At 40.1% G+C, this 240,109-nt stretch overlaps 7 protein-coding genes and 3 pseudogenes across 10 annotated transcripts; 5 read left to right on the forward strand and 5 right to left on the reverse strand.

The window, feature by feature from the left end:
* Positions 1-8,558: 8,558 nt before the first annotated feature.
* TRIM69 (tripartite motif containing 69) lies at positions 8,559-53,986 on the reverse strand. 4 transcript variants are annotated; one of them, XM_043555533.1, is made up of 7 exons: positions 53,666-53,986; positions 20,783-21,259; positions 19,838-19,999; positions 16,539-16,715; positions 15,760-15,782; positions 15,553-15,677; positions 8,559-9,155 (listed from the first exon to the last, which is right to left on the reverse strand). In XM_043555533.1, the coding sequence occupies exons 1-7, from the start codon at positions 53,669-53,671 to the stop codon at positions 8,614-8,616; spliced, it is 1,512 nt and encodes a 503-aa protein (XP_043411468.1). In that variant the 5' UTR covers positions 53,672-53,986; the 3' UTR covers positions 8,559-8,613. The 4 variants fall into 4 exon arrangements, with proteins under 4 accessions (XP_043411468.1, XP_043411467.1, XP_043411470.1 ...); XM_043555532.1 differs by having other exon boundaries at positions 16,539-16,772; positions 53,666-53,925; XM_043555535.1 differs by having other exon boundaries at positions 19,838-19,933; positions 53,666-53,920.
* Positions 38,754-40,222, reverse strand: LOC122468705 (annotated as a pseudogene).
* On the forward strand, positions 45,107-46,626 carry LOC122468704 (G2/mitotic-specific cyclin-B1-like). The gene is given in 2 exon segments (XM_043555536.1): positions 45,107-45,468; positions 45,470-46,626. Coding segments are annotated over 2 exon segments (1,140 nt in total). The 5' UTR covers positions 45,107-45,361; the 3' UTR covers positions 46,503-46,626.
* Positions 53,987-61,911: 7,925 nt separating the features above from the next.
* On the reverse strand, positions 61,912-65,626 carry LOC122468706 (E3 ubiquitin-protein ligase RNF4-like). Its single transcript, XM_043555537.1, has 2 exons — positions 65,386-65,626; positions 61,912-62,943 (listed from the first exon to the last, which is right to left on the reverse strand). The coding sequence occupies exon 2, from the start codon at positions 62,683-62,685 to the stop codon at positions 62,116-62,118; it is 570 nt and encodes a 189-aa protein (XP_043411472.1). The 5' UTR covers positions 62,686-62,943; positions 65,386-65,626; the 3' UTR covers positions 61,912-62,115.
* A 4,367-nt stretch (positions 65,627-69,993) lies between these two features.
* Positions 69,994-70,848, forward strand: LOC122467850 (annotated as a pseudogene).
* Positions 70,849-78,150: 7,302 nt separating this feature from the next.
* B2M (beta-2-microglobulin) lies at positions 78,151-85,620 on the reverse strand. Its single transcript, XM_043555538.1, has 5 exons — positions 85,614-85,620; positions 83,944-84,038; positions 80,480-80,755; positions 79,917-79,944; positions 78,151-78,673 (listed from the first exon to the last, which is right to left on the reverse strand). The coding sequence occupies exons 2-4, from the start codon at positions 84,008-84,010 to the stop codon at positions 79,931-79,933; spliced, it is 357 nt and encodes a 118-aa protein (XP_043411473.1). The 5' UTR covers positions 84,011-84,038; positions 85,614-85,620; the 3' UTR covers positions 78,151-78,673; positions 79,917-79,930.
* Positions 85,621-103,574: 17,954 nt separating this feature from the next.
* PATL2 (PAT1 homolog 2) lies at positions 103,575-114,486 on the forward strand. Its single transcript, XM_043554516.1, has 14 exons — positions 103,575-103,770; positions 104,417-104,497; positions 105,189-105,331; positions 105,886-105,954; positions 106,187-106,328; positions 107,611-107,731; positions 107,831-107,928; positions 108,141-108,194; positions 108,296-108,429; positions 108,574-108,733; positions 109,216-109,356; positions 110,657-110,754; positions 111,562-111,711; positions 114,378-114,486. The coding sequence occupies exons 1-14, from the start codon at positions 103,633-103,635 to the stop codon at positions 114,484-114,486; spliced, it is 1,638 nt and encodes a 545-aa protein (XP_043410451.1). The 5' UTR covers positions 103,575-103,632.
* SPG11 (SPG11 vesicle trafficking associated, spatacsin) lies at positions 114,474-208,086 on the forward strand. The gene is given in 41 exon segments (XM_043555539.1): positions 114,474-114,763; positions 117,240-117,424; positions 118,423-118,647; positions 120,064-120,265; positions 128,089-128,226; positions 128,429-128,877; positions 130,447-130,592; positions 140,580-140,712; positions 153,185-153,340; positions 153,755-153,930; positions 156,249-156,425; positions 157,270-157,341; positions 157,627-157,754; positions 158,057-158,232; positions 159,139-159,352; positions 164,237-164,440; positions 165,742-165,778; positions 165,780-165,849; positions 167,330-167,475; positions 169,118-169,279; positions 171,461-171,527; positions 174,795-174,960; positions 176,141-176,346; positions 176,610-176,718; positions 177,742-177,901; positions 178,512-178,784; positions 179,408-179,608; positions 180,367-180,474; positions 190,461-190,623; positions 192,815-193,029; positions 193,479-194,229; positions 199,785-199,924; positions 200,821-201,019; positions 201,421-201,558; positions 202,476-202,609; positions 203,319-203,426; positions 204,944-205,112; positions 205,549-205,637; positions 205,840-205,995; positions 206,679-206,830; positions 207,465-208,086. Coding segments are annotated over 41 exon segments (7,335 nt in total). The 5' UTR covers positions 114,474-114,509; the 3' UTR covers positions 207,646-208,086.
* LOC122468710 lies at positions 141,791-144,730 on the forward strand (annotated as a pseudogene).
* Positions 208,087-208,689: 603 nt separating the features above from the next.
* On the reverse strand, positions 208,690-230,179 carry EIF3J (eukaryotic translation initiation factor 3 subunit J). Its single transcript, XM_043555540.1, has 8 exons — positions 230,028-230,179; positions 229,837-229,940; positions 220,214-220,268; positions 219,622-219,713; positions 214,382-214,496; positions 211,864-212,025; positions 210,087-210,160; positions 208,690-209,773 (listed from the first exon to the last, which is right to left on the reverse strand). The coding sequence occupies exons 1-8, from the start codon at positions 230,062-230,064 to the stop codon at positions 209,642-209,644; spliced, it is 771 nt and encodes a 256-aa protein (XP_043411475.1). The 5' UTR covers positions 230,065-230,179; the 3' UTR covers positions 208,690-209,641.
* Between the last annotated feature and the right edge of the window lie 9,930 nt (positions 230,180-240,109).

Raw genomic sequence — 240,109 nt, forward strand, 5'->3', positions numbered from 1 at the left:
GTTCTGTGGCATCAAGCGTTATTTTGCAGCAAAACTCATTGTATCATTTCATTTATAAGTGTGTCAGTTACAATCTCTAAAGATAAGGAGTTTCAAAAAAGCAAACCACAATACCATTATCACACTTAAAAATACTAATTCTTTAATATTGTCAAATTTCACCGGTGCCGAAATTTCCGGTTTTTTCAAAATTATATTTTTCTTTTACAGTTTCCACCACCACCACCACACTTCGCTTCCTTGCATCACTTTTGATAAAGTCTATTTTCCTGGTGGTGGGTCCATTAAATCGAAACTCTCAAAAATACTGATATAAAGCCTATAAAACATTTTACTATCTTTTTTAATGCCTGCAGGTTCTGTAACAATGGTTCCTTATTCATTTCTGTTATTAGCTATTTGTGCCTTTTTATTTCTTAGTCTCACCAGAAGTTTGTCAATTTTATTAGCCTTTTCAAAGAACAAACTTGTGGCTCTTTGTTGATACTCTTTTATGTGTTTCTTCTCTATGCCATTAATTTCTGGTTTTATATTTCTTTGGTTTTAAATTGCTGTTCTATTAATTTCTTGAAAGAGGAGTGATTTTCATTCTTTTATTTCCTAATATGTGCAGATAAGGCTATAAATTTCCTTGAAACTGTGTGCCGTGCCACAGTTTTCAAGTTGTCATTTTTTATTGTTCAATTCAACATATTTTCAGCCTTCTAATATGTTATCTGATCCATGGGTTATTTAAAATACTTTAAAGTTTCCAAACACGTGATTATTTATTTAGTTAGCTATTGTTAATGATTTCTGGTTTAAAAGCATTAAGATAAAAAGAATGTGGCCTATATGCTTATAATCCTTGAAATTTGTTGAAATTTCCCTTATGATTGAAGTGTATGGTCAGCGTTATGTTTGTGTTTGCAAAGAATATTCTATCTGAGTGTTGGGTACAGCATTCTGCATATGTTCATTGGGTCAAGTTTATTCATCATATTGTCGCATTTTTCTGCCAATTACTAAATGGAGCATATTAAAATCTCCTTTGTGGATTTATGGATTTCTTGTTAATTTTTTCTTTATATATATTGAAATCATGGTGTTAGGCGCATGGTAATGTTTACTTGGTACTTTCTAGTTGACTGAACTATTAAGCACTTAAATAGGAAAGGCAAAACTTTTTGTGTGTGTGTGTGTTCAATTTATATTTTTATTTTTATTTTTTTTTTAATGAAATTTATTGACAAATTGGTTTCCATACAACACCCAGTGCTCATCCCAAAAGGTGCCCTCCTCAATACCCATCACCCACCCTCCCCTCCTTCCCACCCCCCATCAACCCTCAGTTTGTTCTCAGTTTTTAACAGTCTCTTATGCTTTGGCTCTCTCCCATTCTAGCCTCTTTTTTTTTTTTTTCCTTCCCCTCCCCCATGGGTTCCTGTTAAGTTTCTCAGGATCCACATAAGAGTGAAACCATATGGTATCTGTCTTTCTCTGTATGGCTTATTTCACTTAGCATCACACTCTCCAGTTCCATCCACGTTGCTACAAAAGGCCATATTTCATTTTTTCTCATTGCCACGTAGAATTCCATTGTGTATATAAACCACAATTTCTTTATCCATTCATCAGTTGATGGACATTTAGGCTCTTTCCATAATTTGGCTATTGTTGAGAGTGCTGCTATGAACATTGGGGTACAAGTGCCCCTATGCATCAGTACTCCTATATCCCTTGGGTAAATTCCTGTCTCACATTCAGGTCCTTTATCCATTTTGAGTTTATTTTTGTGAATGGTGTGAGAAAGTGGTCTAGTTTCAACCTTCTGCATGTTGCTGTCCAGTTCTCCCAGCACCATTTGTTAAAGAGACTGTCTTTTTTCCATTGAATGTTCTTTCCTGCTTTGTCAAAGATGAGTTGGCCATACGTTTGTGGGTCTAGTTCTGGGGTTTCTATTCTATTCCATTGGTCTATGTGTCTGTTTTTGTGCCAAGGGCAAAACTTTTTAAAACATATGAATAAAACAGGGGAGAATATCTCTTGGTCCTCTGAGTAGAGAATAATTTTTTTTTTTTGAGAATAATTTTTTTTAATTTTTTTTTCAACGTTTATTTATTTTTGGGACAGAGAGAGACAGAGCATGAACGGGCGAGGGGCAGAGAGAGAGGGAGACACAGAATCGGAAACAGGCTCCAGGCTCCGAGCCATCAGCCCAGAGCCTGACGCAGGGCTCGAACTCACGGACCGCGAGATCGTGATCTGGCTGAAGTTGGGCGCTTAACCGACTGCGCCACCCAGGCGCCCCGAGAATAATTTTTTAACAGACACAAGTATTAACCATTAGAAGATATTTGCAGTATAATTGGGGTGGCTGGGTGGCCTAGTCGGTTAAGCATCTGGCTTCAGCTTAGGTCACGATCTCGTGGTTTGTGAGTTCCAGCCCCGGTCAAGCTCTGTGCTGACAGCTCAGAGCCTGGAGCCTGCTTCGGATTCTGTGTCTCCCTCTCTCTCTGCCCCTCCTCCACTCGTGCTCTCTCTCTCTCTCTCAAATACACATTTTAAAAAATTACAACAAATAAAAAGAAGATATTTGCAGTATGAATAACCAACAAAGGATGGGTATCTAGAACACAAACATAACCCTATGAATCAATAAGAGAGAAACAGCACAATGAAAAATATGGGCAAACACCTGAATAGACATTTCATAGAAGAAAATTAAGTGGCCAGTAAACTTAGAAAAATATTCTCAACCATGGGGATAATTAGGGAAATGCAAACTAAAACTACAAGATACCATTATGTACCCACTTTACTGATAAAAGTTGAGTTAGCAAAGACATATAGTAATGGGAACTCCCACTTGGAGTGGGAATGTAAATTGGCAGTCACTTTGACCAACAATTCAGCACTCGTTACTTGAAGATGTGCATACCCTATGTTAGCATTTATTAGATATATACCTTGAGAAACTCTTGTTGCTGTTTACCCTTATACTTTGTACAATGTTTATGGCGACATTGTTACTAAAGTAACAGCAACAACCAAAAACAAAACTAGAAACAACCACTTATTTATCAACAGTAGGTAGGGTATTTAAACTGTTGTAGTTTCATAAAATAGAATACAACATAATTTTGAATTTTGAAAAAGATAAGGAATACATACAGCATGATTCCATTAATTTAAAGTACAAAAAACAGGCATTATGAAACTTCCTTTTTAGGGATACATTTATATGTAGTATATAGAAAGAACTAAATAGTACATTTGTTGAAAATATAGCTATGAATTATTTTCAAAAAGTAAAAAACCAGATACAAAATGTAGGATAATGATTACCCCAGAGCCAAGAGAGGCACACAGGGGGCCTTAAAAGGTTTTGATGCTATTCTATTTCCAAAACTAGATGGTCAATTAGTGGGAGGTTTTTTTTTATTATTCTCTAAATTACGCATATGTTATATACACTCTCTTGTGTGTATTTTATAATTTAATTTTTAAAAATAATCAAGAAAGTAAGTCAACTTAGGAGGATTTTTTTTTTTTAACGTTTATTTATTTTTGAGACAGAGAGAGACAGAGCATGAACGGGGGAGGATCAGAGAGAGAGAGGGAGACACAGAATCTGAAACAGGCTCCAGGCTCTGAGCTGTCAGCACGGAGCCCGACGCAGGGCTCGAACTCACGGACCGCGAGATCATGACCCCAGCCGAAGTCGGCCGCTTAACCAACTGAGCCACCCGGGCGCCCCAGGAGGATTTTATCTAAAGTAGTTAAACAGATACTTGGCATTAAGTAAATCACATTTACTCATCTGAAAAATAAGTTTGTCCAGAGCATCTTTTCCTTGGAAATACTTGGTAATCCAGTATTACTAACTTTTTCTTCTCCTGTATCATAACTACATTATACAACTGTGCAATGATATCGCCACTGCTATTTTAAAAGTCAGTTAGTCACAGAAAAGTGCAAGGTGTTCTCCTTTTAAGGTTCTCACCTCAGTGAATCCTAACATACTGACTTTACCTTCTACTTTACCTTCTACTTCATATTTTGTTACTAGCAGTCTCATTTGTAGCCTGGGATAAAACAATATAGCCCTAATCACACCTCTCAGTGAATAACATTCAGAATCTCTTTCTAGCAGGGAAGTCTCATATTGGTGTTTTATGATTCATACTCATAGAAGGTTTTAATTATAATCTGAGTTCTACATAGAAGGATTGTTCAAATTATTCAGTACAGAATAACCAATTGTCTGGGGAAACTGGGAAAATAAATTTGTGTTATCTATGTTAAGATAAATGCTGGAGAGTTGAGGTAGTATGTTAGAAAAAGTATTAAAGTGAATACTTATAGATAGTGGAAAATGTGTATACACCTGTGGTCTATCCTTTGAAAAAAATATTCATTTTTTCTTTCTCTTTTTTAAAAAACAGCTTTACTTTATTGTGGTATAACATACATTCCATAAAATCTGCCCATTATTAGTGTACTGTTCACTAATTTCTAGTATATTTATATAACTCTGCCACCATCACCACAAAAAAAACATTTTTAAGAAATATATTTTCCAAATTCAGATTAGAATTTTAATTCATTCCTAGTCATCTTTTATTATCTCCAACGTAAGTGTAACTTTTCTTTAGAATTTTCTCCTTCTATTTTGGTAAATACTGACCTTCCCTTTCTCCGAATTCTATAGTACTTGTCTATCCCCAAGGACAGACTTCAGATACCAATGATCTAGAACTCTATATATGACTTAATGGATAGGAGCTAGGCCCCATTTTATCCCTCAAACTCTTTGTCATACTAATTGAAATTCTCTACCACTGTGTCTAAAATCCTATCATTAGAAAACTTTACTGCTTGGGCACCTGGGTGGCCTAGTCAGTTAAGCATCAGACTCTTGATTTCAGCTCAGGTCATGATCTCATGGTTTGTGAGTTGGAACCCAAAGTCAGGCTCTGTTCCAACAGCATGGAGCCTGTTTGGGATTCTCCCTCCCTCCCTTCCTCTCTAAATAAATAAATAAATAAATAAATAAATAAATAAATAAAAACATTTAAAAAAAGAATTACTTTTTAAAAAAGGAAATATTTACTTCTTGAATATGGACTATATATTAGCTAGTAAGTAGTACCATGTCAATGTTAAATTTTCTGAATATGATAATTTAGTACTGTGTTTATGTAAAAGAGTACCTTGGGGGCACCTGGCTGTCTTAGTTAGAGTATGTGACTCTTGGTCTCGGGATTGTGAGTTCAAGCCCCACATTGGGCAAAGAGCTTACTTTAAAAAAAAAAAAAAAAAAGAGAGTGTCTTGGTTTGTAGGAGATACTTGCTGAAGTATTTAGGAATAAGAGTCCTAATGCCTGTAACTTAATCTGAAGTTGCTCAGCAATAATAACATTAGCCATACTATACACTATACACCCAAAATCATATGGGATGGATGTGAGGGAGAGTGAATAAGAAAATGTGGCAAAATACTAATAATTGATAAATCTGGGTGGAGAATATAGGAGAGTTTATCATACAAATGTGCAGTTTTTCTATAAGTTTGAATTTTTCTTTTTTTAAAAATTTTTTTAATGTTTATTTTTGAGAGAGAGAGAGAGAGAGAGAGTGTGTGTGTGTGTGTGTGTGTGTGTCTGCGCAAGTGGGGGAGGGGGAGAAAGAGAGGGGGACAGAGGATCCAAAGTGGACTCCATACTGACAGCAGGAGCCTAATGTGGGGCTCGAACTCACAAACTGTGAGATCATGATCTGAGCCGAAGTCAGACATTCAACCAACTGAACCACCCAGGTGCCCCCCATGAATTTTTCTTAAAAAAATTTTTTTTAATGTTTATTTATTTTTGACAGAGAGAGAGAGAGAGAGAGAGAGAGAGAGAGAGAGAGAGAAAGAGAGCATGAGCGGGGGAGGGGCAGAGAGAGAGGGGGACACAGAATCCAAAGCAGGCCTCCAGGCTCTGAGCTGTCAGCACAGAGCCTGACACGGGCTGGAACCCACAGACCACGAGATCATGACCTGAGCCAAAGTTGGACGCTCAACCGACTGAGCCACCCAGGCGCCCCCCACCACTCGCCATGAATTTTTCTAAATAAAGATGAAAAAAAGTTTCGTTAGTTCAATAGTTCTCTGTCCTAGCTGACATTAAAATCACCTGAGAGCTTTTATTTTTATTTACTTTTTTTTAAACTTTTTTTTTAACATTTATTTATTTTTGAGACAGACAGAGACAGAGCATGAGCAGGGGAGGGTCAGAGAGAGAGGGAGACACAGAATCCGAAACGGGCTCCAGGCTTTGAGCTGTCAGCCCAGAGCCCGATGCGGGGCCGGAACTCACCGACCGCGAGATCATGACCTGACCCAAAGTCAGACGCCCAACCGACTGAGCCATCCAGGCGCCCCTTTATTTACATTTTTAAAAGATTTTATCTTTAAGTAATCTCTACAGCCAATGTGGGTCTTGAACTTACAACCCTGAAATCAAGAGTCATACACTCCATCAACTGAGCCAGCCAGGTGCTCTTTATCTGAGATCTTTTAGACCTATAAATGCCCAGACTCCACCTGCTAGAGATTTTTATTTAGTTGGTCTTGGGTGGGGTCCAAGCTTCTGAATTTAAGTCTCCTTAAATGAACTTTTTTTTTTTTTAATTTAAATTCAAGTTAGTTAACATACAGTATAGTCTTAGCTTCAGGGATAGAACCCAGCGATGTATCTCTTACATATGACACCCAGTGCTCATCCCCAAAAGTGCCCTCCTTAATGCCCATCACACATTCAACCCATCCCTCCATCCACCTCCCCTCTATCAACCCTCAGTTTGTTCTCTGTATTTGAGAGTCTCTTATGGTTTGCCTCCCTGTTTTTATCTTATTTTTCCTTCCCTTCCCCTATATTCATCTGTTGATTTCTCAAATTCCACATATGAGTGAAATATATGATATCTGTCTTTCTCTGACTATTTTGCTTAGCATAATACCCTCTGGTCCCATCCATGTTGTTGCAAATGGCAAGATCTCATTCTTTTTCATCGCTGAGTACTATTCCATTGTGTGTGTCTGTGTGTGTATTTATCACATCTGCTTTATCCATTCATCAGTTAAGGGACATTTGGGCTCTTTCCATAATTTGGCTATTGTTGATAGCACTGCTATAAACATTGGGGTTCATGCTTCAAAAAATCTAGTGAGGTTTCAGGCACAAAACAAGTCCTTATTACATTCTGATTGAAAGGGACTTATTTGTTTAAAGTAATTTCTTAAAAATAACCATCATAATGTCATGACTGTTTACCCAAATCAGCAGCTATAATATGATTATATTGTATATGTATTGCCAACACTGCAGGAATATTACCTATGGCATGTGTGTGTCCTTCCCAGTGTGATTGATAAAACAGGGGGCTTTTATCCTGCCAAAGAGCTGTGCTAATTGTAATTTTAAAGGGCCAGTACTGCAGGTCCTAAATAACCTCCCTCCCCCCGCAAAAAAAGCCTTTTAGATATAGAGGATGGAGCCCAGTTAGATGGGACTTCAAAGGAAAAGAAGGGATGGTTCATCAAGAGTACTGCTGAGATGAGTGATGCTAAGAGCTTTAGACTTAGAAGGAACACACTGGAGGATGAATATACTAGAGAAAATAAGATTAAAAGTATTAATATTTAAATTATAGGCAGGAATGATGAGGGGAGTCTGGCGGGTTCAGTCATTTGAGCGTCCAACTCTTGATTTTGGCTCTGGTCATGATCTCATGGTTTGTGGGATCAGACCCCGCATCGGGATCCATGCTGTTAATGCAGAGCCTGATTAGGATTCATCCTTAGATGAACCTCTTTTTTTTCTCTCTCCTCTCTTTCTGCTCCTTCTCCCACTTGCTCGCTCTCTCTCAAAATAAGTAAATAAACATTAAAAAATCATAATAAATAAATAAATTATAGGCAGGAATGATGAAAAGGACATAGTCAAAAGTACTCTGAAATACTTAAATGTATTTGAGTATGGAACAAGTACTCCCGAAGGTAGATTAAAGCAAGAAAAAGAGACCAAGAGAGTCAGGCTCATTGGACCAAAAACTATCTTGAGAGAATTCGAGACAAGATTATAAACTAGCCCAGACCGTTTCCTATTTTTTCTATAAATTTCTGGAGCAGTTTTTTAAAAACTACAGTAACAAGTTCTAGAAAAGAACTGTATTGCAAATTGTATATTAAAAGATAATTAAATAGGAAGAAGAGTACACATCTGAAAATGTATCTACTAAGAGTCTTGTGCTGAGAATAATGACAGCATAATAGAATTTCTGGGCATGTTTGAAAAGGGTTCCCAAGCATCAAAACTCAAGTTGCGATTTGCTCCAGTAACAACAGTGTGATGATCATTCTCGTGAAGAGTGGCTCCTGTCATAGAAGACCCCAGAGAATTAGAATGACATCTTGAAAAGCTCCAGTGAAATCCACGTAAGACACTGAGAATGGAATTTAGTTTGTGAATCTTTCCTTCATTATTCCAGAGTTCCCCATAAATTGGGAAGAGAAACCAGTGAGACTGGTAAACTATTTCAATACCTCTTTAATAACGCTCTGAATTTACACAATAGTATGAGTAATTACTGTGGATGTAAGATATGCAATGGTTCTTTATTCTCTCCACCATCATTAAGGCAAGGACAGAAGTAGGGATAAAGTTTCTCCATGAAAGTGCTACTGAAGGTGTAAATGTGGGTCATGGTTTTAGCATTGTAGAAAGACACCTGTCCTCCTTCATAATCCAGGTATATTCCCACCTTGTTGAGGTTGTTAGTCAGTTTCAGACTGCATGAAGGCAAATCTAGAGCCTTTAGATCAGTTTGGTTCCTTAGTCTTAAAAGCCAGAATCCTTGCTCAGGAGTTAGAGGACAGCTGCCCTTCCGAATGATGGATTCTCTGACGACTCCAACTGTCCACTTTGTCTTCTTTGACACATCCACTTCCCAGTACCACTTCCCAGATGTGAAGCCTTTTGAGCCCAGCACAGCCACACTTGAGTCAAACCTCTCTGGATCATCAGGCATTACCTGCTTAATGTCATCATGCCACACACTGGTTTGATTTTTGGAGAGCATCAGATTTGGGTGAGCTGTTTTAGGGTCCAGAGTTAATGGAGATAGGCCTAGTAAGAAAATAAAGCAGGGATAGGGAGAAAATGGATGAATATAAATTCCCCAAGTAAAAGACAGTATTTACACAGACACCAGTAATTTATCTTCCCATGTACATATACTTGTAGGCAGGTAATCACTTAAATACTTTTTATTGTTTTATACCCATGTGGCTGTATTCTAGATATCTTTTAATTTGTGGTAAAAATATGACTTTACTCTGAACCAATTTATGCTGTAACAAAGAAAACAATACAAATAATATTAATATGTTCGACCAAATGTAAGAAAATACAAATGCTGATGGGATAAAAATTAGGTAAGTTTGTCCTGGGAGAACTTTCTAAGGACAAAAAACATTTCAGTTATGATATAACATCTGTGAGATGTATTCTGGATGCATTGAGTAAACAAAGGCAAGAAAGGAATAAAAATAGTAGCTTATGTGGGAGGGAGGGAAGGTAAGGGCTTGCCTGTTACAGGCAGGTAAGTCTGAGCTAACTGGTAAGGGTTTAGAGGACAGTGGTGAGAAGTTTACATTTGGCTTAATAATAGATAATGGGACTTTTGAGATGTGGAGTGGTTTATGCCACTGCTATTCAGAGTGTTTGGTTACCAGTCTGGGACAAAATAGTACAGAAATTAAGAGTTAAGCTCTTAGAAATTTTCATAGCAATCTGACAGTAATTTTATGTCAGTTGAATCTAATAATTAAACAACCAGTCTTGTACTTCGTAATTTTCTTAAATTCCACTTTTCCAGGTAATTAATTTATACTCTGTTCCACAAACACATCAGTCTATGACAGGTTGAGATTTTAAAACCTGGTTCTTGGGGCACCTGGGGCACCTGGCTCAATCGATTGAGTTTCCAACTTCGGCTAAGGTTGTGATCTGGCATTTTGTGATTTTGAGCCCTGGACTCGTTGCTGTCAGTGCTGAAGCTGTCAGCGCAGAGCCCACTTCAGATCCTCTGTTCCCCATCCTCGTGCTCCCTCCTCCACTTGCTCTCTCTCTCTCTCTCTCTCTCTCTCAAAAATAAATACACATTAAAAAAACTGGTCCTCATCACAGGCCACTTGATAAGCATTGGTTTAGACAAGTAAGTGGACAGCAGTATAAAAAGGAATTTCTAAATGAAGAGATGTTGGAAGCATGTCAGCAAGAAAACACAAATTTTAGTTGTAAGATAATCAAACCTTGGCACAAAATTTGATAAAGGAAACATAACGACAATATGTTCACATAAAGGACACAGATATATACATACATACACTTGTTGTTAATGGATTTATTGATCCTTGGAAGTGAGATCAATCCAGTCCAGCTCTCTCTTCCCAGAAAAGCCAGAGTCCTATTTTTTATCATCCCAAGGATTTCTCTTCCAACAAGGGACTTTGTAGAATCCTGACTTTTTTCATATAGGCTGAATCTTCCCTCCCTCCCATATCCCCATTTACCTTAAGTTGTTGCTCTTTCCAATGCAAGGACTGGATTTCTTTGGAAGTATCATCCAGACTTCTTACCAACCTTTTTAGAACCTAGTCTGCTTTTGTCATCAAGCCTCTGACACCTCCAGCTAACTCAACCTGCCATAGCTCTGAAGATTCCTAGGAGTCAGCTTTGCCTTCCCTCTTTTCTTCTCATACCATATTCAACCAAACAGTAAATTCTGTGTCAGCTCCACCTTTAAAATGTAATCTGAGCCTACTCATAATATAGAGACAGATGATTTCTTAAATACTGCTGGCCTGGAACTATTTGCAATAGCTTTTTAACTGTCCTGTCTCCACTCTTGCCCATCCGCAACCTATTCTGCCATAATATGAATGAGATCATCCAGTTCTCCTACTCAACTCTTACACTTTCCACCACTCCCAAGATAAAATCCAGAGTCCTTACAGAGCAAATAGGACCTACATGATTTACCTACCTCTGTGACCTCATCTCCTAATACACATCTCCCTTATTTACTTTGATCCAATCACTTTTGCTTTTGGCTGTTCCTTGAATGTATCAAACTCATTCAGATTTTAGGGCCTTTACACTTTCTTTCCTTGTCCTAAAACACTCTTTCCCCATGTGGTTCACTCCTTCACCTTATTCCAGCCTTTGTTAATGCAAGTTCAGTAAGATGTTAGTGATAGAATCTAGGTAGGTATAGTGATGTTCACTATAAAATTCTTTAAGCTTTTCTGTATGTTTGGAAATATCCACAGTGAAACATAGGGAGGGGGAGTTACCTCTTCAAAGAGGTTTTTTTCTGGCCCTTCTGTCTAAAATAGCATGTTCATCTATTCATCACTGTCTGTACCCTATCTTACTTTTTGCTCATAAATACTTACTGAATGTACCTTACTTGACTTTCTTGACAATGGTTATCACTGTGTGACATTACTTACTGTTAGCATTGTCCATTTCCTCCATTAGACTGTAATCTCTGACAGGATGGGACTTCATCTGTTTTATTTCCTTACATACCTTCAAAATTGGGAACTGTTCCTGGGTATTCAAGTAACTATTTGTTAAATAAATAAACTTCAAAGTTCCATTTGAATCCTTGACATTAACTAATTCCACCACGTTTCATATTCCTGTTATCCTTGGCCAAAACCCATAATGTAGACCCATTCAATGATTTACCCTCCATGTACTCTTATCCCCATTATTCTGTTCTTTGCTTCCTGTACCTTCACCCATCCTCCCATTGCTCCTACCAAACCCTTTCCACTTTGCCCTTCAGAACTCCCTCCCTAAGTAACTCTCCAGTATCCCCACTCTACAGAATTCTCTTATCACCTCCTTACTTTAACAGAAACCTATTTCTTCTCCAAAAAATACAACTTGAAAAGTCCATGAAACTATTAGTTTTCTAAATTCAGAGCCAGAGATCCAGGAGCCACCACCCCCACTTCTAGACCCTTACTCTAATCCTTATCCTCATGTAAAAATCACTCTTCTTTGAGGCTCTTGTCATTACGTCTCATATTACTCTCTATCTCTATTTGATGTTGTTATGTACAGACTTCCTGATTATATTCTCTGCGCTTTGGATTAGCTGTACACCACTATCCCAACTCCAGCTCATCATCTCAAGGGATTTCACTATCCTTTGGATATAGCCATTTTTCCATTCTTGTACGTCCTTGGCTTTACTGCTAGTGATTTCTGACTCCATTCTCTAAAATCTTAAACTCAGATATCCCATTCTCTTATATTTTATTTTCTCACTCTCATCTCCCCCTACAACCATTACTTGACTTCATTAACAACTCTAGTGCCTCATTTCTCCTTACTATCCTGATCTGTCTGCCTTCTGGCTTAAAATCCTTCCCTAAACTGCTTAGTATTGGCAGCTTTATTGCCAATAACCTTATCATTTTTAACCTTGTGTCTGCAGCATTTGTCACGTAACTCTCCAACTCTGGATCTATCCAGCTGTCAAAATTCAAATGCCAATTCCTGACCACTGCTGGAGGAAAATCACAAAATTGTACATGTGTAGATATTATTACAGATTCATTATTTCCACTCTGTGCTCGACCATCACCCCTACTGTATTTCCTAAATCAAACTCTCTCCAGTTTCTCACAGCAATTTCAGACTTTTGGCTCTCTCCTCAAACATCTGTTCCTTCCTCACTGCCAGCAGATGACTTCTTCTCCTGCTTCATAGAGAAATTATAGTACATCTTATAGGGATCCCTCATTTCGTCCCATGTCTACTGCAAGTTCCATCTGATGAAAATTGTTTGCCTTTACTATTTTATCTCCTCTCCATTTTCAGAGGAAACTGAGGAAAGTCAGTACTTCTCTTTCTAGATCTCACTCACTCTTCCCTACTACCACCAGTTATCCACAGTCTTATACCATTGGTTTCTGCCTTTCTTTAGGCTGTTTTCCCTCAGTCTGTTTTAGAAAGCCCTCTTTTGGGGTGCCTGGGTGGCTCAGTCAGTTAAGCGTCCAGCTTTGGCTCAGGTCATGATCTCACAGTTGGTGGGTTCAAGCCCCATGTTGGGCTCTGTGCTGATAGCCCAGTGCCTGGAGCCTGCTTTAGATTCTGTGTCTTCCTCTCTCTCTGACCCTCCCCTGCTCTCACTCTGTTACTGTGTCTCTCAAAAATAAATAAACATTAAAAAAATTTTTTTTATAAATGTCCTCTTTTGGGGTGCCTGGCTGATTCAGTCAGAAGAGCATGCAATTCTTGATCTCAGGGTCATGGGTTCAAGCCTCATGTTGGGTGTAGAGATTACTTAAAATAAATAATTTTTTTAAAGTCCTCTTTTAACTCTGCTGCCATGTTCACATCCTCCCTTCTTTGTGAACATTTGCAAGTGAGTGATCTATTCCCTTCACTACTGCCTCATTCCAAATCCCTCCTGAACCCTTCACAGTATAACCCATTCCACCCTTTTATTTACTTATTTTTTTAAGTTTCAGGTTATTTCTTTTTCTTTCTTCCCTTTTTTTTGTTTTATTTATTTCTTTTTGAGAGAGAGAGAGAGAGCACGTGCATAAGTTGGGGAGGGGCAGAGAAAGAGGAGACAGAGAATCCCAAGCAGGCTCCCCGCTGTCAGTGCAGAGCCCAATGCAGGGCTCAAATTCATGAACCATGAGATCATGACCTAAGCCAAAGTTAAGAGTCAGAGGCTTAACTGACTGAGCCACCCAGGCACCCCCGCTCCAAATTCCACTCATTTAAAATTGCCCTTATTGGAAGATAACAACACACACCAGTAAACTTACAGTCCCAGCAGCCAAACCTTGTAACTGGCAGTACAGAGAATGCCCTGTCAATCAGCGTGTCTATAGCCCCAGAAGACATCTAGCCTGACTGCAGGCCCCACCCACCAACAAAAGCCTCTCAGGGGACAAGGCAGGGAGAGCACCCTAAAATTCAGTGCAACCACAGCCCTGGCAAACAGGCTGAAGGCAGGCATCTGATCTGACTGCTGACACTGCCCAACTACAAGCCCATGATGGCCCCAGACTGTCCTCTTAACATCACAGGGGCCAAACCCAGCCCACAATGGGCAAAGTGGGCCTATGAAGACAACTGAACTGAAAGCAAATGAGGCTCAGCCACAATAATGGGGTACACCCCCATAGGAGACACCCCTGAAGCTCCTGCTTCTGGTAAACAGGGGATATTGTGCTACAGCCACCACAGGACTTCTAAGAAGACCTCTACTTTCAAGATCAGGAGACATAACTGACTTTACTAATACATAGAAACAAACACAGAAAGTTAGACAAAATGAGGAGACAGAGGAATGTGTCCCAAATGAAAGAATAGGACAGGGGTGCCTGGCTGGCTCATTCAGAAGAATGTACAATTCTTCATCTTGGAGTCATGAGCTCAAGCTCTGTGTTGGGTGTGGAGATTACTTAAATAAATAAAACTTAAAAAGAAAAAAGGAGAAGAAGAAAGAACAGGACAAAATCACCACAAAAGAGCTAAATTAAATGGAGATAAAGAATATGCCTGGCAAAGAATTCAAAGTGATGGTCATAAGATACTCATTGGACTTAAGAGTGGAGAATCTCAGTGAGACTTTCAACAAAGACATAGAAAATATAAAAAATCAGAGATGAAGAACTCAATAACTGAAATTTAAAAATACACCAGTGGGGAGACGCCTGGGTGGCTCAGTCAGTTAAGCATCTGACTTCAGCTCAGGTCATCATCTCATGGTTTGTGTGTTGGGGCCCCACATTGGGCTCTGTGCTGACAGGGAGGAGCCTGCTTGGAATTTTCTCTCTCTCTCCCTTTGGGCTCTGTTTTGCAGTGCAGAGCCTGCTTGGGATTCTTTCTCCCCCTCTCTCTCTATCCTTCCCTCACACTGTCTCTGTCTCTCTGAAAAATAAACTTAAAAAATACAAAACATAAAGACAAATAAACAAATTAACCCGCATTTACCTTTGAAACCCTTCGTGGCTGGTGTGAGGGAAACAAGGGGAGGGTTATTGTGTAGGACGACTTTCACTATCACTAACAGAATCACTGCTATCTATTGGCTCAATGGAGTCTTTCTTTTCGTGCAACTCTAACAAGGAACCTATCCAATAACACTTGCTTTTGCCTCCTTTTGAGGATTTCATGGAAATGTGGCATTGCACTGACAATTGCTCACAATCCCACAGAGAGAGAGACACAGGAGAGAGAGAGAAACCATTGGTTTAGTTATGATCATGTGACATTTGGTGTCACGTACTACTCATATTGCAAGACATCACTTGTTTATCAAGTTAAAATTTATTAGAAATGTTTGCTTGTCTTGCAGAATACTCACTGAACAAGTTACTTGCAATCCAAGGTTTTACTGTACTAATTAGGGCCACAGAAGAGTTCCCACAGAAGAAACAGAGACTGGGAGACCCAGGAACCAATAGCTATGACCCTCTGATACCTGGAGAGAGAGAGGATTGCATTTCCCTCCACATCATGTACTGGATGGGACCTTTGTACAGGCCTGGGTTCAACTTTCTGGAGATAAGCTCTCTGGGTATCAGCACCTTTGTTCCTTGTTCCAAGCTGCAGGGGACATAAATCACTTATTCTTAGACATCCTCCAGGAACTGGAGGAAGGATATTAATACCATATAGAAACACTTACCTATCCAAGAGAGATGTGATATCCTAGAAGAGAAAAGGAGCAATAAAGAAATTAGATGCCTGCTCATCAACTCCAGAAATTTCTTTGGTGATACTGGCCACCACCAGAATTTTATCATCAGTACTGAGATTCTGTGCAGATGTTGCCATTCCAATTCATCCCAACCTCCATATATCTTTTCTGATCGGTATCCTTCATCTAACCCAGGATAAACTGGCCTTATCTTATTCTGATTTTCTAGTGTTGCCTTTTACATGAAACAAGGGGAGAAATTAATAGCTAGGCTATTTCTACCTATACTGCCAAATGGTCTCAGGAGAAAAATAGTGTAGGCTTTCCAGACCCAAAGCCACTTTCTCTTACTCTGACTAAGTAAACTTCTGAGTGCTAAGGTGATAATCAATGACACTTCGGAGGTGAAGCTTCAGATAGTAAATATTGGCAAACACCTTTCAAACAGGTCAATTGAAAGCCAATCTAAGTTTCAACATTCTTATTTTTGAGAAACAAATCTTCAAAATTCTTTATGAAGAAACATTAAAATATTAATAGATACCATTACTAAGGGCATTTATTATCTTTTTTTAGGAGGGTGAAGGCAAAGCTTTCTACTGAGTGTAAGGCAAAAGTAGCCTTCTGCATTTCTCCCAGAAAATCCTAAAAGCACTACGACAGTTCTTTTTTTTCCCCTCCTGGTGGGGAAAAGCTGCTTCTATGTCTTTTCCAACCCTCTTTCCCCTAACTGGTGTACCCATAATTATGTTAATATGGAGTCTTACTTTGAGAAAGTCGAAGGGATCCTGCTGTTCCATCCGTGCCTGGATGCTCACCAACATTTCCTTGGCTAGGAGACACTGTTCCTGAAGCTGGTTCAGATTCAGCTCCATATCCTCATTCAAGGCTTTCCCCTCTTCTCGGAGCTCATTTAAAATGTTCTTTTCTTTGCTGTGCAGGAACTGATGTAGCTTTAGAAACTCCAAGGAGATGTGTTGCTGCAGATGTAGCTTGTTTTCCTGGAAACCTCCATGATCATCACCATGGTAATTACTGAGACTAGCTCTTGGGGATGGGGGCCCACACCATCAATACTCACACAATGCGGGAAATACCATAACAGGAAAATGCATAAAAATGACTCTTGAGTATCATCACTTAACCATACTAATAGGAATCCTTTGGGAGATTTACTTTGTTTTTCTGTCAGTTTAATAGTTTAGGAAGGAAATCATCAAAAGTGGTCTTTAGGTTCCTATTACAGTACTGAGGTGGTAACCAATGCCATATAAGGCTGTGGGGTTAATTAATTAGTTAAACATCCTGCAATGAATGATAGTACTTTCCTACTCAGAAGTACAAACCAGTGTCTACCAAGTGATGCTGTCAGACTGGGGCCATAACGAGGCTGAAAGAACTATTCTTATCTAGAAATCAGAGCTGGGGGGAGGGTGGATGCCACTTCTGCTACCAAGACAACATAGAAGAAGCAGGAGATGGACAATGTCTGAAGCACTGAAATTGATAACTGCTACACTTAACACCCTTTTTCTCAGGTAACTGCAACATCCTGAGCGGTGAACCATCTGACATCCAGGCTTCTCAGATCCTTATCCTCATCATGTCTAGTGATCTCCCCTGTATCTACTCATTCTTTTAATCACACAGGACTTTATCATCCCCAGCCATTTCACTACCTCCAAAATTAACTCTTTAAAAAAAATTTTTTTTAAAGTTTATTTATTTATTTTGAGAGAGAAAGCATGTGCACGATCACGAGCAGGGGAAGGGACAGAGAGAGAGGAGAGAGAGAGAATTCCAAGCAGGCTCCACATGCTGGCAGCACAAAGCCTAATGTGGGGCTTCAGCTCACAAACCATGAGGTCATGACCTGAGCCAAAATCAAGAGTAGACGCTTAACCAACTGAGATACCCAGGAACCCCAAAATTAATTTATTATGCTCACTTAGTCAGATACCTCTATAGAAACAATTATTGGGTATCATTGAAACCTCTTATTCATTGACCCCCTCCATTTCTGTTCATCTTCTCTGCCTCCATGTCCCCTTTTGTCCAGGTTGGATTCTATGGTCCATCATTATAATGGCACACTTAAAATTCACTCTATCCTCTAGCTCACACATCTCCAGTCTTCCTTTTGCCTATTTCACTACTATTCTCACTCTTATTTGTTGGTTTTGTGTCCTCTAACCAAGCTCTGAATATTAGAGTTATTTGATTTTTTTTCCTGGGCTCTTTCCCCTTCTCTTTCTACATTCTCTTTCTAGGTAATCTCCTCTTCTCACACAGATTTAAATCAGTCTGTATGCTGACTTCTTATTTCCATCCTAGACCAACTTCCAAGGTCTAGATTCCTGTATCCAACTACCTATTTGACATTTCCACTCACCCCTCACATCTAATCAGTCACCACATCCAGGTTGTTTTTTTTTTTTTCAATCTCCAAAGTATATGCCAAAGCTGTTTATTTCTATCTCCACTGCTTCTCTTGTCCAAGCCACTCTCACTATTCTCTGGGATTACTGCAGTAGCCTTCTAACCATTATCCTGTCATTGTCTCTCTTCTCACAGCCACTGGACTGATATTTTCAAAATAAGATGAAATCATGTCCTATCTAAACCCTTTAATGCCTTCTCATTATTCATAGGATGAAGTTCAAAATTCCTAATTTATCTCCAAGGGCCCACATAATTGGGCCCATATCCACCTCTTCAATCTCATTTTGCTTACCATGATCTAATTTTATTAGCTTCTCTCTATTTAATATAGCAACTAGTTTCCTATCAGGACTTTTCCATATGTTCTTTGCTCTTCATAGAACATTCTTCTCCAGGCCACTTCCTTCATATTCCTCTCAATCAGTTCCCTTGGCTAAGTTACTTATCCTTCAGTTCTCAATTAAAACAAATTTTTTAATGTTTATTTATTATTGAGAGACAGAGAAAGACAGAGCATGAGCATGGGAGGGGCAGAGAGAGGGGGAAACACAGAATCTGAAGGAGGCTCCAGGCTCTGAGCTGTCAGCACAGAGCCCAACGTGGGGCTCAAACTCACAAATCGTGAGCTCATGACCTGAGCTGAAGTCGGACACTTAACTGACTGAGCCACCCAGGTGCCCCTGGTTCTCAGTTTTTAGTAGGTGATTTCTTCAGAGAATACCCTTTCCATAGCCTAAATTAATTCTTCATGTATATGCTCTTGTAGCACGCTTTGCCTTCATTCATAGTAATTATCACAGTTGTCATTTTGTTGCTATTGATGGGATCACTCAATCCCATTAATCTGTTTCCCACCCTAGTGTAATATAGTATCTAGTATAATGCCTTACCCACTCAATAAATTTTTTTTTAATGAATGAATGTTGACTGTAATAGCTGAACTAGGAACTCTTACAACAGAAACAACATTCTCTGGAGACATTATTTCCATCTATCCTTCTTCTTTCTCTCATTGTGCATATTTCTGTACAATGCCAAATGCCAGAGAATCCCCTCCTCCATAGAATAATTAATGAAGAAACAGAACTCCCAGTTTAGCCCCATAACCCAGGGACTGCTTTGCCAAGTTTCTAACTATTAGTTGTCCTAGATCCCCTGTATATATAAAACAGCAATAGTTTATTTAGTTTGAGGGGAGCTAGGAAAGATCAAATCAGATGATAAAAACCAGCAATCCAAGAGACCTTCAATCAGAGGTAGACTGATGGTAAACTCAAAAGAAAGGTATTTCTTTGGACATAGTAATCCTTAGTGCATTTTTCTGATAAATTCCTTATTTTGCCATATATAAAGAGAAAGACCAGACAGATCACAAACCCAGAACAATCACCTAGGGATGGGGACATAAGAAGGATCAGCATATAATGGGAAAGTTCAGTGTGCTCTCTCTGTTGAAGAACCATTGAGAACTTACTTCACTGCTGTATTTCATTCTATCCTACAGTGTCCATTTTCTAATGCTATAGCCCAGGTGCCATTTAGTGTATCCTTTACACTCACATGGCTGAAGTTACAAGGAAAGTGTTCGAGGTCTATCTCATAGCCCCTCTGCCCTGCTTCTCACCTTGTAAGCAGCAATAGCATCTTTCTGCATATTCTTCAGAGACTGAAGTTCCTTCAGTGTTGTCTCCAGTTGACCCTGGTGGATGGTAAGCTCCTCCTGGGAATACCACACAGACTTAATCCACACTAACTTGGGAGATGAAGGACCATAGGGACATCTCTCCTAAAGCCCCAGAGTGTGAGAAGAAAAAAAAAAAAAAAAAAAAAAAAAAAAGCAAGCTCTTGCTGCAAAAATCTTTCCTTTACCCTGAACTACAATTCCTGTCTCTTCTAAGAATTGTGAAGAATATAACAAGCAGCAGAAAAATTTAGTTTTATGCTCTTATTAGCTTACTGTAGGGGGTTGAAGAAGGTAATAGAACTCTACATCTTCTACTCTAGAAGTTATACTGTTCTCACTGTCTCTACTTTTATGTACATTATTATCACTTAGAGCACTCATTTCCCATTTCTGCCCATTAAAATGCAAATGATTTCCCAATTCAAGCTTTCCTTCACCACACATCCCCTATTTCAGTTTTCTCTAATCTTCTCTGAAATTCTAAATATTTATGAATTTTACAAATGTGATGAAATTTAGCTCTCAATAGTAGAATGTCTTGCTTCTGTTGTTTTATTCATTTTGAACTTGCCTAAATTTCAAGACTTTTATAACAAGAGCAATATCTTGTACATCCACATTCTACCCAGTGTCTAGTAGAGTGCTGTCATTGCAGAGTGTAAGTAAATATTTGATTGGGGGAGGGAGGAGTAGGCTTAGAGCTACTCCACTGTTCTTTCCTATCATCAGCAACTCTAGAGAAAGAACGTTGCAAGATATGTTGTATTTTCTAAGCTTACTAATAATCATCTGAATAGAGGGGTGGGGCTGAAAGAAAGAAGAAAACCTACAAAAGATTTTTCCCAGCTCTCCTAAGGCATTATTCAAGGCCCAGGGCTCACCCACCATGAAGAAAGTGACAGCATCAGAGATCTGCAGGAAATCTTTAGACTGCCCCACAGACAACCGAGCATCTTTGCATTGAAAGCAGATCAGTTTCCCATCTGGCTTACTGAATAGTTTCAGGTTCTCTCCATGCTCTGGGCACTGTGGATGGCCCTTGAGTAAGGGTAGCTTCTTAATCTTCTCTACCAGCTTCTCTAGCACAAGGTTGAATGTACAGTTGCTATATTGACATAGCATCTTACACTCAGGACAGAATGTTTCCTTTGCTTGCTGCTTCCAAAAGTTTTGGATACAAGCCTGGCAGAAGTTGTGGCCACAGCTTAGCATCAATGGATCACGGAACCAATCATTACACAGTGGGCAGTGTAGCTCCTTAGTAATATCTTGTATCTGCACTTGAGAGGGTATCTGGGTGATCAGATCATGCACTTCACCATAGTTGCCTGGGTCGATGTTGGAGGAGGGGCTGGAAGATACCTTTGGGAAAAAAAAAAAAAAACCAGCTAAAATGAATTTATCTTTCTTGCTGCCCATTTCAGCACTCCAGAACAGTGGGCTCCATTCCTTTTTTTTTTTTTTTTTTTTAATGTTTATTTTTGAGAGATAGACAGAGTGTGAGTGGGGGAGGGGCAGAGAGCAAGAGGGAGACACAGAATCTGAAACAGGCTCCAGGCTTTGAGCTGTCTGCAGAACCCAATGCAGGAATGGAACCCACTTGCTGAGCTGTGAGATCATGACCTGAGCCTAAGTCAAACGCTTAACCAACTGAGCCACCCACGTACCCCTAGTGGGCTGTATTCCTAAAGGAGCTGAGAATTGGTACAGCCAGAATAAAAGCACCAGCCTCCTCTTTGAAAGTGATCTGATAAATTCATTAGTTTCAAACATTATCATTTATTCCTACTCCCAGCTCTATTTAAAATATAATAGAGAACTAAGGCAGAAAAATCAAGAGTATTCAACCAAAGAATGTTTCTACTTGTATACCCTTCCACCCACTTTCCCCATGTGTTGCTTAAAAGTTTTACTTTCAATTTCCATTCTACTAGTTACTTCCTTTTTGTTTTGTTTTGTTTTGTTTTGTTTTGTTTTTTACAAGTCATGTACAAAGAACTGGAAGGTCAATCAGATTCCTCAGTGACATAATATCATCAACCATAATATCATCCAGGCCTTTCCCCTCCTTTTTAAAGAACACATTATAGAAATAACATATATACAGAAAAATGCAGAATCATGCATAAAACTCAGTGACTTTTCACAAAATGAGCACATCTGTGTAATCATGGCCCTGATCAGGAAACAGAAAACTACCACCATTTCAGAAGTCCCCCAGAGGCCTGCTTCAAGTACTATCCCTCACCAAGGTTGACCCCTGTCTTGACTTCCAACACTATTCATTAGTTTTTCCTGTTTTTGAATTTTATACAAATACAACCATGTACTATGTACTCTTTTGTTGTTGACTTCTTTTGTCTACCTTACATTTGTGAGATTTATACGTATTGTTCTATGTAATTGTAGTCCATCCATCCTCATGGCTGTATAGTACTACATTGTATGAATATACCATAATTTATTCCTCCATTCTACTATTGATAGACCTTTGGGTAGTTACCAGTTTGAGGCTATTATAAAGAGTGTTGCTGAGAACATTCCTGCTCATATGTAAATATACATATATAGATATACATATATATACATATATTTTTTCTTGTTATATACCTAAGAGTAGGAGTGGGTCATAGGATTGGCATACATTCACCTTAGTAGATACTGCCACACTGTTTTCTAAGTGGCAGTATCGATTTACACGGCCACCAGTGCTGTGAAGACTTAGCATATTCACTTTAGCCATTCTGGTGGGTATGTACCTGTATTACACTGTGGCTTTAATCTATATTTGCCTTATGACTATGGATATTGGGCCCATTTTCAAATGTTAATTGTCCATTTTCATCTCCGCTTTTGGTGAAGTGTGTATTTAGTGTCTTTTTTATTTATTCATAAGAGTTCTTCACATATTATAAATATGAGTTCCTCAATAGATACATACATCACACATATCTGTTTCCACTCTGTGGCTTGCCTTTTCACTTTCTTTCTTTCTTCTTAAAGGATTTTTTTTATTGTTTATTTATTTTGAGAGAGAGAGTACAAGTTAGGGAGGGGCAGAGAGAGAGAGAGGGAGACAGAGAATCCCATGCAGGCTCCACACTGTCAGTGCAGTGCAAAGCCCAACGTGTGGCTTGATCCCACAAACCATGAGATCATGACCTGAGCCAAAACCAAGAGTTGGATGTTTAATCTACTGAGCCACCCAAGCACCCCACCTTTTCACTTTCTTAATGATATCTTTTAATGAGCAAAATTTCTTAATTTTTTAAAACTTAAAAAGTTTTTAAGCATAACATACAGAATGCAGCATGAAATAAATGTATAGCATATTGATTGAATAGATGAAGAGCCATGAAAGGAGAACCTTGCCAGCTACCCCAGAAATCATCTATATACATATACTCTACCACCTATATGCCCCTCCCGATATTCCTGAGATGATTACTATCCTGAATTTTGTGTTAATCATTTCCTTTGTGGCCTATCTTGATGTTTATATGAACAAAATTATATTTTATGTATTTATGACTTGCTTTCTTTGGTCAGCATAATTTTTGAGATTCATCTGTGTTGATACACAGAACTAAAGATCATTTGTTTTAACTTCTGTATAATATTCTATTGATGAAAATTTATTTACCCATTTTACTATTGATAGCCAATTGGACTGTTTTGGTGTTTTGCCATACAACCAATGCTACTATGAACATTCTTTCACATGTTTCCTAGTACACACGTGCAAGGATTTTTCTAGGTTATTTAATGTTAAACCAACCTTCTTTTCCTGCAACTAATCCATCTTGATCATGATATATTAATTATGTACTGCTAGATTTGGTTTGGTAATATTTTATTTAGGATTCAACCTCTATGTTCATGACTGAGATTGCTTTTCTTTTTTTTTTTTTTTTTTCCCTTAAGCTATCCTTGTCTGGTTTTCTTATTTAAGTAATACTAACTGCATAAAATTAATTGGGGAGTGTGCCTTCTTTATCTCTTCTCTGAGACTGTGAAAAAATAATAGAATTATCTGTTCCTTGAGTAATTTGGTCAAACTCACCAGTGTACCTTCTAGAATTGATGCTTTATTTTCTGATTTTGTATTATCTGGAAGTACTGATTTACCTCTTGAATAGTTATATGATCATTTAGATTTCCTAAAAGAAATGAGAATCAAACTGGCATTGGATTTCTCTTCTGCAACACTAAATGCAAATAATAGAAAATGTCCATAAAGTACTGAGCGGAAAATGTTTGGAACCTAAAATTTGAAGTCTACACAAACTTTTATTCAAATGTCAGGACAAAATAGGGCCATTATTCCTGGAAGTGAAATTATTCCAATGGAATATACTCCCTATTCAGCCTTTCTTTTAAAAAAAAAAAATGCTTAAAGATATACTCTTAAGTTCCATTTCTGGCAATACTGTGAACCATTTATCCTGGAAAACCCACCACTATAAAACACACAGAAATGCCAATTAAGATGTAACAGACATCCTTTGAAATGCATACCTGAGTGTACAAGAAAGTAAAGAGAAATTCCTAAGTCAAAAAAAAAGAATATAGAACAGAAAAGCATTGAGGTAGGTTAGAGTTACTGAGACTCAGGAAAACTCAGATTTAACAATCCTTAGACCTGCACCAACGTAAAGAGTTGGACCTGAGACTTTTCAATAAAGTTGGGGTATTTGAAGAACTACAATTTCGGTGAAGGAGTGGCAAAGAAAGACAATAAAGAATGCTAACTACCTTGATCTGGGGTCTGAGTGAAAAATAAGCCTGAATTGGTCCATCTTTGCCAATCTCTCAATTGATACTCAACCGACCTTTCTTTAGCCTCATTCTTCTGTGAGTATAAGTGACTTTAAATTTAGAGTCATTACAGAATTTTGTCAAGACTGAACATTTCAGCAATCTTCTGTTTTTCTACTGTTGCACTATAGATTTTTCAGCTGTTTGGTTTCTATACCACTAAATCCCATTTTCTTTATTATCATGCAAAATTCCCTAATGTTTTTGGTCCACTGCTAGCTATTCCCTATGTTATAGCACAGTTATGGATTTATTCTTTGGTATATATACTTTATGAAAATTGTTTTAATGTTTATATATTTGTGAGAGAGAGAAACAGAGAGTGCGAGTGGGGGAGGGGCAGAGAGAGAGGAGGGCAGAGGATCCGAAGCAGGCTTTGCACTGACAGTACAGAGCCCGATGCGGGGCTCGAACTCATGAACTGTGAGATCGTGACCTGAGCCAAGGTCAGACACTTAACTGACTGAGCCACCCAGGCACCCCATTTTATAAAATTAGGATTTTGACAAGGTGGACAAGTAGGTGCAGCCTGCCATTTTGAGCTGGTAGCCCAAAGTAATACATTAAAACATGTTTTTTAATTGGAATATAGTTGACATACATATTATATTAGGTTCAGGTATACAACATAGTGATTCAATATTTGAATACATTGTAAAGTGATCACGGTAAATCTGGCTACCATCTGTCACCATACGAAGTTGTTACATACTATTAACTGTATTTCCTGTGCTGTACATTGCATCCCCATATCTTATTTATTTTATAACTGGAAGTTTGTACCTTTTAATCCCTTTCCTCTATTTTACCCATCCCTTCATCTTTCTCCCCTCTGGCAACCACCAGATGATTTTCTGTATCTATAAGTCTGTTTCTATTTTGTTTTGTTTGTTCGGGTTTTTTTTTTTTCTTTTTTAAATATTTTAGAGAGAAAGAATGCACACAAATAGGGGAGAGCAGGGTAGAAGGAGACAGAGAGAACCTTAAGCAGGCTCCACACTTAGTGTGGCCGGAGACAGGGCTCAATCCCAGAACTCTGGGATCATGACCTGAGGTCAAATCAAGAGTTGGACTTTTAACCACTGAGCCACCCAGTCACCCCTGTTTGTTCATTTAATTTTTTAGATTCCACATATAAGTGAAATCATACAGTATTTGTTGTCTTTCTCTGTCTGATTTTTTCATTTAGCATAATATCCTCTAAGTTCATTCATGTTGTCACAGATGGCAAGATTTCAGTCATTTTTATTCCATAGTGTATGTATGTATATACACATAAATAGATATAGATATAGATATAGATATAGATATAGATATAGATAGATATCACATCTTCTTTATCCATTACTCTATTAATAGACTCTTAGGTTGCTTCCATATCTTGGCTTTTGTAAGTAATGCTCCAATGAACATAAGAGTGAACATATCTTTTTAATAAAATTAATCTTTTTGTGGGGTGCCTGGGTGGCTCAGTCAGTTAAGCATCCGACTCTTGGTTTCAGCTCAGGTCATGATATCTGAGTTCATGGGTTTGGCCCCGCAGCAGGCTCCATGCTAACAGTACAAGGCCTGCTTAGGATTCTCTCTCTCCCTCTCTCTTTGCCCCTCCCCTGCTTGTGCATGCTCTCTCTCTCTCAAAAACAATAATAAATGTTTAGTGTTTTTGTTTTGTTTGGGTAAATGCTCAAAAGTGGAATTGCTGGATCATGTGGTGTTTCTATTTTCAATATTTTAAAGAACCTCCATACTGGTGTTGCTGCACCAATTCACATTATCACCAGTAGTGCATGAGGGTTTCCTTTTATCCACTTCTTCACCAACACTTGTTATTTCTTGTCTTTTTGTACTAGTCATTCTGACAGGTGTGGAGTGATATCTCATTGAGGTTTTGATTTGGATTCCTCTGGTGATTAATGATATTGAGCATCTTTTTTAAAAATTTAATGTGTATTTATTTTTGAAGAGAGACAGACAGAGCATGAGCAGGGAAGGGGCAGAGAGAGGGAGACACAGAATCCTAAGCAGGCTCCAGACTCCCAGCTGTCAGCACAGAGCCTGATGCAGGGCTTAAACTCATGAACCGTGAGATCATGACCTGAGCCGAAGTCAGATGCCCAACCAACTGAGCCACCCAAGTGCCCCAGTGATATTGAGCATCTCTTCATGTGTCTGTAGTCCATCTGTATGTCTTCTTTGGAAGAACATCTATTCAGCTTCTATGTCCATTTTTTAATTCGATTACTTGTTTTTTTCTTTTTTCTTTTTGGTGTTGAGTTATATGAGTTCTTCATATATTTTGGATAGTAACCTCGTATCATTTGCAAATATCTTCTCCCATTTAACAGGTTTTTGTTTCATTTTCATGATGGTTTCCTTCACTGTGAAGCTTTTTAGTTGGATATAGTCCCAATTGTTTATTTTTGCTTTTATTGCCCTTGCCTGAGAAGACAGATAAAAAAAATATATTGCTAAGACTGATGTTCAAGAGTTTACTGCCTATGTTTTGTTTGAGGAGTTTTATGGTTTCAGGTATTACATTTAGGTCTTTAATCCATTTTGACCTTATCTGTGTATGGTATAGCCCAGTTTCAGTCTTTTGCATGTTAGCTGTCTAGTTTTCCCAGCACCATTTATTGAAGAGACTATCTTTTCTCCATTGTATATGCTTGCCTTCACTTAATCATCATAGATTAATTGACCATATATGCCAGGGTTTATCTCTGGACTCTCTATTCTGTTCCATTGATCTCTATGTCTATTTTCTGTGCCAGTATCATACTGTTTTGATTAACGTAGCTTTGTAGTATAGTTTGAAAACTGGGATTGTGATACCTCCAGCTTTGTTCTTTCTCAAGATTTCTTTGGCTATTCAGGATCTTTTGTAGTTCCATACAAATTTTAGGATTATTTGTTCTAGTTCTATAAAAAATGCTATTGGTATTTTGATAGATATTGCATTGAATCTATAGATTGCTTTGGGTAGTATGGATATTTTAACAATATTAATTCTTTGAGTTATGAGCACAATATATCTTTCCATTTGTGTCATCTTCAATTTCTTTCATTGGTGTCTTATAATTGTCAGAGGATAGGTATTTCACCTCCTTGGTTAAACTTATTCCTAGGTATTTTATATTTTATTCTTTTTGGTGCAGTTGTAAATGGGATTGTTTTCTAAATTTATCTTTCTGCTACTTCATTATTAGTGTATAGAAACACAATAGATTTCTGTATATAATTTTGTAGCCTGTAACTTTACTGAATTCATTTATTAGTTCTCATAGTTTTTGGAGGGGTCTTTCGGGTTTTCTATGCATAGTATTATGTCATCTGCAAATAGACAGTTTTAGTTCTTCCTTATCAATTTGGATGCTTTTTCTTTCTTTTTCTTCTCTGATTGCTCTGGCTAAGACTTCTAGTACTATGTTGAATAAAAGTGGTCAGAGTGGGCATTCTTGTCTTTTTCCTGATCTTAGAGGAAAGCTTTCAGCTTTTCACCATTAAGTATGATGTTACCTGTGGGGTTGTCATATATGGCTTTATTATGTTGAGTTATGTTCCCTCAATACTTGTTTTGTTGAGAGTTTTTATGGGGAATGGATGTTGAATTTTGTCAAATGCTTTTTCTGCACTTGTTGAGATGATCATATGATTTTTATCCTTCACTTTATTAATGTGAAGTATCACATTGATTGATTGGTGGATATTCTTGCCTCCCTGAAATAAAACACACTTGATGTTGGTGAATGATCCTTTTAATGTATTATTGAATTTGGTTTGCTACCATTTTGTTGAGTATTTTTGTGTTTATGTTCATCAGGAATGTTGGCTTGTAATTTTCTTTTTACATAACATCCTTATCTGGTTTTGGTATGAGAGTAATGTTGGCCTCATGTAATGAATTTGAAAGCATTTCTTCCTCTTCAATTTTTTGGAATAGTTTGAGGATAATAGGTATTAACTCTTCTTTAAATGTTTGGTAGCATTTATCTATGAAGCTACATAGTTCTGGATTTTTGTTTGTTGGAAGTTTTCTGTTTTGTTTTTATTCAGTTTGAGTACTAGTAAACAGCTCAGTCAGATTTTCAACTTCTTCCTGATTCAGTCTTAGAAGATTGTGTGTTTCTAGCAATTTATCTATATCTCTTATAGGTTGTTCAGTTTGTTGGCATATAATTTTTCTAGTGGTCTCATAATCCTTTGTGTTTCTGTGATGTTGGTTGTTACTTCTCCTTCACTTCTGATTTTAGTTATTTGAGTTTTCTGTTCGTTTTCTTGATGAGCCTGGCTAAAGGTTTATCAATTTTGTTTATCTTTTCAAAGAACCAGCTTTTAATTTGATGGATCTTTTCTGTTATTATTTTTAGTTTCTATTTCATTTATTTCCACTCTTATATTTATTATTTCCTTCCTTCTACTAACTTTGGACTTTGTTTATTGTTCTTTTCTAGTTCCTTTAGGTGTAAGGTTAGATTGTTTATTTGAGGCTTTTCTTGTTTCCTGAGGGAGACCTGTGTCACTATAAAAATTGCTCTTAAAACTGTTTTGCTACATCCCAAAGGTTTTGGAATGTTGGGTTTACATTTTCATTTGTGTCAAAGTATTTTTTAATTTAGCTTTGATTTCTTTGTTGACCCATTGGTTGCTTAGTAGCAGGTTGTTTAGCCTCCAAGTCTTTGTGTTTTTTCCAGGTTTTCTTATAACTATTTCTAGTTTCATACTGTTATAGTAAAGAAAGACACTTGATATGATTTCACTCTTCTTAAACTTATTGAGATTTGTTTTGTAGCCTAATATATGAGCTGTCTTGGAGAATGTTCCATGTGCACTTGAAAATAATGTGTATTCTGTTATTTTGGGGTGGAATATTCTATACATATCTGTTAAGTCCATCTGGTCTGTTATTCAAGCCATTGTTTCCTTATTGCTTTTCTGCCTGGATGATCTATGTATTGATGTGAGTGGGATGTTAAAGTCCCCTACTGTTATTGTATTACTGTCAACCTTTCCCTTTATGTCTATTAATTTTTGCTTTATATATTTAGTTACCCCTGAATATATATATTGGGGGAATAGATATTTACAATTGTTATATCTTCTTATTGGATTGATCACTTTATCATTATGTATTTCCCTTTTTGTCTCTTGTTACAGTTTTATTTTAAAGTCTACTTTGTCTGACATATGTATTGCTACCCCAGCTTCTTTTTTTTCCCATTTGCATGGAATATATTTTTCTCTTCCTTCATTTTCAGTCTGTGTGTATCTTTAGGTCTAAAGTGAGTATCTTGTAGGCAGCATATAGTTGGGTCCTGTTCTTTATCTATTCAGTCGCTCTGTATCTTTTGATTGCAGCATTTAGCCCATTTGTATTTAAAGTAATTATTGATAGATATGTATGTATTGCCATCTTGTTAATTGTTTTCTGATGTTGTTATAGGTCTTCTCTGTTCCTTTCTTCTCTTGCTCTCTTCCCTTATGAATTGATGACTTTTTTTTAGTTTTATGCTTGGATTCCTTTCTCTTTATTTTTTTGTGTATACATGTCCATTATAGGTTTTCGGTTTGTAATTACCATAAGGTTCATATATAATACCCTATGTACACAGCAATCTATTTTAAGTTGATGGTCACTTAAATTTGAACACATTCTAAAAGCACTACATTTTTACTCCACTTCCTCCATGTTTTATGTGTTTGATGTCATATTTGACATCTTTTTTACTTTCTATATCCCTTAACTAAGTACTGTAGATATACTTGATTTTACATTTTTTTCTTTTAATCTTCATACTAGCTTTATCAGTGATTGATCTACTACCTTTATTATATGTTTTCTCTCACCAGTGAAATTTTTTCTTTCATAATTTTCTTACTTCTAGTTATGGCCTATTCTTTTCTGCTTAAAGAAGTCACTTTAAGGCCAGTTTAGTGGTAGGATGAACTCCTTTAAATTTTGTCCAGGAAACTTTTTATTTCTCCTTCAAATCTGTATGATAACCTTGCTGGGATACAGTGTTATTGGTTGTAGGTTTTTTTTTTTCCTTTCTTTCAGCACTCTGAGTGTATCAAGACACTCCCTTCTGAGCTGCAAAGTTTCTGTGAAAAATCAGCTATTAGTTTTACGGGTGCTTCTTTGTATGTAACTAATTGCTTTTCTATTGCTACTTTTAAGATCTCTTTAGCTGTAATTTTTGACATTTTAATTATTATGTCTGTCTATAGACCTCTTTGGGTTCATCTTGTTTAGTGCTCTGTGATTCCTAGTCCTGGATGTCTGTTTCCTTCCCCAGTTTAGGGAAGGAATTGTTTTCAGCAATTGTTTCTTTAAGTAAGTTATCTGCCCCTTTCTCTCTCTTCTTTCTGTTCTGGGACCCCTAGAATATGTTAGTACACTTGATGTTGTCCCAGAGGTCTCTTAACCTATCCCAATTTTTTAAAAAATTTTTTTCTTTGGGGCTCCTGCGTGGCTCAGTCAGTTAAGTGTCTGGCTTCATCTCAGGTCATAATCTCATGGTTCGTGGGTTCAAGCCTCACATCAGGCTCTGTGCTGACAGCTGAGAGCCTGGAGCCTGCTTCAGATTCTGTGTCTCCCTCTCTCTCTGCCCCTCGCCTGCTCGTGCTCTGTCTCTCTCAAAAGTGAATAAACATTAAAAATTTGTTTTTAATGTTTTTTCCCTTTTTTGTTCAGTCTCGGTGTTTTCCACTGATCACCTTTTCCTCCTGATCACTGATTCATTTTGCATCTTCTAATTTGCTGTTGCTTCTCTCTGGTGTATTTTCATTTCAGTTATAGTATTCTTTTTGTGTGTGAAGGGTTTTTGTTTGCTTAATACATCTGAAAAGAATGCATATACAAAGAATTGAGACGTGTGAAAGCATTGGTTCAACAGAATCTATAAGAATTAGGATTTGGGAAAGGTGGAGAAGATTACTTAAACATTTTTAAAAATTGGGAACTGCAACCAAAATAAGCAGATAAAATCCCTATTAACACTTATGAAGAGGGGTGTCTGGGTGGCTCAGTTGGTTAAGTGTCCGACTTCAGCTCAGGTCACGATCTCGTGGTCCGTGGGTTCAAACCCCACGTCGGGCTCTGGGCTGATGGCTCAGAGCCTGGAGCCTGCTTCTGATTCTGTGTCTCCCTCTCTCTCTGCCCCTCCCCCGTTCATGCTCTGTCTCTCTCTGTCTCAAAAATAAACATTAAAAAAAATTTAAAAAAAATATTTATGAAGAGTCTTCATAAGACTCCATGATTTTTTTTTTTTTTTTAATTAAACTAGAGAGCCTTACCTAGCTACTCTAGGGTTCTTCATACGCAAAACAGAAATAAGGGGATTTCTCTGACTGGTCCCATGTTATTAAATGTTCTCCCCACCTCCACTCCCACCCCTAGTTTCTTTAAGCAGGTCTTCATCCTCCCAACTTGAAAGAGGATGTGCATCATTCCATAGACATCTGTCTTCTAGCACCACCACTCACAGTTCCTCAATTTACTAGGTCTTTGTGTTCTAGGAACACCTTGTCATATGCTATTAAGCTGGACATCTATGCTAAGCATATAAGACAGTGACAGGGAAAAAAATGTTTTTTAATTACATAATCAATCCACTGGGTGTATTTCAAAAGGTGTAATACTTTTCTTCATTTATCAGTGAAAGAAGTTAGAAATTAATTTCAAAAAAAAAATCAGAAAATGACAAACAAATTTCCCTGAAAGTCACAGTCACATATAGAGTGCATCCTAGAAAAGAGGAGGGGTAACACAGGTTCCACCCGCTTTCATGAGTTTCATCAAGTACTGGACCTACTCAAGGGTGGAGAGAGAGATGGTGGAAGATGGCGGCATAGGAGGATGCTGGGCTCACCTCATCCTGCTGATCACTTAGATTCCATCCACATCTGTCTAAATAACCCAGAAAACCACCAGAAGACTAGCAGAACAGACTCTCCGCAGCCAAGCATAGACAAGAGGCCCACGGAAGAGGATAGGAAGGGCGGAGAGGTGGTGTGCAATACACAGACTGGTGGGAGGGAGCCAGGGCGGTGGAGGGGCAGCCTGCCTGGCATGGCAGAGGCCCTGAAGTCTGGCTTGCAAAAGCGAAGGGGCCAGACTCCGTGAGTTCTGACAGCCAGCGGGACTTAATATCTGGAATGTTAAAAGTCAACAGCCCTGCTCTCGGAGAGCAGGGAGGGCGAGAGGACACCGGAAAGGAGAGTTGTTGAGCCCTGGAAGGCAGAGCTCAGCTTGGCAGGGAACTAAGGCACTGGCAAGCGCCATTTCCCTCTCCCATCCCCCAGCCGAAATTCCAAAGAGAACCAGCTCCCCTCACCAAACTTGATTGCACCGCACAAATGCCCTATGCTGTTTTCTGTGGATCCATGCCTCCGATGGGCCTGCCTTCTTCCCAGTGCTACAGGCCCCTCCTGCAGGGGACCACGTACAGCAAAGTGAGCTAAGCCTGCCCCTCCCATTCCTGTGCACCTTGTGGATCCACCCCACCTAATATTCCCTTGGCCAGATCCCATCAAAGTAGCACCACAAGCCTGGCAGTGAGCAAGTAGCCCAGACAGGGCTACACCACTCCACAGTGAGTCCTGCCCCTGGGAGAGAGGAAGATAAGGTACACACCAGTCTGACTGTTGCCCCAGTGGTAAACTGGGGGCAGACATTGGGTCTGACTGTGGTCCTGCCCACCAACACAAGTTATTCCGGATGGCACAGGGGAAGTGTCCTGCAGTTTGGAGCTACCACAGGGACTACCTAAAATGAAAAAACAGAAGAATTCTCCTCAAAAGAAACCCCAGGAAGTAGCAACAGCTAATGAATTGATCAAAAATGATTTAAGCAATATAATGGAACAAGAATTTAGACTAATAGTCATAAAATTAATCGCTGGGCTTGAAAAAAGCATAGAAGACAGCAGAGAATCTATTGCTACAGAGATCAAGGGACTAAGAAATAGTCATGAGGAACTAAAAAATGCTATAAATGAGGTGCAAAATAAAATGGAGGCAGTCATAGCAGAGATTGAAGAGGCAAAGGAGAGAATAGGTGAATTAGAAGATAAAATTATGGAAAATGTCAAAAAAGAAGATAAAATTAAAGAAAAAAATTATAGAAAAAACGATAAAAAATTATAGAAAAAAAAAGCTGAGAAAAAGAGAGATAAAAAAATCCAGGAGTATGAGGGGAGAATTAGAGAACTAACTGATACAATCAAACAGAACAATATCAGTATCATAGGTATTCCAGAAGAAGAAGAGAGAGAGAAAGGGACTGAAGGTGTACTTGAACAAATCATAGCTGAGAACTTCCCTGATCTGGGGAAGGAAAAAGGCATTAAAATCCAAGAGGCACAGAGACCTTCCTTCAGATGTAACTTGAATCGATCTTCTGCATGACATATCATATGAAACTGGCAAAATACAAGGATAAAGAGAAAATTCTGAAAGTAGCTAGGGATAAACAGGCTTTAACTTACAAAGGTAGACACATAAGAGTATCTAGTATACTATCTACTATAGTATACTATAGTATACTATCTACAGACCTATCTGCTGAAACTTGGCAGGCCAGAAAGGAATGGCAGGAAATCTTCAATGTGATAAACAGAAAAAATACGCAGCCGATAATCCTTTATCCAGCAAATCTGTCATTCAAAATAGAAGGAGAGATAAAGGTTTTCCCAAACAAACAAAAACTGAAGGAATTCATCACCACTAAACCAGCCCTACAAGAGATCCTAAGGGGGATTCTGTGAGTGAAATGTTGCAAGGACCACAAAGTACCAGAGATGTCACTACAAGAATGAAACCTAAAGGTATCACAATGACTCTAAACCCATATATTTCAATAATAGCACTGAATGTAAATGGACTAAACGCTCCAACCAAAAGACATAGGGTATCAGAATGGATTAAAAAAAAAAAAAAACAAGACCCATCTATTTGCTGTCTACAAGAGACTCATTTTAGACCTGAGGACACCTTCAGATTGAAAGTGAGGGGATGGAGAACTATCTATCATGCTACTGGAAGTCAAAAGAGAGCTGGAGTAGCCATACTTATATCAGACAAACTAGACTTTAAATTAGAGGCTGTAACAAGAGATGAAGAAGGGCATTATATAATAATTACAGGGTCTATCCATCAGGAAGAGCTAACAATTATAAATGTCTATGCACCAAATACGGAAGCCCCCAAATATATAAAACAATTACACACATAAGCAACCTTATTGATAAGATGTAGTAATTGTAGAAGACTTTAATACCCCACTTACAGCAATGGATAGATCATCTAGACACAGGATCAATAAAGAAACAAGGGCCCTGAATGATACATTGGATCAGATGGACTTGACAGATATATTTAGAATTCTGCATCCCAAGGCAACAGAATATACTTTCTTCTCAAGTGCACATGGAACATTCTCCAAGATAGATCACATACTGGGTCACAAAACAGCCCTTCATAAGTATAAAAGAATTGAGATCATACCATGCACACTTTCAGACCACAATGCTATGAAACTTGAAATCAACCACAGGAAAAAGTCTGGAAAACCTCCAAAAGCAGGGAGGTTAAAGAACACCCTACTAAAGAATGAATGGGTCAACCAGGCAATTAGAGAAGAAATTTAAAAATATATGAAACAAATTAAAATGAAAATACAACAATCCAAATGCTTTGGGATGCGGCAAAGGCAATCCTGAGAGGAAAATACATTGCAATCCAGGCCTATCTCAAGAAATAAGAAAAATCCCAAATACAAAATCTAACAGAACACCTAAAGGAAATAGAAGCAGAACAGCAAAGACACCCCAAACCCAGCAGAAGAAGAGAAATAATAAAGATCAGAGCAGAAATAAACAATATGGAATCTAAAAAAACTGTAGAGCAGATCAATGAAACCAAGAGTTGGTGTTTTGAAAAAATAAACAAAATGGATAAACCTCTAGCCAGGCTTCTCAAAAAGAAAAAGGAGATGACCCAAATAGATAAAATCATGAATGAAAATGTAATGATTACAACCCATCCTTCAGAAACACAAGCCATTATCAGGGAATACTATGAAAAATTATATGCCAACAAACTGGACAACCTCGAAGAAATGGACAAATTCCTAAGCACCCACGCACTTCCAAAACTCAAACAGGAAGAAATAGAAAATTTGAACAGACCCATAACCAGCGAATAAATTGAATCAGTTATCAAAAATCTCCCAACAAATAAGAGTCCAGGACCAGATGGCTTCCCTGGGGAATTCTACCAGACATTTAAAACATAGATAATACCTATCGTTCTCAAGCTGTTCCAAAAAATAGAAAGGGAAGAAAAACTTCCAGACTCATTCTATGAAGCCAGCCTTACTTTGATTCCCAAACCAGACAGAGACCCAGCAAAAAAAGAGAACTACAGGCCAATATCCCTGATGAATATGGATGCAAAAATTCTCAACAAGATACTAGCAAATCGAATTCAACAGCATATAAAAAGAATTATTCACCATGATCAAGTGGGATTCATTCCTGGGCAGCAGGGCTGGTTCAACATTCGCAAATCAATAAATGTGATACATCACATTAATAAAAGAAAAGAACCATATGATCCTGTCAATCAATGCAGAAAAAGCATTTGACAAAATTCAACATCCTTTCTCAATAAAAACCCTCAAGAAAGTCGGGATAGAAGGAACATACTTAAACATCATAAAAGCCATTTATGAAAAGCCCATAGCTAATATCATCCTTGATGGGGAAAAACTGAGAGCTTTCCCCCTGAGATTAGGAACATGACAGGGATGTCCACTCTCACCCCTGTTGCTTAACATAGGGTTGGAAGTTCTAGCATCAACTATCAGACAATAAAAGGAAATCAAAGGCATCAAAATTGGCAAAGAGAAGTCAAGCTTTCACTTTTTGTAGATGACATGATATTATACATGGAAAACCTGATAGACTCCACCAAAAGTCTGCTAGAACAGATACATGAATTCAGCAAAGTCGCAGGATACAAAATCAATGTACAGAAATCAGTTGCATTCTTATACACTAATAATGAAGCAACAGAAAGACAAATATAGAAACTGATCCCATTCACAATTGCACCAAGAATCATAAAATACCTAGGAATAAACCTAACCAAAGATGTAAAAGATCTGTATGCTGAAAACTATAGAAAGCTTATGAAGGAAATTGAAGAAGATACAAAGAAATGGAAAAACATTCTGTGTTCATGGATTGGTAGACTAAATATTGTTAAAATGTCAATACTACCCAAAGCAATCTACACATTCAATGCAATCCCAACCAAAACTGTACCAGCATTCTTCTCAAAGCTAGAACAAGCAATCCTAAAATTTGTATGGAACCACAGAAGACCCCAAATAGCCAAAGTAATATTGAAGAAGAAGACCAAAGTGGGAGGCATCACAATCCCAGACTTTAGCCTCTACTACAAAGCTGTAATCATCAAGACAGCATGGTATGGTTTTGGCACAAAAACAGACACATAGACCAATGGAATAGAATAGAGACTCCAGAATTGGTCCCACAAAAGTATGGCCAACTAATCTTTGACAAAGCAGGAAAGAATATCCAATGGAAAAAAGACAGTCTCTAAAGAGGTGCTGGGAGAACTGAACAGCAACATGCAGAAGAATGAAACTAGACCACTTTCTTACACCATACACAAAAATAAACTCAAAATGGATGAAGAACCTGAATGTGAGACAGGAAACCATCAAAACCCTAGAGGAGAAAGCAGGAAAAAACCTCTCTGACCTCAGCCGCAGCAATTTCTTACTTGACACATCTCCAAAGGCAGGGGAATTAAAAGCAAGAATGAACTATTGGGACCTCATGAAGATAAAAAGCTTCTGCACTGCAAAGGAAACAATCAACAAAACTAAAAGGCGGAATGGGAAAAGATATTTGCAAATGACATATCGGATAAAGGGCTAGTATCCAAAATCTATAAAGAACTCACCAAACTCCACACCCGAAAAACAAAGAATCCAATGAAGAAATGGGCAGAAGACATGAATAGACACTTCTCTAAAGAAGACATCCATATGGCCAACAGGCACATGAAAAGATGCTCAATGTCACTCCTCATCAGGGAAATACAAATCAAAACCACACTGAGCTATCACCTCACACCAGTCAGAGTGGCCAAAATGAACAAATCCGGAGACTATAGATGCTAGAGAGGATGTGGAGAAACGGGAACCCTCTTTCACTATTGGTAGGAATGCAAACTGGTGCAGCCTCTCTGGAAAACAGTGTGGAGCTTCCTCAAAAAATTAAAAATAGATCTACCCTATGACCCAGCAATAGCACTGCTAGGAATTTACCCAAGGGATACAGGAGTGCTGATGCATAGGGGCACTTGTACCCCAATGTTTACAGCAGCACTTTCAACAATAGCCAAATTATGGTAAGAGCCTAAATGTCCATCAACTGATGAATGGATAAAGAGATTGTGGTTTATATACACAATGGAATACTACTTGGCAATGAGAAAGAATGAAATATGGCCTTTTGTAGCAACGTGGATGGAACTGGAGAGTGTTATACTAAGTGAACTAAGTCATACAGAGAAAGACAGATACCATGTATTTTCACTCTTGTGTGGATCCAGAGAAACTTAACAGAAGACCATGGGGGAGGGGAAGGAAAAAAAAAGTTAGAGAGGGAGAGAGCCAAACCATAAGAGACTCTTAAAAACTGAGAATAAACTGAGGGTTGATGGGGGGTGGGAGAGAGGGGAGGGTGGGTAATGGGTATTGAGGAGGGCACCTCTTAGGATGAGCACTGGGTGTTGTATCGAAACCAATTTAACAATAAACTTCATATTAAAAAAAAAGAAGATAAGGGAAAAGAGTAATGAAAAATATTACAGCAAATTCAAGTACTGATAAACAGTATTATAGTCTCCACTTCAATGTTACCAACACATCACAAATTATACTGATATATAGAATAAGAATTTCATCATAAGTTAGTGTCAAATAAGAATCAATGTACAAGTATGTGTCCATATAACATTTAATAAACTAGCTTACCTTCCCTTAAAAAAAAAAGGGTAGAGAGAAAAGGCAACTTTCAAAGGAGTATGTTATTAAATGAGTTATTTACTATACTCCTTCCTAAGAGCACCAGGTGGGGGACAAGTGTTCTAAACTAGATCTAGGAAGTGGAATGTGGAGTCATTCTGTCCTCTTCCCCTTAAGGGCTGTAAAATGGTTACTGAATTTAAAAAACATGACTAAATGAAAACAAACCCCACACATACTCCCCCCCCCAAAACAAAAATAAAAAAAACCCTAAATGTCCCAGATTATTCTGCAGAATGGATGGAGCCCTGGAAGCAGCTCCCAACAACCAAATTAGTCTTTTACAGAGTCATCACAAGCATGCCTTGCTTTTAAACAAAAAAAAAATTTTTTTTGAAACAACAAAACAAAAACTAGTACTAACCACTTTTCTAACAATACACAATTATTCAAATTAACTAGTACTGAGAGGGGGAAGGGGACCATACCTATGGGCCTTGTCTCACACGAGTGCATGTGGGTAGGTGCAGGGCACTTGTCATTATTGCAAAAACGAATTTTAATTTTTAATCTTTAGTTTGATTTAACATTGCTTTTAGTACAATGCTGACACCAGCTGCGTGGAAAGGGCTCTGGAGATGTTCATAGCAGCACACACGTGTGGGTCTTCTTCGGTTCTGGAGGCTCCCGTGTAGCCAATATTGCTCATCAAATACATTCTTTAGGCCTTTCTGTGTGAGTGCAGAACACTGCACATACTTGACCGCCTTCAGGTCACAGGCCAGCTTTTCAGCAGTCTCTGGAGTGGTAGGCTTCTGTTTGCTTTTGACAAGTTTCTCAATCGAAGAGGGGTCATCTCAGAGATCAATTTGGGTCCCAACAAGCAAGAAAGGAGCCTTCGGACAGTGGTGAGTTATCTTAGGCACCCAATTCTCCTTCACATTTTCAAATGAGGATGGCGAGACCCCTGAAAAACAGACTAGAAATACATCTGTTTGTGGATAACTCAGCGGTCGTAATCTGTCATAATCCTCTTGCCCTATAGTATCAAAAAGTCCGAGAGTATATGGCTCTCCACCAGTCATAACTGTGATTGCATACATACTCTGTACATACTCTGATGGTAATTTGCTGTGTAGGATATCAGGAGACATGTTTTAGCAAAGGCACCATTGCCCACAACGACACACTTAATTGTCTGCATTGCTGAAACAGTTTTGTATCCACTTTAAATATTTCAAATTCAGTAATGACCTCTGCTTCTTCTCCAGGGTGTTGGCAGCACTCTCATTTATTGTATTCTTTAGCTCTGATTGGTTCTATCTATCTTTGATATTTTCCATCTCTTTGTTGTAGTTCTTACAGAGTTCATCCACTCTTCTTCTAAGTTCATTGAACATCTTTATGACCATTACTTTGAACTCTTTATCAGGTAGATTGCTTATCTCCATTTTGTTTAGTTCTCTTTCTGAGGTTTCATCTTGTTCTTTCATTGGAACATATTTCTTTGTCTTCTCATTATGTCTGTCTGTTATCAGCTATATTTCCTATTTTTGAAGGTAGTAGTCTTATATAGAAGTCATCTTGTGGGGCCCAGAAATGCAGTCCCTCCTGGTCATCAGAATCAGGCACTGCAGGGGTATTTCCTGTGTGGGCTGCATGTGCCCTCCTGTTGCTTGGGCTGCACCTGCTTTGAGCATGCTGGTGAGTGTGGCTGGTCCTGGGTGTAGCTGGCTGCAAGGCCTGGCTGTGACCATTGCAGGTGTGTTGGTGGGCAGGGCTGGCCCCCCTGCCTCCCAGGACAGGAGTCACTTTTCAAGGCACCAGTCCCAGCTGAGGCTGCCTGCTTGGTGTGGTGATTGAGGGTGCAGCCACTTGGGGGGAACACCTGGTGAGGCAGATTGGGCATTGTGGGTCTGCGGGGGAACACAGGGACAGGCAATTTGTACTAGCAAGGTAGATGGAGAGTGTCAGAACTGGCACCTGCCAGCATCAAGCCAACTAGGCTGAAGGAGGGCAAGAAAAATGGTGCCTTCTGTGCTTCTTTTCCTGGACAAGGTTCCTACAGATCCTTGCCCTGTGAGCACACACCTAAAATTAATCAATAAATATCCTTCACGTACACGCTACATGATTTTCAAACAGCTATCTCTGTGCTGGGTCTTGGAGCAAGAGAGATTGTTTGTGGGCCCTTTAAGAGTGGAGTTTCAGTTTTCTGTAACCCTCCAATTCTCCCAGAGTTAAGCCCCACTTACTTTCAAAGCCAGATGTTATGGGGACTTATCTCCCCAGTGCAGATTCACAGGGTGCCTGATATGGGACTTGAACCCCTCACTTCTCTGGAAGGACTTCAGTGCCCATGTTATCCTTCTTCCTTGCAGGTCACCACACCAACGTTTGGTTTCCAACCAGACTGCATCACTTTCCCTCCTGCCCTTCTCAGTGTGGCTCTTTAATTATATCTTTGGCTGCTAGTCTCCAGGTCATTCTCTGAGAGAGTTGCTCTGTATGTGCTTGCAGCCTTGATATGTCCATGGAAGTTGGTGGGCTCAGGATTCTACTCTGTGATCTTTCCCACCAATCCCAAAGTAATACATTACATTTTTTTTAACATTCATTCATTTTTGAGAGACAGGGAGAGACAGAGTACAAGCTGAGGAGGGGCAGAGAGAAAGGGAGACACAGAATCCAAAGCAGGCTCCAGGCTCTGAGCTGTCAGCACAGAGCCTGATGCAGGGCTCAGACCCACAAACCACAAGGTCATGACCTGAGCCAAAGTTGGATGCCTAACCAACTGAGCCACCCAGGCAGCCCCAAAGTAATACATCTTAAATCACAGAATTTCAGACTTGTGTATGCAAAATTTCTTTTACATGTTGCTTTCCTGGCTCTGCTCTAATCATATCACCTACGTGACCACCTCTGTCTATGTATGACTATGTACCCAAAAGGAAGTTGTAAAAAACAAACAGAAAAAAAAAAAAGAAGTGAGAAGGTTAGGAAATATTATTTTCCAAAAGAGAAGCAATTGTAGAGAAGCAACACATCATTTCTGAATGATTTCTATAATCCATTCTTTTTATAATCAAGCAGACATCTCAAGCCAGCAAATCTACTCTTATTTATTCTAGATAGACTTGGGTGTCCAAGTTGGAACTCAATGAACCAAGCGGGTGCTATAATTACCTAGTATTTCCCACCTTTCATTTTGAGAAGAGTACTCAGGAAAAAAATTCTTTTTTTCTCTGTAGTTCTAAACACTTTTGGGATTTTGGTTTTGGGACTCAGTAGAGGCTCTAGATAAGACTTTAAGAACATCAATCAGTATGGGGTACCTGAGTGGCTCAATTGGTTAAGTGTCCAGCTTTAGCTGGGTCATGATCTCACAGTTCATGAGTTCAAGCCCTGCATCGGGCTCTCTGAGGTCAGCGTGGAGCCTGCTTTGATCCTCTGTCTCCCTCTCTCTCTGCCCCTCCCCTGCACGCTCTCTCTTTCTCTCTCTCTCAAAAAATAAGTAAACATTAAAAAAAAAAATCAGTGAAACAGGAGTAGTCAGGAAAAGGATTAAACTGGAAAAGGAGCCCAACCCTTTCTATTGATTGAAATGGTAACCATCACACACTTTTCTACAGAGTAACGTTGCAACGAGCCCTTAGCAGCTGCTAGATTCATTTTATTTTCTCACCTACACCAAATACGCTTAATCCCCAACTTTTAATTTTAAGTACTAAATTGAGTTTAGTACTTAAAATTGAAAAAATTGAATTCAGGACTGACGTCACTAAGTTCTCCAGGGAGAACTCCACAAACAACTATTGAACTTGCAAAACTGTTCAAGCCCCACATCCGGCTCTGTGCTGACAGCTTGCTCAGAGCCTGGAGCCTGTTTCAGATTCTGTGTCTCCTTTCTCTGCCCCTCCCACACTCATGCTGTCTCTGTGTCTCAAAAATAAATAAATGTTAAAAACAATTTTTAAAAATATTTTGGAACTAGATGGAGGCAATAGTTACAGAATATTGTGAATATGCTAAATGTCACTCACTGAATTGTACACTTTCAAATGGTTAATTTTGTCATGTAAATTTTTCCTCAATTTAAAAAAATTGAAGCCATAACTGATTCCAGAGCCAAAATTTTTATACTGAACAGTATCCTATCTTGTTGAATGATATATTATAACTACTATTTCATGTGTAACCACTAGAAATGCCTTCGATCTCAATTCCTAAGAGTCTGATGAGGTAAGTATTCAATAATGCTAGCTCTGTCTTAATGCCCATACTTGCTAGGGCATTAAAATGCGTAAACTAGAGAGAGGCTCTGCCCATAAGCTGCTCACGTCTGGGTCTCCACTAACATTTATAGGTGAGGATAAAGTACAACTAGAAGCCCCTGGCCCATTCTTCTTTTCACTTCTCAGGGAACCCCTTACCCTGTCCCATATACCTCATAATCACATGTGTGGAAAGCCCAGTCCACACAACCAAGCTTCACACACACACACACACACACACACACACCCCAATACACAGGTGCCCTTTGGGCACACAGCTGCCTGTGGGAGCTATGGAGGCCCTAGAAGTGGGCTCAGAATCTTTTGGGCAGAGAATTTTGGAGTCCTGGATACACGGTATGTGATTCAAAGTAGGAGAGGGCATAAGCTCCTTAGTCTCATGGGCTCCTTGTCTTGTGAAGAAGAACATTGCTGGAGAAGGCTCAGACTAGGAGCCTCAAAGTAAAGCCCAGGAAAGGACCAGTATTGCACAGGTCTAGGTGTGTACTGTTTTTCTGTTCCATTCCACTCATCTATATCCTATCTCACCAGCCATGGGTTGGGCCTGTCTGTGCAAGGAGGGGCTATAGTTTCATCTCACAGGCCACATCTTTACCAGAATTGAATTCCTGGGATCTCAGGTGCCCAGTGGGGCTTGTCTGACTAACTGTGGGAGGACATAGTTATAACTATTGACTGCTCAGATTTCAGAATTCTGGACTCTGCTTCCTATGAAGTTTTCTACCAGAAGTCCTAAAATGACCTTGCCGACCCCAGACTTTCAAATACAAGCACCCATTGCTCCCAGCATGTACCATGGCCAGCTCTGTGTATTCTTACTCTTTCCTAAATAAATGCTAAAGCTGAAAGGCTATGATTCAGGATTAAAATGGGGACTGAGATGAGACCTCCTCAACGTAGGATGATAATGTGCATGATGAAGATAAGAATGTTTTAGGGGAGCATAATGGATGGGCACTTGACTAGGGGGTTGGTCAAGGGAAACATCTAGGATCTCTAAGATGGGACTTGAAAGATTATACCTTAGACAGACAAAAGGGAGGAAGATTATTATGGGAGAAAAAAATGTTAAATGTATATATACTATTTTTCAACTTGTATATTATGTCCTCTGAAGGATGAAAAACTTAAATATAGACAGAAGATTTTATCTGAGGCAGAATCCCTGAGGACTGGCCCATGGGTTACGTCTCATGCTCTTGAAAGGGAAACTAGAACTCAGAACTTGCTGTGATACTCAAGTTAGTGGTAGAATCAAAGGAATCCAAAGAATTCTAGAACCAGAGTTCTCTCCATCTGCTGTACACCCCCTCGAAAATTTGAGTATCCAGAACCGCTTTCTCATTTTTAGCCCCCCATTCCCAGTTAGAAGTTTGTATTTACTTTTATCTGTGGATTTAGTTTCACTCATATTCATATCTATTCTTGTCAGGGGAACATGGGTAAAAATTATTTAACTCATCATCAAATTCCATTCATTGATGACTGTTTTCTGTTGCTCTCTTCCCATACCTAGATTTTCACCTCTTTAGGTCCAAGTGCTTTGGCTTATGTTCCTAGGCCTTTGTTCCCTAGTTTCACACTCCACCTATGTTCCCTATCCCTGACACTTGATCTCTCCAAACTTGGATCTTGCCTGCTTGGACCTAATATAACCATTTTCTCTTTGAATATTAGCTCTCCACCATTATCTCCAGTCTCTTTTTCTGAAACTTCTATCAGACAAACATTGGAGCTTCTTACTCAGCCTCCATTCCTCTTAATTTCCTTTTCTTACTTTCCAACGACATTTGCTAGCTCTCTGTGCTTTGCTCTGGACGTTCTCTCCCATTCTTTTTTATAGGTGCTGTTTATTTTTTGTTTCTTTAAACATCTTTGAATAAGGTGAGTTTTTCCAAAATCAGCTATTTATATGAAATTTGCAAGAGGTTGGGGACAGGGCCATATTTGAGGCTATTTTCTTTATGAAACAATGTGTGTATGAGTTTGTATAGCCCTCACTTTCCCCCACGATCAGCACTGCAGAGTTGCTTACAATGCGGTCTGTCCCCTCCACTCTTCCTCACCAACAGACTGCTTTCCATAAATATGGCTTATTTGTCCCTGTTCAATTTCACCTTCCTATATTTCCAGTTTTGGTGACAAAAGGGTATTTAAAAGCTCCTGCTTTAGCCTGCTTGCCTGTTCTCATTGTTCCCTACAAGTGCTTGTGGATCTTGGCACTTCCTTTGGAGAGCTGTGTCACTCTTGTTTTGTACAAAATCTACATTCCTAAGCATCCATTATCACATGCTTGGTAACAAAGTCAGTGAACAGCCACAAGCCAAATTGCCTCTGAAAAAGGAAGCAAAAACTTTGGCTCCTGGAAAAGTTATTGCTAAAAAAATATCAAAACTTAAAAGCACCTGAGCCTGTGTCTGTACCTGTGCCCCAACCAGAGCCAGAACATGAGCCTGTTAAAGAAGAAAAACTTTCTCCGGAGCCTATTTTGGTTGATACTCCATCTCCAAGCCCAGTGGAAACGTCTGGATGTGCTCCTGCAGAAGAATATCTGTGTCAGGCTCTCTCTGATGTAATTCTTACAGTGAATGATGTGGATGCAGAAAATGGAGCTGATCCAAACCTTTGTAGTGAATATGTGAAAGATATTTATGCTTATCTGAGACAACTTGAGGAAGAGCAAGCAGTAAGACCAAAATACCTACTGGGTCGTGAAGTCACTGGAAACATGAGAGCCATCCTAATTGACTGGCTAGTGCAGGTTCAAATGAAATTCAGGTTACTGCAGGAGACCATGTACATGACTGTTTCCCTTATTGATCGGCTCATGCAGAATAATTGTGTACCCAAGAAGATGATGTAGCTGGTTGGTGTCACTGCCATGTTTATTGCAAGTAAATACGAAGAAATGTACCCTCCAGAAATTGGTAACTTTGCCTTTGTGACTGACGACTCTTACACCAAGCACCAAATCACACAGATGGAAATGAAGATTCTAAGATCTTTACATTTTGGTCTGGGCCGCCCTCTACCCCTGCATTTCCTTTGGAGAGCATCTAAGATTGGAGAGGTTGGTGTTGAGCAACATACTTTGGCCAAATACCTGATGGAACTAACTATGCTGGATTACGATATGGTACACTTTCCTCCTTCTCAGATTGCGGCAGGAACTTTTTGCCTGGCACTAAAAATTCTCGACAATGGTGAATGGACACCAACTTTACAGCATTACCTGTCATACACTGAAGAATCCCTTCTAAATATTATGCAACACCTGGCTAAGAATATAGTCATGGTGAATCGTGGGGTTACAAAGCACATGACTATCAAGAACAAGTATGCCACATCTAAGCATGCTAAGGTCAGCACTCTAGCACAACTAAATTCTGCACTAGTTCAAGATTTAGCCAAGATTGTGACAAAGGTTTAACTTGTAAACATGAGTTGGAGTACTATAATAACTACAAATAAAATTGGCACCATGTGCCATCTGTACATATTGTATGTTACGTTTATTTACTTTTAATAAAGTTTGTGGTCCTTTTTATTTCTTATACCTTAACTCATTTGAATGTGGCTACTTCCTTCTCAAAGGTAACCAAAAAAGGTGTGTTAAAGATATGATGGGGAATATAAAAAGTGCTTTCAGTTTATTGGGACCCAGCACATATATATAATTGTTACTTGTGTGGTTCTTGTTTTATGTACCTGGCTTTGCATTCTTGCCAGGTACATAATTCTTTGCATTCTTGCCAGGTACACACACCATTTACTGTGGTCATAAAGGCATTTAAAGCTGTTCTCTAGGCATACTGCATGTAAGCCCAATTATCTTGGAGAATATGCTGCCTTATTCTGTCAAAGGTCTGCCACCTTACCCCTAGTCCTCCTGTTTTCTGTTTCTTCTGGAAAAAAACAAAGGAAGCATACTTCCTCAAAGGGTTGTGATCTAGGCTTACAGATGTCTCTAGTTGTATTGCAAATAGAGTTGGTCTAGTTTTCATTCTCCTTGTAGTTTTGAGTTAAAGAAGGATGAGTTTCTGAGCAAAAAAGAAATAAAACCACTATTTTTATTCTACCATTTGAAAACCTAAGCTTAAATTGTTTTTGGCACTTTAACCAACATTTCTATGTATTTGGTTGGGGGAGGGGGGATAGAGATATTTCAGTATGTCCTTCATACACCACCTTGACCAGTGGTAATCAGTGCACATGTCTGTCCCCAAAGATTACAAGTTGAATTTCTCTCCAGCCCACAGGAATGGAGACTCAAAGTCAATATTAAACAGTGTTATGGAAAGGGTTATGCACTATTCTTTGCATACTTGGATTTTTAAACCAAGATGCATCCCCAATACCTACTAGATGTGTTAATTGTAGTTGCTGACATTCCTATAGTCCATGCTAAAGGTCAAGACTGCATTCATCATGTGGCCTTTACTCTCTCTCCCAAGCCACAGGTAAATAAAATACAGGTAGGATTCTGACCCATTTCATAGGCTGTTCAACAACCCAAGGTGTGACCTAATGGAAAAGATGATCTGGGCAAAATAGAACCTCTTGCGAATTTAACTTTGGAAATAAAATCAGGAAATTGGCAGTTGAAGCAAATCCTAAAAATTTGAAACATGAAAGGTCATGGCATGAAGACTCATAAAGGAAACAGAATCTAGGAGCTAAATTTTAATTACTTATTTTAAATTTACTTATTTTGAGAGAGACAGCATGAGCAGGGGAGGGGCAGAGAAAAAGAATCCAAGTAGCTGTTGTCAGCATGGGGCCCGACATGGGGCTCAATCTCCCAAACTGTGAGATCATGACCTGAGCCAAAATCAAGAGCCAGACCCTCAACCATCTGAGCCACCCAGGTGCCCCAGGAGCTAAATTTTAAATAGAAGACATGGAGAGATGTAGGGTGGAGTCAGTAAGCTCTTAGAGACAAGAATTATAGAGAGAAACAAATGTGGAGAGTAACTGTGTTACATTAACCACAGCACTGTTATAGGACTCTTCTTGGATTCGTATGCCTACACAATGCCTTGCTATAGTAGGGGCTCAGCAAAAGAGTTGGAGTCGTGAATGTTTATCCTCATGGTCAGTGTGGTTACCTCTTGGTTACCTCTTACTTAAAATAACTTGTCTGAATCTCTGCTCTTGTAACAAACTCTCTACCCCAGCATGCTATAAAAACTGTTTTCTGAAAGCTTGCCATGGAGTTTGCTAAACACTCATTTAATGACCTACTTTCAATCTTCATCCTTCTTAACTTACGGGGTTAAGAAGTTAACCCAGTTAAAATTCTGTGATATGATTCTGTTCTAATTCTCCTTTCTCTGACCACTCCTCTGCCTTGGTTGGTTTCTCTTCCTCTTTCCACTTAATCTTAAGTGTAAACAATCACTATGGTCTATCTTCAGCTCTCTTTTAGCTCTGTACTCTCTTCTTCCCAAGGAAGCCATTCATTCCAAACTTTGTGTACAACTGCTATAAAGGTGAGCCCCCCAAATCTGTATCTCTGAGCCCATATCTTTGAGCTCGCAACAGGGTCCCTGAAACTCAATAAGCCTGAAACATAACTCCTCTTTCTCCCTAATCAGTTCCTGCTCTTGGCTTCCCTATTTCTGTTGCACCACCAATATCCCAGTTTTGAAATATGAGTCATCTTTGGGTGTTCTCTTTTTTCCCCCATCATCTAATCAATTATAAAGTCTAGTTAATAATAATAGAACTAATAATAATTGCTAACCCTTCCCTGCCTCAAATATCTTCTCTTGCTTTCCATAGCATACCAAAATAAGTTTTGTGGTGTTTTTATTTTGATTAAAAAGGCAGATTTCAGAATTCTCTACATGTTGCAAACTCATATTTCTAGTCTTATCTCCCATGGTTTTGTTGTACAGTAAAATTTTTTAATTTACCATCCTTTCATATATTAATGATTCATTTAAGTTCCATTAACCATTAGATAACAAAAAAAGTTTTTAAGTTTATTCCCTTTTTTTGTACTAGACTGAGTGGGCAATTCTATGGAAATAAAGAGGAAAAAATCTGTTATTCTCCACCCTCTCAGTATGTGCTTAGAATACAAAACTCATAAAAATATGCCCCTCAGGGAATATGCAAGCAAAACAACATTGCATTTTAAGCTAATCAGTCTGTCTGGAAAACTTAAAATTAGATGCATTCTGAATATGATAGAACTTGTGGGAGAACCTGGCCAGTTGGAAATTTAAGAGAAAGATTGTCTCTACCAGAGCTAGTTTTTAATCCTAGTGAATGTAGTATCTTTTGGAAATGGATGCCATTTAGGAGTTTTTATTCCATGTGTTTTAAAAATACATTTAAAGTAGACTAGTGGTTTCCAGGGCTAGGACAAGGTGGGGAATGAGGAGTGATTGCTAATGGGTATGGAATTTCTTTATGTGGTGACGAAAATATTCTAGAATTAGATAGTGGTGATGGTTGTACAATTTTGTGACTGTGAGAAAACACTGAATCGTAAACTTTAGAAGGGTGAATTTTATGATATGAAAATATATATTTAATGTTATTGTTGACATTATATGATTTTTTGTTATTTTGTTATTATTATTTTAATTATTTTAATGTCTTATTTTACTTTTGAGAGACAGAGCATGAGCAGGGGAGGGGTAGAGAGAGAGGGAGACACAGAATCAAAAGCAGGCTCCAGGCTCTGAGCTGTCAACACAGAGCCCTACGTGGGGCTCAAACTCACAGACCACGAGATCATGACCTGAACCGAAATCAGATGCTTAACCAACTGAGCCATCTACACAACCCTGTTATTTTATTATTAATATCTTTCCAATTGATGTTTTGCCAATTACTCTGACTTTCAAGAATATAGCCTCTGCTATAAAATAAGGTTATTTTAATCATATTAACTAATATTTACTGACCATTTGCTGTGTGAAATGCTTTATGCACATTATTTCATTTAATCCTCATAACAACCATATGAGATCAGTATTATTCTTCCATTTTTAAGGAAATTGAAACTTAGAGAGGTTAAATAACTTGCCAAGATCACACAGTAATTAAGTGGTGGAGCCTGGATTTGAACTGATTATCTGACCCCAAAGCCCATTTTCCTAATCATTGAGTCAGCAGAGGGCAAATCAATGTTTTGTGCAATTTAATTCATTAAGTGGATCAAACCTGTGAGGCAAAACAGCTGGAACAATTTCCCACTGCTCTAGAGGGAAAAATAGAATTGAAAAACAAAGGAGATTCTGAAATTTCTCTACCTGGAAACCTTAGGAAATCACACCTACTGCCAGCTCCTTAGAGGAAGCCTAACCTTAAGGCAGAAGGAAAGAAATTCAAGTCCAGGATAAGAATTCATCCTTAGAAAGCTCCTGGATGGCAGCAATCACTTTTAAGAAAGCATATCCACCTCCTTCTACTCACCTTGCATATTCTTATAAGGAGAGAAAAGGCAAGGACGAAGTAGAGTAGTGAAATTACTGGAAACTTGCAGAAAAAAATGCTTAATTTTTCACAGGTTTTTTTTTTTTTTCTTCCTGAAAAGTTTTAGACTGTGAACTTTTGAAATCAGGATCAGCAAAATATTTAAAGGGATTTGTTGCCTTTTTTAAAGGGCATTAGTTGCTTTTCACCTTTCATTTCTTCAAAGTAATTTTTAAAAACTCTGATGGGCAGATTGCTGAAAAATTAGCAGAGCAGAGAATTAAGAGCAGAGAAATATAATTCATCTAAAACAAACTATGTGGCACAAACAGCTCAAGCACCAGAGCAAAATATATGCATGCTTCGTGTGCCCTGTCACTTTCACATAAGAAAGAAAGATTATGAACTTGTTCATTTAACCAGTTTGTCAGGGTTGAAAGAGATCATAAGTCATTTAATTAACTCCTTTCTAGCTACTCCATGAACATTTGAAATCATGGGAAGCTCACTATTACACAAGTTTTTAACTGTTATGAAAAAGTGTCTACTTTTACTAACTTCCCCTTAATAAGAATGTGGTGGGAAGGGACAATAGTAATAAGAGTATAGTAGTAGGAGTAGACGGTATTGTTTACTTTTCCCTCTAGAAATTATAAACAAAATAGGTATAACTCTGTTTCAACAGCTAAGAACAGATAAGACTAAGAGCAAACCTAAAGTTTCCATAACTGAGGAATCTTATCTTAATGCTTAATATATGTTTAATTAAACTTTATAAGAAGTAGAAGCTGATAGATATGATATATCAGAACATGATTCAGATGTCAAAATTTCTTGTTGATGAATTTCAGTGAGTTTTTTTCAGCTTTCTTTCTGTAAATACACATTTTCTTTTGTCTGTCAGGAAAACACCTGGTTCAAATGAATATAACATCCTTAATTTTAGCTCTGAAGAGATCTTAAAGGAATTCAATTAAAAATGTTTAACTCCTCAGCAAAATTAAAACACAACCTACTGAATAGGAGAGGATATTTGCAAATGATATATCCAATAAAGGGTTAATATCCAAAATATATAAAGAACTTACACAACTCCACACCAAAACACCAAATAATCCAATTTAAAGTGAGAAGTCATGAATAGACATTTCCCCAAAGAAGATATGCAGATGGCCAATAGACACATGAAAGATGCTCAACATCATTCATCAATAGGGAAATACAAATCAAAACTACAATGAGATATCACCTCACACCTGTCAGAATGACTAAAATAAAAAACACATGTGTTGGCGAGGATATAGAGGAAAAGGAACCCTGTGCACTGTTGGTGGGAATGCAAACTGGTGCAGCCACTGTGGAAAACAGTATGGAGGCTCCTCAAAAAATTAAAAATAGAACTACCATATATGATCCAGTAATTCTACTACTGGATATTTACTTAAAGAAAATAAAAACACTGATTTGAAAAGATACATGCACCATTATGTTTATTGCAGTGTTATTTACAATAGCCAAATTATGGAAACAGCCCAAGTGTTCATCGGCAGATGAATGGATAAAGAAGATGTAGTATGTATAATATATGCAGTGGGTTATTACTTAGCCATAAAACAGAATGAAATCTTGCCATTTGCAACAACATGGATGGAATCTAGAGGGTACAATGCTGAGCGAAATAAGTCAGTCAGAGAAAGGCAAATACCATATGATTTCACTCATATGTGGAATTTAAGAAACTAAATAAACAAAGAAAAAGGAGACAAACTAAAAACCAGACTCTTAACTACAGAGAATAAACTGGTGGTTACCAGAGAGGAGGTGGATTGGGGGATGGGGGGAAAAAAGGCAAAGGGGGTTGAGAGTACCCTTTTTTTTTTTTAACGTTTATTTATTTTTGAGAGAGAGAGAGAGACAGAGCATGAACGGGGGAGGGTCAGAGAGAGAGGGAGACATAGAATCTGAAACAGGCTCCAGGCTCTGTCAGCACAGAGCCCGACGCGGGGCTTGAACTCACGGACCACGAGATCATAACCTGAGCCGAAGTCTGACGCTCAACCGATTGAGCCACCCAGGCGCCCCAGAGAGTACACTTATTGTGACGAGCACCGAGTAATGTACAGAATTGGCATATCACCATGTTGTACACCTGAAACCAATATAACACTGTATGTTAACTATACTGGAATTAAAAATTTTTTAAATGATATTGTAGCTAATGCTAATTCCGTTTATAACTTTTCAGAATTCTAATAGGCATAAATAACTCCAGACCTCACTGTAGTGAAAAAAAAAAAAGATTTAATTCATCAATTTTGGAAGATGCAGCTAGAGCTAAAATAAAATAACTGGAAGACAAAAAAGAAAATATTTAATCCCTGTGAGAATCAGTTTGGTTCTAAATATAAAATACCACATGTAATAGTATAACTAGCAAACCAAATTATACATAATAAATTTTTTCAATCTAAAATAAAGTGATTAGGGGTGCCTGAGTGGCTCAGTTGGTTAAGCATCTGACTGTTGATTTCGGCTCGGTTCATTTCAGCTCAGGTCATGATATCATGGTTTGTGAGTTCGAGACCCACATTGTAGTACAGAGCCTGATTGGGATTCTTGCTCCCCTATCTCTCTGCCCCCCCTCAATAAATAAATAAACATAAAATAAAATAAAACAAAATAAAAGTGATTAGTATGAGTGAAATAGGTAAAGGAATTAACAGTACACATATCTTGATAAGCACTGAGTAACATAGAATTATTGAATCACTATATTGCACACCTGAAGCTAATATAACAGTGTATGTTGACTATACCAGAATTAAAACTTAAAAGGAAAAGGATGGAACAGATCCATGCATACTGAAATAAAACAATCTTTAGACTATAAAAAAAATGAATGAATTAAATTAAGGGATTAGTTAATAAAGAAAGTACATTTTTGTATAGCATTTATTTTAATTTTTCTCAAAAGTTTATGTAGGTATCATTACTTGCCTACCAAGTAGAGTAAACCTGAAGAGAGTATAGCAGCTATAAGCTGTCATAAATTAAATAGTTCCCTGAATTTCCTTTCATGCTGTAAGATCCATACCCCCTTCTGTGATCTTGTTTTCCACACTATGCCTAGAAAATTAGCTGAGTTAAGGTAGGGTCACTTACCTCCATTAAGCTCTATCATTGGGCCACCAGGGAACAGAGGCAGGCACTTGAATCAAACCACAACAGGACGAGGGTAGCTGCAGACCAGGAATCAGGTGCCTGGTAGTTTGCTAAGAATGGGCTCAGAGCATGACAGAAGGAAGAAAAGTTCAGCAGCTGGGGATAGGGCAAGGCCAGAGTGAGTTCTAGCAGATTCCGTGGCAGTTTGTCAGTTGCTTTGATCATCATTAGCTTAAGAGAGAGAGAAAGCCTGATTGGAATGGCCTACTCACTCACCCCCATTTTTTGTGGGAGGAGGGGAGAGGGAAGGCAACCCAATTAGATTCAAGGTGGCAGTCTAATCTTAAGGTTCACATATTCCCATTTCTGGACTGGGATTCTCTATGAAAGAGGAAATAAATAAACATCATCATCTGCCTATAAGCATAATGCATGAGAAATAACCACATCATCTCTTCTCGTGATCCCAGTATTGAGACCCCACCTGAGTGGCTTTAATAGAGACCTATCCCACCTCTCAGAGTTCACATTCCATTGAAACAGCCCCTTGGGGCGCCTGGGTGGCACAGTCGGTTAGGCGTCCGACTTCAGCCAGGTCACGATCTCGCGGTCTGTGAGTTCGAGCCCCGCGTCGGGCTCTGGGCTGATGGCTCAGAGCCTGGAGCCTGTTTCCGATTCTGTGTCTCCCTCTCTCTCTGCCCCTCCCCTGTTCATTCTCTGTCTCTCTCTGTCCCAAAAATAAATAAACGTTGAAAAAAAAAATTAAAAAAAAAAAAAAAGAAAAGAAACAGCCCCAACTCTATTTCTGAGAAAGTAACAAATGCCTGGAAAACCCTAGGACCTAAGGAAGCAAGATGAGAAAAGCCTTATTTCAAACAGCTTTCTTGGGCAGTTTTAGTTCACAGAGATCTGTACCTAGATTGTGCTCTTGAGTGACCAACATATAAAGAGCCATCACAGAACCAGATTTTCTCTAACTCAATAGATTTCATTGAATGTCTAGCTCCTATGGAATGCCTGCTGTCCAGTCTTAATGCCCACAACAATTCCTCTGGTGTTTGGGATTGCCCAAATATGCCAATATGTGGCTTTGCACATGTCCCTTCTGCTGGGGATCCTCCCTCCCAATCCCAATCATTATCTCTTTAGTAAACTCTTCCATAACCAACCCCCTAAGCTTTACTCTCCTCCCCCATCCCTTGTACAATATATTTTGCTGGCTCTATACTGGAGTTTCTCAACGTAAGCCCTGTGGACATTTTGAGCTGGCTAAGTTTTTCTTATGGGAGGCTGTCCTGTGAATTTTAGGACAGTGAGCAGCATTTCTGGCCTCAGATCTCCAAATGCTGGTAGCACCCTCTCCCCTAGTTGTGACAGTCAAAATTGTCTCCAGACACTGCCAAATGTCTGCTAGGTGTATGGGGGTGGAACTAACTCCCAGTTGAGAATGAGTGCTTTACACCTTTCTATAACTCTCTAGATCTTTGTACATACCTGTTCATAGTTATTTTGTTTGATTTCATGTCTGCCCCTTGTTTACTAAATTGTAAACAACTACAGGTAGTGCTATCTTGTTCACCATGACAGTACATGGCATTTGTGGGATAAAGCACCTTATCAACTAATCAGCTATGAAATTCTGATGTTGAGCTAGGAACTGTGTTCCTAACTTTAAAAAATTAATTTTGTTTCATCTTGAATATTTTTTTAACATTTTTTATTTGTTTTTGAGAGACAGAGACAGAGCACGAGCAGGGGAGGGGCAGAGAGAGAGAGAGGGAGACACAGAATCTGAAGCAGGCTCCAGGCTCTGAGCTGTCAGCACAGAGCCCTATACAGGGCTCAAATTCACAAGCTGTGAGATCATGTCCTGAGCTGATGTCAGATGCTTAACCAACTGAGCCACCCAGGTGCCTCCATCTTGAATATTTTTGGTGTTGGCTGAAATGTTTAACAGCATTTAGTAAAGATGATTGTACTGAATCCTAGAGTTTGCACATCCTTGAGCCTGTAGCTTTGGGGCAGTAATACTTACTGGCCTAGAAGACAAAAGCCTTTTCTCCCAGTAAAGAACCCAGAGAACTGAATAACGGCTGAAATGTTGAACTCCTCTGGGTATCAGTTCCTCCTATAAAATGTGACTTCCTAAGACTCCCCTTCTGCCTCTAAAGTTTGTGATGCCAAAACCTATATTGCATGAGGTCCCAAATCTCACAAAGGGGCACTTCAGCTTTTTATTTCACTATTTAAAAAAAAAATTTTTTTTTAACGTTTATTTATTTTTGAGATAGAGAGAGACAGAGCATGAACGGGGGAGGGTCAGAGAGAGAGAGACACAGACTCCGAAACAGGCTCCAGGCTCTGAGCTGTCAGCACAGAGCCCGACACGGGGCTCTAACTCACGGACCGCGCGAGATCATGACCTGAGCCGAAGTCGGACGCTTAACCGACCGAGTCACCCAGGCGCCCCTATTTCACTATTTTAAAAACAAAGTTGGGGTTAGGCAACGGGCGGTGATATCTAAGAAACTACACATACCACATTTTACCATGTAGGGGAAAGAGTAAAACAAAAACAAAGTTATAAAGCAAAGTTACTTGTCTTTTTCCAAGCCTCAATCTTAACATATATAAAAGAGACGATAATACTTACCTCATAGGATTGTTGTGAGGATTAAATGAGATGACGTATGTAATGGGCTTAACAGCACCTGGCACATGGTAAGCACCCAATAAATGGCACTAGCTATTATTATTGTCATTGTACTGACACTGGTATAGTAAACTGTTTACAAATCCTCTCCTTCAAATTAACTTTCTGTCTTGAAATGTAACAAGAGATATAAGTAGATATTAATCTTCAGGGACTCCAACAAAGCTGAATACAAATCAAAAATTCAATTTTCTATCTTCTAGACTCCAAGGAAGTTACTGATAAGTCAGAGTTATATCTGCTTTTATGCTTCAGCTAGGACCTGGCAGATATTTCTATCATAGCTTTTATTACACTGCATTATTTCTTTCATTGTATTATAAATGTTTTTCACATCTATTCTCCACTAGCTGTGAGCTACTTGGAGGAAAGGACTCTTAAAAAGATGAATATCTTTTTAACCACATAGGCCTACCACGCTATCAAAATTTAATAAATACCAGGTAAGTGAGCAGATGAATGAATGAATTAATGAATGGCCCATGCCCAGCAGTGCAGTGAACCTTCTCTCTTCTGGTTGGAGAATAGAACAGCTGTTGTCTCTGTAGGTTGGGCTTGTTCAGAGGAAAGGCAGAGAGAAGTTCAATCTCTGAAGGCACCTTCATCAACAAGGGAGCCAAGTGGTATGAGTAACTACCACCTCTATCCTGTCACACCACACTAGCAGCCCCTCTGTCCTCCCTTTAGTGTGGGTGCTCCTGGCGGAGCCACATCTGAGGCCATATGCCTTTTCATGCCACACCACAGGAAAAGGGAATATGTCCTGTAGGATCTTTTTGCCTGCTGACCGCTAAGGGGGTAAGGGAAGGGCCCATATCAAATGTTACCCTCATTAATGTCTCCCATACAGTGAGAGTGATCATGCTAGAACTGTCAGTGAATAGTCACTGGATAGTGAAACAGAAAAAGATTTTCTCAAAGTCAGAAACCTACCTGCATAATACCATGAAATTGAACTATGGAATTGGAGATAGAAGAAAACCGTGTGTTTTACTTCTAATACTATGTATTAAAAATGTCCAAAACTATTTTTTAAATATTTTAAAATATATTTTCTTAGTGTTTATTTATTTTTGAGAGAGAGAGCGAGAGAGAGAGAGAGAGCATGCTCAGGGTAAGGGCAGAGAGAGAGGTAGACAAAGGATCTGAAGCAGGCTCCGTGCGGTCAGCACAGAGCCCAGTGCGGGGCTCAAACTCACGAACTGTGAAATCATGACCTGAGCTGAAGTCAGACGCTCAACCAACTGAGCCACCCAGGTGCCCCTAAAACTATTTATAAATAAGGCTGGCAGAATAGCCTGCTGTCCCTAACCATGAATTACCCAGTAGGGCCCAACTTTGTCTGTTAGCCTCAGATCTCAACACAGCCAGGGAATACTGGATAGGGCACTAGGATAGCAGGGCCCACAGACAAAGGCCTGTACCTCCCTGAGACTTTTGTCAGTTCTAAGTACCCATGAGGCTGTCAGGAAAGCCCAAGGAGGCCAGTAGGTAAGAAACCTTAGGAGTTTGTGTGCATTTGTTCAAGTGTTGGCTGCTGTTGCTTCCTGGCTCTTGCTACAGGGAGACTACTATTTTAGAGATAGACACTGAGCTAATGATGTCATTGAAACCTATTTTACTTTATTAATACTCCCTGGGATAGTCATCCCAGTACACAGATTTTAATAGCATATCAGTGGGATCTAGTTGATGTAACTAAGGAAAGAACCTAAAAGTTTATCCTTTGTAACAATTTTAGGTTCTTGGAGAGTAACTTGTTTCTCTTGGCAGGTGTATTTAATATTTACAATAGGGATGAATTCAGTGTGGACTAGAGAATTGGAAAACACCGGACCTTGCTGAAACTTGAGTCTGACTTCTCTCCTCTGTCTCTCTTAACCCCTTTCTTGAATAGTTCAATTTCAATCTGTGGTTGATGAAATCCAGCTGTATTACAGCTCAAGAAATGTGGTTTTCATTCTCTGCTATAACTTCAGTGAACATCGGGAAATGATAGATGTACATTGCCAGATTATCTCACTGTGGGGCTAACTTGGTCTAAAGCTAGATCAAGCTTCAAGTGAGTAAATTTGAATGTCCATCTCTCCTAATTCCATTTCCACTCTGGCCAAATGAGCTTCTACTTTTCCAAAAAGGTACCTGAAAGCTAAATCCAAACTTCCACAGCTACTCCCCTGGAGTCCTATCATTGCCACCTTTGAACAAACACCATCTCCTAGGAGTTGCCACAGCTCAAAAGGTTTGCATAGCTCTGCTGGCTGTTCTAAAATGGAACTGCTAGACATCTGAGGGCAGGAGAGTACAGTGGACTACCAAATTCCTCAGACCAAGATTACTTCATCCTTTTCTTATACACTTCATGAAATTCACTTCTATTTTGAGAGGAAAGTCAACAGCAGGATCTTCCCTTCCTAATTCCACTACCATATTTTCCCCTCAACTTTTCAAACAGCATCTTTGGCCTTCACTGAAGATCATGCTGAATCCTTAAGAATCTTTCTCTGGAGGCTTTTTTCCAGGCCTTTTAAGGGCTCCTTAGCACCTGTAAAATAAACTCTAAACTCCATAACACAGCAAACAATGCTCTATGCATAATGTGGCCTTAATTCTTCTTTTCTTTATTTCTCACTTCTTTCCACAGCTAGGTACAATAGTCAGCCAAATTATTCAAGTTAGTATGCCCTGTGGCACCTCCATTCAGCTTCTGCTCTTACATCCTATTGGGTTCCTGCTCTTGCCTAGGTTTATGCATTGACTGCCTGTGATGTGTGAAGTGCCTAGTACTATGCCTGGAACACAGCTATTACTTAATGAATGGCAGGTGTCATTATCAATGACACTTTCTTCCTTCTATTTTTTGCATTCAATTAATGTTTATTAATAGTTGCTGTACCCTTAACTGTCCACACAAAAGGCTTTTCTTCTTTTTTGTTTTGTTTTGAACATTTTATTTTATTCAAGTTCTTATTTAAATTCCAGTTAGTTAACATACAGTGTAATATAATTTCAGGCATAGAGTTTAGTGATTCATCACTTACATACAACACCCAGTGTGCATTCCTACAAGTGCCCTCCTTAACCCAGCACCCATCTAGCTCATCCCCAACCTACCTCCATCCACTAACCCTGTTCGTTCTTTATCATTAACAGTCTGTTTCCTGGTTTGTCTATTTTTGAATAAATATGTTCATCTGTTTTGTTCCTTAAATTCCACATGAGTAAAATCATATGGTATTTGTCTTTCTCTGACTGACTTATTTCTTGCTTCAATTCTTAAAAGAGGTAATATTAGTCTTGTTCCCACTAAAACAAATATTTGATCCCTGCCTATTGCTTATACTCCAAATCCCTATCATATTTTCCTTGATGATGAGGTGAACTAGACAATGAAGTCATAAAAGTCAGTGTTCCCAAGCATGTATTTGGTGACAGTAATCAGAACAGTGGTTGTTTGTGCGGGGGTGCGGGAGCGGGGGTTGGAGGGGGTGGGGGGGTGGGGGGGGATTGACTAGAAGGAGATATAAGGGAACTTTCTGGAATGACAGAATTGTTCTGTATTTTGATTGGGGTGTTGGTCATTATGAACGTATATATTTGCCCAAACTCGTCTAATTATGCACTTAAGATCAATGCATTTTGTTGTCTATAAAATTTATCTTGATTTTTTTTTTTTGAAAAACTCAGAATCTCCTCTATTTTTTCCTCTGAAAGCAGAGCCAAAAACTCAAATGTCTACATGAGCTTGGCAGGTAAGGGAAATGTGTAGTGGGCTAGGCAGGATACAATAGGGAGGGTTGAGGGCTGCTGACAAGCTGGAGAGACTCTGCTCTTTATCCTGATCACATGGACAAGATGTATAAAAGCAGAATCTGCATTTAATAGGCACCTCAGATGTTTCAGTCATTAGCCGGTTTTCTGATACACTGTGTGCTAGGTCACAGAGCAATTAATAGTTTCCAAAGTGGGGTACATAAAATGATCTATTGAAATGTAGGAAGATAATATTTAGAACTTTTTTCAATTTTTTTCATTTTCCTGTTCTTTTTCTTCCTCTTTTCACTTTTTTTTTTTTTTAATTTTTTTTTTTCAACGTTTATTTATTTTTGGGACAGAGGGAGACAGAGCATGAACGGGGGAGGGGCAGAGAGAGAGGGAGACACAGAATCGGAAACAGGTTCCAGGCTCTGAGCCATCAGCCCAGAGCCTGACGTGGGGCTCGAACTCCCGGACCGCGAGATCATGACCTGGCTGAAGTCGGACGCTCAACCGACTGCGCCACCCAGGCGCCCCGCTCTTTTCACTTTAGAACATACAAAGGAACACACAGAAGAGAGTATACCACATTTATCTTGCATATCCTGTGCCACATCAAGCAAATGAAGCCTGGGGTATGGAACATTTCAGAGAATGCATTGTGTAGACAAACATGACACAGGGATGGGCACTGTTCCATCAGCACGACCGAGCCTCCATGGAGGAGAGCAGCACTGCTACAGCCATAGTAAGTAAGGAACAAACTTTACTGCCCATTTCATTCTGAGGAAAAAGGAGGGAGCACTGTAGAAATCTCATTCTCTCCAGTTCTAAAGTGCAGTCTGAACTGTGAGTGCTATATGATCCTCTGCAAAAGAAAAAAGAACTAGTCTGTGTTTGGCTGGGAGGTAGAGGGTGGGCAGTGGCCCTAGAGCAGCTGGGATGGTGGTGCGGTGATGTGTTTGTTAACAGAGAAGCGTGCCACTTGTTGATTAGCTGACCAGTGTGGTGGACACAGCCACACCTGTAAAGCCAGGGTGACGGCATCTCCTCTGTGTTCTGGCAGGTCAGAAAGCACAGAACCACAACTCTAGATTCCCATGTGCCTAGGCAACTCCTCCAACTGGCCTCAAAGGCCAGCAGGAGTCTCAGAGGACATGGTGCCTGCCCATGTACCCACCTCTGCCCTGCTGGGTGGAGAAGTGGTCAGAAAGGACTGACTTCCTTCCACTCCAATGGAATCAGGAAATCCAGAGAAACCCAGAGACAGCACCCTACCTGGTCCATTAATTAAAATAAAGTTTCCATTGCTCTAAATAAGACCTAGTATATGGTTGCTTAAATAAGAATAAAGTTTATTTGTCTCTCAAGTACAAGTCCAAATTTGTATGGTGGCTCTGACCTGCAAAGTTGTCAGTCTCCCAGTCTCTTCCCATCTACTTGCTCCACCATCTCTAGGATGTTGCCCTTGTTTACATGATCCAAAATGCCCATATGTGGTCAATTAAAAAGTGATTACTATGAGAAAAAAAAGAAAAATTGCTTTGAGGACAACCACTAGTCTTCTGGCATATGATGACAACCAAAGTCCAGCCTTAAAGCATGAAATGAAAGGAATCAAAAAGTAGTCTCATAGTGTGTGAGAAATTAAAAAGTTTTTTATATACTCCAGAAAATTTTTTACATTTTTATTTATTTATTTTGAGAAAGGCAGAGAGAGAGAGAGAGAATTCCAAGCAGGCTGTGCACTGTCAGCACAGAGCCCAATGCAGGGCTTGAACTCACCAACTGTGAGATCATGACCTGAACCAAAACCAAGAGCCAGACGCTAACTGACTGAGCCACCCAGGCACCCCAGAAAACAATTTTTAAAGCAGCCTTTTTGAGTCCAGTGTATAGGATGCCAACAACCTGCAGTTTCTGCATGAGGACATGGAAAAATCCACCCAAGTTTTGTCTGTCCTGAATGATACGGTATACCTCATATATAAATACGGTGGTACTGATGACAGCTGATTTTTTTCAAACAAACTGGGCAATTTTTACTATATTTAAGGGAAGTGCAGAGGCAGCAACTACAGAAGATGTGGCCACATTCTGTAGAGTAAACATGTCGCCTACTCAGTTCAATCTCCGAGAACCCGTCCATACAAATTCGACACCGGATATAACCAGGTAGTGTGCAACTTAAAACTTCTTCTTCCAGGGCATTATGGGAGGTCCTGTTGGTCACATACACATCTCTGTTTCTCCTCAGCTCCTCCTTATCACTGCTGACCACACAGTTGCCAGTTTGCCTTTGGAGTGACCTTTTGTTTCCTCTTGGCCTCCTCCTTTCTTCAGTAATCACAACAGAGTCGTGGCAAGTTAGGTCAATCACTGCAGGTTCTAGGGATTCACAGGTGAGGTCAACTATTTCATCACTTTCCCTGAGATCTATCAGTTCTGTTTCTAAGACCATCTCAGGAGTAGGGCCTCCTTCCCCAGCTGTACGGAATTCTCGGGTTTGTCTGGAATTCACCATGCTACTGCAGCACATTCTTGTATTCATTGTGCTTGTTGGATCCAGTCTTCAGAGAAATAAGTGATCTGTCCCCAAGTTTACAGTGAATGGTAAAGTCCCCAGCTGTTGGTCAGTCACTCTCCGACTTACATAAGAATTTAGAGCCCAGATTTTCTGGTGTATTTGAACTCTGATTCTGGTTCCAGTCCTGTCTCCACCTCCACAAGTGCTGTGTTCCCACGTGGGTGGGTGGGTTTGTGAGGCTTCTGGGAGCCACTTTTAAGACAACTCAATCTTAATTTTTAACTAAAAAAAAAAAAAAAAGAGAAATTAAGTTTTGGTAATATCTAAATAAGATTGATAGTAGTGTAAAATGGATAGATATCTAAAGAAAAAAATGTGTTTTCAAAATACTTTAGTAGTTATGCATTTAAACAAGGTTTCAACTTTGTATCTTTCCTTATTCCATGTCCTAATGAGAAGCAGGAGAAGCCCAAGGGGCACTTACATGAAGAGAAGCACAGAAGTGCTGCATACCAAGAAAGGGTCACTATTTCATCCAAGATGCAGTGTCAGAATCTCAAGGAAACACTTATTTTTTACAAAGTAAAAATGGAGACCAATAAGTTCTTTGCACATTTAGGTCTTTCTTTCTTTCCTTCTTTCTTTCTTTCTTTCTTTCTTTCTTTCTTTCTTCCTTTTATTTTTTTTTTAATGTTCACTTATTTTTGAGAGAGACAGAATGTGAGCAGGGGAGGGGCAGAAAAAGAGGGAGACACAGAATCCGAAGCAGGCTCCAGGCCCTGAGCTGTCAGCACAGAGACTGACATGGGGCTCGAATCCACGAACTGTGAGATCATGACCTGAGCTGAAGTCAGACGCTCAACCGACTGAGCCACCCAGGCGCCCCCTTTCTTTCTTTTTTTTAATGTTCATTTATTTTGAGAGTGAGAGAGAAAGAGCATGGAGGAGGGGCAGAGAGAGAGGGAGAGAGGGAATCCCAAGCAGGCTCTGCCCTGTCAGCACAGAGCCTGATGTGGGGTTCCATCTCATGAACTCTGAGATCATGACCTGAGCCCAAGCGAAGAGTTGGATGCTTAACTGACTGAGCCACCCAGGTACCCTGCACATTTGGGTTTCTAACAGCAAATAAGAAATGAACCAGTTAGTCCATGCAGAGGTTCGTCATGCCCAGTGTTCCCTTTCTAACAGAGACAGCGAGAGGAGTTTTCTTGAAGCATTTCATCCCAGATTCTGTTTCAGGGAAGAAGGGATAGAGTTCAAGCATTTGCATAGGGAGACTTGGTTTGAGTCTAGGCTCTGTGACACTGGGCACACAACATAGACAGTTAAAGTTCTCAAAACCTCAGCATGTAAATCCTTTCTAAAAATTATTTTGTAATTTAAAAGTAATGCATCCTCAGTCATCATTAGGAAAATGCAAATTAAAGCCATAATGAGATACCATTTCACACTCACGAGGATGACTAAGATTTAAAAATAAATAATAAAAAGTGTTGGTGAGGATGTAGAAAAATTGGGATTCTCATATAGTGCTGGTGGAAATGTAAAATGGTGCAGCAGCTTTAGAAAACAGTCTGGCAGTTCCTCAAAAGATTAAAAATAGAGTTGCCATATGGCTCAGCAACTCCACCCCTAGGTGTATACTCAAGAGAATTGAAAACTTATGTCCAAATAAAAAATTTATACATGAATGTTGATAATATTATTCATAATAGCCCCAAAGTGGAAACAAGCCAAATGCCCATTAACTGATGAATGGATAAACAAAATGTGGTATATCCATACAATGGAGTATTTATTATTAAGCAATAAAAAAGAATAAGGTACAGATACTTGCTATAATATGGATAATCTCTGAAAACATAGTAAGCAGTAGAAGCCAATCACAAAAGACCACAAACTGTATGATTCCATTTATATGAAATGTCAAGAATAGGCAAATCTAAAAAGACAGAAAGATGAGTGGGTCGTTAGGCCTGGGGTGTTGAGGAGAAATAGGAAGTGGCTGCTAATGGGTGCAGGGTTTCTTTTGAGCATAATATTCTAAAATTGAGGTGATGTTTGCACAACTCTGTGAATATACTAAAACCCACCGAACTGTATACTTTAAATTGATGAATTGTATGGTTTGTGAATAATTTCTCAATAAAGCTTTTACCAAAACAAACACCTAAGCTGCCATAGGAATGTTACACAAAACAATGTGATACAATCTGGATTTAGACACAAGCCCTAGAACCTGGTGGGAAAGTGTGGAACCCGAAAGGAAAATGGAAAGAGGGCACCCTGAGGAAGGCACAGTGCTCAGGTCTCCACCGGAAGCGCCGACCTGCTTACCCAGGCAATTGTTCTCTTAGACCCCACAGACACCTGCTTTCCGCCAGATCACCACCCTCAAGTGTTTACCTTTCACAACGGGCCTGCCCACCACCACTGACCCCACCCACGTATCCCATTAATCATTTAGCTATTTTGTCCTGTCCAGCCCAGTCCTGCTGAGGCAGCTCTCCTGGGAGAATAGAACAGGAAGAGTGAGTTCCAGCCGCGCGCCACTTTCCAGCCTCTGGGCTGCTTCCCTTGGCGCCTGGACTGAGTCTGGGCGAGCCGAACCCGGGTGCCTGGCTACACTGGGCTGGGAAGAAGCCCCCAGAGGCCGCAGGGCCAGGGAGAGCCAGTGGATAAGGAGAAGCAGAGGGAGGGGACATCACGGGACGGGGTGCTCACCGTGAACTTGCACCGGCAGGTGGTGGCATTCGGCGAACACACCCAAGGTCACAAGCAAGGGGTCTCCGCGCGCGAGTTATCCACAGGACGGAAAGCAGAAAGCACTGGGGTTTTCCCTCCTTTTAAGCTGCTGTTTTAGTTTCTCAACTGCCCAATCAAAACCCGAGCCCGTGGTAGCTTGTCACCAGTCTCTAGGTGGAAAGCTGGTGTTCCAGGTTAGAAAAGGGGACTTTCCTGTCCTTATCATCTTTCTCCAGTCTCCTGTTTACTGATAAAAAGGAGGCACCGGATTGTTGTTTCCCTTTTATATCCTCTTATTGTTAGATCAGCAACTTCCCACCCTCTAGAAAAGTGATTCTCAGTAGAGGCAGTAGCCTCTCTAAAAGTTTTGGAAATTTACAAGGCTGTTTTTAGTGGTCGCTACAGGCATATAGGGGCAGAGGGCAAGGGGCCCCGGCACCACCACCACCACCCCCCTCCCACACGCACACATTGTCTCTATCTATCTCTCAATATATGAAAAATCTGCTTTATAATCTGGGCTTTACAAGCACATGTAAAAATGTGTTTTATTTTTCAATTATTTCTTGGTATATATTGACTATTTACTATGCCAGAACAGTTACTGAACCAAAGTGGGCCCAGTTCTTGCTGAGTTACAGACAGCAACTACACCAAATGGAGTTGCCTCACAAGGTAAACTTTATTTGTACAAACAAGGAGATCATGGGGAATCATTTCCAAAGCTGTGTCTCCCTGAACCAGGGAAAGCAGGCTCCTTTAATTTAAATGTGGGATAAATATCCAGAAGGGGATTTTAACACTGTAATGAGGCTGAGGTAACAGCTAGGCCCTTTCTGAATCATCTGGGTAGGCATACTCCTCAAATGTTTCTTTTTCAGTACCAGCAGTTTGTTAGTTTGTTTCTAAAAGGTAAGATTGACAGCTAGACAGAAGCTTCTAGGAGTTTAGTTCCTATAAGGTAAAATTGACAACTGAACAGAAGTTTCTACTAGAGATTTTCTTAGTTCAGGGGATTAGGCCAAGACTATATACACTGAATTTTCCAGGAATGCAAACTACCAGACAACTAGAAGGAAGATGTGTTTCAGGTTTTTGGTTTTGTTTTGTTCTTATGCTTGGAATTTTACCTAGATATTCTAACCATTTTAGGGGATCACACCACAGCCAAAATTACCATTGTTGCATCCACACGACTCCTGAAACAGAATGCTATGGGCACCAGTGACAGTCACAACAAAGTTTATTACAATCAGAGGCAAGGCCGACGGATCGGGACCAACACTCTTGATAAGAGTGCGGCCCTGAACAGCCGGGGCACAGAGTTTTCAAAGCCGATCACATCGTTTTATCATTACCTGGGAACAGAACCGAGAAACAGTTCCCAGATGAGTTAGAAACAGTTGCCAGATGAGTTAAGAAACAGTTGCCAGATGAGTTAGAAACAGTTGGGGAATGAGGTGATAATTTTAGACTTTCTGCCTAAGTTGCAACCGGTGGGTCTCCTAGACCTTGCCTCTGATGCTCTTTGAGCTTTTGTTTCCTTCATTGGTAAAGCCTGATTTACAAGAGTATGAAGCGCAATTTACAAGAGTAAAGCAAGGCTGTAATCTCTTGACCTTCAGTGTCAGAACAAAGCTGTTATTTTTCAAGCTACTCCTTAGCCCTACACTACAATTTAACCCTTACACGGTATCTGAATCTGAGCCATCAGATTCAGTTATGGTGTAACTCTCAGTCTTCTATGTCACAGTTTACAGAGACCCTAGGCCAAGTTACAAGCATCCGGCACCTCTTACAACAGCCAGTACAGCCAGGTTAGAGTATTCAATTACTAAATTGCTTAACCTTCATAATCAAATTACTAAAGGGTAACAGTAAAGAGTTATAAAAAGGAGGTGTTGGATCTGATTGGAGTTAAAACTTCTCATCTGCAGTGGAGTCCTGGGCCTGTACTCACCTCAGTCTACCAAGCCTTAGCTTGAGTACTGACTCCCCACCATAGAAATATAGCAAATAAGGTTCCAGTATATTCAAGTGACCTGCTTACTGTGCTAACACGTTAGTGGCAGAACCCTTCATTTTACAGGTAAGAAAATTGAGGCCAGGAAAAATTAAGAGATTTGAAAGAGGGTGAACTGTGACAGAGGCAGGGCTAGAAGCTCCTGAGAATTCAGTCTGTAAATTCTCCAAGCAAGATCATTCCCAGAAATCCTGAGAGTGCCAGAAGAGAGCAAGTTTCCCTTTGTGGGACACTGTCCAGAAGGAATGAAGACGTTTACCTAAAACCCTTCGTGGAAAGGAGTAGAGGCATACTTTCTTTTTTTCACCAGCTCAGAGCCAAAAAGTTTTCCCTTTTATCTCTTTGCTATGGTTTTAGGTAATTTTACTTGCTCTTGTAAGCTATGAAAGTAACCACTGCAAGTAAAAGCCATCGCCTGAAGCTTTACATTTACAGAGTTCTTACCACCATTTCCTGAGAACAGCCCTTGAACAGTGTCTGGTATGGGGTAAATACTCCATATTTATTGAATGAATGATCGATCAAATAAGTGAATAAACTTTATGATATAAGAATAATTATCTCATTTTATGGATTTGGTGACAAAGAGTCAAGCTGGGCGGGGGGGGGGGGGGGGGGGGGGACACCTGGGTGACTCACTCGGTTAAGATTCCAAGACTTGATTTCAGCTCAGGTCATGATCTTATGGTTCCTGAGATCAAATTCCACATTTGACTGACTCCAGGCAGACAGCAAGAGCCTGCTTGGGAATCTCTCTCTCTCCCTTTCTCTTTGTCACTCCCTGCTCACATGTGTGCTCACTTTCTCTCTCCCTCTCTCTCAAAAACAAAAAAAACAAAAAAAACAAAAAAAAACATCAAAAAAAGAGTCAAGCCAGTAATAATGATTTCTCCAATTTCTTTTGTGGAATTAGGATTCAAACTCAGGTCTGATTTCAATGGCATTCACACTTTTTTTTTTTTTTTTTTTTTTTTTTTGAGAGAGAGAGCATGAGCCAGGGAGAAGGAGAGAGGGAGGGAGGGAGAGAGAGAGAGAGAGAGAGAGAATGAAAATCTTAAGCAGACTCCTTGCTCACCCTGGAGCCTGATAAAAAGGCTGATCCCAAGACCCCAGGATCATGACCTGAGCTGAAATCAAGAATTGGACGCTCAACCAACTGAGCCACCTAGGCACCCCGAAACTTTGAACTTTGCAAAAAATATTTATTTTCGGGAGAGCACAAGGTGGGGAGGGGCAGAGCGATGGGGGCAGAGGATCTGAAGTGGGCTCTGCTGTGACAGGCTGACAGCAGTGAGCCCAAAGGAGGCTCAAATGTCATGAACCATGAGATCATGACCTGAGCCAAAGTTAGACACTCAACCAACTGAGCCACCCAGGTGCCCCAAAGCTTTGAACTTTTAATGAAAGTTTGGGACTGCATGCCTTATGGGTCCTGTAGAGAAACCTAACAGGAAACACTCAGTAGCAGACTGATGCCTCACCCAGACTCAATGAGTCCATACCCAGCTTTTTCATATTTTGCTGCTAACAGCTAGCACCTGCACGTTATCCCAGCCCTGCAGATTATCCTCAGGCACTGGAGTGAGCTGGAAGTACCTGGGAGTTTAATGTTTCATCCAACTACACACTCTATAGCTTATAGCCAGAGACAGGCTCCTGTGAGGTACCAAAGCCCAGCTCCTTTGCTTCAAGACAGAACTAACTTTGAGGGGTATTCTTTTGTTCTAGAGCTCCCATGGGACCAGGCTGAGTGTGGGATTTCTGAAATCACCCCTTCACTTGGCTTCTTCCCGTTCCCTATTCTTCATCCTCCCTTCCCCCCTGCCCCACTCCTTTTTTGCTTATTGGTTTCTCCTGGAAGCCCTTTCTTTATAAGTCATAGCATCCAAATTCTGGATTCGGGGCATATTTCTGCAAGAACTCAACCCAACATGCTCACTGACTCTGCAGATGATGAAAATTGCATGCACACTTTCAGACAGTAAGGATACCTAGAAAACCCTTTCAGATAGCACTATAGCATTGTGTAGCAGCAAGAGTCCTCTGTTTTTTTTCTACGTGAAAACAATAAAAAGAGGAAGTGGCCCATGGGGGTGGGGAAATCTCACATTACTGCAGCCTTCAGTTAGGCCTGTGCTATAAAGATAGAAATATCTCCTTCCTTTCATAGACTTTTAAATCATCTGTGTTTTAGAGGACCAAAGAGAACAAATAATTCTGAATCCAAGTAATGAGAGAAGATGTATGAAATTTAGTGCATAGTAAGTGCTTGATATGTGATTGAACATTTTTTTAATTCTATTTACCAGGGTTCTTTTTTTTTTTTCTCTATCAGTCCTTCTTACAGCTTTCCAAAGCGTCAAGATTGTTTTTAATGCATGAAACTTCCAATCAAAATATTCACAGATACTTTATTTCTCTTAAAATATCTAGGATCCAAATTGGTTACCCTTTGATTTTTTTCTAAAAGCCTAGAGTCCAAGGAGACAATTTTCTGCCAAGCTTGACAAAGGGTGGGGAATCCCAGGATGGTGAGCCAGCTCAGAGGTGTTTACAGCGCTGTCATGGTTCTTCCCCTAAACTGCATTGTCGCTGTGTCCCAGAACAAGGGCATCTGCAAGAACGGGGGCGTGCTGTAGCCCCCACTCAGGAATGAATTCAAGTACACTATTTCCCAAGAATGACCACATCTTCCTCATAGAACGTAAGCAAACTTTAGTGATTATGGGTAGGAAGACATGGTTCTCTATTCCCAAGAAGAATCAGCCTTTAAAGGAAAAGAATTTAGTTCTCAGTTGAGACCTTAAAGAACCTCCCCAAGAAGCTCATTTTTCTTGCCAAAAGTCTGGTCAATGCCTTAAAAGTTATTGAGCAATTGGAATTAGCAAATAAAGTGGACATGGTTTGGATAGTGGGAGGCAGTTCTGTTTATAAGGAAACCACGAAGAAACCAGGCCACCTTAGACTATTTGTGACAAGGATTATGCAGAAATTTGAAAATGACACACTTTTTCCAGACTTTGATTTGGAGAAATATAAACTTCCCCCAGTATACCCAGGTATTCTTTCTGATGTCCAGGAGGAGAAAGGCATTGAGTACAAATTTGAAGTATATGCAAAGAATGATTAATGTGGAGGTGTTTTCTAATTTATTTCAAGTTGTTCCCCCTCCCCTCCAAACAATTACATGTTTTCATATTAGAAAAAAAAAGACTTTTGTTGACTTTAGGTTAATGGATAATTATTTCTAAGCAATGAATTTTTATTAATTAATCTTAATTAGACTACAGTTAAGATCAGTCTTAACTAGACCATATCAGATATGATTTGTGAAGCATTTCTTGCTATAACTGTAGGATGCCCATCAAGGTCCAGCACCCTGCCCAAGGTAGCATATCTACCAAGAGCCAAACTGAGAAAGTCCCCTGACAGCATGAGTTTAAAGCAGGACCTAAAGAGAGGACTGGAGAGATTTGTCCAAAGGTCAGAAATGAATTATAAACAGAAGAGCAAGAACTCAGATATTAAAAGACAATTAGATCAAAATAGGACTATGAATTCTCGATGCATATCACAATTCTGAAAAAAGTTCTGTTCACTCAGAAAGGGAACCAGCAAGTTGAGAACTCCAGTATATTCTATAGGGATAGTAAAGAGGACAGTAGGACACTACCTTTTTGAAGATTAAAAGAGAAGGTCTGAGACCTCTAAAATCTCTGTTTCTGATCTTCAGTGAGATTCCATGGGATATTATGATGCTAGAAGACTAGGCTGTTCTTCACCAAAAAGTAAACCTAATAACAAGCATTTGGCTAAAATTAGAAAAAAGGTAATGAATTGAAAGTGGATAATTCTAGAAACCAAAATTATGAAGTTGGAAACTAAACTTCAATGAATTAGAAAATGAAAATTAAAAAACAAAAACAAAAAACAAAAAACCTAGAAGCCAAGAGTCCAAGGAGAGATAACGCAAATTTTTGCCCCTAAAACCTTAATGGCTATATCACAGACAAAATATTTATTTTATTAAGGAAAGACCTTGAATTTTTCCTCAAGAGCTTAGGGTATAAGAAATAAAGTAAAAAGCAACAGCCCAAAGATATTGGGAGAGTGACAGAAGACAAAAACTAGCAAAAACAACGTTTACCAGTTCCTATATTGTTTCCATTTATGCCATGTTTTCATTAGGGATAGTGGGAAAAAAATGAGATATAACATATAAATAAAAATGAGATATAACATATAAATTTCTTAAAATAAACATCATAATAATAACAATGACCATTTCCTAATGTTTTATTTCTTTTATCGTTGTCAAAATATAATTTGAAAAACCTGGACATTAAATTAAATAATATTTTTCCAAAGCAATGTTCTTGGGAAGATGTACACCCAGTGCAATGCTGCTTCTCTTTGTTTGTTTGTTTTTAAATTCCAGTATAATTAACACACAATGTTATATTAGTTTCAGGTGTACAGTATAGTGATTTGACAATTCTATACACTACTCAGTGCTCATCACAATACATGTAGTCTTAATTCCCTTCACCTATTTTACCCACCTCCCCACCCACCAGTTTGTTCTCTCTAGTTAAGAGTCTTTTTTGTTTGTCTTATTTTTCTTTGTTCATTTGTTTCTTAAATTCTACATATGAGTGAAATCATATGGTATTCGTCTTTCTCTGACTTCTTTTACTTAGCTTTATACCCTTTAGATCCATCTATGTTGTTGCAAATGGCAAGATTTCATTCTATTTTATGGCTAAGTAATATTCTATTATATATATACCACATCTTCTTTATCCATTCATATTAAGAATATGTGGTCTGCTTCCATAATTTGGCTATTGTAAATCAACATAGGGACACATGTATCCCTCCAAATTAGTGTTTTTATATTCTTTCGGAAAATACCCAGTACTGGAATTACTGGATTATACAATAATTCTGTTTTTAACTTTTTGAAGAACTTCCATACTGTTTTCCATAGTGGCTGCACCAGCTTGTATTCCCACCAACAGTACACAAATGTCCCTTTTTCTCCACATCCTGGCCAACAACGTTTGTTCTTACATTTTTGATGTTAGCCATTCTGATAGGTGTGAAGTGATATCTCATTGTGGTTTTGATTTGCATTTCCCTGATGATGAGTGATGTTGAGCATCTTTTCATGTCTTTTGGCCATTGTATATCTTCTTTGAAGAAATGTTTGTTCCTGTCTCCTGCCCATTTTTAATTGGATTATTTGTCTTTTTGTGTGTGATGAGTTGTATAAATTCTTGGATATTAACTCTTTATCAGATATGTCATTTGCAAATATCTTCTCCCATTCAGGAGGCTATCTTTTAGTTTTGTTGGTTGTTTCCATTGCTGTGCAGAAGCTTTTGGTTTTGATGTAGTCCCAAAAGTTTAGTTTTGTTTTTGTTTCCCTTGCCTCAGGAAACGTATGAAGAAAGATATTATGGCTGATGTCAGACAAATTACTGCTTATGTTCTCTTTTAGGATTTTTATAGTTTCACATTTAGGTCCTTAATCTGTTTTGAGTTTATTTTTGTGTATGGTGTAAGAAAATGATCCAGTCATTTTCTTTACATGGGGCTGTCCGGTTTTCCCAACACCATTTGTTGAAGACACTTTTTCCCATTGCATATTCTTGCTTTCCTTGCCATAGATTAATTGACCATGTAAATGTGGGTTTATTTCTGGGTTCTGTATTCAGTTCCATTGAAATATATGCCTATTTTTGTGCCAGTACCATACAATTTTGATTACTACAGCTTTGCAGTATATATTGCAATCTGGGATTGTGATACCTCTAATTTTGTTCTTCTTTCTCAAGATTTCTCTGGCTATTTGGGGTCTTTCGTTGTTCCATACAAATTTTAGGACAATTTTTTCTAGTTCTATGGAAAATGCTTTTGGCATTTTGATGGGAATTACAGTAAATCTGTAAATTGCTTTTGATGGTATGGACATTTCAACAATGTTGTTTCTCCCAATCCACCATGAACATGGACTATCTTTCTATTTATTTGTGTCATCTTCAGTTTCAACAATGACTTTTTTTCTTTTAATAAAAATCTCCTGAAAATCTAACCATGCCACATTGAACAGTCATAAGTGATCATCTCTGAGTGGTGAGACTAACAAGATTTTTTTTTCTTTTCTGCCTGTATAAACATCTTACTTTTTAAAAACAATGAACTATGCTCAAATAATAAAAGCTGTAAAAATTCGAATCATACAGCAGTATGCAGAATGATATATTTTTTAAAAAGTCTACTTTCAGTTGTTCTGGACTTTTGGGAAAGATGGCTAAGTAGGAGGACCCTAAACTCACTTTGTCCCATGGACACAACTATAGATAACACTCACATCAGTGTAAAACCAAGAAAAATACCTGAAGACTGGCAAAACAAACCCTACAACGAAATGTACAGAAGCCACAATGAAGAGGGTAGGAAGGGCAGAGATGAGGTGGGGAGCTAAACCCCGAATGTCTGGTTGCTGGAGGGAGAGAGTTGTGGGTGTGTAAGGGGAGAAAAATAGACTATCACACCGGGTAGCCTGCATGAGGAAGAGGAATCCTCATAACATTTGGCTTTGAAAAACAGAGGCGCTGAATTTTGTGAGTTCTTACGACCAGCAGGACTTAAAGCCTAGAACTTTAAAAATCAGCAGCCCTTAGGAGAGCAATAGGAAACTGAGTCTGTGTCCTTAAAGAGATAGCACAACAAATAGCCCATAGAGATAAGGCAAAGAGCAGCTGTCAGAAAACCTCCTGGGGCATATGTGAGGGAGAATTATTTACTAAATCTCTTAAGTTTGGTGAAGGACTTCTCCAGGAAGTCCCTCCCCCACCCCCCAGCATAAACACAGGGCCACCTGCGGAAACCAGCACAGCTGTTGGTTTTCACTACCTAACTGCTTATGCCACACCCTGTGCCCTCCAGCTGGGCCTGCCTCAGTCTTAGAGTTGTAGGTCCCCTCCCCTGGAAGACTGGTGCAAACCTTGCCAACACTGTGTATCCAGACTGTGCACTCTGTGGGACCTTATTCCTGGCAGTGACAGTGGCAGGTCACCTCCCACGGAGGACGCACGCACCTTATTAAAACTGCTTGCCTCAGCTGGCCCCAGTCTTGGTAGCAGCTGTGCATCTCCTGTGGAAAAGGACGAGTTCGAACAATTTGTGGGCACTGTGGCCCCCACCTACTTGTGCTTTGTGGAGCAGCCCCAACTAGCCCTGGTCTCTGTGGCAGCTGCTTATCCCCTGTGGAAAAGGATTGGCATCACCTTGTTGAAAGTAGTGGGCAGGGCACACAGAAACAGACACAGAGAGTTAGACAAAATGAGACAGATGAATATGTCACAAATGAAAGAACAGGACAAAATTACAGCAAAAGACCTAAACGAAATGGAGATAGGTAATATGCTTGATAGAGAATTTAAAATAATGATCATAAAGATACTCACTAGACTTGAAAAAAGACTGGAGGACAGCCTGAGACCCTTAACAAACAGATAAAAAAGAACCAATCAGAGATAAATAACACAATAATTGAAATAAAAAATATACTAGGGTCACCTGGGTGGCTCAGTCGATTAAGTATCTGACTCTAGATTTCAGCTCAGGTCATGATCTCAGGGTTTGTGAGTTTGAGCCCCACATGGAGTTCTGTGCTGACATCACAGAGCCTGCTTGGGATTCTGTTTCCCTCTCTCTCTGCCTCTCCCCCACTAACTAGCTGTCTCTCAAAATAAATAAATAAATAAACATTAAAAAAAATTTAAATACACTAGATGGAATAAATAACAGGTTAGAAGAAGCAGAAGAATGAATCACCAATCTGGAGGACAGAGTATTGGGAAGTAATTAAGCTGAGCAAGTGAGAGAATAAAAATTATGCGAAATTAGAATAGACTCGGGGAACTCAGTGACTCCATCAACTGTAATAACATTCACATTAGGGATCCCAGAGAAGAATAAGAGAGAGAAAAGGGAGAAGAAAATTTATTTGAAGAAATAAGGGCTAAAAACTTTACAAATTTGTGGCAGGAAACAAATGTAGATCCAGTAGGCACAGAGCTCTCCCAACAAAATCAACCAAGGAGGTCCACAGAAGACACATAGTAATTGAAATGTCAAAAAGCAGTGATAAATAAAGAATCTTAAAAGCAGCAAGAGGAAAGAAAACACATACAATGGAAATGCCAGAAGTCTATCAGCAGATTATTCAACAGAAACTTAGCAGGTCAGAAGTAAGTGGGCATAATATATTTAAAGTGCTGAATGGGAAAACCCACAGTTCAAGTGTCCATTGATAGATGAATGGATAAAGAGGGGTATATGTACATATACAATGGAATATTATTCAGCCAAAAAAAGGATAAAATCTTGCCATTTGTAACAACATGGATGGCTCTAGAAGAGTACAATGCTAAGGTAAATAAGCCAACCAGACAAAGACAAATACCATATGATTTCACTCATATGTTGAACTTAGAAACAAAACAAATAAAAAAGAGACAAACCAAAAACAGACTCTTAACTACAGACAGCAAACAGATGGTTACTAGAGGGAAGAAGAGGATGGGTGAGATAGGTGAAGGTTATTAAAAGTACAGTTATCAGGGCACCTGGGTGACTCTTGGTTGAGTGTCTGACTTCAGCTCAGGTCATGATCTCATGGTTCGTGAGTTTGAGCCCCATGTCAGGCTCTGTGCTGTCAGCTCAGAGCCTGGAGCCTGCTTCGGATTCTGTGTCTCCCTCTCTCTCTCTCTGCTCTTCCCTGCTTGTGCTCTGTCTCTGTCTCTGTCTCTCAAAACTAAACATTAAAAAAAATTTTTTTAATAAATAAAAGTAGTTATCTTGTTGAGCCCTGACTTAATATATGGAATTGTTGAATCTCTAAATTGTATACCCGAAATGAATATAACACTGTATGTTAACCACACTGAAATTAAAATTTTTAAAAAATAAAAAGTCTACTTTTATCTTACTCCTGCCATTTTAGGCCCTACCTGTTGTTAAGAGGTTATTGAATACATTTCTGGACCTTTTCCTGTGGGTGTATCTGCTTAAAGAGGTTGAGAAAAAAATGTTAAGGCCATTTAAAAATATATAAAATGGGAGCGCCTGGGTCTGATAAGCATCTGTCTTTGGCTCAGGTCATGATCTCACGGTTCATGAGTTCGAGCCCTGCATCGGGCTCTCTACTTTCCACACAGAGCCTGCTTCAGATCCTCTGTCTCCCCACCTTCTCTGTCCCTTCCCCCCTCACACGTGTGTGCTTGCTCGCTCTCTGGCTCTCTCTCTCAGAAATACATAAATAAATAACTTAAAAAAAAATATATATATATATATATAGAGAGAGAGAGAGAGAGAGAGAGAGATCAGAAGTACCAGCTCAGCTTGGAACACCTGAGATAGGCAAATGCTGATGCTCTGAACAAGGGGTGAGCAGGATTTCTGCCATAGCTGCCAAGCTCTGATCACCATTCTTAAGGAATATTACACACAAACCACTAAGCTACAGTCACAGCCTTGTCTCGATGTTCCTTGTAGGTCTTTGGGTCAACAGAGAAGTTCCAGGTTAAAATTGCTGAATTCTGATGCAAATTTCTGTATTCCTTTGGATTGTCTCTTCCAGATGTTTTTCCCTACATGACCTTGATGAATTGCCTTAGTCCATGGCTCCCACCTGAGAGCTTTTTCTGTCACTTGCTTTGGTCATTTAAGGTATGGGATCCTCTTGGGCCTGCAGGTCTAGACCCTGCAGGTCTAGAACCTGCATCATATCATATACTGTCTTTTTCTGGTTTCTTGGGCCCTTCTAAATTTTTCTGAAAGGGAGAATTATAAGAAAATGCAAGAGAACTATTTAATAAAAACTAAAAATTTTAAAAAGCCATTACATGAATTGGAGAGTGATGGTTACACACTGAAAGAACCCAGTGGGGTCCAAAATGTAGTAATCTCTGTCATAAGAGATTGCAGCGGGGAGCCTGGGTGGTTGTCGGTTGAGCGTCTGACTTCAGCTCAGTTCGTGGGTTCATCTCACAGTTCGTGGGTTCGAGCCCTGCGTCGGGCCCTGTGCGGACAGCTCAGAGCCTAGAGCCTGCTTCAGATTCTGTGTCTCCCTCTCTCTCTGCCCCTCCCCCACTCACACTCTGTCTCTGTCTCTCAAAAATGAATGTCAAAAAAAAAAAATTAAAAAAAAAAAAAAAAGGAACAGAACACTGGCTAAAAGACAGAGGCATGTTTTTTATGCCAGCAGAGCACTGTGTCACCCTAAGTCATTTAATTTGCCTGGGATCCCATTCCTCATCTGTACAATGCAGATCACTGAGGCCCTGTCCACTGTGAGTTAAGCCCTATATAACAGTGGTTTACACTCTTCTCCGAGTGACTCTTGAAGACTGTTTTCCTGTTTTATAATTTTTTTTAATGTTTATTTATTTTTGAGAGAGAGAGCAAGAGACAGAGCATGAGCAGTGGAGGGGCAGAGAGAAAGAGAGGGAGACACAGAATCAGAAGCAGGCTCCAGGCTCTGAGCTGTCAGCACAGAGCCCAACGCGGGGCTCAAACTCACAAACTGTGAGATCGTGACCTGAGCTGAAGTCAGACACTCAACCAACTGAGCCACCCAGGCGCCCCGTTTTCCTGTTTTAAAACAAAGGGGTAACAGAGGGAGTAAAATATAAGAAACTGAACACATCAAGTTTTTACCATTGTTTTAATTAGTAAAACAAAATCAACAGAAGTCAAATTATATGCAACAATGGCTCTAACATGCAAGAAGTCAATAGGAATTTTATGTAGGAAATGCCTTATGCACTATAACAGATTACCAATAATTTGACAGTTATCTTTCAAAACATTTCCCAATTCCCAGCAGAGTATGCAAATTGGAAGTTAATTCTAAACATGCATAGCTATATTCTTATTGAGTTTTGTGTGAAGAGACTGGAGAGGTCAGATCTGGCAAAGATACTAATGGTGAACATGAGGATGCTCTCCTCCCCACCCCACCTCTAAGCTTCCAGCCCTGAAACATACATCTATATGCCCAGACAGGTCAAATATGCCAGAGAGTGCCCATTAGAGAATTATCAAGTAGATTATACTTGTATTATCATCAATATAACTTTATGATTTGTATAATGGAACATAAAAGGCTAACAGCATTAAAAAGAATGCAGGATTTGGGAATAGTCCAATTTAAATGCACCATATTCAAACCTGAAAAAAAAAAAGAAAAAAGGCTTGTTAGCAAATGCATTTATTTTATTTTATTTGGATTACAGATCACATCAACACACTTGTCTAACTTCTGCTGTGTAAGTCACTGTTTGTAAAAGAAATAGCTGCAGACAATTATCCAAACCCATTACCAAGAGCATATCCCATTAATTTATCCCATTGGTTTTCCTATAACCTTAGAGGAAAGAATGCTGGTATTAGAGGTAGGGTCCTGGCTCTCCCATTTAGTAACTGTGTGACTCTGGGCAGGTCACCCAAACTCTCTGATGCTCTCTCAAATCGATTTCCCTGTGCTAGAACATAATGGGAAATTTGAATAGGTTTTCGCTATGATGGTACCCTATGAAGTAGAATTTCACTGAAGAGCTGTATTTTCTACCTCTGTATTCCAACCAACAATGCAGAGAAGTGCAATTCCTCCCTCTCTCACGCTGCTAGAAGTTTCTGTAGATACATATATTATAGTATCTTTACATTGCATCATAACAATGTTTCCATTTCTTGTATTTAAAAAAATTTTTTTTGAGAGAGAGAGAGAGCAAGAGACAGACAGTGAGCAGAGAGGGGCAGAGAGAAAGACAGGGAGACACAGAATCTGAAGCAGGCTCCAGCCTCTGAGCTGTCAGCACAGAGCCTGATGCAGGGCTCAAACCCATGAACCGTGAGATCATGACCTGAGCCAAAGTCGGACACTTAACCAACCGAGCCACCCAGGCGCCCCTCCATTTCTCTCCTTTATTGGACTGGAGCCTCTAGAAGGCAAACACAGTGCCCACACACTAAGGCTGAACAAGAGACTGAAGGAACAGGATGTCTGCAGAATCATGTCACTCCTCTCTTCTGGCTGAATAACAAAGCAACTGCTATGCAAAGGAAGAGAACAGTTCATTTCTGAAGGCCCATAGATGCACACTGTAGAAGTGGAAGAAGAAAGATCAAACCTTCGCAGGAAATGTAGGTAAACTGGCTTCCCCTATCCTGTTACACCACTCCAACAGCTCCTCTGACTTTGTTTAGAGGGCTAGGGACGCCGGCAGCATTAGACTAGGGCTACATACCTTTCTCATGCCACTCCACAGGAAAAGAAAATGTATTCCGTGTAGGATTATTTCTTGCCTGCTGAAATGCTATCCTGATTAATATATTTCCTATAATGAGGGTTATCCTATTAGAGTTGTCGTTAGTCCCCAGGACAGTGAAACAAGAAAGTATTTTCACCTACCTCCATGATGCTGGTTACTTATCTCGCTCTACAAAAAAGAAAATGGAGAAAGACAGTAAGTTTACTTTTAAAATACCATATGCTAACAAATGTCTAAAACTGTTACAAATGAGGCTGTTAGAATAGCCTGCTGTCCCTAACCATGAATACTCAGTAGGGCCCAACCTTGCCTAGTAGGCTCAGATCCCAACCCATCAAGGGAGTACTGGGTAAGGAACTAGGATAGCAGGTCTCACAAAGGCCTGTGCCTCCCTGAGACTTTTGATGGTTCTACATATCCATGAGGCTGTCAGGAAAGCCCAAAGAAGCTAGCAGGTAAGAAACATTAGGAGTTTGTGTGCATTTGTGCAATTGCTGGTTACTGCTGCTCCGTTTTTGCTACAGGGAAACTACTGTTTTAGGGATCATGCTGTGCAGAGGTCTCTCAAGGTGCCACTAATCAGAGCTTTACAATGTTCCCTGTCAATTGCAGTATGCAGATTTTTTCATATCAAAGCGTCTTTAAGCTGTGCCTATTCTCAGATACAACTGTCAGTAGCTAAGGAAAGAACTTAAAAACTTACCCCACATAACGACCTTGGGCTCACTGAGAGTAGTATGATTCACCTGGCAGCTATACTCATCTTCGACAGTGGGAGTAAATTCGGTGTGGACCAGAAGATAGAAAGTCCAGTCCCTGTTGAAGGACAGATCTGTCTGTTCCGCTTCCATCTTCTTTCCATTCTTCATCAAGGTGATATCAATTTGTGGTGGGTGGAACCCCGAAACGTAGCAGTTCAGAAAATTTGGCTTTCCATTCTCTGCTGGGTGACGGGAGTAAACCTGAACCTTTGGAGAATCTGAGGGACATCAAGGAAAGACAAATGAAAGTTGCACGGTATTTCACTTGGGGCCACCTTGGTCTAAAGCTAGATTGGGCAACAAATGTTTAAATTTGATCACTGATTTCTCCCAATTCCATTTCCACTCTGTCTACTTTTCCAAAAAGCTACCCATTTTGAGGAATAAACCATGATTTAGTATCTTTTTCACATACTTTCTCTACTCGTGGCTTTTTGATTTTTTTCTACAGATTTCTAGTAGTATTGTCTTCTGTCACTGGAGTTTGTGCCAAATCTTTAAGACCTTTATGTGGAGACTCTCAAGAACTTTTGATGGCTTCTCAGCACCCATATAATTCCTCAACACATGTCTCAAGAGTCCTCATGATTTGGCCCCACCCTCCTTTTCAAACTTCATGTCTCATTTCATACACTCTCCATAATAGCCACATCAAAAAACTCATGTTGGGGCGCCTGGGTGGCTCGGTCGTTGGGCATCCGACTTCGGCTCAGGTCATGATCTCACGGTCCGTGAGTTCGAGCCCCGCGTTGGGCTCTGTGCTGACCGCTCAGAGCCTGGAGCCTGTTTCGGATTCTGTGTCTCCCTCTCTCTCTGACCCTCCCCCGTTCGTGCTCTATCTCTCTCTGTCTCAAAAATAAATAAACGTTAAAAAATTTTAAAAAAATATTTAAAAAAAAAAACAAAAAAAACCTCATGTTACTGTACTTTGTTTCAGCCTATCTTTTTGTTTGTTTGTTTGTTTACTACTTTCTTTTTTGGTTCATGCTCCTGCCTAGACCCACACCCATCTGACTTCTCAATATGTATTAAGTGTTTAGAATAGTGCCTGGCACATACCAATTGCTCTGTAAGTGGCACATGTTATTAGTATTACCTCAAACAAAACTTAAATGCCTACAGAAGTCAGAAGATACCATAAATGAGTGATATGGGCTTGGTAAGAACATTATGGAAAGGTGAAGACCGTGGCAAAAGGGAAAGAACATATTCTCCATTTTGACTAAGTGGAGTAATGTGTATAAGAGTGGGATTTGCATTTTTAATTAGAACCCTTAAGTGATTGCTACAACTAGCCATGTTGGAAATACATTGCTGCTATAGAATATGTTTTTCCAAAATGAGATGCATAACTAGATCTACCCTGGGGATATGGAAAGAAACTATCAAAAACTCTACTTCCACATTTTTCATCCAATGAAGTATTACTGCTACTAAGCACACAGACTGACACTAATTCATGTGTATAATTCACTTTTAAATACACACACATGCAGGGTACAAGATCACTAAAAGGCAACTCCTCCATGTCCAGGATGTGATAGGGAGGAGTGCCAGGATATTCTGACCAAATATATCTGTCTACAAACACCCCATCATCAAAGGAAAGATCACCAGCCCCAATAGGAGCTACACTGGGGATCCCAATGAAGCTTTGATTTTTTTTCATTAAGTTAAAGTGAGGACAAATCAGAAAGCTTTTTATATTGGAGCTTCTAATAATTAGAACATAATAAATACCACAAGAATCAGAGCACAAGTTCATCAGGCCTAGAATTCTTTCTATGAGGGAGCCAGGCAGGGTTCTGCAAGAACACCACAATAATCTCTTCTGAGAGGAAGATGAGTATCAGATAAGCCTTGGTTTGTTTCTGGGCTCAGCCACTTACTGGCTCTGTGACTTTTGGACAGCTCTTCTGAAGCTTAATTGAAAAATCAACTTATGTGCACAGTGAAACAAAACCCACATAGGGACAGAGCAAAAAATAGACCTCCCCCACAACAGCAATCATCATTACCCATTTCTTATGTATCTTCTAGAAGTGATCTATTCATGGCATGTATTACCCTAGAAATTTTCAAAGTAAGATTTTTCTTTTAATGTCAGCTTATTTTTTTTAAGATTTCTATAGTTGCCAGCAAATATCAATAATAGTAATTGTGCTTTACTTTGTAAACAGATTATAAATACCTTTATCTCATGATCAAGAGATCCAGCTTCACAGAGGCTTTTGTGAGGGGAAAATGTGAGAGGGTCTGTATATTGAAAGGTATTTAGACCGTGCTCAGGGTCTAGAATGTCCATGACAGACAACCTGGCCAACCAGGTTGATTATCCTTATCACTGGTTTTACAATCTCCCTGACTTGTAAACCTTCGATTTTTCAAAACAGAAAGTAGAGGCTTAGTTTTTATTGGAAAGAACCAGGCAAAGAGCCGAAGAGGAAGCCCTCTGTGAAGAAAAGGCAACAAGGCCCGAATGCTCTCCAGCTTGCTAGCAAGAATCTCACACCCGAAGGTGACAAGGAGGTACTGGAAAACCACAGGCAGTAGAGCCAAAGTTGAGCCATTTCCCCCCAAAAAATGTTCTAGTCCCCCTCGACTGTCTGCCACTTCTCCCACGTTGTGTGTTTAAGTTAAACGCTCGGTATCTCCCTTTATCTGTGAGATGCTGATGATAACCATTATATTTACATTCGTAAGCTCATCTCAAAATCAAGTGACATAAAGCACAAAAGGTCCCCGGCACGCTCCTTACCATTAACTAGTAGCTCTTATGATTATTAAAAGCGACATGTAATGGCAACAAGTGAATTAAATGATGTGAACGCGCTCTGTAACACCTCAAAGCAGTCTACAAATGCCACGTGCCGATCCCTCCCCTGTTTGTTGGGCGCGTGAACCCGCCGGGCGTGCCGGAGAAATCCGCGATCCGAGTGGAGTAGAGTTGCAGGGGACCGAAGTACCTGCGCGGTGCCTCCCGCAAGCCCAGTCGGATGTCTCCACCCATTCACAGCCTGGGATCCCGCGTCCTTAGGACCCGCCTTCCAGCCCTCCCAGGCAGCTGCGCTCGGGAAGCTAGAGGTTACGCGGAAGAGAAACCCTCCCCCACCTCGGTCGTTCCGAAGTCTGTCATCACCCCGAAACTTTGTCCTGACCCACCTGGCACGGGCACGCCGAAGGCGTCCCCCGTCCCTCTCTCCCGAAGAAGAAAAAGGAGACTTGTGTCCTGGGCTCACACCCCTCCCCACTGCCCGGCCACCCCACCGCTACCCGGCCCGGAGACCAAGCCCGCGGCTAGTCCCCAGGGAGGAGAAGGAGTGGGTGACTTACAGAGTTAAAGCTGAGAGAGCCAAACAGATCGGGGTACAGAAGAGGAAGGGCTAGAACAAGAGGGGACACTCACGCTGGACGGCATCCAGGTGGGACAGATAGAGCAGTCCGAGCAGGACCAAGACCACAAAACGCGCCATTGCTAGCAGAGCAGCGCCAGAAGTAGGACTGGCCAACCCGCCCTGCGCCTCTACTTATATGCCACGCGCGCACAGCCAATCAGAACGCTTACTGCAGGGGCCGTCACTTGTCTCCTAGCGCGCGGTGCCGGGCCAGGTTAGAGAGGGGGACTTCCCCGTTTTCAGTTTCATTTTCCTATAAAGTCCCTTGATGCTTAGAAAGGCTTGGGCTGGGCCGAGTAGTTTCGCTGTCTATAAACCCGCGCCCTTCGATTTGGGGTGCACGCCAGAGCTTGTGCGGAGGGCCTCCTATCCTAGAACTTTGGACTGGAAGTACTCTGGTCCAGCCCCTCTCTGAGAACCAGCCAGCCTCAGAGTGACTTGCTTACCATGTCCCTAGCAGGACCTGAGGACATGTGGTTTTCATTCAAGAAAACTGAAGCCCAGAAAGATTAAGAGCGTGGACAAAGAATGAATGGTGCGGGGCAGAATAAGAACTTCGATTAATAACTATGGCCCCGGAAATATAATGTAGGGTTACGGGTTCTCTGAGTAAGAAAAACAGTCCCCAAGCCTCGCGGTCTCCTGAGGACAACTCAGAGAACTGTCCAGAATGGACAAGGACCATATTGCTTCCTGAATTCCTTCAGGCCAAAGTTTGCTTTTGTAAAGCCCTGTGCCAAGAAAATTTTCCCTGTATCTTCCTGCTGTTGTTTAGGTAATTTTCTTAGTTTTGTTGATTTGTGAGAAAAACAACCACTGCCAAAGCAGTAACTGCCTAGAGCTTTAGAGTTTACAGACCCCTTTAGGTACATCATTCCCTGGGAATTACCACACTGGAATGGCGCCTGATACATAGCAGGTATTCCGTAAGTGGAATGAATGAATGAATGAATGATTGAATGAACAAACCGGTAAATGTGTGAATAAACAGTAGGAAATAGGAATCACCCCTTTAATTTCTTTTTTTAAATTTTTTTTTCAACGTTTATTTTTTGGGGGGGGACAGAGAGAGACAGAGCATGAACGGGGGAGGGGCAGAGAGAGAGGGAGACACAGAATGGGAAGCAGGCTCCAGGCTCTGAGCCATCAGCCCAGAGCCCGACCTGGGGCTCGAACTCCCGGACCGCGAGATCGTGACCTGGCTGAAGTCGGACGCTTAACCGACTGCGCCCCCCAGGCGCCCCCCATTAATTTTTATGAATAAGGGATAACAAAAGCTGAGACTAGGATTCAAACTTGCCTGATGCTATTGCCATTCATGCGTTAGACTCTTGGAAAATAAGGGCTCTGAAATTTTAGTGAGAATTTGGATTGCATGGGCCATAGGTCCAGCCAAAGAAGTCAAACCTACTGACTGTAAGAGCTTAACAATGTTGGACAGACCCACTAAGAAAACTTACACTCCAGACATACCATAAAAAAGATGCTGACATCACATGACAACTCAGTCCAGCAGTCTTTTCTCAACCATGGGGGCGGGAGAGATGGAGATCTTGGAAATCACCATGGTTTTCAGTTAAAGGGAGTTGGGTTGTGATTCCCCAAAAAGCCAACAAACATGTTATGTTATAGATTTCTTTAATGTATTTTTAGACCTCGTAATAACCCCTAATGTGGAAACCACGTCTGAACTAGAAAAAGAATACTCTCCACAGATCTAATGAAATGAGATAATGCACAGAGAGCCTCACACAGTTCCTAGCGGAGTGTTTTATAATGTTTAACAAATGTACTATGATTATTGTTGTTACATACCTAGTTTTCCTACCAGCTCAATCTATAACTCTCTTGTGGTACAAGAATAATTGTCATGCATAAAGTTACAAGTAAACCAATTCTTGCTTCTCCCGTGTGTGTGTGTGTGTGTGTGTGTGTGTGTGTGCAGGGTATAGGAAGACTCATGGCTATTTTTTACCTCTAAATTCCCTGTTTACTACATCATAGAGAAATACTATACTTAAAATTCATTATAGATAGATTCTGACGTATTCACTTAGAAAACCAATTTAAAAAGCAATTTTAAAATGCAGCAAAGACAAAAAGATAACAATTAAAAAAATAAAATGCAGTAAAGACAGAAAAGTATATCTTCCAGTTTTCTGTGTTTGGGGAACTCCTGTATTTTCCTTGAATTTCCATTTATGACATGCTTTGAGTAGTGAGAATGAAAATGAGATATAAAGTTTGTTTTATTGAGACCGTTTGTCTAGGAGGGTAAGCTTGTAGAAATCACAAACATGGCAATTTAATAGTGTTATTTCCCAGTCGTGGGTATAGCAGCTGTACTTTTTTTTTTTTTTTTTTTTTTTTTTTTTTTGCCTATAGGACTCTCCTAAAAATTTTTTTACAATGAATATTAATTCAAAATAGTAAATATTTTGGGGCACCTGGGTAGCTCACTTCATTAAGTGTCCAACCTTGGTTCAGGTCATGATCTCATGGTTTGTGAGTTCAAGCCTCGCATTAGACTGTATGCTGTCAGCACACAGCCTGCTTCGGATCCTCTGTCACCCCCTCTCTTCCTCTCTGCCCCTCCCCCACTCACACTTTCTCTCAAAAATAAACAACATTAAAAAAAATTCAAAACAGTAAATATTTTCAAGAATGTGCAAGAACTGGAACTCTCATGTCCTCATGGTGGGAATGTTAAATGATACAATTATTTTGGAAAACAATTTGGGTGCCTGGGTGGGCTCAGTCAGTTTAGAGTCAGACTTCGGCTTGGGTCATGATCTCATGGTTCGTAAGTTCAAGCCCCGCATCGGGCTCTGTGCTGACAGCTCAGAGCCTGGAGCCTGCTTCAGATTCTGTGTCTCCTTCTATCTCTGCCTTTCCCCATTCGTGCTCTGTCCTGTTCTCTCAAAAATAAATAAACATTAAAATATTTTTTAAAAAAAGAAAAACAATTTGACAATTTTTTTAAAAAGTTAAACATGTACTGTCCAGGCACTCTAAGTATCTACCCAAGAGAAAACAAAAGCATTTGTCTATACAAAGACCTGTACACAAATATTCATAGCAGCTTTATTTGTAATAGCCAAAAGCTAAAAGCAATTCGAATGTCAACAGGTGACTGGATAAACAAATTGTGGAATATATCCATAGAGTGGAATACCATCAGCAATAAGCAAGGAATGAAGGACCGGTGCACACAACAACATAGGTGAAATAATTATGCTGAGTGAAAGAAGCCAGACAAGAAAGAGTATATACTGTACAATTCTGTTTATATAAAACTCTAGGAAGGTCAAACTAATCTATGCAACAGAAAGTAGATGAGTGGTTTGGGGTGGGAGGGGGTTGGTTTGAGAGGGGAGAGTCAGGAACATAAGGAAACTTTGGGGTTGATGGATATGAGTTTATTTTGAATTTGACAATGATTTCATGGATATATACATATATTACAATTTATTAAATTGTACACTTTAAATGTAATTTATTGTATGTCAATTATACCTCAATAAAGCTGTTAGAAAAAAAAAACCTGTGTTTTTGTTAGACAAAAGAAGAATGGAGTGCTTGAACAGAAAGAAAAAGAATGATAACTGAAGTGGGGAGAAAATAGGAATAGCTTAAAATGCAAATAGGTTGGGTTGCACGTGAGTGGATCTCAGTCAGCAGTTTTCTGAGATGGGCCCATCCAAACAGCTAGAAAAGCCAGGCCCACTCAAGCAGAGAGGAATAAGCATAGGACTTGTGTGCCTGGGCTTTTTCAAATGTTATGTCATTAATCCCTCCGTTGTAATTGAAAGTGTGGTCTATACATCACTGGCATCAGCAACACCTAGGAATTCTTAGAAATGCAGACTTTGGGGGGCACCTGGGTGGCTCAGTCGGTTAAGTTCAGGTCATGATCTCATGGTCTGTGAGTTCAAGCCCCTTGTTGAGCTCTGTGCTGACAGCTCATAGCCTGGAGCCTGCTTGGGATTCAGTGCCTCCCTCTCCCTCTGCCCCTCCCCCATTCACGCTCTGGCTCTCTGTGTCTCAAAAATAAATAAACATTAAAAAAAAAAGAAAGATGGGGCGCCTGGGTGGCGCAGTCGGTTAAGCGTCCGACTTCAGCCAGGTCACGATCTCGCGGTGCGTGAGTTCGAGCCCCGCATCGGGCTCTGGGCTGATGGCTCAGAGCCTGGAGCCTGCTTCCCATTCTGTGTCTCCCTCTCTCTCTGCCCCTCCCCTGTTCATGCTCTGTCTCTCTCTGTCCCCAAAATAAATAAACGTTGAAAAAAAAAAGAAAAGAAAAGAAAGAAATGCAGATTCTTGGGCCCAACCCAGACCTACTAAACCAGAGTCTGCGTTTTAACAACACCCCAGGTGATCCATATACAAATTAAAGTTTGTGAAGCTGTTGACCCAAACTACACAACAATCTAGAACGGAGGTGTTACTTTCATTTACAGATAAGGAGATAGAGAGGTAAGATACATGCCCACATTCATACTGAGCTGAAATTCAGACACTGGACCATCTGATTCCAAAGGCCCCATAATTTCCACTAGAAAATCACTTTCTGAGAAAGGGTTCATGGGAACAATTCATTGCCTGTCTTAGAGATCAGGGCAAGGATTAAAAGCGTATGAGAAGATAAGGGGAAGTAGATAAACAGGAACCAGCACCAACATGTGTAGGATTATTTTTTTAACTGACACTTTTTTTCTGCCCGCAAAAGTAATATATGCACATGACAGAAAATTGGAACATACTAAAAACTATAAAGAATATTAAAACAGGCAGTCCTCCAACCCAAAGATGCGTATTGTTAAATGGTTTAATATGAGGAGGCTGAAGATTATTGCCTGCTCAAAAGTACAGCCTGGTTAGTCTGTCTGGGGAATTGGAAATCCTCAGTCTTTTGTGTTAAATTCCACTAAGTTGAGCAAATGTCAGTTGACTGCAGGCTTTGTGGAAAATGTAAATACTGTAACAATAAAGCAGAAGGGGATAACAGACTCTGCCAACCGGGAGATTCCAATCTGGAGTTAAAATCAGTACAATGATTAATTTATTAGCACCCTCCTAAGGTGTCTGGGCTGATTGAATCCTCAGATTTGAAAGCTACTACACAATGGGCAACAGGTCCAAAGCAAATGGAGCACAGAGTGAGGTCTTTTTCTTATTGATAGTTACCAAGTCAGACACCATTCATAGGAGGGGGGAAAAACCTGACAAAATCCATACATCGTAAGTACTATGATATCTGTTTGAGGGAGATTACATGAGAAAATTCAAGATGAGAGAGTGGAGATATCTGGTTGGTGGGGAATCGGCCTCAGGTTTGTGTGTAACCACCATGCTCTCTCAATTGCCAATTTGTTTTTACTGGGAAAGCCATACAAATTTGGTATTGAAAACATCAAGCAGGGGCACCTGGGTGGCTTAGTCTGTTAAGTGTCGCACTTCAGCTCAGGTCATGATCCCGTGGTTTGTGAGTTCTAGCTCTGCATCGGGCTTTGTGCTAACAGCTCAGAGCCTGGAGCCTGCTTCGGATTCTCTGTTTCCCACTCTGTCTGCCCCTCCCCTGACCAGACTCTGTCTTTCTATCCCTCTCAAAAATAAACATTAAAAATTAAAAAAAAAAAAACCCATAGTACAGACCTATGAAATTCCAATTTCTCTCAAATCCTCTTCCCAGTAGTAAGCACGGTATTTAAGGGACTTTTTATTTTAAATTATAAGCCCAACACATGAATGTATGCACATTGGAAAAATACAAGAATTAGAGTGAAAGTGAAAGTTCCCTTGTCTGCCTCTCATCTCATTTTCCTCCCCTAAGAAACCGTGGTTAAAGTTTAGTGTTTATCCTCTCATGGCTATATATTGTACACAGTTTGGAAAGTGAGGAATTTTAAAATAATGACTACAAAGACTATTATTATAGTTTGGAACACAGCACCCACTATAAAAGGGATTAGAGGCATCATTAATTGTCAACTTGGATGGAGAGAAGGGTAAGTAAATGCAGAAGTCAAAACCCCCTAACAGTGTGGGGGCAACAGGACAACCTCAGGAGCCAAGAATTGGGCACCATCCCTAGGGATATTACACCCAGAAACTAACTTACGGGCATAGTCTCTTTTCATCAGTGATTTCCCCTCATAGATCCTTGGGTCTGCATCTCAGTTTCTGGTTTAAAACTATAGAATTCTAACTTGGATTTTCCATCCTGCCTTAGATTCCATGCAGCACTATTAAAAATCAAGACTCTTGGGGCACATGGGTGGCTCAGTTCATTAAATGTCCAACTCTTGATCTCAGCTTGGGTTTTGATCTCAGGGTCATGAGTTCAGGCTCCGCACTGGGCGTGAAGCCCCCTTAAAAAAGTCAGGGGTCTCCTTCAAATGCCCTTTTTCCCTTTTGGCAAGTTTTTCTAAACCCCAGCTTCCCACTTTCCAGCTTGCTTAGCTGATACTTGCCTCTGGCCAGTTAGTGTACGTGGTCCCTTCTGGCTGTCCCCTGCTATGTGGGACCTGCATTTGACTATATGCTCTCTACACTCTGGTTCCTTAGACTTTTCTAAACTCTTCTCCTAAAAGAGAACTGCAAAGAAACCAGGAAGAAATTTTTAGTAAAGAATCAGTAATTCAAAACAAAAAGAATATAAAAAGGTGAAGGAGGGGCGCCTGGGTGGCTTGGTCAGTTAAGCGTCCGACTTCGGCTCAGGTCATGATCTCACGGTCTGTGAGTTCGAGCCCTACGTCGGGCTCTGTGTTGACAGCTCAGAGCCTGGAGCCTGTTTCCGATTCTGTGTCTCCCTCTCTCTCTGCTCCTCCCCTGTTCATGCTCTGTCTCTCTCTGTCTCAAAAATAAATAAACGTTAAAAAAAATTAAAAAAAAAAAGGTGAAGGAGTCACCATACACATACACACCATAGAAGCAGTCAAGGTACAAAGGAGGAAGTCAGAAAATTAAAGGTTTGTGTCTGTGATATTTTTCTTTATTTCATTACTTTCGTTATCCTTGTTACTATTATTGTTTTAACTGTAGATCACCTTGCCACAAATGGTTTGCCAAAAGACAGTTTACCGTTTGTAAAGCTAGCCAAAAATCTATTTATTCAATGACTGATGACATCAAAACCTGAGGTGGGACTAGCCTATCTGGCCACTCGATGCCCTGAGGGTGTGAGTGGATGAGATGGGCTCCACCATCTACCCCAAAAAACCAGGCCATGACAGGTGGAAGGAGGTTCATTGAGCTTACACCCAGAGTTTAGTGAGAGGAAGTAGGGGCGGTTCCACAAAATTTGGATCATTCTATACATATTAACTGGGCTTGATTATTTTCATTTAATAATATAGCTATTTTCTATGTCATTATATACAGAACTGGTTTCTTATTACTAACAATTTTATACTTTTCTCCATATCACACCTTGTGGTAGGGAGAATAATGCCCTTCTCTTCCATCCACTCAGATGTTCACATCCTAATCAAAGTGAATGATATAAGGGACTTTGCAGGTGTGGTAATGATTAAGGACCTTGCCATGGGGAGATTATCAGGGAACACAGATTCTCCTCTAGAGCTTCTAGAAAGGAAAGTAGCCTTGCCTTAATGTTAATCCCCTGAAACTCAGGTTAGATTTCTGACTTACAGAACTGTTAGATGATAAACTGTATTGTTTTAAGCCACCAAGTGAGTGGTAATTTGTCACAGCAGCAAGAAAAAACCAGTCTATGCCCCTTTTTCAGAATCATGGATATTTGGGTCTTGGTTGCCAGGAGCCTAGTTCAGTAAAAATATTTGCCTTTCAAAGTCAAGTTTACCTGTTAGTTAACCAGATTCTGGTCAAATAGAGCATTTTTGGTATACTCATGTTTGAGGGAGGGCTATTGTCAGTTCAACAGCTGATGGGGTAGAAGTTGTACTGAAACTTGCATTGGTCAGGAGCTTTGGCTCTTCTTCCCCTTCCCATCATCACCCTCACCGACTTGGCTCAGCCCCAGCTGTCACTTTTCTGGACTATTTCGCAGACACCACACACCAAATGTGCCAAACCACTTCTGCCCTACCTGCTGTTGCCGGTGTTAAACAGAAAATGAGAGGAACAGGAAGAGCCTTCTAGTCCCCAGGACAAAGGTCTGCCAAAGCTTTGCCTTCTTTTTTCTCAGCCTGGCCCCAATCTATCCATCAGGTCTCAGTGTGCATCGCCATCCTTCAGTCATGCAACTAACCTTTACTGAGCACCTTGCTAGGTGCTAGGCACTGGATTGGCACTGGGGGAACATCTTTCCTCAAAGGCTCAGAGACTCTGGTTTATAGGTGTATGAATAAATTATAATCCTGGAGGGGTTAAAGAGCATGCAGAGGACTTTGGTGCCAAGGAAAGAATGTGGACTTTATCCCTTAGATCATGACACAGGTGCTGTGAAGCTGTTTTTTGTTTTTGTTTTTTTAACTTGTCTGTGAGGCTTTTTTTTCTTTGATATTTTAAAAAGCTTTTCCACATAGCTTCATGTTTTTTCTACTTATAAAATTCATATTCATTATGAAACGTTCAGCCATGGGGTGCCTGGGTAGCCCAGTCAATTGAGGTTCCGACTTCGGCTCAGGTCACGATCTTGCCCGTTCAGTTTGTGAGTTGGAACCTCGTGCAGGGCTCGCTGCTGTCAGCCTATTAGCATAGAGCCCGGTTCAGATCCTCTGTCCCCCTCTGTCTGCCTCTCCCCCACTTGTGCTTTCCCGAAAATAAATAAATGTTTAAAAAAAAATAAAAAGAAAAGTTCAAACAATATAGGTAAGAATAAAGAAAAACATTTAAATTCTCTGTTAACCTACCACCCAAAGATAACTATTGCTAACGAATTGATGTTTGTTCCCAGACTTTGTCTATTCATATACAGATATACATATGGATATACATGTTTACAAAGATGTAATTATTCTGCATATATTTCTTTGCAAATAGCTTTTTTAAATTTAACTATATATCATGGATAATATATCCATTTCTATCATAATAGAGATCTATGTAGGTTTTTCATGCTTTCATAGTACAATTGACCCTGACACAGCCCCACCCTGTCTGCAGCTGAAAATCTGCATGTAACTTTTGATTCTTTAAAAGGTTAACCACTAATAGCCTTTTGCTGACTGGTAGCCTTACCAATACTATAAACAGACGATTAACACATATTTTGTATGTTATATGTATTATATACTGTATTCTTACAATAAAGTTAAGAGAAAAGAAAATGTTAAAAACATCATAATGAAAACACATTTACAGTACTGTACTATATTTATGGGGGAAAAAAATCCACCTATACCTGGACCCACACAGTTCAAACCCATATTGTTCAAGGGTTAACTGTATTTCATTATATGAATATACCATACTTTTTTACCCAACCCTGGACTGGGGACATTTCCAGTTTTTCCCTATTCTAACACATGCTATACACTGTGAAATTGCCCTCTAGAGACTTTGTATGAGGTTACCCTCCACTGCCCAATAAAAAGAGTGCTCATCTTCCCACATCCTTCCCTAAGCAGGTTATTATCATTGAAAAATTGCATCTCCTTGTTTGACCTAATTTTTTAAAAAAGTTTTTAATGTTTATTTATTTTTTGAGAGAGAGAGATTGAGAGTATGAGTGGAGGAGGAGCAGAGACACAGAATCTGAAACAGGCTCCAGGCTCTGAGAAAGCAGTCAGCACAGAGCCCGATATGGGACTCAAACCTACAAACTGTGAGATCATGACCTGAGCCAAAATCGGATGCTTAATTGACTAAGCCACCCAGGTGCCCCGACTTCATATTTTTAAAAGGCAGTTAGGTTGAACGTTTTTTCACATGTTTACTTACTATTTGTGTTCCTTGTTCTATGAGTTTCCTATTCATGATTCTGTCAGCCAAAATCCCCAGTCACTGGGAACAAACACTGCCTGATGGAACAGGGGAGTTTGTTTAAAGAATATTTATTAGGCAAATGTTACCAACTGCTAGGTGAAGGATACACAGAAGATAATTTATCATCATCTGGACTTTGTGTGTGGGATTGAAGTTTTCTCAAAATAAAATGTTAGAAGGAAGAGAGCCCTGAGGGGGGAAAGGCAGAGGGTTTGAGAAGTAACCACAGTCTGTCCTAGATCCCTCTCTTTCTCAGACTCTGCTCCCTGCTCTGAGGACAATTGCCACTGCCACCTGGAGATTCTCAGCCATCTTGAATGAGTGAGTCTATCTCTTTCAGCCCCACGTCATAGGTGACAAGAGCCAGGTAGCTCTTTGGCCAGCCTCAGCCCTCCAGACCATATCCCTGATGGCCTTACTAGAAATCAGCTAACAAGTTTCAGACAAAGTAGGATACTGACTTTCATCTTGCCTCTACAGGAAGTAAAACCTCAGTTCTTGAACAGAAAAAAAACAGGTGAAGTACACACAATGGAGACTGAAGTCGGTGACTCTATATTCAGCACCCTTTCTAACAGATGACTTTTTTGGAATTAATCCTGGAGAACAGGGCCAAGAATAAGAGGATATATATTTTAGGCACAGATGTGTTGGATCTGAAACCAGAAGATCTAGATCCTGGAGCACAATGGAACTATTATCATCATCAAATCAGGGTTAAGCAAATGTAGTGATATCCAAATTCTGCTTAGAGCATTTGAAGCTCATAGTAGAAGGAAATATACAAGGAAGCAACTTTGGTAGAGTTGATTTCTGGTCCACAAACAATTTGGTGGTCAATGGCGTCAGCTATTCAAGTTTTGCACTAAGCCACCTGTTTAAAGATTAATAGAAAAATAGAACTTGAGGGGCACCTGGGTGGCTCAGTCGGTTGAGCGTCCAACTTCAGCTCAGGTCATGATCTCACAGCTTGTGAGTTTGAGCCCCACATCTGGCTCTGTGCTGACAGCTCAGAGCCTGGAGCCTGCTTCAGATTCTGTGTCTCCCTCTCTCTCTCTGTTCCTAACCCACTCTTATCCTGTCTCTGTCTCTCTCAAAAATAAATAAACATTAAAAAAAATTAAAAGAGAAAGAAAAGAAGAACTTGAAACTCAGACTATTTAACATTAAAAAGAGAGGCCAAACTATGCAACAAATTGTCATAGTCAAGATGAGTAATAGTCTCTTCCAACTTGTTTTCAGGCAGTAATGTGTGAAACAAATATAATTTAAAAAAATTTTAATGTTTATTTATTTTTGAGAGGAGGGGAGGGGAAGAGAGAGATGGAGACACAGAATCTGAAGTAGGATCCAGGCTCTGAGCTGTCAGCATAGCTCGAACCGGGATTGAACCCACAAGCAGTGAGATCATAACCTGAGCTGAAGTGTGAGCTTAACCCACTGAGCCACCCAGACACCCCAAACAAATATAATTTAAATGTGAAAGGAAAGTCTTTACTTTTGCCTGATCACATTTATTCAATTGTACTTAGTTGTGTAACAAAAATATTTTGCAGCCTTTATGTATAATTCAGTGAAGCCCTGTATTTTCCTAAGTTTGAAAAAATTTTTCCAAATATCATAGGTGAATTAAATAAATGAACATTGAGCCTAAATGCAACACCAAACAATCTGTTTTGAAAAGTTTCTTTTAACCAGGAGTTTCTATGTAAATGTGGCAATTACAGATTAATCCCAGAAAGTTGATTTACCTGATTATGGATTGAATATAGATTTTGGAAGACGAAGTCTCAGCTTTTTTTTTTTTGTCTGCACCTGCACCTCTCCTATAAATGGAAGCATAGTTTTGAGAAAAAATAACCATTTTGAGACTTTAATAACCAAATATTATATTTCAATGTAAAATTACGGTAAAAACATAGTAGTTTTATATACTTAACTTATATCCCCCAAGGTCATGGCTATGGACTGAATATTTGTGTCCACCCCCAAATTCAGATATTGAAATCCTATCCCCAAGGTAGGTGATGGTATTAGGAGGAGGAACCTTTGGGAGATGATTCGGTCATGAGGGTAGAGCCCTTATGAATGGGAATCATGAATTTATAAAAGAGATTCTGATGAGCTCCCTCACCCCTCCCTTCTACCATTGTGGACACAGTGAAAGGCATCATCTGTGAGCTCTCACAGAGAAAAGAAAAGAAAGTGGGCTCTCATCAGACACTGTGTCTGCCAGCACCTTGATCTTGGACTTGCAGCACTAGAACTGTGAAAAAAAATTTTTTTTCTGTTGTTTATAAGCTACCCAGTCTCTGTTATTTTGTTACAGCAGCTCAGATGTACTAGGACAAAGTCATACTTTTCTTATTTAAATTAGGACTTTTATTTTTTTAGAAGAAGTGAATAGTATGGTCCAAGATTTCTTAGTCTCCATAAGGATTAGATGTTCTGTGTTAACAGACATCCAGCACTTACCTAAAGTTATAGGATTTTAAAAGTAAATATGAGAGAAAATAGCAATCTTATGTTTATATTACCCATCAACAGTGTTACATTAATTTTGATATGGTTGCAGACTGGATAATATTATCAGGAGTTGTAAAGGAAGTATTTCTAAAAGGATCTGGACTTAGCATAAATTCTCCTTTCCTGAGCCCTCAAAATCTTCAGACACAATAAAAAGAACTTCATCTAAAAGCTATTTTAAATAATTTTTAAAGGCAGGGGCACCTGGGTGGCTCAGCTGATTGAGCATTCAACTTTGGCTCAGGTCATGATCTCACAGTTTGTGAATTCGAGCCCCAAGTCGGGCTCTGTGCTGACAGCTCAGAGCCTGGAACCTGCTTCAGATTCTGTGTCTCCCTTTCTCTCTGCCCCTCCCCTGCTCACACTCTGTCTCTCTCTGTCTCTCTCTCCTCAAAAATAAACATAAAAAAAATAATAAATAATTTTTAAAGATAAATTTAAGATTACCGGATAAAAATAAATTTATTTTGTTTGCCATTCAGAAGCCTTACATTTTTACATAGACAAATTTACCAGTCACCTTTCATGGTTTATGGATTTGAGGTCATGGTTACAAGGACCTTCTCTACTTCACTTTTTTAAAAAATTTTTTATTTTAATGTTTATTTATTTTTGAGACAGAGAGAGACAGAGCATGAGCAGGGGAGGGGCAGAGAGAGAGGGAGACACAGAATCTGAAACGGGCTCCAGGCTCTGAGCTGTCAACACAGAGCCCGACGCGGGGCTCGAACTCATGGACCGCGAGATCATGACCTGAGCCGGAGTCAGATGCTTAACCGACTGAGCCACCCAGGCGCCCCTCACATTTTTAAAGAAACTCACACTTTGAGTATTCTTGAGGTTTAATTTTTTTTAATATTTAAATCTTTGTTCTATAAGAATTTATGCTGGCATAAATATGTCTTCAGTATAGAAGTTATAATTTTTTTAGTCAAATCTTTATGTCTTTTTTGACTTTTGGCTTAGATATTATAAAGTTTGTTTTCTTAGAGTGACATTTCTTGGAAGCAACGTGGAAAGTGGGCTGGAATAGACAGACCCAGGTGGCAGGCTAGAAACCTCATCTGACAAAGTCTCCAAGGGGAAGGAGACTGAGGACCTATCCTGTTGTAGATACTGTGTTAAGTGCTGGAAGCACAAAGATGAAGACACAGCTCTTTTCTCAAATGGGGGTGACAAATACAGAAACAGAATTACAACTCAGCGTGGTAGGTGCTATGAGAAAATAGTGTAAGAACCAATGAGTGCACAAAAGATGGGCATCTCATCCAGCCTGGAAGGGAGGTGGGTGTCCGAGAAGTCTTCCTGGAGGAAGTGAAGCCAGAGCTAAGTTTTTCAACCCCATTTGAATATTTAGAAAATTAGAATAATACCATTTAATGAAACATCTGAAATCACCCTCCAGTTAAAATAACTTCCTTTGCAAATTCATTTTGCTTGTGTGACACAATGAAGAGCATATTGCCTGTTAAGATACATGTTTAATATCATTGAAAAGAAAGAAAGAATTGGGACAGGAAGCTGCTTTGATCAACAACTGAATACAACTCCCAGACAAAAGGAGAGAGGCCCCCAGGCCAGGGAGAGAGATCCTGGTGTACACTGATTATGAGAGAGGGCTCCATCAGAATTCCACTCTCCCCACACAGCCAAATATAGCTTATAATTTCTGAAACCCAAACTAGAAGGCAGAGAACTTGAAGACTGGAGGCTGGAGAGGCAGATTTTAAGGATTTTATGCCTTCTGTAATGGACAGAAGATAAAAATCACTGAGATGCTTAATTGGAAAGTGTCAGATCTGATGAAAGGATTTGGAAGTCACTAGCATGTAGTGGGTAGGAAGACATGAGTGGATGAGATTGCCCAGGAATACCAAGTTGCAGAGGACTCAATTCAGGGCATGGGGGTATTCTTGATCCCTTTGAGAATGTGAGGAAAGCTCTGGACTGTCTGTCTAGAAAAACGTACATGTTAAAAACCACACAAACCTACACAGTTTGAGGCAACTGTCAAATTAAGAATATGTGACATAGACGGGAAAGAGGAGAGGCATGAAGAAGAGGATATTTGGATGGTGATGAGGAGAGCAGGAAAAAGGCATACAAGCAGCAGAAAGGAAAGATAACGCAAGGCATACAAGAAGAACCAGGAGACTAAAGTGTTAGGAAGCTGTGGGAGAATAGATATAAGGAGGGCATGGTCAATAGTGTCAAATGCTGTCAAGACTTGAGCCAAGGTAAGAGCTGAAACCCGTCATTTGCACTTAGAGTTTAGAAATCACTGGTAACTGTGGATAGTTTCTGAGGGGCGATGGGCAATGGTAGTTCCAGATTTTGTGTCATTCAAGTAGTGTTTAGGGGTGGTGACTGGGTAGAAGTGAGGGTAGGGGATTTGTCTTGATAGTGTGTTTGCAGAGTACTAACATAGGGTTGAAAAACTGTCATCTGGCCATAGGAAGGGTTGGGAAGCTTGTGGAATTGTTCATCTGTCCCTTGGTGCCCTCATTATGATGGAGTCAAAAGCCAGAGAGCAATGGTTGAAGGAATGATGGGAGTTGAGGAAATGCAGAAATTTGGTTCATCGGTAGGAGAGATAAGTGGCAGTTAAACTGAGAAACAAAAACAAGAAAGGGATTTTTATTTCTAAAAATGAACACATCCTGTTATTTTTACACTATGCATGCAGCAGGTGGCTCTTCATAAGACCTGGTCTCTACAACAACCTAATAAATCACTTCTGGAACACTGACATTCACCACTGGCCCTTTTATTTTTAATACCAAAGTGAGCTATTAGGAAATTCTTGACAGAAACAGCTGAATGACATTACCAAAAAGGCCTGATCCCAATTTGGATATTTGAAAAGTTTCAGTAACTTAAACTTAACTAAGCTACTTAATCCCCCCCCCCCTCACTTTTATCATTCTAACATACAGCAAAACTTCTGCAACAAAATTTTTCTTTAGAGGAGCCAAGAATCACGGTCCTATAAACCATGATAACTGGACTTATCTAGCGGTTTTGATGTAGAGAAGTTAGTTTCATTTTCATTTTTATTCAGAAATTCTACAAAGTCACATGCGGTTCATTTATACACAGGCTGTGGATATATGAATTCAGCAAAGTTCCAGGATATAAAATTAACGTACAGAAATCTGTTGCATTTCTATATACCAATGATGAAGCAGCAGAAAAAGAAATCAAGCAATCAATCCCATTTGCAATTGCACCAAAAACAATAAGATACCTACGAATAAACCTAACTAAAGAGGTAAAAGATCTCTACTCTGAAAACTGTAGAACCCTTAGAAAGAAATTGAAGAGGATACAAAGAAATGGAAAAGCATTCCATGTTCATGGATTGGAAGACCAAACACTGTTAAAATGTCTGTACCACCCAAAGCAATCTACACAGTTAATGCAATCCCTATCAAAATACCACCAGCATTGGGATGCTTGGGTGGCTCAGTCAGTTACGGGTCCAACTCTTAATTACACCTCAGGTCATGATATCATGGTTCATGACTATAAGCCCCACATCAGGCTCTACACTGACAGTGCGGAGCCTGCTTAGGATTCTCCCTCTCTCTGTCTCTCCCCTGCTCGTGCTCTCTCTCTCTCAAAATAAATAAATAAACTTTTAAAAATACCACCAGCATTTTTCACAGAGCTAGAACAAACAATCCTAAAATTTGCATGGAATCGCAAAAGACCTGAATAGCCAAAGAAATCCTGAAAAAGAAAACCAAAGCTGGAGGCATCACAATTCCAGACTTCAAGCTGTATTACAAAACTGTTATCATCAACACAGTACAGTAATGACACAAAAACAGACACATAGATCAATGGAACAGAATAGAGGACCCAGAAATAGACCCACAAACATATGGCCAACTAATCTTTGACAAATAAGGAAAGAGTTTCCAGTGGAAAAAAGACAGTCTCTTTAGCAGTGGTGCCAGGAAAACTGTACAGCAACTTGCAAGAATGAAACTGGACCACTTTCTTACACCATACACAGAAATAAACTCAAAATGGATGAAAGACCTAAATGTAAGACAGGAAGCCATCAAAATCCTCGAGGAGAAAGCAGGCAAAAACCTCTTTGCCCTTGGCTGCAGCAATTTCTTAACACATCTCCAGAGGCAAAGGACACAAAAGCAAAATGAACTATTGGGACCTCATCAAAATAAAAGGCTTCTAAACAGCAAAGGAAACAATCAGCAAAACTAAAAGGCAACCGACAGAATGGGAGAAGATACTTGCAAACGACATATCAGATAAACGGTTAGTATCCAAAATCTATAAAGAACATCAAGCTCAACATCCAAAAAACAAATAACCCAGTTATGAAATGGGCAGAAGAGGGATGCCCGGGTGTCTCAGTTGGTTAAGCATCCAACTTCAGCCTAGGTCATGATCTCACTGTTCCTGAGTTCAAGTCCTGAATTGGGCTCTGTGCTGACAGTTCAGCATTGGGATGCTTCAGATTCTGTGTCTCCCTCTCTCTCTCTGCCCCTCCCCCACTCAGTTTTTGTCTCTCTCAAAAATAAACATTAAAAAAAATTTTTTTAAAGAAATGGGCAGAAGACATGAATAGACACTTCTCCAAAGGAGACATCCAGATGGCTAACAGACACATGAAAAGATGTTCAACATCACTCATCATCTGGGAAATACAAATCAAAACCACAATGAGATACCAACTCACACCTGTCAGAATGGCTAACAAGTCAGGCAACAACAGATTTTGGCGAGGATGCAGAGAAAGAGGATCTCTTTTGCACTGCTGGTGAGAATGCAAACTGGTGTAGCCACCCTGGAAAACAATATGAAGGTTCCTAAAAAAATTAAAAGCAGAACTACTCTGTGACCCAGCAATTGCACTACTAGGTGTTTATCCAACGGATATAGGTGTGTTGTTTCAAAGGGGAACATGCACCCCAATGTTTATAGCAGCATTATTGACAATAGCCAAAGTATGGAAAGAGCCCAAATGTCCATCAATGTATGAATGGATAAATAAAATGGGGTATATATATATATATACAATGGAATATTACTCAGCCATCAAAAAGAATGAAATCTTGCCATTTGCAATGGTGTCGATGGAGCTAGAATGCATTATGCTAAGCGAAATGTCAATCAGAGAGAGAAAAATAATATGTGATTTCACTCATATGTGGAACTTAAGTAACAAAACAAATGAACAGAGTGAGGGGGAGAGGAGAAAGGGAAACAAGAGACTCTTAATAATAGAGAACAAACCGAGGGTTGATGGAATGAGGTGGGTGGGGGATGGGTTAGATGTGTGAGGGGTATTAAGGAGGGTACTTGTTGTGATGAGCACTGGGTGTTGTATGTAAGTGATGAATCACTGAATTCTACTCCTGAAATCAATATTGCACTGTATGTTAAGTAACTAAAATTTAGAAAACATAATAAATACAGGATATGGGCACAGAACCCAGCTCACTCAGGTGTTAGATGAGGCTCAGGTGGGTCTTAGGTTTTTGCCTACCAGCTGTACTGATGTGCTTATTTTTGTTGTTGTCTTGTTTTCTTATTACTCCTGAGCTTTTGAACCTGTTTTCCACTGGAGTACCCAAGAAGATAAAAGATTGTCTGGGTAACTCATGCAAATGGGTTTTAACCTTGAAGATCTGGCTTCTAAATTCACAGGGGTCCCTCATCAGTTAGAGCTAGGAGGCAGATTTTAACTCACAACACCCAGTGAAAGGCAAGCATTATCAGGTGCACTGTTAGGATCTACAAGTGCACTGCCCAAGCGCTGAGATCTTGGTTCCTGGCAAATCTCCTCAGGATCCCCCCAGGGCTTTCCAATCCAATTTTGATGAATCAAAACCTAGGGACTGAAGGGAACATAACCTCATAACGCTCCTATGAAGGGTGTGGAAAACAGGGATCCTTTTAACAAATACCTACTCCCAAATATCAATCCCCATAATCTGTACTCACAAACTTGGTGGTTAAAAATGGAATTTATGTCTCTTGCCATTTCAAGAGTTTTCTCTATTATTAGATTATATTCTCATACTTCTATCAAGGTGCAGTGGTTGGGGGGATGCTGGCCCTTTAAGGGGGCAGCAAAGGAGGGGCTGGGACTCTTAAAGCCAGGGCAGCAAGCAAGCCAGGCCTAGGCTGCCATGGCTAAACTAAGTGGAAAGAACAGCAACAGTCCAGTGGTGGGTGTCAACAACAAGGCAGCTGTGAGGCCTCCAGGCCAAGTGTGCATCTGTGTGGAAGTGCTTCTCCAATTCCAAACTCTGTCCCTCATTTCTGACCCTTTGCTCCCTGCAGCTGGACTGGTGAGGGCACAGCATGGGGCTTTAAAACAGTCTGAAAGCCCAGGGTCCTGCTTCAAGACGCTGGGCCCAATACTCCTCTGACAACCTTGCCAGGGGGAGATCATGGCTCTTTGAGGATGGATGCCATGACATCCTTACTAAGAAGGAGGGTGTCTCTGGGTTTCTTTCCTGTCTCAGGTTTACCTTCCAGAGGTGGATGGTGTTATCTTACCAGAGGAAACAGCCATGGCGGAAGTCTGCAAGCCTGCAAAGATGACATGTCTTGAAGGTATTGACAATTAGGCTGTGATATCTGGATGAAAAGGCTTGGGGTACAGAGACTTGATGGTCTGGTTCAGTGGATGGATATGGGCCTGGGTGTCCAGAATTATTGGCAGTGACTTCCAAACTCTTTGACTTGCTAGCTACATCACACTGGTGACTGAGGTCACTTTTCTGGGCCCTATTTTCCTCTGCTCCATTGTGAAATTATCAATAACAGCCTTGCAGGACTGCTCAACATTAAAAGGACACATACATGTAAGGTATCTGGTGCATAGTAGGCTAAAATTGCAGGGGGTCCTGATAACTGGAACTTGATTGGTTAAGGAGGCACTCAGGGCTGTTATGTGGGGGAGAGCAAGTGGAGAAACCTGGGGTAGTACATACTGAGGCAATTGGAGAGATATGGAAAGCAAAAGTGGTTGACACCTGTCAGGTTCCATTTGTGCTAGGGGAGTGGTTAAGGGCAGGTAACGAGGGGGTGACATTGTTTGAAGAGGGTGCTGGAGGTGACTTGTAAACAGAGATGCTACTGAGAAGCAGCCTCTCTAGAAAAGACTCTTCACGCCTGAGTCCCCATCTACTCCCTTCTCAGGCCCCCACTTAAACCGAGGTCTGAGCAAGTGCTGTGGCTCCTTAGCTCCTGAGAAGGACCCAGTATCTGCCTCCCAAATGGAAGACGAGGAGGAGGAGGAGGAGATGGATTTGGATCCAGATCTAACCCCAGACCCGGAGGAGGAGGAAGAGGAGGATGAGGAAGAGGGTGATCTCGGGGATCCAGCTGTCCTCAATGCTGTCCACAACACCCAGGTACCAGGACAGGAGGGGGTGGGGTAACTGTTGTCCTGAACCATCTGCGGCTTACAGACTGTTGCTAAATATCCTTCTCTTCACTCCTTTCTAGTCCCTTGCTTTAATCATTTGGCCATGACTACATAACCTCCACACCTTTCTAAGATAAGTTCTGGGTTAACACTTTCTATTTTAGGCTTGAACCTGAGTAGAGACACTCTCCTTCCTTCTTCCTATTTCCCACTTAGTTTCTGATGCTGTCTTCACCTTAAAAACCAGGTCCCATAAGGGTTGTGCATAGCCCATAGGTGCTCGTCCAGCTCCTGGTGCTGAAGGTGAGTTTTCTTTGACCCTAGGCCCCATGTCTTGGCAGTTCATTCCTGGTATTTATTCCCCTGGATTCCCACAACCAGTGGAGAGAGACCAGGGTTCCCAAACAGAAATGAAATCACTGAGCTTCTCCCTCAACCCACTCCTGAGATACCAGTCTTGCCTCCCCTCAAAGGAAGCAGAGAGGTCCTGATCCAGTTGATTTTGATTACAACGGAGGGCCAGGCTTCCACTGTCTTGCATATTGGAAGTGGTTGGCCTTCCCGCACCCCAAACCCAGTGGATGCTGATGACCACATGGCTCTTTCAAGCCTCAGTCTTCCTCCCATTCTAGAGAGGTCTTCTCAACTCCCCTGGAATCAAGGCCTCTGGTGTGTTGGGGATGTCACCTGCTTCCTTGCACTTTCTGTGGCAGGTGAGTCACTTCATTATCCATCCTGTGAGAAAGTAATGGTGTGTGGAGAAGGAGCATGTGGAGTGTACCTTAGTCTGTTCTTGACCTTGCTCTGGAAATGGAGCACCCCAATTGAGGTGCAGGTATGGGAGGCAGGAGATACCTATAGTCTAGGGAAGGTTGTTAAATGGTAGAAGTGGTCAGGGAACAACTGGCCATCCAAGTGAAAAAGGCTAACTAGAGCCATTCTTTCACCTCCCAATGTTTCAGCAGATGAGCAGCATTGAGCTTAGGGCTGGAAAGAGCACCTGCCCTTAGGTTAACTGTGTAATGAGAACATGGCATGGGGTAGAGGAATTGCAGGAAAGCCAACAGGGAGAATAAGAAGACAATTGCAGCTCTGGGGAGGAGGAGTCCAAAAAGAGGCAAAGAAGCATTGCCCCAGTAGCTGAAGGTACAAGAGTCTGAGGGAAGACCATCACAGAGAGGAGAGACCGAGACCGGTGATGACTCACCAGACAGGAAAAGTGCATGCCCCCACACTATCAGGGACTAAGGAGCTGCTCCCTAGGAGGTGACCAACTCTGTTGGGTGAGGTTCTTATGGGAGAAAAGGCAGGTGACAATATAAAGGTGGGAAAGGCATGTGGCAGCAAGAGCAGCATTTGTTGCTGAAGATGCCCTTTTCCCAGACCTCCAAATTCCTCTCTCAGACGCTGGACTACCTCTCTCCTGTTCCTTTCCGGACTACCTTTTCCAGTGCCAGCTCTCCAGCACGACACTTTGGACCTCGACTTCTCCTACCAGACCCAACTCTCTTCTGCAGCCCACCAACCTCATGGCCCCCTAGTTTCAGGTACTGGCTCAGTGAGCTGGGCATCCCAGTGTCTCCCACAGGCTAAACTCTTCTCCACAGGTTCAGAAAGTAGTGGTTTGAGGAGGGGTGGAGCCACTCCACCAACTGCCACAGAAAAACACCTACAGAAACTTAGTAAGAGAAGTGTGTGGTAGGGTCCAGTCATTTTCCCCTCACAGATGAGGAAATAGAGGCCCAGAAGGACTAAAAACTTACTTGAGGTTAGCTGGCATGGCAGAACTCAAGTTAGGACAGAACTCCCAACAACCAGGTCAAGTTGTTTTCTCTTTTGTCAAGATTTCCCGCAGCCAAATTGCAGGAAAATGTATCTTGGAGGGTAAAGTGAGCCCTGCTGAGCTAGGGTTGTGGTGTTTTGTGTGGCTGACTTTGGGGGAGGCACATGAACAGATGGAGTTGCTTTAGATGTCCAACTGAGGTTACCAGATGTCCAACTGGAGTTGCTTTAGATGTCCAACTGAGGCTAACTGAATGGGAGGGCAGGGAGCTGAGTGCTTTCTTTCACCCAGCCCAAGTTTCTTTCTAAGTCTTCCTAGTCATCTGACCCAGCTCCACCCTCAGCACCAACGGATCTTGCAGCTGCAGCAACATAGTCGAACACCAAGGTAAAGCCTGGATGGGCAGCAGGGTTGAGGGCAGCTCGTATGCATGCTGAGTATTCCTATGTGATTGGGCATCTCTCCAAAGCCCCTACACAAATAACACTCTCCCAGTGTTGCCCACCTATGCACTCTGTTCCATCCTGCCCACATGGCTCCACTCCCTGCTTAACTCTCCTTGGGACATTCACTGTGCAGGGGTGGGAAGGTCTAAAGGAATGTTCCTTCTGGCTTAAAGTCCCCCAGCCAAGAAGCCTTGGTCTCAGCAGCCAGACCCTTATGTTAACCTCATGACCCGAAAAGAGAAAGACTGGGTGATAAAAGTACAGATGGTTCAGCTGCAGAGTGAGAACCCCTGCCTGGATGACTATTACTACCAGGTGAGCCCCAGGTGCTCTTCTCTGCCTCTGACCTTGGCGTCAAATGGACCTGGACTCCATCAGCCCTCTTGGGTCATTTTTCCAGCTTTTAGAGGCCATGTCCATTCAGGTGGGAGAGACCATCCCTACAGGATAGGGGCCATATTTTTAAAGCTGACATCCCAAGATCGTTATCCTCTATTCTCCTACACTTCAGACAAATGGGATTATTTACAATTCCCCAAACATTGACATTTTGTCTTCATCCTTTGCCAAGAATTTCCCCTACTCTGCCTTGAAATAAGAACTTTTCTGCCTTTGTACACTTTTGTGGATCTTAGAAATGTCTTGTTATAAACCTTCACCTACTTTGTGCTTTTTTAGATATGATACATGAATCTCCTAAATAGTGGGATTCAATTTGTTGAACTGAATAAATGCCAGCAGAAATTTTCACTCCTTATCCTCTGTTCCCTATCTCCCTTTTATTTATGAGGCAGGTCTTACCTACTGATTTTGGATGTTGTCTAAGCTGTGTTCCACTTTCTGGTCAACTTCTAGGAGCCCCCTACCAAGTTTCCGACCCTTAACCCCTTCCTATTTAGACTAATTTCTTTCTTCCTTTCCACCATGCTTCAAAAACTCTTCTTTCTGCCCAGATCACTGAAAGCAAAATATTTTTATACTCTTGCCTTTTTGGCACTGCTTCTAAGTGAAAGAACTTTATTTAAATCTTTGTTTGACTCACAGTCAGTGGCTTTATTTAGCTTGGGATTTTACAGATTTCTTTGAGAAGATACTAGAGCTGCTGGGCCATTCCTCAGAAGCATAAAACTGGCCTAGAGTGCTATTGGCTACTGGCCAGTTGACAATAGTGCCATCTCTGTACTGCAAGCTCCTCATGGTTCTTCATGCCATCAGATAACTGTAATTTGGGAAAGCACAGGTACAATCACAAAACTAAACAGGGGTTGGGGGCGGAAGATGTGTGCAATGTGTATACTGGGAATAAGGAATGAAAGAAGGTTGCAGATGTTGGGACAGGTTTGCTTCCTGGATTTCCACCTTGCTCTCTGCCTTTTCATCAGATCTGGTGGTGGTATCTAGCTCCTCAAGTCCTTAGTACGGAGACCCCAATACAGATGGCACGATGCCCAACTCAAGATGTCGGCAGAAAGGCCTAAAGTGCCAAGATCATTTCTGAAATGAATGCTGTAGGAAAGGATGTATTAAGAGGTTGCATTTAAGAACCTTAATTCTAAGTTGAGATGAGGATACGTTTTTCTATTCCATGGACTCTCAGGAATATTATCAGAAACTAGAGAAGAAGCAGACAGAGGAAGAACTACTTGGGAGAAGGACCAAGGTTGAATCCCTCAAGCTGGTAACACCTTACATTCAGAAGGCGGAGGCTTATGAGTCAGGTGGGACCAGGGCTGACGTGGTGGGTTGGGATAGACATCCGGATGAACAGAGGGTGGAAAGGGGAAGGGAATGTGTTTTTTTGACTCCTTTTTGTGCAGTGGTTCGAATCGAGGGTTCCCTGGGCCAGGTAGCTGTATCAACATGTTTTAGCCCTCGTCGAGCTATTGATGCTGTACCCCATGGATCTCAAGAGCAGGTAGAAGTGTTAACTCTCCAGAACCCTTTTTGTCTCCCCTGTTTTGGAGAAAGGACTGGGGCATTGTCATGCTTGAGATCAGACTGTGACCTAGGAGTGATAAAGAAGTGTGGTCAGACTTTGTGTTAGCCTTTCTGGCTCAATTTGTAGCTCGCTTGAGGCCTGGGCTGCTGTTATGGAGGTGTGGCTGATGGCCTGGGACTCTCTCCTAGGAGATGGGAGCTGCAAGCAGTCAGAGGCTTCAGGTGTTGTCCCGGATTGAGAAGGTGAGCTATCAAGTCCTTAGGGATGAGTTCCTAATTGACCCTTGAGAATGGAATATTGCTCATATTGACCTCTTCCTCTTTTCCCACCCTCAAATTGCCAGATGTTCATTCAGTTACTAGAGCTAGAACAGGGCCAGAAGGATGGGCCTCAACAGCCCTGCTACTCTGAACAGCAGAGCAACCAGGTTGAGAAGCTCTTCCAGGCCTTAAAGACCCAGGAGCAGAATAATCTGGAGTGAGTGTGGGAGGGTCACACCTCCAGCCCAGGAAGGGCAAGATGAGCAAAGACACTGACTTTGCTTCTGCCCCTTGTTTTCTGGCATGTAGCCAGAGCCCTCTATACAGAGCCCTGAAAATGTTCTCCTTTCTCGCAATGTAGGGAGGCAGCAGATGGCTTCCTGCAGGTGCTCTCCGTGAGGAAGGGGAAAGTTCTGGTGGCAAGGCTGCTCCCTTTCCTGCCCCAGGATCAAGCTGTTAGCATTCTTCTAGCTATCACCCACCATTTGCCCCTCCTAGTCAGAAGGGATGTTGCCGATCAGGTATTGTGGCACTGAGCAGAGGATACTTTTGTGGATGGGTGAGGGATCCTTCCACTTCATCCTCTGTCCCCCACCCCCAGAGGTGCTGGAGAAAGTGCTGGGCAGGGGGAGGTCAACCTGACACCCTCAGGTGGGTGAGTTCCAGAACAAACTACTATAGGAACAACTGATGAACTTTAGGTACAATAAACAAAATACAGGCATGTGTTGGCACAGGTGTGAGTGTGCTGTGGAGGTATGAGAAGATAAGGACTCCCTGAGAAGTGCGAGCCCCATGTCCAACTTTCTTAGGGAAGCCATCCTAAATAAGTGGGTATTGAAGGACCAGTATTCAGATTGGAGAGACATGAATAGTGATAGGCTGGGGAAGTAACCTGACCAGGAAAGTGCCAAAAGCAGGTCAGCAAGAAAAGGGGGTAGAGGAAAAGTAGGAGGAGGTGAAGTTGTAGTGAAATCTGAGAGAGGCACTTACCTTCTTGCAGGCCCTACAAATGTTATTCAAACCTCTGGGCAAATGTATCAGTTACTTGACCTTCCATGAACTCCTCCAAGGACTTCAGGGGTTAATGCTGTTTCCGCCTGGCTCCTCAGAGCGACCAGTCACTGTGATCCTTCAGAACCAGGTAACAGGGTGGAGGCTTTTCTCTTGCCACAGATGGCTTTCAGGTGCTATCACAGGCAAGGAATAAGCAAGGGAGTGCTAACTTTGCATCTTTGCTGCAGTGCTCCTCCATATCTAGTAAGCACTAGGATCACCTGGAAAACTCACAGAACACTGGTTCCTTGGTCTCACCCCTAGAGAGTCTCACTTAGTAGACTTGGAGTGTGGCCCATGTATTTGTTTTTCTTTTTTTTTTTTAATTTTTTTTTTCAACGTTTATTTATTTTTGGGACAGAGAGAGACAGAGCATGAATGGGGGAGGGGCAGAGAGAGAGGGAGACACAGAATCGGAAACAGGCTCCAGGCTCTGAGCCATCAGCCCAGAGCCTGATGCGGGGCCCGAACTCACGGACCGCGAGATCGTGACCTGGCTGAAGTCGGACGCTTAACCGACTGCGCCACCCAGGCGCCCCTGTATTTGTTTTTCTAACAAGCTCCCTGATGGTGCTGAGGTGGACCTTTAGAGCAGAGGTCACCAAACTTTTTTTGTTTGTTTTTGTCTTTAATTTTTTTTTTTTTTAACATTTATTCATTTTTGAGAGTGAGACAGAGCATATGTGGGGGGAGGGGCAGAGAGAGAGAGGGAGACACAGAATCCGAGGCTGTCAGCACAGGGCCCAACGCGGGGTTCGAAATCATGGACTGCCAGATCATGACCTGAGCTGAAGTCGGACACTTAACCGACTGAGACACCCAGGAGCCCCGTCACCAAACTTTATTATCTCTTTTAGTAAAAAGCTCTGAATCATGTCCCCCATGTGCTTGTCTATAGGTCCTACACATGTGAAACTATACTAAGTACATACCTTTATTATGTAAATGGAAAGATAGAAAAACTTAAGTGAAGACTCTACATGTGAAGGTTCTGATACCTTCTAATTACCCCAATGGTATATCTTGTGAACCCCTCTCTGAAGATCTTTGCCTAAAGTAATGCTTCATTCAGTGGGGTCCACAAACTACCTGCATCAGATTCCTGGATCTATTCCTGATGTATAGACTCTGACTCCTGACAGTAGAACCCACAAGTGTGCATTTAATCAACTCTCCACAAGGATCTTCTGGAAACTTGAAAGCAGTGATTTCCTTCTAAAGGTCTGAGAGTTCTTTGGCCAGCCATTGTAAAACCTAACCATTTTACAAGTGTTGTACTCTATTTTTACATGTGAACCTTCCCTTTTAATTGGGAACATGGCAGAGCCAGGAAAGCACTGCTTGCCTATGGTGAGCTCCTCTTACCTTGGATATTCTATCACTTGCAGTTTGGAATTTCTTTGCTCTATGCCCTGCTGAGTCATGGGGAGCAGCTGGTATCCCTAGAGTCTTCTCTTAAGGAGTCCAATAGTGATAATTCAGCTTGGTAAGATCTTATGGCCTTGTAAATACTATGTCAGTACCCCGGGGATGTATAGGCTGAGTCAGATGAGATATTTCCTGAGTGGTATATTCTAGTATTGGGAAGGAAGTTGTATAGAGAAGGGAAGTTGTATAAAGACAGAGATAGAGCATGAGCATGTGAGGGGCAGGGAGAGGGTGGGTGGTACACAGAATCTGAAGCAGGCTCCAGGCTGTCAACACAGAGCCTGACGCAGGGCTCAAACCCACAAACCATGAGATCATGACCTGAGCTGAAGTAAGACGCTTAACCGAGTCACCCAGGCACAACCCCACCCCCCCCACCTTTTTTCAATGTTTATATACTTGAGAGAAGCAGAATGTGAGTGGGGGTGGGGCAGAGAGGGAGACAAAGAATCTGAAGCAGGCTCCTGGATATGAGCTGTCAGGCCACGTGGGGCTCAAACTCATAACCAGTGAGATCATGACCTGAGCTGAAGTGGGATACTTAAACAACTGAGCTACCCAGGTGCTCCTTTTTTTTTTCTTTTTTTTTTTTTTTTTAATATTTATATTGCTCACGCATGAGCATGAGCAGGGGAGGGGCAGAGCGACTGAGAATCTGAAGCAAGGAACTTCAGAGTTCTTAATATAAGAAGGAGCATATGTAAAGCACTAAGCATTGTTTGGCACATAGAAACTCTGCAAATGTTCCCTACAAGCACAAAGGCTGATAGTGGTGGTGGAAAAATAACTAGGAACCTTGGCGTTGAGTTCTGTTTACTACATAAATACAAAGACTCTGAGGTTTTCTGTCTTTTCTGCCCTCCAGGACAGACATGGTGGTTCTGATTGCCTGGGAGATCGCCCATATGCCGACAGCCTCTCTGGCAGAACCCTTAGCCTTCCCCAGCAACCTTCTTCCTCTGTTTTGTCACCATGTGGACAAACAATTGGTACAGCAGCTAGGGGAGAGGATGGAGTAAGTGATGGCAGAAACAAGGTCCTAGCCCCTTGTTCAAGCCCAGTCTAGGTTCTGCACTTAGTTCTTGTTTTAAGCTAAGAATATGAAGGATACCTTGTTTTTAGAAGTTGTTCCAGATACCAGCATTTACTGAGTAACCAGTTGGTCCATATTAGGGCTGTGAGGCCTATTTCTTCAGTCAGACTTTTTAATTTATTCCCAGATGGCTTTCCTCATTTATTATGCTAAACTACTTAAGGGCAAGGATGAATAGAAGCTGAATGGTTAATTGAAGAAATATTTGAGGGACAACTACCCTAAGATAAAAGCATGAACAACATGAAAAGTCACTTGTGTCCTCAGAATTTACCATCTGCTGGAAGGAGTCAGATTCTAATCAAATCACACAAATATTTTAGAAAATATAATTGTTTACAGTTAACATCTGTTCTCTTTGTAGGCTTGCTTGGATCTTTTGATCCAGTTGTTCTGGAACATGTCCATGTAGGAAAAGTTTAATCATCAGACACTAGCTATATGAGCTATGTCTTCAGAGATCCAGAGAGTCCAAGGACATTTCTTATGCCTTGATATATTGAAGGACCCCAACCAAAACATTTTCTTATGCTTGCATTAAAAACCTGTGTGATATGCCTAAAATGGCATGACATGATAAGGTATAATTAAAGAGCTAAAAGAATAATGTGTTCAAACTTGTTATAAGTTAGGAGATGCAACTTGTGAATGACCTAAGAAAGTCCTTAATAAAAGGGACAAGGTCTTGTTATGTCTAACAAAAGTATGACCTGGAAATTTCTTCACTGTTTCCATTTTTTTTCCTGGTGTATTTATTTACTTTGAGAGAAAACAGGGAAGGGGCAGAGAAAGAGAGAGGGAGAGAAAGAATCCCAAGCAGGCTCCAGTGGGGAGCCTGATGTGGGGTTAGAACTCAAAGTGTGAGGTCATGACCTGAACTGAAATCAAGAGTCATGACACTTACCTGACTGAGCCAAACAGGTGCCCCCACTACTGCCATTTTGTATAAAGAGAAAGTAGCCCTCTTTAAGCTAATAGGATTGGCTATAAATATCTCCCTTGGGGTATGAAATGTTTGTTGTTGAATACATGACCTTGTTTGTCAAGTTAAATTAATCACTGGAATCCCTTTTTTGAACCAGACACATGTTAGGTGGTAGAGTAACAGCAGTGAAAACTCCCTGCTCTTCTGAAGGTTACATTCTGGTTAGTCAGGGGCTGATGCAAAACATCAAGTTGTGATCAATACCTTGGTGTGTCAGGAGTGACTGCAGTGTAATGGTCCAGGAAGGACTGTCAACAGTGGTTACAATTAAGTAGAAGGGAAAGTATTCCACACAGAGGAACTACTGAGCACAAAGCTGCCAAGTGAGAATGAATTTAATGTGTTTCAGAAAAAGAAGGAAAAGTATGGCTAAAGTACACAGAGAAGGTGGGAGGGTGATGAGGTTGGAGAGAGGTTAGGCAAGGTATAGATTTATAAGCCATGACTTAAATATTGGAATTTTAACTAATGGGAAGTCCAAATTTTAAACTGGAAAGTGATGTGACTTCATTTTTAGGTCACTCTGGCCTGCTTATTGTTAGAGGAAGAAGGGAGGAAAGCAGAGAAAAATGTTCAGAGGTTTCTTCCATCAGTTCAAGCAAAACTTGAAGAGCAGGGGCGGAGAAAGCAGAGAAGAAATTTGGAGTAGGTCTTGGAAGTAAGAGTTGGCAGACACTGCTGATAGGCTTGGTAACAGTGGGGTTGATAGGCTTGATAACCGTGGTTACTTGAATGACTTCAAGGAAAGTGAATGGTGGGTGCCCCATACTGAAGTGGGGGAAAAAAACAAGGAAAATAGGGCTTGGGGAGGATGGTTAAGAAGAGTCAACTAAGAATTTTCTTAAGGGAATATAAAAACGACAGCAGGTAGTGGTCTGTGTACATTAAGGGAGGATTTCTTTTGAGAATATCATGTGGACTTGGTATAATGTCAAACACCCCAATAAAGGGGGAGAAAGCAATGCAGAAGAGAAAATTTTACATACTCAAAGTCTTAGAACAAGAAGGATGTGAGAAGGATGTGAATCAAAGCACAAACGGAGGAGTTGGCCTTTTGGTTAGCTGTGTGTGAATGTGTTAAAATAGTGATGTTTATTAGACCTTCCCAAATTCCTATTACACACCTCTTCTTTCTTCACCCTCTCTGTTCCGCTCCAGCTCTGAAGATCTTTCATCATACTTCCTTGATAAAAGACTAGTAATGATACAGAAACTCTAGCGCCACCCACCTTTACTACCCTATTTCTTTGCCCTTTACAATGGACATTATTTGACTTCTACATTCAGGTCAACTCCCTAACAAGAGAGCAGTCCACATTACCAAAGACGTGATACCACCCAGGTCCTGTAAGCGAAAATAACAGTAGGATAGTAAAAGCAAAGGAGAGAGAGAGAGGCAGAGAGAGGCAGAAACCGGGTTCCAACAGATGGAAAGCATTTAGAGTAAAAATACAGAGGGTAATGCCCCAGAGCGAGTAAAGTTGCTGCAGCCTGCCTTAAGCCGCTAAATGTGGTCCTTAATTCTTTCAGGGTAGTTAAGCAAACAGCCTTGAGGAAAAGGCAGATGCAGTTTTGTGGGACAGGTTGGTGCGGGCCTCCATAGGCGAGAAATGCAATCAGCCGAGACAGCTCAGCTGTCTATGCCGGAGTCACGAGACGGCGAGCGAGGCGGCTACACTGCGCATGCCCAGGACGCAGATCGGCTCAGGTGACCGGAAGAAATGGCCGGACCAAAATGGCTGCAGAAGAAGCAGCCGGCAGGGCTGCCAGCTGGGGCAGTTGCAGCTCTAAAGCCATGGAGCGGGTTCTACCTATGTTGTTGGTGCCAGTCCCAGCGGAGGCAACACGGCGGCTGGGATCCCGGGCACAGTTGCACAGAGAGCAGGAGGTTCTGGGGAGCCTAACAGCTGCAGGCAGCCTGCAAGTGCTTTCCTTGGCGCCGAGCGGCCGGAGTGGGGGTGCCTGCTGCCTCAATGGTCCCTTTCGGCAGTAAGTGCTGTGGGAAGGCTGGGCAGTGTGGGAGGAGTCCGGAGCCTTAGTTCGGCTGGCCCCAGTGCTCCCCTCCGGGTGTGGGGGTAGCGGGGAGAGTAGTGATAAACACCTGAGAGGTGATCTAGGTGCCCTCTTAGAACCTTTTTCTCGCTTTGCAGCCCCACCCTCCCTTCCCTTGTGAGGGGCGGGGAGGGATTGGGGGTGGGAATAGAGAAGGTATTCAGCTCCTTTGCTGGCCGCAGGGAACCTGGAGTGGGTCCCACCTCGGGCGCTGATAAACTCAGCATAGGTTGATTAATCGTTACTGTGCTGTGTACCGTGCCCATTTTCTTTCAGTTAAATCCCTTAAAGATACCAGTTGGGGACAATCTCTAATTTGAATCATCTTGATACCTTTTTCTTGTGCATGAAACAGCGACTTCCTTCACACACGGACCCTTCCCCCCGCCTGCCTCCCTTCTTCAAGGATAGAGCCTCGTTTGCCCACTCATTTATTGCTTAACAAATATTTATTACACGCTTACTGTTATATAGGAGCAGTGCCCCAGAAGTTGAACAAAATAGCAAAGGTTGCGTGATTTCGGAAGACCGAAAAAAAACCAAAACAAAACACCTAGTTATAATCCTGTACTAACTTTCCACTTGTGTAACTCTCCGGCCAGGAGTTAGAGTTTATGTCATTAAGTTTGAGAGTGTCCTCTGAGTCTTTGGGCTTTTTTTTTTTTTTTTTATACCCTTAAGTTTTATTTACGTGATCTCTACACTCAGCATAGGGCTGGAACTCACAACCCAAGGTCAAAAATCGTATGTTTTCTGACTGAACCAGCCAGGCACTCCTGGGCTCTTTTTAATAACAGAAAACATTTTGGAAACGATCTCCTCTTTAAAACTTAATGTAGTCAAGAGGTGTCTTGTCTTGGAATCTCCAGGTTCTGTAACAGTGCCTGACAGTAGAGATGTGTTTGTTAAATAAACAACTGGTTTACTCGGTTTGGTATTTGTATTTTTTACTCCTGATTTCTAGCTGATAGGAAGAACAATCTCTCCATAACGGAAGTTAGTTTATTCAACTGCGTTAAGTACCTATGGTCACAGTCCCGTAAAGAAAGGAATGAGAGAAAAGCAGAACTCTTTAGGTGTTTGAGACTTAACAGAAGATAAGGCATGTACACATGAAATGAAGGCATTTGTAAACTGCATGAAATTACTAGAAGGAAGAAGGATTAAGAGGGATTTATTTTTTATTTGAATTGAATTTTAATTCAAGTACTTCATAGGGTAAAAAATAAGGATAAATCTATAGTATTCAGGGCTTACTTATCTCAAAGTGTATATGGCCTTTTTTATATGTTGAAATCACTGTACATTCTATAGTTATTTTTATTTAACATTTCTTGTCTTTTCATGTGACAGTATAGTCCATATGCTACTGATGTTAATGGTGTTACTATATTCTTCCTTTTAAATATATCTTAATTTAATATTTTTTGTATTTGACCATTCCTATTGTTTTCCATATTTTCAGTGTAAACAGTCAGGAATTGAGTGTTCCTGAAAAATCATCAGTCCAGGTATAAAGATAGAAATATAAAATGTGTCAATATTTTTCTTTAATAAGGACAAAAAAATCATCTGATTTTTTTTTAAGAAATAAAATTTAACTACTTCTGTATATAAAAAAGATTTTTTTGAACGATAAAGCTTTATCAGCATGGTAGCCTCCTGCCATTCCATTGTTTTCACAATTGGGTCCTTTTATTTTTTTAATTTAGTTTGAAGCTGTCGCATCATTCATTATTCTCTTTCCATCATTACACTGCTATAAAACTTCTATAACTGTGCTGTCTAGCATGGTAGCCGTTAGCTACATGTGACTTAGTGAATTTTAAATATTTCCTCAGTTGCACTATTCACATTTCAACTGTTCAGTAGTCACATGTGTCTGTTAGCTACTGTATTGGACAGTGCAGATATATAGAATAGCTCTGACCAACAGAATGGAAAGTTCTCTTTGTCAGGGCTATTCTATAATATACCATCTTCGAGTCTTCATAGTCTATAAATACTAACAGTCACTTTTTAAGTCATCGAAAACATTTAAGTTAGCAAAACCTACTTTAAGTTTGAGCATCACCTCTTATAAAAAATATACATATTTGGTTGCTGAAACTTATCCTTGTGACTGTTCCTTTAAACATTTCATCAGACAGGATTTAGGAAGATAATTCATCATTTATTGCTCCATGTCCCCTTTCACCAGTCACTCGTATATTGTTAGCCTGAAGGGGGCTCAGGTAGAAGAGGGGCAAAGTCCCAGAGGAATTTACATTCCCTTTAAAGCCAGTATAGGACTAATGCTACTACTCCAAGAATTAAAGAATTGTTCTTTACTCATTCTGCCCTTCTACCCTCACCATTGTGGGTAAATATTACTGTGGATAATAGAATATAATAATCTATGCTTTTTCCTTAGCTTTGTATGGGACGAGTCTCATAAGAGCAGCTCACCAACAGACAAGCCCAAACTGCTTGCTCTTAGTGAGAATTATGAACTGTTTATCTATGAATTTAATTTGAAAGATGGAAGATGCGATGCAACGATTTTGTATAGCTGTAGTGAGGAGACATTGCAAAAGCTCATTGAAGATCAAAATATCAGTAAGTATTTACAGGTGGTCAGTCTGTGACATCACTGTGAAATCTTATATATTCCAGGATAACTTCTTATAGAGATGAAATCAGGGAGGGAGATTCGCCTTGTTAAGTGCAGTAGCCACTACCCACATGAGGCTTTTGAGCATTTGAAGTGTGGTTAATGTGAATTAAGATGTCCTCTAAGTGTTAAATATGTTCCAGGTTTTGCAGGCTTAGGATCAGAAAGTAAAATAACTCATTCATAGTTTTTTGTATTCATTACATGTTGAAATGCTATTTTGGATACTATGGGGTAAATAATATATAAAAATTAGTTTCACCTGATTCTTTTTTTTTTTTTTTTTGGTGCAACTAGAAAATTTAAAATTCCTTGTGCAGTTTGCATTTGTGGCTGATATATTTCTATTGGATAGTGCTGATCGAGACTGGTTACCCAGCTGTTTACTTTATTTCATCCTGAAGGCTGCAGAGAGCAGAAATGAAGCATTCAGCCTTTATATTTAAGCAGTAGCATACTTGACACACTTGATTTTAAGGTTCCTTCTTTTTCTTTTTTTTTCTTTTTTAGATTTTTTTATTTTTAAGTAATCTCTACACCCAACGTGGGGCTCGAACTTACAATGGAAGAGCCACATGCTCTAGTAGCTGGGCCAGACAGGTGCTCCCCATCTTGTTAAAAAAAAAAAAATCTGTGATTGTTCTTGTGAGGTTTCCAGGATAAGTAGGGTTTTTTTGTTTTTGTTTTCTTTAATCTTCTTGTGTACTATCAGACTCGGACCATAAACAGAAGGAACAGAGATATTGTAGGCTACCTTTATTCATCCCCTTACCTACCTACCAGTGACCATTTGATTAGGTGGGTATGAGCAATAACTGCCTAGAGTCGGACTAAGTGCTATGTCTTCTTCATTTGATCTGTTTATGATATGTTTACAAGATCAAAATTGCCAACTGTAAAATTGTTACCAGTGAGTTTGAAATACTATGCTTTTGTTTCCTAGGTATTTCCATATTGTCTTTGAGAATTCTGTCATTTCACGATAACACTTCACTATTGCTCGTCAACAAATGTATCATCGTACACCTTATATTTCCTGAAAGAGATGCTGAGGTTGGAGTATGCAGCTGTTTTACATTACCCTTGCCTGCACAGGCAGTGGACAGGATTATTGACACGCAGCTCTGCAGAGGAATTCTCTTTGTTTTGAGTAGTTTAGGCTGGATCTGTATCCTTGGCAGTAAAGATGTGGATGTGCAGGGGAGGAGAATGCCTTAAAGGATGAGCCTTTTTTAGGCTTTTAGTTTTAGGGACTGGTATATAAGTAGAATTGTTAGATTTTCAGTATAATTCAGGGAAAAAGATCTTTATGAACTTAAAATACTTAACTATATTGTTTTCTATTCCATTCAAATATTTTTTAGTATATACATTTTTTTCCATAGTCATAATGTTCCAACTTGTGTTCTTTTTAAATTATATATGCTCTGTATTACCCATTTATCCAAAACATGCTTATTAAATATCTACTATGTGCTTGTTCCAGAAAGGATTTAGAGGGCTGCTTATGATGTGATGCATACATTTTCATATATGAATATAATCTCCTTATATGATGATTCCATCGTATTAGTGAATCATATGGTTTGCTTAACTACTTTTAATTTGGTTTTGGAAACATTACAGTTTTTGTTTCTAGCAGATCTGTAGATCAGATCATCAGCATAATTGTTTTGAAGACTTGAAAAATGACCCCTTATATGATTTTGGAACTTTTATTTTCTGAATTAAAGGGATGGTTTGTCTATTTTAGATATAAAATAGTCTTTATTAAAATTTCTTTTGTAAAAAATGTCAAAGTGTTGCATTAACTTCATCTTTGTTGCCAGGTTATAGAATGGTGCTGTCCAGCATGTTAGGCACTAGGCTTATATGGCTGTTGTGCACTTGAAATTGGCTAGTGTGATTGAGAAACTGAATTCTTAATTTTACTTAATTATTTTAAATTTGAAAGCTGATACTTGATTCAGTTATTGGAGAACTTTTAAGTATATCTAAGTTCTCAAATGTGAATTTTAGGAAGTTTAAATACAGATCAGGTATTTCCAATGGAAATTTAGTGTCTAAACTGTGGTTTGCTGTAAGTGTAAAATACCAAATTTTGAACACTTATATGAAAAGGTGTAAAATATCCCAATTTTTATGTAAATTACCTGTTGAGATGGTAATATTTTCGATATATTGGGCTAAATAAAATGTATTACTAACATTAATTTCACTGGTTTCTTTTTACTTATTAGGGCTACTAGAAAATTTGCAATGACAAATATGGCTCACATTCTATTTCTCTTGGAAAGCACTGTTGTAGAACAGTAGTGGGAAATATTAGCAGTGTATCAGAGCCTGTTACAGAGTGGATTTTCAGCAAGTATTGCTGAATGAACTCTGTATCAGGTTGTTTATTGGGCCACCAACTTCACATTCAGCTGGTTACTGTGATGAGGGCTGCCTCAAGTGTCCACTCTTCCTTTTGTTACTATACCCATAAGGTTGCAGCGATGAAGTCTATAAGCTCCATCCCATCCTGTATTTTAAGTGTTGGGGCATACTTAAGACTGGCATTTTCTTTAACTCTAACTCAAAGACATATTTGACACTGTGGATGGTAGACATGTAGCTCATGTGGATTTAGCACTTCACCAAGAAGATATGTGTGATGAGCAGCAACAGGAGCCAGCCAAGGTTTCTTCGTTTACTTCGCTGAAAGTGTCTCAGGACCTAGATGTTGTGGTGATTATCAGCTCTTCCAACTCTGCAATTGCTCTTAACTTAAATTTGTATTTCAGGTATGTAAATTACTGCCGTCTCTAAGTTGAGGTAAATAAAGCCTTAAGAGGTTAAAAAGTACTTGTTAGGGGGCAGCTGGGTGATTTAGTTGAGCATTGGACTCTTGATTTCTACTTGGATCACTATCCTAGGGTTGTGGGATCCATGCTGAGCTTAGAGCCTGCTTGAGGTTCTCTCTCTCTCCCTCTGTCCCTCTCCCCAACTCACACTTTCTCTCTTTAAAATAAAATAAAAACGTTTAATTTAACAAATGTACTTGCTAGCTTTTTTTTTTTTTTTCCTAAGAGAGCAAGTGGGGGAGGGGCAGAGAATCTCAAGCAGACTCCATGCTTAGGGTGGAGTCTGATTCAGGGCTTGATCTCAGGAGAGTGAGATCATGACCTGAGCGGAAATCAAGAGTTGGACACTTAACTGACTGAGCCACCCAGGTGCCCCTTGTTAGCTTTTTTAAAAACCAGTTTAATTTCTCTATTCAGCTAGTTCATGTTCTAGCAACTACATAGGTTGTTACTGCAAAATTGTGCAAATGATCATTGGCCTCCTTTATATCAAGATTTTGATTTTGATTTATATATGTTTTACATATAGCTTATGTAAGTTACAAAGTAATCAAGCACTGTTTTAAAAATAAGTACATAATGTATAGTATAGCACAGTTGACTATTACACATTATTTATTCCTTGCCCTACTTTAAAGTAGAAGAAAAATGGGATTTACCCTGTTTCAGAATTGCTTCTTATGTGGCTTAGGTTCCTGGAGCCTTGGGGATTACTTTTCTCTTAAAGAACTTTGATAATATATATTAAGGTAGCTTTCTCCAGCTAAGTACTTCCTCAGCTGTTTCCCTTGAAGGACCCACCCCAGTTACTGTCTAAATATATTAGTAAAAATTGAAGGCTTATTTGTGTTACTTTCAGATTTAGATATTTAACTTGCTTCTGATTTTGTAATGTTTGAGAGAGGTATGATGTGAGAGGCATATGTAAATGCCCCAACCTGTACATTGCAACTTATCTAAAAGTAGGCTAGTCCGTATTTATGACTTGTGGCCTTCAGGGCCATTCAAAACCATTAGGATTTTTGGTCCTAACTTAATATGAATGAGATAAACAAATCCTTGAGTAATTGAGAAGGCACTTTGATGGGTTTTATTACCTATCGTTTGGATCACAAGAAAGGATAAATTCATTTTCACATACCTACTGAACCTCTTCCTACTGTGTTTTCTTTTCTTTTGTTTTAAATGGCCTTGACCTTAAAAAAGAAAAAAAATCTTTGAACAAAGATGATTTGCACTTTCTCAGATCATATGCTTGTTTACAGTAGGCCATTTTTACTGACTAAAACATACCCTGGTATGTAGAATTACGTTCTAATCTACCTTGGAAAATAATTTGATAGATGAAGAGGGGGGAAAGCCTACTCAGCCACTCTGATCCTTGAGTATAGGGAACATTCCTGTGGATGTTTTTTGTTTTGTTTTTGTTTTAAGTTGATTTATTTATTTAGAGAGAGAGCAAAAGTGGGGAGGGCAGAGAGAGAGGAAGAGAGAGAATCCTAAGCACGCTCTGCACTGTCAGCTCAGTCAGTCCCACCAACTGTGAGATAAAGACCTGAGCAAAAAATCAGTTGCTCAACTGACTGAGCCACCCGGGTGCCCCCCTGTGGATGTTTTGGTAACACTTCAAGAGAACTCTGAAGACTGCACCATGCACATTGTTTGAACAAATTGCATTTGAACTCAGCTACTGTTACATCACCCAAAGAGAGCTGGTGTTTGCTCACCAGTAAATTTAGGAATCTAAATGAATGATCTCTATTTACTAATTACATGAATGCTCTTTAATTAGTATAATTTCTGGAATAGACTATTGTTTTTTTTAACTTTTATTAAATGTTTTATTACTTTTTCTTAACATTTATGTTTGAGAGAGAGAGAGAGCACAAGTGGGGAGGGGGGTGTAGGGAGAGAGGGAGACACAGAATCTGAAGCAGGCTCAAGGCTATGAGCTGTCAGGACACAGCCCGATACAGGGCTTGAACTCACACAAGTTGTGAAACCATGAAATCAGACGCCTAACCGACTGAGCCACCCAGGCACCCCTAAATTTTTTTTTTAATTTTTATTATATTTTTTGAAAGAGAACTCGCAAGCAGAGGAGGGGCAGAGAGCAAAGGAGACAGATGATCCAAAGTGGGTTCTGCTCTGACAGCAGAGAGCTCGAACTCATGATCAGTGAGATCATGATCTGAGCCCAAGTCAGACACTTAACTGACTGAGCCACCCAGAAACCCCTGCATATTTTTAAAAATTTTTATTTTTTTAAATTTATATCCAAGTTAGTTAGCATATGGTGCAACGATGATTTCAGGAGTGGATTCCTTAATGCCCCTTACCCATTTAGCCCATCCTGCCTCCACAACCCCTCCGGTAACCCTCTGTTCTCCGTATTTAAGAATCTCTTATGTTTTTGTCCCCTCCCTGTTTTTATATTATTTTTGTTTCCCTTACCTGATGTTCATCTGTTTTGTATCTTAAAGTCCTCATATGAGTGAAGTCATATGATATTTGTCTTTCTCTGACTGACTGATTTCACTTAGCATAATACCCTCTAGTTCTATCCACGTAGTTGCAAATTGCAGGATTCCATTCTTTTTGATTGCCAAGTAATACTCTATTGTGTGTGTGTGTACACCACATCTTCTTTATCCATTCATCCATTGATGGACATTTGGGCTCTTGCCATACTTTAGCTCTTGTTGATAATGCTGCTATAAACATTGGGGTGCATGTGCCCCTTTGAAACAGCATACCCGTATGCCTTGGATAAATACCTAGTAGTGCAATTGCTGAGTTGTAGGGTAGTTCTATTTTTAATTTTTTGAGGAACCTTCATACTGTTTTCCAGAGTGGCTGCACTAGTTTGCATTCCCACCAGCAGTGCAAAAGAGACCCTCTTTCTCCGCATCCTCGTCAACATCTGTTGTTGCCTGAGTTGTTAATGTTAGACATTCTGACAGGTGTGAGGTGGTATCTCATTGTGGTTTTGATTTGTATTTCCCTGATGATGAGTGATGAGCATTTTTTCCTGTGTCAGTTGGCCATCTGGATGTCTTCTTTAGAGAAGTGTCTATTCATGTCTTTTGCCCATTTCTTCACTGGATGATTTGTTTTTTGGGTGTTGAGTTTGATAAGTTCTTTTTAGATTTTGGATACTAACCGTTTATCTGATATGTCGTTTGCAAATATCTTCTCCCATTCTGTCGGTTTCCTTTTAGTTTTGCTGATTGTTTCCTTTGCTGTTTAGAAGCCTTTTATTTTGATGAGGTCCCAAAAGTTCATTTTTCTTTTGTGTCCTTTGCCTCTGGAGATGTGTTGAGTAAGAAGTTGCTGCAGCCAAGGGCAAAGAGGTTTTTGCCTGCTTTCTCCTCAAGGATTTTGATGGCTTCCTGTCTTAGGTTTAGGTCTTTCATCCATTTTGATTTTATTTTTGTGTATGGTGTAAGAAAGTGGTCCAGGTTCATTTTTCTACATGTCGCTATCCAGTTTTCCCAGCACCAACTGCTGAAGAGACTGTCTTTATTCCATTGGATATTCTTTCCTGCTTTGTCAAAGATTAGTTGGCTATACGTTTGTGGGTCTGTTTCTGGGTTCTCTATTCTGTTCCATTGATCTGAGTGTCTGTTTTTGTGCCAGTACCATACTGTCTTGATGATTACAGCTTTGTAATACAGTTTGAAGTCCAGGATTGTGATGCCTCCTGCTTTGGTTTTCTTTTTCAAGAGCTTTGACTATTCAGGGTTTTTCTGGTTCCATGTAAATTTTAGGATTGTTTGTTCTAGTTCTGTGAAGAATCCTGGTGTTATTTTGAAAGGTATTGCATTGAATGTGTAGATTGCTTTGGGTAGTATTGACATTTTAACAGTATTTGTTCTTCCTATCCAGGAGCATGGAATCTTTTTCCATTTTTTTGTGTCTTCTTCAATTTCTTTCATAAGCTTTCTATAGTTTTCAGTGTATAGATTTTTTACCTCTTTAGATATATTCCTAGGTATTTTATGGTTTTGCTGCAATTGTAAATGGGATCAATTCTTTGATTTCTCTGTCACTTCATTATTGGTATATAGGAATGCAACCGATTTCTGTGCATTGATTTTATATCCTGCCACTTTGCCGAATTCATGGATCAGTTCTAGCAGTTTTTTGGTAGAATGTTTTGAATTTTCCGTATAGAGTATCATGTCATCTGCAAAGAGTGGAAGTTTGACCTCCTCCTGCCTGATTTGGATACCTTTTATTTCTTTGTGTTGTCTGATTGCTGAGGCTAAGACTTCCGATACTATGTTGAATAACAGTGGCAAGAGTGGACATCCCTGTTTTGTTCCTGACCTTAGGAGGAAAGCTCTCAGTTTTTCTGCATATTTTATTTTCTAAGTGTGCTCTGAAGTTTATTTTTTATTTTATTTTACTTTAAAGTTTATTTATTTATTTTGAGAAAGAGAAAGAGTGTGAGTAGGGGAGGGGCAGAGAGAGAGGGAGAAAAAGAATCCCAAGCAAGCTCCATGCTGTCAGCTCAGAGCCTGTCTTGGGGCTCTAGTTCACAACCGTGAGGTCATGACCTGAGCTGATGTCAAGAGTCAGACGCCCCTGTGCTCTGAAGTTTAAAAGTGTTTTTATCTTTCCTGACTCCTAGTTCTAGCTCTTCTTTCCCCCTGATACAGAATGTCGGTTTCTCCTTTTCATTTTATCCTTTGAGATCTACCTCTCTCATGAAGCCTTTACTTACTAAAACCCCTTCGACTTGTAATTTTGTATTCATTTTATAATTTTTCTCCTCTGTGGACTTTTGCTTTGAACTACAGTTTAGCACTTAGTTATGTAGTCTTGTATTATTTCTCTAATTTTTTCATGTTTTCTGTAGAGTTTGTAAGCAAGTTGAGGACCCAAACTCAGGGTCTGTTCTTTCAGTTCATTGTCAGTGACTTTTCTTCCAATACTCTTACCCTGGCTTTGTCTTTGTGTGAAACCATTCCTCCCTCAAATCACTACCTGTACTTCTCACTCCCTGACCACAGCTTCCCAAATTTTCTGTGTCACTTACTCAAGTACCCCCACTTTACTTGTCCTCTGACCTCATTGGAATTTCCAGTTCGTTGACTTTTCACTCTCTAGCCTCCTCCTGTCTTTACTCCCTCCCACTCCTTTCCCTTCTCAGCATAGATTCTGTGACTCATCATTTCAATCACTTTTTTTTGTATGTGCCCTGAACTCTTGCTCCTCTCTGTGGTAGCACTTGGTCTGACAAAATCTTTTTTTTTTTTTTTTTTCTTTTTCACTCTGCCTTCTCTGTCCCTGCCCCCAAGCAACCAGGCACTTGTGAGAAAACCACAAAGGAAAATTGATACCACTGTTGAGTTCACATTTGCTGCCTTCAACTGGTCTCTCAGTATTGTCTGGAAATTTTACAATGATTTTTCATGAGCCCATTTTTTATAACAGTGTTTTTAAACCTCCATTTTCCCCAAACCTCTGCTCATCTCTTTATCCCCAAGTCTTCTTAGGTAACTTTGTCTCCTACTCTATAGTGGAAGTAGAATCCATCTAATGAGAACTCCCTCATTTTCTCACATTAAGTTACAAACCTACTTTCTTGTGCCCATCTCCTCATCTTCCCTCCTATTAAAACAGATTCCCCTCCTTCCATGAAGGCCTCTGTGCTCTGTGCTCCAGATCCCATTTTTTTTCCTTCTTTCTCAGGGACCATTTTCCATTTGCTTTCTTTTTTATTTCTCCAACCTCTTTTTTTTTTTTTTTTTTTTTAAGTTTCATTTTTGAGAGAGAGAACATGAGGAGGGGAAAAGAGAGAGGGTGAGGGGAGAGAGAGAGAGAATCTCAAGCAGGCTCCACACTGCTAGCAGAGAGCCCGATGTGGGGCTCTAACCCACGAACCATTAGATCATGACCTGAGCTGAAATCAAGAGCCGGACACTTAACCAACTGAACCACCCAGGTGCCCCTCCAAACTCTTTTAAGCATTAGATGCATATCTAATTAGTCACCAGATCCTAATCATTCTACCTCCTAAGTGTTTCTTGAATCTGTCTACTACTCTAAACTCCTGTGTTATCATTCTCACCCATGTCACTGTCATCACTTACCTGAACTAAGATAAGGTAATGGTTTGTAATTGGTCTCCCCATGTCTGCTCTTACCCCATCAACTTCATGCTCTGTAAAGTAGCCAGAGTGATGTGTTAAAATGCATATCTTCTCAGAGAAACAGCCAGATATTAACACCTGGGGACAAGGTATCCACCTTTCATTTGGGGGGATGGGAAACTGCCTTCTCCATGCATCATCTTTTCTCCCTGTCCCCTGCCTTTTCTAGCTTTTTAAAAATCAATCCTTGATGTTAACATATTATCTTCAAATTGTTGAAAGGGTTAATAGCAGTGTAAGTGCTCAAGGTTTAAGTGCCACTCTTTCTCCCCCAGCTACTCTTCTATATCTGATCATACTGCTTTTCTTATTTAAAACCCTTACTTAGCGGGGCGCCTGGGTGGCGCAGTCGGTTAAGCGTCCGACTTCAGCCAGGTCACGATCTCACGGTCCGTGAGTTCGAGCCCCGCGTCGGGCTCTGGGCTGATGGCTCGGAGCCTGGAGCCTGTTTCCGATTCTGTGTCTCCCTCTCTCTCTGTCCCTCCCCCGTTCATGCTCTGTCTCTCTCTGTCCCAAAAATAAATAAAAACGTGGAGAAAAAAAAAAAAATTTAAAACCCTTACTTAGCTTCCCTACCCCACAAGATAAAACTAAAAATCCTTAGTAGCCCATAGAGTCTTGCACCATCTGTCTCCTGCCAACCTCTCCAGTCTCATCTCAGGCCACCTTGCTTCTCATTCACTATGCTTTAGCTACCTTTGCCTTTTTTTTGTTTCTCAAAACAAAAAGAAAAACCCTCTTTCTGCAAATACTCTTCCACCTACACCTGCACTTACATTTTGTCTTTCTAGTTGGTATGCATTCCCCTGATCTCAGCCTAAATCTTACTTTGTGGTGACAGTATTGTGAACGGTTAAAAGCCTGGGCTTTATGGTCACATTGACCTGGTTACAGCTCCACTGTTTCTCTTGGCCTTTGTTTCCATATCTATAAAATGGGGGTATGTTTACCTCATAGGGCTTTTGAAAGGCTTAGTTTATATAAAGTTTTATGGGCACTTGGGTGACTCAGTCAGTTAAATGTCTTCACGGCTTCTGGGCTCAAGCCCCATGTTGGGCTCTGTGCTGACAGCTCAGAGCCTGGAGCCTGCTTCAGATTCTGTGTCTCCTTCTCCCTCTGCCCCTCCCCGCTCGCGCTCTGTCCCTCTCTCTTTCTCTCTCTCTCTCAAAAATAAATAAACAAAATATTTTAAAGTTTTAATCACAACATCTGCATTATCATAGTAAGTGTTCTTATTTCTTTATAAAGCTAACTGCCTATAAATGTCCAATTCTTTTTTCTTGATTGAGATATAATCGGCACGCAACATTGTATTAGTTTCAGGTGTACAACATAATGATTCAATATATGTATATGTTGTGAAGTGAGCACCACAATAAATCTAGTTAACTTCCATTACCACACATGGTTACAAATGGGTCAACTTCTTAGGGCTGACTTTATCATTCTGCTATAAACAATGGAGAGAAGGAGTCCTGTTCAAAAAACCTGTCTATACTGTTCCTTCTATGTGACACCCCCTTCCCCTCAATATTTAACAGTAGTAACACAGATTTGGATTCAATCATCATTGTTGACCATGGCTATTATTTTAAAATGTAGGCAACACCCAGGACACCTACTATGTGAAAGAACTCAAGAAGACATGCCTGTTGAAGGCCCTAAGGGGATAGATGAAGATGATCCTGTTAATTCTGACTACAACATGAAACTGACCAAGTTTTCCTTTCAAGTTGATAGGTACAGAAACTTCCCTCTTGGGTTTACTTTATTCCTTTTTTTTTTTTTTTTTTTTTTTTTTTTTTTTGTCATACTCTACCTTTTTACTAAAGGGCTTTACAGAAGTAAACACTTTTTTTTTTTTAATGCATCTTCTTCATGATAGAGTGTTTTATGTAGTGCCTTTCACTGTAACAGGTGTGAGTTCTACCCTGTCTTCCAGGTCTTGGAAAGCCCAGCTATCATCATTGAATGAAACAATAAAGAGTTCCAACCTGGAGGTTTCCTATTGTGCTCTGTGGTTCCAGAATATTTTGCATTTGGAGTCTCCTGAATCTGGTAACCCCAGTACCAGTATGCCAGGCTGGGCCTTCATTCCACCAGACATAATGCACAACCAGTATAATTTTCCACAGAAAGATCATGCCAAGACCAGGGATCCAGGAAGATCGTGGAAAACAATGCACATTCATGAACAAGAGGAACCTATTGAGCTTAAATGTATGTCTGTGACAGGATTCAGTGCACTGTTTACTTGGGCAGTGGAAAGGACGGGCTGCACCATTGTCCTTTGGGATTTGGAGACCCAGGGCCTGCAGTGCTTTTCCCTTGGCCAAAAGTGTATTCCTATAGACAGTTGTGGAGACCAGCAACTCTGCCTTGTTTTGACAGGTGAGAATAACTCGTGTTAGGTTGAAACCCATTGCTAAGAGGTGTCCTTGCTTTTTTAAAAAAATTTTTTAGGGGCGCCTGGGTGGCGCAGTCGGTTAAGCGTCCGACTTCAGCCAGGTCACGATCTCGTGGTCCGTGAGTTCGAGCCCCGCGTCAGGCTCTGGGCTGATGGCTCAGAGCCTGGAGCCTGTTTCCGATTCTGTGTCTCCCTCTCTCTCTGCCCCTCCCCCGTTCATGTTCTGTCTCTCTCTGTCCCAAAAATAAATAAACGTTGAAAAAAAAATTTTTTTAATGTTTATTTGTTTTTGAGAGAGAGCGAGTGAGCATGAGCGGGGGAGGGGCAGAGAGAGAGGGAAACACAGAATCTGAAGCAGGCTCCAGGCTCTGAGCTGTCAGTAGAGTCCGATGTGGGGCTTGAACCCATGAACTACGAGATTATGACCTGAGCCGAAGTTGGACGCTCAACCGACTGAGCCACCCAGGCGCCATGAGAGGTGTGCTTTCTTAACATATTTTACTTCTGCTCAGGTGATGTTAGTGCCTACATTGTCCTCTAAGTGGTAGTCTTTCATGGGGAAACTTGGTGTTACTCTTGGTTGTAACTCTTGGTTGTACTCTTGGTGGTACTCTTGGTTGTCTCATCTATTTGATTTTTAATTAAGGTTATTTTTGCTCAGCTCAATGCTCTGACGCTAAAGTCAGAGAAGTGTCAGAGTAGTAAAGGTTGGTTTTATCCCAGGAAGTCTCCTCTTGACTTGTCTGTGCAAGCAACAGTAGTAAGCTGGCTGCTTCTGGGCCATATATATGTGCACCGCAGATTCAGTCTATTGGGCTTGCACTATCTAGGCTTTTAAAGAAGATTGTATTATAAACATATAAAGTTAGAGGATTTCTAGCTGTTATTGAAAAATTATTAGATCTGGCAACACTAGCCCTGCATTCCTCCGTAGTAATTTATGGGTTGAGGCTGAATTTTGGTTGTCTTAGATGGGCTGTTTTCTTGTTAGTTTTTTCTTGTACTTGTCTCACTACCCGTTTGGTATTTCTCAGTCAGCAGTTATGCCATAACCTCCTACAAAGCTATTGAGTTATGCAATTGAACTATGTGTGTGTTTTTTTTTTAATACCCCAGATTTGGAAATCCTATATTTCTGTGTGTCAAGAGCGTGCTATTGGTTTTACCTTAGTGAATCGGATATATGACATCTCTGTAAATAGTTAAAAATTCCAGGCATTTATTGTGTGGATAATGTAAAGGAGAAAAGTGAGATTTAGTATTATTTCATAGGATGTGTTGTTCTTACGAGAATTTGCCCTGTGGTCCATTGTTGAAAAAATAAAACTCTTTTTTAAAAACATTAAAAAATCATGTTGGATTAATCATGGTCATAGTAGTACCTGGTGCCAAATACATATATTTGTAATTATAGCACTGAAGTATTGCATAATTAGAGGTAATATATAATAAGGTAATAAATACCTTAATTAGGTAATAAGGTAATTAGGTAATACCATAACAAGGTAATAAATACCTTAATTTATTTAAGGTAACTTTTATTTTTCCTGCAGAAAACGGACTGTCTCTGATTTTGTTTGGATTGACTCAGGAGGAGTTTTTAAATAGACTAATGATCCATGGAAGTGCCAGTACTGTGGACTCTCTTTGCCATCTCAATGGTTGGGGGAGATGCTCAATCCCCATCCATGCACTGGAGGTAACAATGTTAAATGTCTACATGACTTTGCTTGATTATTTTCTGTCATAGACTCTTACTTGACTGAAGATTTGGGAGAATTCATTTAACCTAGCAGCAAAAAGAGCTATAGTCTTTACCCAACCATTTGCTTAGTTCTGGTTATTTCAGTACAGTAATTCTGCTTAGGAATTCTGCTTACCCTTTTTGGTCTTAAAAGATAAAAAATTATCTAAAAACTAAAGTTAATAAAGTTAGTTTTATTAGATAAAAACTAAAAAAAAGTTGCAAAAAATGGAGGCAACAATAAGATGGTAAGACTAAATGAAGTAAAAGCAAGCTATGGAAATCACAAACAAAAGTGACCTTTTATTTCTACCTTATGGTCCCTACTCTTCTAATCAAACTATGGAAGCAACATAACCTGAAAAATTTGTATAGCATTTTGTAGTTCACACTTTTTTATATGCATTATCTAGTTTCGTCTTAAAATAACATGAGATGATTTGGATAGTCTTTTTTTTTTTTTTTGTAAGTTTATTATTTATTTTGAGAGAGAGAGAGAGAGAGACACCAGAGGAGGAGGGGAGAGAATCCTAAGCAGGCTCTGCGCTGTAAGCATGGAGCCCAATGTGGGACTTGAACTCACGAACTGAGAGATCATGACCTGAACCGAAATCAGAGTCTGGGACTAAACTGAGCCACCCGGGTGCCCCTGGATAGTTTTTATTCATTTCATTTTACAGATGAAAAACCTTAGGCTCAGAATGGTTGAGTGAGTGGCCCATAGCAATACTAACAAGAACTGGAGCTAGAATCAAAGTCAAGGTACTTTTCTGTAGATCACACAGACCCCAAAAGTTAATAATGTTGTATGTGAGTTTGTATTTTTAATGACAGCTTTATTAAAGTATAACACACATACCATAAAATTCACCCATCTAAGGAGTACAGTCCACTGATTTTTAGTGTATTCAGGGTTGTACAACTATCACTGTTATGTAATTCCAAACATTTTCATTACTTCAAAAAGAAACTCTGTATCCATTAGCAGTCATTTACCAGTTCTCATGGCTGCTAAATCCCAAACACTGATATGCCTTCTGTCTCTGGATTTGCCTATTCTGGACATTTCCTATACATGGAAATATAAAATATGTAGCCTTTTATGACTGGCTTCTTTCACATAGCATATTTTCAAGGGTTATCAATGTTGTAGCATATATCTACTTCTTTTTTTGTATGGCTGAATAATATTCCATTATATGGAAGTACCACATTTTGTTTATCCATTCATCAGTTGATGGACATTGGGTTGTTTCCACTTTTTAGCTATTGTAAGTAATCCTGTGAACAGTGGTGTACAAGTTGTGTGTCATGTGTTTTCATTTCTCTTGGATATACACCTAGCAGTGGAATTACTGGGTCATTTAACTTTTTGAACTGCAAAATTGTTTTTCACAGCAGTTGCACTATTTTACATTCCCACCAGCAGTGTGTGATGAGGGTTCCAAGAGCTCCACATCCTCACCAACACTTGTTATTGTCCACCTTTTATTATAACCATCCTAGTAGTTGTAAAGTCAAAATTAAGTCATTGTGTTGTTTTTTGTTTTTTTTTTTTTAAGTAATCTCTGTGCTCACTGTGGGGCTTGAATCCATGACCTCAAAATTGAGAGTCACATGCTCTACCTACTGAGCCAGCCAGGGACCCCTTGTTGTGGTTTTGATTTGCATTTTCCCAATGAGTAATGATGTTGAACATGTTTTAATTTGCTCATTGTCCATTTGTATATGTCTTTGGAGAAATGTCTATTTAAAGCTTTGTCCATTTAAAATTTTTTTCTGTCGTTGAGTTCTAAAATTTCTTTATATTTTCTGGGTACTAGAATCTGATGACTTTCAAATATTTTCTCCCATTCTGTGGGTTTTCTTTTTACCTTCTCGATGATGTCCTTTGAAATACAAAGGTTTTTAATTTTGATAGTCAATTTACTTTTTTTAATCTCTAGTGCTTTTGGTTCATATCTAAGAAATCATTGCCTAAACTGAGGCAATGGGGTTTTATAAGAGTTTTATCGTTTTAGCTCTTACATTTAGGTCTGTGATGCATTGTGATTAATTTTTGTATTAGCAAGGGATTCAGTTTCATTCTTTTGTATGTGGATACGCATTTCTTCCAGCACCATTTGTTGAAGAACTTATTTTTATACACTACAAAATATCATGGAGAATTGAGTAATAGGGAAAAAAAGAAAATTTGTCACCTATAAATCCATTATCCAGAAGTAATCATACTTATTTCCTTGTGGTTATTTTTCTTAAATATTAATGTTAATAATGTGTAATTTCATTAACATTCTTATCAACCCTGAAGGTAAATACTGTTATTAATCCCATTTTATTCATGAGGGAACACAGGTTAGGAAATCTAATTCAGATATACGTGAATAGTGTTTTCCAATATTACATGAATGGTGATGGTTAGCCAGGATTTGAACCTAGGCAGCATGACTGCTGAGCCTCTGTCCTTATATAGTGTTCATGCCTATGTGTGACTTTAATTAGGATTGCATGGTATGTAAGAGATCACAACTAACACCACAGAAATACAGACAGTTGTAAGAGAATATTATGAAAGGGGCGCCTGGGTAGCGCAGTCGGTTAAGCGTCTGACTTCAGCCAGGTCACGATCTCGCGGTCGGTGAGTTCGAGCCCCGCATCATGCTCTGGGCTGATGGCTCAGAGCCTGGAGCCTGTTTCCGATTCTGTGTCTCCCTCTCTCTCTGCCCCTCCCCCGTTCATGCTCTGTCTCTCTCTGTCCCAAAAATAAATAAACGTTGAAAAAAAAAATTAAAAAAAAAAAAGAGAATATTATGAAAAATCATATGCCAACAAATTGGGCACTCTGGAAGAAATGGATAAATTCCTAGAAACATATAATAAAGGATTGCATGGTAAATGGAGCATTGTTTTGGCCTTAGTCTCACTCCATATACAAATGAGTAAATATATATGATTTTAGGGATAACAACAACAATAATAAAGCAAATATCTTGTATCCACCATCCCAGCAAGAACTGGATTAACATTCTTGAATGTGTGCCCCTCTCCATCCTATTCTCTTACCTCACTCAGTGTCAGAGTTAACTACCATTCTGAAAATTTTAACCATGCCTTTGCTTTTCTTTATCTTACTCCACATAAATATATCTTCAAATAATGCTATTTAGTTATGGCTATTGTTGAAATTTGCATATAGTGGTGCCATGGTATATATTCTTTTGGGACTGTTTTTTTTTTTAATTTTTTTTTTCAACGTTTATTTATTTTTGGGACAGAGAGAGACAGAGCATGAACGGGGGAGGGGCAGAGAGAGAGGGAGACACAGAATCGGAAACAGGCTCCAGGCTCTGAGCCATCAGCCCAGAGCCTGATGCGGGGCTCGAACTCCTGGACCGCGAGATCGTGACCTGGCTGAAGTCGGACGCTTAACCGACTGCGCCACCTAGGCGCCCCTTGGGACTGTTTTTTAACACTAAACATAAACATATTTTGTGATTCATCCAGTGTTAATTTGTATAACTGTAATTTATTCAGTTTCACTCCCATATAGGATCCCATTGTATCAATACATCTTTACTTATCCACCTTTAGGTTTTTTCCAGTTGTTTGCTATTATGGACAAGTCACTATAAGCAGTATACATCTACTGTAGCGCGTGTGCAAGAGTTTCTCCGTGGTGGTAGTAGAAATGCTGGGTCGTGGGACATGTGCATCTTTAACTTTACTAAGTAAACACTCTAGTTTTCCAAAGTTGGTTTGTCAGTTTATGTTCTCACCAGCAATGTATGTTAGTTCTCGTTGTATGTCTTTTCCAACCCTTGGCATTTGTAGATTTTTCAAATTTTGCTAACCTGGTATTACAATGGGTTTTAATTTGCATTTCCCTGATGATTCAGGTTGATAAATATATGACATTTGGATTTCTTTTGTAAAGTGACTGTTCAAGTCTTTTGTCTATTGTCTCTTGGGGCGTTTGTCTTTTTCTTACTGGTTTGTAGTTTGTATGTTGGATATATTCTACATACTAATCTTTTTTTCTAAGTGGGGTGAATATATTCTAATGCGTGGCTTGACTTTTTATGTTCTGTGGGGGTCTTTAATGTAGTTCTAAATTTTAGTGTATTTTTATATTAATCAGTCTTTTTTGCATGTAATTTGTGCCTTCTCCTATCCTGAAGTCATAAAGATGTTTTTGTATTTTCTCCTAAGTGTTAAAATTATGATTTTCACATTTAAGTCCTTTATCATTTGGAACTTGTATTTATTCATGGTGTGAAGTGGGGACCTATTTCTACCCCCTGTGTATTGATAACCATTTGTCTCAGAACCATTTTTTTTTCTAAACTCCTTCCTTTTACCACTACCCAAAATCTCTGTGTGTCAGGTCTCCATATATGCATGAGTTTCTTTCTGGGGTCTATTTTGTTACATTGGTCTTTGCCTATCCGGGGCCAATTCTACCTAGTCTTAATTGTAAATCCCTCACTTTATTATTTTTCAGGATGTATTCATTATTCTTTCTTCCTTAACCCTCTTCCATCTGTCTCTTTCCATCTGTTAAATCTGTATATCAAGTTGGGAAGAATTGACATCTTTAGGATATTTAATATTCCTATCCATAAACATAGTCTCTTTTCCCATTTTTTTCATGTCTTCATTAATGTCTTTCAATGAAACATTATCATTTGTGCAATTTTTCCATTAAGAGCTTGACATCTTTTGTTAGCTTTATTTTTGGTCTGGATGTACTTATATTTAAATTTATGTGTATACATATGTAAATACTGTATGCTTAAATGTAGTATATCTTTACATATATTTAAAAACTTTATATATTGATATTGTAAATGGTATATTTTTAAGTTATATTGTGTTACCAGTATAAAGAAATACATTGAGCTTTTATATGTTAATTTTTCTTTATTTCTGTACCTTTTATGTTACTTGGAGAAAATCAATACATTTCCAATTTTCATGACTTACAGGAAATAGGTGAGAGTGCAGAGATTTCCATAATTTTCATTAATATAGTGGTTTTTTTCAAGTTTTTATTTAAATCTTTTTATTTATATGTTAACATATATGGTAAAGTTGGTTTCTGGTGTAGAATTTAGTGATTCATCACTTAGGTATAACACCCAGTGCGCATCCCAGCAAGTGCCCTCCTTAATACCCATCACCCGTTTAACCCATTCCCACTCACCTCCCTCCATCAACCCTCAGTTTGTGTTCTATTGTTAGAGTCTCTTGTGGTTTGTTTCCCTCTCTCCTCTTCCCTCCCCTTTCCTGTATGTTCATGTATTTTGTTTCTTAAGTTCCACATAAAAGTGAAATCTTGGTATTGTCTTTCTCTGACTTATTTTGCTTAGCATAATACACTATAGCTCCATCCACATAGTTGCAAATGGCAAGATTTCATTCTTTTTGATTGCTGAGTAATACTCCATTGTGTGTGTGTGTGTGTGTGTGTGTGTGTGTGTGTGTGTGTATGCCACATCTTCTTTATCCATTCATCAGTTAGTGGACATTTGGGCTCTTTCCGTAGTTTGGCTATTGTTGATGATGCAGCTATAAACAGTGGGGTGCATGTGCCCTTTCAAATCTGTATTTTTGTATCCTTTGGGTAAATAGTGTAATTGTTGGGTTGTAGGGTAGTTCTATTTTTAACTTTTTGAGGAACCTCCATACTATTCTCCATAGTGGCTGCACCAGTTTGCATTCCCACCGATAGTGTAAGAAGGTTCCCCTTTCTCCACATCCTTGCCAACAACAACAGATGTTGTTTCCTGTGTTGTTAATGTTAGCCATTCTGACAGGTGTGAGGTGGTATCTCATTGTGGGTTTGATTTGTATTTCCCTGATGAGTGATGTTGAGCATCTTTTCATGTGTCTGTTAGCCATCTGTATGTCTTCTTTGGAAAAATGTCTGTTCATATCTTCTCGTTTCTTAACTGGTAGATAATGAGTTTTGTATCCAGTGAATTTGCTAAGTTTTCTTATCCTAATAATCTGTTAGATTTTATTGAACTTTTTATATACTTAGTTACAATAACATCAGAATAATACAGTTTTGTTTCTTCTCTTCAAATCCTTATTCTTCTAACTTTTTTTCCTTATTTTGTTGCTGGGACCTCTAGCATAGTATCACTCAGAAGTAACAGTGGGCATCCTTATTTATTCCTGATTTTAAAAAAGAATACCTGTAATATCTATCCATATTGATATACATGAGTCTGTGCACACGCATGTATATCAAGAAAACCTTTATAAGATTGACTTTTCTTTTTTTCCTATGAGTTTTTTTTTTTTAAGTTTATTTTGAGAGAGACTGAGACAGCGTGAGTTGGGGGGTGCAGTGAGAGAGGGAGACAGAGAATCTTTGCACTGATAGTGTAGAGCTGGACACAGGGCTGAAATCCACCAAACCATGAGATCATGACCTGAGCTGAAACCAAGAGTTTGACATTTAACTGACTAAGCCACCCAGGCACCCCAGGTGTTGTTTTGTTTTTTAAATCATGAATGGGTATTGAAATTTTATTGAATACTTGTTCTGAATCTCTTGATATAATCATATGAGTCATCCCCTTTCATTTACTGTAAACTACATTAATCAATTTTACTTTTATTGTGAAATATAACATGTATAAAAAAGTATACAGAATACACATACAGTTTAACAAATAATTACAAAGCAAAAAGTCTTGTAACCACCACCAAGTGCAAAAGATAGAACATCCACTAGCACTGTAGAAACTCCTGTGACCTCTAGTAGTTTGGATATTAAATATTAAGTTTATGTTCTTTTAGAGGATATCCTAGGAAATGTACATATTTACATGATCAAAACTAAAGTTAGTAACTTTACCCTTCTTGATAATACAGGTCCATTGAATGCTTTAATTTTACTTACTTTTTCTCCCTGCTTAAGTTACTATTGTTTTTATTTTTTTAAACCAAAATAGACATCATTATTATGTATTTAGGTTCATTTCTTTAAAAAAAAATTTTTTTTTAATGTTTATTTATTATTGAGAGAGAGAGAGAGAGAGAACGAGCATGAGTGGGGAAGGAACAGAGAAAGAGGGAGACACAGAATCTGAAGCAGGCTCCAGGCTCTCAGCTGTCCGCACAGAGCCCAACAAGGGGCTTGAACTCAAAAACCGTGAGATCATGCCCTGAGCCGAAGTCAGATGCTTAACTGACTGCACCAACCAGGTGCCCTTCAAAGTTCTCTTTTTGCACAGATATGATATATTTTCTTTGCTTTTCATTTCTTCTCCCATTTTAGGCCTTCACTCTGCCTGGAGTGTATCATTAAGAATCTCTTTTAGGGAGGATCTGACTGGTGCTGAATTCTCCGTTTTTATCTAACTAATAACATCTGTTTTGCTGTCATTTTTGGAAGATATTTTTGGAAGGTGTGGAATTCTAGGTAGGCAGTTTTCCTTCAGAACATTCCTGATCACTTTCTCCTATATTCTGGATTCCATTGTCATTGAGAAATCGGTTTCTTTGAGGATAGTTTATTTTTCTCCCTTCAGGCTACTTTTGTGATCTTTTTGTTTTTAGTGTTCTGCAGTTTGACCAATTTTATGTCTCACTAATGAATCATAGTCTTTATTTGGAAAAATACTGGTCTATCTGATACCAATTCTTTAAAATTTGTTGAGACTTCCTTTCTACCCTAGTAAGTACTCAGTTTTCATAACTGTTCCATGTACTTGAACATTGAATGTGCATTTTACCCCCACATCCTGTGACATCACAGTGGTAGTTCAATCAAAAGTAATTATAATTTGCATACTTTCCTCAATTTCTCTTTTACCTTTATGAGTGTTTATTACATTGTGGATAATTTCTTTATATCTCCCAGCTCACCAATTTTCTTTTCAGCTGTGTCTAATCTGTTCTAAACACATCCTTCGAGTATCTAATTTCAATTTTTATTTTTTTATTCCTAGAACTATTATTTGGTCATTGTTTTAAAATATGTTAGAGAATTTTCAAATTTACAGAAAAATTGAATAAAATAGTAAAATGAGCATCCATTTACCCTTCATCATTCACCAGCTGTTAACATTTTGCCACATATGTCTTGACTGGTTGTGTACTTTTTATTTTTGCCAAACTATTTAAAAGTTACTAACTTTGCAACTTTTTAAGTTCTTTGGCTTATATCTTCTAAGAACAAGAATATTCTCTTATTTAATCATACACAATTCAGTTTTCCCTCCCACCACCCAGACCAAAGACAGTTTTTTATGGTCTCTCTTTGGAGGCACTTGTTTTTCTAGTCCATCCACTTTTGGACAGTGTCATGAGCCCTAGGTTTATCCTCTTTTCCTGGATGTGTAACTTCTACCAATACCTCTCACTCAACCTGCCTGGTCTGTTACACCCAGAACTTCAAAGTTAGTCTCCAGACTAACAGCATCACCATCACCTAGGGATTTATTGAAGTGCAAATTTTCAAGCCCTACCCCAGACTTAATGAATCAGAAACTCTGCGGGTAGGGTTTAGCAATTTACTCTGGGTCATTCTTAAGCACAGTGCTTTAGGGTAAGAGTGGCGAACTTTCTGCAGAGAGCCAGATAGCAAGTATTTTAGGGTTTGCTGGTAGGATTCTATTGCAACTACTCAGAGGTGCCATTTATAGCCATTGACAATATGTAAATGAATGGGTGAATGGGTGTGGCTATGTTCCCATAAAACTTTAGTTACAAAAACTGGCAAGGGCTAAATTTGGTTGGTGGGTCTTAGTTGTCCAATCCCTGCTTTAGGCCGTTAGAAATTTGCAGAATTGGGGTGCCTGGGTGGCTTAGTTGGTTAAGTGTCTGACTTTGGCTCAGGTCATGATCTCAGTTTGTGAGTTCAAGCCCCATGTTGGGCTCTGTGCTGACAGCTCAAAGCCTACAGCCTGCTTCAGATTCTGTGTCTCCCATTCTTTCTCTGCCTCTGCTGTGCATATGCTCTCTCTCTTTCTCAAAAATAAATAAACATTGAAAAAGAAAAAAAGAAAAAGCACACTAGCGAGAAAAAAAAGAAAAAGAAATTTGCAGAATCTTTCAGACAGCAGTTGGTTTTAGAGCATTCAGTTTTCTGGATTTGTCTTTCCCCTCATTGTTATCTCGGGAAAATTTTTTTGTTTGCAGTTCAACTGAGCATTTAAATGTGTGTGTGTGTGTGTGTGTGTGTGTGTGTGTGTGTGTGTGTGTTTTAATCTGTGATTTTTAAGTGTACTGTATGGAAAGCTTCCTTAATATGCCTTATCAGAAATGGGAGTCTGTTTTTATTTTTTTAGTAAAAAAATCTTTTTATTTTTATAAAGAGAGCATGAGCAGAGGAGAGGGACAAAGGGGGGTGGGGGAGAGAGAGAGAGAGAGAGAGAGAGAGAGAGAGAGAGAGAGAGAGAGAGAGAGAATCTTAAGCAGGCTCCATGCTCAGGGCAGGGCCCGACATGGGGCTTGATCCCATCACCCTGGGATCATGGCCTGAGCTGAAATCAAGAGTTGAACCCTCAACCAACTGAGCCATCCAGGTGCCCTGGGAGTCTGTCTTTAGTCTGCTTTTTCAGTAAACTTTATATCATAAAATGCTTTAACATTTTAATTCAAATGGACTGTAAATTAACTGTAATAATAGTCCCCAAGAACCTGGCTTTGAATGGAATTAGAATTACAGATGGTAGAGCTGGAAGTGTTTTCTAATCTAACCTCCTGTTTCTACCAAAGCAGAAACTGATGTTCAGCAAAGTTGGAGACTTGGGCAGATTGCATGATTAGTCATTGTCAGAATCCTCACCAGAACCGGGGTACTGCTGCAGGGTAGAGCGCCTTGTGTCTCTTGCAGTCTCAGTACGTTAAGTTATAAAGTTAAAAAAAAATCTATATCCTTAATTTTTTCCTATTGTAACTTTTCCCGATTTTCTCCTGTTTCAGGCTGGGATAGAAAATCGTCAGCTGGACACAGTAGATTTCTTTTTGAAGAGCAAAGAAAATCTTTTGAATCCATCCTCAAAATCTTCTGTACCTGATCAGTTGGATCATTTTCCATCTCATTTATATTTAAAAAGTAAGTAGAAAAGTCTTCTGCATTTGTATTTATCATTTTACCTTTTTAGTCATTTTCAAATTATTGTGCTTTTTGGTGACTGACTTGCCAAAAGTCAATCATGACATTTTATGTATTTCGTGGAGTCTTGAGAGACTTGTAAGAATCTGTAAATGTTCTCATTCTAAGTGGATTGTTTATTGTTCATATCCTGTACTATGCTTTGTATTTTTAGTATACAAGGAAGAAATGGCCTTTCAAATTCAAGAGAATTTCATTCAAAAGAGAACAAAATTCATTTGCAAAATTGCTCACTCTTGCAACTGTCTGAGATATTTAGTGATGCCTGAGTTATGGATTGAGACTTGTTATGTATAAATTTTTCAGCTTAACTCTTCTGCTTATTTGCTGCTTTACCAACGCTTCTTTTCAAGATTTGGCTTTCGTGTTTAATAAACAGGAAACCTAGTTGTTAGTCTTCAACCAGGTAGCCATGCACATCCTCTCCTTAGAGGTACAGGGTAATAAAGTATGTTTTTCCTTACACTTACAGTTTTATAATCTTTTTTTTTTTTTTTTTTTTTGTCTCTCTTGCTGGTATAGATCTCTTTCTTGTTAATAGATCCCCTTTTAATTGTGGTGGCATAGAATTTCATTCTGTGGGCTATGCCATAATTTTCCCAACCATATTCCTATTAGACATTTAGATCGATTCCAATTTTTACTATTGTTGGTAGTGTGCTATAAATGCTGTGTGTGTGTGTGTGTATAATTTCACATATGTACAATTACTGGGATAAATGTGTAGATGTGAAATTTCCAGGTCAAAGAAACACATGATTTATATTCTTAAATGCTTTGAGAAATTGTCCCCCAGAAAAGTTTTATCAACTTGTACTCTAGTTACATGGAGAAAACAACAGCCTGCTTTTTTTCCATCAATGTAGTGTTCTCGCTGACACTGTGGATTCGAAATTTTCTTTTTTAAAAAACATTTTCTTTCATCTTGCTTGCCCAGTTTGCCCCTCCCTTTTGCATTGCTAACTTTTTTTTTTAATACTCCAATTTGGTTTTTTTTTTTCCAATTTTTAATGTTTGATTTTGAGAGAAAGAGAGACAGAGTGTGAGCAGGGGAGGGGTAGAGAGACAGAGACAGAATTTGAAGCAGGCTCCAGGCTCTGAGCGGTCAGCAAGAGCCCAACGTTGGGCTTGAACAAAACAAGCAGGAAAATCATGAACTGAGTCGAAATTGGACGCTTAACCAACTGAGCCACCCAGGCACCCATCTGATTTCTTTTTTTAAGTCTGCTTGAATTTGTAGAAAAAGGCCTGGTTTGTGGTAAGTGGGATTCCCTCAGCAGGTGTCTGGTCATTATTCACTTCTACTATTTGGTCTTGGTCAGTGATTCCTCCTCCTTCCCCTCTCGCCTGCACTGCTCTGCCCTAAATGGTGGGGATGAGTCTGGAAACCAGCATGGGAATAGCTTACCAGCTGTCTCAAAGGCAATCTTAGGTTTCTCATCATGCTCATGCAATTCTGCAGGTGGGGCCAATGCTGAGATAAACAGGAATCCCTTTATTAGGGCCCGAAGCTGGCAAATGGAGGCTTCAGGAGCCTGCACTTCCTGCTTTCACCTGCATGTTTAAGAGAATGGTTTTGGAAACAGGCTGAAGTTCAAATTTTGGCTCTGCCATTTACTTACCAAATTAGCATGGGCAAATTATTTTAATCCCTCTTAAACTCAGTTTCCTCATCTATGGGAAAACGGCTGCAGCACCTACCTCTCAGCATTGTTGAAAATGAAAAAAAAATGAGATAGCACTTATAAAACACCAAGCCTGATACTTAAGATATAGCATAGGTGGTCAGTAAAATGGTGGTTACTAATAATACCAGTAAACAATGACTAATAGTAGAATCACTAACGTTTGCAGGTAAGACTTCATAAAATTTTTGTGAACTTTTTGAGAGGAGGATACTGGCCTTGTTTTTTGCTTGTCCAAGCAGCCCAAGATGCCCAACTTCGAGGATTGGGTGTCGGATGAGGAGAAGGTACGCATAGCTGCTAAATTCATCACTCATGCACCCCCAGGGGAATTTAATGAGGTGTTCAACAATGTCTGGCTACTACTTAATTGATGATCTCCTCAGGGAAGGGGTAGCACATGCGTTTGCCTAGGAACAGCGTCAGTTCACACCTGTGAAGATAGAAGGTAGAAGATTGGGTCTTCATTACAGAACAGTCACCTGGGTAATAGATTTTTAGATCCAAGAAACAAAATTTTAAGTCTGATCATTTATGGAAAGAAGCAAGTGACCCCCAGCCAGAGGATGTAGATGGAAGTCTGAAGTCTTGGACAGAACCATGTGACAGTGCTTTAAGGGCCAATGTGAAAAATCTTTATTCCAGTGGCTTCTGTATGATTTATGCCAAAACTATAGACAGGCAACAGACCATTACTGTATGCATTGAAGCCATCAGTTTCAGCCTAAAAACTTCTGGAATGGTAGAGATCAGAGTGGAAGTTCACCATCACACCACCTACAGCCCAGTTGATTGGAGTACTTAAGATTCAGGTTCATGGGGTGCCTGGGTGGTTCATTCAGTTAAGCATCCAACTCTTGATTTTGGCCCCAGTCCTGATCTCACAGTTTGTGGGTTCGAGCCCTGCATCAGGCTCTGTGCTGATGGCAGGGAGCATGCTTGGGATTCTCTCCGTCTCTCTCTGTCCCTCCCCCTGCTTTCTCTCTCTCTCTCTCTCTCTCTCTCTCTCTCTCTCAAAATAAACTTTAAAAAGTTTTAAAAAATTTTAAAAAATCATTTTCACTATTATTAAGATGACAATGTTCAGTTGCCTAGTCATAAAGATGTATAGGATTCAGTAATTGTTTCAAACGAAGTCCAGATTGCCAAGTCATTGAGCATGCAGAAAGTAATTATCATACCGCAATTAGTGAAAACTATCAAACAGTGTCAAACACCACATTCAAGGCCTTGTGCCAGCAGCTTCCAGTTACCCACACCAAAATCTACTGGAACAAGATACTCAGCTACAAGAGTGGCAAAGAAATGAGGAATGCTTAAAGGCCGAATGTAGGAGTTTTCAGTATGTGGAGAGAAAGGATTCAACATGTGATCATATGATGAATAAGTGATTTCTAAACAAGAGTGGTGTTTTGGGGTGCCCGGCTGGCTCAGTCAGTAGAGCCTACAACTCTCGATCTTGCAGTTTTGAGTTGGAGCCCTATGTTGCATATGGAGATTACTTAAGAATAAAAATAAAAAATTTTAAAGTGGTATTTTGCTAGGGCTTTGAAAGTTAGCAGGTTTCTAACCTTATAGAGTGCTGTTGAACCTATAGCATCGTCTTCATCCTTTTGTGTTCTCTGCCTTTTAATTTTGTTTTCACTATATCTACTTGTAAAAAAAAATTTTTTTTTTAAATTCTGCCACATTTAATGATGGAGAAGGAGATCTATCCTGGAGTCATTTTACCGTTTAGAAAATTTTCCTAGCCAGGAAGCCCTGTTACTGATAAAGAAAGGTAATATGCTCGGTACTTTTCTACCCCTGTCCTTCAAAGCACTTCCGGTACTTGAGTGGTTTTTTACTGATCCACCAGCAGCCAAAGAGGCTATGCTACAAACTAGCTGAATGGAAGACATGTTTATCCTTCTCCCTCTGACTGCTTTGATCATCATTTACTGCATCTCATAAATGTAGTGTTCAAAAGTTTGGATTGGGCTTTTCAGATCCTTTTCTGGGGGCAAAGGAAGTTTTCTGGAAATACCATTATAATCAGCTTCCCTGGGGAAGTTGTTTTTAAGTGCAAAGAGTTGAACCACATTCCCTGCACATTAATGTATTGGCACATGAATGTGTTTTTCTCCTCCCTCATTATCTCCTTCCCCTCTACCACCATTATACAGTTCTAGACATCTGCATTTTTATTTTTATTTTTAAAAATTTATTCATTTTTTGAGACCCAGCGACAGAGCATGAGTGGGGAAGGGGCAGAGAGACAGGGAGACACAGGATCTGAAGCAGGCTCCAGGCTCTGAGCTGTCAGGACAGAGCCCGATGCAGGGCTCGAACTTATGGACTGCAAGATCATGACCTGAGCCAAAGTCGGATGCTTAACCCACTGAGCCACCCAGGCACCCTAACATCTGTGTGTTTAGATGAGTTTTACCCACTTACTGTTTTTTGTTCAAGAACTGCTGACATAATAGGGATGTAGTAGGGTATAAAACTTGAAAAATGCAGATGTTGAAGGAAAAATAGTTATCTTGTGTTTTAATACTTTGTGGCAGGATTATACTATAAGCAGATGAATCAGACAACTATGTAAATCACAAACAAAAACTAAAAATGAACCAAAGTGAAAAAGGATAATGTTCCAGGCAATATCTTTCTCTTGTAACCTGTTATTTAAGGGAATGCTACTGATTTGTTCTAAATAGGATGTATAATTTGTTGCAGATTCCTCTTTCTCATTCCTGCCTGCCAAGAACTCAAATGTAACTGTGATATAGCAACCCTTCCCTAGTATACTGGCTGGTATATGTGTGATCTCAGAATGACATAGATACGATATGACAACTGATAATGGTGGATTCATTTACATTGTTTACACTTCCATGACCAGGCCTTAAGGGAAGGTCAGTTCTTAAAATAAGTGGTGTCTTCCTACCTATCTCCAAATACATGTCAAAACAGAAGGGTGTTTGTGCTTCACCTTTGTTTTTGCTCAGTAATACCGTCAAACAAGCTTGTTTCCAAGTTACCCGTTGAGCTGTGGAAGAATTTTTTTTTTTTAATTTATTTTTTTTTTCTGAAATTTATTGACAAATTGGTTTCCATACAACACCCAGTGCTCATCCCAAAAGGTGCCCTCCTCAATACCCATCACCCACCCTTGCCTCCCTCCCACCCCCCATCAACCCTCAGTTTGTTCTCAGTTTTTAACATTCTCTTATGCTTTGGCTCTCTCCCATTCTAACCTCTTTTTTTTTTTTTTTTCCTTCCCCTCCCCCATGGGTTCCTGTTAAGTTTCTCAGGATCCACATAAGAGTGAAACCATATGGTATCTGTCTTTCTCTGTATGGCTTATTTCACTTAGCATCACACTCTCCAGTTCCATCCACGTTGCTACAAAAGGCCATATTGCATTTTTTCTCATTGCCACGTAATATTCCATTGTGTATATAAACCACAATTTCTTTATCCATTCATCAATTGATGGACATTTAGGCTCTTTCCATAATTTGGCTATTGTTGAGAGTGCTGCTATGAACATTGGGGTACAAGTGGCCCTATGCATCAGTGCTCCTGTATCCCTTGGATAAATTCCTAGCAGTGCTATTGCTGGGTCATAGGGTAGGTCTATTTTTAATTTTCTGAGGAACCTCCACACTGCTTTCCAGAGCGGCTGTACCAATTTGCATTCCCACCAACAGTGCAAGAGGGTTCCCGTTTCTCCACATCCTCTCCAGCATCTATAGTCTCCTGATTTATTCATTTTGGCCACTCTGACTGGCGTGAGGTGATACCTGAGTGTGGTTTTGATTTGTATTTCCCTGATAAGGAGCGACGCTGAACATCTTTTCATGTGCCTGTTGGCCATCCGGATGTCTTCTTTAGAGAAGTGTCTATTCATGTTTTCTGCCCATTTCTTCACTGGGTTATTTGTTTTTCGGGTGTGGAGTTTGGTGAGCTCTTTATAGATTTTGGATACTAGCCCTTTGTCCGATATGTCATTTGCGAATATCTTTTCCCATTCCGTTGGTTGCCTTTGAGTTTTGTTGGTTGTTTCCTTTGCTGTGCAGAAGCTTTTTATCTTCATAAGGTCCCAGTAATTCACTTTTGCTTTTAATTCCCTTGCCTTTGGGGATGTGTCGAGTAAGAGATTGCTACGGCTGAGGTCAGAGAGGTCTTTTCCTGCTTTCTCCTCTAAGGTTTTTTTTTTTTTTTTTATTAAAATTAGATTTTATTAAGTATGCACATAGACTTTCTAGTTTTTTTTTTTTTCCCCTACTTCTGATTTTATTTTATTTTATTTATTTTTTTATTTTTTTATTTTTTTACAGGTTAACGTTCTTTTTTTTTTTTTTTTCTGAAATTTATTGACAAATTGGTTTCCATACAACACCCAGTGCTCATCCCAAAAGGTGCCCTCCTCAACACCCATCACCCACCCTCTCCTCCCTCCCACCCCCCATCAACCCTCAGTTTGTTCTCAGTTTTTAACAGTCTCTTGTGCTTTGGCTCTCTCCCATTCTAACCTCTTTTTTTTTTTTTTTCCTTCCCCTCCCCCATGGGTTCCTGTTAAGTTTCTCAGGATCCACATAAGAGTGAAACCATATGGTATCTGTCTTTCTCTGTATGGCTTATTTCACTTAGCATCACACTCTCCAGTTCCATCCACGTTGCTACAAAAGGCCATATTTCATTTTTTCTCATTGCCACGTAATATTCCATTGTGTATATAAACCACAATTTCTTTATCCATTCATCAATTGATGGACATTTAGGCTCTTTCCATAATTTGGCTATTGTTGAGAGTGCTGCTATGAACATTGGGGTACAAGTGGCCCTATGCATCAGTGCTCCTGTATCCCTTGGATAAATTCCTAGCAGTGCTATTGCTGGGTCATAGGGTAGGTCTATTTTTAATTTTCTGAGGAACCTCCACACTGCTTTCCAGAGCGGCTGCACCAATTTGCATTCCCACCAACAGTGCAAGAGGGTTCCCGTTTCTCCACATCCTCTCCAGCATCTATAGGCTCCTGATTTGTTCATTTTGGCCACTCTGACTGGCGTGAGGTGATACCTGAGTGTGGTTTTGATTTGTATTTCCCTGATAAGGAGCGACGCTGAACATCTTTTCATGTGCCTGTTGGCCATCCGGATGTCTTCTTTAGAGAAGTGTCTATTCATGTTTTCTGCCCATTTCTTCACTGGGTTATTTGTTTTTCGGGTGTGGAGTTTGGTGAGCTCTTTATAGATTTTGGATACTAGCCCTTTGTCCGATATGTCATTTGCGAATATCTTTTCCCATTCCGTTGGTTGCCTTTTAGTTTTGTTGGTTGTTTCCTTTGCTGTGCAGAAGCTTTTTATCTTCATAAGGTCCCAGTAATTCACTTTTGCTTTTAATTCCCTTGCCTTTGGGGATGTGTCAAGTAAGAGATTGCTACGGCTGAGGTCAGAGAGGTCTTTTCCTGCTTTCTCCTCTAAGGTTTTGATGGTTTCCTGTCTCACATTTAGGTCCTTTATCCATTTTGAGTTTATTTTTGTGAATGGTGTGAGAAAGTGGTCTAGTTTCAACCTTCTGCATGTTGCTGTCCAGTTCTCCCAGCACCATTTGTTAAAGAGGCTGTCTTTTTTCCATTGGATGTTCTTTCCTGCTTTGTCAAAGATGAGTTGGCCATACGTTTGTGGGTCTAGTTCTGGGGTTTCTATTCTATTCCATTGGTCTATGTGTCTGTTTTTGTGCCAATACCATGCTGTCTTGATGATGACAGCTTTGTAGTAGAGGCTAAAGTCTGGGATTGTGATGCCTCCTGCTTTGGTCTTCTTCTTCAAAATTCCTTTGGCTATTTGGGGCCTTTTGTGGTTCCATATGAATTTTAGGATTGCTTGTTCTAGTTTCGAGAAGAATGCTGGTGCAATTTTGATTGGGATTGCATTGAATGTGTAGATAGCTTTGGGTAGTATTGACATTTTGACAATATTTATTTTTCCAATCCATGAGCAGGGAATGTCTTTCCATTTCTTTAAATCTTCTTCAATTTCCTTCATCAGCTTTCTATAGTTTTCAGCATACAGATCCTTTACATCTTTGGTTAGATTTATTCCTAGGTATTTTATGCTTCTTGGTGCAATTGTGAATGGGATCAGTTTTTTTATTTGTCTTTCTGTTGCTTCATTGTTAGTGTATAAGAATGCAACTGATTTCTGTACATTGATTTTGTATCCTGCAACTTTGCTGAATTCCTGTATCAGTTCTAGCAGACTTTTGGTGGAGTCTATCGGATTTTCCATGTATAATATCATGTCATCTGCAAAAAGCGAAAGCTTGACTTCATCTTTGCCAATTTTGATGCCTTTGATTTCCTTTTGTTGTCTGATTGCTGATGCTAGAACTTCCAGCACTATGTTAAACAGCAGCGGTGAGAGTGGGCATCCTTGTCGTGTTCCTGATCTCAGGGAAAAAGCTTTCAGTTTTTCCCCGTTGAGGATGATGTTAGCTGTGGGCTTTTCATAAATGGCTTTTATGATCTTTAAGTATGTTCCTTCTATCCCGACTTTCTCAAGGGTTTTTATTAAGAAAGGGTGCTGGATTTTGTCGAAGGCCTTTTCTGCATCGATTGACAGGATCATATGGTTCTTCTCTCTTTTTTTGTTAATGTGATGTATCACGTTGATTGATTTGCGAATGTTGAACCAGCCCTGCATCCCAGGAATGAATCCCACTTGATCATGGTGAATAATTCTTTTTATATGCCGTTGAATTCGATTTGCTAGTATCTTATTGAGAATTTTTGCATCCATGTTCATCAGGGATATTGGCCTGTAGTTCTCTTTTTTGACTGGGTCTCTGTCTGGTTTAGGAATCAAAGTAATACTGGCTTCATAGAATGAGTCTGGAAGTTTTCCTTCCCTTTCTATTTCTTGGAATAGCTTGAGAAGGATAGGTATTATCTCTGCTTTAAACGTCTGGTAGAACTCCCCTGGGAAGCCATCTGGTCCTGGACTCTTATTTGTTGGGAGATTTTTGATAACCGATTCAATTTCTTCGCTGGTTATGGGTCTGTTCAAGCTTTCTATTTCCTCCTGATTGAGTTTTGGAAGAGTGTGGGTGTTCAGGAATTTGTCCATTTCTTCCAGGTTGTCCAATTTGTTGGCATATAAGTTTTCATAGTATTCCCTGATAATTGTTTGTATCTCTGAGGGATTGGTTGTAATAATTCCATTTTCATTCATGATTTTATCTATTTGGGTCATCTCCCTTTTCTTTTTGAGAAGCCTGGCTAGAGGTTTGTCAATTTTGTTTATTTTTTCAAAAAACCAACTCTTGGTTTCGTTGATCTGCTCTACAGTTTTTTTAGTTTCTATATTGTTTATTTCTGCTCTGATCTTTATTATTTCTCTTCTTCTGCTGGGCTTAGGCTGCCTTTGCTGTTCTGCTTCTAGTTCCTTTAGGTGTGCTGTTAGATTTTGTATTTGGGATTTTTCTTGTTTCTTGAGATAGGCCTGGATTGCAATGTATTTTCCTCTCAGGACTGCCTTTGCTGCGTCCCAAAGCGTTTGGATTGTTGTATTTTCATTTTCGTTTGTTTCCATATATTTTTTAATTTCTTCTCTAATTGCCTGGTTGACCCACTCATTCGTTAGTAGGGTGTTCTTTAACCTCCATGCTTTTGGAGGTTTTCCAGACTTTTTTCTGTGGTTGATTTCAAGCTTCATAGCATTGTGGTCTGAAAGTAAGCATGGTATAATTTCAATTCTTGTAAACTTATGAAGGGCTGTTTTGTGACCCAGTATATGATCTATCTTGGAGAATGTTCCATGTGCACTCGAGAAGAAAGTATATTCTGTTGCTTTGGGATGCAGAGTTCTAAATATATCTGTCAAGTCCATCTGATCCAATGTCTCATTCAGGGCCCTTGTTTCTTTATTGACCATGTGTCTAGATGATCTATCCATTTCTGTAAGTGGTGTATTAAAGTCCCCTGCAATTACCACATTCTTATCAATAAGGTTGCTTATGTTTATGAGTAATTGTTTTATATATTTGGGGGCTCCGGTATTCGGCGCATAGACATTTATAATTGTTAGCTCTTCCTGATGGATAGACCCTGTAACTATTATATAATGTCCTTCTTCATCTCTTGTTACAGCCTTTAATTTAAAGTCTAGTTTGTCTGATATAAGTATGGCTACTCCAGCTTTCTTTTGGCTTCCAGTCGCATGATAAATAGTTCTCCATCCCCTCACTCTCAATCTAAAGGTGTCCTCAGGTCTAAAATGAGTCTCTTGTAGACAGCAAATAGATGGGTCTTGTTTTTTTATCCATTCTGATACCCTATGTCTTTTGGTTGGCGCATTTAATCCATTTACATTCAGTGTTATTATAGAAAGATACGGGTTTAGAGTCATTGTGATGTCTGTATGTTTTATGCTTGTAGTGATGTCTCTGGGACTTTGTCTCACAGGGTCCCCCTTAGGATCTCTTGTAGGGCTGGTTTAGTGGTGACAAATTCCTTCAGTTTTTGTTTGTTTGGGAAGACCTTTATCTCTCCTTCTATTCTAAATGACAGACTTGCTGGATAAAGGATTCTTGGCTGCATATTTTTTCTGTCTAGCACCCTGAAAATCTCGTGCCAATTCTTTCTGGCCTGCCAAGTTTCAAAAGAGAGATCAGTCACGAGTCTTATAGGTCTCCCTTTATATGTGAGGGCACGTTTACCCCTTGCTGCTTTCAGAATTTTCTCTTTATCCTTGTATTTTGCCAGTTTCACTATGATATGTCGTGCAGAAGATCGATTCAAGTTACGTCTGAAGGGTGTTCTCTGTGCCTCTTGGATTTCAATGCCTTTTTCCTTCCCCAGTTCAGGGAAGTTCTCAGCTATTATTTCTTCAAGTACCCCTTCAGCACCTTTCCCTCTCTCTTCCTCCTCTGGGATACCAATTATGCGTATATTATTTCTTTTTAGTGTATCACTTAGTTCTCTAATTTTCCCCTCATACTCCTGGATTTTTTTATCTCTCTTTTTCTCAGCTTCCTCTTTTTCCATAACTTTATCTTCTAGTTCACCTATTCTCTCCTCTGCCTCTTCAAGCCGAGCTGTGGTGGTTTCCATTTTGTTATGCATTTCGTTTAAAGCGTTTTTCAGCTCCTCGTGACTGTTCCTTAGTCCCTTGATCTCTGTAGCAAGAGATTCTCTGCTGTCCTGTATACTGTTTTCAAGCCCAGCGATTAATTTTATGACTATTATTCTAAATTCACTTTCTGTTATGTTATTTAAGTCCTTTTTGATCAGCTCATTAGCTGTTGTTATTTCCTGGAGATTCTTCTGAGGGGAATTCTTCCGCTTGGTCATTTTGGATAGTCCCTGGCGTGGTGAGGACCTGCAGGGCACTTCCCCTGTGCTGTGGTGTATACCTGGAGTTGGTGGGCGGGGCCGCAGTCAGACCTGATGTCTGCCCCCAGCCCACCGCTGGGGCCACAGTCAGACTGGTGTGTGCCTTCTCTTCCCCTCTCCTAGGGGCGGGATTCACTGTGGGGTGGTGTGGCTCGTCTGGGCTACTTGCACCCTGCCAGGCTTGTGATGCTGGGGATCTGGCGTATTAGCTGGGGTGGGTAGGCAAGGTGCTCGGGGGCAGGAGGGGCAGGCTTAGATCGCTTCTCCTTAGGTGATCCACTTCAGGAGGGGCCCTGTGGCAGCGGGAGGGAGTCAGATCCGCTGCTGAAGCGCAGAGTTGGGTGTTTGCGCGGAGCGAGCAAGTTCCCTGGCAGGAACCGGTTCCCTTTGGGATTTCGGCTGGGGGATGGGTGGGGGAGATGGCGCTGGCAAGCGCCTTTGTTCCCCACCAAACTGAGCTCTGTTGTCAGGGGGCTCAGCAGCTCTCCCTCCCTTTGTCCTCCAGCCTTCCCGCTTTCCGAGCAGAGCTGTTAACTTATGACCTCCCAGACGCTAAGTCGCGCTTGTTGTGGGAACACAGTCCGTCAGGCCCCTCCGCTTTTGCAAGACAGACTCGGGGGCTCTGCTTGGCCGGCGAGCCGCCCCTCCGCCCCGGCTCCCTCCCGCCAGTCCATGGAGCGCGCACCGCCTCGCCGCCCTTCCTACCCTCTTCTGTGGGCCTCTCGTCTGCGTTTGGTTCCGGCGACTCTGTTCTGCTAATCCTCTGGCGGTTTTCTGGGTTATTTAGGCAGGTGTAGATGGAATCTAAGTGATCAGCAGGACGTGCGGTGAGCCCAGCGTCCTCCTAAGCCGCCATCTTGCCGCCCCCTAGAATTTTTATTTCAAATAAAATATATTTGTGGGGTGCCTGGGTGGCTTAGTAGGCTGAGCATCCAACTCTTGATTTTGGCTCAGCTCATGATCCCAGCGTTGTGGGATTGAGCCCTGAGTTGAATTCTAAGCTGGGTGTGGAGCCCGCTTAGGATTCATTCTTTTCTCTCTCTCCCTCCCTCTCTCTCTCTCTCTCTCCCTCCCCCCCCCATCTATCTCCTTGCCCCCCCCAACCCCCATCCTTCCTCTGCTTCATGAGTGCACGCATGCACTCCCTCTCTCTCAAATAAAAATAAATATATTTGTATTAGGTGTCTTTCATAGTATCCATTCATACTGCACTATCCTCTATATCAGGTAGTCCAATAGACATATATCTGTTATGTTCCTAAAAAATTTTAACATATTTTTGATTATGTTAGTTTTATTAGAAGAATACTGGTGTTCATGTTAATTTCTTTTGTTCTTTCTCAGATGTGGAAAAGCTGACACCAGCCTTGGATTTACTTTGCTCAGCAATTAGAGAAAGTGATTCTGAAACCCAAAGCAAACACTTTTCAGAACAGTTGCTTAATCTTACACTGTCTTTTCTTAACAAACAAATAAAGGAGCTTTTTCTTCACAATGAAGGTAAGATAGCAGCAAAGAGGGGTGCAACTGCCCTATCCGTGTGTCAGGACAGAGATCCCAGTGGTCCTATTGCCCGAGAAAATATAAGCCAAGAGACTGCTATTTCCTAAAGCTGAGAAGAGTCAGTGTATATAATTGATTGAGTGAAATAGATTCCAATACTGGCCAAGTTGACAGAAAGGACTAATTATTGTGAAAACAGTTATGTTAAAACACAGAGCTACTGGTAAATACGAAGAAGCTCAGATTTTTTTGTTTGAAATTTGAAAACACCGAGTTTAATTTTTGGCATTTTTCTAGTATTCTTTATAACAGCTTAGGGTTTATTCCTTTTCTCTAGTTCTTGCTCTCTATATGTATATGCACACGTACATTTATATATATATGAAATTGGCAAATTGGTGTTTTCCACAGAACTAGATGAACATCTACAGCAGGGAGTGAACATTTTGACCAGCTACATTAATGAACTTCGAACCTTCATGATAAAGTTTCCTTGGAAGATAATAGATACCGTAGATGAATATGATATAAATGAAAATGTCCCCAAAGTAAGAGAAAGCGATATATGGAAGAAACTCAGTGTTGAGGTAAATATGAGTAATTACTACTTCTTTTATTTGCCAGATTTAGAGGATCTGAGAAAACAATTTGAAAACCAGAATTTAGAATCTGTACATTTGTGATTCAGAATCTTTAGCAAGGTTTTATACATTTGGAGTATTTGGAGTTTAGGTTTTATAGATTTGGAGATCTCTGGGCATGACTTCAAATTTATGTCTACAAGCTTGTGTATGTAATTGAGAACACAGAGAGGTTCCCTCTGAATTCTTAATGCCAGATCTGCCCACTTAGATCCAGTGACAAGCACCTAACCCCAAACCTATGTGAAGTGGCACACTCTTCACGATATTTCTTCAATGGCTAGGGCCTGGCACTTTGGACTTAAGCATTCTGCCTGACCTTTGGGTAAATCACATTGCTGCTGGTAGTTTGATCTTAGGAAACTTTTATTTTATGGCATTATTTCTTGGACATATACTCAGTTTGAGTCCTATCTCACATTCCAGTTAAGATATCTTGCCAGTTAAATTTTCTAGCTCACCTGCTTGACTTTTTTTTTTTACTTTTTTTTTTTTTAACATTTATTTATTTTTGAGACAGAGACAGAGCATGAACGGGGGGAGGGTCAGAGAAAGAGGGAGACACAGAATCCGAAACAGGCTCCAGGCTCCGAGCTGTCAGCACAGAGACCAACGCGGGGCTCGAACTCACAGACTGCGAGATCATGACCTGAGCCGAAGTCGGCCGCTTAACCGACTGAGCCACCCAGGCGCCCCTTGACTTTCTTTTTATAGAAGTTAGTACAACCAAACTGTGCTGCTGCCCTCTTTATGACTGGGGACTGGAAGAATCCCTCCACCCACCTGTCAAGTATTGGCTTTGGAAAGACAAAGACCAAAATAGCTTAACCCAGATAGATGATCAAACTCAGTAGGGAGTGAAAGTGATAAGTTTGACCTACTGTCAGGTTCGCAGGACTGCTGTTGTTGGGGTGGAGGAACAGGGAAGTAGCTGGTGTGACTGCTTTTGCTGTATCTCTTATTCTCTATCCGAAAGTTAATTGATTTTCCCTCTACTGTTTTTGGCTTCTCTTTTACAGTCTCCTTTGCAGGTTTCACTTCCTATTTTTCACCCTTGAATATGCTCCAAGGTACCATCCCTGGTCCTCTGGTCTTTTTGCTCAAAATAATTGATTTTTAACTTTTTGAAAGGTTATATCCTATTTTGATGAAAGCTGTGGACTCTGTCTCCAAAAATATACATGTGATTGTGTGCATGTACACATGCATACGATTTTGCATAAGGCTTCATGGGATTTACCTACTCCTTGAAAGCCCCCGGTTAAGAATGCCCCTATTTGGGCCACCTGGGTGACTCAGTTGGTAAAGTATCTAACTTCAACTCAGGTCATGATCTCCTGGTTTGTGAGTTTGAGCCTGGCATTGGGATTTGTACTAATGCTGTGGAACCTGCCTGGGATTCTTTCTCTCTCCCTCTTTGTCCCTTCCCAACTTGTGCACGTGCGCGCTCTCAAAAAAATAAATAAATAAAAAAGTCCCTCTTCTGTCTAGGGTATAGGTCTTCAGTGTAGGTCTTTATTCCTTCTTACTAGGATTTTTGCTGTAACCTTCTAATGCCTTACTGTCTTGAGCTTGAATCCCTTGTAGTCTATTCTCCACATTGCTACCTGAACATTCTTCCTAAAATATGTATCTGGTTATGTCACCCTTAGCTTTTAAGATCTTTCAGTGTTTCCACATAAATTTCAGGATACAATCCATCTCCTACATATAACACCCTTCATGATGGAACCTCTGCTTTTCTTTCACATCTCATCTGCTACTATGTCCAGTTTTTTCTCCAGTTAAATTGAGTAATTTGGAGTTTCCTAAAGAGTGATACTGTTTCTTGCCTTTATACCTCGGTATATATTCCCTCTTTTTGGGACACTTGTCCTGTTTCCTCAATATATGTATGTAATGCATACTTGCCTTTTAAATTTCACCTCATTAGTCCTCTCTACTAGGAAGACTTTTCTTTTGTTGTTACCTCTTTTATTTAGATGCTCCTCTTCTGGACCCTCCTCTCTAGCACCCTGGGATACCTGCATCATCGCCTTTATCATACAAGACTATACTCAATACTTTATTTGTATATTTTCCACTAGTCTAATAGCCTGTATTTTGGTCAACTTCATCTCTCCTGTGCAAAGCACCAAATCTAGTGGTTGATTTTCAACAAAAGTCTATTAGGTGCTCAATAAATATATAAGTCCCATGTTGATAATCATAATAAGGAAATAAAAAGGAACTTAAAAGGCAAATATGTTTCCTCATTTTCTTAGGACATTATTGCCGATGCTATTTTGAACAACAGAATACCAGAGGCACAGGCTTTCTTCAGGATTAACAGTCATTCTGCTCAAAGACTTGAGGAGCTGATTAGAATAGGCCTAAATTTGGTCTTTGACAATTTGAAAAAGAACAACATAAAGGAAGCCTCTGAACTTTTGAAGAACATGGTGAGTTGCATAAACTGTCTGATCTTAAAGTCTCTAATGGAAGAAAAGTTCTCTATATTGAATGCAATTTCTGGTTGATATAAAAATTGATTTGTATTCATAGTTGTGTCAGAAACTAAGAAATTTATATAGCCTTTACTGGGAAATGATAATAGAAATGTTCTTTGGTACTGAGAACTTTTTTGAAGAAATTTTTTTATTGGGAGTTTCCATCATTTATTCTCTGTTATACTTGACACTTTGACTAGAAGGAGACAGTGCTTCTCCTAGAAGGCTTCATACATGTCAAAGTGTGCACAGAACCTCGTTTGTTGGGAAACATTCTGGGTTGTTTGTGTGACCCCTTACGTCTCCGTTTGAGCTAATGGCTTATACTTTTACTTCGTGCTCTGTGGTTTTACTTCATTTGAGAAGGGGAAGTCCCGGAGGTAGGCCTCCTGGACTAAGCTGAGACCTGGCCCTAATCTGCATGGTCGTGGCTTGTCCCTGGTAACTTTCTAGAGGTACAGAGTGAAACCATGCAAGCATTGTGATTTGCATTGACTTTTGTTTTCAAGTGAATCATTATAGCAGATACCTGCAGTTTTGGTCATGGTAGCCTAGCATTACCTTAAATTGTTCTATCTGCTGCCTTTGTTCTGGAAAAATGGCTAAGGACTTTAGGGATAGGCTGTGTATACGTAAGGTAAATCTAGAGTATGAGTGTTCACAAGAGCAGAAAAGCTGTAGAATTCTAACAGGGTACATGTCTGTAATAGGGTATTTCTTTATCCAACATATATTTATATTTAAAATAGTCCTTTTACAAAATGTAAAGGTTTTTCAATTTTTCTGTTTATTACAGGGCTTTGATGTAAAAGACCAGTTGCTCAAGATCTGCTTCTATACAACTGATAAAGATATACGGGACTTTTTGGTAGGTAAAGGTGAGGCTATGTAGTTTACATCTTCTAGTAAACCTTGGTGAAAATTCAAAATGAATTATTTTAATATTCGACTAATGTCTAGTAAGTAAAAGTATTAGAATTCCTTTTATTTTTAATGATCATTTTGCATTTGTGGTAAAAGAAAATTTGTGAATATATATATACACTTCAAAAATTCAAAATACAATTCTTAAATGGCATTTAATCTCATGACATTTGTTTTGCAATTGTGATGGATTTTTGTGAGGTCACTGCTTAATTACTTTTTATTCAAGGTTGAAATTTTAAAAGAAAAAAATTATTTTTCTGAAAATGAAAAGAGAACTATAGACTTCGTGCATCAAGTTGAGAAGTTTTATTCAGGACATTTTCAAGAAAATGTGCAGATCCAGCCCTTTGCCAGGTAGTCTTATTAGCCTGCTTTCGATAATACGGAAAAAATATTGTGGACATTGTTTATAATTGTTAGTGAGCACAGGTTTTTTATGTGGAACTGAGCTTACATTCTCTATGAAGATAAAACTTGTGTCATCCAGAAGGGACTCAGGGAATTTCCTCTCATTCCAATATTTGTATAATTACATACATATTTTTAAGATAATAAATACAAAAATGATAGTATTGAATTATGTGTTTCCTAAAAGAGTTGAAGTTAATGAGCAGATTTTCCCTCCAAAATTAAAAAAATTTATACCACTGTTTCAGGTATAGGATGAAGGAACAGGATTTTTTCAAGCACAAATCTGTTTTGGACTCACTCCTGAAACATGATCCTAAAGATAAATTTAACAAACAGGACCACAGAGTTGTGTTAAATTGGGCTCAGTGGTGGAATCAACTAACACAAGAATCCATCCTTCTCCCCAGGATAAGTCCAGAAGGCAAGTGTGAAAGAACCTAAAATTTAAACATATTGTATGAGAATTAAATTAGGCATTTGAATATTTTGGTGAGTCTCCATTTTGGAATTCCTTTTGGAGGAAGAATACTCAGTTACTTTAAAATGCAAGTCATTCCATGAAGACCTCTTATCTCAAGGTTTTTATTTTAATTTTTAGAGAGTGTGGGCATGAGCTGGGGAGGGGCAGAGGGGAGAGAGGGGGAGAGAGAGAGAATGAGAATGAGAATCTTAGGCAGGCTCCATGCTCAGCAAGGAGCCCGACATGGGGCTCAATCCCACGACTCTGGGATATCTCAAGGTTTTTGTAAGAGATTTATAATGTGACAGTGAAAGAGAAAAGCCTTATGGTTTAGTGAATTGAAATTTCAAGGCTAAGAATTCTCTAGCCAGCCTCAAAGTGACATCTATGTTTTTCCAATAGTCTTTGAGTTTCTTCTTGTGTAAACTAAGGATCTGTATCACATGAGGGCTCTGGGGAACAAGTAATAGTAGTTATGTATAGAATGTTAAATTCATGTTAACTATTACAGCCAAAGTTATTTTGTTTGTTTATTTAATTTGAGAGAGAGAGAGCGAGAGAGAGAGAGAGAGCGAGCATGAGCCAGGGAGAGGCAGAGAGAGAGGGAAAGGAAGAAAGAATCCCAAGCAGGCTCTGTGCTGTTAGTGCAGAGCCCAACATAGGACTTGATCCCATGAACTATGAGATCATGCCCTGAGCCGAAATCAGAATTCAGGCACTTAACTGACTGAGCCACCCATGTGCCTCCGAAGTTTTTATTTATATTAAGAAAAGGGAAGAAGAATCTATTAAGTTAATTATTGTTGAGTTTTGTGTCAATAATCATAATTCATTGCTGTTTTAAAATGTATTTTATTCTTAATTCAGAGTACAAATCATATTCTCCCGAAGCCCTCTGGAGATACCTCACAGCTCGCCATGATTGGTCAAGCATTATCTTGTGGATTGGAGAATTTCAGACCCAGAACAGTTGTGCTTCACTTCAGCAGAACAGATGGCCCCTTCTGACTGTTGATGTTATTGATCAGAATACTTGCTGCAACAACTACATGAGGAATGAAATTTTAGATAAGCTGGCCAGGTATTGTAACTGGAGATGAATACAAGGAAGGGCAATAAAAAACTAATGGTGTAAATTTTGCTCTGAAATGCCATAAATCCAATGCAATGTTGTTTCATAGTATTTTAAAATTATAAAGTGTTACCATATATTGAGGTTTTAAAATCACATGCATTTTGGAGTGCCTGGGTGGCTCAGTTGAGTGTCTAACTCTTGATTTTGGCTTAGGTCATGATCTATCTAATGGTTTGTGAGATATTGAGCCCCATGTCAGGCTTCACGCTGTCAGTGCAGAGCCTGTTTGGAATTCTCTCTCTCTCCCTCTCTTTCTCTTCCTCTCCCCTGCTCTCGCTCGCTCAAAATAAATAATTTTTAAAAAAATATTTAAGATCACATGCATTTAACACCATGTGTTAGTGAATAGGTTCTCACACTGTAGCTGACATGGTCAGCTGTCATTGGAGCTACAAGGACCAAGTGGCAAGAGCTGAGAAGAGGATGCCTTAGTGTCATGTAATGTCTCCCACTCTTCTCATTACTGTCACTGCACCTGTGTGCTGCCTGTGGATTTTAACTAAAGAGGACTGTTCAGTTAAGAAATTAGTGAGGGGGAGGGGTGCACCCGATTTTGGCTCAGGTCATGATCTCACAGTTGGTGAATTCCAGCCCTGCATCAGGCTCTGTGTGGACAGCTCAGAGCCTGAAGCCTGCTTTGGGTTCTGTGTCTCCCTCTTTCTCTGCCTCTACCTCGTTTGCGTTCTGTCTCTCTCTCTCTCAAAAATAAACAAACATTAAGAAAATAATTTTTAAAAATTAAAAAAAAAATCAGTGAGGGGATGCCTGGGTGGCTTAGTTAAGTGTCCAACTCTTCATTTCAATTGAGGTTATGATCTTGTGGTTCGTGAGTTCAAGCCCTGCATCAGTCTCTGTGCTGATGGTGCAGAGCCTGTTTGGGATTCTCTCTCTCTCTCTCTCTCTCTCTCTCTCTCTCTCTCTCTGCCCTGCACTCTCTCTGTCTCTCTCTCTCAAAATAAATAAACTTAAAAAAGAAAAAAATTAGTGAAGGGTAAGTAGCTCTTGAAGTGATGTGAAGACTTGAAATTTTTAATTAATTGCTAAAAACAATTCTGTTAGATTGAACCATGTGAACTTGCCATTTGTGTGGGTCAAAAATGGTTGAATATCAGCAATTTCACAGGCTAAACCTAATCTATCTTCCTAAGGCTATAAAAATAATATAATGAGACAATAACATATATATTAATTTTTAAGTTTCTGAAGCTTATTCCCCATGTATTTATTTTATTTTATATTTATACTTTTAGGGAGGTGTAGCTGTATTGTCCTAATCAATTTGAAGATGTGGAGAGTGAAATCTAGAGAAGTTAGGAGCTTTGCCCAAGTCAGTTACTTACAGACTTCAATTCTTTTACCTCTGACTTTCTATTTGCTGTTCCTTCTATTGCACTAAATCCTTTCCTTATTTACTAAAAGTAAAATTGCATATAACTTGCATGGTTGTCAAATATTTGGCTTAATATTTATTTATTTAAAAAGCTAGTATGTATGTGATTCAACAGGAATATGACATTAGTGAATTAGGTCTACAGTAAGAGATTAAAAGGAAAAACTCATACCACCCTGTTAGATACAGAAGAGCATTTGATAAAATTCAGCATCTATTTATCATAAAAGCTACATATTAGCAAACTAAGAGTGGATGCAAATTTCCTTAATGTGAAAGGGGTATCTAAAGAAATCTTGTAGCTAACGTTATGCTTGATGGTGAAACACCACAAACGTTCTATTTAGATTTGGAGCAAGACAAGCCTGTTGTCGATTCTTCCCAAGTTGATCTTTAGATATAATGCAATCTCAATAAAAATCCCAGCAGGTTTTCTTGTGGATTTTAACAAGCTGATTATAAATATTTATATGAAAATGCAGAGGGTCAAGAATAGCCCTGAAAAAGAACTTGTCCTCCCAGGTATAAAAGTTTATTCTAAAGCTCTAGCAACCAAGACGGTGAGAGTATTGGTTCAAGGATAGACAAATAGACCAGAGAACAGAATAATGAGCATAGAAACAAACTTCTACATGCATGCTCACTTTATATATGACAGAGGTGGCACTGAATAGCGGGCAAAGAACATTTTTTTTTTGACAAATGGGAGCTGGGGTAACAAGATAGCTGTGGGGGGGGGGGTTGGATTTAAATTGGACTTTTATTTTTAATTGGACTTTCTGCCTTCTCTCATGCATACAGTCAATTCCAAGTAGATTTCAAAACCCAAATGATAAATGTAAAACTATAAAACTTTTAGAAGATACGGAAGAATATTTTCATGACCTTGGGAGTAGGGTATGCTTTCTAAACAGCCTAAGGGGTCAAGGAGAATGGTTACTGAGACCTAGAGAGCTGCCTGGCAAGAGTTGTGTCCCTTAGTGGAGAGTGTCAGGCAACCTGCAGTCACCCAGCACAGAAAGAGCCAAGGTATCCTCATCTTCTCTTCTTTCTGACTCTTCTCTTCTTATGGGGGTCTTCCATAGGCAAAACAAAATGGAAGCCTGAGGGTACTAGAGTCTTCTGTGCAGGCGAGCCTCCAGGGATAGGAGAAGAGTAGAGCTTGGATCTGGAGGGGAAGATAACAGCATACATAGGCATTTCACAAAAGAGGAAACACAAATGGCCAATAAACATACAAAAAGATGGTCTTCCTCATTTGTAGTCATGGAAATATAAAATTATTTTACCAAAAATCTAGGGGTGCTGCACTGACCATCAAAGGTAGAGAGTAGATAAATAAAATGTAGTTACAGTCCTACAGTGGAGTACTATATAACAATGAAAACAAACTGAGGGTATTATGCTAAGTGAAATTAGTCAGAGAAAGACAAAAATCATGACTTCACTCATATGAGGACTTTAAGAGACAAAACAGATGAACATAAGGGAAGGGAAACAAAAATATAAAAACAGGGAGGGGGATAAAACAGAAAAGACTCTTAAATATGGAGAATAAACAGAGAGTTACTGGAAGGGGTGTGGGAGGGGGGATGGGCTAAATGGTAAGGGGCACTAAGGAATCCACTCCTGAAATCATTGTTGCACTATATGCTAACTAATTTGGATGTAAATTTTAAAAAATAAAAAAAAAAAATAATGAAAACAAACTGTACTCACAGGTATTAACATGGGTAAATCACACAATGTTCAATAAAAGAAATGAGACTAAGAATAATATATCCAGATAGTACCATTTATGAATAAAGTTTAAAATAGGCAAATCCAAGAGTGCCCGGATGGCTCAGTCAGTTAAGCGTCCAACTTCAGCTCAGGTCTCATGGTCTGTGAGTTCAAGCCCCGCATCGGGCTCTGTGCTGACAGCTGGAAGCCTGGAGCCTGCTTCAGATTCTGTGTCTCCCTCTCTCTCTGCCCCTTGCCTGCTTGCACTCTGTCTCTCTCTCTCAAAAATAGATAAACTTCAAAAAAAAAATTTTTTTTTAAGTTGGGAATGGGCAGGGGGGCACCTGGATGACTCAGTCAGTTGAGCATCCAACTTCAGCTCAGGTCATGATCTCATGGTTCATGAGTTTGAGCCAGCATCAGGCTCTGGGTGGACAGCTCAGAACCTAGAGCCTACTTCCAGATTCTCTATCTCCCTCTTTCTCTGCCCTCCCCTACCTGCACTCTGTCTCTGTCTCTGTCTCTCTCTCAAAAATAAACATTACAAAAATTTTTTTAAAAATAATTATTACAAAGTTAGGATAGTGGTTACCTCTGGGGGTAGCAAAGGACATGCATGGGGGAAGAATACACCAAGGTATAATATTCTATTATTTGGGTGATGGTTACATAGTGTTTCTGTACATGCCACATTATATATTTCCTATTGTCCTCTGTATAGTATATAAATTTAACAGTAAATTTGTAAAAAGTAATATTTAAATGCAAATTTCTATTCTTGTTTAGTTGTTGGTCTATTTAAATTATTCTGCTTTAGCTTCTAAATGGTTTTGTTTGGGAATTTTGGAAATTCCCAGTGCTTAAAACATCTAATTTCAAGAGCTAACCACTGTTGCCATAGTGGATTGTGCAATTCTAGTTAAAATCATAAGAAAATGGAGATAGCGGGGCGCCTGGGTGGCTCAGTCGGTTAAGCGGCCGACTTCGGCTCAGGTCATAATCTCATGGTCCGTGAGTTAGAGCCCCGCATCAGGCTCTGTGCTGACAGCTCAGAGCCTGGAGCCTGTTTCAGGTTCTGTGCCTCCCTCTCTCTGACACTCCCCCGTTCATGCTCTGTCTCTCTGTCTCAAAAATAAATAAATGTTAAAAAAAAAAAGTAAAAAAAAAGAAAATGGAGATAGCTTAGATTAGGTTTTTGAAATAATGAAGATAACTCTAGACTGTCATTTAAATACTAAGATGGTGCACCAGTCTTCATCAGAAACTAGCAAAATATATATGTGTCAGAACAGATTTATAGAGTGAGACTGTAGCAGGATTCTCAGACAGATAGTCGTGACACTGAGGCTTTTCTTTCCAGGAAGTAACTTTATTCCTGCCAGCATTGCTCAGTTGGGTTCGTACCTGGAGAACTGAGCCCTGAACGCCACGTGGTGTAGTTTTCTATATACTTTTTATTTCTTTGTCTCCTATATATGGTAACACACAAACATGTAGTCTGGTTAAGTGGTCTCCTGTTACAAGGTGGTGAGGGATGTTGTCACATACACATATAGCCAGGTTGCTTTGAGGTTTGAGGGGACCCTACCACAAGACTTGGCAGTCTTAATTTGTAAATCCTTATTTTTAAGTAGCTGAGACTTCCACAATGGAAGTGGTTTGGTCTGCCCTGAGTCTAGCAACTTGGTAACTTGCCACCTCTGAAACCTGCCCAACAGGAGTGGGATTTTTCTTCAGTCTGAACTAGAAGACTTTGAACTCTTCCTCCTAAGACTGAACCGCATTGGAGGTGTGATGCAAGATACTCTCCCCGTTCAAAACTACAGGTCCAAAGAAGGTTGGGATTTCCATTCTCACTTCATTCTCTATTGTTTGGAACACAGTCTGCAGTATCTTCTCTATGTCTATCTTGACCGTTACAAGTGAGTATTGAGAATTGATTTGTCCTTGAGCAGCACAAATCAGTTTCCTCTTTCCATACTACTTCTGAATGTGGCGTTTAGGAAAATATTAAACACTCCCTTGAGGAATACTGATCTTTTTGAAATAGTGCCCCTTCACTCCAATACTTGGTACCTTAGTTCAGTGCTGCATTCAGCTAACTGCTTATCATGTGTTTTTTGGTGATGTTAACCCTGTAACATGTCTGTTAACCTATAAGATAACTACAAAGAATAAAATGAAAGAAATGCCTTAAAAGTTTAAAAGAGAGGAAGATTCCGAAAGTTAACTTGGAGTTACTTGATACCTTCATTACCAGGCAAATGAATGCTAAACAATTCTGTAAGATTAACAGAAGGTTATGAGTTCACAACCACTGCAAGGTATGTTAGGTATACTCTTAAATTGATACTTAGATAGATAGATATACATCTATGTGTACTGCCCAAGATCACTCTGGCTGCTCTGAATTGCTGTTGGGTCAGTGCTAACAAGACTATTTCTCTAATATAGGAGTACTTACAGTGTTCCTGGCACTAGACTAAGTACTTTACGTGCATTATCTCATCTAATTTTCACAGAAGGCCTATCGGGTGGTTATTCCAATCTCCATTACACAGATGAGGAAACTGAAGCATTGAGAGAGGCCAAGTGCCTTACTTACAGCACATGGCTCTCATAAATGGCACAGCCAGATTTAATTCTACTTAGATTTGATTCCAGAGTCCAGCCTTAGGTGCTAAGGAGAACCTTTTTATTTTATTTTATGTATTAAAGACTAAGAATTCAAATAGATGGTGTTTTTCTGGTTCGTATCATTGAAGCTTATTTAGACACAGAAATGTTTTCCCCAAAGCTGCTGGTAAGAGAAGATTTAGAAGTCATATATTCAAAAGATCTATCCTGAGACTTAATTCCTCAGTCCTAGCTTCTCTGTAGTTGTGGAAGTTTTTAAAAGCCTCTGAAGTTTGAAAATGCTGACAAGTTTTTGTTGTTTAAAATAATAAAATATGACAGGACAAGGTATCTGTTAATCTTACAGAGTTGGTAACATTTCATCATGGAAGTAAACACATTATAAATAAAATTATCTGTCTCTAATTTTTTCTCTATTTCTAGACCATAAGTAATAAGTAAAACACAACACAAGATTGGAGTATATTATATTTACTCTTAATTCTGAAATTCCTTTTTAAATGCTAGTTATCATCTGGAGCAAACATGATTGTAACCGTCTTATCCTGTGTGCTAACCAGAGTTTGTTCCTTTGTTTTATATACAGACTTAATCCTTCAAATTGTCCCTTTTTGGAAAAAAAGTGAATTATATGAAGCTCACCCTTGGTTTGAATTTTTAGTTCAGTGTCGACAAGTTTCCAGTAATTTAACTGGTTGGTATGGGTGCACTGTGTTAAATACAAAAATGTCGGGGTGCCTGGGTGGGTCAGTTGGTCTAGCATCCAACTTTGGTTCAGGTCATGATCTTGTGGTTCATGAGTTCAAGCCCCTCTTTGGGCTCTGTGCTGACAGCTCAGAGCCTGGACTCTGCTTTGGATTCTATGTCCCCTTCTCTCTTTGCCCTTTCCTTGCTCATGCTCTGTCTCTTAACAAAAAAAAAAAAAAAAAGTCTGGCTAAATGGTCTGTTAAATGGCACATAATTTGTGTTCTCTAAATAAATCATTTGTCTATCGACAAACATCTAACTATAACCTAGGTTTAAGCTTTGTTTAAAAAGCAGAAGACCAAAAGTGTTGCCCTCTTGCCAGCCAAGAAAAGCCAGACAGCATGTGTGCTAGTGTTCCCTTCCCCCTCAGCCTCAGGCTTGTTCTTTCTGGATATGTCTCATCTTAGCAGTTTATCACAGGGTGAATTCCTGCTCTCTGGTAATGACACCCTTTTTCTATGAAGAAGTGGTCTGTCTTCCAGGTGTCTGCCCTGAATTTTTTAGTAAGTAACTCCAGATGGAATTAAAAAAAAAAACGAACCACAGTATGTCTGGATTGTTCTGTCTTATGTAGTGGAGCTGCTGAAGGAGAGCTTTGCTCTGGTTATAATCAGAAAAGCCCTGTAACCCCCGCCCCCCTTGAGGGTTTAGCTGGTATTATTCCAGAGACTCCACTTGGGAAAGGGGACAGGCAAAGCCACTAACACAGGCAAGAAATGTCAACAGCCAATCTTTCACTTTTATGTAATTCTGGGTTTTTTTGCAATATAAAGAATTTTTTTCATAATGTGGGTTGGGGTTTTTGTTTTGTTTTGTTTGTTTTTGATGTTGATAATATGTTTATTGTAAAGAAAAATTGGACGCCACAGACAACTATCAAAAGGTAAAACTCTGCAGGTAGATAGCCTAGGTAGATAATCATCCACAGGCAACTCTTGATCTGTCTTCAATCTGTATTGATTGATCTGTATTTTGTTCTGGTTCTGTTCTGGTTATTTTCTCTATCCTTTTTTTTCTTTATAGCCTGCATTCATCCAACAAATGTTTATTAAGCTCCCACATCGTGACAGTCTATCTGTGAGAGTCAGTATTTCAGGCATTGATTTGTATGAGCTCTTTGCTGAAGACATTAATTTTAGGTTATCATTTGTTGTTAATTTGTTGTTAAAATTCCTCGCGCCCCCCCCCCCCAGTTCATTACTGCCTTTTAGTTTTCTTTTGTTTATCTCAGTTGTTTGAACAGTTGTTTGTCTCAGTTGTTTAAATAGAAGTTTATTTTTATTTGGACAAATCTCTCGTTTTCCCTTTTGATGTTTTCTTATTGCTTTTAAATTTAGAAAGTCCTTCATACTGTGGATAGGGAAAATTTTCTTCTCAGAATTATATAACTCTCTTAAGGAAAAAAACCTATTCTTTTGTTTTCCAGATCCCAAATTGATCTTCCAGGCTAGCCTTGCAAATGCTCAGATACTGATTCCCAGCAACCAGGCCAGTGTAAGCAGTATGCTGTTGGAAGGACATACTCTCCTGGCCCTTGCTACTACAATGTATGCCCCTGGGGGTGTCAGCCAGGTACGGATAGCACTTTTACCTGTTATTGCAAAATAGGACTGATTTTAAATTTAGCAGAAATATCTTTGGATTTTCTAGACCTCCTGTGATATTCACGTATAACTACTTATAAGTATCTCATTATATTAAAGAGCATAAAACAAAGGATGAAGTTTTATATTTTATATTATATCCTCTTAAGTTGAAAGGGAACTAATATGTGATGTAGAGATTTTTTTATTTCCTTCTTTTTTTCTTTCTTTCTCCTTCTCCTTCTCTTTCTCTTTCTCTTTCTCTTTCTCTTTCTCTTTCTCTTTCTCTTTCTCTTTCTCTTTCTCTTTCTCTTTCTCTATGGATTTCAGAAGCCTTGTATTAGTCAGGGTTCTCCAGAGAAACAGAATCAATTGTGTGTGTGTGTGTGTATATCTGGTATTTATTTATTTTTTTAAGTTTATTTATTTTTTTGAGAGAGAGCACAGGCAAGGGAGGAGCAGAGAGAAGGAGAGACAGAAGCAGGCTCCACACCACCAGTGCAGAGCCCTAGGAGGGGCTCCAACTCATGAACTGTGAGATCATGACCTGAGCCGAGATCAAGAATCAGACTCTAAACTGACTGAGCCACCTAGGTGCCCCTACCTTTGTTTTTTAAACTCCAGGTTTGTTTTAAGGATAGCGCGTCAGTTTCTGATTGCTCCTGGGAGTAACTGTATTTTAGATGTGTGGCTTAGGAATTACTGTCTACTATTTGTACTCTTAGGCAAAAAGGAAATCATAATTTTTAGCTATCCATATAAACTCTTAAGGGACCCAGTGGAAATTTGCTCATCTCTGCTTCTTTGTAAGTATAGTATGCCTGGTTAGAGGGAACTGAATTAAGGATGCTGTTTAACATCTAATCCTTAAAAGCTTCTTACTGATGCTAATTTAATATAATACTACATCCTCCAGATTATTGCAATGTATTTTAATTCATATGGTTATCTATTCCTCTGTTTATAATCACCTGTCAAAAAATAGTCATAGAATAACTTGAGCACTGAGAGAGAAAAACCTAGGTAGGAGTCATCTAGTCAAGTGGTTTTCTTTTTCCTTTAAAAATATTTACTATTTACTCTTTAAATATTTTAAGGGTGCCAGGGTGGCTCAGCTGGTTGAGCATCTGACTCTTGATTTCATTTCAGGTCATGATCCCAGGGTCATAGGATTGAGCCTCATGTCAGGCTCCATGCTGAGTGCGGAGCCTGCTTAAGATGGTCTCTCTCTCTCACTCCCTTTTCCTCTGCTCCTCTCCCCTGCTCACACATGTGCTCTCTAAATAAATAAATAAAATTAAAAAAAATAAAAAATACTCTAAACATTTTAGTAGCAGAGCCTTTTTTCAAACAGTTTTCTCACATATAGTTTGAAAACTACTGATCTAGTTGAACTTCCTAATCTTATAGATGAGGAAACTGAGGCCTGATGTTGAGTATCTGGCCCAGGGTCACCAGCTAGTTTTTCCTAGAACCAGAATGAGAACCCTTGGCTTCTAACTCCTTGACCATTGGTTTTTTTCATTTCCATGTATTTTTTTCAAGCTAACCTTGTTTCATTCTTGTGGAAAAAAACTTAAATTTGGGAAAGAGAAAACCCTTACTGTGTACCATGTGATCTTTTTATTTAGGTTGTTCAGAATGATGAAAATGAGACCTGTTTGAAGAAAGTAGATCCCCAATTACTGAAGATGGCATTAACTCCTTATCCCAAGCTAAAAACTGCTCTATTCCCACAGTATACTGCCTCTAATGTCCTGCCACCTGATATTACACTTTACCACCTTATGCAGGTACAGTATTTAGGTGGATAGTATTGAGGGGTATCAGTCAAGGTTCAGCCAGGAAGACAGAAACCTACTCTGGGTCTTTCAATGTTTATTACTTCTTTTTGAGAGAAACAGAGTGCAAGCAGGGGAGGGGCAGAGAGACAGGGAGACACAGAATAAAGCAGGCTCCAGGCTCTGAGCTGTCAGCACAGATCCCGTGTGGGGGCCCAAACTCCTCAACCGCAAAATCGTGACCTGAGCCGAAGTCAGACACTTAACCGACTGAGCCACCCAGCTGCCCCTACCCTGGGTCTTTCAAATAGGAAATAACACAGTAACAGCAGAAAGGAGAATCCAAACATGCCCTGGTGAGACAACCCAAAAACTGATGAAGAAGGAAGCCGTCAACACTCCTAAGGCTGCAAGAACAGTGCAAGAAAGTGGTGTTATCAGAACCCAGAAGCTGGAGCTGTCTCTGGGAGCTAATCTGACGACCTGGCTGTCTAATGAGAGCTGGAAACAGAAGGTGGAGCTGGAACCTTGGAGGAGATACCCCAGAAAACAAAGAAGGAAAAAAATACCTGGTTTCTCCCCTCTTCCCACCTTTAGTATCCATGTTCTCTGGGCTAACCCTACTGGTAGCCAAAGGGCAAATGAGCTTGGGCAGTGCAGTTCTCTGTAGGGGAAAGGTGGAAATGGATCTGAGAGCGGATAGTTGGCCAGCATACTTGTCTGCTGCTTTCATCGAAAGCATTCTACACAGATAACTTGGGTCTCTCTCTTCTCAGTGAATCGAGTTATTTGTTTATTTAAATCAGTGCTTCTTAACCATTCTCAGGACAAAACCTCTTTAAGAATGTGAGTTCTCTACCCAGAAAAACTGCACATATATGTATAAGTTTGCATATATTTTCGAGGAATTCATATACCCTAAACCTATTCAGGGATCTTCTGTTATGAACACATTCTTTTGTTCATTTCTCATTTCCGAGGGCTTTTGCTTTTTTTCTTGAGGTGCGCATATTTCCCATTAGGGTCTTTAATTCAACATAAACGCTATAATCTATAAAGGTACAAAATTTCTCCAGTGTGAACAGTCCTTAATTTATAGAGTAGTCCTGCTCAGAATGCTCACTCCCCATGTGGGTGCCACTCCATGAACTGCTTGTTGCTGGGATGTGATGAGATTAGGATCTTGAACTATTATATAAATCTATGTTACTAAGTACACGGTTCAGTTCAGCAGGCTTTTGTTGTGTTTTTTTATTTTGTTGTTGTTTGGTCTGTGTAGCAAGACACTCTTGAAGCAGGAAGCATTTAGCTAGATTTAAAGTTATTGCAAGTTTCTTATCTTATTGCAGACCAGTAGCACTGGTATAAACTTCAAGTGGATTATACCAAAACAGTTGCACTGCCTAAAGTGGATTCAATCAGCCTAGAACATAAGTGGTTCAGGTTGTTCTTTGTTCTGTTCTCAAGTTGACTGATGCAATTTTTTAGTCGTATTACTTTATGAAAAGTAGCCCTTCCTTAACAGACCACAAATTCTTATTTAATTTTAAATCAAAGCTGCTTTTTCCTTAGCCACTCACATCTTGACTTAAAAGTTTTATTTTCTCCTTTATCTTTTCTACCATCTGTTGATCATCTTTGCTAAATCTTTGGCTTAGACAAATTTCAAACAGCTATGGCTCCCAGCTTTCAAACCTTTTCTGACTGGCTTAACAACTTCCTGCCCTCTTTTTTCTTTGATGGCAGTGGTGGTTCGTTCACCACATTCCTCTAACCTTTGATCTACTTTTCCTCTTTCCTTTCTAGTCCTGCCTTAGCTTACATTGTCTTGTTTACATGGTAGCATTTTCTAGCCTCTTCTCTTGCTTTTGGATTCCAAAAGTATTTCAAAAATCCATTTACATTATGATTGATGTTGTTTGAACCGAAAGAGAGTACACTTGGCAGATGTAGTTTGAAGTGAGGGGAGTCTGTAAAAGGAACACAGCCAGTTCTTTTTTTATTAACATAGGAAAGTGTCTCATGCATTCTTTTTTTTTTTTTTTTTTTTTGTAAGTTGGGCTCAGAGAATTTATGTTCAGAAAGATAAGGTTGAAGAAGGGAAGCAGACTGCCTGTGAAGTCTTTTCATACAGTTTTGTTTACTTATTTTAGAGTCAATTAACTTTTAATTCTGACTTCTCCCCTTTTTCAGTCATTATTGCCCTTTGATCCTAGCAGATTGTTTGGCTGGCAATCTGCCAACACACTGGCTATAGGAGGTAAGTCATTATAGGTATTTAGGGCTTTAGAAGTTAAGTATTTCAGCAGTGTTGACAGTAGAAGTTAATTTATGTAAGGCCAATCCAGTTTTTTTCTCTGCTTTTTTTTGTTTTGTTTTTTGAGAGAGAGCATATGTGCACGAGTGAGTGGGTAATCGGGGGAGGGACAATGGAGAGGAAGAGAGAGACTCTTAAGTAGGCACCATGCCCAGTGTGGAGCCCAGTGTAGAGCTCGATCTCATGACCCATCATGAGATCATGACCTGAGGTGAAATCAGGAGTTGGTTGCTTAACTGACGGCTGCCAGGCACCCCTCACCGCTTTCCATTTTAAAAATAAAGATGCATTCCGATGGAAAACATTTTCTAGGAGACTGAACTGAAAACATTTCGTGAGTTAAAAGTAATTGTAATACATCCCTAGTGCTATTCTTGCCGAGAAATATAAGATGTATTATCCTAAAGTGTATCTGTATTATCTATCTGCTTAAATTTCTCCCTTTCCAAAAATCCCTGTTTGCAGTATAGTATTATAAATAAGATTAAGAGCATAGGTGTTGGCTTTAGACAAATCCTGGCTCGATCTCGGGTAAGTGACGTAAGCTTTCTTCAGTTCCCTACAAAATAAGGTTAATAACAGTGTCCACCTCACGTATTACATGAGAATGACAGGAGACAAAGCTCTTGGAGCTCCTGGCTCATGGTAAGCACCAGAGGCATACACATTGCTGTTCTTTTTAGACCAGAAGCACTTCTCTGATTTTTTTTTTTTTTTTTTTTTTTTTTTGGTGCCATGCTTAAACTCTACTTTTTCTTTTTTACTTTTAAATTTAGGGTTAGCCTTTAATGTCATGGTACTTGTGGTGTCTCTGCCGATATTACTCTAAAGTAGGCTTCAGATTAGCACTTTGCACATAATGTATACCCTGTAAATATTTATGGACATGCATAAAAATGAATTTTCTAATGTGTCCATTTTGTAATTTCAAATTTCAATATATTTAACTCACCTAGTGCCCAGAGCTCGTGCAATGCCAGACCTGTAATAGATGTTCAATAAATATTTGTTGATGGCTGAATATAGTAGTGCGTATTGTATTCTCAAATGAAAATACTTAATCTCAGTGAAGTTACTACTAGAGTGTAGACTGATTCCCCTGTGCTGTTCTAATGCCTCCAACTCCAACAACTTCACCAGAATCCTGACCCCCTTTTGGAGACTGAGCACCGTACTGGGTACACTTGGGGAAAAGACAGGAAGTTAAAGGCATATTCCCTGCCTGGTGTTGGGAAATATTTGAAGTAATAAAGCATAAAGTAAATGAAACAATTATAAAAACATAATGTGGATTTATGAGATTGGAGAGTTGTATTTTTTTTTTTAATTTTTTTTTTCAACATTTATTTATTTTTGGGACAGAGAGAGACAGAGCATGAACGGGGGAGGGGCAGAGAGAGAGGGAGACACAGAATCGGAAACAAGCTCCAGGCTCTGAGCCATCAGCCCAGAGCCTGACGCGGGGCTCGAACTCACGGACCGCGAGATCGTGACCTGGCTGAAGTTGGACACTTAACCGACTGCGCCACCCAGGCGCCCCTGGAGAATTGTATTTAATTAGAATGTTTACTTTTTTTTTCATATGGCCTTACCACTGAAAAGAGATGTAGAGCGACTGCAAGGTGACTTGGCTTCTGTGTCAGGCCAGAGAAAATTACCTTTTGGGTAGAATTTTTTCTTGTATACCCTCTCCATACTAGCCCCCAGCTGCTAAAAGATCACGGTCTTACTTGAATTAAAAACTGAAGTTAGCTGATTTGGTGCCAGGCAGTGCTATATACTTCACATGTATTCAGCAAATATTTAATGAGTGAATGAACAGTTTTATGTGTAATTACAAGTTACCAAAGTCACTGTGTTCTCACAAAGAATATAGGTAAGGCATGTGACAATTTTTTAATCTCAAAGGTGGTAGACTTTTAAGTAATAGTTTTGTTAGATGACAGACACCTCTCTTCAAGTCTGTCTGTCTGTCTGTCTTTTTCTTTTTTTTAAGAACCAAGTCACAGTATAAAAAAATCCTTTTTTTTTTTTTGAGGATAATTTTTTTTTTTTCTTCAGAAATAGGCTTTGAACTTTGAAAATAAGAGCAGATGAAGTTTTCCAAGAACTTGTTCCTTAACAGTTCAAAATGTGGTTTCAGGGGTGCCTGGGTGTCTCAGTCAGTTGAGCATTCAACTCAATTTTGTCTCAGGTCATGATCTCACAGTTCATGAGCTTGAACCCCGCATCTGGCTCTGCACTGAAAGCAGGGAGTCCTTGGGATTCTCTGTCTCCCTCTCTCTCCTCCCCTCCCCTGCTTGCACGCACAGGTGTTTTCTCTCTCTCTCTCTCTCTCTCTCTCTCTCTCTCTCTCTCTCTCTCTCTCAAAAATATAAATAAATGTTAAAAATATACATTTAGAAGAAAACAAAAATGTTATTTCATTTTTTTTTTATAGGTAGTGAGTGGCCTAAGAGGCAATTAAAGATTAGGGCTTGACAGAAGTGGTTATTTCATACTAACTTGTCACACGCAAACATCTTCTGACTTCAGATTTCTCTAGAGAGGAAAAAATGTTTTTTCTGTTATTTTCATGGGCACAGAGTAACTTTAAACTGAGCTACTCTGCTAATCTTAGAAAGATGGTATCATCCTATAGCTAATAAGGTCCTCTATGAAAACATCATTAGAAACTATAGCTAGTGATAAACGGAAATTGTAGAACAGTATTAATATGAAGAAAAGGATGTTCTTAAAACTGTTTACTGGAGGAACGTATAGTGAGTTGGCCTTGGTGAATAGAGGACTCATATAAATACGTTATGAAGGGATTTCATTGTGTTATGAGCTGCATGAATGAATTATAAAGCTCTTTTTGCAGATCATCGGCAGAGATTTTACAGGCTAAAGGATTATTGCCATTGTGAACTTAAATGATCATCAAATATAGAATTACGGCATATAAAATAAGTTCTGTGAGGAAAAAGTATAAATTATAAGTTTTTTATGCAGCTTCTCAGGTACATATTTTTGTGTAAAATGGAGGGCTACTTTTTCACATTAAAATAAACTATTACATTTTGGTGGTTCACAGTAATACACGGTGGTACAAAATGACAATAACAACTGGTTTTCTTTTACCATTGCAGAGTTAAGTTTCCCACGTACAAATTTGGAATTGATCATGGTGAAGTGAAGAGGATTAATATTGCTTTACTTTCCCCCCAGATGCAGGGAGTCATCTCCCGCATTTTTCTAGCCCTGACCTGGTTAATAAGTATGCTATAGTGGAACGTCTGAATTTTGCTTATTATTTACAACATGGACGGCCTTCGTTTGCATTTGGTACTTTTCTGGTCCAGGAATTAACCAAGAGCAAGACTCCCAAGCAGCTGTGAGTATATAAAACATAATTTGTACTCTTAATAAAAGGCATATCTGAGTATTTTTCACATGTATTTGAAAAAAAATTCTGAAAATATATCACAATTAAATAATTATATCTGGCTAGTAATTTAGTGTTCTTTTTTTTCCCCTTTGTGCTTTTCTGTATATCCCAAGTGTGGGGAATTTAGTGTATCTTTGTTAATAGGAAAAAAGATAATAAAGATAATATTAAAAGATTCTTTTTATGTCTTTTAAAATTCTGTTTAAAACAGAAAAATGACCCAGGAGCTTGCCAAATATTAGTGGTTCCTCTAAAGAGGGAATTGTATATATAATAAGATGTGAATTCTGTATTTATGATCTTCATTTTTTATAATTCACTTTTATAAAGTACAGAATTTGGAGAAGTATTTTATATAATCAGCTAAATATAGATTTACTTTATTTATTGATTTGTCTTATAGCTAACAAAGTAATGCATTTTTATGGTAAAATGTTCAAGTAATTCAGAATGGTGAAAAATGAAAGATAAAAGTCCCTGAGTCTCCTGTCTTCATCCTACATAGTAAATTAATACGGTTATTTTTGTGTGCATCTGTCCTTGAAATTTGTCTACGCTTGTAAAACTAATATAAACGGGGACACTTGGGTGGTTCAGTCAGTTAAGTGTCTCTTGATTTCAACTCAGGTCATGATCTCACAATTCTAAGATCGAGCCCTGTATGAGGGTCTGTACTGACAGCATGGAGCCTGCCTAGGATTCTCCCTCTCTCTCTGCTCCTCCCATGTGTGTGTGCTCTCTATCTAAAAATAAACATTAAAAAGAAATTTTAAAACCTAATATGTCAAGTTTAATTGGCATTAATTATCTTGGTAGTATGTATATATATACTCATAATTGATAAGATCACAAGTTGACAGTCTTTCAGAAGTTCTGTGTTCCTTGGATGAAGTTGGAAGCAAGAATAATTTGGCTTATAAACAGGTGTTTTAGGAGAAGGTGAAATGTAAGGGAATGGGGAGCTATGGAGACAACTAAAAACTGCCAAGAACTTAAATGGGTGTGTGCAGGGGGCAAAAATCATAGGTGTCTGACGCTTCATGTATCACTGTGTAATTCTGGCTGCTCTTCCTGTTGAGAAACAATTTTCATATCCTGATGTGATTTTGATTTCTTCCTTTTTCAGGGTCCAGCAAGTAGGCAATGAAGCCTATGTTTTAGGACTCTCCTCCTTCTACATACCTTCAATAGCAGCTGCGTGTGTTTGTTTCTTAGAACTGCTTGGCCTCGACAGCCTAAAGCTCAGAGTTGATATGAAAGTGGCCAATATAATTTTGAGCTACAAGTGTAGAAATGAAGATGCTCAGTACAGCTGTGTCAGAGAGTCTCTAGGTACAGCACCTTTTCTATCTGGGGTTTGTTTTGTTCAGGGGACAAGGGATGAATAGGTCTGAGGCACTGGATTATGAGTGGTTGGGGGAGAAACAGTTACCTTCCTGTCTCATTCTTTTCCGGCAGAATGTTTGCACTTTATGTCACTTTTTTGGGCCTTTTAATTAGGTTCTGAAATGGCCCAAGGCCACACTCTTCAAACAGAAATTCCCAGTGCCTGACCCTTTCTCTTCACCATATTTTATTGTTTATATTTCTTACAGCTGAAAAACTATCTAAACTGGCTATGGGTGAAAAGGCAACCACAGAAGAATTGCTTATTCTTTTAGAAGAAGGTATATGGAGCAGCATTCAGCAGCAGGAAATAAATAGGTTTGTTGAATTGCAACCTCAGTCTTTTTTCCAGCAAACTTTAATCTTCCAAGCTGTGTTTGCCTAGTCTTTCTTCTAACGCCTCCCATATTTTTATCAATCCTTTCAAGTCTTCTTACTCAGCCAGCATATAGCAGATACTTGGTAAATGGACAAGGATTTTAATTTCTTCTTGCCACTAGTAAAAGGAGGGTGAAGATAATTATTCACTCTTTAGAGATAGAGTTTCCAAGAGATGGAAAAGTGCTCTGTCTCCTCCACTGTCCTGCTGGTCAGAGGAATCTCTTAAGTGTCACATATTGAAATCATTTAAGAAGATGTGGGATGGATCTCACAAAATTTGACTCTAAGTGATGTCCTTAATTTTTTCTTCCTAATGTATGTTAGTTGATAATGAAAGTTGAGGTGACCATCTATCCACAAAAACCCCTCTACATACACATTTATGCCATCTTTCCTCTGTGCTACGCCACCTGGGGTAACCCTGGGGTGACCCCAGACTGTGGGGAGGCACACTATTCTCCTATACCTGCTGTCAATGGCTCTGTTTTCAGCAGTTTCCTGCTGCCAGTAGGAACAGGTACTCCCTGTCTATAGCCATACCACCCTGAACGCACCTGATCTAGGAACAGGTACTCCCCACTTAGGAAGCCCATGCACTTGTCTGCACTCTGATACTGTAAATCATGCAATAACAGTTAAGCACTCAGGAAGTGTCTTGACTGACTGTTTATGCAGTTCTCCTTAAGATGGTATATAGCTACTATATCTACTGATAGATACTTGGCTGATAAAAGAAATGAATTCTGCTAGTATACTAAGAAAGCTTTTGTGTTATGGGTACAGGAGTCCTCTTTTTTCCACCACTGTTTTCCAGAAGAGCCTACTAAACATTGATATTTCTTGAAAGGCTTTTTAGAACATATGCTGTGGTTAAATTTATTTAATGTTTACTAATTTTCCAGTTTAAAATTAAAGCTATATCTTAACAAGTTTGTTTTTTCCTCTACTGCCCAATTACAGGATATCTAGTGAATCTAGCAGCCAGTGGGCATTAGCGGTACAGTTCTGCAGGATCCACAATGTGAAACTGAGCACATCTTATCTCAGAGAATGTGCCAAAGCAAATGATTGGTTACAGTTCATTATTCACAGTCAACTCCATAACTATCACCCAAAGGAGGTAAGCCACCATTTGTTCCCAACTATTCAAGAAGAGGAAATTAGAAGACTTCTGGGAAGAAAAGTAGTGTTCTTTCTGTTGTGTATACCTAGGCTTTTGTTTTATATGATGCTACTGTTTTTACTAAGATTTCAGTGGATTGGCTTCAGTTAAAGGACTAGTCATTAGGGGGGCCTGGGTGGCTCAGTCAGTTAAGTGTTTGACTTCGGCTCAGGTTGTGATCTCACGGTTCGTGGGTTCGAGCCCCGCGTCGGGCTCTGTGCGGACAGCTCAGACCTTAGAGCCTGCTTCAGATTCTGTGTCTCTCTCTCTTTCTCTCTGCAGCCCCACCCCCTCATGCTCTATCTCAAAAGTAAATAAACATTAATTTTTTTTTTTTTTAAAAAACGGACTAATCATTAGTATTTAAGAGCTGAAGGAAGAGGTTTTTGTGACTCCAGATTGAATATGGAAATTCACTCCAAAGCAATAAATTACTTTGTAAAATTCCATGGTCACTTCCCCTGCACGCAGTTCAGGGTGAGGAAGAACAATTTGCCTCTGCTTTTCTCTAACATTTTTCAGCTCCAGGTGAAATTGACAGTTGTCTTTTTAATCGTCTGTTTTCTAGGTGAAATCTCTTCTTCAATATTTCAGTCCTGTCCTTGAAGACCACTTAAGATTGGCTTTTGAGAACTTGCCCTTAGTGTCCAACTCCAGGATGGACAGTGATCAAGTCTGCAACAGGTCCCCCCAGGAATTCCAGGGAAACAAAGAAGAGATGACTGATCTCTTTGAAGTTCTGCTCCAGTGCTCGGAGGAGCCAAACTCCAGGTCCTGGCTCCTAGCTGAAGCGGTGAAACAACAGGCCCCTATCCTTAGTGTCTTGGCCTCATGTCTCCAGGTGAGGATAATAAAAACCTAAATTAAGGACCCAGAGAGCAAGAGGGACAGTGGAGAGGGACTGGGAAGGCTGATAATCAGAGAGGAAGTGGGGTGATGATGTGAGGCTCCAGCCTGTGTTTTCAAGGCCACTGTCACTTTTGTGCTTTTCCAGCTTAGGCTCCAGGCCATCTAATAGTACACTTTCTTGTACGTTGATACTCAATAACTCGGGTGATCAGAGCCTTGCTTCCTGGTTGGCAAAGAGAAGGGACCCTGCCTCTTGAGCAAAGAAGTGGGATGCTGTAGCCAGCCCCTTGATCAGCCTTTCTGTGGAAGGCTGTCTTGTTTTCTTATACTTTGTATTTCCACAACTTCCATGTATACCTGCTCAGTCTCTTGGTCCTTTGACATGTTACACTCTGCAGAATAGTTTATAATAATCCCTTGTTGTTTATTAGTGTTTATTTCATGTTTGAAGGCTTTTCAAGCTATTTTAACCAATTTATTGTTGGTGAGGTGACTTGTTCTAAACAGGACATATCCATCCATGGTTGTAGCATTGCTGGCAATTCCCAACTCCCTCTGTCAGGTAATCCAGACACAATTGTTATTTTATTTTGAAAAGTTTTTATTCAATGGCAGGGTGCCAGTACTATTCCTTGTCTCTGTGTTTGGATCATCACATCTGTGGAGGAGAGTGTTGCAGCCGAAGCAACAGGACACATTCAGGGCTCAGTGGAGGGCCACACGTGGGAGCTTCAAGACCTCTCAGTCATCTGGAAAACATTATTAACAAGGCGGAAGAGCAAAACTCTCATCAGAGGTTTCCACCTTTTCTTGAAGGTAGTGATAGTCACTTCATTTCTTTCCTGAGTTTAAAAAGGTTACTTCAGAATATTCCCATTGGATTTTTCAATTGTTGTAACCCTGGGTTTTTGGGGGGTTTTTTAGCCAACAACAAATAATGATAATAGAAGTACCATTTATTTAGCAAAGAGCTTTAAATTTATTTTAGCCAGTTCTCAAAATGATCCAATACAAAGACAGTATTATATGAAGATGTTATAAAATGGTATTATCCTCATTTTATACAGTAACAAGCTTGGGCTTGTAGAACTTAGGTATCTTTCCCCAGGGTCTCAAAGTGTTTTAGTAAGTAGTATATTTATAGTTCAGATCTATACTTTCTCATTCCAAAACTCCTGTCTTCTGACTGAAAAGCTTTCACCAAAGTGATAGAAATGCCCCAGACAGCTGTAGGTTGGCAGCTCTCTGGAGCCCATTTTCCAGGAGTGTATGTAGAGGTGTCCTAGCGCCATCTAGTGGAACATCTCCGGCTCGTGTGGATACAAGTATACATACAATAGAAAATGGACTGTTGAGTAGGTGTACCTGGCCTGAACATCTTTTTTCTAAAAGGTAAAAGAAATATAAATTTAATCTTTCTTTTTAACACATATGGCTTAATTCTACGATGAAACTGTTACTACTAGTACTTAAGTTTTTACTTTAACCTCTTATATTGATTGGCCTTGTTCATTGAGAAAATAGCATTGATTGAATTCACAATTTTGTAATTTCATTCAAACTCTTTCTTAAAGGATTCCCCACTACTGTTGATGATGGAGATGTATGAACTATGCATGTTCTTTAAGAATTATAAGGAAGCTGAAGTTAAACTTCTGGAGTTTGAAAAAAGCTTTGAGACTGTAAGTTGGAATCATACTGCTCTTTGTGGCTGATCTGAAATTGGGTAGCGTGGCCCATCATCTGTTAGTACTCAGGATATGACAGGCGAATGGCTGGTATGTGTCATAATTCATACCAACTCATTTGTACTGTTCCAGAGGTGGGGGGGGGGGGGGTGGGTAGGACAGGAGTCACAGCGGCCTTGCTTACAGCACCTCAGTTGCCAGGCATGACAGAGAGGTTTCATCTAATGTGTTAATTCTAATCAGGGTCCCGAGCTGCAGCCAAGCTCAGTGGGAAAGGGATTAACAGGATCTGCTATGGATGCTTGAGAGGAGTGTGGTGGTGTGTGAGCCACATTTTGCCACTCTAACAGAACCGCCAACAGCACTGAGTGTGAACGGTGCGTAATACTGCTGTATTTGCTGTGGCAGAAAATAATGGCCTTTTCCATCCAGAGTCCTCGTAGTCCCTGTCCAAAAGATGCTGAGCCTTGTGGTCCATTTCAGGATTCACCATTTCAGTACTTGTTTCAGGCCTGTTTATCATGTGGAGCTAATTAACCCTATGGAAGAAAGAGGAAGTTATAAGGAAGGAAAAGAGATGTGCCTTAGTCCTCCGTGGGGTTTTAGCACTTTTGCTTTCTCTAACCCCAAAAGAACTCGATGATAAATGACACAAAACTATATACTGATTCTACCCAACAAATATATCACAGTGGAACCAGTATAGGCTTTTGCTCTAAATCAATAACTGTAATGAAGATTTAAAAGTTAAATTACTTGAAAATATTGAATAAATTATTGAAATATGCCTGAGGTTACAAAATCACAGCAAATAGGAACGTTAATGTCCTCAAGTCTAGCACTTTTCCATGGCTTGGGGCTCTGCTAGATTTCTTTTCTTTCTTTCTTTCCTTTTCTTTTTTTGACATTATTTTTTATTTTAGCAAAATACACATACCACTTACGATTTTAACCATTGAGTATATAGTTAGTGGTATTAAATACATTCCCATTATTGCGCGACCATCACCACCATCCATCCTCATCACACTTTTCATGTTGTGAAACTGAAACTCTGTACTCAGTAAACAATAACTCCCCATTCTCCTTTATCCCCAGCCTCTGGCAACCATGATTCTATGTTTTGTATTTATGATTTGATTACTTTAAGTACCTCATGTAACTTGAATCATACAGTATTTGTCCCTTTTGTGACAGGTTTATTCTCCTTAGCATGACGTTCTCAGGGTTCATCCATGTTGTAGCATATTGCAGAATTTCCTTCCTTTTAATTGCAATAAATTCCGTTGTGTTTTATATGCCACATTTTGCTTCTCTGTTCATCTACCCATGAATATTTGGGTGGCTTCTATGTTTTCACTGTGCTGCTATGAACATGGTATACAAATAGCTCTTGGAGACCCCGCTTTCAAGTCTTTGAGGAATCCTCCCAGAAGTGGAATTGCCAGACAATATGGTAACTCTGTTTTTAATATTTTGAGGAATTGTCATACTGCTTTCCATAGCAGCTGCACTATTTTACATCGTTGCAACAATGCACAAGGGTTCTCCACATCCTTCCTCTTCAATGCTTGTTAGCTGTTTTTTGTTCCTTTTTGTTTTTAAGTAAGCTCTACGCCCAGTCTGGAGACCCCAAGATCAAGAGCTGCATGCTGTACCAACTGAGCCAGCCAGCCTCTCCATTGTTTTCTGTTTTTTCTTTTTTTTTTTTTTTTTAATTTTTTAACATTTATTTTTGAGAGAGTGAGAGAGAGAGAGCATTAGTGGGGGTGGGCCAGAGAGAGAGAGACACAGAATCCGAAGCAGGCTCCAGAATCTGAGCTGTCAGCACAGAGCCCGACATGGGGCTCGAACCCACGAACTGTGAGATCATAACCTGAGCCAAAGTCAGACGCTTAACTGACCGAGCCACCCAGGCGCCCCGGATTACTGTTTTTTCTGATAGTAGTCATCCTAGTGGGTGTGAGGTGGTATCTCATTGTAGTTTTTTTGCATTTCCCTAATGATTAATGATGTTGAGCATCTTCTCATGCTTACTGGCTGTATATCATCTTTGGAAAAATGTCTGTTTAAGCCTTTGGCTCATTTTTGAATTGGGTTATTTTTGTTGTTGAGTTTTAGGAATCCTGTATATAATTGAGATACTAATCCCGTATCAGACATATGATTTGCAAATATTTTCTCCCATTCTCTGGGTCGCCTTTTTACTGTCGATAGTGTCTTTCCTTAAGTTTTCACAAAGTTCAATTTGCCTAATTTTTCCCTTGTTACTTGTGCCTTTAGTGTCCTATCCAAGAAATTATTGCCAGATCTAGAGTTGTGAAACTTTTGCCCTATGTTTTCTTCTAAGAGTTTTTATTGTGTTTAGGTCTAATATTTAGGTCCTTGGCCCATTTTGAGTTAATTCTGGTATAAGGATCCAACTTCGTTCTTTGCATGTGGATATTCAGTTTTCCCAGCACCATTTGTTGAAAATACTGTCCTTTCCTCATTGAATGGCTTGGCACCCTTGTCAAAAATCATTAGACCATATATGTGAGGGTGTATTTCTGGGCCTTCTGTCCTATCCTATTGGTCTTTATGTCTGTCTCTATGCCAGTAGCACACTGTTTTGATTATTATAGCTTTGTAGTAAGTTTTGAAATCAGGGAGAATGAGGTCTCCAGTTTTGTTCTTTTTCAAGATTATTTTGGCTATTAAGGGTCTCTTAAAATTCCATATGATTTTAGGATGGTTTTTCTATTTCTGTCAAAACTCATTCATCATTGGGATTTTAATAGGGATTGCACTGAATCCAAAGATCACTTTGGAGAGTATAGATGTTTTAACAATATTAAGGCTTCCAACCCATGAGCATGGCATGTGTTTCCATTTATTTATGTCTTTAATTTCAGCAGTGTTTTGTAGTTTTCATTGTACAAGGCTTTTACCTCATTGGTTAAGTTAATTCCTAAGTAACTTATCCTTTTTGATGCTTTTGGAAATGGAGTTGTTTGTGTAATTTCCTTTCCGGGTTGTTTGTTGTTTGTGTATAGAAATGCAACTGATTTTTGGGTGTTGACTTTTTATCCTGCTACTTTGCTGAATTCACTTATTCCGAGTTGTGTGTGTGTGTGTGTGTGATTGTTAGGGTTTTCTTACATGTAAGATCATACTTTCTGAAAAGATCATTTTATTTTCTTCTTTTCCAATTTGGTGCATTTTTTTTCCCTTGCCTAAAGGTTCTGGCTAGAACCTTCAGTCAGTGCTGGGTGGAATAGAAGTGATGAAAGCAGACATCCTTGCCTTGTTTCTGATCTTAGAAGAATGGTTTCAGTCTTCCACCTTTGAGTAAAATGTTCACTGTGGGTTTGTCACATGTGGCTTTTATTATGTGGGGTAGTTTCTTCCTATCCCCAGTTTGTTAAGTTGTTTATTTTTTTAACCTTGAAATGGTGTTGAATTTTGCCAAATACTTTTTTTTACATCAATTGAAATGGTCGTGTGGGTTTTTTTTTTCCTATCTTCTGTTGATACGATGTATACATTGATTAGTTTTTTGTATGTTGAACCATCCTTGCATCCCAGGAATAAATCCTGTTTGGTAATGGTGAATAATCCTTTTAATATGCTGCTGAATTCAGTTTGCCAGTATTTTTTTAAATGTTTTTTTAATACTTATTTTTGAGAGAGACAGAGACAGAGCACAAGTCAGGAGAGGGACAGAGAGAGGGAGATACAGAATTCGAAGCAGGCTCCAGGTTTCACACTGTCAGCACAGAGCCGGATGTGGGGCTCAAACTCACAAGCTGTGAGATCATGACCTGAGTGGAAGTCGGACCCCTAACCGACAGAGGCACCCAGGCGCCCCTCAGTTTGCCAGTATTTTTTTGAGGATTTTTTTTTTACATCAGTGTTTGTAAGGGATGTGGTCTATAATTTTCTTGTAGTGTCTTCATCTGTCTTTAGTATTAAGATTATGCTGGTTTCATAAAATGATTTGGGAAGTGTTCCTTCTACTTCAGTTTTTTAGAAAAGTTTGCAAAAGATTGGTAGTAGTTCTTCTTTAAATGTTTTTAGACCTCATCAGTGAAGCCATCGTGTCCAGGGCTTTTCTTTGTTCATAGTACTCTGTTATAATCCTTTTTTTTTTTTAAGTTTATTTATTTTGAGGGTGCTGGTTGGCCCAGTCATTAAGTATCTGACTTCAGCTCAGGTCATGATCTCACAGTTGGTGAGTTTGAGTCCCACATTGGGAGAGCATGAGCCCCACTTTGGGTGAGCTCGAGCCCCACTCGAGAAATAAATAATCCTTTTTATCTGTAGAATGACCCCACGTTCATTTCTGATTTTAGTAATTTGAGACCTCTCTCTATAAAAAATGTTTAATTTCAATAATAAAACCACAATTTTATTTTTTCAGTCTTCCTTTTGATAGTGACTTCTAACTTTATCCTATTGTGGTCAGAGAAGATACTTTGTATGATCTCTGCCTTTTGAAATCTCTTGAAACTTGTGGCTTAATGTATGGTCTGTCCTGCAAAATACCTCATGTGCACTTGAGAAGAATATGTTTTCTATTGTTCTTAGGTAAAATGTTCTGCACCTGTCTGTTAAATCTATTCAGTTTATTGTGTCAAGCCCTGTATTGTTTTTGTCTGATTATTCTATCCATTAGTGTGAGTGAGGTATTGCAGTCTCCAACTATTATTATTTCTTGATTCAATTCCATCAGCTTTTGCTTCATGTATTTTGGAAATCCATCATTAGGTGTGTAAATGTTTATAATTGTTACATTTTCTTGCTGTATTAAACCTTTTATGAGTATCTACACTCCTTCTCCTTCTCTGTAAACTTTTTTGATTAAAAGTTTGATATTAGTATAGCCACCTCCACTCTTTTTTGGTTACTATTTGCATGGAATACCTTCTTCCATCCTTCCACTTTCAACCTGTTTATGTCTTTGGATCTCAAGTGAGTCTCTTGTAGACAGCATATAGTTGGACCGTGTGTTTTTGTCTATTCTGATCTCTGTCTTTTAATTGGAGAGCTTAATCCATTTATATTTGAAATAATTACTGACCAGGAAGAACTTACTTCTGCCATTGTGCTGTTGGTTTTCTTTATAATTTGTAGCTTTATCGTTTCTCATTTCCTTCATTACTGTTTTCTTTTGTGTTTAGTTGATTTTTGTAGTGAAATGTTTAAATTCCTTTCTGATTTCATTTTGTGCCTATCCTGTAGCTGTTTTCTTTGTGGTTACAATGAGTTTATGTCAGCTTAACTTCAATAACATACAAAAAGTATGCCTGCAGCTCCAACCTCACCCCTTTTAGTTGTTCATGTCACCAAATTATGTCTTTATAGATTATATGCCCAAAGACATAAATAATTCCTTTAAGGGCATTTAGTCTCTTAAATTATGAAGAAAACAATAGTTGGAGTTACAAACCAAAGTTACAGTAATACCAGCTTTTATACTAACAATTGTTCTTTTTTTCTTTAAATGCATTAGTCTCTTAAATCATATGGAAAGTAAAAACCCCTTGCTACAGTAATACAGGCTTGTATAATGGCCCATGTATTTATGTTTATTGAGTTCTTTATTTCTCCATATTACTTTGAGGTATCGTCTAGTGTCCTTTCATTTACCTTACAGGACTCCCCTGAGCATCACTTATAGGAACAGCCTACTAGTCAAAGACTCCCTCAGCTTTTGTTTCCCTGGGAATGTCTTAATTTCCCCCTCACTTTTGAAGGATAGTTTTGCTGGATATATCAACCCATGAGGTGCCTGGGTAGCTCAGTCAGTTAAGTGTCTGACTTTGGCTCAGGTCATGATCTCACAGGTCATGGGATCGAGCCCCACATTGGGCTCTGCACTGACAGTGTGGAGCCTGCTTGGGATTTTCTGTCCTCTTCTCTCTCTGCCCCTGTGTCATTCTCTTTCTTTCTCAAAATAAATAAAGGAATTTAATAATAAAACTTAAAAAAATCAGAAAAATTTAAAAAGGAACACCCATTTAAGTGTGTGTGTGTGTGTGTGTGTGTGTGTGTGTGTGTGTGTGTGTATGTATATCTCACCCCACTGTCTCTGGCCTCCACAGTTTCTGATAAGAACCTTGCAGATAATCTTCTTGAGGATCCCTTATATGTGACCAGTCCCTTCTCTCCTGTTACTTCCAAGATTCTTGTTGTTGTTGTTGTTGTTGTTGTTTGCCTTAAGAAAGTTCAATTATTATGTGTCTCATTATGGGTTTCTTTCAGTTCACCTTGCTTAGAGTTTGCTGAGCTTCTTGGATATTTATATTCATGTCTTCCCTCAAGTTTGGGAAGTTTTCACCCATTGTGTCTTCAAATATTCTCTCTACACCTTTCTCTCGTCTTCTGGGACTCACATGATGCTTACATTGGTCCACTTGATGATGTCCCATCAGTCTCTTAGGCTCTGTTTGGTTTTCTTCAATCTTCTTTCTCTTCCTCAAACTTGATAATTTCTATTGTCCTGCCTTTAAGTTTGCTGATTCTTTCTTCTGTCTGCTCACATCTACCTTTGAATCCATGTAGTGAATTTGTTATTTTACTTGTCAGCTCCAGAATTTGTTTCCTTTTAGGTTTTCTCTTTCTTGGTATTTCCATTTTGTTCACACATCATTTTCTTGACTTTCTCCACATCTTCCTCAGTTAAAACAGTTGTTTTAATGGTGTATCTGCCATTAGGTCTATTTTAGGGACTGGTTATGTCAAAATTTTTTTCTTTTTGGGCCCTACTTTCCTGCTTATGCGTATGCCCTGTGATTCTCTGTTGAGCTCTGGACATTTGAATCTAATGATGTGGTAACCCTAGAAGTCTGATTCTCCCCCTTCCCCAGGGTTTGTTATTTTTTGTTATCGTTTTATTATTTTGGGGTTTGGGTGGCCAGAAGTCATTTCTGTGCCAAGGATCAGCACGAAGTGTAAATCTAAGTAAGGTCTTCTAGGGTCTTTTCTAGCCTTTCCCTGCACATACACAGTAATTTTCTAATTTTCCTCTATATGCAGTTGTTTTTAAATGTCTCAGTCTTTATGTCTGGCTCCCAAAAGGGAAAAAAGCAAAAAATGAAGGGAGTGGGGAGGAAAAGGGTGCTAGCCCTTTAAATCTCCTGGAAGTCAGGGGAGGAGTTCGGTGGAGCTTGCAACAGTGGGTGAGGTGAAACAACAATGACTGCCCACCTCTTTGTCTACACATCTGTGGCTGGAAGCAGCAACTGGGGATCAGAGCACCAATTTCTGATATTTGGAGGACAGCATCCTTTTTGCCCCCACAACTCGTGCAAGCTGCTCTAGGAACATGTACATACACAATTGCCTCCCCTGTGGCTAGGGGTGAGGAGGGGGTTGCAGCTACTGTGTTAAGGACTGAAATTGATCAAAATTGTCAGCAATTTACCTGCCATTAGGCCTTCCTCTGGAACTCGCAAGCCTTCAACAGACTGCAGAGTTCCAAAATGATTGTATTGAACCGATTTGCCAGTGCAGTTGTTGTCTAGGTGAAGAGAGAGATGCTGATGCTTTCTGCTCCTTCCCTCCACACCACCTTTTCAAAAGGAATTTATTTTTTAGAGCATTTTTAGTTTATCATAAAATTAAGAGGAAGTTTCAGAGATTTTCCATATACCCTCTGCCCCACACCTGTCTAGACTCTTCACGTTATCAACATCACAACACCAGCATGGTCCATTTGTTACCAAGGATGAACCTATACTGACACATCATAACACCCCAAATCCATTGTTTACCTTGGGGTTTACTCTTAGTGTTACACATTCTTCAGGTATACATTTGGAGATATGCATAATGACATATATGTGTTACAGTATCCTACATAGAAGTCTCATTGTCCTAAAAAATCTTCTCAACCTATTCATCCCTCCCCACTCCCAACCCCAGGCACCCACTGATCTTTCTACTATCTTCATAGTTTTGCCTTTTTCAAAATGTGGTGTAATTGGAATTGTATAGAATGTAGACTTTTAGGATTGGCTTCTTTCATTTAGTAATATGTATTTAAGTTTCCTTCATGTCTTTTCCTGGCTTAATAGCTCATTTTGTTTTAGTGCTGAATATTACCTTGTCTGGATATACCACAGTCTATTTATTCATTCACCTACTAAAGGACATCTTGATTGCTTCCAAGTTTTAGCCATTATGAGTAGAGGTGCTCTAAACAAAATTTTCAACTCCTTTGGGTAAATACCAAGGAGCATAACTGCTCGATCAAATGGTAAGCGTGTGTTTTGTTTTGTAAGAAACCATCAAACTTTCTTCCGAAGTGTCTGTATCCTTTGCATTCCCACTAGCAATGTATGCTGGTTCTTGTGGGTCCACATCCTTGCCAGCCTTTGGTGTTGTCAGTGTTCCAGATTCTGGCCGTTCTAATGGGTATGTTGTGATATGTCACTGTTTTAATTTGCATTTCCCTGATATATGATGCGGAGCATCTTTCCCTATGTTTATTTGCCATTTATATATCTTCTTTGGTGAGTTATCTGTTAGGGTCTTCAGCCTTTTTTTTTTTTTTTTTTTAAGTAAACTCTATGTCCAACATGGGGCTCAACTCACAATCCCAAGATCAAGAGTTGCATGCATGGGGCACCTAGGTGTCTCAGTCAGTTAAGCGTCCAACTTTGGCTCAGGTCATGATGACGGTTGATGTTTTGAAGCCCTGCATCAGGCTGTCTGCTCACAGCTCAAAGCCTGGAACCTGCTTCAGATTCTGTGCCTCCCTCTCTCTCTCTCTCTGCCCCTCCCCTGCTGTGCACTCTCTCTCTTTCTGTCTCAAAAGTAAGTAAATAAACATTTAAAAAAAAAGTTGCATGCTCTACCTACTGATCCATCCAAGTGCCCCCAGCCTATTTTTTTAATGGCGTTGTTTTTTTTATTGTTTCATTTTAAGAGTTCTTTGTGTATTTGGATAACATCCCATTATCAGATTTGTCTTTTGCAAATTCTTGCAGTCTGTGGCTAGTCTTCTAATGCTCTTGACATTGTGTTTTGTAGAGCAGAAGTTTTTAATTTTAATTAAGTCAATCTGGGTAATTATGTTTTTATAGATTATCATCCAAGGTCATCTAAGTTTTCTCTTGTATAATCTTTTAGGAGTTTTATAGTTTTTCATTTCATATTTAGGTCCTCCCAGGTGGTTCTTATTCTTGTTTGACTGCCCCTGCTCCAGTTTCCTTTGGAGGGGCAGTGCACCTGTTCCATCCTTGCCTCAGCCCTTTACTTTCATGTATCTTTTCTTCTGACCAGTTCCATTACCTGCCTGCTATAGACTCTCTTCTAACAGCAGCAGGAGTAGGTAAACAAGTAAATAAAGACTAAGAACTAATTCTCTAATTCAAACTAATGTAGCCTGCTACTTGGGATCATCTTCCTATTAATATTGCCAGCATTTGATTGTAATGACATAAGTCTAGGCTTCTTAATTGATATCCTTTTCTAATGATAATATAAACTACATGCAAAGTGGTAGAACAAGTTGGGCAATGTTAAATCTTTCTAAGAGGTCTTGATATATGAATTTCAGATCATCTGGACTCCAGGGCAGCCCTGGATCCCTCTCCAAAGCTGTTAGGTGAAACATGTCAGGTTAATTTCACAGCCACTCACAGCATTGTTAGTTTGGCTGTCACTGACTTGCGGGTATTCGCATCAGTTCACTCCATGGTTAGCGTTCAGTCTTTAGGTCTCTAGTCCATCTTTGACTTGGACACACACAGCTCTCTACAGCAGGACATCTCACAAAGAGAGTATCTGCAAAGCTGCCAAGGAGGGCTTATTTCTGCACTCCTCTGAGGCACACTTCCATTTCCTGTCATGTGGAAAGGACCTGAATAAGTGTCCCCCTTTGTGACAGGAAATGACTTTTGGTGGTACCTTGGCTTTGTTAGACGTTCCCAAATTTGGAGGTTTTGATTTGCTGTGAAATCACCTTTCCTGACCCCCTTTTATTTTCATAGGTTGAAACAACAGCCACAAGGGTCCATGCTACCATCCCTGCTGCGTGGCTGAAGGAGCAGGTGTGTTTTCTTTTGAAGCTTATGTTGCAGCAGTGTGGGACCCAGTATGAACTGGAGAAGCTTTTACAGCTCTTTGTTGGAATAGAACATCTCTTCTGTGATGGTAAGAGACAGTCCTTAAACTAAAGTTGTTAGGAAATTAGCTTTCCTTTTTTTTCTTTTTTTTTTTTTTTTTAGTTTATTTATTTTGAGAGAAAGAAAGAGCAAGCAGGGGAGGCGCAGAGAGTGCAAGAATTCCAAGCAGGCTCTGCACTGTCAGCGTAGAGCCCCATGTGGGGCTTGGAGCCACAAACCATGAGATTATGACAGGAGCCAAAACAGAGTCAGACACTTAACCAACTGAGCCACCCAGGCACCCCCAAGTTAGCTTTCTTAATCTTGAAAATATTTTAGAAGGGCATTCAGGAAAATAAAATGCATATAACATTACATTTATAGTCCATAATGAGGTATGAAGAAGAGGTTGCAGGAATCTTCAATCATGGTGAAAGCATTCAAAACATAGCACAACAAGATATAACCTAAATAATACAGCTGTCTGCTCCTTCTGAGTCCTTGTCAGCTACGTTCCCCTTGGCTAGTCTGCACCCTGTCACCGTCATTCTTTTTTCTGACAAGTCACCTTAACATGTCATCATTGCTCAGGGTCACGAACTGTTTCAGGAATGTCTAATTCATTTTGAAGGTTTGAGACAAATTATGCTTATTTTTTGCAGACTCCTCCAGACACGGGCAGTCTCGAAGGTTGTTACGGATTGAAAGAAACCAGTTACTGCCTTACCCTCTTTTCTGTTTGATAATTTCAAGTTTTTATACTAGATTCTGACATTTTCACTACTAGGGTTATTTTATCACATTTAAATTCATAGATATTCATCTAGAGAACTCACATCTGTACCGAACACTGACAGAATACTGGGCTCAATGCCTGGATTGTAGGCTGTCAGGGCTGACGACTGGAAATAAAGAGGGGTGTTTCCAAAATGCAGTGTATGTCACATGGGACTTGTCAATTACTTTGTACACCAAATAGATCCTTTTTACATATAGGTGTTTTTATTGATCTGTAGTAATCTTAATTTTTTTCAGAAATGAATTTCCGGTTTTCTTGCCAGAATTACTGTATCCTTGAGAAATTATAAGGATTGTGTTGTTAACTGTTATGCTTTGATTCATACAAACATTTTCGGTTTTTATAGAACATTTGTGCTCTGTGTATAACATGTATGTGCTTAGAGAAAAGAAATTATGTTTTTTAAGTTTATTTTTGAGAGAAAGAGTAAGTGTGAGTGGGGGAGGGGCAGAGAGAGAGAGTGGGGCAGGGGGCGAGAGAGAATCCCAAGCAGGCTCCTCACTGCCAGCACAGAGCCCAACACGGGGCTCGAACTCATGAACCATGAGATCATGACCTGAGCCAAAATCAAGAGTCAGATGCTTAACTGACTAAGCCACCCACGTGCCCCTAGAAATTGTTCTTATAAAAAACCTGTGTTTTATAGAAGAAAAGAAACCCAGCATCCCCATACTGGTGGTTATTGTGCAAGGTGTCTCACCGTCCCCAGAACCACCTAAATCAGACCGCAGCCCAGCAGATGGCCCCTACAGAATATTTTTCATGCCCCTCTTTTATGGTAGGGCACACATCAGCTCTACACAGACTATGTGGGAATGGGAGCAGACCCAGCCACATAGGTTGTGGGCAGAGAATTCCAAATGTCACTGAGGAAAATGACTTCCCAGGGATATGAAGGAGAACTCAGCTGGGTCTCCCTGGGTTAAGCAGTTGTGCAAAGGAGAAAGTGACTCTCCATTCTGGATACAGTGTGCTGCATTAAGGGGCTTGGCTATTGGTCAACTACAGTTTCAACTGTCCTGCCAGTTCTGTGTCTTAATCCACATGATGCCTGCACCGAATGAGCAAGTGAGCAATCATAAAAACAGATTTGTTCAAGGTAGGAGAAGAATCCAGAAAGAGGTGGGATTAGCCTGAATGACTGGTCAGATCTTCCCAAGGTTGACTGAGTTGCTACTGCAGGCCACCAACTTCTGCCGTGAATATAAAGCCACATGTGTAGATGGAGTCCCTGTGCGAATCTTTAGTGGTTCTTAACGATGTAGGAGATGCCCTTATAGCTTCATGTGCTAGCAAACCAGAGAAGAAAAATAGGTTTGTGTTATTCCTTTGATTACATAATTGTGTTAAACATACATGCTTTCCCTCTGATATTTACTCTGGAAAGGCCATGGCAGCATTTTCCTGATTAAATGTATATATCCTTTTCTCTTTGGCACAGGTCCAGATGTGAAGAAGCTCTGTGTCCTTAGCAAAATTTTGAAGGATACATCCATAGCCATTAATCCTGTAGTTATTAGCAGCTACAGCCCTGAGAATTTTCAGCATGAATGCAGATCTATTTTGGAAAAACTGGAGACAGAGGGACAGTTTGCTTTGGCCAGGAGGGTAGCAGAATTAGCTGAGCTACCTGTGGACAACTTGGTTATTGAAGAGGTATCATTAGTCTCTTAAGTTACTTAAAATGTTAGCTTTTTAAACCAGCATTAAACAGAATCAAATGAGATAGATGATTTATAGGAGGAGAGGCTTTTTTACTTTTGACACACACCTTACTTTCAGAAATGGATGAGCCTAGGATGCCCATTAGCAAAGAGTGTGTGTTTTAAATTCAGGTCAACTTATAGGGTATGCTGCAACTGTTGTGCTTTGAATAGAATTAAATACAGGGTGGCTTCATCTTGAACCCCCCTTCAATTACATAAATTTAGAATTGCTTTTCATACTTTAACTTTCCAGATAAAATATTCAGGATCATCTGTAGCCAAGTCTCATGTTCTCTGACTTGATTTGGTTTTGACAAGTATGGCATTCTTGGGAGCATTCGCATTCATGACACTTTTATATCTAGGAAAGACTAAAAATTGCTTTGTTAAATTTCACAGATAACACAGGAAATGCAGACCTTAAAACACATTGACCAGTGGTCCCTGAAACAAGCAAGAATTGGCTTCTGGAAAAAATGTCACGAGAATTTTAAGAGAAATTCCATTTCAAGCAAAGCAGCTTCCTCCTTTTTCTCAGCCCAGGCCCCTGAGGCATGTGAGTGCCCAGCTGAGGGGGCACTGAGCAGCATTGAGGAGGCCCATCTGCTGCTGACACTGGCTGCACACTGGCTTGCTCAGGAGAGCCTGGTGCCCGTGGACGAGCTGGAGGAGCTGGAGAAGCGGATCTGGCTCTGCCGCATCGCCCAGCACACCCTCAGGGAAAACCCAGAGGAAACAGAGCCCAGGTTTTCTCAACAGATCTCAACTAGTGGGGAACTTTCCTTTGAAAGCGTAGCGAGTGAGTTTTCAATCTCCATGTTGGCCACTCTGAACACATCAAAATACTTAGAACTTAATGGCCTTCCATCCAAAGAGACTTGTGATAACACACTGGGTCGGAAGGAGCAGGAATCGCTGAACTTCCTGATCGGGCGCCTGTTGGACGATGGCTGTGTGCACGAAGCAAGTAGAATATGTCGGTATTTTCATTTCTATAACCAAGATGTTGCCTTGGTGTTGCACTGCAGAGCACTGGCTTCAGGGGAAGCTAGTGTGGGTGACCTGCACCCAGAAGTCCATGCTGTCCTGCAAAGTGCTGAGCTGCCTGAGGAGGAAGAACCTGGCATGCCACTAAGGAAAGCCCGGAGCAGTAAGTGAAAGAGATCAAACCTCCCTGAGTCCTGAATGGAGCTGTTGGCACTCTTTCCCAGAAAGAAAGGGTCCCTATTGGCATACTAGTTACATAAGTTCAGGGTAATCCATAAACTAGGTAATTAACTCGTCAATGAAATAGCAACACTTGTGTCTTTTAACTAGCTGTATATCAAAGTTAGAGGGAATCTATCTGACTTGGAGCTAGTCCATTGAAATTTTTCTGTACCAGTAATCATGCTTCTAATTATACATTGATAGTATATAGACATAGGCTGATTTTTGTGTTAATCTTGTATCCTGTGCCCTTGCTAAACTTGCTCATCCCAGTGGATTTCTTATAGATTCCTTGGAATTTTCTACAGACAATACTCTCTGTGAATAGAGACCGCTTTATTTCTTCCTCTCCAATCTGAATGACTATTATTTCTTTTTCTTGTTTTATTGCACTGGCTAGGACTTCCAGTATGATATTGGGGAAGAATGGTAAGAGCGGACGTACTTGCCTTGTTACTGATCTTAGGGAGAAAGCATTCAGTCTTTTTATTTTTAATTCAAATATAATTAATATACAGTGTTACATGGTTTCAGGTATATAATATGATTCAGTGGTTCTATACATTATTCAGTGCTCATCACAATAAATCTTCTCCTAATCCTCTTCACCTATTTCACCCATCCCCCCTCCCCACCTCACCTGTGGTAACTACCAGTTTGCTCTATAGTTTTTTTATTTTTCTACTTTGTTTTTAAGTTTACTTATTTATTTGGAGAGAGACAGTGCAAGTTGGGGAGGGGCAGAGAGAGAGAAAGAGAGAATCTCAAATAAGCTCTGCACTGTCAGCACAGAACCCAGTGTGGGGCTCAGACCCCCGAACTGTGAGATCATGACCTGAGCCGAAATCAAGACTCGGATGTTTAACTGACTGAACCACCCAGGCTCCCCTGTTCTCTATAGTTAAGAGTCCATTTTTTTGCCTCTTTTATTCTTTATTTGTTTCTTAAATTCCACGTGAGTGAAATTGTATTTCTTTCACTGACTTACTTCACTTAGCATTATACCCTCTACATCCATCCATATTGTTGCAAATGGCCAGATTGTGGGTTTTTTTTTTTTTTTAATGTTTATTCATTTTTGAGAGACAGAGAGAGACAGAGCATGAGCGGGGAAGGGGCAGAGAGAGAGGGAGACGCAGAATCTGAAGCAGGCTCCAGGCTCTGAGCTGTCAGCACAGAGCCCGAGGCGAGGCTCAAACTCACAAACTGTGAGATCATGACCTGAGTCGAAGTCGGGCACTCAACCAACTGAGCCACCCAGGCGCCCCAAGTGTGTTCTTTTTTTATGGCTGAGTAATATTCCATTGTGTGTATATACCTCATCTTCTTTATCCATCCATCTATGAGTGGACACTTGGCTTGGTTCTATATCTTGGTTATTATACATAATGCTTCTATAAACATAGGGGTTGTATATCTTTTCAAATTAGTGTTTTTGTATTCTTTGGGTAAATACCCAATAGTGGAATACTAGATCATATGGTAGGTCTATTTTTAATTTTTTGAGGAACCTCCATACTGTCTTCCACAGTGGCTGCATCACCTTGCATTCCCAGCAGGAGTGCACTAGGGTTCCTTTTCCTCACCAACACTTGCTATTTCTTATGTTTTTTATTTTAGCCATTCTGACAGGTGTAAAGTGATATCTCATTGTGGTTTTGATTTGAATTTTCCTGGTGATGAGGGGGATGTTGAGCATCTTTTCATGTGTCTGTTGGCCATCTGGATGTCTTTAGGAAAATGTCTATTCACGTCTTACATATTTTTAGTTGGATTGTGTTTTTTGGTGTTGAGTTGTTTATATATTTTGGAGATTAACCCCCTAATGGGATATTTTATTCACAAATATCTTCTCCCATTCAGTAGGCTTTTTTTTTTGTTTGTTGATGGTTTCTTTTGCTGTGTAAAAGCTTTTTATTTTGGTGTTAGTCTCAATAGTTTAATTTTGCTTTTTTTTTCCCTTGCCTGAGGAGACATATGTAGAAAGAGGTTTCTACAGCTGATGTCAGAGAGATTACTGCCTATGTTTTCTTCTAGGAATTTTATGGTTTCAGGTCTGACATTTAGGTCTTTAATCCATTTTGAATTTTTTTTGTGTGTATGCTTTCTCTCTCTCTCTCTCTTTAAATGAGGTCAATATATGTGTACTGACAGGAAAAAATGTACAACAACGTAACTTTATTTTTGTAAAAAATAAATGGTGTGCATGGGCCCATGTACCTGTGCAAACCCACCCACAGAAAATAATGCATACCAAGCAAGTAAGAGACATTATTCTGGCAAATTTGGTGGGGGTGGTATTGAATGGATAAATGACTTTCACTTGTTACTTTATGCACTTCTCTACTGTGATTCATTACACTAAGCATGTAATACTTTTGCATTTAAGATACTACACATTAAAAATATGCCTTAAAAAGAAAAAAGTAAATAGCAACTCAGACCATGTTATCCCCTGCTTAAAACCCTTCCCTGGGGTTGTGGTTGTAGGTAAGGCAGAACGAGCTCGCTCTACCTGTTGAAATCAACGTAAAACCTGTCACACAGCAGGCAGCACTGAGTGACACAAATTATGATTCCCCCTCCCCGCCCCCACCTCCCATCACCTCCAGCCTGAGTGTGATGCTGCCTGAAACCCAAAACTAAGCACTAAGCCTGACAGAACACGTGTTCCAGGAGAAGCCCTGTAGAATGGGCTCAAGGAGCAGGAAAGGGAACTCCTAACACCCTTTCTCTTTAATCTCACCTCCTAAGAAGCCCTTTGGCTGTGGTAGTAGAGGCTGGAGCCGCAGCTGGTAAGATCCAAAACTCAGAGAGGAACTTTATTTTTTGGATTCGAGGTGTCCTGGTCTCAAGACGATGCAGTGAACCCCTGTTCTCTTTTGCATTATCCTGTCTGCTGGCCCAGGATGCAGGCACAGTCAGGGAAAGTGCAGGATAGAATGAGGCTGCTAAAACTCCAGCTGTTGGCCAGAAGGTTGAAAAGTGAAGCCTCAGGGAACCGGAAAATACTTGGGAGAGAGATTCAGGAAACCCAACAATAAAATTGTTTATGAACTCCAGGGCTCAATCCTGGGCTTTGCGTATATAGACCTGCTCCTAATCAGCGTATCAAGACTCTGAGAACTGAATTAACAACTACACTACCCAGGCTGCAGACTGAGCATAGGATGTTACACACATGCAGGCTAGATCTGAATGGCACTGCAAAGGATTTGAAAACTGATATTAAAATCACAGCCACTGGGTGGCTCAGTCAGTTAAGCATCTGACTTTGGCTCAGGTCATGATCTCGCAGTTCTGAGGTCAAGCCCTGAATTGGGCTGTCAGGGCAGAGCTTGCTTTGGATCTTCTGCCTCCCTCACTCTCTGCCCCTCCCCTGCTCACACTCTCACTCTCTCTCAAAAATAAATAAAAAACATGGGGTGCCTGGGTGGCTCAGTTGGTTAAGCATCCAACTTAGGCTCAGGTCATGATCTCATGGTTCATGGGTTCAAGCCCTGCGTCGGCTCTGTGGTGACAGCTCGGAGCCTGAAGCCTGCTCCAGATTCTCTGTTTCCCTCTCTCTCTGCCCCTCCCCTGCTCACACTCTCTCTCTCAAAAAATAAACATTAAAAATAAATAAATAAATAACATTTTTAAAAAATGGTCCTTAAAAAAAAAAAAAAAAAAACCGACACAGTCTACAGAACGTGGGTTGGATATCGTAGCCAAAACCTAAGATTTAAACAAGAATCAGAGTCTCATACTATTCAAAATGTCCAGGATGCAACTTGAAATTACTTGAACATTTAGGTGTATGTGTTTCACCAAATGTAGGTAGTTTTCAGACCTTATGTTTTCAGATATTTTTTCAACACTGTCCTCATAGTCCTCTCCTTTTGGGACTCCAGTGATGCAAATCATAGAACTTTTGTTACTGTCTCACAAGTTCTTGTACTTTATTCAATTTTTTTCTTTTTTTTTTTTTGTCTTAATTCAGATTGGATCATTTTTCTTTCCTTGTTTTCAGATTGGATCATTTCTGTCTGTCCATTTTCAATTTCACGGACTCTTTTCTCTGGCATTTGCATGCTGCTCTTGAGTTTATTTCTGTGATTTTAAATTTTCAGTTATTTTTCACTTCCAGAATTTCTATTTTATCCTTTATACCTGTTTCTTTGAGACTCTGTTTTTCTTTTTGTCTCAAGAACACTTATAATTGCTTGTTGGAACAATTTGTATGATAGCTACTTTGAAAGATAGTTTGTTCAATAAATGGTAATTCCAACATTTTGTCACTTTAGTACCGGGTGTATTTTTGTGTATTTAGAAAGCAGGGGAGGGGCAGAGAGAGAACCCAAGCAGGCTCTGAGCTGTCAGTGCAGAGCCTGTCACGGGGCCCAATCCCACAACTGCAAGATCATGACCTGAGCCAAAAATCAAGAGTTGGACACTTAACTGATTGAGCCGCCCAGCACCTCTGGACCTCATTCTTTTTAATGGCTGCAGAGCATTCTATATGAATACACTAATTTTGCTTAAGACTTTATTGTTTAATAGTACTGTATTTTTGTTTAATTTTTTTTTAACGTTTATTTTTGAGACAGAGAGAGACAAAGCATGAACGGGGGAGGGTCAGAGAGAGGGAGACACAGAATCTGAAACAGGCTCCAGGCTCTGAGCTGTCAGCACAGAGCCCGACACGGGGCTTGAACTCACGGACCGCAAGATCATGACCTGAGCCGAAGTCAGCTGCTCAACGGACTGAGCCACCCAGGCACCCCAATAGTACTGTATTGATACATACTTAAATTCTTCAATTTTGTTTTTGCTGTTAGGAACACTGTGATCTAAATTCTCCCTTCTACTTTTTTTCCTAATAGAAACCCTTTCTCAATTCAAGACCACTTTCTTCTATTTTCGGCTGAGAGGTTGTTTTGATTTTTTTATTTTTTAAGTCAGGAATGGATTTTAATTTTTATCATGCGCTTCAGGCCTCTATCCGGTTGACCCTTGGTTTTTCTCATTTCCGATTTGGAAAAATCCTTCAGAGTCCATAGAAGATTGAGTTGGGGAGGGGGAGACTGGCGGCAGGGGCTGGTGCCAGCCTCGTAGATGCAGGGTTGTGAAGACTGCACCTCAGGCAGTGACCAGGGAGATGTTTTAGAGACACAGTCAGCTAGATCTGGTGACTTAGGTGGTACGAGAGGAAATTGGGAGGGTGTGTGGAGGAGGGTTCAGCAGACATCTTTGGTAATTATCTAGAGTGTTCATTGGGTGGCTTGGAGTCTCGTGTAGCCTCTCGAGGCCTTTGAAGTCTCCTGGCCGGGATTTCCTGGAAGAAGGCAATGAAATAGTGGGGTGTGGGCCCAGTCACAAGTGGTCCCAGACCCAGGGGGAGTCATGGAGGTGTAACGGGAGGAAAGTGTGAGCAAACAGATTGTGCCATAGGGGGCTTGGGAGAGGCCTTTACTTGCCAGCTTAAAGCCCCCTCAAACCTGTATCTGCTTCCAGCTTCAAGTTTGGATAGTCAGTCACTTGTGATGCTGCCCCCCAGGGATGAAGTGGTGACTAATCTGGAAACTCTGACAAGCAAATGCCTCCATGGGAAGAACTACTGTCGGCAGGTCCTGTGTCTGTATGAACTTGCCAAGGTATGTGCCCAATGGTGGGGCCTCTGGGGCAGCTGAGGGAGGGAAGCAGGAAGATGGAGATAGATTTTGGATGCTGCCAAGTTGGCCCTTCACGTGATAACCATGACACGAGAGCAGATGGCTCGTCAAGATGTCGGCCCCTGTAAATCCATCCCTGGGAATACCGGGGACTCCAGGCCAAGTGCCAGGCCTTTTGAGTCCTGGCTGTGCCCCAGCCAACCAGAAGCGAGGGCAAGAAATTTCACTTTTCTGGGCTCCTGATTCTCCATCTATAAATGACTTAATCATGAAGGTCCCTTCTAGCCATAATATCTTAGTTAGCTTCAGGATTGTTTGGAGGTCTCCATATGCGGGAGAGCCCAAAATAAGTTATAAAATAAAATGGAATGTGATGACTGTAAAGACAGGAACCAGAGCAGCCAGAAATTGTTTGTGGCTTTGTGCTGATCGAGGGGAGAAAATAATAGACACTGAGAAGTGGAAGAACACAGGAGAAATAATGGCAGGCACTAAAGCCCTTTGGAAGAGCTTCTTTGGAGATTGAGGGTTTTGCTGCTGCTGTGGGAACAGCAGAGTGGAGGCTCTTGCCTTTTATTCAACTTTCTTACATTTCATAACATTTGAAAAGCTCAGTGTTCAACAAGAGGTGAGTCACCTGATGGTTTCTGAAGACAAGCCTTTCTTTCTCTTGCTTAGATTCAGCTCATTGGTGAAGAGAAAGAAAGGGCTAGAAAACAGTGCTTCCTTCTTCTAAGGTTTCTGCCCAGGGTGAGGGATCTTTAACCTCAGAGAAAATAGTGGAGTCTGTCCACATGGGATTTCAGAAAGGGATGCCTTTTGCTAGCTTTTTTCCTGGCTCCTAACAGTAGCTTTGACCAACTTTGCCTTCCTCTCAGGAGTTGGGCTGTTCCTATGCAGATGTGGCCGCTCGGGATGGTGAGGCCATGCTCAGGACGATCTTGGCCTCTCAGCGGCCCGACCGATGCAAGCGGGCCCAGGCTTTCATCAGCACCCAGGGCCTCGAGCCAGACACAGTGGCTGAACTTGTGGCCGAAGAGGTGACCCGGGAGCTGCTGACCCCATCGGAGGGAACAGGTGCTCCACCCTACATGCCTCCACGTCTTTCAGACCACATTCCCACGTTGCCAGCATAAGGAATCTGCATGTCATGTTCATGTGCATCGTGCATGCTGCCTCTGAGACTACCAGGCTGCCCTTGTCAGAGGAGAGAACACACTGCATTTATTTTGTTATTGTTGCTTTTTGTTTATTATTTTATGATTATGCTTAGAGTAGCTATGCCTTTCTCGGAGCTAATGAACTCCTGCTGACCTATAAGGTGACCACTAGGCCAACGTGTCTGAGCTCAGCGAAGCAGACAGCTGCACTGGGAGCTCCTTCCGCATTACTGGGCAGAGTGCCTGGCATGGGGTTCTTAGCTTTCTCTCAACTCTCAAGGCTAAAAGCAGCCCCTTTCTCACCGCCTTTTTATACAGGACTTAAGCAGATGTTCACCCCAGCAGAGGAAAGCCAGACATTTCTTCAGCTGACCACTCTGTGTCAAGACCGCACGTTGGTAGGCATGAAGCTATTAGACAAGATTTCCTCCGTTCCCCATGGGGAGTTGTCTTGCAGTAAGTTCTTGGCTGTTTTCTTACATGTTTGGGCCCAAGCCGGTCTCCAAGAAGTCTCCCCAAGTTAGTCTTTCCAAAACTCAACTTGGATCCTTGTTCCTGTTCTGGATCCCTTCCCTTCTAGCATAGTTTATAAGTTCTTGGTGGAGAGCCATCAGTCATTGAAGAAAATTCAGAAAATAAATATGGGAATGCTGCCCAAAATGTAAAATTTACACAAGAAGGTAACCTTATAACATTTATATAACATTTACCTTACCTTACTCTCACGTTATCCCCTAAAATGAGGATATTACAGTCCCCATTTTAGAAGGTAACTGAAGCTGAGAGAAGTTGATTGATTTGTAACTGTTACGTGTCAGAAGTGTTACTTGAACCCAGTCCCTGTGACTTGAAAGCCTGCTCGCTTTCCACAATATCTAGTTCATTCTAGGCATTCGGTAGTATGTGTCCATCTGATCTTTCTCTATGGAAGTCTATAGGCATTTTTTCAAAAATGGCATTATCCTGTGTATACTGTTTATAATTACTTTATGAACATGCTGTCATTAACATCTTTCCATGACCATATTCTTCTATATCATTGTCACTGGTTACACAGTATTTCTCATGTAATTAAAACATTTTATACCTTACTTTGGTATAAGATTGCTTCCAACTTTCTGTTTCCAACACCGTGACAAGCATCCTTATAGGCACATTTATATGCACATTCATGATTATCTCCCTAAGATAAATTCCTGATTCAAAAGTATGCCTATTTTTAAAGCTTTATATGTCCATTGCCACACTTTACTCCAAAGCTGGTGAGGTCAGGGATCTCAGAGTCTTCTCCAGACAGGCTGTCTATATAGGCCCCTCCACCCTGCTGCCAGGGTTCGCAATCCTTTCTTACCCTGACTGCCTTACCTACCCAGCCACGGAGCTGCTGATCCTGGCCCATCACTGCTTCACGCTGACATGCCACATGGAGGGCATCAGCCGAGTCCTGCAGGCTGCCCGGCTGCTTACAGACAAACACTTGGCCCCCAGTGAGGAGTATGGGCTGATGGTAAGTCACCCCTGAACCCCCAGCCTCCATTCTGAGGCTACCTTTGAGAGAACAGATAGGCCGGGGACCGGTTCAGAGCTGACATGGTCTTAGGGCATTTGCTCCTCTGGATACCACTGCCTACTTGGGAGCTGGCTGGGCAGCTCAACCCTCTGCTCTAGGTTAGGCTTACTGTCAAAATCAGAGCAGAGACTGTCCCAAAGGAGCAGATATCAAGAGGGTCTATGCCATGCTCCAGGGCTGTCCTACCCCCTTGCCCCTCATTTATCTAGAGGGCTGAGACAGCTCTGTTTCCCCCCAAAACAAGGTTCAGTGTTGTCTCTGAACTGAAATGAGCTGACAGCTCACACCTCCTGTGCCTCCCCAATCTCCCCAGGCTTGAAACTGACCCGTGTGGGTGAGCAAGCCACCGGGCCCTGTAATAAGGCGTGGTGGGAAGAGGAAGCGTGCCTGCCTACCATGTCACGTCAACACTTAGGTTTATAGACGACTGAGGAGGCAACAGCCAGTGGTGGCCCAATGGCGAGCATTTCTGAATCCTCCAGAGGAGGTCCCATTGGGTACATGGGAAGGGAGGGAGGGAGCTAAGAATGGCAGCCTTGCCATTAGCCCTTCTGCTCCCTGGAGGTTGGCATCTGAAAGCAACCGAAATGATGAGAGCAGCGGCGATCTAGCTGACACTGATGCAAGCTGCCCTCACCCTTTCCAGGTGCGCCTGCTCACTGGCATTGGAAGGTACAATGAGATGACCTACATATTTGATTTGCTGCATAAAAAGCACTACTTTGAAGTGCTGATGAGGAAGAAGTTGGATCCGGTAGGTGTACAGTATTTTGAGCTCCAGGACGGCATATATTGTTGACTTTACAGCTGACTTCTCAGGAATAATCCCAGTCAGGGTGGCCCCCTGGGATCAAAGGGAGAGAATTAAAGAACTTCCTAGGACACACACCGTAACCAGTAGTTTTAAGTTACAGAGTTCAGACTAGGTAGCAATTATCCCAATAGATGTTAAATAATGAGGAAAACAAGTTTGTGCACTTCCTGTCAGCCTGTCACCTGCCTCGGCTGTCTAAATGCTGTCTCCGGGGAAGCAAAAACCCTTCCTGGGAGCCATGTGGAAGTAGATTAGCCAGCTCAGAATGCTGTGTCTGATGGCTTTGAGTGGAGAGTTTTCAAGGGACCATGAGAATGCCTGTTGCCAAGAGCCGCTAGGAAGTGAATGGAATGCCCAGGCCTGGGCTTGGAAGGCTGTGGGGCAGCTTACAGTGATGACCAGGAAGGAGGCCTGGAAGCCAAGGCCTGACCTGTCAGCCCTCTAGGCTCTGGGCACTTCTCTGTCTTCGGCGTGCCATGTGACCCCAGGCATGTCACTTACGGAGCCTCTGTTCCCAAATCATTCATTTGGCTGATTGATTGCTTCAGCCTCTTTCACCTCTGAAGATTTGAAAACCAAGGCACATTTTTGGCTTCTGGGAACTTGAGCTCAGCCAATCAGGACTAAGAGATAAAGCAGAAAAACTCTCCCCAGTGCTGGGCCAGTTTCAGGACAAACCAGTCCAACTGTGAGGAGAGGAGCAAGTCCTGGGCTGAGGTACACCTGCAGGATACTCCGGAGGGTTTTTTAAAAATTGTTTCCAAGGCCTTTTGGTTTGTGCACGGAAATATTCTTTTAATAAGTTTTTTTCCTGATAACAAAAGTAACGCATATTCACTATAGAGACACTTGGAAAACAACAATGCACAGAAAAAAGTCCTCACCAGGAGACAGCCACTGCTAACAGTCTGGTGTAGGCCCTTTCTCTGCACATGTGGCCAGAAACATATATACATACGTAGTTACGTATTTTTTAGCAAAACTTTTATCATGGTGTGTAGATATAAAATAGCCTGCTTTTCTCACTTAATAAGCATGTCATGAATATTTCCCAAACCAACATTGGCTGTAATGGCTACATGGTATTCTCTTAGTCCTTGTTCTGGACATCTGGATTCTTTCCAGTTGTTTGCTATTGAATACCTGTGGTACATCCATCTCAGCACGTTTCTCTACTTCTTAAGGGATAGATTCCTAAAAAATGGAACTGTTAGAGTAATGCACATGTGCACATTTTTGAGGGTTCTCCCTTCTGACAGGTTTCACCGTTCACATTTGTACCAGCAGAGAGGATGTGCCTGTTTTCTTAGGGTAGCATAAACTTTTGTGTTCATTTTTGCTTATCTTTTCCTTTTTCTTGGGAGTTGTCAAGGAACTTTCAGAACCAAGGGACTCAGCCAGTCATGCCCCCTCACAGTCACTGGTTGACCTTGGTACTCCCCTTTTTCCCTGGGCAGAGCGGTACCCTGAAGACAGCCCTGCTGGACTACATCAAACGCTGTCGCCCGGGAGACAGTGAGAAGCACAACATGATTGCTCTGTGCTTCAGCATGTGCCGGGAGATCGGGGAGAACCACGAGGCAGCTGCCTGCATCCAACTGAAATTGATCGAGTCTCAGCCCTGGGGTGAGAAAGGTCACAGCAGTGCCCTCAGGCCAGTGCTGCCAGCCAGGAGAGGTTTTTGGGACTAAGAAGGGGATTAATACCCACTTCAGCTATTAACTGCCACTCAGTGGGGCCCCAGCTGGGCAGACAAGAGACGGAAGGGGATTTGGAAGGCATTTGCCCCTCTTGTAGCCCATGCACCCGGGGTGACATCCATCCGGAAGCAATGTGTACACTGAGGCTGGGCGAGCCTGCCTTGATGCTTCTGAGAACTAGATGAACCCTGCTCCAAAGTGTGTGCTTCTGGTCCAGTAGCCTTTAGCTGAGTGAGACATGCCTGCCTCCTAGCAAATGTGAGCTGGATGTTTCTAGTCCAGCCCACCATCACTGAGTGGGATGGGAGCAGCCAGCCTCCGGAGTCAGACACACCCCACAGGTTTCCCCTTCTCTCCCGCAGAGGACCGCCTCAAGGACGGGTACCACCTGAAGCAGCTGCTGCTGAAAGCCCTGACTCTGATGCTGGATGCAGCAGAGAGTTATGCCAAGGTAACAGTGGAGTCTCATTCCAGAACGGCCTTAGAGCTTGGTGTCTGCAGTAGGAATTATCTGAGCTCCCTGGGCTCTTCCAAGTGAAAGGAGACGGAGCCTTGGGCCAACGGGGGGCAGAAGGGGTGAGTTCAGTTGCTGGAAGTTTCCCAGGGGACGTGCCAACATGTCCCCTGTGCCTCCCTCTACCCTTGTCTCTCAGGACTCCTGTGTGCGACAGGCCCTGCACTGTCACCGGCTCACCAAGTTGATAACACTGCAGATTCACTTTCTGAACACTGGCCAGAACACAATGCTCATCAACCTGGGCCGCCACAGGCTGATGGACTGCATCAGTGCTCTACCTCGGTTCTACCAGGTAAGCAAGGAAGGAAACTCTAGAAGTCAGCTTTGTTGCCAGCACCCCTTCCTGCCACCCCTCTCCTGGGGCCCACAGGTTGAGTCACTTGCCTGGAATGTCAGAACTAGAGACAGAATCAGGGTAATTGTAAGCTTTTACTTTTAGCTGTCCGATACACCAAATTGCTTTTCGTGGCAGGATTTGTTAGCATATTGTTTGGACAGAGGTTGGAGCTTGCTGTTAGGCCAGCAGAAAGGCAGACAACCTTTGGAGAAACATTCCTGCTAATGGGCTGAGTATCACTTAGCCCCACTGTTTCTAGGATGGTACACCTGGGTTAGCATAGGGAGTCAGGGCTGCTGGGAGGCTGGCTTTAGCACTTAGGTTACCAGGGAATCAGCCCCTTTCCTGTTCCTTACACAGTTGAGTTAGTGGGAAAAATACCATTTCTCAGTAGTTTTACTAACTCATTGTGAAGATTAAAAATACCACAGGAAAATGTTTGGGGTTTAAGGGAAGAGAAATGTCAAACGAACACCAAACTTCCCAATGCTAATGCTAATAGTCTTTCCGCATGTTGGTGATGGTCACATTCACCATGAATGTAACAGTAGGAAGTTGTTTTTTAGAACCCCTTGCCTTCAATTTTATATCAGATAGGGTTCTAATGGTATCCTTCTTCCCCTCCATCCTTTCATAAGGCTTCTATTGTGGCTGAGGCCTATGACTTTGTTCCTGATTGGGCTGAAATTCTATACCAACAAGTGATTGTTAAAGGAGACTTTAATTACTTGGAAGAATTTAAGCAGCAAAGGTTATTAAGATCTAGTGTATTTGAAGAGATTTCAAAAAAGTAAGTATTAAAATGACTCTGCTTTGAGATAAGGCATGGGTTAAGAATTCTATGGCTAAATAGAACATGTCTGTAGCTGCCTCTCTGAGATGGCAAACAGATGTCAAGAATCCCCAGGGGCACCTGGGTGGCTCAGCCGGTTGAGCATCAGAACTTTTTGGTTTCGGCTCAGGTCATGATCTCGCAGTTCGTGAGGTAGAGCCCTGCATCAGACTCTGCACTGACAGCACAGAGCCTGCGTGTGATTCTCTCTTCCCCTCAAAATAAATCAACTTAAAAGATCTCTTGCTTCTGGATGTTTTTTTAACAAACGTATGCAAATAGATGAATGAGAACAGTTTACTTACAGCACGCTGAATTTAAAATGGGAGGACAGCTGTTCAGCTTGCCCAAGGTGCCAAACACTCTAAACCTCAGAGGCCTCCTTTGGAGTACTGAACTTACTGCAATTAAAGTGAGCATTAAGATAACATTTTTAATGAAATAATTTCATGTTTATCCAGGACCCCTAATACTATAGATAGAATTTCTCAGATTCCAGCATCGTCTCCTATGTAAGTAGCTGTGTCAGAGTAGACAGCTCTCGCTCAAGATATAGTATCTTAACTTGTACATTCTTCTATTTCTTTTCTAGATACAAACAGCATCAGCCTACTGACACAGCTGTGAAAAACCTGAAGAAGTTACTCACTTATTGTGAAGATGTCTACTTGTATTACAAACTTGCATATGAACACAAATTTTATGACATTGTAAATATGCTTCTGAAGGACCCTCAAACTGGCTGCTGTCTAAAGGACATGCTAGCAGGTTAGGTGGATGCAGATGATAGGAGGGTGGTTACTGCCGAGATGTCATAGATGCCTGTTTTCTCGTACTGAAGTGAGGTACTGACAGATGTTTGTTCAGAATAATGCGGTAGGGGTATGTGTTGTCAAGCTGTAAAACCCCAGGACTGACCATAACCAGTCCTCTGTGAATAGTGGGTAAATGAGAGAATTTTCACGAGGAAATTCTTACTTAAAAGTGATTGTTCATCTATACCACTTCAGATAGTATAGTATTGGTATAAAGATCAAAAGCTCCATCTTCCTGAAGATGGCTTCTATTTAGATATGCAATATTGATTAAAGAATATCTGTGCCTGCAGATTCCAGTTTCAAAGGAATTTAATATTATTTACACAGTTAAGGAACAGATGATACATTTCCATTTGTTAGAAACTGATCTCTATAATAAAATAGATTTTAAATTCATTGTCATCATTACTGCCAAGGAAATCTTAGCCCTTGTCTGCCCTAAAACAATCTTTATTTACTGTAATTATTGCTGTGTAGTCATTGCTTTCTGTTAATTCCTCCAATCATTTAGACGGTTCTTACACTTAGTAGTCTACAGAGCTTTGATTGAGGTTCCTATTTCCTATTTAAGAGAAACTTAAAACATGTTTTGTTGTCCCTACTTTTGATTCTCTGACAGTTTCAAAAAGACTCCAACCACAAATTTGGTTAAATTGCTTAAAATATATAATAAAGAGGATCACCCAATCTATGCTTTTACAGCCGTAACCTGAGTAATAAGCTCAATTACTCCAAATAAATAAGCTCTTCTCCGTACTGAGTTAGGCCTTACTATCTAAACAAGCAAATAATTTGCCCAAATAAATAAGGAGAGGAAGGCAGCCCTATACCTTTGTCGCTCTAGGGTGACACTAATCAGGCCTGGCACATCATTTTTGTCTTAAAGCTGTTAACTGCTCATCAGGCATTTATTAATAGCTTTGTAAGTATACAGAGAACTCTAGTCCCAAGAGCTGTTGTTCTATACTCCAAAAATATCTCTTGGGAGTTAACACAAAATTTAAGTCCTCACAATAGTGATTTTATTAAATTAGTTGCTTTATAAAACATTGCAGATGTCATAATTGTTAACATAACAATTTACCAAACTGTAGTCAACTGGTGCAGTTTGCTGAGCATGTTTTATAAAGGAAAGGAAATGCCAAAACCCTGTTAAAGTTGTTCCATTGCAGCCCAGGAGAACAAAGGAGGATTGTTCAGACACTTAAATCAGGGAAATGAAACAGGTAAAGAGCTTCCCTCCCCCGTCTGAAGCACTCCGTCAGCAGAACAGTCTGATAAATAGAAACTAGACAGTCTATGCATTCAAGAGATTCCACAACTTGTAATGCAACACAATAATGGAGGTCTACCTTCTTCAGCTTCAAAGTTGGAGGGTTTTGGTCATTTGATTTTTAAGTATCAAGCTAGTGCTTTTCAGCCGTTGTATCTTCACTCTGAGATAAGCAGTCTTCTTCACAATGTATTTTTAATATCCTCACGCTCAATTTTAAGACAAAGCAATTTTAATACTAGGTGCACACGGCATGCCCTTGCTGCAAACTGCTTTTCTTGACAAGTTATGAAGTAGTTCAAGGAGGTATGGTTAAGGCTGTATTACTGAATGGTGCTGGTAAATACTACACAATTTTTGTCATGTTGCAACCTTTGTTTCCAATTCAGTGACTGCTGCTATGGAATCAGAGAGCAACAATGACAACATTATTACGCTTGTTTTTTTTAAACTATGATTTAGTAGCAACTGAGGTTCCCAATTTTAACCCCTTGGCAGCAAGATCCAAGTTCCCTCATTCGCACATTAGCACCTAAGTGTCAAGGGGTTAAATAACCAGCACAAAAGATACTGCACTTCTGATTGTAGCATTTGGCAGAACTGAAAGGAAAGGAAGTTGTGCTACATGTTGAAGGGATTGTGGGCAACAGAAAGAAGACACCAGGAGAAGATAAAATGTCACATGAAGTCTTCATAGTCTTGTACATATCCTCCATCATAACCACCATAATCTGCCAGATCGTCTTTCATGGTGGCCTTTAATCCCCCTCCAGGAACCACGCCTTTCTTCTTCTTTTTGGCTTTGCTTTGCTAAAGACAAAAGAGAGTTAATTCATGAGACTGTCCACTATGGGCACCTTTTTCTGGTACAGAAACCCTCACAGAGACACTAAAGCCTCTGGCAACAAAAAAACTTTAGGGGAGATCTCAGACCTAACCCAAAGCAATTTCTGTTCCAAAAGAAAACTCTGACCATGTCTGTGAACAAAAGGACAGTAATGGCACTCAGGCTCCAGCTCTCTTCCAATTTAAATTTTAGTTCAGGCTCCCAGTACACTGAGAATATTATGCCTACACCCCCATCCTAATGTGATAGGCATCTCCCTTGCATGTTTGCCCTTACCTTTTCTTGCTTTTGTTTTTCACTGCAAAGCACAGTCAATGAATTGGTAATCTTTTTCAAGTCATCAATTTCCACTAAAAAAAAAAGAAAAAGGAATTACCACCTCTACTTTGTCCATCATTAGCTTCAGTAACTTTAAAAAGGCTATGAATTTGTCCTGTTAAACATAAGATGGTAAAGAATCACAATTCAGTCTATGGCTAGGCTCACAAATCAGAACTATTTAACGTAAACTAGAAAACTCAGCAACAAAAATTTTATAATGACCTGAAATAACCAAGACACCATTGTTCAAAAAGAAACCCGAAGTGTCTTTAGAGCTCATACCGTCCCCTACCATACCTCCTTAACTCCATCTAAACATGTGAGGGGGCAAAAAAATAAACACACGGAGGATCACCATGCCTTTCCACAACACATCCTCGATGCACACTGAGGAGTGGCTGAATGAACATGGAACAACCATTCTTAAAACTACAAATTACAACTCCCCACCCTTTAGGGTCTCTATTTTCTACCACTTCTACCACGGGAACCAGAATGAAAACAGGTTATCTCGGAAATCTCAGTATCCTACTAGCAGACAAGTCTGATTAGTGGACAACACATCCTTTATCCTTATAAAAATACCAAGCTGAAACACAGCAGTTTTTAGCTACCAAAAAAGAGTTTCAGTTTTGGTTAGAGAGCACCTTCAAAAAGAAGAAAAAAAGTATATGTAAATAAAATACCAACTATGGGTATATCACTAATCAAATTCAGAACACCCAAATTAGTAATGATTTCTCAAGGAAATCCCAATTGAAAGTTCATCGTGTAGAATTCCTTTTTCTTGATCTTAAAAACAGCAGTGCTAGCAAAAACAGTCCCTTCCACATTAGTGCCACACCACCCCTGGTTTTTACTCCCACACACCCTGTCTCTGAAATGTATGACTCCTTTCAGGGCATGGCACCACACCCACAGACCCAGAATATAGGTACCTGTTCTGTTGAGCAACTTAAACCTATAGTCACAAGCTTCCTTGTTTGTAAAATGAACACTTACTATGGTTGCACTCAGCTGTAAAATTCCATATGGTGAGAAACAGTTTTCCCCAAAAGATACTTCCTCGTCCATTTAAGATATAATTAGATAAAGGGAGCCAACAGCTCAGAGCCTGCATCGGATTCTGTGTCTCCCTCTCTCTCTGCCCCAACCCTGCTTGCACTCTCTGTCTCAAAATAAACGTTAAAAAAAAATTTTTTTTTAAGATATAATTAGATAAAAGAATAAGCTAGTGTTTTATCAGCTTTGTATCAGCAAAGTCCAGATGTCCCTTTGGGAAGCCATTTTAAAAACATTAAGAAGCAAGCCTCAAAAAACAAAACCACTCACGGGGCGCCTGGGTGGCGCAGTCGGTTAAGCGTCCGACTTCAGCCAGGTCATGATCTCGCGGTCCGTGAGTTCGAGCCCCGCGTCGGGCTCTGGGCTGATGGCTCAGAGCCTGGAGCCTGTTTCCAATTCTGTGTCTCCCTCTCTCTCTGCCCCTCCCCCGTTCATGCTCTGTCTCTCTCTGTCCCAAAAATAAATAAACGTTGAAAAAAAAATAAATAAATAAATAAATAAATAAATAAACCACTAAAACTCACTGGGTATTTGCAGAACATTCCCAAGGTAACTTCTGAAAAGGAAATCCTAAGTCTATTATAGCATCCCAAAAAAAGTCAACCTCCATCCTCCTATGATGGGCTGTTACTAAAATCCACCTACAGAAGTAGAGATTAGAATTACTTACGTGAAATACACACATCTCGAACTAAGGCTTCCAAAAAACTGGCATAATATAGTGACTTTTCATATTGTGTAATTTTATCTTTTAGTAACTTTCCAAACTCTGTGAAGTCATCTCTTGAAGATGGGTTCATAGCATCTATTCCATAAACTGTATTATTAACACCTGCAGGAGAAGAGGGAGCACTAAAAATATCAGAAAGATTTTTTTTAGGTTTATAAACCAATTCGGTATCTGAACAACGCTGTTATTTCATGCTAAAGCAGAGTTTCTTAACCTGGGTCCACTGGAGTTCTTGGACAGAATACAGCAGGTCTGCAAATTTGGATCAAAGATTACTTTATTTTCATTAACCTCTAATTTAGCTTTTCCTCCCATTTTGATTATAGGCAATAAATCACAGTGGTTATAACTAGCAAAAACCTGTTACTAGTAAAGATCAGATATTTTCATATCACATTACAGTTGTAGTTCTCTTAAAATATTGTTTCGGTCATCATTACTTTCAAATTACATTACTTATTAGATAGACCTGCCACTAGATCTTATTTACTGCATTAATAAAGAAACACATTATTACAGTATCTCGTCTTTTTAACATTATACCTATTTCAATATAACAGACTTACTTAGTAAGTAAAATTCTATGAATTTTATTTTCTGCATTTAAAAAATCATATTAAGAGGAAACCTGTAGTTTTCACCACAGCACCAAAAGCGTCCCTGGCACAAAAAGGATGTTTTTAAAGTTTCTGTCTAAGAATAGCATGCAGCAGGGGAGGGCCTGGGTGGATCAGCTGAGCGGCTGACTCTTGCTTTTGGATCAGGTCATGATCCCACTGTCATGGGATCAAGCCCTACGTCGGGCTCCATGCTGAGCATGGAACCTGCTTGGGATTCTCTCTCTCTGCCCCTCTTCCCCTGTTCCTTTCTCAAAATAAATAAACTTAAAAAAAAAAATAGGCCACAGTAAAATGAGGAGAGAAGGAAAAAGCAAACAAAACAAAAACCCAGATGGCTCCTGTCAAAGTATGCAGCTGACTCCAGAAGCTAAGAGAGGTAAGCCATGTATTAAAATCCCAACAGAGGGGCACCTGGGTGGCTCAGTTGGTTAAGCATCTGACTTCGACTCAGGTCATGATCTCACAGTTTGTGGCTACAAGCCCCACCATCAGGCTAGGCTCTGTCCTGACGGCTCAGAGCCTGAAGCCAGCTTCGGATCCTGTGTCTCCCTCCTTCTCTGCCCTTCCCCCATTCATGCTGTCTCTCTCTCAAAAGTAAATAAACATTTAAAAAAATTAAAAAAAAAAATCCCAACAGAAAGAATCTGGCCTAAAAGGATTCTAGGCTAAGAGACAGTACACTTTGTATCTTCCTCAATAGCAAACTGAGTTAACAGTATCACTGATTTAGTATTTTAGTATGAGAAATACAACATTAAAACCCTATTAACTAAATGATGGCTGTATGAATCCATGTTTTTGCCTTGCAATCCACAATTGTCGCATTTTAGAATTTTTAAGTAGCATGTAAACTCTTTTCTTTAATAAACACTTGGCTGGCTGTTACCATGCTATGAAGGCACTGGATAATGGCTGCGTGCCCTCTGCAGGTTAAGATCTGCCAAGCACACGCCAGTGCACAGGAGCACCCAAAGTAACTCCTCAGGTTGCGAGCAACTCCTGGAGTGAGAAAATCACATTTCCCACAGAAAGGACAATGATCACTTGTCAGCCTTCCTTAAAGAACAGGAAGGATGGGGATACAATTAGCTATAGGTTTCAAAGCTCTTTAACTCTTTCAACATAATCTTCTACTCTGAAAAGTACACAATAGGTAATGACAACAATGAGCTTAATTAAACAAAGGGAGAACTTTTAACTATTTCTTTGGCCATGTTTCTTACTTTCCCCTTCATGTCATGTTACTCTCCCCTAGAACACTCTGAACTTCCATACATACAGGATCCTGAATATGTTTTTTATCTCATGTACCACTCACAACTGTAGCATGGCACACAGAAATGGAAGCCCTCTAAAGACTGGGTATGGCAAGGGCCAAGAAGGGTCACAGAAAGGAATGATCCTGAGCAGAGGCACAGCTGAAGGTGAATGCCCCACAGGAACATTCTTACCCAAATTTAAGACAATAGGACAGCCCTATAGTCAGTTCAATATTTAAACCTCAAAGCTACAGACCTCACATTTCATCCAAATTTCATCCAGCTGATCTATTTAAAGGAGCAGGAAACTTTATTTGAAAAGGTCCAATGATTTATCTTAATAACCTTTTATGTGATACTCAGAACATAATCATTAAAAAATCTGAAAATGTATTTCACTCTGCCTTAAGCAAGAAACCTCAAATATAAAGTAAAAACTACTTTCTAATATCTAAGTTAGCCAGTATTATTATGCCAAAAATGGAGATGTTTTCTAAACTTTCATAACTAGTAAGACTTCCACCGCATGCACTTGGAACTTCAATACTTCACTGCAATCACCCCCTCCCTGCACCTTACCAAAAGTTTCTTTTGCTAATTCAAGGTCTGACTCTTCCTGTAATTTCTTTAGCCGCAGTTTATCTGCTAATTGTTCTTCTGGTGTTAGCACTTTAGGTTCTTCAGGTTCTTCTAACTAAAATGAGACAGAAAGAAAACTTTAAAATGGCTGGGATTATGAATGACCAGTACATTTTTGAATTGTGTGAACTTTTTTTAATAAACACAAAATTATAAATAATAGCAAATACTTATAAAGTGTTTATTTCAGGCATCCTTCTAAACACCTCAGATGTTCTTATCCTGATTTTACACAAAAAAATTTGGGGCACAGAGAGGTTAAGCAACCTGTCCATGGTAACAGAAGGTTAACACAGCTGCTAATGTGAGAGAGCTGAGTTAAGAACCCAAGAAGACTGAGTTTATTTCCACAGCCTTTTTAAAAAATATGGAATTGAGATTGTAGACAAGGGAAAAATCACACTCACATTCTGCTGCTAAAGACTGTATATTGATTGAAACAACCTTTCTAGGGCAACTTGGTAATGTGCATCAAGTCTTAAAATAACTTTTATATGCTTTATGTGGACTCAATTCCACTTCTAGGTATTTATCTTAAGAAACCAAAGATGCACACTAACATTTAGCCACAAGGATGTCCATTGGAATATTACTTATAATTTCCAATAAATTTAGAGATAACCCAAATGTTCAACAAAAGAATAAATAAAACATGGCACAGCCATATGACAATACAGATGGCCCTTGAATAAAACAGGTCTGAAAAGCATGGGTCCACTTATTCAGACTTTTTCTGGTATTTACAGTACAGCAAATGCATTTTTCTCTTCATGATTTTCTTAACATTTTCTTTTCTCTAGTTTACTTTACTGGAAGAATATGATATATAATACACACAACTACAAAATTATGTGTTGACTGTGTTAGCAGTAAGGTTTCCAGTCAATAGTAGGCTATTAATAGTTAAGTTTGGGGGAAGTCAAAAGTTGTATGTAGCTTTTTGACTGTGCAGGGGTCAGCACCCCTAGCCCTCACATTGTTCAAAGGCCAACTGTACTATGCAAACATAAAAAAAATGTTTTGGGGGCACACAGGTGGCTCAGTCAGTTGAGCATCCAACTCTTGTTGATTTCCATCCAGGTCATGATCCCCCAGGGTCATGGGATGGGGCCCCACATCAGGCTACATGCTGAGTGAGGAGCCTGCTTAATATTCTCTCTCTCTTCCTCTGCCCATCCCCCACTTGTGCACACACACGTTCTAATTAAAAAAAAAAAAAAAAAAATTGGGGGCGCCTGGGTGGCTCAGTCCGACTTTGGCTCAGGTCATGATCTCACAGTTTGTGAGTTCGAGCCCTGCATCGGGCTCTGTGCTGACAGCTTGGAGCCTGGAGCCTGCTTCGGATTCTGTGTCTCATTCTCTCTGCCCGTCCCGCAGGTGTGCTCTGTCTCTGTCTCTCAAAAATAAATAAAAATGTAAAACAAAACAAACCACCAAAAAACGTTTTCCTCTTGGGGCACCTGCGTGGCTCAGTAGGTTAAGCATCCCACTCCAGCTCAGGTCATGATTTCACAGTTCATGAGGTCAAGCCCCATGTCGGGCTCTATGCTGACAGCTCAGAGCCTGGAACCCGCTTCAGATTCTGTGTCTCCCTCTCTCTCTGCCCCTCCCCTACTCATGCTCCATTTCTGTCTTTCAAAAGTAAATAAACAATAAAAAAATTTAAAAAAAGTTTTCCTCTTATTTACATTTTTATATTATTATTATAAAAGTAACACATCATTGTTAACAAATTTTAAAGGCACACAACAGAAGTTGTCAGTTATTTTCCAGTTCTACTTCTCTGACAGTCAACAGTTTAGTGAATATCATTTCTTTATACTGTGATACTTCCTACAACAAATGTATCACTTTTACTATGAAGGAGAATCTATGACAGTATTCATTAAAGTGGGAAAAAGTAAAGGGAACTTGTGCTATTCATAGTTAACTATGTCTATGCAGTTTGCAGATTCTGACTCACAAGTCCACTTCTGAAATACATCATATTTTGTTTCTCATGGAGAGGATAAAATGAGAAATGTCATTATGCCAAGTTAGGAAATCTCAGAATACTTTCTAGAAAGAAAAAAGGAAATATCTTGACTTAACTGTCTTTGTAGACCTGGACATTATTAAGTATTTCCTGCATCAAAACTGAACTCATCTTAACTCAATATTTTACTTAAGACAAACTGAGCACACTCTAATAAGGTTTCTTTATGTTGGATATAAATACCAAGACACAACAAAGGAAGTACAAATTCTAACTTCAATGACCAAGAAAGATCTAACCAAGATGGCTTCTTAGACTGAGGTCTAAGTTTCTATTGCTTGTTCTGATCATAGAAACACACATGTAAATATTTTTGATATGCAAGTATAAATTATTTTAAAAGTATCTAAAATGTCCCTGACTGGGGAAACACACTCTGATACATTGTTGGCAAATGCAAACTGGTACAACCCCATACAGAGGGCAATTTGAGAACCCTTGGCAAGACTACAAATGTAATTTGCCCTCTGACCCATCAATCTCTCATTTGACAATCTATCCTACAAATATGACTATACCCATTAAAAATGACACACAGATACGGCTATTCATGGAAGCACTGTTAGTTCAAGTACAGGAATGGGGAAAAAAGATCCAGCTGCCCATGACTAGAAGACTGGTGAAATAAAATATGGTACATATTTGTAGCAACAGAATACCATACAGCTACAAAAAATAAAAAAGAAAAAAGAATAAACCAAAAACTAGTGAAAATGCTTTCTTATAGGGGGTGACAGGGAACAGGATGGAGAGGACAGGACAGGAATGGATGTCTGAGACTTTTCTGAGTGTACCATTTTTGTATGGTTTTGCCTTCTGAACATTATTTCATGTTTAAAAAATAAAGTTACATAAAAAATAAAACTTTAAAAATGGAAATGGTAACAAATGACTCTAAAATGTGTATCAAAAGACATACTGACACAAAATAATACAAATGACTTTAGAACCCAGAACATAATTATACATCCTTAGAGGATATATTCTCAATGCAAAAAGAATTGCAAAGAAATCCTACAAACATTGTTAGTATTACTGGTATTGTAGAAAAGCAAATAAACAATTAATTATGTTAACGTTATTAGAATCCATGAACTAACGCTGACATATACAACACATATACTCATGCATTTATTTCTTTCCTAGCTTCACCTATAAAAATGGGTCTAGAAGGCAAGGCCACCTCAATAATGCTGAGTACTACTAGCAACTAGATTTGGCTTCTAAACATCATTTCCACTAAAAACCTCAGGGAAGTAGCACATTCCAGGCTTAAAGAAGAGAGTTTACCAGGTGAGCCCGGCACTTATTGTGCCAGAAAGCAGTTTTCAAAGACTAATAGGGTTCTGTCAAAAGGATGAACATTAGAACAACCGAAAGGGTTTCCTACTGGCCAAAGTTGGGAAAATATGAGCATCAAAAGAATAATTACTGTATCTGAGTAAAATTTATAAAAACCTGTACATGTACAAATTTACTCAAAAGAAAAAAACCCACAACCCCCTCATTTTTCAACCCTTTGAAGTTACTATTACACTCCCTCCTTACTCTGGAAATTAGTGATTACAAGAAAACAATTAAGCTTTTACTCTGCTTTTCTAGCACAAACCATATCAAAGTAATCAAAGAGCAAAGCAAGTAGAAGAGGAGGAAGAAAAGCCAGCCAGTAACAAATGGAAGAGAAGTCACTGGATGAGAAAAATCACCATTCTGCAATCCCTAATAAAACAATTAGGCAATAATCATTACTAACACTAAACTAATGGGTGGGAGCTTGACGTAAAATTGGATTACTTACAAGAATATGTAATTTTATAATAGAAGGATCAGACTGTTACCACCTTAACCCAGTCATCAACTTTAGCATCACTAATAATAGGACAGATATTACGTGACTCTTGATGTGATATGATGCAATATGAAGCACATAGCATGACCTCTAAAGTATTCCAATTAAAAATGTTTAATCTGAATCCAATCAAACTTTTAGACTTACCAGCCAAGTTACAGGAAATTGCAACTGTAAGTAATCAGACAAATCAAAAAGGTGGGATATTCTACACGACAAATGGGCTCCTCCGTTCAATAAGTGAATGTCATTTTACTTTTTTTTTTCAAGTTTATTTGAGAGAGAGAGCACATGCATGTGCATAAGCAAGGGAGGGGCAGAGAGAAGAAGAAACAGAACTCCAGGCAGGTTCTGAGCTATCAGCCCAGAGCCTGATGCAGGGCTTGAACTCATGAACCATGAGATCATGACCTGAGCCAAGATCAAAAGTTGGATGCTTAACCAACTGAGCCACCCAGGTGCCCTTACTGTCATTTAAGACAGAGAGAAAGATACTCTAGGAGACTTAGGATATGTTAACAACCTAATGCAATGAATCTAAGGTCCTTGTTTAAACAAACCATATGTAAAAGATATCTTGGGACAATTAGAAATTGGGCACATATAGGGGTACCTGGGTGGCTCAGTTCGTTAAGGGTACAACTCTTAATCTCAGCTCAGGTCACGAACTCACGGTCATGAGATCAAGCCCAACATTAGACTCCACACTGAGCGTGGAGCCTGCTTGAGATTCTGTCTTCCTCTGCCCCTTCCCTGTCTGTGCACTCTCTTTCTCTCTCAAAAAACAAAATAAAACAAAACAAAACAACAAACAAAAAAACCAACCCATATAAACTGAATATTAGATGACATTAACAAATTACTGTTCATTCTATTAGATACGTAATCATGTGAGAAACAGCTTTGATTTTTCAAAGATGCATACTGAAGTATTTAAAGATAAAATGCACATTTTATTTACTTGATTTTAACAAAAAAAGATGAAGCAAATATGGCAAAATATTAGTAACTGTTAAATTTAGGTGACATACATGATTATTCATTATGATAATTTATCTTTTATTTTGAGGGGCTTTTTTAAATATTTATTTTTGAAAGAGACAGCACGTACAAGAGGCAGAGGGGCAAAGAGAGAGGGAGACACAGAATTCAGTTTGGGGATTTACTTCTCTAATAGTGTCCATTTATAGTCTTTACAAAGCCCGTCAGACTGCTAGGTAATACTTGCTGTCTATTAAGACAATGTAGCATTACTGATGTGAGAATTCTGTATTTCAGGAAATGAGTATTACTTACCCTCTTTTTAATTTCTTCTTGCCTTTTTTTCTGCTGCCGTTCTTTCTCTTTTATTTTCTCTGCTATTTTTTTCTTTTCTGAAATTTTTACTTCTGAAAGAAATGTTTTAATCACAGTTACCTTGAATATTTTCCAGTTTGTGGATGAGACAGACATAACAATAATATACTTCAAAAGACCAAACTTCTCCTAGCTCCAATTTCATATAGTGATTTACTCGTGAATAACAATGGGAAAGTTCTGGGACTCTTCCTTTCTCTTCTCTGATCTGACCCCTAGGACCCAAACATCTCCCTTCATATTTCCCCAGTGCTTTCAGCAGGATTTAGATTATTAAAATGAGATCACACCCTCCTCTACCGTCTCCTAACAGCAGCACTCAAACAGAAAGTGGCAGGCAGTATCCAATCTGATTATGTTTTGAGGGGAGAGAAGAGATGGGAGGAGAAGAGAATAAAGTGAGAATGGAAGGGTGTTTGGTTTCTCAACACAAAAATTTTCAATTTTGCAAGCATTTTGTCATTTGTCTTAACATAAGTATTACATGCTCACAAGATATAAAACCAAAAATGAAGGAACCCCAGTGGCTCACCTGGTTTTACTTCTGCTTCCTCTTTTTTTTCATCATCATCATCATCCCAGTTATCCTAAAGAAAAGGACTTCTATTAATAATTCTTGCCTGTTTACTTTTCCATGTGCAACTTATCTAACTCCACAGAAAGAAGTATTTTTTTTTTTGTACTGCATTAAAATTGTAAATTAATGTTAGGAAAATGCACATCTTCATAATGTTGAGCCACCCTAGCCAAGGAAAAGGGCTGTTTTTCCATTTGTTCAAGTCTATTTCTGTATCTTTCAAGGAATGTTTTAAAGTTTCCCTCTTGGAGATTTTGTGAATTTCTCTTCAAGTTTGTTCCTAAGTATTTCTCTTATGTGTTCCCACTGTAAATTGGAGGGTTTTTTTTTTCCTTCCCTGTTATGTCCTCTAACTGGTTATTATTTGTGTATACAATTGGTTTTTACATGTTAATTAATTTGTCACTTTCATTGATTCTCTAGGGTTTTCCAGGTGTACTATCATATCATCTGTAAATGAAAATGGCTTTACTTCTTTACCAATTCTTATGTTTCCACAACTGATTTATCTAACTGCACTGGCTAAACCTCTAGTACACTGTGAATAATGGCAGAGATAATGGGCATCATTATTTTGTTTTTTGTTTTTTGAGAGATAGAGAGCAAGTGGGGGAGGGGCAGAGAGAGAGGGAGACAGAATCCCAAGCAGGCTCCAGTGATGTCAGCACAGAGCCTAATGCAGGGCTTGAACTCACAAAACTTGAGATCATGGCCTGAACCAAAACCAAGAGTCAGAAGCTTAACCAACTGAGCCACTCAGGCACCCCTGCCTTGTTGTTCTTAATGGAAATATTTCTAGTGTTTCCCTATGAAGCATATGCACCCCACCACATTTATGCAGTAAAATTTATCAGTCTTTTCTTTTTATTGCCTGTGAATTTCATCAAGTCAGTTTCTTCTAAAACATGTATGCTTTCATTGTTTTTTATTTAGATCTCTAGTCCATATGGAGTTTTTTCTTTTGTGTGGTATGAAGTATGGATCTAACTCTTTTTCTAAATGGTTACCTAATTGTCATAGCATCAGTTATTAAAAAGTATACCTGAGCCCTGTGATTTGCCACATACTAAATTTTCACAGGTACTTGGTCTACTTCTGCTTTCCCACAGGTCTACTGTCTCTTCATGCACCAATACCACACTGCTTTCATTACTTTAATTATTATAGTATGTTTTTATGTAGGTCAAGGCTGGTTCCCTCTCTTATAGGTTTTCAGGCTTTTTAGTGTTCTCCTGGCCATTCTTGCATGTTTGTTTTTCCATATGAAATTTTATATCAACTTGTCTGTTAACACAACACAAGACAACCAAGCCAAAACTACTTCTCTTAAAGTAATTTGCAGTTGTTTTAAATAAAAAATTACGGGGCGCCTGGGTGGCGCAGTTGGTTAAGCGTCCGACTTCAGCCAGGTCACGATCTCGCGGTCCGTGAGTTCGAGCCCCGCGTCGGGCTCTGGGCTGATGGCTCAGAGCCTGGAGCCTGTTTCCGATTCTGTGTCTCCCTCTCTCTCTGCCCCTCCCCCGTTCATGCTCTGTCTCTCTCTGTCCCAAAAATAAAAATAAACGTTGAAAAAAAAAATTAAAAAAAAAAAATTAAAAGGACCTTATATTTCTTACTTTCCCAAATGTGAAAGCATCCAACATTCTAGCCAATGGCTCAATTATTGATATACAACACAACCTATACAACACAATTATTGGTATACAACACAACCCTGATTAATGAATTAAATCTATATAATATTTAAGCCCAGTATTTAAGAGCAGTCAAGAGCTGATCAATAGCTTATTGAACCCACTCCCTAACTTGGGTAGGGCACTTTAAGGTTGATCTATACTCTTGTCTTTTCTACACCTAACACAGTCACTGAACTAAATATAAACTGATTATCAAACAATTTTCTAAAGGTTCCAGAGACTTTAGAATGTTTAAGTTTAATAGGGATAGCCATTTGAAGCTGAACCACAGGATTGCAAGAGGCTCTGCTGCTGCTGGAAGATGTAGAGGCTGACTAATGTGCCATAACTATGACACCAAGCTTCTGTTTTATAACAAGACAGCTCATAATGAATCAGTCTAGGTATTTAAACTAACCAAGCCTCGATTTTAATAAAATTCTCTAAGTCCACCAGAGAACTAAAAAATCCTGATTAAGGCTATCATAGGCTCTGCAAGCAGAGTAGAAAGAAATTTGGATAAAAGTAAAATATTTTTATAATCACCTCACCTTGGCAATTTAACTCACAGGTCAAGGTTAACAGACTGAAAACAAACCTGCTAGTCATTATTTGGACATCTAAGATACAAGAGTTAGAAATTAAAAAGCAAATGTTTGTATAATCTGACTGGTTTGCTTAAGTGCTTGTTATCAATACACCACAGTACAAAAGGAACCCTAGAGTTGAAAATAAAAATTAACTACTAGGAGTTTTTTGTTATTGTTTTAATCTTCACATAATATAGAAAGCTGGGTCTGTGAGTGATATCCTGCTTAGGTGGTGCTCCAGACAGGAAGACCATTTGCTTACTTCAAAGGGGTACATATTCACCACTCTCTATTAATAATAGTGATAATGATGATGATGATGATAAAGCATTTACTAAGTGTTTACTTTGCACCAAACACTGTGCAAAGGGCCTTACATGTAGTAACACAGTTAACCCTCACGAAGTCCTGTAAGTAAGATGGTGGTTTCTCCATTTTATAGGTAAGAACATTAGGCCCTCAGATAGCTATCCTAAAATCTCAGTGAAAAGTAATGAATGAACCAAACCAACCAACAAAAACAAAACAAAACAAAACAAAACAAAACAAAACAAAACAAAACAAAACAATGAAGGAACCAGGTTTAAAAAAAAAAAAAAAAAAAGGAACCAGGTTTAAAGTGTCATAGTAAACAACTTCTTACTGGAGTCCTGAAGTATACCATAACTATCTGAGAACTAGGTCCCTCCCCACTAAAATTCATTCTATCAATCAGTTCTGGAATGAGCTCCCCTGGAATTGCAGGAAAGCTCATCAAAGGAAGGGTATGGCACAGAGTGATGTGTCCAGCTACAACTATACCAGTTACCTACCTCAAATTGCCTGTGATGGTTTTCTATTAATTTTAAGAAACAAGTCTAGCAGCCTCTGGTACCAGGAGGCCAAGAGGGGAGAGGTATAGCTAAAAATGAGCAGCTCCATCCCAATACCTCCAACATGGAGAAACAGATACATCAGGAGCATTTCTCAGTTCCCTTTCCCAGTAAAACATCACCCCACCCCCATCCATATCCCTGCGCCCTCCATATCTCATTTATACCAACTCTATGTACCACCCCTATCCCAGTTCCTGGTTTCCCTAAATCAAAGTATAAATCTTATTCCAGACACTCAAGTTAAACTGTCCCATCAGGGCTGACATAATGAGGTTACCTAGATTCCACCACAGAATGGATTTTAGTAGCAACAGCAGTGGTTCCTATCAACAAGTCCTGGGAACAGCTATGGCACCTGCTCCTGCGTTCATAAAAGGACCATGGAAGGCAAGCTCTGTCTGTCACCCTCACCCCAAAGTGCTTGAAACAAGGCTGCCCTGACTGGGGACAAGACCCTAAAGAAGGGAGCATAGTGAAAGTCAACAGAGAGACTTCCAAATAGACGTAATTCCCACAGCATAAGGCCAGGTAGTTTTCCCCAAGAACTAGAGTTTTTGTTTCCTTAGTTATAAAATTTGCCAGCGCCTAAAAAGTAAATGTAAGGTCAAAATCTGCCCAATTTGCTGTAAACACTAGGACTTTGTAAATGCTGACAGTAAGTTCAGATAAAATTTAAAAAACGTTCTTAGAGAAACACCTAAAATTTAACACGTTTAAACAGAGAGTAAGTCTGTAATTTAGTAAGCTCTCAATGGTTATTTGGTTCCAGAGAATACTTATCAATAACCAAGTAAATTCCTTACCCAATTTTTGGTAGCTAATAGATCTTCCAACTGTAATATTCAATTAAAAAATTTTTTTCTGTTGTTTATTTATTCTTAAAGGAGAGACAGAGACAGAGCGTGAGCAGGGGAGGGGCAGAGAAAGAGGGAGACACAGAATCCGAAGCAGGCCCCAGGCTCTGAGCTGTCAGCACGGAGCTTGACATGGGGCTTGAACTCACGAGCCAGGAGATCATGACCCAAGCTGAAGTTGGACACCCAACTGGCTGAGCCACCCAGGTTGCTCTCCTAAAATGGCTAGCTACCTTCCTTAGAACAGAGGCAGTTTAGGGGCACCTGGGTGGCTTGGTCAGTTAAGCGTCCAACTTCGTCTCAGGTCATGATCTCATGGTTTGTGGATTCGAGCACCACATCCGGCACAGTGCTGACAGCTCAGAGCCTGAAGCCTGCTTTGGAATCTGTCTCCCTCCCTTTCTACCCCTCCCCCACCTGTGCTCTGTCTCTCTCTCAAAAATAAACATTAAAAAAAATTAAAAGAAAAAAAAAAGAACAGAGGCAGTTTATAAATCTCTTGCTAATCTACACTCTTCTACAGATACACACCCAACATCATTTGAGCCTTTGCTCTGAAAGAGATGGCTGCTTTTCAAGTTTAAAACCTACTTCCCAATTGAACATGACTGAGAACTGAAAACAAATTTTTAAACCCTGCTTTTTAAACATTTCTAATAATACAGCCAGTAGTTGGCTGATCTGTCATTTTTACAATGCACAACTACAGAATGTCACATGCAATCAGAGAACACATTTAGGGCTGAAAATGCTTTCCAACTTAAGCAAGATGTATTTATAGATCATCAAACAGAAGTAGCTTCAAAGGAGCAGTAAAATTCTTCTGCCCCATAGCAAGAGTCCATTAATTAACATATACTCTTTTACTTCCCTTTAAGTAATTTGGTTTAGATAAATAACCTTTTGCAGAAAAAGAGTCTTTTACTGATGTTCTGTAAGCTGTACTGACGTGCTCTAAGAGGCTTCAGAACTGTGTAATAGGCTTCTGGCAAGTCTAGACTTCCCAGCAAAGTTCAGTTCTTAAAAGAAGCCTAAATGTTCTTCCATCATCTCAAAACTATGCTGGTTTCTGGAAGCTAAGGTACCTGCCTCTAAAGTCTACTTCATTTAATTCAATTCATTAAGTTTTTAACATCCTACTATGTATTATGGCTAAGCACTCCGTTGAAGTCCATCTCAATGCCTACCAGTTTCACACGTGGAACTATTATTAATCAATCCTACTTCAAATGCCTGGCTAAAGCAATATCAAGACAATGAACACTAAACAAATGGCTTATTTATTTTCAGTCATCCAGCATGACAAACACATTTTCAACACCAAACATGCTTCCTAACTGAGGCGCCTGGGTGACTCAGTCGGTTAAGCGTTACACTTCGGCTCAGGTCATGATCTCATGGTTTGTGGGTTCGAGCCCCGCACTGGGCTCTGTGCTGACAGCACAGAGCCTGTTTTGGATCCTCTGTCTCCCTCTCTCTCTCAAAAATAAACGTTAAAAAAAAAACAAAACAAAACACTTCCTAACTAAAAACTTACTAGTTTATAAAAACTGCCAGGGTAGTTTGATATAACTGAGATTTCCTCAAAATAATGATATAATTGAGATTTTCCTCAAAATAATCTGGTTAGGGGAGAATAGTTAAGTGGAGATACAGAAGAAATAAGATTGCTCATGGATTTATTTAAATTTCTCTTTAGTTCTGTTTATGTTTGGAATTTTTCATGAGAAGTTACACACTTCAAGATACCCATTTCCTGGCAAAATGCCCACCTTCTGAGTATTTCCCAAAAATCTCCTCTTCTTCAGAAATGCTATTTCTAATGCTTGAAAAATGTCCTTACTCTGGTAGATTTAAGCTATTAAGCAGGATACGATCCTAACAGATAGTTGAATGGGTAGGATGAGTCAGGCAGTTTTCAACTAAGTTCATTCTCAGATCTTTTAAAAAGAATTGTATAATAACATTATATGTGCAAATGCCAGAGATGCTTGAACACAGCCAGTTTTCTCAAAACAATTCTATACAACTTGAATAAATCCGGCTTTTAATCTATTCTATTAAAATACTAGGAGGCTAGTAAAATAAAGTAAAAGTTGTATTGTCCCTGCTTGCAGGGGCTATGCACTCATTGCCTTAACACAACCTACACATCACTCTAGCAATGGGGAAGGAGCCCAGTGACATATGCCAAGTGAACACTTCCTCCCTACCTCTGCATAACATCAGGATAGCAAGAAAGGTAAAATAAAGCCAGCCCGTGACATGAGACTATTTTCCTAGTTCTCATCTTTTGTTTTCTTTTTTTTTTAAGATTTTATTTTTAAGTAATCTCTATACCCAACAGTTGACTCAAATTTACAACCCAGAGATCAAGAGTCTCATGCTCTACTGACTGAGCCAAGCAGGCACACCTAGTTCTCTTGTTTTTAATTGGGAAGAAGCACAGCTTCTCTCCTCATGATTAACAATTCTATAGTTTCTCCTAAATCCATTTCTGTCACTGCCAGACAACTAAGTCAAGGACAGCAAAATGTTATAATGTCTACTGAAGAACAGTAAACTACTGAAGCAAATTACTGCAACAAAGACCTCAGTTTTCCTTTCATTTCTCAGGATGTTACAAATGACACTAAATCTATATTCTTAAAAAAAAATGCATATATTATACTATTTAAAGGCTATGATTATTTGGTCTTGTGAAAACTAAGCTTTGTTTTCATATATTTACAAAAGGATTATGTATTAAAACATCAAAATTCAGAAATTTGGTACTACTCATTACCATCCAAAGTGACAAAATTCAACTCTAGACTGGTAAACTGAACAAGCAAAAACTTGCTTGTTAATCATTCCATTCAAAACACAAAATTCACAGTAAAGAGCCATCGTGGAGGGTCCCCTGGAGCTCAGGAAATCACAAAATGTGGCACAAAATAAACCCAGATACTGGATCTAAACAGGGTATTTCCCACAAGCCAGAAAAATTAAGGCAACATCCTGAAGTAAGAGAGTATTAATGTTTGCGTGCCTCCCAAGTGCTAGGCAACTCTGCCTAATGCTAGACATATTACATCATTTAAAATGCAAAACAACCCCCTGAAGTTATCTCCTGTAAGGACAATTTAGATTGGGGAACTAAAAGGAAAGAGTAAAAAAACTTGTGGGGCGCCTGGGTGGCGCAGTCGGTTAAGCGTCCGACTTCAGCCAGGTCACAATCTCGCGGTCCGTGGGTTCGAGCCCTGCGTCGGGCTCTGGGCTGATGGCTCAGAGCCTGGAGCCTGTTTCCGATTCTGTGTCTCCCTCTCTCTCTGCCCCTCCCCCGTTCATGCTCTCTCTCTCTCTGTCCCAAAAATAAAAAACGTTGAAAAAAAAAAAACTTGTTTATGACCACAAATATAGAAAATGTCAAGGCAATAATATACACCTAGGTCTGTCTGATTCTAAAATTTTTTTTTTAATTTTTTTTTTTCTTTAACGTTTATTTATTTTTGAGACAGAGAGAGGCAGAGCATGAACGGGGGAGGGTCAGAGAGAGAGGGAGACACAGAATCGGAAGCAGGCTCCAGGTTCTGGGCCATCATCAGCCCAGAGCCCGACGCGGGGCTCGAACCCACGGACCGTGAGATCGTGACCTGAGCTGAGGTCGGACGCTTAACCGACTGAGCCACCCAGGCGCCCCTAGGTCTGTCTGATTCTAAAGCAGAGGAATCACATTACTCCATGAATAACATACCTTGGGAACCTTGAAGAAATTCAATAGAAATAAACCAACATTTCAAGTGAGAAATAAAATGGACAAGTTCAGCTTTTTTCTCCAAGATCAACTTCAATGTTTATGTAAAAGAAATAAGATAATTTGCATAAAAGAAAAATTCTGCACTAAAAGAGTGACTGGACAAGATGACCTTTATGGTCCCTTACAACCTGTAAATCTCTAAAATTAGTTCCAAGTGGTAAGAATTATATTTATCAGGAATGACACCATTTAGATCCAATAATCACAGGCAGGTTACTTCATGGCATTAGTCCAGACTACTCCCTTCAAGCTTCATTTTCTGGTACTTCTTTCCTGATTTCTCTCTCTTCTCATTTGCTGAATTATTCCCAATAGTCAGAACAGATGTCCTAACTGCTGCATCCAGTAAGCACAGAAAAAGTGAAAGGACAAATGTGAACTAAATGCTCAAAATAGAAAATCTGTTACAATGTAGTAAGGTAACTAATATCTTGCAATGAGAATGATACACAATCCATTCCCATGTCTATACAACAAGTAAATGAAGCATCTAAGTATATGCACAATAGCACTACTCATTTATTAACCCCAATGTGTGCAAAGCTCACATTCTTTCTGGACCTCAAGCTGTTCAATAAAGTAGACATCCACCTCATCAGACTCAGGAGAAAAAAAAAAAAAAATCCAAACATAAGTAGTATTAAGTTCATAGTGATACCTAGCTTAAATTTTTTCAGCTCAAGCAGAAGGACTTAACAGGACTCCCAATATGTGTTGAAGGGTATAAGTCAGGAAAGTAAAACACTAAGTGAATCAAAACCAAGAGAAATCATCTTCTCAATTCATACAAAACTCTGCACAAATGTAAAAATTTTGAGAGTTCTGTTATAAAGAATCTTAACATTCTGGGCTTGAGATGTTTGTTAACTACCAAAAACAAACAAACAAAAATGAATGCACTAGTCATAATGTCATCTGGACCAATATGAGTCCCCAGGAGTTTTCAACAACAAACGACAAGGGTAAATCTGGTTCAGATCAACAAAGCATAGGAAAAAAACACTGGCCCCCTCCTCTATTCTAACCAATATTTTCTTAGGCATCGTTCGTATGCGAATAAATAACTCACTCCGTCAACTCTCCGTTTTCCCAGGACTACCCAGGTTTCTGACAACTTAACTGCTGGCTATCTCAGTACTCGGTTAATATTTTTACAACAGGGTGGGGAGAGGGTAGTCTAAAGTTATTTTGTAAACTTTACTGTTTCTACTTGTCTTGTGGGGGGGGGGAGGCTAAAATTAAAGCACAATATTTCATTCATCAAACTGCTCTAACAAACTCTACAAATGGGCCTTCAGAAACAAAAATGAGTTACTGCCCCTAGGGATACCTGAGCTCAAACAGGCAGGTGGTTGTAAGACTTTCCATATGGGATAAACCATTGGGCTCAATGCCCAACTTCCCAGATCATTCTGGCGAGTGGCTCCAGACCGCGAAGTTTGCACGTGGGCCGGGCCCGGCCGCTGCTGTCACCTCCCGTCGCCAATTGGTGGGTGGGATCCAGGCCGGGACGCAGACCCTTAAAGAAGGGTTGGGGCCGGGGCCGCCACCGCCCCCGCCAAGGAAATCCAAAAGGCCACGCTGCTCGACTCCGGCCCAAATGGCCGGCGAGCGTAGGGGAGGAGGGCACCGGGGGGCCCTACGCTCGCATCTGGACCCGTAGACCGCAGGCTCGGGCGGCGCCCCTGGGCCCAGAGTCCACCAGCTCGCCCCTCGGCGGGCATCCCCGCCCGAGACAGCGCCAGTTCGCTCCCGCGCGGCCCGGAGTACCGGCCCGCACCCACCTTGACGTCCTCGTCCTCGTCCTCGCCTTCCCAGCGGTCCCCGCCGGCGGTGCCGCCGCCCCCCACCTTCCGCACCGGGTCTTCCACGGAGAACGTGTCAGCGTCTACGGAAGAGAGCGAGCCGCGTTAGTGCCCGATTCAGCTTGGGGCCAGCGCCGGCACAGCCCCTGTCCCTCGTAACTTCCCCTCACCCCAGGAGTCAGAGTCCCCCGCTGCTGCCGCCGCCATCTCGAACCGGGTGTGAGCGTGTGTGAGGGGAGAGCTAGCGAGGAGTTAGCGCGGCGGAGGTGAGTCACTGACTTTGCTCTCGTTGGCCGGCGCGGGGCAGGCTGGGACCGTGGCTGACTCTGCGCCGGGGCCCAGGCCCCGCCTCTTCTGGCGGCGGCGGCAGCGGCGACGCGCGCGCGGGCGGGAAGGGGGCGTGGAATGCGGCCGACAGCGCGGGAGTCGGCGGGAGAGTGAGACTGAGTGTTCCTTACCCCACAGCGTGGAGGTAGTGGTCCTGGAGGTAGTGGGGCGGGGAGAGAGGAAGCGCACAGGAGACGGCTGCCCCAGCGTGGGTCCCGGCGAGGAAACATACGTGCGAGGAAGTTAGAAGGGCGCCTTCCTTGGCGCTTGGTGCTCGCCTGTCGTTGCTACCCTTTCCCTGACAACTGCAGCCCCGCCCCGACCGGCCGGGTGCGCCCTCCCTGTCTTCACTGTGGCCACCGCCCGGAGCTGTTGGCGGATACCAAGGAGACCCCCAAGCTTTCCAAGCCGCGCCCGCCAGTGGGGGCGGCGGACCCGCGGCCCCGACCCCCGGAGGAGGCGTCGCGCGCTGGACGAGGGGAGATTGCTCTGGACGCCGGCGTGGACCGGGCGCCCGGGAAGGAGCAAGTGGACAGGGCCGCATTCTTGGCAGCCTTCTCAGCCAAGGTACTCGAATTCAGCTCCCGGCGCGTTTGCCTTGAGTTATTCACGAAGGGATCGAAGAGAGCCCCAGAACTCGAGGATTGTCCCTTCCTGTGAGCCCCTTGAGGCCAGCCAGTACATGATTCTTTCGCAGAATAATTTCGGAAGTCGGTCTGCGCTAGGCCTTGTCCTCTCTAGCCTTGTCCTCAAGGAGCGCACAATCAAATAGCAAAGATAGACATGTAAACAAAATTTCGACACAGTGTGATGACTGCAACAAAAAGAAGCATTATGAGGTTAAATGTAAAAGGGTAAATTTAACGGCGGAGGCGGGGGGCGGGAGGATGCATGAAAGGCTTCCTGGGGTAAGTTCTGCAGAACCTGGAGTTTGAAAGACCAAGTGAAATTTGCTCACTTGCATTTCCGGTGGAAAGAATGCCTGTGGTCCCTGACCTGACTGGCAACATTCGACATAAGCTGAATAAGTAAACTGATCATAATACAGGGTTTAAGATGGGCTAAACTGCACTCTGCCCTTTGGGCCACTGGGCTCCACTGCAGAGTATTAAGAGGAGCAGTTTCAGGTGTTTTTACTTTACTTTTGTTGTTAATTTATTTTCGAATATGTAATACACGTACTTGGTATAAAATCCAAGTTATAAAAGGGTATATACAATGATCAGCCATTCTGTTCTTTCTAGGAGCAACAGTTGTTATCTATTTCTTGTGTATCTTTTCAGGGAGCCTAAAAATACACATTTTATTTCATTTTTTAAGTTTATTTACTTAAGCAATCTCTACACCCCATGTGGGGCTTGAACTGACTACCTGGAGACCAAGAGTTGCTTACTTTTACAACTGAGCCAGCCAGACGCCCCTACAAATACATATTTTATAAACATGGTCTTTAAAGAGATTTTGTACAGCCCAGTTACTCTTAGTTTATTCCTCATCTACAGCCATATCTGGAGAGCTTGTTAGAAATACAGATTCTCAGACCCCATCCCAGACCTACTGAATCAAAATCTGCCTTTTTAACAAGGTCCTCAGATGACTCTCCATGTTAAAGTATGAGAGGCAATGATATACAGTCATCCTTTTATAAAGCTAAATTAGAGGGAGGCTAGCAGAAGGCAGGGAAAGGCTGGAATGCAAGGTCCCTAGGGTGCAATAATCTTTTATTCACAGTTGTATTTCCACCATTTGGCACAGTATCTAATACCATAAAGTAAATATTTTATGAATTAATTAAATGAGAACACAAGCCTAAAGTAAGGCATTGGTAGCAGAAAGAAAAGAACCAATCTGGGAAATATTTAAGGGTCAAAACAATTTATTGACTGTGATGGTTAATTTTATGTGTCAACTTGGCTTGGCCGTGATAACCAGTTTTTAGTTAAACACTAGTTGTTGCTGTGAATGTACTTGTTGTATGTGATTAACATTTAAATCAGTAAGCTTTGAGTAAAACAGATTAACCCCCAAAATGTGGATGGGTCTTATCCTAATCATTATCCAATCAGTTAAGGCCTTAAAAAAAAAAACAAAAAAAACAAAAAACACTGTAGAAAAAGGAATTCTGCCTCCAAACTGCCTTTGGACTCCAGCAGCAGCACTTGCCTGGGTTTCCAGCCTGCTGGCCTGCTCTGCAGATTTCAGAATTGCCAGCTCCTACAATCGTGTGAGCCAATCCCTTAAAATAAATCTCTTTATGTATATACACACATGCTGTTTGTTCTGTTTCTCTGGATAATCCCAACTAATAACAGTGACTGGTTGGATATGGAGGGGAAGTGGGAGAGAGCAGTAGAGGATAGTGCTTTTGGAGATTGAACGAGTGGTGGTGACACCAATCTCCAGGTACCGAAGTCAAAAAACCGAGATGTATCTCTGCTTTCTTCTTCTCACCTCCTAAATTCAGTCACCAAGTTCTTTGATTTACTTCCACTATTAATCTTGAATACATTTAATTACCCCCATATCTCTTTGCAACCACCTTCATCCAAACTTTCTCTAGACTCTTCTATGATGACTTCCCAGTCGGTTTTCCTTCTCCCACCTTTCCCTCCACAATACATTCACTACACACGAGGCAGTTTGCTTATTTAAAAATGTAAATCAGGGGCGCCTGGGTGGCGCAGTCGGTTAAGCGTCCGACTTCAGCCAGGTCACGATCTCGCGGTCCGCGTCGGGCTCTGGGCTGATGGCTCAGAGCCTGGAGCCTGTTTCCGATTCTGTGTTTCCCTCTCTCTCTGCCCCTCCCCCGTTCATGCTCTGTCTCTCTCTGTCCCAAAAATAAATAAACGTTGAAAAAAAAAATTTTTTTTTAAATGTAAATCAGATTGTGACACCCCTTTCTCCCAGTTGAAAAGCCTTTAGTGGCTTCTTGTTTTCATTTTTTTATTTTTTGTTCTTGTTCTTTTATTTTTATTTATTTATTTTTTTTAATTTTTTTTTAACGTTTATTTATTTTTGAGACAGAGCATGAATGGGGGGAGGGGCAGAGAGAGAAGGAGACACAGAATCGGAAGCAGCATCCAGGCTCTGAGCCATCAGCCCAGAGCCCGACGCGGGGTTCGAACTCGTGGAACGTGAGATCGTGACCTGAGCTGAAGTCGGCCGCTTAACCAACTGAGCCACCCAGGCGCCCCAGTTCTTGTTCTTTTAAATGTTAGAGCGCAAACGGTGTGGGGGGTGGTTGCAGGGAGGGGTAGAGAGAGGGAAGCAGGATCCAAGCTGGCTGTGCACTGACAGCACAGAAACCGATGCAGGGCTCAAACTCACTAGCCCAGCCGTGAGATCATGACCTGAGCTGAAGTCAGACGCTTAACCATCTGAGCCACCCAGGTGCCCCTGGCTTCTTGTTATTTTTAGAGTAAATTCCAATTCCTTACTATGGCATATAAGGCTCTACAAGTCTGACTCCTACCTCCTGTCAACCCCCTATGTCATTCTCTCTCATTAACTTCATTGCTTCTAGCCTTATAAGGCCACTAACCCTTTTCCTAGTTTTGGACTTTGTACTTGCTATTCTTTCTGCCTACAGTGTTCTTTCGACACCTCTTTGCATGGTTGGTTTTCTTCTTTCATATCAGAGTTCAAATGCTACCTTTGCAGAGCTCTTCCTGATCTCCTGCCTGCAAGAAGCCTCCCCCAGTTACTCTATCTCATTGCTCTGTTTTTGACATAGCATTTATCATAATCTTTAATGACCCTGTTTACATATTTAATGTCTGCAGCATGGGGACCTTGTCTGTTGTTTTTACTACTATATTCCTAGTGCCTGGCATATAGTAAATGGTCAATAAATGTTTTTGAAAATAACTGAATGGTGCCTCTTATCATAATAAAGAATAAGGATAAATTAACTTTTGGCCACATAGATCTTGACATTCTTGTGGGACATCCAAATAGAAATGTCTAGTACATGTTTGGAACTAGAGAGGTCTGGGTTGTGGAGAGGACTAGGAGTCATCTGATTATGGTAGTGGATGGAATCATGTGAAACTAGGGTATATAGAATGAGAAGAATCTTTGAAGAACATCAATATTTAAGGAGCAGCCAAAGAAAAAAAGGCATAGAAAGCATAGTAAGTTAAAAAAAAAAAAAAGTATCCTTCCACTTCTACCAGTTTTTTGTTGTTTTATTTATAAAACAAATGAAATACTGTGGAATATATTTGAAAATTCACTTTTGGAAGTCAGGGGACCTGGGTTTTATTCATTCAAATGATCAGATTATATTGAACTGAACACTGTACACTTTTTTTGGGGGGGGGGTGAGCTCACAGTGATTCCTCCTTTTCAGGAAATTGTTCTAGTACACAAGAATATGTGGGCTCCTAAAAGCCGTGTTTGCTCCCTTACCATAGCTAATTTGGGAAGGGCAGTCAAAAACAAATGTGAAGTTTAATGAAGCTTTACCTTCAGAGCCCCTCATTGCACAGACCCCTTACACTCTTCAAAAAAGCCCTCCAAATTGTGTATGCTTCAAACTACATAAAATCTGGAACTGCCCTTAGGTGGATGTAAATAACCCAGTGGAACTATCAATTCTCTTTGTAGCTAGTATCCACAGTTGGCCCTTCAATGAATAGTATTTAAGCCCTTATGCAGTCTCTTCCCCCTGAGTCTGGGCTAGCCCTATGATGCATTTTTGACCAGTAGAATAGGGCAGAAGTGACATGGGATGCTAAGCCATAACAAACCTTGCAGCTTCCACCTGCGCCTTTTAGAATGTTCACTCTGGTGGTAGCCAGCAGCCATTTAAGAAGCCTTACTACTCTAAGACCACCAAGCTGTTTCTGACTAACCTATAGAGAGGGTGTTTAGGGAGAGAGCCAGCCAGCCCCTGGCTGTTCCAGATATGCCAGCAAAAATGCCAGACATGGGAGTAAAGAAGCCGTCTTCGACATCCAGCCTAATTGAGCCTTCAGGTGATTCCATCCCAAGCTAACGTTTGAATGCAACTGCAAAAGACGGAAAGCAAGAGTTGCCCAGCTGAGTCCCATCAACCCACATTTGAGTTAGAGGTAGTCATAAGCCTCTTAACTTAAAAATTTTTTTTTAAGTTTATTTATTTTGAGAGCAAGAGTGAGGCGAACGAGCAGGGGAGGGGCAGAGAGAGGGAGAGAGAGAATCCCAAGCAGGCTCTGCACTGTGCAGAGCCCAATGTGGGGCTCAAACCTATGAACCTGTGAGATCATGACCTGAGCCGAAATCAAGAGTCAGGCACTTAACAGAGGCACCTAGGAACCCCAAGCCTTTTTACTTTTGAAGTGAATTGTTATGCAGCGTTAACAGAGTCTCTTTCCCAGGACTTTAGAATTTAGTGACTGATGACAACACCCTGAAGGGAAGACCACAACTCTTGATGAAGTGATGATTTTCCAGGCCACCTTACTTCCTCCTGCCTACCCTTGATGTCCAGTTGTCCAGCTCTTCTTTAAATGTTATAAGGTACCCCAGCATCTTTCCAGTACATTTCATTCTTGGCCTCAGCAAAAACTTTTAACAGGTACATCCTAGTAGTCTAATTACAGGTAAGAAATCTTTAGAGGCTAGGCTCTGCTATATTAAAGTCTGTGTTTGCCACATAGTAGGCACTTAGTAACTGTTGAATGCATGAATAAATTTTATGCAGAACTGGGTTTTTGTTACCAAGAAAAACCTGCCCATCAGGTCATTCATTGTTCCTCCCTCATGAAAAAAAGGTGGTCTGAAAAGAAAATTAATTTGGGTCCTTTTTCTTTTATTATATTACTAGTAAATCTATAGCATTATAGCAGTAACCTGAACTAGTAAATAGTAAATAAGTGGTTAAGAAGGTGCCAGATCCAATCAACTACCCCAAGGTAGAGTCTCAGCAAAGCAATATATATATATATCTGTAATAATGGTGGTGATTAGTCATTTGTCATTAGTGTAGTTATCTGTATTAACTTGCCTGGAGATGTTCTGAGACAATATATCTTAAAGACAAAAAAAAAAAAAAAGTTAACAGAAAGGTGAAGCATAGGGAAGGAAAAACCAAAGAACAAGATTTTGAGTCTCTAGAGAAAAGGCTAAGTCTCTGAGAAAAGTCTCTAGAGAAAAGGTAAGTATCTATTAGATATTTGGCCGATATCTAGTAGAGGGGTATCCTGTTGAATTGATATTAGACATTATAATTCATTTTCAATAGATTTTCTCTTTTGTTTCACCCTCACCAAGGAGGCATCTGATTGTAATCTAGTTTCATAGGGAGAAAACTTTTGCCAGTAAATGAAGGAAATTGAAATCTGGCTTAAAAACTAGTGTCTCATGAGTTTAATTGGTATGAACCAATTCCCCTGAATCTCATCAATTCTGGGGTGCACTGAATGAATCAATTTTCTGGACTTTTATTTTTTTTTATTTAAAAAAAAATTTTTTTTTTCAACGTTTATTTATTTTTGGGACAGAGAGAGACAGAGCATGAACGGGGGAGGGGCAGAGAGAGAGGGAGACACAGAGTCGGAAACAGGCTCCAGGCTCTGAGCCATCAGCCCAGAGCCCGACGCGGGGCTCGAACTCGCGGACCGCGAGATCGTGACCTGGCTGAAGTCGGACGCTTAACCGACTGCGCCACCCAGGCGCCCCTGGACTTTTAAATAGAAGTCCATACTTTGAAGTGTGAACTCATTCATTCATTTATTTATTCAGCAAATAATTATCAAGTGCCTACCCTGTACTCAGTATTGTTCTAGGTTCTGGGGATATTAACTTCAAGGTTTTAAACCACATGCAGTTGAAAATGGTTTGTGGAGATGCTATGGAAAAATACATGGGCTATATGTAGGCAGCATTGATAGATTTTTGAGGCAGAAATTGAGAATTCACAGTATTGTGCGTGTTGCTTTTTGAAATGAGGAAGCAGGGAAACAATTGTCTAGAATTATGTGCCAGGGATGCCTGGGTGGCCCAGTTGGTTAAGCGTCTTACTTAGGCTCAGGTCATGATCTCGCAGTTCACAAGTTGGAGCCCCGCATCAGGCTCGCTGTTGTCAGTGCAGAGCCTGCTTCAGATCCTCTGTCTCCTTCTCTCTCTGCCCTCCCCCCACCTGTGCTCCCTCTCAAAAATAAACATTAAAAAAAAAAAAAACCAGAATTATGTGCTGAGAATTTATTCAGTCCTTAAAATGAATCTGTGATTCACCATGTTAGTCCTCTAGAGGAGCCCTAAAATCACACAGAACAGTATTCTTATTTTACAGATGACCAGAGTAATTGATCAATGTTTGTTGAAAAAATTAATATTAAAATCTCTGCCTACAAGAACTTCATCATTAAGACCACAGGATAGGGGCGCCTGGGTGGCTCAGTTGGTTGACCTTCTGACTTCGGCTCAGGTCATGATCTCATGGTCCATGAGTTTGAGCCCCGCATCAGGCTCTGTGCTGACAGCTCAGAGCCTGGAGCCTGCTTCAGATTTTGTGTGTCTCTCTCTCTCTGACCCTCCCCTGTTCATGCTCTGTCTCTCTCTGTCTCAAAAATAAATAAACATTAAAAAAAAAAAAAAAAGACCACAGGATAGTAAATAACAGCAGAAATGGAGATGCCAATAGCTTCTTTTTAAGTGAACTGCCTTAAGCACTAGACTCAAAATCTCAGGTTAAGTGAAGTAAGGCTGAAGAGGAAGTTTTAATTGCAAACAGGACCAAGTTAAGACATTTATAAAGTACCAAAATAACTGAGTCATTACATATGTAAAAAGATTTGATTTATATTTGATACAAGAACTTTTTTCATTTAACCCCAACTGCTACCCAAAAAAGCCTACCCAAGAATTTTGTAAGACATGAATGACAGCATCTGTCTCCATTCAACTCCTATACATTTGCTCTTACTTTTATATGGTGCCATAAAATCCTACAGTTATCTTCCTATTCCTGTCCGTTAAATGGACAGTCCATACTCTCCCTAAGACTTTACCAACCTCCTGGCCTCAGATTGTCCATTAGGTTAGCACCGAATGTTTGTGGTCTTACGAGAAAGGGAAGACGTTGTATGGAGAATTAGGTTAACTTATTTAACTTTAATTTTTAAAGTGTATCTTTTTAAAAAAATCTTTTTGTTTTTACTGTTTATTTATACTTTGAAAGACATAGTGCGAGTTGGGGGAGGGCAGAGAGAGCGAGAGAAAGAATCTGAAGCAGGTTCCAGGCACTGAGCTGTCAGCACAGAGCCCAACGGGGGGCTCAAACTCACGAGCCGTGAGATCACGACCTGAGCCAAAATCAGATGCTCAACTGGACTGAGCCACCCAGGTGCCCCAATGTGTTTATGTATCTATTTTGAGAGTGAGCAAGAGCAGAGGAGGGGCAGAGAAAGAGAATCCCAAGCAGGCTCCACACTGTCAATGCAGACCCTGACACAGGGTTCAAACACACAATCGCAAGATCATGATCTGAGCCAAAATCAAGAGTTGGAGGCTTAACTGAGCCACCCAGGAGCCCGGAATTAGGCCGCCTTTTGTAACTCTTTTAACTGATCTCCCACGAACCCCCTCTCTTCCCTGTATGGTAAAGTGATCTTTTCAAGATAAATCCGATCATATACTTCCTTGCTTGATGTTATGTCCCCTCCACCTGCAATCAAGCCTGGCTTTACATTGTTTCAGTACATGTTCTACAGATCTCAACCTAATGCTTTTTCAGCCAACCCAAGCCTGGTTCCAGACTAGATTGTGGCATTCTCAAAGCCATTCTTCCCCTTCATGACTCTTTTCCCAACATTATCAGTCTTCACCGCTAGACTGTAAGCTTGAGGGCAATGTCAGGGTTGTTTTCTTCTGCCGTTCATAGAGCCTGGAATAGTGTCTAACACATAGTAAGGCAGCACTTTAAAATGACTGTTACTGTCATTAGGAAGGCTACTTATAGCTTTCAACAAATATTGCCATACACCAAGCATAACATTAAAGCTCATTATGATAGCCACCAAAAGTTCTAGTTCATTTGGTTCATCCATTACTAAGCAACTACTAACTTCGCAAACCATTTATGTAAGCCTGCTACCCCAACTACTTACCAGATTTCTCAAGGCATTCAGTACTGTCTTCATCATCCACTTTTTTTCTTAACACTCAGCATATTTTCATCAAACACATTCTTACAAGGTGACCTCTCCACAATCACTTCTGTGGTCTTCATGTGAATGCACCCTACTGCTCATGTTTTTCTTAAAAAACTAACATGTGGTTATTACAATGCCTTGATTTTCTGCTGTCCTTTTCAGCTTCAGACATCTCCCCAAACACTGTGCATGTATATCTCCTGCATATCTGCAAGAGAACTAGCTGCTTTACCATTTCTGTTCTGGTAGTTATTTGTATATTGCCTTACAGTTTATGATGTCTTGGTATCATTCATCTTTGTTAAGTCTGAAAAGTACATCTTGGTGCACCCTTTGCACAGATGAACATTGAGGCTTAGATACCTGCTTTTGGCTAGTAAGTTAATGAGTACCTATGGACTTGAAATCAGATCTTTTGATCCTGAAAGCTCCTTTTATTAACCAAACTCCCAAGTCAACTATTCACCTGAAGTCGTCATTTTAAGATTTTAAAGTAATCTCTACACCCAATGTGGGGCAGAACTCACAACCCTCAAATCAAGAGTTGCATGCTCTTCTAAGCCAGCCAGCTCATTTATTTCTAAAGGCCCTGTACTTCAGTGACTCTCAAACCTGTATGTGCATCAAACTCCTTTGGAGCTTAGGGAAAATACTTAAAAATCTCATCACAGCCTGGGGCTAGGGGAAATGAAGAGATGCTGGTCAAAGGGTAGACCTCCAGTTGTATGAGGATCTAATGTTTTGGGGACCTAGTGTACATCATAGTGACTACAGTTAACAGTACTGTA

Source organism: Prionailurus bengalensis, chromosome B3 (assembly GCF_016509475.1).
Source record: "Prionailurus bengalensis isolate Pbe53 chromosome B3, Fcat_Pben_1.1_paternal_pri, whole genome shotgun sequence".
In the NCBI taxonomy this organism is placed as follows: domain Eukaryota; kingdom Metazoa; phylum Chordata; class Mammalia; order Carnivora; family Felidae; genus Prionailurus; species Prionailurus bengalensis.

Excerpts from the sequence above, each read along its gene's own strand:
- TRIM69 (XM_043555532.1), bottom strand. Across the intron at positions 20,000-20,782 it reads ATGCTGTCACTTTCTTCATG|GAGAGATGTCCCTATGGTCC; the intron begins GTGGGTGAGCCC and ends CTGGGGCTTTAG. Across the intron at positions 16,773-19,837 it reads ATGCTATTGCTGCTTACAAG|GAAAACAAGCTACATCTGCA; the intron begins GTGAGAAGCAGG and ends GGAGGTTTCCAG.
- LOC122468706 (XM_043555537.1), bottom strand. The coding sequence starts at position 62,685 with ATGAATACAAGAATGTGCTGCAGTAGCATGGTGAATTCCAGACAAACC.
- B2M (XM_043555538.1), bottom strand. The coding sequence starts at position 84,010 with ATGGCGCGTTTTGTGGTCTTGGTCCTGCTCGGACTGCTCTATCTGTCC. Across the intron at positions 80,756-83,943 it reads CCACCTGGATGCCGTCCAGC|ATTCTCCAAAGGTTCAGGTT; the intron begins GTGAGTGTCCCC and ends GATGTCCCTCAG.
- PATL2 (XM_043554516.1), top strand. The coding sequence starts at position 103,633 with ATGGAAGACGAGGAGGAGGAGGAGGAGATGGATTTGGATCCAGATCTA. Across the intron at positions 104,498-105,188 it reads CCTTGCACTTTCTGTGGCAG|ACGCTGGACTACCTCTCTCC; the intron begins GTGAGTCACTTC and ends TTCCTCTCTCAG. Across the intron at positions 107,929-108,140 it reads CCCATGGATCTCAAGAGCAG|GAGATGGGAGCTGCAAGCAG; the intron begins GTAGAAGTGTTA and ends ACTCTCTCCTAG.
- EIF3J (XM_043555540.1), bottom strand. The coding sequence starts at position 230,064 with ATGGCGGCGGCAGCAGCGGGGGACTCTGACTCCTGGG. Across the intron at positions 219,714-220,213 it reads GGAAGCAGAAGTAAAACCAG|AAGTAAAAATTTCAGAAAAG; the intron begins GTGAGCCACTGG and ends CATTTCTTTCAG. Across the intron at positions 214,497-219,621 it reads AAGAAGAAATTAAAAAGAGG|TTAGAAGAACCTGAAGAACC; the intron begins GTAAGTAATACT and ends GTCTCATTTTAG.